Source organism: Rattus norvegicus, chromosome 4 (assembly GCF_036323735.1).
Source record: "Rattus norvegicus strain BN/NHsdMcwi chromosome 4, GRCr8, whole genome shotgun sequence".
NCBI lineage: Eukaryota > Metazoa > Chordata > Mammalia > Rodentia > Muridae > Rattus > Rattus norvegicus.
Genome location: NC_086022.1, coordinates 153220838 through 153508040, shown reverse-complemented (window position 1 = coordinate 153508040; position 287203 = coordinate 153220838). Strand labels below are relative to the sequence as shown.

At 44.6% G+C, this 287203-nt stretch overlaps 5 protein-coding genes, 2 long non-coding RNA genes, 1 other non-coding gene and 1 pseudogene across 49 annotated transcripts in view; 7 read left to right on the top strand and 2 right to left on the bottom strand.

Annotated features, from left to right (window-relative positions):
- Cacna1c (calcium voltage-gated channel subunit alpha1 C) overlaps nt 1-76872 on the top strand; it is a 620764-nt gene extending 543892 nt beyond the window's left edge. For 14 of the 32 annotated variants that reach the window (XM_063285499.1, XM_063285500.1, XM_063285491.1 and 11 more), the window contains 25 exons: nt 779-866; nt 11535-11642; nt 12361-12413; nt 12695-12841; nt 14344-14545; nt 16028-16186; nt 16736-16846; nt 30698-30781; nt 38025-38057; nt 40828-40956; nt 42831-42896; nt 43952-44043; nt 48397-48562; nt 49090-49217; nt 49742-49838; nt 51740-51842; nt 55980-56081; nt 57988-58115; nt 58561-58695; nt 60074-60426; nt 63038-63166; nt 65404-65510; nt 66181-66284; nt 67832-68167; nt 69753-76872. In XM_063285499.1, the coding sequence (XP_063141569.1) occupies nt 779-866; nt 11535-11642; nt 12361-12413; nt 12695-12841; nt 14344-14545; nt 16028-16186; nt 16736-16846; nt 30698-30781; nt 38025-38057; nt 40828-40956; nt 42831-42896; nt 43952-44043; nt 48397-48562; nt 49090-49217; nt 49742-49838; nt 51740-51842; nt 55980-56081; nt 57988-58115; nt 58561-58695; nt 60074-60426; nt 63038-63166; nt 65404-65510; nt 66181-66284; nt 67832-68167; nt 69753-70055 (3463 nt within the window). In that variant the 3' untranslated portion in view covers nt 70056-76872. Of the gene's footprint in view, nt 1-778; nt 867-11534; nt 11643-12360; nt 12414-12694; nt 12842-14343; nt 14546-16027; nt 16187-16735; nt 16847-30011; nt 30096-30697; nt 30782-38024; nt 38058-40827; nt 40957-42830; nt 42897-43951; nt 44044-48396; nt 48563-49089; nt 49218-49741; nt 49839-51739; nt 51843-55979; nt 56082-57987; nt 58116-58560; nt 58696-60073; nt 60427-63037; nt 63167-65403; nt 65511-66180; nt 66285-67831; nt 68168-69752 lie in introns of all 32 variants that reach the window. The other 18 variants (XM_063285503.1, XM_063285504.1, XM_063285492.1 and 15 more) reach the window with 5 other exon arrangements.
- On the bottom strand, nt 64472-69758 carry LOC134486629 (uncharacterized). The gene is made up of 2 exons (XR_010065910.1): nt 69282-69758; nt 64472-67284 (listed from the first exon to the last, which is right to left on the bottom strand). It is a non-coding gene; the product is annotated as an uncharacterized LOC134486629 (long non-coding RNA).
- Nucleotides 76873-95719: 18847 nt separating the features above from the next.
- Ankrd26 (ankyrin repeat domain containing 26) lies at nt 95720-165140 on the top strand. 4 transcript variants are annotated; one of them, XM_039108799.2, is made up of 34 exons: nt 95720-95904; nt 100299-100413; nt 100573-100746; nt 103483-103589; nt 105503-105564; nt 108243-108276; nt 112229-112301; nt 114558-114618; nt 114702-114853; nt 115283-115409; nt 115649-115710; nt 117956-118049; nt 122100-122198; nt 122774-122802; nt 122886-122964; nt 127052-127101; nt 128894-129045; nt 132278-132445; nt 133923-133956; nt 134198-134339; nt 136292-136505; nt 141490-141673; nt 142309-142446; nt 143665-144621; nt 145598-145750; nt 149388-149458; nt 149792-149885; nt 151859-151971; nt 154869-154998; nt 159327-159617; nt 160198-160412; nt 161450-161678; nt 162293-162338; nt 163329-165140. In XM_039108799.2, exons 1-34 carry the CDS (start codon nt 95735-95737, stop codon nt 163460-163462), a joined length of 4953 nt encoding a protein of 1650 aa, XP_038964727.1. In that variant the 5' UTR covers nt 95720-95734; the 3' UTR covers nt 163463-165140. The 4 variants fall into 4 exon arrangements, with proteins under 4 accessions (XP_038964727.1, XP_232319.5, XP_008761493.1 ...); XM_232319.10 differs by having other exon boundaries at nt 95760-96228; XM_008763271.4 differs by having other exon boundaries at nt 95766-96228; nt 159327-159599.
- A 13862-nt stretch (nt 165141-179002) lies between these two features.
- Nucleotides 179003-197021, top strand: Zfp9 (zinc finger protein 9). Its single transcript, NM_001127635.2, has 6 exons — nt 179003-179046; nt 180815-180917; nt 191730-191856; nt 192130-192225; nt 192916-192979; nt 193497-197021. Exons 2-6 carry the CDS (start codon nt 180903-180905, stop codon nt 194560-194562), a joined length of 1368 nt encoding a protein of 455 aa, NP_001121107.1. The 5' UTR covers nt 179003-179046; nt 180815-180902; the 3' UTR covers nt 194563-197021.
- LOC120102774 (U4 spliceosomal RNA) lies at nt 196733-196874 on the top strand. Its single transcript, XR_005504349.1, has one exon. It is a non-coding gene; the product is annotated as a U4 spliceosomal RNA (small nuclear RNA).
- An 8474-nt stretch (nt 197022-205495) lies between the features above and the next one.
- Zfp248 (zinc finger protein 248) lies at nt 205496-230306 on the top strand. Of its 7 annotated transcripts, XM_039108792.2 has the most exons (6): nt 205503-205593; nt 206076-206324; nt 207131-207172; nt 223855-223981; nt 224197-224286; nt 226487-230306. In XM_039108792.2, the coding sequence occupies exons 3-6, from the start codon at nt 207158-207160 to the stop codon at nt 227983-227985; spliced, it is 1731 nt and encodes a 576-aa protein (XP_038964720.1). In that variant the 5' UTR covers nt 205503-205593; nt 206076-206324; nt 207131-207157; the 3' UTR covers nt 227986-230306.
- LOC134486626 (uncharacterized) lies at nt 207180-221703 on the top strand. Its single transcript, XR_010065907.1, has 2 exons — nt 207180-220235; nt 220356-221703. It is a non-coding gene; the product is annotated as an uncharacterized LOC134486626 (long non-coding RNA).
- Nucleotides 230307-240603: 10297 nt separating the features above from the next.
- Bms1 (BMS1 ribosome biogenesis factor) lies at nt 240604-277570 on the top strand. Of its 2 annotated transcripts, none has more exons than XM_039107867.2 (23): nt 240604-240760; nt 243820-244028; nt 244888-245078; nt 246055-246134; nt 246930-247118; nt 247588-247730; nt 248598-248719; nt 249004-249197; nt 252280-252419; nt 254527-255278; nt 255484-255585; nt 256578-256735; nt 261127-261208; nt 263120-263193; nt 263687-263869; nt 266944-267132; nt 267211-267391; nt 267560-267618; nt 268606-268728; nt 270794-270941; nt 271331-271506; nt 276464-276625; nt 277073-277568. In XM_039107867.2, exons 2-23 carry the CDS (start codon nt 243853-243855, stop codon nt 277295-277297), a joined length of 3849 nt encoding a protein of 1282 aa, XP_038963795.1. In that variant the 5' UTR covers nt 240604-240760; nt 243820-243852; the 3' UTR covers nt 277298-277568. The 2 variants fall into 2 exon arrangements, with proteins under 2 accessions (XP_038963795.1, NP_001094221.1); NM_001100751.2 differs by having other exon boundaries at nt 240612-240702; nt 277073-277570.
- LOC108350752 (60S ribosomal protein L17 pseudogene) lies at nt 261690-262626 on the bottom strand (annotated as a pseudogene).
- Nucleotides 277571-287203: the final 9633 nt, after the last annotated feature.

The window sequence follows — 287203 nt, the reverse complement described above, 5'->3', positions numbered from 1 at the left end:
CTAAGACTCCCAGATGTTGACCTTAGCATCCCATGTTTCTTGGGACACCACTGTTTCTTGGAACCCTGAGCATGTCCTGAACCATGGTAGAATGTATGTACTGTAGTGGGCAACGACCTGGATATTGTGTTTGGAAATGTTCCCGAGTTCCTTGCTCACACCTACCAGCTCCAACCACAAGGCCTGGAGTTTTACCATTGTTCATTTGATATGTAGTGCAGTGATGCTCTTGAAGGCAGGATAGCAGACACACCATTTTATTCAGAGATCCTCCGCTCCAATCTCCATAAACCCTCCCTCGTTCCTGAACATTCCTAATTACTGCCCCATTTTCCTGATGCAAGATGTGTCCTGAGTGGTTCGCTGGAGGGTGAGAGCACTGCGGACTGAATTCAGGTCTGGCTTGTTTTCCTCATCCTTTTCTTTCTTTTGATACCTGTCACATATTAAGTCACATACTATATGGCTAATGACTTGTGTTTTATGCCTCATCCCTATCTACTCTGTGCTTTTGGGATCAAAAGAAGGCCTCAAGCACGCAGGCTGTCTGAGCTGTACCCCCACTTCTTCTTTTGTGTCTTCACAATCAGGACTATCTGAGGGTCACAAAAGACGCCCCAGATTCTTAGCAGTGAGGGGTAGAAGTTCTCAATCGCCGGAGACAGATTCTGCATTACTTTTTTTTTTTAGTCTAAGGTATCTGGGTAACATCTCCACATGTCATTCTCTGCTCTAACCTAGGCATGGGAACTTACCACCTGCCTTGTTTCTCTCCCAGGTCCAGCGCGATCAACGTTGTGAAGATTTTAAGAGTGCTTCGTGTCCTCAGGCCCCTGAGGGCCATCAACAGGGCCAAGGGGCTAAAGGTGAACTAAGAGGGCCTGGGTGGGCAGCCATCAATGCAGTAAACATTAGCTATCCCTCTGCCTGGTGGAAGCTGAGGTGAAGGATGGGCTACAGGACGGAGAGATAAGCGTCTACCGTGTTAGAGTCACTCTCTTAGGCAAAATATTTCAGCCGGTAACGCCCCACAAATGCAGAATGACTCCGGTGACGAGTCAGTCTTCCTATACCTGACTCTTGGTAAGATGAGCACTGAGGCCGGGGTTCCAGAAGCACTAATTTGCATCAAGATGGCATAAGCAAAGAGTTTTACTGACTTGATATAGACAGAAAGGGGCCAAGATGCTAGGACGTTGTTGGCCCTGTCTTGCCAGGGTCTAGAGTTTATATAGCATTGAATGTCTCCCAGCTGCTTCCTAGGAGGCATCTACAGGGCAGTTAAGGGGCTGACTCCAAGGAGTGGCCTTCCGTGCAATTCAATTTCCTTCATTTGTTCCTCAATCTGGCTCAGCAGACAAATGCCACAGAGCACACACAGTACATTTCCACTTAGGTAACGTTCACAGAGGTAGGACTAAGGCAAAGGGGGAGCCATTTCTGACTTAACCAACATATTATTTGGTCTTCCAACCTCTTGTCAAGGAAACAAACAAATAAAGCAAAACAAACAAAGACCTATGAATTTTCCTGAAGGAGAATAAGAGGTAGTTTATCTTGGAGTTAAATATAAATGATCACAACCTGGGTATTCCAAATGCCATGTTTTTGTTGTTGTTTAATTATGTATTCATTTATTATTCTAGTTGGCTCATAATATAGTGGGTTTTCTTCCTGTGGAATATGCAACTTCATTCTGATTATCTCCTGTCTCCTCTTCTCCCCCATCACACCTGCCCCCCTTCCTGTTTATCTTTTCCCCCAGTATTCCCTCTTCCCTTTTCCTATCTCATGTGCTCTTCTGTCCTCCGAAGCTCCTTCTTTGAAGCCTCTGTCTTCCCATCTCACTGTCTCCTCTCCTGTTTCCTGGAGATTAGCCACATTTGCTCCCACCTAAATACACACACTTAATTAAAAGCCAAGGTGCAAATGAGAGAACTTGCAATTATTGTCCTTGTGTGTCTGGGTCACCTTGCATAATATAGTGTTCTCCAGTTCCATTCATTTTCCTACAAATTTCATTTATGAAGAAAAAAAAACCTCCACTGTGTGCGTATACCACATTTTTATTATCCACTCATCTGCAAAGTCCCTGTCTTCACGTGCTACCGGTTGTTTTGTTTTGAAAATTTTATACTTGTCTACAGTGTGTCTCAACCCTATCTATCCCTACTCCTTTCCTTTGGGCCTTCCTCCCTGCTACTCACCACCCCCTATCAGCATCTCCCATCCCCACCCAAACTTCTTGTCTTCTTAAATAACTCCCAAAATAAGGCTTTTTAGTGTTACTCATATGTACATGGGGTGAGGTATCTACTGGGGCGTTGACACTCTACTAATGGCCAGCCCCCACCCTTCAAAGAGAAATGACTATCCCTCAGAAGCCTTCAGTTGCCATTAGCTCCTTAGCAAGGGTCAGGGATCGGGAGTCCCTCCCCCTCCATGATGGAATTCATAACTCTTGAGAAAACTAATGGGATTCATAAGACTTCTTCACTTGGTTAAACCACTCACTGTGTCTGATTCTCACAACCTCCATGCCCGCATCTCCTTGTAAACCTTGAGCTCTCGGCATCCTCCATGACCCCATTACTTCGCATGCATTCTTCTCTACCATCTTATCGGGTTTGCTTTGGTTGTGAGGTCAAAGTTCCCATGTGACTTCTTCATGCACACTTCATTTTGTTTAGCCTTTTCTGCTCCCCTTGGTTCCTGGCCCCATCACTGCTATCCCTACTTAACCATTTCTGTTCCAGGATCTCCGTCCTCAACTTCTGTCTCTCCTCCTATAATCTATCCTCTCTTCCTATGTGTGTTCCCCATGCACTAGCTTAGTGCTAGTTCCCAGACTTCCACATCTACTCCAGGATGAATACACAAGACACAAGAGCTAACAACCAACAGATAAGAAAAAGCATACAGTCCTTCTGAGTTGGGATTACCTCGTTTAATATAATACTTTCCAGATCCATCCATTTCTCTACAAATTTTATAGTTTCATTTTCTCGACAGTATATGTCTATATCTCTCTTTAACAAAGATGTGTCTTAGTTGGGTTTCTGTTGATGTGGTGAGCACCATGACTGAAGGCAACTTGAAAAAAGAATTTATTTCAGTTTCATTTAGCCCATCATGAGGAGAAGTGGGGGTAGGAACCCAAGACAGGAACTGAAGCAGAAACCATGGAGGGGCACTGCCTACTGGCTTACTCTCCGTGGCTTGCTCAACCTGCTTTGTTATTCAACTGAGGACTACCTGTTCAAGGGTGGGAGCACCTCCAGTGGGCTGGGCCCTTCCACATCAATCATTAATCAAGAAAAATATCCCATACGCTTGCCCACAATAATCTGATGGAGGCATTTTCTCAACTGAGGTTCCTCTTCCCAGATAGCTCTAGTCTGCGTCAAGTTGACAAACTACCAAAGACAATTGGCCCCCTTGTTAATTTGACACACAGACATATCACTATTAAACCATAAAGTCTCCCTTCTTGTTTGTCCCTGGGATGCCATGTTAATATTAATATCATATTGTAAAACATAGTATAACTTTGTAAGTCCCAATGTCTTTAAAAGTTTTCAAACACTAAAAAGTCCAAAGTCTCTTTTAAAATACAACGATTTTTTTTAAAGTTCCCACAGGGGATATACCACAAAGTTAAATACTTTCATATACCAAAAGGGAAGAACCAAGGCACAGTAACAAATGAATAAAAGCAAAACTAAAATTAATCAGTGTATGGAGCTCAGAGCTTGACATCTGGGCCCCACTCGGGATCTTCTGAGTTCCTACGGCCTGGACAGCTTCACTTCCCCAGCCCATCTCACAGGCTTAGGCCGGTCCTTGGTAGTCAATCCATGGCATTGCTGTCTCCAACACTCTGGGGTCTCCACTGCAACAGAAGCTACACTTCCACCAATGGACTCTCTAGATCTCTCTAAGGACTCTAACCTATCAATCCAGGGCCAAACGTTAGTTACTCTCCGTGAGCCTTTATGGCTTCAAAACCAGGTCCACCTTTAGCTGCCAGCCTGAGAAGTAGTGTCAGCCCTCTTTGGACCACAGCTTCTGTGTGATGACCCTGAGAAAATACTCCCAGAAGATTCACCTGAGTGATGCTAATCCCTTCCTTTTTTATTGGTTACTTTATTTATTTACATTTCAAATGTTATCTCCCTTCCCAGTTTCCCTTCCTCAAAACCCCAGTTCTCCACCTCTTTCTTCTATGATGGTGCTCCCCCACCAATCAACCCACTCCCACCCCACAGCCCTAGCATTCCCCTATGCTGGGGCATCAACCCTTCACAGGACCAAAGGCCTCCCCCCCCCGTCCATGCCATATATGGCCATTCTTTGCCACATATGCGGCTGGAGCCATGGGTCCCTCCATGTGTACTCTTTGGTTGGTGGCTTAGTCCCTGGGAACTCTGGAGAGGTCCAATTGGTTGATATTGTTCTTCCTATGGGGTTGCAAACCCCTTCAACTTCTTCAGTCCTTCCCCTAACTTCTCCACTGGGGTCCAATGCTCTGTCTGATGGTTGGCTGCAAGCATCCTCATCTGTATCAGTAAGACTCTGGCAGAGCCTCTCAGGAGACATCCATATAAGACTCCTGTCAGCAAGCACTTCTTAGCATCAGCAATAGTGACTGGGTTTGGTGGCAGCGTATGGGATGGATCCCCAGGTGGGCCTGATCTCTTCTTAATCACTGTTAATTTCTCAGCTCCAGATAAGCAGCACTGACTGTCCCACCCAAACGAAGGTTGTGCTTCATGGTGCTGGTCTCTTGTTAATTAGAGCTGAGTCTTCAGCTCCCTCTGTCCAGGTCACACATCCTTCATTCAGAATATCACTCAAACATCTGTAGTATCAAGCCAGGCCTCCATTGTCTGCAGCTCTTCCAGCACTCCTTAATCCCAGCTCTTATAACAGCCTAGTAAAGCTATGAGCACCCAACGGTTTTTCCAGCCACAAGTCCTTGTACAATCATCCCCCAAGCAGCATGCTCGGGTCTGTAACAGCAATAGTTCCTGAACCTGGTATAAAATTCGGTCCTCAGTTCCTATTGCTATGGAAAAACACTATGATTTTGTTAGTCAAAGTTCTCTAAAGGGACAGAAGTGGTAGAATTATATATATGGAACTTATTAGAGGGCCTTGTAGTCCAACAATAGGGGTCTCACAATGGGAAGGCCAAGGATTCTGTAGTGGCTCAGTCCAGGAGACTAGGTATCTCAGCAGTCCTGCTCTCCTACTGGATTCCTAGGAACGTCCTAAAGGGATACTGGTTTTCATTCAACCTTGGAAATCCCAAAGAAGTAGGGTCTATCACCAGCAAAGGAATGCCACAGAGAGATGAACTTGCAAAGAGAAAGAGAGAGAGAATGCAAGCAGGCAGAAAGTAAAAGCTTCTTTTTTCCTGTCCTTTTGTGTAGGCTGCCAGGAGAAGATGTGGCCCAAATTTAGAGATCCAATCAAGAAAATCCTTCATAGGCATATCCAGTTACTTTGGTTTTAATTGGTTCCAGATATGGCTAAGTTGACAGTCAAGAATAGCTATCACGATGACCAAAATCAACTTGGAAAGGAAAGGGTTTACTTGCACTTACAGTTAGAGTTCATCATCAATGGAAGTCAAGGCAGTAGCCAGAAGGCAGGAACTGAAGCAGATGCCATGGAGGAGTGCTGCTTACTGGCTTGCTTTTCATGGCGTGCTTAGCCTGCTTTCTTATACAACTCAGGACTATCCATCTGCCTAAGGTGGCACTGTCCCCAGTGGACTGAGCCGTCCCACATAAATCATTAATCCAACATTATAGGCAATCTTGATGGAAGCTTCTTCTCAGTTGAGCTTCTCCTTTACAGGTAAGTCTAGCTTGGGTCAAGTTGGAACAAAAAGAAAGAAAACAGAACAAGATGGACAGCTCATTGATTTACTTAATTTTAATGGGACAACCAATACCTTTTAAATAAGGAGATAATTAATGAATGCTTTCCAAGAGTTATAAGTAGATGTTAGATTTCAAAGAGCCAGTGAGAATATCATAGACTAAGGAGGCAAAGACTTTAGCTATGTTAGCAGCTAGTGAAACTCGCTTGCTTACCTACCGATCTAGAAGACTGAAGCTCACAGGCAGAGGGACGGAATATTGTACAATGGGTCAAACTTTAAGAATAGATTTAAATATTGTCAGCTACGATAGTTTTGTAATTGTTAAGCAATTTAACAGGTATGCCCCCAAATACGAATAATTTTTGCTTAAAATTTTTCTTCTACTATTGAGGTGGAAGCCATCCAGCTAAAGAAGGATTTACCCCATTGGTAAACACACAATCTCGGAATTTTAGCATTTGGATGACGTCTAATCACCAAGTTTTATGGTTTATTTGATAAAAGGATAAAATAGCATATCCTTGTTCTCTGGGCCTTTTCTTCTTTAGCTATCCTCAGGTATCAGGTATCAGGGTACTGAATTTGACCTTAAGAAATTGTAATGACCTTTCATTATAACCTATTTAGCCATACTGATGTCATCTCTTTTTATGTTTTTAGCTTTATAGCCATTTAACTGAAAATATTTTGATAATATTTTATAAATTCTTTGAAAATCTCATGCAATTTCTCTACCTATTCATCCCTGCTCTCATTATTCCTCCCAATCCACCCCCACCCCCTGCCCTAACTGCATGCCCTCTTCTTTTTTTTAAACCCATTCAATCTAATTTATGTCACCCAAATATTTTTGGGGCGTGAGATCATCCCCTGGACTATGGTTGATTGACAGGAGTCACACTCTTAAAGAAAATGGATTGTCTTCCCAACAGCTATCACTTGACAATAGTTCCTCAGCTACAGATAGGTCTGTGTCCCAACCTCTCTCCACCATGCTGGAGATTCGATGGCTTGAGCCTGTGCAGGTCCTGGGCATGTTGGTACAACTGCTGTGAGTCAATATGTGCAACTGTCCTATTGGTCCACAAAACAGTTTCAGCGCAGCTCTGCACTGCCGCTCACTCTTACAGTCGCTCTTCCCCCTCTTCTAGGATCATCCCTGAGCCTTGGAATGGGGTGTGTTATAGAAACACTAATGAGTAATGGGGTAGAGGATTATTTTGGTGGGGTAGGAACACACTGGAAGGATAGAAAGGGGATAACTAGCAACGCCTTTTGAAAAAGTCCCATGGAAACCTATGACTATAGAAGGGTCCTCAAATATATAATATACACATATAAAATAATTTAAATGGAGTTACCCTATGACAGGGGTAGGAACAAGGCCCCTACTAGGCACCATGAGATAGCGAATATTGAGTCCAATACCAGGAATGGGTTACCTCTTTTGAATTTGTTGGTTAGTGGGGTACCATGAACCCACAAACATAACAGACTATGGCCATTATTCTTGACTATCCTCTAGAACTTGATGGTAAGACCCTACTGTTGATGGCACTGCATGCGTAAGTTCATAGATCATGGAGAAATCAAGCTGACCTGAAACCTGTGAGGTAAAATAATGGCTGTCCTGGCAGGATTATCTCACTGGTGCAAATAGTGACACGAATGTCACTGGAATAACCAGGCAACCGAAACCAAAACAACCCTTCGCCTTTGGCCCCTACACAGATAGAAACACCACTAGTCTCTCAGCGTCAAGGTGTGTAATCCAACACCTCTGATTATTAGGTAAGTCCTTTGGGAAAACACCAAGAGATCCCAAACTTTTCAGCAACTTGTGGCTAAGAATGCCATCAGGTGACATCAAAGGCCTATGATAGAGATTCCCCCACTTTGCTGTACCCCACCTACATCTTGTTTTCCACCACTGTCTTTGAAAACACAGGAAGTTGAAACTCAAAATGTGACCAGTTCTGGAGACATCTTCCTCAACACACTTAAATTGTTTGTTAAGGATTTTTATTATTATTATAATTCTTACTATATAAAATATAGATTATGTATAGTGTCTTATATAGTACATATACTTTTCTATAATATATAATATACTCATAATATTATATGTTGTATATATAATAAGTCTGGTTATAATAGGCATTTACAAACTGTCTCTTTAAAAAGCAATGGCTTGCCTTTTAAGTCTACATGGCAACTGGAAGGTAGAACCATTTTGTCTCTAATTCTCTTTATCAACTTTACTTTGGGTCATCTGTTACCTTTATAGTAAAGACTCTAATCATTTAAAAAGTGCTTTATTTAAAGTATTTTCTCCTTTTTTTATTTTCTCCTTCTTTAAACCAGAAGATGCAGTAAGTTATGACTCCAATACAATACCAAAGAAAAAAATATATTTATGTTGTAATGGAGCATGTTAGGATCGTGTATAAATCTTAAGGTGCCATCATCTGCCTTTCAGTAGGGTAACTGGTTTCTAAAATGACAGGGATTTTTTTTCTTATTTCCTAGTTTCCTGTTGTATCTTATCTAGCCTTGGCTAGATACGGATCTTGAAAATGTGTTTTTTCAAGAGTCAGTAACAGTTAAAAATAATCTTTAAAATATCCCCATTTACATATATACATATAAACCATAAGACTAAGCATATCCCAGAAATGGCACTTGATAACTTCTTGAAAGATTTATAAATGGAGTGGCCACAGATTTTGTCCTTCAGCTCTTTTTTTAGGTTACAAAGTGACATAAAGACAATTTTGTGAAAATAACTATCATGAGCAGACACAGCACAACCAAAATGTGCTTTTTAGTAGAAACCAGGTAGGAAATTTATATCTCCAAGATACAGAGTCTCACTTAGACATTGAGAAGGGCACAGGGAAGACAAAGGATGGTGAATTCTGTATTACTTAGGTTAAAGGAAGTAGGCTGGTCAATGTCCATAAGAAATGTTCAAATGAGAGAGGGTAGTTTTGTTTACTGAATTCTTCATATGACATTCCCAGGCGTGTGTGTAAGAGAGTCCACCTGGGTAGAGAGAGCTCTACTTCAGATCAGAGGGAAGGGAAGCTAGATAGGAAGGTGAAAGGTCACAGGAAGAGGCCAGAGCAGGAGGTAAGACTGCTGGCAAGTAGAGAAAAACCATACTGTACCATTAGTGGCCAAAAATGTTGGCCTGGGAGTGGATATAAGGTCTCAGGTGTGAGTCAGAAAATGCAGGTTTGGACTATCAGATATTAGGAGAAAGGGGAATTTGTCATCCTAGGGAAACTGAAAGTCTGGCTTCCTGTAGGTCTCTCAGATCAGAAATTCTGGCCGGGAAGGAAAGCTGCAGGCACAGATGTCAACATTTTAGCCACATGTTCTGTATCCTCATGCTCCGGAGAGAAGAAGAAAGCCATCCCAAAGGGGAGTTTGTAGGGAAGTCGGTTAAGCATTTTCCATGGTAACACCTAGGGTGTCTTAGCTGCCTTTCCTGTAGCTCCAATAAAATACATACTCTGACAAAAGTAGATTGAGGGAGAAATGATTTACTTCAGTTCACGGTCCAAGGATCACAGTACATGACAGCAAAAAGTCAACCAACAGGCGTTTGGAGCAGCTGGTCACATCGCACAGTAGGAAATCAAAGATAGGAAAGCGTGGCTTCAGCCTGCCTTCTCTTTTCTATGTAGCCCAGGACCCAACCCCGGGAAACATTGCTCCCCAAATTTTAGTGTAGGCTTTCCCACCTCAATTAACCCAATCAGCATAGCTTCTCACAGGCATGCCCAGAAGCTAAACCTAATCCCTCATAAGTGTTCCTGGAAGATGTCTCCAAGGGGGTCCAGATCCTGTCACGTGATAACTAACATTAACCATCACATTTAGGGAAGAAAAGTGGTGATGAGGCAAACAGGGGACACCTTCACCAGTCCTCCAAAGAGACAGTTAAATGAAGACCAAAGAAGGGTGTCCCTACTTTATCAGAGTCTTCTTGAAAGGAAGACTCCATCACTGAAGAGGTTCTTGAAGCTGCCTCTGACAAGCTGAAGGAGTGAGAAGACCCTGCACTGGGGCACACTAGGTTAAAGATGAAAAGACACTGGGCATCTGAAACACTGAACTCTTTCTCTCCTATCACCAGAGAATTCTCCCCCTGGAATGTCCCTTTCTAACTTACAGTATTCCTTAAGGAGGGTCACCAGCAGCCAGGCAGTCCACGGAGATCTGGTAGCATTGAGAGTACAGAGGGGAAAGAAAAAAATAAATACAGGGGGTGGAGGAAGTCCTATGAGATTCCCAGAAAAAGGAGAAAACAGCTCCTCACCCGTCCTGGCTATAGTTGGCTGGTTTTTTTCCTTACTGCCTTCACGATCCACTAAAGAATAGCTTTAGTTACAGTCCACCCATTGCAAAAGGGAAGTACAGCCTTCCACATGGATTTCCAGAATCACACACCCTGTAGGCCTTTGGATATCACTGAAGAGTTCCCCAACCATAGGTCTTCAATTGTCCGCGAGATCAGCCAACTACTATAAGCTCCAGAGTTAAAAGGGATCAAGGAAATCAAAGAAGGGGTCCTTGTTTAGGCCACCACAATGTTAGGTGGAAATCACAGCTAAGATCACAGACTGTGAAGATTTCCACCATGATAGCATAAGCAAAGAATTTCATTCATTCTCTATAGACTGAGGAAGGCCACTGAGGAAGGCATTGGTGCTCTTTGCCAGGGGCTAGGATTTATGTAGGGATGGGTAAAGTTGGCAGTTACAGGGCTGGTTCCAAGGAGTGGACTTCAGAGCAATTAAATTCCCCTTATTTGTTCCTTACCTGGCTCAGCGGACGTCACAGTCAAAAATATCTCTATTTGCAGATGATATGATAGTATACTTAAATGACCCCAATAATTCCACCAGAGAACTTCCAAACCTGATAAACAACTTCAGCAAAGTGCCTGGATATAAAATTAATTCAAAATCAATAGCCTTCCTCTACTCAGAGGATAAACAGGCTGAGAAGGAAATTAGGGAAACAACACCCTTCACAATAGTCACAAATAATATAAAATTCCTTGGGGTGACTCTAACCAAGCAAGTGAAAGATCTGTAGGACAAGTTCTTCAAGTCTCTGGAGAAAGAAATCGAAGATCTCAGAAGATAGAAAGATCCTCCATGCTCATGGGTCGGCAGGATTAATAGAGTAAAAATGACCGTCTTGCCAAAAGCAATCTACAGATTCAGTGCAATCCCCATCAAAATCCTAAGTCAATTCTTCACAGAATTAGAAAGAGCAATTTGGAAATTCATTTAGGATAACAGAATACACAGAGTACTCGTGCTCTTAGACAAGATGCAAAGGAAGGGTTATGGCAAGGGAGAAGCTATTTTGAGTTAATGTTGTTCTTACCCCCTGATAAGAGTGTGGAATGGCTGATATCTGTCATCACTCACGACAAGGACCCCTTTGCATCCCATGAGTTCCATCAGTGTGGCTCCAGGGAGGTTTCCAGACCTCTGGGAGCTGATTTCTCCTTCTTGGAACATATGATCTGCCTGTCCTGGGTCTGGCGGGGGCCAGGGACTGGTTCACAGATGCTTAGTCTGAAATCTTATCCCTTTCCTGTCCCCTCTCCCCACTGCAGCACGTCGTTCAGTGTGTGTTTGTGGCCATCCGGACCATTGGAAACATTGTAATTGTCACCACTCTGCTGCAGTTCATGTTCGCCTGCATTGGGGTCCAGCTCTTCAAGGTAAAGTCCTGCCTCCTTTCCCTTCCCAGAATTCCCAAGGAAGGGAACCGATGGATCCAAGAAGGGAGATCAGTCTGAGTCAGGTGTGCAGAACAGGGTGAACTCTAACTACAACCTATTTGAACTTTCTAGACCTAGAAAGTAGAGGGAAGCTATCTCTGCCTCTCCCAGCTAAAGACATCCGTGCTCTCTGCCGTGCCACCCGTCAGTTGCCTCCTCTTCTCCCAGATGACTTTCATCCCCTGGTCCCTATGTGTCAGACCTTGGCTTAAAGTCCATAGCAGCTGCTAACAACAGCACTGTGTCCACACTATACCATCCGGCCTGAGGCCTAATTGGTTTTTTCCTGCTGCCATCTCTTTAGTTCTTCTAGTCTCTTCCAGGAAGCACTCTTTCTCTGCCTCCCTCACCCCCACTGTATAAACATCCACTGACTTCTCCCCATAAACTCTCTCCAGACCCAGTTCCCCTTCCTTCCTCCTCTCAAGACCCTCCCAGAGAGCAGGGCCTACCGACGTCAGTGCTCCCTGCTTTTGGATCTGGCTACACTCTCAGCTCTGACTGTGAGTCATGTCCTCTGCCTCTAGACCCTGTTCATCTCGCACATGTTATCCTCTAAGCTCAAACTCAGGGCTGTGCAGCAGGCATGCTCACTGACTGTCTTCTGCCGGATCCATCCCTGGGGCGAATCTCTAATCACTTCATTCTTCTCTTCTAGGGAAAGCTCTATACCTGTTCGGATAGTTCCAAACAGACGGAGGCAGAATGCAAGTGAGTTTATGCTAGCCAGCTCCCAGATCCAGGGCTATTAACTTGGTGGGGGTGTGGGGAGGACTTGGTTAAAGGAGTGTGAAGACGGTCTTCTGGCCCATCCCCTTACCTGACCTCATTTTTGTGAGATGTGACTTCATCTATTCCTCAACACTCTACTCACTGACTCTTCTGATGACTGGACAGTTAGTTTGGTGGCATTCCACACAACATGCTAGGAATCATTGGTGGTGGAAGAGATACAGGACACCCCCATGATTACCTTTCTCTTCCTTTCTCAGGGGTAACTATATAACATACAAAGACGGAGAAGTTGACCACCCCATTATCCAGCCTCGAAGTTGGGAGAACAGCAAGTTCGACTTTGACAATGTTCTGGCAGCCATGATGGCCCTCTTTACCGTCTCCACCTTCGAGGGGTGGCCAGAGTGAGTATGAATACCAGGGCTCACAAGGTTGAGACATTGGCTATCCAAGTATTACCCAAGGTCTTGTTCATTTCCTGAATTCTTCCCAGAGGTCAGACTTGTCCCCAGGCAGTGAGGTTGTTTGGAGAACTGTAGAATACGATCACTGCAGAAACATAGACTTTTAGCTGGCCATGGTGGAACATGCCTTTAATTCCAGCCGTGAGGAAGCACAGGCAGGTAGACCCCTGAGACAGGTGGATCTCTGTCAGTTTGAGGCTGGCCTAGTGAGTTCCAGGCCACTGAAAGCTACAGAGTAAGATTCTATCTCAAAAACAAAAATATACCCTTAGAAAAGATTTTATTGGGGTGTAGGGTGCTGAATATTTCACCGAAGACCTTGTGTATGTGGTACCAAGGGTGTAACACTCAGTACGCATGCAGCATTTTAGAGACCCCAACCCAAAACGGATACCTTTTAACTCCTTTTCTCAAGCCCAACATGAGTTGCAAAACTGGGAGTCTACCATTGTATTTATGGCATCTCAGAGTCAAGCACAGAAGGAATTTCTCTGGTATGAACCTTTAGTCATCACAGAGTTCTATGTGTAGCTGACAAGGATAAAGGTAGATGAGAGGTCTCTGTCAGATCAGACTCTGCATCACCACAGAGAAATGGTCTCTTGTCTACATTAACAGTATCAAGTAAGAAAGAGACAAAAGCCAGGGTCCAGTCCTCTGCAAATGTGATTCTTTCTCTACTGGACCAACTCAATGGTCTTCACACAGCATTGCTGGCAGAAGGCAGTTATCCGTATGGTGCTCTTTGTATCTTTGTTTAAATACCTGTGTCTCCATGTAGCAGGGCATGGATGGGGTTTGTCATTATATGGCCACTCATAAGTGATGCTCAGATAATAACCATATACTAGGGTGATTACAAAGAAGAGAAGGACATCCTGGTCCATGAAGAACAAGTTTAACTGATCCATAGCCCAGACTGAAATGTATGGCAGACACACACACACACACACACACACACACACACACAAGCGTGCTGTAAACTACTGTGGATGGTGTGAATAATTGGGGTGATGCTCATTTTATTATATCTAAATGAATTTCTTTCTCAGATTTACTTTTTCCTGGGCCTCATCTCCTTTGGTCCATGCCAGTTTACAAAGCTGTTTCAATATTTAACAACATTTCTGTACCTGAAATTGGGGTCAGTGATGACTGTTACAGCTCAATAGCTCTTGATGGTTCCAAAGCACTGTGTATATATTATGTCAGCTGCCTTGTACATTAGGAAAATAGGGAACTATCATTTCCACTTGACAGTGTGGACTCAGTGCCAAAGAGAGTCAGTAGTTTGCCTGGATGGGACTTGAGCCTAGACCCTCTGGCCCCAGCCTGGAGCTGTTTCCTTTGATTTCAGGGACCCCTGGGAGCAGTGGTGCCATCATCTTATGGAGGTGACACTGCTTCTCCAGGTCACTCTGTGAGCCTATCTCCTCCTGTAGGCTGCTGTACCGCTCCATTGACTCCCACACAGAAGACAAGGGTCCCATCTACAACTATCGTGTGGAGATCTCCATCTTCTTCATCATCTACATCATCATCATTGCCTTCTTCATGATGAACATCTTCGTGGGTTTCGTCATTGTCACCTTCCAGGAGCAGGGGGAACAAGAATACAAGAACTGTGAGCTGGACAAGAACCAGGTAGCCTTCTGGGAAGGAGAGGAGAGAAGCAGGGCCCACATGAGGATGGGCAGGATGTGGTTGCCCAGGACCCACTCAGAAGAGTGGCTAGGGTCTTTTGTGGGACATGTGTGGATACCAAGGTCCTCATCCAACAGAATGGGGTGTTTGCTCCAAATTCCTACTGCAGAAATATGGATCTTTCATTTCTCAGGCCTGACAGACATTAAATCCTCAAAAATTCCATGTCTGGAAAATGTGTTCAACCATCAAATATTTGTTAAGGTTCCACTTAGCGAAACTTTGTTTCAGGCAATGTGGAAGAAAGACATTTGTGTCTTATCTAGAAATTGGAACATTATACTATAACCAAGTGTATTGGTACCATTGACGATAGAGAGAGAAACTAGGACAGTGGGGGACAGAGAGCGAGTGGGCAGGAGAACAGTTTTAGGAAGCCACTTAGATGACTTTTCAAGCAAAACAGAGATCCAAACAGGGACTTGAAGCAAGAGTCTTAAATGAGAGTGGCGTGGTGACATCGAAGACTGGAATATGTTCTGTTAACTTATGGAAACAGGCTAGCAACTCCCTAGGTGAGTGATGTGCTATTAGGATTGAACACAGTTGTTGAACCAAAGATTAGCTCCCACTGCACTCCCCGTGGAAGCCGTGTAGAAACATGTCCTGAATAAAACCAACTCATAAGGACATAGCCCCGTATGTTCAGCCCCATGCATGTCTGGAAAGCTGGACCCTTTGTGGGCTTTGATGCCTGCTACTTGGGTTTAGACTCAGTACTTGGGCTACAGTGTAGACTTAGTGTTGAAAGAAAGACAAGAAGGAAAGCCAATTGGAAAGTGTAGATGAGGCATGTTGAGAGCCTGACCCAACATCAGTTAATTGTAAAGATGTAAAAGCAGGAGGCGAGGTTGGTAAGACTTAGGGATTAGGCATGGAGGCCAAGGGTCAAGCAGGCTGGAGTTGCTTTCTGCTTTCTGATTTGGGGATTTGGGTGTTGTGCACAAAAAACTGACTGACATTTTTTGTTTTCCCAAGATTCTAGTTAGAGCAAGAATTCCTCTCCTGACAGTTCTGGGTCTTCTGATTTTGTAGGTACTAGACAATAAGGAAGAAGGATGCAAGATAGAAAGTGACAAATTAGACAAGAGCTAATCCATGGAGAATCTATGATGTGGGACATAACCAAGACTAGCTATGAGCCAATCAGATTTATCAGGCAGAAAACATTGGCTGCACAGTGTTCCAGTCATTACCAATTAGAGAAAAGGAGATGAGCTCCTTATTTGCAGTCTAGATAGGATTTGATGGTAAGGGAAGCCAGAGAAATCAACAGCCTGCTTCACATTAATTTCACAGCTCTGAGCCAGAGCCCCAGAACCCCTTCCCAGGCTGCAGTTGAACACATATCCGACTTTTGACTGTCACATGTCCTTCCTCATCCCATTCTCTCTCCACGTACCTTTATTCTCTGTTCCTTAGAGACAATGTGTGGAATATGCCCTCAAGGCCCGACCCTTGCGAAGGTACATCCCCAAGAACCAGCACCAGTACAAAGTGTGGTACGTGGTCAACTCCACCTACTTCGAGTATCTGATGTTCGTCCTCATCCTGCTCAACACCATCTGCCTGGCCATGCAGGTCAGTCCATGGTGGGGCTAGCCTAGGGAAATGTAGTAAAAGAAGTTGCAAGGCCGGATCAGCTGGTCACTTGCCTGCAGCTGGCAAAGTAAGAAAGACAGAAGAATGGGAGATGTATCCCTTCTCGGAGAATTTACTCTGTAACCATATCCCTGGGGCCCTGGATTGATAACAGAGAATAGAGGAGGGACAGACCCAAGAGAGTAAATGTAGAGTCATCATCACAAGCATGGGGCATGGAATAGATTCAATACCTTACCCTACTACAGGGAAGTCAGGGTGTGCCAAGGCTCTCAAGCTCCAGAAACCCCCAGAAGTCATCATGGACTCGTCAGAAGCCCAGATCCCTCCCACCCCTGTTATCAGAAAGGGTAGGAAAGGCAAGAGCTTACCTTGTCTCCAGAGTCCACTTGGATTCCCCAGGATGGCTCAGGGAAGACCTCTGTAGAATGAGGGCATCTGAGAAAGTTGGACAGAAATGATAAGGAGCCCAAGGATGTCGGGCCCTTGTTGGCTCTCGTTCATGAGCTTCACCGTCCCTCTACTTAGCACTACGGCCAGAGCTGCCTCTTCAAAATCGCCATGAATATACTCAACATGCTTTTCACTGGCCTCTTCACGGTGGAGATGATCCTGAAGCTCATTGCCTTCAAACCCAAGGTAGGCCTCGGAGAGAAAGTTGTTTGATGGGATGGGGTGGGCATGTGTCCGCTGGACAAGGAGGTATAGGGAGACCTTGCAGTAAAGAGCCATCCCGTCTCTAAAGAGTGCTCTAAAAGCTACAGTGGCCAAGAGGAGAACCAGGCCAACTCCTTAAAACATGAGCCTTACCTCATACTCTGGCCCATGACTGAGACACACAAGAAGCAGATGCCTCCATGAGCTGAGCTGTGGTCTTTCTATGAGCTAAGCCCCAACCTTTTTCCTTCCGTTTTCCACAACTGGCAAGCCAAACTTCTCCTAGCCCAGCCCCCCAGATCTAGGAAGACCCCTGATTTACCCCTCTCCCATTTCATTTGCCAGACAAGATGAGTGCTTGTAAGAAGTCCAGGCCATGCTATGTCTGCACAGAGCCCAGGGTTCCATGCCATGGGCCCCTCCACAGAGAGATTGCCATTGCTTCCTCTGTCCTCCAGCATGGGAAGAGCAGTCCCTGCAGATTTTGCTGTATCACTTTTTGCGAGCAGCACCTCATCAAAGAGAGGAGGCTGGCACTATCTGAATGAGGTGGAACTGACAAGGTTGACTGCCTGTCACCCTTTCTCACCAGTCCTGCCCACTGTCCTAGGTGATGTTGGAACCGGCTAGTAAAAGTGATGTGTTCTGTCCTTGACCTCTGTAGACTGGCCACAATCTCTGGCGTTCACTGGCTGGGACTGAGGGCTACTACAGAGGGCAGCTGTAACACTGACTGTAGGTACCCCTAACCCTTCCTGGAGAGAAGTGAAAGGTTGGAGGATCACACTTAGAGACTTAAAATATCAACCCATTTTCCAAGCTTCCTCTCCCCCTCCTTCACCAGCTTTACCAGATGCGACAAAGAACAGCAGGTGGTAAAACGACAGGTCTCCAACAATATCCTGTTTGTTTGACTTGGCCCAGGATTAACTGGTCGTAAGATTCCTCCTTGGCTGTTAGCATCCCTAATGCAGGGAAGAAGGAAGTGACTTACCCACAATCTAAATACCCAAGTATTAAGAGAGGGAGCTGTTATGTTCTCTGTCACCTGGACCTGCTCACGAGGGTGCTTCTATGGAGAGGACTCTGCTGAGTACTCGTTTCACCTTCGAGGCACTTAAAGATACTGACCCACAAACGCTGTGTCGTCCTTGCAACCACAGGACACCTCGGGATCTTTCATACTTTTTGAAAACTCCTCATGAATCAATCTCACTTGGTATGGTGATGATAATTGTGTTTCCCTACCCCCAAAAAAGGAAATATGCCCTTTATCTTACTTCTCTCCAAGTTCAGACCATTAGGGCATAAATTGTGCCCTGGCCTGGAGAAGACCAAGTTGTTTGATTATCTTCTATGGGGCCCACAAGCATTGCCCCCACACGATGCCCTAGTCCAGGTTCCATGCCTGAGCACAGAGAAGCATCATCCGTAGCATCCTGAGCCAGGCCAGGAGAGCAGAACCCCTGGGCTTCAGCCTCAGTTCTCAACCTCTAGGGGGCTGTCATCACTTTCACCATATTAGGCTTCAGTCATCCCGCAGTGGAGTCAGGTATGTTCCTGGTGAGGCAATCTCCAGAGCCTGCAGTGGGCTTTCTGAATCCATGTCTTTCTAGCATTCACAGTGCATCGAGTCACCTGCTCTGAGAAGCCCATGCGAAGGACATTTTCAGGACCTCAGCCTGAAATACACACTTGATAGATCCTACAGATGACGGAGCAAGCCTGTTCTTAAGACATAACCAATTGGTTTCCTATTGTTTTCAATACCCGTCTTTCTGTCCTGAGAAGACAGGGTAAAATATGAGAGTTTTTTTTCCTGGGTGCAGAAGTGAGCTGTCTCACACAACTAGATAATGGCAAGGGGTTCTCTTCTATGAATTCCTCAAAGGGAACCCCAACAATAGAGGAGTGAAGACTACTAGTGTAGGTGACCAGAGACCATTGACTGGTTAACTGAGAAGAAGATGAAGGGGAGCCCATTGGCCTACACCCTCATTAACCGTATTCTTCACTGGTAAACAAGCTAGGAAATGTGCCCTTGAATTTTCAGGCCACATGCCAAACAGAAATCCTCATAGCTCTGGTAGAAATACCAACACAGAGTTTGCCCAAGAACCATGGTGTGAATGGCTTCTAACAGACCTGAAAGTTTTTTACCTTCCCCAGTTGTGTGGCGTGAATTCCCTGTGACAAAACGATCAACAAGAACAGAGAAGGCGGGTGTGTTGGTCACATATTGTCATAACTATGAAGTGCCTGGAGCAACTAATAACAAATAGTTGAGGCTTGAGTGTAGGATGCTCCAATCAGTATACTACAGGGAGAGTGGCAGATGGTGGCCCTGTTGTGTATAGGGCGACACAACTGCATCCATAACCAGGAATCAGAGCGACTGAGCAGGCTGGAATCCTACAGTTCTCAAAGAGCAGGCCTTCAGTGAGCTACTTCAACTAACCTTCCCCTCCCCTTCCCCTACCCCTGCCCCTGCCCCTTCCCCTCCCTTTCCCTTTCCCCTTCCATTCCCCTTCCCCTCCCTTTCCCTTCCCCTCCCTTCCCCTCCCCTTCCCCTTCCCCTTGCTCTTCCCCTCCCTTTCCCTTTCCCCTTCCCTTCCCCTTCCTTCCCTCCCTCCTTCCTTCCTTTTCACTAGGCTCCATTTTTTCTCTTACCTTACTTTCCCCTTCTCCCCCTCTCTACCACCCCTTCCCTTCCCCTTCATTACTCCTTCCCTCCCTCCTTCCCTCCCTCCCTCCCTCCCTCCTTCCTTTCGCTAGGCTCCGTTTTCTGGAGAGTCCACCCTCCTCCAATAGGGGGACCACTCTGGGGACCAAGCTTTTAACACATGGTCCTTTGATGGACACCTAACATCTCAAGCACAGCACCTGGCATTACTCATAGTTGGGAATATATCATCTGGAGGTGTCCCTGCTTTGATTTTCCTTGCTGTATCCTCTCTGTATCTGATTGGTTGATGGGTTGATCTATCAGCCCTGCTTCTTTCTTCCATTTTCTCTGCAGTGATGGATGCTAGTGAATCTTTCCTCATTCACATCCGTTTTCCTCACTGCTCTGTGTAAAATGAATTTACTCAAGAAAATCTCTGCCCCGAATCCAGCTGCCCATACTTCGTTCATACAAAAAAAGCTATAAAAAATGAGATGTTAATATACACAAATTTAAAGAGCCTCTCCCTCTCAGAACTGCTTGAAGAATGCAGGGGAGATCCAAAGAAAAGGGTAGGCAGCTTAAAACCTCACAGGGTGCCAAAGGAGTTCTGTCCTTAGATGTAGTGGAAATAGGCAAAAGAAACTTGCATGATATTTATGTCTGCATTAGTATGCAGGTGCAAGTTAGGGTAAAGGTTTGTTTGGAATGGTTAAAAGGTAATTAAATAGTTGTTTAATTAGATTATATTCCTATCATGACCTGAAATAATTACAGAAAATTAAGATACTTTTTAAGATAAACATGGAAAAGAAGTCCCGCACCTAAAAATATAGCAAGAAGAAAACTAAAATTTTATAGCAATGATTAAACGAAAATTAACAGCACAAGAGATGTGTTCCCATACTGGAAAACTCATTTGCTGAAACATTATTTCTCCTCAACTTCATCTGCAGATTCAAGACAATCCCAATTAAAATTCCAAAGGAACCCTACTTCCGAAAGAAAAGCAGGCATGAGAGGGATCCAGACAGGTTGTTAGAATGAGCCTCAGTTCAAGGCTTCTGCCCGTGTGGGCAGCTCTGACTTGACTGTAGAGGGCAGCACAGGGTCTGGTGAAGGGCAGTGTAGCCACAGACGTTCCCGTCTTAGCAACAGGTCTGCATGCCAGGAGGTAAGGCTGACAATCAATGCCTAGGGTTTGCTACTGACACAGGCTCAGCATGACAACTCAGACAAATTGAGCTGATGAGTTGGTGAACCCAGGGCTGAAGCACAGTAGGTCTGGGGTGGCAAGAGTGTCCCTAATGGAAGGCTCTTAACCTCTCTGCTTCCATAAGGTTCCCAGTAGGGCTGCTAATCCTGAAGGCACCCTGGGTGGGAGGGTGTGGTCTAGGAAGTCCCTGGGGTACCAAGTAGGGGGGCTTAGGGACCAGTGTGTTAGTTATTTGGTAAGGAACAGCCTGGTGTAGGAGAAGAGGAGGCGTTCCTACAGAACCTCCTGGAAACGTTGCAGGAGAGAGTAATGCCAGCATTGTTCAGACATCTTCTGATGATGTATCAGCCAAAAGGACAAAGAGAAGGAATGAAAGAGGGCTCCCAGCTCCCTGGCTCGCCCCTCAGGGACTGTACCAGGGCAACAATTCGTTGAAATTGAGGAGAGTGGGGAAGGCCAGCCTGAAGGGCTTTGGAGATGTGTTGGGATCTGGAACAGGCAGTCTGGGCAGGAGATCTATTTTAGTGGTCAGTACTACATATGGCCCTCCTAAGTAGATGCTCTGAGAGAACTGCTAGTTCCTCCTCCCAGAGGGAATGTGGATGATGAGCTAACAGGTGGGACACTGGGGAGAAGAAGGGGGAAGAGAATGTCTGGAGGCTAAGAGCAAGGATGGCCAAAAGAGACCAAGAGAAATCACTGTATCTCAGGCTGAAGGGCTCTGCGAGGGAAGTCACCCACAGAGAAGAAAGGAGGGGGTGAACAGAGACCCAGGAGAGTTCACTCCTTACCCCAAGGAACAGGAGGGGGCCCTAGATGTTCAAGCCCCCACACTAGTTCCCCCTCTCTGAGTAGTTCAGAGAACTGTTTCCTCATAGTCACCTTGACCTAAAAAAATTAATGTAAACAACTTCAGGAGTAAGTAAAATGTTTTCTTTTAAAACTTGCATTAGCCTCCTTTTTAGATGAATGATCTTAAACCCGTTTTAGACCCACAGTTTATACGTTATGATAAATATTCTGTAATTTATATTCTGTAATTTTAATTCCAAGAACATTCAACATAAAATGTTGAAAATACAGGATCTCTTAGCTGTAATGTAAGTGAAAAGGCTTGCGTATGGTAAAGGATTCATCCCCTTCAGAAGTTGGAGACCACAGAAGAACCAAGGTATGGAACCTTAGACTAAAAGCTGAAGTTGCAACAGGCCAGGTTCATTTGTGCACCGTAACTATCTACATGTCTTTCAGAAGACATGTGGCTACATCACACTTAAGGCACAGCTGGCCCATACCGCGGGATATGTGCTCTCCCTAAACCTGAAAAGCAGCCTTGGCCACCAGGACCCACTCTGTGGCTCTACCCAGCTCCACAGTGCCCCCTGGAGGCTGACTAGTGGAACAAAGAGCAAGGCGGAACTTCATAAAGCCTCTTAATGGAATTTAGTTGAGATCTGTTTACCTTAGCTATTAAAAACCACGGTGGGTGTCTTCGCTGTCAGTGAAACCCATGGGACCACAGACTCACCACACATGTCGCTTAAAGAAATAGAAACAGAAAAGAGGAGGGAGGAGGTCACTGGCTTTGACATGCCACAACTGCTTCTGCTCCTTCTGGCCTCATTAGGAGAGCCCAGTGGCCTGTGGGTGTACGGCCAGCCCCGGCTTGCTTTTTAGCAGCTGATTGGTAAGCAGGCATCCCCCCTGATTATTGTTTATTTGCGGTGTGCCCACGGACACCTGATGTGCACAGTGCCCAGCAGACAGGCACAAATGGGCTCCTCAGGAGGGGCCTCCTCTCCACAGCTCTTGTACCCAGAGATTTGCATATTGTTGCAACATTGTGACAGGTTTCTTTCCTGCATGGTGCTTTTGCCATGAGTGATAAAAAAAATAATTATATGACTTACATAAAGCCATAGTGTGGGAAGGGAAGTATTAGCTATTACATTTAATTATTTAATGTGGAAACGTATTCACACTGTGTAAAAGCCCAGTGGGAAGGTACACTGTGGTTCCCTGTCTCTGATCCTGCCACGGGAAAAGAAACTGAAGGCATGAGAAGAGGGATTCCCAAACCCAGAGGGTGCCGAGGCAGGAGCTCAACCCACACAAAACAGTGGCCCTGGCTGTGTGGCCACAGAGTAGCAGATCCTCCAGGGCAGGAAGGGACTTCTGGGAAACAGGAGCCCTCAGGAACTGAGGCAGTCGTAGCAGCAATGGTGGGCAATGAGCACTTCCTCAGAGGTAGACCTTGCAGTACTTCTCATACCCGACATTGCGCAAACTCAAACTCCCACAGAGGCATGCGCACTTTCTATCGCCATGTCGTATGGAGGCAAGCTGAGGCACTGAGCGGTGAGAGCGCTTGCTGTCAGCTCTCAAGACTCATCTGAAAGAGGAAGCAGCCACCATTTCCCTCGTGTCTTATTACGAAGGGGACGCTGGTGCCTGGGTCTGATGGTCTTCGTAGCACCGTGCCTTCGGAGTCAGGCAGACATGGGGCCCAGGACCAGGAGAGGGTATGATGGGGTTGTGGGGAGCTGATGAAGGGGGTTGAGCAGGAAGGAGTGTGTCTTGCCTGGGCTTTGAAGGCTTCCCTGGAGCCTTGCTATCATACTGTTTAGAGACCTGCAGCAGGACCCAGCTCTCTGTCACTCAGAAAGGACTGCCTCCTATTCCTCATTATACCCACTCCAGGCTGCCTGAGCCTCGTACTCTGTGCAGTGTGTGCTTGAACCTTAAGTTGTCTGCCATGGCTGGCTCCAGGGGAACGGCCTTCAGCACCCTACTCTGAGAGGAGTCTTTTGCATAAATCTGTTCATTTATTCTAGCATGGGTAGGAAGAAATAGTTATGAGGTCCTCCAGTCTACCCGGGCACAACTGAGGCAGGAGGAAGCTCCCCAAAAGGAGTTTATTTAGCTCACAGCCCCCAATTCCATCTGCTCGGGTAGGCAGACCACTAGCTTTGGGGGTTAGTTTCAGGTCTTTGGACTTCATCCTTGCACAGTTCTAGGGCCCTGGGAGCCCAGATCTTGTGTGATGAAATGAATAAATGAATTGATGCCTTCAAACGTTTTCAATGGGACTCCAGGACAGGTATGTATGAGGAGCACACATTCCCAGGTCTACATACTCCCCCACCCAGCCTCAGAGAGCCCCATCACGATCCCAGCCAGAGCCTCTACAAAGCAAGGACCCAACCCCGGCCTGCTCTTGCCAACTGTCCTACAGTAGCCAGCTTTCTGCGCAGGAAGCTGTCCAGAGCTTCTGAATTAGCACACCACAGGATGGGTCTGATGGGAACACAGGAGTCTTCACTGCCTCACAGGCTGAAGGCCATGAGCAGCTGCGTGCTTGGTTATGCCTTCTCCATTAGACGCCGCTAATCTCCGTGATTAGTTATATCTAAGTGGCACCCTGATGTAATGCGATTTACATTATCTCTGCTTGGTGTCAGTTAACCGTTGATTCCATGATATTCCATAAAACCCGCCCTTCGCAGGCACACTGAGGCTTCGCCACAGCCACTGCTGTCTCTGGCTGGATTCGGCACCTCTCCCCAGTTTATCTAGTTTCCCACCTCTCGGTTCCGCAGCCCAGGACCCAGAAAAACCACGGGTTCCAGGAACAAGGCTCAGCCTTCCTTTATGCCTGTGCCCTCCACACCGCCACACAGCCTGCCCTGTCCAGCAGCGCTTCACATCTTTCTCCAAACACTTGCTCCCCCAAGCCAGGAACCTCCATTCTCTTTGGGGACCCCATGTTTTGTCCCTCTCATTTTAGACCCTGCTTTGCAAGGCGGGTTAGCCACTCCCTCTGGTCTCATGTAGACTGGTGTTTCTTTTCCCTGTCGGAGTTCTGTGGTCATTCCAGAGCCCTGGAACCCAGCCTTGAGTACTTCACATTCAGCCCCACTCCCAGCCTCTCTCTCCCTTCCTCTTCCTTTTCCCTCTCTTTTTCTCCCCATCTTTTTTTTCCAGTATTTCCTTGTTTTCAGCATCCCGATCTCCTATATAACACCCATGTGCTCTGTGACTCCTCAATCCTGCCACCACCCACGTATTTCTTTGTCTCCCCACCCTGGGCAGTCCCCCATTTCCCACCAGCCTCAAGTGGCCTTTTTCTCCACCGCCATGCCCAACTCTTGCCTTCCACCTAATTCCTGTGATGCCTGAATGTTTCTGTCATCTGCATCCTGTGGCACCGAGCCTTCCCTCACCCGTGCTTTGTTTTTAACCAATCTTTCTGTCAGCAGCCTCACATCTAGCCTCAGCTAGGATCTCCTAGAGTTTTCCTGCTTGAGCTTTTGTGGCCTAGGAGGGAAGTTGTGGGCCGGTCAACATCGGGTACCAGGAAGGTCCTGGCTTCCTCCTTATTTCTTTGCTTGGCTTTCCCAGACCCATACAAGATGATGAAGGTGGGCAGGAAGGAACACAGAAGAGAAAGCATAACAAATAGTAGGGAGGGACTAATCTTTACTGTAAAATTTCTATGAATGAGTATCCTAACCTTGGCATACCAATGAAAGTGCGCACAGAGGGCTTTGTGGCTTCCTGTGTTATCACCATCTGCTGTGAGGTGTGTGTCCGTCCTGATAGAGGAGGCCTCTGGCCTGGATGGAGGAGAGACAGGATCCAGAATTCTGCAATAGTGTGTGTATCTACAATCTCTTGTGCGGTCATCCTATTCCCTGTATCAGAGACGGCAGCCACCCTGGAAACCCAGCACTCTTTTCCACAAGCTTCTAGCCTAAAGAAGACCACGTCTCCCCTGGCTTGAACAGTTGTTTTCTAAGAACTTGGCAATGTGCTATCTGTATGAACTTGAGTGTAATAAAATTAAGCCGTGACAACCTGCACGCTGTCACAGTGTCAACGCTGCCAGCCTGGCTGCTCTCAAGAGCATCTCAAGGGTAGTAACCAGATAAATGGTGAGCAGAAAGGGCCTAGGCGAGCCCAAGAACCTTCAACTTCCTGTTCCTTCTGCATACATTGCTTCTAGATGCCTGGTTTTGCTCAGCCCCACATAAAAGCCCAGCCTGTGGATGCTACCTAACAATGAGGCAGACGGGTTGACTCTAGCTAATCATGACCAGAACTAATACAAATTTAGAGCTCCCTCCAGATTGGGTACTGATCTAAGTGTTTTGTGCATATGGTATCTTGTAAATGAAACCGTAATGCTATGGTCAGCCCCATTTTCTACATAGGAAAACAGACACGGATTAAACTATTAGTTCATTCTCAATGCTATACTTTGGATCTTGATTCTATTGAGATGCAGCTGAACCTTTAGAAGTAGGGCCCTGGTGGGAGGAAGTTGGGTCCTTGGAAGAGTGTCTTTGAAGTGTAGAGGCCCTTTCTGTTTCCTTTGCTTGACCGCCATGAAATAAACAGACCTATTCCACCACTGCGAACTACCTCACCAGAGACCCAGAGCAGCAGAAACAACGCCATGCACTAAAACCATGAGCCAAAATCACCTTCCCCTTTCCCTGATTCCCACACGTACTTTGTCGTGATAATAGGAATCTGACACACACACACACACACACACACACACACACACACACACACACACACACGGCTGCCCTGTTAGAAAGTGGAAGCATAGGATTTAAACCAGCTGCCTCCAAAGGTCACTCTGTTAGGAACACTGCCTGTGTCGACAGAGTAGGGCTCCCATGACATCATTGAATCAAGATACAACTAATCTGAAAGAGAAGAAAATACAAAACCCCCGTGTACGTGAAATGTGCAACCTTTGTAGTCACTTTTCCTTCCTGAAAGTGATTCGCTGAAGCAAATGCTATTTGGCTGTCCATTACTCAGAAGCTCTGCCCAAGAGGGGGTGGGGCTAAAAAGCAATGATCAGACTTTGGCAGTGGGGACCATGCCCAACTTTCCCCAGCTAAACCAGAAGGAAGAGCCCCATATTCTTATCTCATGCCAAAAGCCTGGTAATTTGAAAGGGGAGGCCCCTCAGCAAGTAGGGTCTTGTGAGCGGCAAGAGAAGGCTTCTAACTCTATACACACTGCCTTTTCTGCATGTGTCTCTCTCTTCACTGGCTCTGAGGAGTTGGGAAGTCAGAGGTTTGGTTTGCCACTTCTAAATGACCCAGCACAATGCTCTCTAGCCCTGATGTTGCAACTGTAGGGAGCCCACTTACCTGAGGAGAGATTGGTAAAGTATAAGCTGATCCTAGTTAAACTGATAAAAAGAGGGGGTCAGTGTCCCCCACTATCCTCTCTGTTCTACTCCCGAGCCCCAAATGCTCATGGGAAAACGAAGGGTGGGAGAAAATGGGTGTGTGTGCACGCATCCGTGTGCGTACAAAAGAAAACACTTAACTCTTTCACACCAGAGCATGTAGAGGAAATATTCTTCCAGGCCCCTCATATAAGGACTTGGCCAGGTGCCTCCCTTGGACAACCTAGAGATTACCAAATTGGTGGGAAATTGGTGCATGTGGGCTTTGTTTCTGGAACGGGTGTGGGGCGAGTGGGAGATAATGGTTCTTGAAATAGTGGGAAGAAGAAGAAAGCGACAAAAGGAATTGAGACCTTGAAGCTGGATCTGCAGCCATCCTCAAGGCTCAGCTGAGAGGACCAATGGGCCAAGGGATAAAGGGATGGGAATGTGGGTCTATAGGTCAGGGTGAAAAGCTGCCTCTTAAAGGGACTCTCTACCCTCAGCGCTGCTCTGACCACTCTGCATTCCAGCTGTGCGTGTGGTTGCCAGGACTGGTTGTCCACCAGAGCCTTTGGCAACAAGGGAACTCGGTTTTAACACCCAGTAATTTCCACAAGGTTAGAGGACAGAGAAGTCTACCAAAAGCCCCAACAGCACAGCCTGGGACAGGCAACCAGGAGGTGGGATTAATCCCAAGAGGCCTAGCCAGTCCAGTGACTGTGAAGCTATGGCAGGGGGGGGGGGGTGTGACAGCTGAGGGTCATTTCTTTCTCTTTGCACATAAAAAAAGTCAATCCAAGAGAAAGGGAAAACAGAAGCGCACAGCTGGGGGTTGACGGTCCCTTTAAATCTCAGCCCCTTCCCCTGCTATGTACTAGCAAATTAACTGTGTGTGTATACATGCTTTTCACCATGGAGGCCCCTCTTCTGCTTCCCTCCTTCTCTCTCCCTGTTCAGAGGTATTGCAGAGCGTGGCCAATTCACTCGTCTGTTGCAGGTCTTTGGTGGATGGAAAGATCCCATTTCCTCTTCCTTCTTTGAGCAGAGACTCCTGCCCTCTCTCTCCTCCTGTTCTGTACCCCAATAACATTTGTTTGCCATGTTTCCTAGGTTGGAGCTGAACATCCTATGGTTTTACTTTTGGTCCTCTTTCTCTCCCTTCTCTTCTTTGACCTCTCTTCCGTTTTCCTTCTGAAGTATCTCTATTCGCAGACAAATGACTCACATTTATAGATAGTCCCCAGCATTCTTCCAAGATCCAGTTTTAAAGCGTACACATATGTAGGGTTCACTTGGGAGATTCACCCCTAGCCGCCCTCTCCCAGATTCATGTTCCTTTCTACCCTGAGTAGTGTGTAAGAACCCAGGAGTGCACTGACTATTTCTGGAAGACTTAACTGAAAGAGAGAAGTCCATGACCCTCATCTGACCTTTAACCTGGACAGCCTCAGCCTCAGTCAGGCTGCCCAAAGCCTCCTGGGGCAACGTAGGTTTTCTTTGGGCAGAAACGCTTGGGAACTTAGAGTCCCCTTTCCTTGTGGCCTGACCTCCTCATCTAAGAATAATAGCCCTAGGACAGCCTGTCTTGTAGTTTACTCTAGAAGGAAACAGCTGGGAAGCCAGACAACTGAGGAATCTGGATAAAGCAGGAGGATGGGAGAGCATAGGCTCAGCACTTATGAATAAAGAGTGCCAAAGAGAGCTGTCGACCTTTGGGAGCAAAGAGCTGAGGCGCTCCTTGAGCACCTTCCTCCTTCCAGAGCCTCTTGCCAAGCTCCAGACACCCATCTCGGAGAGCCGTGCTGAGCAAGCCCCTTGGAGAACTCCCTCTGGAAAACAAAGGAGGCAAATGTCATTGTGAAAAGAAGGCTGGTCTCCTTAGTCCTAGGTCCTCTCCATTCCACCAAGGGGACCGAGACTCGATGCTCTGAGACAAGGCCCTTTAAGCTGGCACTCCCCTCCCTACAGAGGCAAGTACCAAGACTACTTGAGAATGCCACTTGCTCTTTGTAAAGAGGCTGCTTACCCAGCAGTCCCCAGCCCTCTGAGCATTCTGGACATCTGGTCACACAGTTGTCCGTGTGCTTCAAAAAGCTTTCCGTGGTTTCTCATCTGTTTCCTCTTCCAAGTAAGTGGAAAGTCAATGAAACCCAGGCAGGCAGCAGTAATAATTAAGTTGGGACCCTGGTTTTTCCCTCTGTGCTGGACTCCTCTCCAGGGCTCCAGGCTCCTTCCTAAAAAGGCAGTAACCCATCCACCAACCAATCCCGCCTCCCCCAGCCTGTACCCATGGAAGTCCTTGGCAGCTCCCATCACTTTGGGCAGCATTCTCATCCTACTGAGAGTTTATACCAAGGAGCCTGGGGTGGTACTTATGGGACACCCCTGAGGGTACTGTCTGGAGAGGCTTCCTAGACCAGGAGACACTTCCGTCCCATCAGAAAAGCCAAACTTGCCCTGAGGAATATGAGCATGACCCGTGCAGGAAAGAGGCTAAGCCTGAATCCACCTACACAGAGTCCATCTTGCTGTGGACACTGCTTCAGCCACTTGGTCCTTTGGTGACCTTGAGCTCTGAGTCCAGACTTATCAACCACAAGATGACTGCTCTCCCTTCTGATAGGTCCTTCTAGTAGACAGAACCGAAAGTGGAGATCATATATGATATACAATAGACTACATGCTATATGCAATATAGTATATGTGATACATGATATACTGTATCGACTATAGGAGATGACACACCATCAGTGTAGTCCAGCCACTGTGTCTTACTCACACTCCCTATACCCATGGCTTCTTCTGCCCTGAGGAAGTGGAAGGATCCTCTGTGGAGGAAGCGGAGAGGATGTGGACCATGTGACCCATGAAAGGCAGGGCAGGAGGACTGAACTGAATACCTCCCTGCCGCTCCTAACCCAACCAGGCTCCTGGCCGGATGCTGGTGTTTGAAACTCCCAACAGCCACACTCAGGTGCCAGAACAGTGATTCTAATGGTGATGTTGCTCTGTTCTTGTCTGTCTAATATTCCTTTTTAATCCCCGTCCTGCCTGCCCCTCCCTCATGTAGGGTTACTTTAGTGATCCCTGGAATGTTTTTGACTTCCTCATCGTCATTGGGAGCATAATTGATGTCATTCTCAGTGAAACTAATGTGAGTATCGCTCTGCCCTCCCCAGGGACTCTGGTCCTTCCACCTCTCCTGCCTCCTCCACTCCTTCCTCTCTCTCTCTCTCTCTCTTTGTTTACCTCTTTTTTATGTTTTTGTTTTAATTTCTGATTTTACCCACCTCCAGTCATGCTTTTTATTGAACCTGCCGTCGTCTTGTGAGAGGGGGAAAAAAAGCAGAAATCTATTCTCCTTTTTTTCCCACGTGTCCTGGCTACGCCGGGCCCAAGGGCGCAGAGCTGAGCGGAGGGAACAGGCTGCACACTGGTTGGGCCAGCCCTGGCTGCCTTCCGGGTGGCTGTCGCCCACCCACCTCGGAACTAACCTAGCTTTTGCCAGGCCTCCCCATCCTGAGGAAACCAGGTTACCCAGGTTTGAGCCGCCAGCATGTAGAGTGGTAAGATTATCTAATGCACCGCGTAACCTTTTTCTTCTCTCATTTTTTTTCTCTTCTCTCCTTTCTTTCATGCCTCTTTTTTGTTTTTTGTTGTTTTTTTTTTCATTTTTCCTCCTCCCTGTGTTTTTGTTTTCTCCTCTTTTGTTGGTTTGTCTCCTTCTCTCTTTCCTGGCTTTTCTGCCCCATGCAGCACTATTTCTGTGATGCATGGAATACATTTGACGCCTTGATTGTTGTGGGTAGCATTGTTGATATAGCAATCACCGAGGTACACGTAAGTACATGGCGTCTGTGACCCGGCCAACCCCGCCTGCTCTAACATCCATCTGTTCCCCCCTGCTTTATTTTTTGTCTTTCATCTTTATCTCCTGTGCCCACCTCCTTGTTTCTATTTCATGTTTTAGTTTGTTTAAATTGGCTCAAATTTGTTTTGTTTTCTTTGCTTTGTTTGGAGATTCCGTTTTTTAAGTCATTTGGTTAATCTTTGGAACGCACTAAGACTTCCTTTTAAATGTTGGTTGCTGCATCTATTTTTCTCTCAGCCTGGCATGACTCACACCGTATAGGAGGGTGCAGCTATGTGAGTTATGGAGGGAGAAAAATGAAGGGTCCTTTACAAGTTCTGGGCAAGCACTGGAGCTGGGACCCAAGCCTTTCTTTACCCCAGACTCGTCTCCAGACACCACCTTGCCTCCTCTTGATTGTCCATCCTCATAACGCAGAACACCCAGAGTTGAGGCTAGGAACATGCCTGCACTGTCAGCGATGACCTTCCCTCTCCCAAGAACTAGCAGATTGTACTCACATTGAACAGACTCTGTCTGCATTGACCAAATGCCATTAGCCCACGCTCGACACTTTGAGGGAGAAAGTACTGGTCATGTTTGAGATTTGCTTGTCCTCCCTTTTCTGGAAACAATAAAGAGCCTGGTGATTTACTGAACGCTCTTTGGGCAGGTTTTCTCTTCCCATTGCTGTGGACACAGGATCCATGTAAGCCTCATGCCCCTGTGAGCTCACCATAGAGCGTGAACTGTGCGCCCATCTGCTCCTCCTCCTCTTCTCCTTCATAACCTGCCCCTGGCTCTCCGGCCTCAGGCAGAACCCACAGCCATAGCCCTGTAGCCCTCTCCTCCCCAGAGCTGCCTCCTTCTATACAGTCCCTGCACATGTCTTCTTGTTACCTGGCATGTTTAAGCATCCTCTCTTTCTCTATAAGCAAGTCCTCTTGCAGTTATTCCTTAACATGTCTCGTTTACTTTTTGTCATTATTTTTCCATTAAGTAAGAGAGTCGATGATGTTTGCACAAACCTTTGATGGATAGAACCATTGAATAAGAGCGCAGAGCACCTGATTCTGTAATTTGATCTTAGATGTTTGGAATTCCCCCGCTGTCCTTCATACATCCCCACCCACTCCATGCAGCCTGGCCCACTCCCAAGATTGAATGGACATATTCTCTCACTGGTTTGGTCCTCCGTGTAGCCACGGGACTCAGGAAGGATGAGTTCATGTTCTTCATGCAGTCCTTTCTTCGCCCCCCTTGCCGATGCCCATTGCCTCTCCCATACCTCCAGCCTCAACTGCCCCTCTGTCTCTGAGACCTTGGGTCTCTCTCTCTCTCTCTCTCTCTCTCTCTCTCTCTCTCTCTCTCTCTCTGTGTGTGTGTGTGTGTGTGTGTGTGTGTGTGTGTGTGTGTGTGTGTGTGTGTAGCTGGGACCCAAGCCTTTCCTAACCTGAGATCATCTCCAGACACCACCTCTCCTGCTGTTGGTTTCCCATCCTCACAACATCCTTCAAAGATTTGCTCTCCAAACGGAGCACCCAGAGTGTGCAGCTATGTGTATATGGGCATTTGTACACTCCCACGCTTAGATGCATACATGTAAACTTTAGGCTTGTTTCCTTCCTGGAAATTCTCAGATAAATAATAACAAAATCAGTCTTTCACAACTGCCGCTAACCTCCTCTCTGAGTACACACCTAGCTTGCAGTCCGTGTGACCCCTAAGTGATAGTCCAGTTGTTATTTAAGTCTCAGAACTTAAAGGCTAGACTCTGTGCTTGGCACAGATGCCGTGCACTGCGCTGCCCTGAGGGTCCTGCAGGGAAAACAGTGAAAAGAAAGACAAGCCACGGGCTCTGCCATCTGTATGCAGACAGTAGTGCAGATGTATGCAGAAGTTGGTGCAAAGCTAAGCAGTAGAGGAAAGCATGGGGAAGGACTGCTGGCTGCTTCCCATGATGGTAGAAGACCCACTATAACCCAGGATTTTACTGGCAAATCCCATAGCTCTCATCCTGCCTTGACATCTCTATTTCTGTTTTCAATTTTAAAAGGCAAAGCAAATATACTTGTTCCCTATGTAAGAATGAAGATGTGGGTATACATGTGTGCTCATATAACAGCACCTCTTCAAAAGCCTTATGTCAACTGTAAAGATCTACGGAGTAAAACCTACAGCATCTAAGAAAACCACATCCTCCCAAAGCCTGATCTTACTAGACCATCTCCTTGGCGTACCCATAACTTAGAACCTACATGCACCAAGGATAGCTTTGCCCAGATGTCGTTAATTAGACTCATGGAGGTAACTAGCAGGTGCAGCCCATCAGAGAAAGTACAGGTCATCGACAGCCACAGGACCAGAGTGTGACTGGCCTATGACCACAAATGTTACCATAAAGACGTGCACTGGGCCAGCAGCCAGTAGGACAGCTGCAAGGTAAGAAAGAATGGCCAGTTCGCATTTCTCTGCCTTTAGGTGACCTGCTGCAAACCCAGTGCCAGGTTTTTCTTAGGAGCCCATGGGAAAATCAAGGAAATTCCACATCCCTAGCTCCTGCTCCAGGCCTTCCCAGACTTCTCTATGCACATACTGTCATCATAAGCACAGATTCCCAGACCCATGTTCTATTCAGAAGCTACCCACGATGGCTTTTCACCTGTAAGCCATCCCCTCATGTTCCTCCGGGACATGGCTGTCATCCTTTCACTGAATCTGGTATTCACCCTTCTTTCCTTCCTTCCTTCCTTCCCTCCTCCCTTCCTTCCTTCCTTCCTTCCTCCCTCCCTTCCTTCCTTCCTTCCTTCCTTTCTTCCTTCCTTCCTTCCTCTCTTTCTTCCTTTCAAGTCACCCCTTCCCCCCAGGAAATGTACTTTTGATCAATTCTGGGGTCAGCACACACTCATCTCTGTATGTTCACAGTCTCCTTCTATGGGTAGACACTTCTTTAGCCACCTGGTATAAAAAGAACCCAGTATTCATGGGTTTGTATTCTAGCAAGGAAGCAGTGGGTAGAGAGAATAAAGACAAGAATGTTCAAAGAGTGCTGGTCAGGGGCACTTGGCATAAACAGGTGGGACTTTTATATTCGGAGCAACTTTGGATTTACATTCCTTTTTATCCTAAATTTCGAACTCTGAAGATTCAGCATGGGCTTCTCCTAACAGCTGCGCGCTGTTTCCAAGTGCTCCTCCAAGCCTCCGCTCTACCTTGTAAGGATGCCTCAAACCCAGGTCTCTGCCCCTCTCCCTAGCACTTCATCTTGTCTACATCTACCCTGTTCTTCCGACGTGAGCTCTGTAGAATCAAAGCGTGGTGTTGCTCCACTTTGATAGAGCCTTGCTTCTTCTCCAGCCCTGGAGAGGACTCAACCTTCTAGAAATGGCCCATGGTTGTTCGTGGAAAGTTCTGGTAGCATCCACCCAGAGTGCTCCCTGATATCCCAAATGGGAATCAGTTTGAGGATGTGACCAGTAGCCTTTCTGAGCTTTTTCACTGGGCCTCTTAAAGGATATTGAATGATAGAAAGTTCTAGAAGACATTATTTCCTACATTATAGGTGCAGAGAGCCGTTTTCAAATTGTACATTATGAAGCCATGGTTGTTTCCAGCCCCAGGATGATGACATGAGGTGTCTTAGGGTAGTTAGTCCAGGTCCCTGGGCCTCAGTGTGTTTGAGTGTGGTAAGAGTGGATGGAGAGGGCTGAGAGTGTCTTGCAGCCCCTGGCCTTTGTGATCCAGTATGGTGAGGTAAGAGTTCCCTGCCCCATTTCTGGGACTCACAGGTGTGCTCACGTCCACCTGGGCACCCATGTGGCTCATCTGAGGATTGGACAGAGACAGGGACAGAGCTGTAAGCACTGGGATAGAACCTGGAAAAGACCAGCAACCCTTGGGGACTTCTAGGCAAGTTCAGTGGAAGCAACATGGAAGAATGGCTAGATGCAAGGTGTTGGGCCACAGAAAAGACCAGAGCATGAAAATAAACTCAGAATCTATGGCAGTTGCTGTGACCTTGGCTGGTTAGGGGGAAGAAGAAATAGAAACAACGGGAGACCTAGTTTTTTACTTTTTCAGTCTTCAAGACAACTCCATGACTCATGTGATTGAATCAAAACCAAGGCCCCCCTGCACATGTGAAATCTAGGCCTAGGCAAGGCGAGCAGCCTGTCCAGAGTCTTACAGCTAACTGATGACACGCCTATGATTCAAGCCATTCCTGTCAGTCAACGCTTGCAGGCCCACAGAGCAACAGCCATGCACTGAGATGGTGTCAGCATAAAATCACTGAAAGTAGGGATTGGTGAGTTCTACTACTCACAGGCCCTCAACTGGTGCCTTCCTGCAGCTGACCTACACAGAACTGCTTACCAACCTCCCTGTGCTGATGCTCAGCCAAGGGATGCTCGCTACCCTTGGGATGCTCACACGAAGCGTTGTGTAGGGACCTCACAGAAGCAGTGGCAGGAGATGGAATGCACACCACATCCACTGGCCCAATCAACAGAGGCAAGAAACAAGGAGAGAGAACAAGAGAAGGGTACAGGGCTGCTGAACTGGCAAGAGGACTAGTGTCAGCTTCAGGAAAGGATGGCTTATAGTGCTAACTCCAGGTCCCCGTCACTGCCATCTCTGGGGATGCCTTTCCCCAACAGCATCTTTCCACCACAAGCCCACAATCATGACTTCCAGTTACCAACTGTTCCTTACTGCCTTCCTGATGATGAAGCCTGTTGTCTCTTTCTCTGGCTCCAGTTCCTGCCTGCATTGGCAAACAGCCTAGGCATGGAGCTTGCTGCCTCTTAGGACCCCTACAGAGATGAGGAATGCACAAAATAACAAACAAGACAGACATGACCATAGGCTTAAACTGCTTAGCTTGGGGCACTGTGGACATCCAGTGTCAATGGCTCCAGTCCACCTATATAGCACACCAAAGTGTTTTCTCTTGCAGCTAGGAAGGAACTAAAGACCAGGGTGATGACATGAGGTTGTCTAGGGGACACCATCTGGCCTGCCTAGTCTCCTTCCCACACAGAACTCACTCAGTGATTACATCCTGACTCTGCTGTGAATGGTGCTTCTGAGACCATGTAAGCACAGTGTGCAGGGGATGCTAAGGAGAGGCTACTCCAGCCAAGCAAAGCTTTCTGTGTCGTATGGCTTTGAGGCTCAAGAATAACTTACCCCAGACTTTCTCGGCTTTCTTTGCGAAGTTGTCATTACCTGGGCTGGGGAGCCTAAGACAAGGTCTCAGAGAACCCTCATCTTGTGCCCTGCTTCAAAGACATGACCTAAGGACTATCAAGCTAGAGCATGATACTAAAAGAAGAAAATACCAGAGAGGTAATCAGACCTAAGCCTAAATTTTGAAGTAAAATACAACTTAAGTAGATGATATCTTAATCCGGGCAACAAAAGGCTAACAAAGGAAGCATCAGGAGGGAAGATAACCATGGTGAGTGAAGGTGTTTGAGTGGTTGAAAATAAACTACTTTATTTCTCTGTGATGGCTACAGGCTAGTTTAGTGGGACTAGCTGGCTGATGAATTTTCTGAATTGCCCCCCTCTTATTTAAGATGAGATCTTCTGGTTCACTGGAAGTCCTTTAAGGGCTTACCCAAGTGATGGGTAGATGGGAGGACATTAGGATGTTCCTAGAAGCAAAGCAACAATTCAGAACAGCCGCACTGCAGAACCCTGGCATGTCTACTGAGCAGATGGCCTCTGTGTGGCTCTCCCATTCCACTGCTGAACACTCAGAAGCACATAACCCTTTATCTATCAATCCATAGGCAAAAGCCCTGAACTAGCCAGGGGTTGGAGGGGTGGTGGGGTGACCAAAAATTACACTCAGAGACATAGGCTTGACCATCATGACAGCCGACTCATGCCAGTGGAAGAGGGGCTTGGGTGCTTGGACAAGAAATGTGCTATGCATGTGAGTGTGTGTGTGTGTGTGTGTGTGTGTGTGTGTGTGTGTGTGTGTGTGTTCATCTGTTTCTGTGTTCTCTATCCACCCAGTAACTATATCCTACTGACCCATCCCCCCCAGACATGCAGCCTAGCTAGGCGGCTGGCAATCTGAACAGCACTGACATAGACTGTGCTATTGTGTCAAGAGAAGTCCCTTCTGCCCCCTTCCTCACTCTCTCTACCATCCCCTAAACAATCGAAACCAACTCTCTATGGGAAAAAATAGTTTGTTAGTCAAGAAATATGTTACCAATAAGTATTTTCAGACTACAAGAAGAGTATCTATAAATCCCATTATGTGTTTCCTTGTGTGTATCTTAAAAAGAAACGCAGGGGCAACATCCAAAAGTAGAAGGCATGGACCTAGGCTACCACAACAAAGGGTGAGATCAGTCAGGGTTGCTGTATAACAAAGCCCAGTGTTGGAGTATCTGCCCAGGAAGATTACAGGGAAAGGGGACAGGAGAGGCCTTGTGCTCCCGTGAACTACTGCCACCAAGCAAGCTCAGCCGTCTAGCCCAGGAAACCAACTTCTTTGGGCACTATTGACATTGTCCTAAATTGTGTACAAGGCCTTGGAGACTAAAAAGCAGTTCAGCATCCTTTCATGTCCAAGGATCTCCATCTCTGAATTGAGTTCTAGGCAAGGCCATGTCCAGCCTGAACCTGATCTTTTAAAAAAGTTCCTTCTGGAGAGGACTGACTGCCTCCTTAGATTTGTCTCTTAGATGTAATTGGAATTCATCCTTCTCCAACCCAAGAAGTTGTCACTATAAAGTCCCCTTGCTTAGCTGTGTGTGCGTGACAGTGGGCACACATAAACCAGGGTTTGTCCTTCAGCCAGTGCTTCGTAGAGCAGGCCGGAGGGTAGAAAGTGGGAGTACTAAAAGGTTAGCCTAAAACAGGCTAACTGAGAACAAAAATAAACAAAACTTGAGCTCCCTTCACAAATCTGGAAGGCCTTACTTCCTCCTCTGGATTGGGGCCAAGTTGTTCCATGCACAGCCAGAGGTGGCTGCTGAATAGAACAGGAGAATCTTGTGGGTCCTTGTTGGCCGTGTGGCCCAGTGACACCCAGCCCATGTTCTCATTAGAGTTCCTCACCCTGCCAGGCCCACGCTCGTATATTTCTTTCACCTGTTTCCTTATGCCCTGTCCTACCACTGTGTTGTTCCTCTGTTAGCCAAGACCTAGAATACCAGGCTCTTCGTTGGAGACTCATTACAGCTTATCTCTGTCTGCCTTTCTTTAAAGCCAGCTGAACATACCCAATGCTCTCCCTCTATGGTAAGAACAACCCCTCCAGACCACATTTCCAGCTTCTGTGCCCCCCACCTCTAGTCACCCACGTCTTATCCACCCCGATTTCCAGAGCCCTGGGAACCCAGCCCAGCTCCCATTGCATGTGGCCACCATGTCCATTGTGTGCCTTACCTGCCTGTGCTCACGTGAGCTGTGCAAGGGTGTGTGTACAGTGGTATTCCTCTTCTTCCCCAAGCTTCCTTTGGGTGGCGTCACCGTGATCCACTGGGAGAGAACTGGACCCATGCTCTTTCCTGTTAGACATCCCGAGGACCACATGTTTCATCCAACGTAGGAGTTTGTGAAGGGCGCTTTTGAGAACTGTGACTAGGGCTCCAGGGAGAAGAAAGAAGCGGGTGTGGGGTCCGGCTAGAAGGAGAGGCAGTTCCGGTTGGTTCTATACTGACCAGCCTACCCTGAGCTTCATATGAAAAGCTGTGAGAGGCACACGCTGGGATTTGCTATGGCACAAGGTTGGCCCTCTGGTCTCTCTGCTGTCTCCCTGAGCCTTAGTCTTAGGTCTTTCTAAGTTCCTCGAGTTCTCACTACCTATGCACTAGAGTCATTTTTCTGTAAAGTGGGAAGCAGGAAAACGACCCATCTGAACCACCACCGATAGAAGGATGTCCATTTCTTATGGCCGAGTGGTAACCGTGCCTCAGCACGCGACCTTGAAGTCTCCTTGAAATGGCTTCCCCTAAGAGCTCCATCACAGCTTTCAAACCAGGCTGGTGATTCCCCAAACCCATGGCAGCTAGATTGTGAGATGTAGTGGTGGTCCCCATAGTGGCCCACCTTGGCCAAAAAGCTGCCTAGGAAATTTTGGGGTTTGTTTTTAATAACTCGTCACACCTAGGTGTTCCAATAGCATCAGCTTTACAAAGACTTTGCACCCATGGCTGGAGTCCCCACTTAAGCTTGGTTTTTGTTTTCTTGTGGGTGGGTATTTTTTTCCCTTTCTTGAACATAGTAGAACTGACAGAGAGTAAAAGCTCTGAGCTCCCCTGTATGCCGCTCTGAGGAGCAAGCCACCTTCTAAGGACAGAAAATAGAACTTAGAGGAGCCAACCAGATGCGATGGTTAAGGGAGCCCAAGCTTTTCTGGGTAGGACCAGCAGCCCACATGGCTGGGTCTTAGGGGTTCCCAACAGCTGTGAGTCTGTCCACTACCTGGCAGGGTTAGAGTCTTAGTGGCAATTGGGGTGACTCCGATTTTAAAATATAAGAAATGTTCTGACCTTGTCCTATCTGGACATTCTGAAAACCAGAGCCCACTGGCTTGGTTTCTTCAGAGCCCTTCCCGGTATGAAGTGTGGAGCTGATTTGGAAAATATGCCCCAAACTATCCTGCCTCCTTTGAGGGCAGGGATAATCAACATGGAGGTTGAATATGCCATCACTCCAGCCTGTTGGCCCTTGCATATTCTTAAAGTTGATTACACATACCCCCTCCACATAGACTGGTGATGAAATCATCCAGACCTCAGGGGTGGACCAGAAGGCCATAGAAGAGGAACTGAAAGGGCTTGTGGAGCCTCAGGCTTTGGCACTAAAGAAGATCCCAGGGTACAGATAGACACAGTGCTGTGCGGAAGGGCCTGGTCTAGAAACACTGTCAAGTATAGCAAGAAGACAAGTTAAAGGGACGGGACAGGACGGGAGAGCAAAACTCTTAAGACCCCCTCCTTCAAGGGGTGCCTGGGATGGGAGCCATAACAGGAAATTCTAGGGTCCTTTCTCTCCTGGTGCTGCTACCAGCAGGGCTGGGTAGGCTGCACTAGCTTCAGGGAAGGCATGAGGGCTCCCGTCAGCTCTCAGAGCTTTGGAACACAGCCAGTTGCCCACATGAGCAGGGGGGCAGGGGTCTAGGGTGCAATCAGTTCTTGTTCTCAGCGTGGGAACAATGACACTTGTGCCCCCAGAGACCTGACTAGGCCTGTGTCTGTCCCTGCAAGGTCCTTCAGACTGAGACGCCAGTTATGGACCTTTGGCCATAGATTCCAAGCAGTCCAGAAATTCTAACCCGTCCTCAGCTCCCCCTACCTCCGTGCCGCCTCTGTCTCTTGTTCTCTGTCCATGACCATGCAGCAGTTACCCCGGGTGGCACTCCACAGTAGTCACTGCCAGGATCAGCCTTTTCTGGGACTCAGTCCCAGGTCCCTTTCCTGCCTTGTCCTGCCGGCATCGTCTGTCCTCCCAGACGATGGATCTCTAGGGAAGGTCAGAGGCCATGAAAGGGCAGCAACTCCAGAGGCTGTAATGAGGTCTGGGACTGTGGCCCTCCACTTATAATACCGCAGCCCACTACCACTGTTTCCCAGCAGCCACCACCCATCACCACCAGCCCAGAGTCACCACCGTCTAGCCTCCTAATAGAGCCAAGTTCCACCCCTAAGGCAGAACTGAGAAGATAAGAGCTTCTGGGTTGCTTTCTCCTAACACAGGAGCCTCTGGGGCAGCAGCTCTGAGCTCAGATTCCAAAGCTTATAATATCCGAAGAACTTAGAATTATGGGAAAGAGGAGGCTAGGAAAACAAAGTCATGGACTCAGAGCTGTGACTTAGCATAGACCTTAGGGATGGGTTGATGGACTCCCACCTCACAAACAGAGAGTTGAGGCCTAAGGGAAGAGTCTAGTGCAGCTGACCCCACCCTGGCCTGCCTCCTCTCAACCAATGGCTGTTTCTCAGAGGATCCCTTCCTGCCCTGCCTTCTTGCTGTGTTAACTGCACCCCCTATTGCCAACGGGTTCTAGAGTGCAGAGGAGAACTCCCGCATCTCCATCACCTTCTTCCGCCTCTTCCGGGTCATGCGCCTGGTGAAGCTGCTGAGCCGAGGGGAAGGCATCCGGACCCTGCTGTGGACCTTCATCAAGTCCTTCCAGGTAACCATGCCCTCCGCTTTGTAAAGCTTGGAGTGAGACAGCCTCGCTGCTCCCAGGAAGGAGAGCTACCCAGCCTCTCCCCCATGTCACATTCCCTGAGGCTCCCCGACAGGGGCAGACCAGGAACGAAACAACCCCAGCCCAGTGTACAGGGCCCAGGCCGGCTGTCCCTCTGTACTAAATGGCGGCGTGAGTGATGTGTGATAGCCCCTGGCTTCCCTTGTTTGGAAGAGAGAGGGGCTGAGAGTAAACCTGAGATGCCCAAATCCAGGGCTCAACACAGTCCACGGAACTTACAGTCCACAGAACTTACAGGAAAAGGGGGATTGTATGGCCAGTTCTGAGGAGTGCTTTGTGAGTGTAAAGCCGGTGAGAAGTGATGCTGTCAAGGGCATTTGGTCTCCTGGGAAAGGATTGTAGAAATAACCAACTGTGCTTCCCAGATAGCACACATCCACTCTTAAACCGCCACAGACACAGAACCTTTGTGTCCCCTGGACACCCAAAGCTGAACTAGGACCTGGAGTCTGTCCCCATCCAGACGGGCTCAAGGTTGTGATTGTACCCAGAAGACTGCGGGTGTCTTGTGGTTCCTTGCCTGCCCTGTTTGTTTCCCCTTCCAAACTCTTAGCTCTGAGGACAGTGCCATCCATAGCACTCCAATGGATGATCTCGAAGTCCAACCTAGCTGCCCCTCGACCCCTAACCTGGGGCTCCCCATCCAACAAGACCCCAAGGTCAAGGTGAAGGGGGTTTCTAAGGATTTGAAACCTCGGCCCTAATGGAATCAAGACAGGAGACTGATCCTGATAGAGATCCCTGAGACACCCCAACATTGCCTTATATCTGGGGTGACCTTGAAGAATGGAACTTGATCAGGGAAACCCACCTTACACTAAAAAATTGTGTGATCTCTCAGTGCCATCTAGTGGTTCACGGGCAACATAATCCCTAAGCCACTAAGCCAGGATCCCAGGATCCCAGGATCCCACAAGCCACAGAGCCTCCTTCTCTGAAGTGGCCATGGCTCTGTCTAAGGGGTATACTGAGTGACTAAAATATGTCCAACTAAGTCACGTGTAGGCTATTTCGTTTCACAAGCCTCAAACCATTTAAACGCCCTGCTAAGTCAGCGTCACCATTTCTCATATTCAGATCAGGAAACGGGTCCGAGACGCTAAGGAAAATGTCCAAGCTCCAGAGCTAGAACGTGGGGGAAACAAGATGCATTTCTCCTCATTAGATGCTTTCATGGCAATAGTGCTGACGGCTCGTTTCTGTGGAAGTAATTGGACAAAGATGGGATGTAAGCTGCCTCCTCTCCACTTTTCCCTGGTGACTACGGTCATCCTGTTGCGTAACTTCCATCACCCCCTCCTTCTTTGTGCAAATATCTAGCTGGAGTCTGAGGAGGGCTGCCCCTTGATTGCTCTCAATAAACAGTACAGGGCTGCCTCCGTTACTCTGGAACCTGCTTTTAAAACTAAAACACTGTGGACTGAGACCAGGGCTCAGTGGTAGAGTCCCTCAGCTTCATTCCCAGAAGATGGATGGATGGATGGATGGATGGATGGATGGATGGATGGATGGATGGATGGATGGATGGACAGACAGATGGATGGATGAATGGACGAACGGGCAGACACACACACACACACACACACACACACACACACACACACACACACACAAAGATAGACAGACTCCTGAACTGGAAAGTCAGGGCTCATCTCTCAGGTTCTCTCCTTGATGCTCAGTCCTTCTTAGCCAAACAGCAGCTGACTGCCGTGGACCTGGGAATGCAATGCTTTCTGGGAAAGGATCCTGTTCGCCTGCGCTGCTGGGTCTCATAGCCCCTCTTTGCTTCCTTCTAGGCCCTGCCCTATGTGGCCCTTTTGATTGTGATGCTGTTCTTTATCTATGCAGTGATTGGGATGCAGGTAAGAGAAACTCCGCCTCCTTGGTCCCCTTTCAGCCCCCAGGACCATAGCCTTCTCCTTTCCTCCCTCTCTCCTCACTTTTGTTCCTGCCTGTCACTCAGTGTCCAAAGAGCCGGAACTTCCCCCAGCAGAATGTGCTATAGGCCATGGGCAAGGACAGCACAGGGATCCCCCCATCTTGTAGAACCAGGCTTGGGCTCTGCAATGGGGAAATACTCGTGAATTAATCAGTGGGCTTCAAGAAGAACGGCCCCATCTGAGAGACAGTAGGAAGTCCCCTGCTTGGTCCACATCTGATGTGCATGATTTGAGGTGGAGAGAGAAGGCACTGTTTATCAAGCATGCAGTCCTTTTCAGGAGTCCCCTCCCCAGGATCCTGCTGCACTTTCTTTGTTTCCTCAGCCAGAGTTCCCCAACCCCTTCAGGACTCCAGCTGAGTCTTCCCAGGTTTTCCAGGTTCCATAAGGCAGCACCTCCACAGCCATGCTTGTAACATAGCCAGGCTCTTCCCTTAGCAGATCTCTATATAAAATCTCTAAAAGTTCCTAGGGGCAGGGCTGGACGACGTTTGTGCTTTAAAAGACAAAAAGAGCTACCTTGATATCACAGAGCAGGGAAAAACACAAACAGGCCTCTGATGTCATCAATGAACCAAGCTTGTCCAAGCTCTGGTCCACCGTTCCATACCACTGCAAAATCCAAGAGTCAACTGTGCACTTAGTACCTGGAGATGCAAAGGCTAGAAGGCAGTGGACCCTGGTCTGACACTGAGTATCCCGACCTCAGCATACATTTACTACCCATAGCCCCAGCTTTCCCTGGGCTGAGGGATCTTTCCCAAGTGACAGCTGAGGGCACATTCCCTCCTAAAGTTGTCCGTGCTGTAGCCGGAGTCTAGGGATCGTGGGACAGCAGGTGTTTGTGTGCTAGGTCACATTGGAGACAGATTGGCCAGCTAGTCCCACCCAGAGTAACTGGGACCAGACAGGCTCTTAGCCAGCAGCTGGAGGTGTGCGTGCTGTCCTTCTCTGGTCCCTCAATTCCTCTTCCTTCAGGTATTTGGGAAGATTGCCCTGAATGACACCACAGAGATCAATCGGAACAACAACTTCCAGACGTTCCCTCAGGCTGTGCTACTGCTCTTCAGGTGGGTCTCGGATGATGTAGGTATACACACACGCACACACACACTCACTCACACACACTCACTCACACACACTCAGGCTACTGCTCTTCAGGTGGGTCTCGGATGATGTAGGTATACACACACACACACACACACACTCACTCACTCACACACACTCAGGCTACTGCTCTTCAGGTGGGTCTCGGATGATGTAGGTATACACACACACACACACACACACACTCACTCACTCACACACACTCAGGCTACTGCTCTTCAGGTGGGTCTCTGATGATGTAGGTGTACACACACACACACACACACACACACACACAGGCTACTGCTGTTCAGGTTGGTCTTTGATCACATAGGCACACACACACACACACACTCACACTCAGGCTGCTGCTTCAGGTGGGTCTTTGATGACATAGGTACACACACACACACTCAGGCTACTGCTGTTCAGGTGGGTCTCAGATGATGTAGGTACACAAACACACACACACACTCACACACACACACTCAGGCTACTGCTCTTCAGGTGGGTCTCTGATGATGTATGTATACACACACACACACACACTCACTCACACACACTCAGGCTACTGCTCTTCAGGTGGGCCTCAGATGATGTAGGTACACAAACACACACACACACACACTCACACACACACACTCAGGCTACTGCTCTTCAGGTGGGTCTCGGATGATGTAGGTATACACACACACACACACTCACTCACTCACTCACACACACTCAGGCTACTGCTCTTCAGGTGGGTCTCGGATGATGTAGGTGTACACACACACACACACAGGCTACTGCTGTTCAGGTTGGTCTTTGATGACATAGGTATACACAGACACACACACACTCACTCACACACACTCAAGTTACTGCTCTTCAGGTGGGTCTTTGATGACATAGGTACACACACACACACACACAAGGCTACTGCTGTTCAGGTGGGTCTTTGATGACATAGGTATACACAGACACACACACACACACACACACACACACACACACATCAGGTGAGTCTTTGATGACATAGGTACACACAGGCACATTTACAGGAATGGTAGGTAGCCCATTCCTGGGAGAACCAAGAGATCAGGAAAAGGCCAGCATCTTCCCTCCTGGCCAGGAAGTCTCATTACCATTTACACCAACTTTCCATGTGCAGCCACAAGGTACCACACACATCTTCTGGGAGTCCTCTGCCCCAGCCATTAGGGAGCCATAGATAAACACCAAGAGCCCTGAGGCATCTTACCTGGCACACAGGCAGGCCTCAGCACGCTGACCTTGAACCCTGTAGCCACCTTCTCTGGTAATCTGTTTGCATAACCATCCTATGGACACCGTGCTTTTGGAAATGTGCCACCACGGGTGTGGCAAAGAAGGTGGCTTTCTTACACTGCCCTGAGTCCATCTCTCATACCGCCGCCATCTTTCTCTCTTGGCTCGCCATGACCTACTCATTTGCTTCCATCTCCTTCTCTCCTCCCTACTTTACGTGGTGTCGCACTCTAAGACTCCATCTAGTCCCAGGCTGGTGAGGGAAACAATTTCTCTTCTCTCCAACAGAAATGCTTACCAGGTCCTTGAGGCCCGTTTCCAAAGTATATGTGGAAAAGGCTGCCACATGATGCCACCCCCAACCATCTCCTTAGAACCTGGCCCCACAGCCAAGTTTATTACTGCTCAAAATACAGTTATCAAAATGATGGGTGTCCTAAATTATCAGCCTGGCGCACCGCCTCCCAGATCACATGACCTCAGAACACAAAGCTATGTAGTGCGAGCTGACAGTTCACAAGGGCAAGCTTAGGCCACACTCAAATGCAGGAGACAGGTCGCAGACCTCAGACTGGCCACCAGGCTGATCTCTCCGTCTTTTCTAAAGTTCCCAGTGACCGCAAGTGTCTTTTCAAAGAGCAAACCTCTAACGCTGCTGAGAATGGAAAAGAGAATGGTGAGAGAGGGCTCAGGTGAAGCGGAAGTGCTGAGGGACTTCTGAATGGAAGAAGGTAGATGGGGTTCAGGTCCCACAGGATGAGACGTGAGACTAGCACACTTTCAGACAGTTTGAGGCCGGGGAGGGTGAGGCAGCAGCCAGAAGCATCTCCAGTCTCAGTGTTAAGGAACAGGACAGGAAACAGGGGAGTCCTAGCCACTAATTGAACTGATCCTCCGGGACTTGCATTCTGAGGAAGCTCTGCCATGCTCAGCAACACCAGCCACAGACGCACAGAGATCCCCCTGCCTCTGCCTCTGTCTCCAGAGCCCTGAGATTAAAAGCGTGTGTCACCGCATCGGGCTGAAGTACATACTTTTATCTAGGAAAATATGAATTACACAAATTTTATTAAGAAGAAAAGCTTTGCTCCAGTGTAAGACCGCACATCCAAGATTATTCAGGCAGCAATAAATTGATCTTGATAGGCCTGTTTTAAGAAAAAAAATAACCAGAAAAGCACTGATAAATCAAGAAACTACATAATTTAGAGAACAAATTATTTGAAATGTTTTTCTTTTAGCATAGATTTCTGGACTGCCACCAATCACATAAATCAGACTAAGTAGAGCCATTTTGTTCCGGCTTATCAGAAGGAGCAGCTTTCCCTGCAAGGTGCAGATCAGTGCTAATTTTAACACTAAAATGCTCTCAATAGATGAGTAGCATCAGCTACAATAGATACTGAAAAGGTTGTCAAAACCCCAGCCTTTTGCAAGGCTCACGATGCTACGCTTTCATCTGTGACAGAGAAATAAATCATCCCTAGTCATGCAAACTCAGTAATAGAGAGAGGCAGGGACCTCCCCACTCAAAAGATGAACGAGTACTGATGTTTAAAGTTAGAAGCAAGGAGTTATAAGCACTAAGGTGTGGGGCACTATCGCTTGAAGACAAAGGACAAAGGCAAATGCAGAAAACTCAAGCAAATCGGCTTTACAAAGAGTGGGTAAGGATCAGTGGGCTAACCAGTTAGTAAATACACTAGACAAGAGAGTGTGCTCTCACTTAGTTTTCTATCCAGTGTTAATGTAAGAAAGAATGGGGGTTAGGGACTTAGCTCAATGGTAGAGTGCTTGCAAGCACAAAGCCCTGGGTTCCATCCTCAGCTCCGGAAAAAAAAAAAAAAAAAGATGGACTGAGATGATGGCTTGGTGGATAGAACCCTGTCTTGTGAGAGCGTGTGTGTGTGTGTGTGTGTGTGTGTGTGTGTGTGTGTCTGTGTGTGTAATTTGAATGTACTACAAGTGAAATAAATAAAGCTAGAGACAAGCCATGTACTGGAGTGAGACACTTTTAGTTCATGTAACTAACAAAGGGATGATTGTGAAAATACCAACGACCCTTTGAATGACAAGGAGATGCATAACCCGTCACTCTAACGAGCAAAAGCACGAACATGCAGTGAGGAAGAAGCAAAAACCAAAACTCTCAACCTGGTAATCATTTTAAAGACAACTTTTTTTTAAAAACGTGTTTCTTTTATTTCTTTCAAGACAGGGCCTCATGTAGAGCAGGGTGGCCTAGAAAAGCCAGATTTAAATAGCAGTGAAATATCGTTCCACATTGTCACCTGAGGAGCGTCCTTTAGAACTCACTAGCACCGGGGCTGGGGATTTAGCTCAGTGGTAGAGCGCTTACCTAGGAAGCGCAAGGCCCTGGGTTCGGTCCCCAGCTCCAAAAAAAAAGAACCCCCCCCCAAAAAAAAGAACTCACTAGCACCAAGAGCTCATGTGTCAGCAGTGGCACTGACGAACAACACTGCTCTGAACCGGACAAATGCCACCTGGTCAAAGCGAAGACAGGAAGCACCTCCACTTGGTAGTTCATTCCTAAGCAGACACCCAAGACACACACCTACGTGCCTACTATAGTGTCAACTGTGACAGCAAAAATAACCTTTCTGAGAAGCCCACTGCCATAACAAGGGTAGATTTCTAATATGTTCATAGAGTACTCCTGTGTAGCAGTGAAAATAAACTACATCTATGCTGACATAGCTGCATCTAAAAAATGGCATACAGATAAAAAGACCAAGCTTTGGGGTTGGGGATTTAGCTCACTGGTAGAGCGCTTGCCTAGCAAGAGCAGACCCTGGGTTCGGTCCCCAGCTCCAAAAAAGAAAAAAGAAAAAAAAGAAAAAAGAAAAAAGACCAAGCTTTCAGAAACTTAACTGTGTGTCTAAAGTTTTAAAACATTCAAAATAACACCTCGTGTTTTTCAGCGTTCAGTGGGTGCCAGCTGTTCAGTTCCTTTTAATAATTCCTCCTAGAAGGTGAGGCAGAGGGAGCCTTGCCTGCATGGGTGAGAGTGGTCAGCTGAGGTTGGACTCTCTCACCTCTCTCTGTAGGTGCGCCACTGGGGAGGCCTGGCAGGATATCATGCTAGCCTGTATGCCAGGCAAGAAGTGTGCTCCAGAGTCTGAGCCCAGCAACAGCACGGAAGGGGAGACACCCTGTGGCAGCAGTTTCGCTGTCTTCTACTTCATCAGCTTCTACATGCTCTGTGCCTTCCTGGTAAGCTGAAGTGGGACTCGACAACACAGAAATGGGGACAGTGTCAGGGCCGCGTCGGGTCAGGGCAATCCCAGCAAAAGAGTTGGGAAGACTGAATTAGTAGAGATGTCTCACCTCTGAAAAGAAGTCACGGCCCAGAGCAACTCAGCTAGACTCCTGTTATGGTAGCACTGTTGTACAAGACAAAGATGTGTGGAAGCCCAGCAGGAACTTGTATGTCTCTGGTACCTTGCTCAGGAGTAAGGGAAAGATGACCAGACAGAGCCCCTTTCTGTCTCTGGCTCCCTGGTAGAAAGGAGCTGTTGTCTACATGAAGGGTTCGTCCTTCGCAATGCCCAAGAGAACAGTGTTAAGTTCATGTCCGAGGAACCCAAATTCTAGCAGTTGGCATTCTAAATGCCAGCCTATTGCTGACACTTGGAAAGATTGTCTTCTGACTTCGTGGACACTAGCTGGTCAAGTGGGCTTAGGCAGCAAATTCGTAAGAGTCTTGACAAGCACCTCAGTGTGCTAACTGTTTCCTACAGATCATCAACCTCTTTGTAGCTGTTATCATGGACAACTTTGACTACCTGACTAGGGATTGGTCTATCCTTGGTCCCCATCACCTGGATGAATTCAAGAGAATCTGGGCCGAATATGACCCTGAAGCCAAGTAAGTCTCTAGAGGGAACCAAGGCTCCCCACGGCTGGGGGAGGGGAGTTGAATGGCCTGTAGAAAAGATCCAAGAGGGGTCCTCACTGGGTATGCTAACTGAGCTAATCAGAAAGCCAGCAAGATGAGGCCAAGTACCATTCACTGAGCTGAGGAACATATCAGTTGAATGGAAGAATAAAAGACTCTAGTGTCAAAAGAAACTAGAAGAACTTACGTTGGGTCATTCTGATTTATGGAAGCTCTTACTTGCCCATAACTGTTGACGGGCCTTTCCTAAATCCCTTCTAGCCAAATGGTTAGTTGATTGAGCGACAAAGCATACTGAGATTTAATTGCATCACGAATGTCCATTCTACCGAGAGTACTGTGCTAACGGACATCTGTGAGGAACTGTAACATGTGCCACCAAGTGTCTCTGTCCTGTCAGGGCCTGCAGGCAGCCCTGGGGGAGTACCCCTGCCTCTGGCCCCACCCTAGTACATCCATGCTGGCCTTCTGACCGATGTTCCTTCCTTCTCTAGGGGTCGGATCAAACACTTGGATGTGGTGACCCTCCTCCGTCGAATTCAGCCCCCACTGGGTTTTGGGAAGTTGTGTCCTCACCGTGTGGCCTGCAAAGTAAGAAATGATTGTCCCTGAGGGAAAGGACAAGTATGGGAGGCTAGCTACCTGTTTGCCTTTGTGATTATCAAGGGAATAAAGATACTTTAGGAAATTAAAGAAAACAATGTGAACAAGATTCTACTTTAAGGGCCTTCCAGATGTACATTCCCAAGGCTGAAAAAGAGCAACAGTCATGGTGAATGTCTTGTCTGAGGGAAATAGATATCCTATCTGAAGAAAAGTTTGATTCAGCCTATCAGGCTGCACCACGGAGGTGACCTAGGGTAATGGGTTAGGAATTTTTACTTGAAATCAGAGAACCATTAGAGAGGCCACAAGTATACTATCACCTCACTAAAATGCAAACTTTACCCATATAAGGATCTGCTGGCTTTTTATCAAGTTCTAAGTGAGTCTATGATCCATTTGGGACAAACACCAGGCTCTGATAAACACAGCCTCTGATTGAACTTGAGAGTAAATACCCTTAAATCTGCTCTAGATCCCGCCACATGGCCCAGTAACTGCTAAGTGCTGTCCCCTCATTCAATTACCATTCCTCCCCGCAACCCCCACCCCTGTCCTCTGACTCTGTGTTTTCAGTGAGAATACTGATGAGCTCAGAAAGAGCTGAGGAAAACAGCAGAGAGCTGAGCTGTAGACAGGGAAGAACACAAATAGCGAGTGACTGATCTCCCTGGATAATCCATTCATGGATAACAGAGCTGAGGAAGCATAGAACACAAGCTTATGCTCTGAGGTAGTCCTATTTTCCTAACCAGTATCCACGCTCTATTCCATAATAACTTCAGGAAGTTTCCAAGGATCTAGGACATATGAGAAACAGGAGCCATTAAAAAAAAAGTTTCTTTTGGTTCAGTTTTGTAGGCCTTGGTCTGCAGTCACTCAGGCCTATGATTTGGGTCTGTGGCAGCTCCTAGGACATTATGGTTGAAGTGTTTAATGAGACCCACTCAACAAAGGGCCTCTTTACCTCAGGAGCAGAGAGGGAGAAAGAGACCTTAGATCCTAATACTCTCCTCGAGGGTATGGCCTCCAATAACTTCTTCCCACTCGACCCCACCTCCTGAAGGTTCCATCACTTCCCAAGAGTGCCGAGACTGGGAACTGAGCCTTCACGACATGACCTTTGGGTGACATTTAAGATTCAATCTGTAGGAAGTACAAATCAAATGTAAGATCAAGCAGCCTGGAGGGAACTGAAGTGTGGAGGTCACGACCTCCAGATGGGCCTGAGATCTGAGAGCTGGGACCAAAACTTCCTAACTTTGTATCTAAGAGACTCAAAATGATGTGTTTATTGGGGGGGGGGGGATAAAACCCTTAGCCAAATATCCACAGGAAGATCCCATGTGATGTAAAAGATGACATCACTGCCATTCACAGTGGGCATTCTGCTCTTTCTCCTGATGACCCCTGTGTGTGCTGTTGGCTCACCAAGGGAGCATGTTTTGGGGTGGAGAGCAACATAATCTTGTTTGAGCAAGTGAACTTGAGATGAGGTTTGAGGTAGAGGTAAATGTGTCTAAATGCAGTGCCTTCTCATATTCCCACTTCACGGGAAGCAGTAACTGGAAAATGCCTGACACAGGGCTGTTCTTGCTGCTAGTAGATAGGACAACTGGATCTGTAGGTCTGAGCACAGAGCAGGGAAGAACCCTTTGAGGATACAAGGGTCTAAGGCATGTGGAGGTACGAGAGTGTTTAACCACAAAGCCCAGTTCCTCCCTGGAAGAGCTTTGGAAACGCTGTGATGGGCCCACGCATACCTCTCCCGCTCCCAGCAGTACCCATCCAAGTTTCTAGGAACCTCCCAACCTTCCTGCCCCGTGGTTGTACAAAGTCTTTGAGAACGGCCTGCTGCTGTCGCTGACTCCGCCTTCTTTCTCCTTCAGCGCCTGGTGTCCATGAACATGCCTCTGAACAGTGATGGGACGGTCATGTTCAATGCTACACTGTTTGCCCTTGTCAGGACAGCCCTGAGGATCAAAACAGAAGGTAACAGCTCTTGTGGACCCCTGGCAGGAGGATGCCTAGGATCCCCACCCGAAAGATGCCCTTGCTGGCACAGCATCAGTGCGGAACGACACTGACAGCCTACACTCTGACTCTGAGAGCTGTGACACACTTATGTTTTTCCTTCATTCCCAATCGCCCCTTGCCACAGCTTATGTATTGTGAACTTTTCTTTTCCATCAAACCCTAGAAACTGCCCCCAATCACCTTCTGAAGACTGAGGGTCTAGTGCAAAATGAGGAAGAGGCATTACACAGAGCAGGACCACCCCCCATCCCACTCCCCCACCCCACCCCCCAATGGTAGACTTGCATTTGCAGTAGGCGTGTCTCCCAAACACTCAACTCTCCAAATTAAAAGGACCGAGGTTGGGAGGGTGACCGTGACAAGCAGTAACTGTGGTAAATAGAAGTCCCTGCATGCAATTGCTAAGGGTCACAATGACACGTGTGTGGCACTACTCAGACTACCCCTCAGGCTGCTTAGAACCCAGGGCCCTTCTAGTTTGCCCTGTAGGCTAGCAGCAGCCATGGTGAAGGCATTCCACTGGTAAGTACTCCGAACTGCTCTAGAATAGCCTGTGTGGACACACCCCCAAAAGATGCTGCTGCTCTCCAAGACACCCAACTTAAGTGCCTTTTAAGAGTGTGCTCAAAGGCCATGAGCTGCTCAAAGGGTTCCTGCCTCTGAGCAGCATCTGAGCCTGTGAACCCCCTTGTCTGAGGGGGAGCCTGGGAACCTGCGTTTACAGCTAGCTGCACAGACACCTCATGGCTGAACTAGAGTTTGACGTCACGGTTGTAACCTGGAAGGCCCAGGCTTCCAGCCAGTGTCCTCAGTGCAGCAGAAAGGCACTGGGCATCACACACAACTGGGCACAGCATGTGTGTAACTACTTCCTGCCTCACTTCAGTTTCCATATTGTGAAATAATGAGAGATTGGTAGCATTGGCATTTATTTCCCTAGGCCACCCAGGGAGATGCCCTCTTTAGTTGTGCTCCTCCACAGAGTAACAGACATGAGGGAACCAAGAACCAATCCTGCAAGACACAGGTCAGGATAATGGACCAACCTTTCAACACTAAAAGTGGGTCAAATTCTCCTGGTAAACTAAAAAGAAATCAAAAGCAAAAAATGATGTCAGTGGTTAGTGCAAAACTTCAGTCTGAGGTATGTATAGATAGGCCTTTTGCCGATGAGAGAATTCAGTGCACACTTAATGCACATGTGTGTGTAACAGATAGAACTGGAAGGATGCCTGCTGATACATTAATATTGAATATCACTGAGCAGTATGTACCCACATGTGAGAGGGTGGATCAGAGCTGATCGTTCCAAATTTTCCACAGCGAATATTATTTCCTTTCAGTTCCAGGGGAAGGGTCTCCTTTTCCAGGGAGGAAAGACAGAATGGTTGCCGGAAGGGACGTAAGCTAATAATGTATGGTTTGGCCCCAGGAAGGAATAGAAAGCGTTTGTGCATAGAGGCCAAGACTTAACGGTGCTGAAGATGCACTGCATAGGCAAACCAGGCCTCAGTGAACCGATGCCGGTACCTGAGGGCCACGCTGAGGGGCTGTCAGATCCTCAATCACGGACAACCACTGCTAGGAGGCGGGAGTTCTGAGGAGAGAAGCCAGCCAGTGGGGCACATAGTTAATTAAAGGTTTTAAAAAAAACCACTTAAACATGAAGGCTCTTGGGAATAGCCACCAAGGGCATATAATACCCCAGAACTCAAGGCTGAGCTTCATCCAAACAGGCCTTCTATGAACTTGCTGCATAAGTCAGAGCCAACCCCATGCTCAGAGAAGAAATGGAAGGTATTTAAATTAGGGCTTGGAGTGAAGTTCAGTGGTGAAGTGATGGCTAGCCCGCACAAGACCGGAGGTTCAGACTCCAGCACTGGTAACAGAACGATAAACATAGACACATACACTCTGAAATAACAATTGGTGTAGCTCCATGGTTACATGGGTTGTTATGGAAACAAATGAAAATCTAAAAGATGTGGCAGATCCTTGGGAGAATGATCTATCTGTTCCTTAGGTCTGACCAAATGATCTCAAACATGGTTCTTCTCACAATTTAAGAGAGCAGACACTTGCCAAAGTGAGGTGTCATCAGGCTGGTTCTTTCTGGAGCCTCGGGGAGAAATGAGCTCCGCCCCCCTGGCTTCAGGTGTTCTCAAGTACCTGGCTCCATCCCTCAGTCTCTGCCGCTCTCTTCACGGTGTGAGATGTGACTCGCCTGTGTGCCTCTGGCCTTTCCCTCTTGGTCTAATGGCACCAATCACTTTGGGTGTGTGGTCCGCCTAACGCGTCATGACTTCTCTAGTTAGCTCTGTGAAGACCCCGTTTCTAGGTAATTCACATTCTGAGCTTTCAGGGAGACATGAGTTTGAGGGTATTTCTGTTCAGCCCAATGCAAAAGCTAAGTTCATTTGCACATTGATTTTACTCAGGATTCTTTCACTGCGTGTATCAGAAACCACCAAGTCCCGAAGGGTTGTGCATGCCTGTAATCCCACTGTTTGAGAGCCCAAGGCAGGAGGATCATGAGTTTGAGGCTAATGAGAGATAAATAATAAACTCTTGTCTGAAAAAAAAAAAGAAACACCTTTAGTGAAGGGAACTGAATGGCTAGTGGGATATCCAGGAGGTGTGCCAGCTTCAGCCGCAGTAGGAATTTGATGCTCTGGGCTCTCGGGAGCCATTGCTCATTCCTCCTGACTGGCTCTGCTTGCCTCCAGAGCTGTGTCTGAACTCAGGCAGTCTGGCTGCAGAGCTCACACCGTGTGCCATTCCCTCCCATATAACCGTAACTGTCAGCCATATCGTCTTCCCATTGCTCTGCAGCAAACCCTATCAACTGCACAGTTTCAAACAACACCCAGTTATTAGCTCGCAGGACTGTCAGAAGTCCAGCCACAGAAGTGGGGAGCTCTTCTCGGGGCCTCCCAAGACCAAACGCAGTACACTAGTTAGGCCATGCTCCAAGCTCTTTCGGGTTGTGACTAGGATTCTTCTCCCACTACTACGTGGTCCCTACTTCCGCACTAGCTGCCTGTCAGCTTGGGATGTCTTAGCACCCAGAACCTACTTTTTTTAGTATTCATTCATCTTGGCCTCTCAGGACCCATGTGTCCTCCCAGGCAGAGAAGGCACTAGACTTCTTTTAAAATAAAATACTCTTTTTTTAGTAAATATACAGTGAACAAAGTCTACACACACACATACATATGTGAATTCTGGACATTTAATAGGCTCCTGTGATTAATTCAGAGGCATCATTTCCCTTTGGTCAGACAATAGGTACTGTGTGACACACTCTAATCTCAGGAATACCCTGTATCATATCCTCACTCCAAAGGATTACACAGTGAGTGCGTGTGCATCAGTCGTGAAGGAAGGTATCCTTGGGAGGGGCCTAGAATCCCATCCAGCATATCCCCTTACAATCGCCTTTTAGCTTTGCTTTTCCATCAGTAGCAGGCCAGTGTCTCAGGCAGCATTCATCTAATGAAGCCTGTTTTACCAGTGGAGAGAGGAAGTCTGAACTATCAGAATATGAGCTTTCTGGTTTCTGTTTCCACTGTTAGACTTCTTTCCTTCCCTCCCTGGGGGACTCAGCAGAGAGCCTGTGGAGACATATGTGGTCCCTGGGTTGTATATGTATGTGGGAGGAGTGAGCCGTCCTTCCCTGGAAAGGTATCCATTTACTGCAGCAGCACAGGAGGTCACTATGAAATGTCGCCATCATGATCAGCCTTGGTGCTATCCCGCAGGGCAAACAGATTCATGTCTGAGACATGAGTGTCTACAGACACCACAGGCTCTCTAATGCTTACCAGGAGGGAAAGCAGCTTGGAGGAAGGGGAAGGACTTTGAGATGGTTTGCAATGGAGTAAGAAGGGAAGGAGAATGGCCTTGGACAGGGCAAGAGAGGAAAGTCACAAGGAAGATAAGAGAATAAAATGGGGAGAGAGGAGGAACTAGAAAATAGAAGGCAAGGGAAACAACTATGATGGATCAGGGTGATTTGTAGGGCTAAGGCCACCATTCATGGCTTCCCAGTGCATCCAAGGGAAGTTTTCAGTGTGCACTCCCTTCTATCAGGGAACCTAGAGCAAGCCAATGAGGAGCTGAGAGCCATCATCAAGAAAATCTGGAAGAGGACCAGCATGAAGCTGTTGGACCAGGTGGTGCCCCCTGCAGGTGGTAAGTGTTCCCTGCATTTCCAGACCAAACCTATTTGCCTAGCCTGTGGGGTTTCTCCACCTTCCTGCCCTCCAGCCGTGCCCTCCTTAGCAGGGCTGACACAGTCCTTGAGACTTCCATGCCCAAGTCTCCAGTGTTTCTGGATCCTGCTATTCTGGACCCTTCTGTGGGCTCAGAGGCCCTACTAGATTTCAATGTCCTACACAGACTTGATGGAAACTATCAAGTTAGAAATCTGCTGTAACCCCACATACCTATGTGGGAACAGGCAAGGCCTTCCGTGGTATGGGTTTAGCGGAATTTTCATGGGAACTCTATAATATATGGATATATGTTTACCCATAGGCCACTAGGCTGACTGCTCTAGAGTTGCTCTAGAGCTCTGGAAGGAAAATTGCCTGAGATTCATCGTGTTGTTTCTAAAAGCTCATTTTTTCCCCTAGAGTAGCATTTCTCACGCCTACCAAGGCACAAGCCCCTTTTCCTAGCAAGTACCTCATACCATCTCTGCTAGAATCCCAAACTGAAATCGTAGGTAACATGCCTGCACTCGTAATTTCCGCAGCACTAGTAGAATGTGTAAAGTAGGGTGTGTCAAAAGCAACTGCATCCAATATGCAAATGCTTGCCCCCCCTATACAAAAAACCTTGGCCACTGATGGAGTTCACACACAGAGACACTTAGAATGAGTGATTGTTGAAAGGAAACAGGGCAAGGTGAATACTGTCAGCACGTTCATTTGTCACGTGTATTTTATTACCATGCTAGTTGAGCACACACATTCTGGAAACATCTTTAGGAGGTGATTCTTCCTGTCCGAGACCTGCTCCTGAAAGGGGAACCGAGGTAGGCTGGGAGTCACCGTGTGTCACGTCCTGCTGTGCTGCATCCTTTTCCTTGCTGGCATCTCTGTGAGGTTCACGCCAGGCAGTGCTTAGAAGCGATGCAGGCCTTCCAGTGAGTTCCAGCTCAGGCCTGAAGGAGCCTAGGACTCCACATCCATTCCCAATTTGCCTCATCTCCAGGGTTTTCTCTTCCATGTAGAAATGAGTCCCGTGCCTCGTGGCAAGCTCAGAGCTCCTGTAGAGAGTTAGCTAGTGGAGTTGGCTACTCTCAGGGAACAGTGAGGATCAGGAAAGCCATCACAGGTCCCCAAGGCTCGGCCCATCTGTCTCTCTCACACAGGGCAGGAGACAAGATGAAGTGGCCACTCGCTTGGTACAAAACCCTCCCCCTGGGAGCTTATAGCTTCCCTACCATTTAGCTCACTCTTAAGATCTAGACTGTCATGTGTGGTCTGGTGCACCCAGCCTAGCAAGGACGCCTGCCAAGCCAGTCCACCTGTCTGGAAGGAAATCACCAACCTTGTGTTGGCAATTAGGAGACTGGCCATTTCATAGTAAGCGGGACCAAAGAAGACTTAGTGATGTCCATTTAGGAGGGTAAAAAAATAAGATGGGAAATAACCTTAACGAGATCCTACTTTTTCTGTGAGAGAAAAATAAAGAAAACAAAACAAAACAGCCAGTTACAGAAAGGAACATACGCTTCTGGCCCCAGCTACTCAGAAGGGAATGGATCACTTGATCCCAGGACTTGGAGGCCACCTGGACAAGACAGGGAGACCTTGTCTCAATTTTAAAAGGGGAATAAGAACATGCTTGCTTGTTTCTGGAAAGGTACTCAAGAAACTAATGTGATGAGTGGCCAAGAGGTAGTGAGTAGACGGCGATGTGGTGACTTTTCACTGTATGCCTTTTACATGCTTTCTTCAGAACAAAATTAATTAAGTAATTAAGTAATTAATTAAAGCAGATATGTTTTTTAAAAAGTTTTAGGTGCTGGAAAAAAATCAAGATGATCTGGTAGAATCTCTTAGCTTTTTCTCCTCTCCCTGCGCCCTAGATGACGAGGTCACAGTGGGCAAGTTCTATGCCACCTTCCTGATCCAAGAGTACTTCAGGAAATTCAAGAAGCGAAAAGAGCAGGGGCTGGTCGGCAAGCCCTCGCAGAGGAATGCACTGTCTCTGCAGGTGAGGGGCTGGAGTGGGGTTCCCACACTCAAAGGTCCTGGTCACCTCCCCTGACCCTATTGGGGGTCCAAACCCTGCTAGCTACCTAGAGGCTAGGTCCCATCACAGCACTTGTGAGCACTGTAAACCTTCCTGAGGGCGGCTATGAGAAGGCCATGTGCTCCCTTCCCCCTGCATTCTGGCCACACACTTCCCTCCTGCTGGCTTCCCCAGCCCCTGGTTCTTGCTGATCCTGTAATGTACCGTCATTCCTCTTCACTCCTCCTAGATAGATGACTAGATTCCGCTAGGGGCAAAAGTGTCCAGGGAAGCCTGTCACCTGGTGTGGGGTCCCAGCTGCCTGGCAGAGCAGAGAGGCAGGGACTTGGGGAGGAGCAACAAGGTCCTGGCCAACTAAAGATCAGTAGAGAGGACGTGGGTCTTCACGTGTCCTTCTGGGTTCCAGGCTGGCTTACGCACCTTGCATGACATTGGGCCTGAGATCCGGAGAGCCATCTCTGGGGATCTGACGGCTGAGGAGGAGCTGGACAAGGCTATGAAGGAGGCAGTGTCTGCTGCCTCCGAAGACGACATCTTCAGGGTAAGGGCCATGACTGGTGTCCTTCATGAAGTTTAATCTGGGGGACAGTGCACTAAGTCGGTGTTTGCCTGACCTCTCTGAGGAGTGCCCCACTCTCCCTAATCAGCTATCTCCTGACCCCTGATTCCTTCCTGAGCCAACACTATGCCATGCCATCCTCCTAGCACACAGCGCTCAAAATAAGGCCGGCTCTCGGAGAACAGGAGGAACTTCTAGAAAGAAGTTTTCCTGGAGAAGTTTCTCATCAGAAACTAGGGAGTAGGAACTCCGGGGCCACATCTCATCTGAAAACCTGTTTTACTCACCAATATTTGAATATCTGGCATAGCTAAATAAAAATATAAACTCTGGCTTTTCTTGGAGGAAAAGCAGGTTAAGTGGCCACATTAGGCGTGGGTTCTCCTGTGGCAGCTAGACAAACAGCAGCTGCCCTATTAATACAGAACATGTGATACCCAGGTCACAGTGGTACCCCCCAGACCGTCCCCTCTTTCCCCACAGTGGTATTAAGGCACTGGGAAAGATCACACACTGCTGTGTGTGCCGTAGGACTCCCGTCTCCCATCTCGCTCCCTCACTTGTTCTGCCAACTCCAGTCCCCAGATCAGTTTCCAAGACTATAAAGCACACAGGGAACCAAGCTCACCCTGCTATGGCCGGCCTTTCAACCTTACGGGCATCATTGAGGTGTCATCAGTGAATGGCCTCAGAGACACAGAACGCCACTCTTCCAAGACCTGGCACCAGAACCCAAGGAACTTCAGATATCAAGGATTAGACAAACCTTACAAACCATCAATTCCCCTACCCCTTGCTCTGGGACAAAGTAGGAATATTTAAGGAAATCACTTATCCCTGACTTCAAATCTCAGAGAATCCCCTACAGGAAAGGAGCCATGATATAAATGATACTGTACACTCTTCACTTAGTTTCAATTGACCCAATGCAACTTCTAGCTCCAGGAACCAGTTTATTTCCACTAAAAGAATCTGGTTCACACCTTCCATTCCATCTCCCCTTCCCCCAGCACTCCTGGCAAGCTCCCCAAAGCCAAGCACCTAGCTTCTATAGAGGACAGCCATCTCAGACTTGTCCTTGAAACCCAACCTCAGTCTCCAAACTTCCAGGGAAGCTTCTAGACCAGCAACCTCTAGCCTGTCCAGGAATATGAGGAAATCCTGTCCTGATGCTGTGGGAACTGTGGGAGCATCTAAGTCCTTCCCTTTACCATGTGTGGTAGAGGTCAAACTAGAGGTCAAACTCGCTCCCTATGGCCTGTGCCTCTCAACCACTGCTGCACAAGGGAGCCAGGGATGAGCAGGAAAGAGAGAGATAATGGAGAAGCCTTCTCCACCTACCCCTCTGTCTTGTCTACAGAGGGCTGGAGGCCTGTTTGGCAACCACGTCAGCTACTACCAGAGTGACAGCAGGAGCAACTTCCCTCAGACGTTTGCCACCCAACGCCCACTGCACATCAACAAGACAGGGAACAACCAAGCGGACACCGAATCACCGTCCCATGAGAAGCTGGTGGACTCCACTTTCACCCCCAGCAGCTACTCATCCACGGGCTCCAATGCCAACATCAACAATGCCAACAACACTGCCCTGGGCCGCTTCCCCCACCCTGCTGGCTACTCCAGCACGGTCAGCACTGTGGAGGGCCATGGGCCTCCCTTGTCCCCTGCTGTCCGGGTACAGGAGGCAGCATGGAAACTCAGCTCTAAGAGGTAAGCAGCAGGGTAGGCCTGGGCATGAGGGCTCACACACCCAGATGACACCAGGAAAGATGGTCGTAGGCCACTCAGCCTTCTAGCTCCAGTGGCGGCCACCTCCCTGAGGTAGAGGTTGAAGCCACCTTGCTAGCGTCAGCTGCTCCCACTCACACATGGCAGTCACAGTGAAGACAGCACTGTTCTGTTTCCCAGATGTCCTGTAAGATACCACACCTCTGACAGTCCTCCCTCCTCTCATCCCTCCTCAGCATGTTGACCTGTGACCCTCCAAGATGTTGACTTGGATTTATGTAACAAAACCTCTGCCCTTCCCCAAATCCCTAAGTTTAGCCTTTCACGCAGCTGAAGTTGGGCAGTGTGTCCTCTTCTTTAACAGCAGTAACGCACTATGGTTTCTGGGATCTGTCCTGGCTCCCATCTCCGCTCACCCTTTTCCCCCATTGCCCTGTACTGTAGGACACAACACTAGGAAATGCAGGTGTGGGTGGGCTCTATAATTGTTCTCGGCCTTGAGGAAGGTGACCTGGGCTTCTGCAGTCCCCTCTTTATCCGCTTTATCGGATGTAGGCTTCCTGAGCCAGGGTGGGGAAGGACACCCTCTGTTCTTATTACATCACCCTTAACTGGCTGCCCTTGCAGCCCCAGCAGGCTGCACAGACCCTCAGCCCGGGGGTTGTCGGTGAGACTGCCCTTTCCCTTGCCCTCTGGCCCAGAGTACAATCACAAATCTCAAGCGTCTTTTCTGAACCCCAGATGCCCTGATCGCTATTCATGGAGCCACATACTCGCTCACTGGTTCTCACACGATCCCGTTTCCAAATGACTCCATGCCCCGGCATTTGAATGGCGGAGTCCAGAAGTGTTGATATGGCATCCTACCTACCCACTAGTCACTCGGGGTCACTGGCTCTTTCACCGCTCAACTGCAGTCCTAGCTGAGCCACACACAGGGCACCAGACTGTGTGCTGCTCTGACAGCTGGTTCCCTAGGAGACTACTAAGAAGCAGTTATCCCATGCCTGTCCTGGAGGCCCCACCTGTTTCTGCAAACACTACGCCTGCCCCACCATCTTTGAGGATTCGGCCCTAGTACTAGCTGCTACTTCCTTCTATCCTTGTGAAAGCCTCTCCCTTTCTTTCTTAAATTCTGATTTTATTTAATTTTTTCCTCAAAAGTTTCATTCATTCATATATATATGAATATATATATATATTCATACTCATCCCCGCTATTGCCCTCTCTTGTCTCCCTCCCAGTCCCACCAGTTTCCTTCCTACTTCCATGCCTTTCCTTTTTTGTGTGGCTTGGATAAGAATGGGTGGACGCTTACACCCTTGAAGACCCTCATTCTCCTCCCTGAGCCATTATTAGCTCCTGGTGGGGCATGGAGCCTCCTGAGCCACGCCCCCTCCACGAGGGCCCAGTCGTCTAAGAAGGCAGCAAACAGTGGTTTCACAGTACTCCTCCTACCCTCCAGCTTCCTGCCCCCTCTCCTCAAATGTTCCTCGGGCCTTGGAAGGGCCGATGCAGCTGCTTCGTTTAGCACTGAGCACCCAAGGGCAAACTATTCTCAGTACTTTGTCCACATGAGTCTCAGCAAAAAGAAGTTTCTCTGACCAAGGCTGAGAGGAGCACTAATCTGGGTACAGATGTAAATGTCATAACAGCATTGCCATGTAGTAAAACAGTAGTAAGTTCCTGTAGGCCTACGGTCTCTGAGACAGAGCTGCAGAGCTCAGGGAGGTACTGAGCCTCACACAGACCAGAAGAACACCTGGCCAGAGCTTGGGAACAAATGACCAGATGGGCAGGAGGTCCTGTCCCAGAAAAGGACAGCATTCTCTCAAAGGCACAGCCAGGTTGGAGCAGGGGGATCTTTCTCTCAGGAAGAACCCAGACTCAGGGGGGGGCTTATTCTGTCTGCTCAGACAAGCCTTCTTTCTGCGTGGAGTCCTTTCTCTGTGCCTTCACTTCAGGGTCAGAACAGAGAAGTAGCGACCATAGTTCCAGGGTCTTGTCAGTTGGGTCGAGCCGCCTCCTGAAGGCTCAGCCGCTCACAGAAGCTTGTGGTTCCTTGTATTGACTGCCCAGTCCAGGCTGCTGCTTCAAAACCAAGTCTCCACTTCTGTCTTTGTATATTCAAGTTTGTAGTGGGGTACATGTACTCTTTTGTACCAAGCCATGATTGACATCCAATGCTCTCCTCAGTTACTTCCCACTGAGCTGGGATTTCTCACTGAACCTGAGACTCACTGATTCAGCTAGTTCTTCCCATCTCCTCATGGATACTAAGGACTGAGCTCGGGGCCTCAAGCTCGCATGACAACCTCACTACCGACTAAGGCCCTGAGTCAGGCATGTGACTCGGCTAGTATTACAGAGAAAACTAAGCATGGGATGAGTTAAGGGTCTTGGGCCAAAGAGTAAGAATTGGGAGCCGAATTCAGACCTTGAGTCTCCCACACAGAGCCCTGACACAGCTTGTGGCATCCATGGCTCTGTGGCTGCCAGAAGCTGTGGATGCCCAATGTCGTCTGACTGGCTAGGGAGGAGGCAAGAGGCCCGGTGGATTCTGATTCTTTCCCCCACCCTCTGACGCTGCAGGTGCCACTCCCGAGAGAGCCAGGGGGCCACGGTGAGTCAGGATATGTTTCCAGATGAGACCCGCAGCAGCGTGAGGCTGAGCGAAGAAGTTGAGTACTGCAGTGAGCCCAGCCTGCTCTCCACAGATATGTAAGCCTCCTCCCCGGGCGGCCCTAAGTGTAGAACAGGGTGAGGGCTGAGCAGTGCGGAAATCCCTCCTCTAAGCCAGACAACGGCACCTACCCAGGATTCCCTCTGCCGCTTGCACACGCTGCCTCCCTGCAGAACACTTCCAGGAAACCTTTTAAACATTGGGACTGTGATCAGGGCATATGTCCTAGTGTGAGTCGGTACACATGTACACTGATGCTTAAATAAGCGTGCTGCGGAATGGTGTCTTTAAAGGCTGCCCTGGGGGTTGGGGATTTAGCTCAGTGGTAGAGCACTTCCCCAGCTCCAAAATAAATAAATAAATAAATAAATAAATAAATAAATAAATAAATAAAGGCTGCCCTGAAGAGGCACAGTTGGCACAGTTGGGGATGCTAGCTCAGTCCTCTCAGGGATGTTTAGCTTCCGTCTAGATCACCCAGTGGCTGACCTGGTGAGTAGTGGTGCTCTGAAAAGTTGGATGAACGTCCGGTTTATAAATAACTAGGCAAGAGGACCTCAAAGGTGCCAAACAGGAAGTAAAATTTAAAAAGCCGGAGACGTTCCTTACATACAGCACATGCCTGTTGAACTGTCACAGGGCACCCGATAAATGCTGTGCTGTTACGAGGTGCTAAAATCGGTGACCTTTACTGTTTAAGGAAAGGGACATAACTAACCAGACTCAGTTACTGCCCATTATCTACATATGTCAAGTGGTCATAAATGCCTCATAAGTATGTGGTTAAATCAATAATAATCGATACAAATAAATAAAACAGAATAGCAATAGAAGGTGCTAGATGTATCAGATCCTGCAAAAATAAATATTGTTTAAGAAGTATGTATTTAAGGATGTGCCTCTCTAGGCTCCATGTGAAACGTTTATGATTACTGCAGATACCCTTCTCTTGCCTGAAAGAGCTTCAGTATATATACACCAGGTTTTCGGGCCCTTAGAGTTAAAAGAGGGAGAGGGGCAAGATGAAGAGATTCTTGTTCTTCTTAAATACTTTCCTGACTCTGAACAAGCCAGCTTTGAATCCAGGAGGTTTTTGCTAGCCAGTTAGGGAGCTAAGGGATCACAGAAGAGGGGAAAATGCGGACCTTTTGAACCAACCACCCACAGACTGCTATCAGTGCTGAAGGGCCACAGACACGCAGAACAAGTCTGCCAGCAGGGTAGCCGGAGTTGTGCAACCAGGCCAAGCAGCAGTCAGGTCTGCGAGAGCAGGCACAACTGAGGAAGAAGAAAATGTACTGGAGTGGGCTTACCTAGTCAGGGATGGAAGCAAGGCTGGGCAACGTCAGAATACGAGATCGTGTCCCAACCTCCCCCTGCAGATGTGTACGTCTCGGAGTCACTGTGCGTGATTGCAGGGTTGGATTCAAAACAGACAGGCTCTACAGTGTCCGACTTCAAGATGTGAAGCGTTCTGTGAGCATAGCTCAGGGGTAGAGTGTTTGCTTGACATGCTTGTGGGTGGTGCAACTAAGGGAGTATCTCCCATGGCTAGGGATGTCTATGGTAGTGGGGATCTGTATAATAGATTTCTCATCGTGATACAGTATCACAAAGTCTGGAAATCATCAACGAGACACCCTAAGGTCTGCCACTGCTCTACTATCTGATGGCTGGATGACTGCATGGCCACTTCAGGCAGTGGCTTGTGTGAAGAGAAAGCCACTCAGGGGAGAATTGGAGGGATAGGGGATGTAGTAACACTGAGAATGTCTATAGTGAACAGTATAGACCTATGTGAAGGCAGGTGTGGAAGGTCCTTCTAAGAGAATGTTGTATGGGCCTAGAATCCTTTCTCCAACTTTCCCTAAACCCAAGAAAGCCTCCACTGGCTGAGATCAGAAGCTCAAGGAAGGCTAGAGTCTAGGATAGGAGTTCAGCGGTCGGGTGTTTATCAAGCATGTATGAGGCTTTGAATTCCAATCCTCAGCCCAGTGGGAAAAACAAACAAAAAATCAACTACAAGGGCTCATGCACTGGGTATGTATCAAGAGCTGGGACACCCAGCAAGCAGGCCTAAGAGATGACTAGGATGCCTGAGACCAGACACAGGTTCTTAGCATAGCCTGACACCGACTGCCCACACCAGTATGTAGGGACACGAATCGGCACTGACTTCACAGAGGAAAGTAGAAAGTGCTTTCTAGGGACAGCAGCTGTCCTGACACTTCTGGGCGGGCCTTCAGGAACAAGTGTTGATGCTTCTCCATTCCAGACTCTCCTACCAGGACGATGAAAACCGACAACTGACCTGTCTAGAGGAGGACAAGAGGGAGATCCAGCCATCTCCGAAGAGGAGTTTCCTTCGCTCTGCCTCTCTAGGTAAACCCACACCTTGCTCTGCCAACGTAGACAATAGTCACCTCTAAGATGGCAATGGTCAGACAGCAAGTGACAACGGAGAACTTATTTGGGCCTCACTCAGACAACCTCTAGAGATGGCCTGCTAGACATGCGAAGTGACAGAATAGCTCTCCAAAGACAGAGTCTGTCGGAAGGGGACATAGACAGTGGCTACTCAGATGCCTCTGACAATATAAAGAGCTTGGGGCTGACAGCACTGACCCCTGTACGTCAGCAGTGAGCCTCTCTTAGTCAGCTTTCTGTCACTGTAATAAAACACTTAAGATGGCCAGCTTAAAAAAACACGAGAAAGACTAACGAACTCACAGATTTGGAAGCTTGGTGTATTACTTTGGGACCTGTGACAAGGAGGCACATTATGACAGGAAATGTGTCCTTTGCCTCCATAAATAAAGGCAGGAAAGAGATCAGTGTCCCGAGTTCACTTTCAAAGACACATCCCCACGGTAGAAAGCCTCCCAAGAGGCTCCACCTTTTAAACATTCAGCCAGCCTTTCAACTCTACAAACTGGGGATTGAGCCTTTAATGCATGGCCCCTGGTAGACATTGTGGTCTAAATTACGCAGAGCTGTCACGGGTCGGTGCCATCACCTGTGTCCTGATTCCAGTTCTCTGCTACTTTTGCAGGTCGAAGGGCCTCCTTCCATCTGGAATGTCTAAAGCGACAAAAGGATCAAGGGGGAGACATCTCTCAGAAGACAGCCTTGCCCTTGCATCTGGTTCATCACCAGGTATTAACGTCTGTGAACAGGTCACAGCCGCACAACCTAGGATGACAGTAGCTCCCCAGATACTTTTCTGTCTTCCCCTCTCAGACCTCTGTGCACCAGCCCCTGAATAGGGCCGACTACTTCTCTACACATAGGCAGGTCCCTATGAAACCACAGTGAGGATTCCTCTCGTGAGTCTAACTGGAAGCCTCAGGGCTCGTGAGCTTTCTCCTTACAGCGCACAGATACCCCCCCCCCGACTCCCACACTGCCTGATGCTGCGTGTACCAACTGGATACAATATACATGGGGATTGATGGGACCTAGACCTTGAATGTCAGAGCAGTCTATCTGTCCACTGCAATGCAGATATGACGACAGCACCTGTCAGTAACATGGCCAACAGAAGGAAATGCTGGGCGTGGTGGCCATGCCTGTAATCACAGCATCCAAGAGGCTAAGGATAGAGAGTTTTAGACTAGGCTAGACTGGCAAAAAAAAAAGTAGGATTTGTGTGTACATGGGTATGCATGTGTGTGTGCATGTACACACATATGTGTTTTCTAAACTGATATCACTTCAGCTCAAAGCCAAAGCACTGTCTAAATAGGGATCATAGTCATAAACTTTCCAACCTAATGCACACAGGGTTATGCTTCCTTTAGATTTCCAGGTACCCAGAAGCTGGGGGCCCTCATGAGCTGGGAAGGAGGAAGAAAGGCAGGGTCGCTGTGTGCTTTTTAAAATGGTTTTCCCAGGTTGGTTTGCCCACCTGTCTTCATGCCCATAGGGAGTAAACTAGCTTCCCCTGTGTGTCTTTCTGCCACCTCCAACCCATCCTCTCTGTCTCCCAGAGATGGACATTCCCACCATGTGGTAGCATTCTTTTCAACAAACATATCCCATCTGGACAGTGCCGAGAGAGTCACAGTGACAGTGGCAATTCAGACCTACCCTCAGGAGTCTCAGGAGCATTCGGGGGCAGAAGGCAGGCATGGAAATCCTTTAATCATGACGCAGTCTAACGAGAATAAAGAGTTCAAAACACACTCTATTGAGAATGACAAGAGTGTTTTCAACTGCCTTGTCTCACTGTAAAAGTTAAAATAATGGCGACTGGTATTCCTAGCTCTCCATGATGAATACCGTCCCTCTAATGCCTTATTTCACTTGACATCACACGGACCTACAGGTCAGTTTGTAGAGAGGGCACTGGCGAACTGCAGCTCTGTGTACCCACACATCATCATTGTCCTTTCTGTTCAAGTGGGAAAAGCCAGAGTGACCGAATCAAGATGCTACTACGGCTGATAGAGCCAGTCTAAACGTGGGATGGTCCCCACTGTACTCAGTTGTAAGGTCCTGAAGCTAAAGGGAACTGCTATTATGTCCGAAGAAAATGCTCGTTAAAAATATATCTGGATATTAAATGTTACACCAGTGAGGTAGACGGAATCTTGACTTCCAGAATTCTAAGTCGAATTCACTGGAAAAATATTGGCTCCCAAGTTCCTCAGAAGGCAGAGGGGCGAAGCCTCCTAGTAAACTCCTGTTTCTTATGTCCACAGGCATTGGCAGTGGCAGGCTTGAGCCCCCTCCTGCAGAGAAGCCATTCTCCTTCCACGTTCCCCAGGCCACGCCCCACGCCCCCTGTCACTCCAGGCAGCCGGGGCAGGCCCCTACAGCCCATCCCTACCCTGCGGCTGGAGGGGGCGGAGTCCAGTGAGAAACTCAACAGCAGCTTCCCGTCCATCCACTGCAGCTCCTGGTCAGAGGAGACCACAGCCTGTAGTGGGGGCAGCAGCATGGCCCGGAGAGCCCGGCCCGTCTCCCTCACCGTGCCCAGCCAGGCTGGAGCTCCAGGCAGACAGTTCCACGGCAGCGCCAGCAGCCTGGTGGAAGCGGTATGTGAATTCAAGCTCTTTCGGGGAGAAACGGGGCCCAGAAAGCAAGAGAATTTGGTGCAGAGAAGAAAGCCTGGCTCCTTTCCAAGTAGATTGGCTGTCAGTGTATAAACTAGAGAAGTGCTGAGGGAGGGCATGGTCTGCAGACAGTCGCCACCATGCCCTACTGGACAATGGCCACCGGTTGTGATGCACAGGGAGAAAGCCCTTACTAAAGTGGGGTCCAATGAACCCTAAGAAAAGCTCCACTGCTTCCCAGTGTTCACATATGCTGACACTGTCTCCTACAAGGAGGGCGGGGCTTCACTATGCTCAACTCTGAACACCCCCGAGCTCTGGAAGCTTGCCAAAGGAAACGCATTTTTCAGGGCTTCCAGCGATTCTAATGCATGAGTGGCCACATTCAAGGTGGTACCCTTTTTCCCTCCTGAGCTTCTGTTCCTCCTTTAGAGAGATCTTAGTGGCACAGTCCTTTGCCCCAGAGGAGCATCTATTCCAACCCTAGCACCACATTTTAGAAGCCGTTGACAAGGGTAACACACCCGAAGGAGCATGGTCCTTAGAAACCGTCTCCTAGGAGAACTGGTGTAGGGAAGTCTAGGCAACAGAGCTCTCTGCAGTATGAGGGCTGTAACAGAGTCAGCCTCCATCACTGGACACGTCAAGAATTTTTCCTGTGGTCAGACAGACCTAAGAGTGGAGTTCACTCGAGTAACCTCTGGTCCTTTCCAGCTCAGAAGTCCTAATTCTTCATTTGAGCTTGGATGTCCTCTATTCGTCTCAGAAATCTGAGACTTTCTAGGTGCAGAGACTGTAGTGGAGGAAGACATTGGGAAATGAGCTTCAGCTCTAGTGAGCTCCCACTGTGGTGCTGAGGACAGAGAAGTAAGCACAGTGTGGCCAGAACAGGTGTCGGTAGAATGACCAAGCAATGTCACTCAAGGAGGAACAGAATCCTAGGGGCGGGGGAGACCACTGGGACTCCGCCATGTTCACCCCTCAGCTCAGAGTCTTAATCTTCCCTCGAACTAGTCACTGAAGCATCTGGCAGGAAGGATGGACTCAGGATGGTCGTCTGCAACCCTCCCAAACAAAAGCAAAGAGTGCATCTTACCCTGAGGCAGACAGCTGGCCAGGGGCGGGAGGCAGGACTCACCACTCACCAAACCAAAGTGAAGGCTTCTTGGACAGATAGGGCAACATGAAAGAGAAGAGTAGAAAGGCCATACTAAGATCTGCCTGTGGAAAAGCAGAGCAGAGCCCAGCCCCTCTTGCAAGTTTCTCCTTATGCGGTGATAGTGGCTGACTCCTCTAAAACTCTCTCTTCTGACCTGTGCATGCCCACTTCCTTCAGTTCAGACCACCCCTACTTTCCTGTGAGTGTCTCTCTCTTAGCACACAAATACAGACACACAAGCATGCATACACACATCCTGCACACATGCACAAATGCACACAGCCTGCACACATACCCACATGCACATGCGCATGTGTTGCCTGAACACCAGGCTGCAACTTCCTCCCCAGGGAGTTTGGAACTTCAGTGACCACGCCCCTCTCCTGTCTTCTTGCCCCTCCCGTTCAGGTCTTGATTTCAGAAGGACTGGGACAGTTTGCTCAAGATCCCAAGTTCATCGAGGTCACCACACAGGAGCTGGCTGACGCCTGCGATATGACAATAGAGGAGATGGAGAACGCCGCAGACAACATCCTCAGCGGGGGCGCCCAGCAGAGCCCCAACGGCACCCTCTTACCTTTTGTGAACTGCAGGGACCCAGGGCAGGACAGGGCTGTGGTCCCAGAGGACGAGAGCTGTGTATATGCCCTGGGGCGAGGCCGGAGCGAGGAAGCGCTCCCGGACAGCAGGTCCTATGTCAGCAACCTGTAGTCCGCAGGGCTGGCGAGACGCGGGTGTTTTTTATTCGTTTCAATGTTCCTAATGGGTTCGTTTCAGAAGTGCCTCACTGTTCTCGTGACCTGGAGGTAACCGGAACAGCGTCTTCATTCACTGCTGTCGGGATAAGCCTCAGAGCTGGGCGGTGTACGAAGTCGGCTTTTCAGGGGAGAAGGCCAAGGCCGTGGTGCGGGGGCTCCAGCACCTTCCCACGGCAGCACCGCCCAAAGGACCCCACCCCCCCCTAAGCAAAAGGGTGTTTTCCCCTTGCTTGTATAAACAGTCATTTGCACATGTTCTGTCTGAGCCTGGCCGTCTCTATGGAGCAGGGCCCCAGGGATCTATGGCAGGAATGGGCCAGTGTCCCCAGTAGGAGCCGGAAGGTGGCTGCAAGGTTCCCAGCAGTGCAGATCTGGTCCCTATGGTCCCTTCAGGGACCCTTCCCCTGCTGGAACTGAGGAGCAGGTGGCAGGAGCCAGTGCAGACCACACCACCTGCCCTCAGCTAGCCAGACCTGGGGGCGCAGGCTGCTTGCCTGGTGCTCTGGGTTTCATAGTTTGATGGTTCTTGTCAGCATGTTGCGGTTTTCTAGGTTTTGATTTCTTTATTACTATTTGTTGTGTTTTCCCACGGGGAGGGGAGGAAGAAGAGCGTTTACAACTGCGCAGCCTCACTTCACCGGTTCCACATTTGCATATTTAAGTTGGATTTGGTTTTATTGTATTCTTTAAATGGTGCGGTCCACCCCCACCCTCACCCCTATTGGAGCAAGGGTTCATTATCACCACGGGGAGGTTTTACCTGCTCTGTGTATGCCCAAGTAACGTGTTACAATTTTCCTTAAGTCAAAGCAACTTTTTTTCCCCCTTTTCGGTTTGGTTGAGCATCACGACCTGCAGGTTAACAGTCAGTTTAGATAAGGCGGTGTGTGCCTGGGCGACTGAGCTGGGCTCCTTTCTGGGCATATGGATTGGTTCAGGAGAGAAGAAATATGGGCATCTTTGCGTCACACGTGTGTCCATAGTGGGTCGTCTTGTGTGTCTGTGCATCCACACGGTACGTGAGCACCCCACCCCACCCCCGCACAAAGTCTGTAGATCCCCGTTCGGGTTTGACTGCAGGGAGTTCAAAATCTGGGGCTATTCGAAAGCAAGAACAAACCACTGTCTCTGCTTCTGCTTCTGAAACGAGAATCTGGTAACTGCATTTTCTGTCCCACGAGATATGCAAAAGCAATGCAATAATATCCATTTTAAAATACGATTGTGAGTTGTGTCAGCATTAAAATTCTATTTTAAAAAAACATGAAATTTAAGGGGAAAAACTCAAGAAGACATTTTGCTTCGATATATTCTGTGTAATGTTTTATTGCATTGATAATGTTTCTGTTGAAGAAACTGTTATACTTGAATTCAGGTCAGTTTCAGTATTTTTCAAATATTTTTTTAAAACTGAATTGCAATTGTGCCAAGCAAATATAATGACTTAAGTTTGTTTTAAAATTCACTTCTTGTATATTTTGCTGCATGTAAAGTAAATCATTTTGTATTTGGAGTGTGACAAGCTTTACCTTTGAGCTCTTAAGTGCTTTTTCTATATGTGGTGGGGGGAAGATGGTTTTTCTTTCATTTGCAAAGTGAACAAAGGTGTCGCCCCGTGTAAGTCCTCATGCTGCTCTCTGTTGGCAGGTCTGGGAGGTGCCATTTTGCATATCTTGTGTTTTGTTTCCATATCCCTCAGTATTTCCAAAACCTGGGGTTTAGCTTGCCCATGCCGCATCTTCCTTTGCGAGATCAGGATGTGTTCCACCCAGGTCTTCTGCTCCCTTCTGCTGTTCTCTGTGGAGAATTGTCAAAGATGCTCCGGCATCCTGTGGGAAGAGGCAGCTGGCTTTACCAAGCACTCCCACAGCATCATCTCAACTGAGAGGATGAGGTGACCATCAGTGGTGGGATAGACTCACCTATGACCCATGGTTTACCCAAACACAGACAGCCATAGTCGGGGGCTGGGGAACAGTGACTGGATGGACCTGTAGCCCTTACAGAAACTATTCACCCTTTCCTTCTGAAGCAGGGAGGCAGAGAAGAAGAGGATCTTGACCAGGGTGGGAGCATCAGGATCTCACAGGGATGAAAGGAACAGCTGTGTGGGGCTTCCATTTAGGATCCTCTGTTTCTGCCTTCGACAACCCTTACAATTAGAGCTAGGTCCTTCTATTGTGTCTTAATAAGAATGGTTGAAAAGGAAGGGCTTTGAGGAAAATAAGACTCAACCATTCACTCAGAATTTACCTATGGAGTAGCTTCCAGTCCCAGTGTCCTTCCAGCCTTTTGTGGAGATTATATAAGAATCTGCTAGAAATTCCAGCAAGGACGTTCCTCAGTGGCAGTGAGTCTGCGCTTGTGTGCTGTTCCATGAAAATGCAGAGAGAAGTACCCAGTGCTCACAGGTTAACTGGAGTCTAGAAACAGCCTTTCTCCTTGGATTTCCATGTGCCATTGACCAAGCATTCATGCATTCTTTGTAGTACCCATAAGGGCTTCTAGAGATAATAATTAGATGGTGTCCTTTGACTTGTTTCTGCTAAGTTCTGCAGCTGTGTTGATGAGACTTTAATGGTGGAAAGGGACTGGCTGTGTGGTTCTTGTTTGCATCTGACCGGCCAGGGGAATATGGTATTCTGATTGATCGATCCTACACACAAGCAGGCACTCTCTGCATACTCAGTCTCCTCGTGCTGCCTTCTGTTTTCCTTCGGACACTTTGATCCACATTGCCGGATTCCATTGACCAATGACATAAACTACAGACTGAGTTCCTGCAGCCCCTGCCAGAACTCAGTGTCGTTCCCAACTCACTCCCCTGTCACCAGCCATACCCATGGACTGCTTTCCCCTTATGGCCAAGAAAGCTGGAGTAGCCTTTCACTCATACAGGGACAATGGGCCCCTTGTCCTTTGTTGCTAGAAGGAAAGAAGGTTCAGCAGACAGTGAGTCTTTCATACTTGGCTTCATGCCTGCCTGCATATCACCAGACAGTGGGGAGCAGTGTCTAGAAAAGCCAGTGACCATCTACACCAAACTATCTACTCTCCACCCAACATCGAATTCTCCCAATGGCTGTTGTAAACATAATTATCAAACCTCGTGCAATCCTGACAATTCCTGGATGGCAGGGGAATTAGCCTGCAGCTAGGGACCAAAGGGACATGAAGGAGTGTAGATCATGTGTTTTTTTAGTCTGTCCTATGACTAGCTGTCTCTTCTATTTCCAATCTTGTCATGTGTGTGGCCATGACACTGTCCAAGTAACAGGCAGGTTCAGCTAAGTTCCTTTCTTCCTAGTCCTAGTTCTTCACATCTCCTGATGAAAGGAGAGAGATTTTCTTAGGCCTTGTTTGTTTTTTCTATTAGTTGGGGTTCCCATCTCCTTAATCTGACTAGGAACCCAAGGCCTAACTATGTCTTTTACCCTCCTCTGGTGCCTTGGTTCCAAAGAGTGGAACTTATCTGAAGAGAAGGTCTATGCTCCTTTCTCACAGTTCTTAAACATCCAGAGCTCTAGAGAAACCCAACTGAACGTAGTAGACAGCCCTTCCTTTGTCAATGTCAGCGCATTTCTGGAACACTCTGGAAGTCAGAAGAAGGAATATGGCTGGTGTATAGAGACTGGGTGACACACCCCTACTGCTCCTAAATTCGGGCCAAGAGAGCAAGGATCTAGGTCAAACTCTGGTAATCAGGGGGTGGTTTTTATTTTTTTTGTTTTTTTGGGGTTTTTTTTTTTTTTTGGTTCTTTTTTTCGGAGCTGGGGGCCGAACCCAGGGCCTTGCGCTTCCTAGGCAAGCGCTCTACCACTGAGCTAAATCCCCAACCCCGTAATCAGGGTTTTTAGCCTTATCATACTACTTTTTGGACGTCTCCAAGAAGGATGGCCCCTCCATCCTGGGACCCTGAGTGACTGAAATGTCAGGTAGGAGTGTCTGGATTTCAGAAGAGCTGAGTGTCCTAACTGATTCTGTTCTTCAACAAGCCCTGGCTCTGGAGCAGGTATCAGTAGAGAGAGAACTAGAGGGATGAGGAGTGAGGAAAAGTCGTGTCTTGACCCCCTCTGGGTCATCTCACTATGTGGAAAGCTCTTCTGTGTGCTCACCCTGATGCCAGCCTTGGCAAAGGCCAATGGTTCCATAATCTGCTTTGGAAGTTACAGGGAAAAAATCCCTATCCTAGGTGTTTTTCCAGCCAAATCAACCTAGCTAGAGAGATGTGGTCCTTGCCTGGCCCTGTGACGCCCCTCCACTGTGTCTGCCAAAGAATTTGCCAGTGGGGAAGTAGTTGGGGGAGCTTGGCTCTCACTCACCAAAGTCTGTGTTCTACAGCAGTGCCATGGGGGGAAGGCATCTTGGAAGCTGTGAGGGGAAACGTACCCTACCTATAATGTCAGAATCCTACCTATGATGTCAGAATCCTACCTATGATGTCGGAATCCTACCTATGATGTCAGAATCCTTCCTATGATGTCAGTAAGGGGCCCCTTCCCCTCCTCCCCACTCCTCTTCTCTCCCCCTTCCCTTCCTCCTTTCCTCCTCCTTCCTCTACAAACCCAGTGAAGGGAACAGAGATAAAAGGAACCCATTGGAGATTCTTACAGTGTTTTTTGGGAGTCTGTTTATTTGTTTTTATATGCCATATTGTCACCTTGCTAGGGAGTCAGTTGAATGTCACACACACACACACACACACACACACACACACACACACACACACACCCTAAGGTGCAAGTGCTGGAGGTGCTGGCCACATAGTGATTTCTTTTTTTTTACAGAAGGGAAGGGCTATGGTAGGCATGTTCAACCTGTTCGCTCTCTGGTTGTGTATCCCAGAAAACCTATGAACATGACCCAGCACATTTATAGATGATGTCCTATTATAACAGAAAAGCACTGGGCGCCTTTGAAGAGGGACACATGAAAGAAACTAGAACAATTCCCATGAGTAGAAATGGCGCCGTGTTCTTCATCTACAGTGAGGAAACACTGCCACTCTTAAGCTCAGCCTTCTCCTCCAGGCATCTTAAGATGTCTGATCCACATAGAATGTGCAAAAGAGGGGCTGGAGAGGTGGCTCAGAGGTTAAGAGCACTGAATGCTCTTCCAGACGTCCTGAGTTCAATTCCCAGCAACCACATGGTGGCTCACAACCATCTGTAATGGGATCTGATGCCCTCTTCTGGTGTGTCTGAATGTGCAAAAGACCCTGGTCATCCTGGTGTGTTAGGAAAACCTTTTAAGCCATCTCTGAAAGGGAGTTGGAGAATGGAGCCGAACTTATCAAGCACTGCAAATCAATTCAATGCCGTGAGTGAAGTTTGAGCTGAGATCTTTCTACTACATTTCTCTTAGGTCTCTGCTAGCAATAAGGAAGTCAAGGCCAAGTAAAACTCAGTGCAGATGTGAAATGTCATATCACAAGAACCAAGTGGTCTCAGATGCTCACTGCTTTGGAGGTGTAAACCCCTCATCCCCATGGGAAACCCTAGGCACTGCAATTCCCCAGAATCTAAGTGACGTGATGGTGTAAAGCTTACAGAGCAGGTGACATGCCTTTTGCTCCAGCATAAATGAGGCAGTTATGCAAATCTGCCACCTAAAATCCCCTCAGCGCCACTCAGCAGGCTCATTGCAGAGACAGTTCGGGAATGCAGAAGCTACAGGGAATTGAAGGGTGGTTTCCTTTTCCTTTTTCCTTTTTTGGGGGGGAACAATGTGAAAATACTAGGGAATGAACCAAGGGCCTTAATGCACGTTAAGCAAGTGCTTTAGCTTTTATTTGCGATAGTTTCTGCCTCCTAGGATTTCCCAGCATGGAGAAACACACCAAAGTTAAAAGTAGGAAGAAACCATTGGTAGTTAAGGACAGGTGATTTATAAGCAAGCAGTCCCTGTCGAGGGCCCCTCAGAAGGTGTCACAGTGACCCATAAGCTATGGGCACCTTTCTGTTCTGCACACAGCACCCATCCACAGCTGCACCAGTCCCTCAGACTTGAAATCCACCTCTCGGCCTTCATGCCAGACCATGTACCCATCTCTCCTGCCCTGCTTGGACATGTGCTGTTTTTTTTTTTTTTTTAATTTGCCCAGTGCCCTGAACAAAGCAATGATGACAGAGAAACAGCAGGGTTTACACATCTCTGTGATGACCGCAGTTAAGAGCAACCTGTGGGAGGAGAGAGTCATTGGGAAGTAGAGGGACAGAGCCCCAGAGTGAGCACTGCAATGTCTGGTACTCTCATAAATACTGCAATTCTACATCAGTCTGCCAGTGTTACTAAGGAAAACTTCCTCCGTGAAAAGGGTCCACATAAAGCCGCTCCCTTCCGCCCTCCACCCCCAGTGTGTGTGCTCAGTCCACTTTTATGTCCCCAAGAGTACCTGTCATGTGCTATGCCTGTTCCCAGAGAGGCATGGAAAGATGAGCAGGCTTCTAGGCCACTCATATCCACCTGCCCATCCCACACCTGCCCCTCCAGGCTCCACGACACCACAGTCTGACTGTTGTAAATATTGTTGTACAGTTTGTAATCAAATACTCCTGTCGTCAAAGGCCCTGCCTGCTGCGCCTTCTCCCCCTCGAGCAAGGCCAGGGAATCTAGAAGGGAAAACCTTCAAGGAGAGCTTCAGGGTCCATCTCTGTGTGAGACGCTACTGTATATTCCTGTAAGATTGCATTTTTATCTAAGGAATGATGTTATTTAAAAAACAAACAAAAACGCAAAAAAGAATTGCAAATAAATTTCTTAACAATGTCGATCTTGGTTTAGTCAGTATCTCCCCTCTTCCATGCCTTCTTTTTCTCCTGTTTCCTACAGGTCACAGAAGTAGATTTAACTGTCAATATTTCACTTGTATTGGATCCTTCAAAGGGGCGGGGGGTGGGAGGAGTAGGGGATGTGACACCAGCATAATCTCTAACTTCCCGACCACAGTTGAGCTCACTCTTTACTTCTTCCATCTATGAAAGGGTCAACGAAAATAGAAATGAAAGGGTTAGCCCAGAAATTAGAAGCACTCTCCCCTAAATGACTAATTTTGGATAAAGTGGGGGGGTATCATAAGGAAGACGTTGGGAGACAGAGTTGGATGTGCAGGACCTTGCAAGCTATCAAATGCGAGCAAGGTTCGGTGGTTACTAGGGCTAGAACTGGCTCAGACAAAGCTTCCAGAATAATCCCCATGAAAAAAGCAGTCTTCCAGGAGAGCAGAGGAAGAAAATCAGGAACCTGTCTCCTGCTTAGAGAATGACTCTTCTACTGGACTCTGACTCCCTATAACTCCTCTGAAGTCTGTCACACCTTGAAATCCCCAAAGAGGAAGGAATGCTCAACAGCCAACTTATCCTAACTTTGGCTGGTTCAGCTTTTAGCCCAGCCCAGGAACTGAACCCTCATCAGGAGCAGAGACTAGACATTAAAGATGAATGCATCCAAAAGTAACTGTACAGCTAGAGACCATTAGAAAGCGATTGCCCACAACAAGGAAAGATTAGTCTCAGAGAAGATGCAAGAAAGCCTAAGTTTATCCATCATGCACCATTGAAACTGACCCTGAGTGAGAAGCTTACACTCTTTCCTTATAGGCTTATAATACAATCCCAGTACTCTGGGAGCCTGAGGCACTAGGGTGACTATGAGTTTGAGGCTAGCCTGGCCTACATAGTGAATTTCAGGTCAGCCTGAGCTACAAAGAAACTTTGTCTCAAAACAAAAACAAACAGAGGGAAAAAATCCACCGAGCAAACCAGACCCCACAAAGGAAGAGCAAATAATAAGAAATGTGGGGGAGGGGCATCTGATTTACCCACAAGTAAAAATGTGGTAAAAAGTTACCACATTTTTAAATTCAACTGTTCATTTTGCAACAAGGAATCACAAAACAAACCAGAAATAGGTAGGTAGCACTCATTTGTAAGGGAAAAAAAAATCAACAGACCATCTCTGAATAAGACCTGGAAAAACTACTCTAAGATTACTCTATGCTACATTTATTTATTTATTTATTTATTCATTCATTCATTCATTCATTCATTCATTTATTTATTTATTTATTTATTTATTTATTGGTTTGTTTGTTTTGGGGGAATGTCAACGAGGGGTGCTGAGGGTACCTGGAAGAGAATGGGGGACAAGAGACGCGAAGAAGGACGCCAAGACAAGAGTCTGATCAAGGCGACAATTTTATTTTTTCCCAAGGCTGAATTTATACCATAACAGGGGTAACAGAGAGAGGGGGCAAGTGGGAAACATTTACGCAGGCCAAGGACACAGTATTCGTGTGGTCAGCTGATGTCAACAGGATGTTGGTTTATCAGAAAGGTTACAGGTCATCACATTGGGCATCTTGACGTCAGATGTATTTCTCAGCGAGGTCAGAGCTTTATCATATCATTATTCATCCTGACCACCAGATTTGTATTAGTCTTCTGCAGCTGCCTGGGGGTTTTTCACAAACCCAGTCATACTTAATTCTAACCATAATAATAACATCACTAATGGAGGGCTTCAAGGGCATCACTCCGAGCAGGGGAGCAGGGCATACAGCCTCACTGCACACATGCAGCCTCACAGTACATGTGGCAGTCAGAGAAGGACTTTCAGGAACCAGTTCTCTCCATCCAGAGAGCTAAGTTTCTTGATGATCTAAACTAAGCAAAATGTAGATAGAGGAAGTCAGTAAATTGGCATACAGCTAGAACGGCAAGTCTGTGATCCTAGCTCGTGAACTAGGGACAAGAAGGCTGTGGGGTTTGCTGAGCAGCTAGGCTAACCAGTGAGTCAGCTTCCGGGTCAGTGAGAGAACCTGTTTCAAAAATTAGAGAGCTAAAGAGGGTCGGGGAGGTGGGGAGAAAAGAATAGAAAGAAAAACCTAGGTGGTAGTGGCGCATTTTAATACCAGAGCTCAGGAGGCAGAGACAGGAGGATCTCTTAAGTTTAAGGACAGCCTGGTCTACTGAGAGAATTCCAGGACAGCCAGGGCTACACAGAGAAGCCCTGTCTCAAAACCCTACTCCCCCAAAAAAAGAATTAAAGTGAAGAATGATAGATAAAGACACCTAACTTGGGTGCTGTATGATGTAGAAAATGGACTGCAGATTAACAGAAGTTTGACCCGAAGAATAATTCTTTTAAAAGTGAATGGATTAAATTTTCCAATTCAAAGATAGGGATTGGCAGAACAGTTTGGATTTCTGTTTTGTTTTAGAAACAAGCTAACTGTATACAGTCTCGCAGATATCTCTTAAAAAGTTTAAATCTTAAAGATCTGGTCTTAAAGGGGGAAAATCATATGATCATCTTCATAAATACAGCAGCGAAGGCTGCATCTGACAAGCCTACCAACACTATAGGAAGAGAGGGCAGCGGAGAGCACATCCTCTAAGACCTGGAGAGAGCCAGGGGCCCACTCTTTCCACACATATTTAGTACAGTCCATGTAGGTGTTGGGCAAAGCAAGAAGACAAAAGATATAAAATTGGGAGAGGAAGGAGTTGAATTCTTATCTGCAAATGATTACATACTTAAAAGACCTCCAGATTCCACCAGAAATCATCTAGATTTAATAGTTTCAGTAAATTTGCAAGATTACAAAACTAACACAAAACCCAGCAGCATTCACATACCAAAAACAAGTTGAGAACCTTCCAACCACTAGGCACCATGGTGCAGGCCTTTGATCCTAGGCAGAGGCAACCCTCATCTACCAAGTGAGTTCCGGGACAGCCAGGGCTACTCACTGAACTACCACCCCTACCCCACCAATAAATAAATAAATAAATAAATAAATAAATAAATAAATAAGTAAATAAATAAGTAAATAAATAAATAAATAAATAAATAAATAAATGAAAAGAAGAAAAAAGTAAAAAGAAAAGAAAAAGAAAAACATTCTATTCACAATAGTCCCTGGCAAAATAAAATACCACGGAATAATCCTAATGGCTGACACTTAAATACCTGTAAAATGAAAACTTGAAGGCATTTTAAAAATTAAAAATGCTAGATAATGAAAAGAGACCTAATGTGCACCCAAATTGGCAGACTTTATACTGTGAAAATGGCTATCCTACCAAAAGTGATTTGTAAATTCAGTGAAATTGCCATTAAAATTACACTGATAAACTTCACAGAATCAGAAAAAATGAAAACACAAAGGTCCACAAATAACTAAAAGTGATCCTTTGAAAGAGAATACAGCTGGGCAGCGGTGGCATCGCACACCTTTAATCCCAGCACTCAGGAGGCAGAGGCAGGCAGAGCTCTGAGTTCAAGGTCAGCATGATCTACAGAGTGAGTCCCAGTACAGCCAGGGCTACACAGACAGACTCCATCTCAAGGAAGTAAATAAATAAAATATAAAAGCCACTCAGGAAATGGAACCAGGAAAACTGGGTATCCACCTGCAGAAAAAGGAAATTAGAATCTTTTGCAAAATCTGAAACTGCTAAAAAAAAAAGATAGATAATACACTCCAAAAAAATGGATATAAGCAGGAACCTTATAAACAGGAAATAGCTCCAAGAACTGACAATTGGTGTCGCATGAAAAAAAGGATTCTGCCTAGCAAAGGGAACTATCAGAAGACTGAATAGATTGCTCACCGAGTGAAAGAAAATCTTTTTCAGACAGGGGTTAGTATTTAAAATATACAGGCTGGAGAAATGGCTCAGTGGTTAAGAGCACTGACTGCTCTTCCAGAGGTCCTGAGTTCAAATCCCAGCAACCACATGGTGGCTCACAACCATCTGTAATGAGATCTGATGCTCTCTTCTGGTGTGTTCGAAGACAGATACAGTGTACTTATATATAATAAATAAATCTTTAAAAAATATTTAAAATATACAAAAATTAAACACCCCCAAAGACCAAAGCTACCAATCAATAAATATACTAATAAAATGAACAGAAAGTTCTCTAATGCAGAATCACGAATGGCAAATAAGATAGTTCGTGTGGGTGGTTTTGTGTGTGTTATTTTGTTTTCTTGTTTGGTTTTGAAATGGATCTATGTAGCCCTGGCTGGCATGGAACTGCTCAGTCTGGCTTTACCTCCTGTGCATGGAGTAAAGGCATAATCCACCACACTGGCTTATGATCTGGCTGAAGACAGGTATATATGAAAGTACACAACATCCTTAGCCACCCAGGAAACGGAAAATAAACTGCTTTGGGATTCAACCCCACTTCCCAGGAACCGACGATGAAATGCTGATTTGGATGTAGGGAAAGTTGGTCACTTAACCTCTGCTGGTGCAAGGGCAAAGTCATATAGCCATTAAGGAGGTTTCTCAAAGAATTAAAGACAGACTTCCACATGGCCCAGCTATACCACTCCTGGGCATAGACTGAGATGAGTCTATCCTACCAGACAAATGCATGCACGTCCATGTTTATTGCTGCACTATTCACAATGGAAGAGGAAATGGAATCAATCCAAACGTGTATCAGCAGACGACTAGATAAGGAAAATGTAATATATATATATTACATTTTATATATAATTTTATTCAGCTGTAAAAAAATAAAATTATAGATTTCAATAGAATGGGTGGATCTGGAAAGTCTTATATTAATTACTTAAAAAGATAAAAAAAACCTTCCACATGTTCTCTCTGTGCAGTCTCTATCCTATCCTATATGCAGCTCTCTATCCTAGCCTATAATGTCTATTACGTGTGTATAAGGGGTGTGAGTGCAGAATAGGCTATGGGATAGTAAGGAGAACATGCAAGAGGAAAAGGACGTCTTAAAGAGACAGCGCAACAGGAAATGTGTGACACACGGGCAGAAAGGAGGCTACTGGGGATGTTCAGTCAGGGAGGCACAAGGAATTGGGAAGGACTATGGAATAGGAAAAATCAACAGAAATGAATTCTGTTTAAAATGTTAGAGTGAAGCTCACAGTCACGTATACCAATTTAAAATTTTTAAGTTGGGTACCAGTAGTACCAGTACTTAGGAAGCAGAGGCAGACAGATCTCTATGAGTTCAGGTCACCCTGGTCTACTTAGTGAGTTCCCTGACAGCCAGAGCTGGGGCGGGGGGCAGAAAGAAGAGGAAGAAGAAGAGAGAGAAAGATAGAAATAGAAAGAAGCAAGTAAGCAAGAAAGAGAAGAAAAGATGATGTTTGTAAAAATGCAGCCAAACTGCATTTCGTGGGGCAGCAGTAAAATTTAAAAACCTTTAAATAAACTGGAAAGAATTATGAGGAGGAGTGGAGATAAATCTGACGAAAGTGCATTGTATACGTATATAAAATTTTTAAAGAATTAATTTAAAATACTAAATTATTAAAATAAAGAAACCACCATGATATAATAAAAAGTCTTGCATTAAAAGCCCACAGTGAGCATCACACACTCAGTGGTGAAAGCCGGACGTTTCCCTCTGAGACTGGGACCAAGTCGAGGATGCCCACTCCCGCCATGTCTATTCGAAACAGTGCTGTGAGCTTGAGGCAGAGCGAGTGGCTAAAACAAACTTAAGGCGTCAACTCGGGAAGTATGAGGTAAAGCCATCTGTTGTCACCCGCAGGCATGTAGGAGCCCTGAACAACTCCACACACATGGAGATCTAGACTAATCCATGAGTTTTGCAAAGTAGCAGAAAAAGAACCCAGGAAACTCAGTTGCATTTCTTTGCTTTCTTGGTGTTGGGAGAAGAAAATCCTCACTTTACACATCGCAAGCCAGAGCGGAACCGCTGTGCTGCATCCCTGCGTTGCTCACATTTCTACACACCAACAGTACACGGTATAGAGATGAAATTATGAAGACAGTCCCATCTATGACAGTAATGGGGAAAGGAAAGAAGTGCGTAGGAAGTCATTTAACCAAGGAAGTTTCAAAAAAAGAGACTTACGCAAGGGAAACTACAAAGTATTTCCAAATGAAAAGGCATAAGAAGAAGAAACACATTTCACATTCGCAGATAAGATGTCAAAACTACTCAAAGCAATCATAAAACTCCATACAATTCCTATCAAACGCTCAATCACACTTTCTGCCAACATAGAAAAATCCATTCTAAAATTCATAGAAAACCACGAAGGAATCCAAATATTCAAAACCAGCCTGAAAAATAAGAGCAAAGCTAGAGCCTTATGCTTGCTTATTTCAAACCCAGAAAGCTGTAAGGTCGTAGACTAATAGATTAAACACAGACATATGGGCCAAGGGACAGTACAGAGACCCCAGAAACAATCCCCCATGCACGTGATAAGTCATCTTTGAGGAGGACTGAAGATTATTCATTGCGGGAAAGGTCATTGCCTTCGACTGATAAGTCTTAAAAACTCCAATGTCAATGTGGGAGCAAAAATGAAGCTTTATCCTTATCTAATACACCGTATCAAAACTGAATGAAGGTCATGTATGTAAGAGATAAAATTACAAAATAGTTTAGAAGGAAATGGAGTTATGACACTGGATTGGACAATGACTCTTTTTGATGTGACACCAAAGAAATAGATAGCAAAATAAAAATAGGCTAATGCTTGGACTTCAAGAAATCTTTTTTTTTTTTTGGTTCTTTTTTTCGGAGCTGGGGACCGAACCCAGGGCCTTGCGCTTCCTAGGTAAGCGCTCTACCACTGAGCTAAATCCTCAGCCCCTCAAGAAATCTTAAAACAAATGTGCCTTGCTAAGTGTCAAGGTTCCTGCCCTTAATTCCAGCACTGAGAAGGCTGGAGTAGCAGGATTCCAAGCTTGAAGCCAGATAGGGTTACATGTAAGGCCTTGCTTAAAAATGTTTTAAAAGGAAGCCTAGAGAGTGGAAGGAAATATTTGTAACTCAAACATTTGATACTTGAGGCTCATGCCTTTACTCCCAGCATTCAGAAGGCAGAAACAAGCAGAACTCTGTGAATTTGGGGCCAGCCTGGTTTACAGAGTGAGTTCCAGGATAGCCAGGACTACACAGAGAAACCTTGTCTCAAATAAACAAAGAAAGAAAAAATAAAGATAAGAGATTAATATTCAGAATATGGAGAGGGTTAATATTCAACAGCCAGAAACCAAATAACTGATAAAATTATAAAAGTTGGCGAAGAACTTGTGTAATTTTTTCCAAATGTGTGCTTCTAATAAGCACAAAAGAAAATAATCAAAATGTTAATCATTTTTGAAAAGACAACACAAAGCCACCAACTGGTATTAAGTGGCAAGGGAATAAAAGGAACAGGAGGGAAACATTGACTGGGATGGAGGAAAAGTCTGTCAAGGAGAAGGTAAAATGGCACAACTGCCATGGAGAATGAGGGCGTCTCGGGCCGTCAAACACAGAATTGCCGCGTGACCAACTGATTCGATTTCTGGATACATCCAAATAATTGAAAGCAGATTCTTAGTCGTTAGTAACAGCTAAAACGGGGAAGAAACCTGAGTGTCCATCAGCCGTCGAGTGGAAGCATGAAATCCAGTGCCTGCACGGGGCACCACATTGTCTGACCTGAGAAAGGAAGGACGTTTGATACATTGCTGCGGGATAGAAGAACCTGGAGGACGGGGCCTCAGGGCAACAAGGCAGTCACCGGGGTGGTTCCACGCATATGCTGTATTGCATGTAGCTAAAATCAGACACAGAAGATGATGGTTGAAGAAGTTGGGGGAAGACAAGGGGGAAAGTTTGACAAGTATAAAGGTTTGATTTGTGAGATCAAGGACTTCTAGACAAGACCATGGTGATGGTTGTATAAGCCTATGGGGGTATTAATGCTATTGAACTCTCTGACTGAAAACTGTTACCGTGGTCGACTATATACTGTGAAATTTTTTCCCACAATCCAAGAAATATATGTGTAATAATTTGAATATAATTACAAAAGTGGGAGAAGCATTCTAGTCTCCTATTGATGATTTTTGGAATTGCAGGTATCGGCCAACGACCCCTCCCTCCTCCAGAAACTTCTCAACCTTCCCAACTGCCAGGACCTTATCTCAGTATACAGAGTTCCAAGGCTGAAGAAAGGAGCAGAGGATCGACCCTGTCTGAACTTGCCGCTTGCTTCTGTGACAGACACAGCAGATGTAAGCTTGCCAGGATCACCACATATTGGTGGAGAACCCTCAGTTCTAAGTTTTAAGTTGCCATTCATCATTCGAATGCCAAAGTTGTATTTTTAACGACTAGACTAGAATCGATGAAATTGCTGTGTTATAGCTGGGCATGTGTGCTCTCCTGAGTGTGAGTAAAGAGAGAGGTATAACTCATGGCAGAAGTTGTGTCACTGTGGACGAGTATCACCAAGGTGAAGGTCACCCACCTTACGGGTAGGGCCGCTCTTCTGTATAACGGGTGTTAGGCATGCAAATCTAGTCTGGCCTTTAGCTACCTGTTCCTGCATGACCTCTACTTCTGCCCATTTCTCTTCATAGTCCCCCAACTAGATGTGGTTACTGATCGGACCGACAGAAGTGTTACCTACTAGTTAGGCCACAGTTGCTAGTAAGCTGAATTGCTGTGTAGCAAATAGTGTGTGTATGAATACGGCATATGAAATTCTTTTATACAGTTTCTCCCCTCCTTATAGTGAGCTGAAACAAGCATTCTATACATATACATATACATATACATATACATATACATATACATATACATATACATATACATATACATATACATATACATATACACATATATTGCTATCCTACATTTTGTTTCCCCTATTATTGGCATATGGCATCCCTACTATGGTCCTATGGTGAATTAGTTCAGCAGTGTCCCCATGCTGTTCTCTTCACAGGAATGTGAAGACCTGAGGCTGTGAGGAGTAGCAAAGCAGAAGACCGTGAGCCACAGGCAGGCTCCAATACAGCCTTTACAGAACTCTATGCTGAATGTTATTAGACAACATTTCACAATAAAATGATACTTTCATTTATAATTGGCTACAGCTGCATGTATATAATTTTCCATCAAATGTCACAGAAAGAGAAAGGGAATTAAGACTTGACTATTGAGAAACCTCAATACTGCCACTGTTCTATGCGATCTCATCAGCTATGCTGGGCTGTGACTGCTAAGCCCAAGAGCTTCAGTGATATCCACTACCACACTGTCTAACGTGATCTCGGAGCCAGAAAACATCGCTAACACAGTTATATGTGATGGTCTGCGTGGCACAGCTCTGGATACCCACTTAAGCAGCTCTTCCTACAGTGGACACATGCAAGTGTGGCACATGTACCTCCATTTTGCATAAGATACTCTCAAAACCTGGCTCCTGAAGCACCAGTCAAACAACCTGCAATTCTTGATGCAAACACAGATTACAAACCATTTTGTGACAGACTTTTCCTGAGGAAACACAATGACAACAACAACACACACACACACACACACACACACACATCTATATACTAAATAGGGTGCTCATGGTTACCACCAAAGTCCACCTTAGTGAACCAATGAGTTTATTGGGATTCCTTACAGGAATCTGAGTGATCACCAGAGCAGAAATGACCCTGGGACAACTGTATCACCAAAGCCCATCCCAGCATGGGTGACAACTCCCAAAAGCTGAGAACCTGTATCATACATACTACACAGCCCATGGGTTACTTGACAGGTTTAGAGAGCATCTGTTCCAGGTGTTTCTGTTGGTTTGTGCCTCTTCCAGGCAGCTTAGATGGTCTGTTCTAGGTAGCTCAGCTGATCTCTGCTTCTTCCAGGCTGCTTGTTTGATCCCTACTCCAAGCCCCGGTGGCTGGGCTTGTCTGAGAATCTTTGCTGCTTAGCTTCGCTGAGTCTTCTTTGCAGCTTGGTTTATATGAGAGTGACTCTGAGCAGTCTTTTCTGTTTTATCCACTGGGGAGGGAGGAGCCTAGTGAATCTTGTCAGTTTCAGGAACTTCCTGAAGCTATTTTGAGATTGTTTTTTAAACTTCCAGTTTTATTGAGCTTCCCCGCAAGATGGAACATCTCATTCTGCTATCAAACAGCTGGACAACAGGAACCAAGTATGGTGGTGCATACCTGAAATTCTACCACTCAGTAAACTGAGACAGATGAATTGTCCCAGAAAGTCAATGGTAGTCTGGCCTACAGAGTAAGACTCCACTAAAAAACAAACAACAACAAACCCACACCAATCCTGGTTTCTCTATACTTAGGTACCTAGGTCTATTGAATCTACTTCTGAGGAGTTGAGGCCCATGAAAATGCACTGGACAAGTTCCTCAGGCAGTGCTTCTCTAGGAAATGTTAGGAAACACAAGCATTTGGACTTCAATTCCTGACAAAACGAAAAGGTCAATAGGACAGAAAACAATGTTTCTGTCACTCCATAGAAAAATAAAAGGTCTGTGGGACAGTGGATCTTGCCAGGAAACTTGGTAAGGTAGAATGGGTTTGAGTCCCTGGAAACTTGAAAATATATCTGAGACAGTAGGTGGCTTCCTGCTCCCTGACAGATTCCTGGCCTGGAACAAGTGCCACACTTGCCTGCCATAAGGAAACGTGACCTATGGTCACATAGGCCCAGAGCAGAGTTCTCCAGGCTAGTGAAGTACCTAGACGCCCTGAAGGTTTAGCCAATAAGCTCCCCTTCCCAGACATTCCTCCCTGCAAAAGGTATTTAATCTCTGGTCCACCCTGAGAAGTTGGTACACATCCATTTTCCATGATGAACAACCAGTAAACAGTTTAGAACCAAGGACTGACTATCTCTTTCACGAGCACCACCATAGGGAACAGGGAGAAGGCCTTCACCTACAGAGCTATAGTCTAATCATCCCACAGAAGGCCTCTCTGCGCCTCCGGACAACCTCTGCTACCTTTGTCAATGAGCAAAGCTGTTTTCCCCTGGCCCTGGGCTACTCACCATTGTCAGCCTGCAGGCCCCCAACAGTCCTAGCCTCATCGCAGGTTGTGAACCCCTATCCTTTGTTCCCGACTTCGCTGTAAGATTTTCTAGTGACAACTAGGTGGCTAGAAGTCAGAAAAGCCCAACTTCAGCCCTCCTCCCGCCCCCCACGTGCACACGCACATCTTAGACTGTGTCTTCCCACCCCCGGAGCAGTGTCTTCCTTCTCTGAAGCCCAACACTTGACAGCAGGGGCTTGAGACAACCACAATCAAGCTTCCCACACTTTGCTTCCCTGTAGCTATGCCCAGTGACAGGGGGAACATAGCACCACAAAGGTCTGAGAGTATAATAAAAATAAAAATTTGAGAGAAAAACCTCAATGGACCATGGGACAAAGGTTGTCAGCATTAGTTGTAGGGAGTTGGGTTATGGCTGAGGAAGATGGCCACAGGCATCATGGGACATGCTTGTGTTTCACCTATCTAAAAATTGTCATTTGGCTATGAAATCGGTGAAGAAAGTCGGCAAACACAGGTGATCTGGCCTCTAAGAGAATTCAAAGAGATTCTTAGAATTAGAGATGGATGGTGTAACCTTCTGCATGTGGCTGTCATCTTGAGCATCTTGTTGGGAAAATGAAGGAACTCCTTGAAGCGCTTTATGGTTTGGGGGATAGGAGATCGTCACTATGATTCCTACCTTGTCCTCCAGGGCACCCGTTGCAAGGGTTTTTCTAGCACAAGAGCATCTTGGCAGTCGGAAGCCAAGGGATACCTCAAAGTCACATCATGCAACAAACCTAACACAAGAGCTTTACTGGGGAAAGACACAGAATGGCTCTGCCTCTGACCTAGAACAGACCTAGAACAGAGACGGCAGAGTTGGGGGTCGGGGGAGGGTTGGAGCATGCGCAGTGAGCTAGCGGAAAAGTCCGTGGCAGGAAGAATTGTCTGGCCATTAATTCTGAGTTGCAGGAAGAGGGATTTCCAAGTCTAAGGAGCTCCAGGGCAAGCCAAGGGCAAAGTGTTTTCCCTTGGTCCTGGTCTTGGGCTTGGGGTCAAGACAGGGGCAGAGAGTTCTTTCCCTGTTTTTTTTTTACCTTACATTTACGTCAAAGGAGTGTCACCTCCACTGCAGAAACTAGACTAGTGTTCAGGGACTTGACAATAATTAAGACCTCTTTAAGTTACAATTCTTTACGCTAAAAAAAAAATCCTGTTCACATTTCTAGTGTGCTTTTGGTTTCCAGGTTGGTTCCTGACAGAGTTGGCAGTAAGAGTGGTCTGTGGAGACAGACTCTCAGCAGTGAGAGGGATAGGCATGTTAACGTGTCATGTGTTCAGGTTTGAGGACACTGCTGAGGTTCTGGCCATGCGAAACCACATGTCAGCATACCATACATTCTATTCTTAAGTGATTGAATCCCCACCTGGACCTGGTTTTGATATCACACTAACTGAAGCAATTCCCTAGGGAGCCCAAGGGCTGCTTGGTTGCTATGGTGACAGTGCTGCAACAAGCCTGCAGCAAGTAATTGAATTTCCTGAGTGCAGTGTAGCACTTCAAGAAATAAAAAGAAATACCCACATTTAGAGCTTGAGACTCAGGGGTTCCACGGTGGCCCTGATAGAGCCTCACTCCTGGTAACCGAAAGGCCATTGTTGTTGAAAATGAAACACAAAATCAACTATGCAAGTGGCTGGATTAAGTAGCAGTTGAATTCATGGCCTTTGCGAGGCTTTCGTACAGATGCAAGATTAGGGTCTTGACCAGAAAATAATGAGACCCTAATACTTAGGATAGGGAAACCTGGCTTTCTTTTCTGGAAAATGCTCTCAAAATGTCTGGATCAGAAGCCTGCGAAAGAGCTCTCCATAGTTGCTTTCTTTTGCCCTAACCTGCAGCTTGAAAAAAACCCAGCGTACTTCAAAACTTTGGGTGTACAGTATGGCTGAGGAGGACACATTTTAATCAGTAAAATTGTTGGAAAACTTTAAAACATTTGTATTGGCAGGAACATAAGAAATGTGGGTATGATTCTAAAGGAGGGAGAACACTCAGCGTGGGAGATGACACGTCATTTCAGCCAGCTTGTTTAGATGGAGTGCTAACTGGGCCATAGAGTATGCAGCTGGGTACGTCTGACACTTAGACTCAATAACCTTTTGTTCAACCACCATCTCCAAGGCACGGGGAGGAAAAAGGAGAACATGTTATCCACGCCACATTCCCAGAGAAGGCCTAGCAAGCTCTCTCATCACCAAGGTACCGAAAGGCAGATAAAGGAGCACCAACCGCTTTTAGGAGTCTGTGGGTGCTTTCTTGGTATCAATATTTGTGAAAATGTGGGGGTAGGGGTGAGAAGAGTCTCACAAATTGAAATTGAACCATGATGCAGGGATTAAGGCATTATAAATAACCACATGAATTCCCTCATGGAGCATAGAATGTGCTTTTCTTTTTCTTGGAGACTCTGTCAGAAATAAATGCTGATGACTGTTAGCAAAAGATAAAAAGGAATACTGGAGCAAGAACTGTATGATTTGCATGTACGTAGCTAATTATAAAGTCCTCTATAAAGTTCATTCGTACGAATTTGATAGAAGCCGTTTAACCATTACTTGAAAAGGAAATGTTTTTCTAAACTTGTCATCATGGTCTATTCCCTTTTTCACTCATGTAAGATCTTACCTTATTCTCGGAGCTTTAATATTTAAAATTTGCTGAACTAGAAAAAATGGTTTTTTTTAATTTGTTTGTTTTGTTTTGTTTTGTTTGGGCACAGGGGGTGGGGGGAAGAAGACTGGAGAGATGGCTTATCTTCCAGAGATCCTGAGTTCAGTTCCCAGCAACCATAGGTTGGCTCGCAACCATCTGTAATGGGATCTGATGCCCTCTTCTGGTGTGTCTGAAGAGAGCAACAGTGTACTCATATAAAAACAAACCAACAAAAAAAAAGTACCTTTTCCTATAATATTAGTAAATTTTCATTAAAAAGAAAAACTTGGTTAAAGATAAGTCTTCAGTTTTTCAACTATGGAAATCCCTCGTTGGAGTACATGGATCAGGCATAGAGTTTTGTCTTTTATCTGCATAAGTTCTCAGAACCACACAGTACTGGAAGTAGCAAGAAACTGAACTTGTGGAAAACAGACACAGGTCTTAACTGGGAAATTGTAAGCCTAAGTCTAAAGATGCAGCCCCAGTAAATCCAGTCCCTCCCCTCCCAGAATACCCAGCTGTGGATGCAAGAGAATACCAAAACTTAAATTCTAAGTCAAGAGAAACCACTTAAAATAACATTTATGTCAAAGCAGAAGAGGACAGAGGAATGATACTCTACCACGCTGACTAAATAACCAATCATAGTATTTAGGAAATAGACAAAACATTACAAAGCACCCAGTCCTAAAAAAATATCACTAACGGGTATGGAGAGATGGCTCAGTGGCTAAGAGCACTGGTTGCCTTTCAGGAGACCCAGGTTCGATTCCTAGCACACACATGTCAACTCACAATCATCTGTAACTCCAATTCAAAGGGAATCCAACATCCTTTTTTGGTCTCCACAGGCACCAGGCAAAAATGTGGTGCACAGACATCATGCAGGCTCAAACAGCCGTACACATAAGTTTTTTTTTAATTTAATCATTAACACTGAAAAAATACATTGAAAAATTTGTGAGAAAGAATATGAGAAACTGATTGAAAACAGTGAAATAAATTGCTGTGAATATTGACAAAGGAAAAGGTGTTGAGTGAAATTATGATATCAACCAGGAGAAGGCAAAATAACTACAAATCAGGAAGGCATTTAATGTCAATAATTGCAATTGTGGCGATCGATTTAAGGTCTAAGAGGAAGGACTGCATTCCAGTGAAATTTAATGCAAATAAAAAGAACTCTTGCCAAATTTGAATAAACACCTTACATTTAACAGACAACTACCAATGTAGGGGGTGCCACTTCCATAGCTGATGCTGGTTGCTTTCTGCTGCTGTGATGGTGTCATTGTAACTGTGTACTTACACTCAAGATAAGTACAGAACTTAGGGATTCTTTGTTTGTTTGTTTGTTTTTGTTTTATTTATTTATTTGCATTCCAAGCACTGCCCAACCCCACCCCCACCTTCCTGGTCCCTCCTCCCACAGTTCCTCATCCCATTCCTCCTTCCCCTTGCCTCTGAGAGGGTGCTTTACCCCTCACCAGACATCCCCCTTCCCTGGAGCCTCAAGTTTCTTCAGGATTAAAAGTATCTTCTTCCACCAAGGTCAAACCAAGCAGGCCTCTGCTACAAATGTGCAGGGGTGGGCTGGGATAGGTCCAGCCTGTGTAAACTGCCTGGTTGGTGATTCAGTCTCTGGGAGCTCCCTGGGTTTGGATTAATTGAGACTGCTGGTCTTCCTATGGGGTCATCCTCCCCTTCAGCTTCTTCAATCCTTCCCCTAATTCAGCCATAGGGGTCCCAGCCTCAGACCATTGGTTAGGAGTAGGTATCTGTATCTGTCTCGTCAGCTGCTGGTAGTGCTTCTCAGAGGACAGCCATGCAGGCTCCTGTCTGTATGCACACCATAACATCAGTAATAGGGTCAGGCCTTGGTGACCCTCCATGAGATAAATTCCGAGTTGGGCCTATCACAGGGCAGCCTTCCTTTCAATCTCTTCTCCATGTTTTGTCCCTGAAGTTCTTTTAGACAGGAACGATTCTGGTTTAGAAATTTTGACTGTGGGTTGATAACCCCATCTCTGTCTATCTATTGGAGGTGGACTCTTTGAATTCCCTCTCCCCATTGTTGGATATTTTGGCCAAGGTCACCCCATTGAGTCCTGAGAGTCTCTCACCTCCCAGGTGTCTGGTACTTTCTAGAGCCCCTCCCCCGACACACCTCTCTCTCCCCAGGACTGCATATTTCCATTCATTCTCCTGGCCCTCAGGGCTTCTCTCCTGTTCCACCTACCCTACATCTCATGATGTTTCCCTTTTTCCTTTCCCCTTCCCTCTCCTACTCAGATCCCTCCCTCTTCTCCCATGATTATTTTCTTCCCCTAAGAAGAAACACCCTCTAAGTAGATTGAAACATCCCCACTTGGGCCTTTCTGATTGTTACAGTTCTTACAGTCTGTGATTCTTTTGTTTTGATTTGCATTTCCCTGATGACTAAGGATGTTGAACATTTCTTTAGGTGTTTCTCGGCCATTTGAGATTCCTCAGTTGAGATTTCTTTGTTTAGCTCTGTACCCCATGTTTAATAGGGTTCTTTGGTTCTCTGAAGTCAGCTTTTGGGAATTTCATACAGTACTGTATTACAACATTTCTACCTAGTGTCCCCCCCCCCAATTCGTCCAATGTCCCCCACACTCTCTTTCAAATTCATGATCTTGTCTATTTTGTTTTACACACACACACTCACACTCACACACTCACACACACCTTTTATATCCTGCTGAGTTCCTTTGGAGTTGCTTGTATTTAGGCCTGGCCATTTGAGATCAGATAAGCTATACAGGTTTGTTCCTGAAAGAGTGATTCTCCTCATCTCAGCAGCCCTTGATTGCCTGTAGCTGTGTAATTTTCCCTACCAGGTTGGCATGTCAATTGGTGGTGTCATTATGCAGTTCTTGTCTAGACTCCCTTGATGAGGTTTTATGAGTGCACTTTCCTCTCATATCCAGAAGACACTGGCAGTTGTTTGCTGGTCCTCTTGTTCTAACAGTCATTCCACCCCATAACCTTCCATGGAGTCTCTGAGGCTCAAATCTGTAGGGCTTTTGTTGTAGATGTACCAGTTGGGGTTGAGGACCCTATGCTCTACTAATTTTACATTCGAAGTTTCCATTTTATGTGTATGAATGTCCTGTTTGCATGTATGTCTATGTACCTCATATATGCAGAGCCCATGAAAAGTAGAAGAGGACATCAGATCCCCTGGAACTTGTATTACAGACCAGTGCTAGTCATCATCCACGGGTGCTGGAGCAGGCAGTGCTCTACTGGCTGAGCCACATCGCCAGCCCCCCGTGCTTGCATTCTAAATACTTACCCTTACACCCACAGGTGAGCGCAGTTCTCACCCCTTCTCTAAGAAGCTTCTTGGGGCCGATAGAGGTTATTAAGGCGACCCACAGCCGGTCAAAATGCAGAGAATAACTAGCTTGTAGTAAACAGCCCAGAGCAAAGCCAGAGAAGTGTGATAGAGAGAAAGCAGGTGGGGCTGGAGAGATGGCTCAGTGGTTAAGAGCACTGACTGCTCTTCCAGAGGTCCGGAGTTCAATTCCCAGCAACCACATGGTGGCTCACAACCATCTGTAAAGAGATCCAATGCCCTCTTCTGGTGTATCTGAAGACAGCTACAGTGTACTTATATATAATAAATGAATAAATCTTTAAAAAAAAAGAGAGAGAGAGAAAGCAGGTATAGTCTACACCCAAAACACCACTTTTCCAAGACGGAGGCACGAGAATCATTAAAGTTCAAGGCTAGCTCTGGTCAGAGTGTGTGTTAACACACACACACACACACACACACACACACACACACACAGTAGTAATAAAACATTTCAATTTTTATTACAAAAAACAGTCAAATCATTAGTCAAATTAAAAAAATAGTCAAATCATTACAAGTGGAGTTCAGCATGCAAAACAGATCTACACTGTGCAGTACTAAGTTTTTGTCTCTCCAACTGAACCCAGGACCTGGCACTTAAGAGCTCTACCACTGAGGTAAATCCCAAATCCCCTGTTCAGTACTATGATTCCTGGAAAGAAGTTGTACCATGGGGACTGATCCCATAGCGAGTGCTGAATGTTCCAAGTCCAGAACCAAATTATATTGAGCCATCTTGTTCTCGCTTCTTTATGACCATTAGGTAAAATCTCTGGAACGTCATTCACTAGGACTCCTCACTTCCATCAGCCAAAAGGGGTAAGAAACTCATCAAATGCCATCTGAAGAGCTTTAACAACATTCCCCCCCCCTTACCTGAATACCCACCAACGTATTTGAAAAGTGATTTGTTGTCGTTTCTATTAAAATTAGAACACCTAACAAAATTTAGGGTAGCCTGAATCTGTGCTCCTGGGCCACTGGGTATCATATTACGCTCCAGAACAAACGGTATTTACTCTCTTTGAGGTGTGTTGTGGTTTTAGATCGACAAATTTTATTAATGATTGAAAACGTCAAGGTGAATACTTTCACTAGAAAAGTTTACTAAGTATTATTTTTTCTAAGTCCAAAATTTTAAGGTCACGTCGTTTCACTCAGGCCCCAAATATAGACAACTTCTTATCTTCCATCAACTCGCCTAACTCGTACACCGACTCTTTAGGCTATGAATTTGGGAATTTGTTGCACTAATTCCCAAACTACTTAACGGATTAGCTTAACAAAATCTCTTTCCTTAGTCTTCCACGCCACAGTTTTATGTGTGCTGTTTGTAGTTTACTTTCCTTTTTGAAATCCGCCTGCCTAGGGTCTAATAGGTTTGCTCCCCATGACCTTTAACTACCACTGAAACACAAGGTCAAAGCTAAGCAGGAAGGCGGGGGCTCCAGCTGCTCTAGAAGAATCTGTGCCCATCTGCCAGGCGCCCCTCGAAGCAGTCCAGGAGTGCTGGGACTGGGCTCCGCGGTGGTGAGTGCCCCCGTTCCTGTAGAAACCTTGCAGCGATCATGCTCAAACCGAGGCTAGACCGGGCCGCTGGGACGACACGGTCCACCACCCGCTAAACCGGAGGCTAGAAAACCCGCTGTGTTGCAACGTCCTGAACTCTGGCACAGCGGAGAAGGCGGAGCCTGGCCTTACGCATGCGTGCTGGGCACCGGTCGCTGCCGTGCCTGTGTGAGCATGCGCGGGGACTGGAAAGGCGCGGGTTGCTAGTTTGCAGCTTTGCTTGGCGATTATTGTGCTTTAAAAATCTGCGGGGCCATGCAGCGTCTTTCCGGTTGGGATCCTGTGAGACTAGGCTGGCTTTTCAGTAAGTGCTAGGACTGCGTTGTGGAGGCAGCCGACGCCACGTGGGTTAGAAGGTGCCTGTGAGGGGCGTACCTTATGCCATGAAGAAGATTTTTGGCTTCAGGAATAAGGGCCCATCGCCCTTAGGCTCCTCTGCACGCCCGCGGAGCAACTGCGTGGGCTTTGGACGTGAGAATGCTAGTGGCTCCCACGTGCCCAGGTACCACATTCACGACAAGGATATGGGCAAGATCCACAAGGCTGCAAGCGTGGGTGACGTAGCCAAAGTGCAGCATATCCTTATCCTTGGGAAAAGTGGTGTGAACGATAGAGACAAGAAGGACAGGTAAAAGAAAAATGGCCCTCGAGCTAGGGGGGCGGGACGAGGCTGGTGGGGGAAGCAAGCACCTTGTCTGGCTTTGGGACTGGAAGATGAAGCCCAAGTCTGACTTTCACTAAGGAAGCTTGGCTCTTCCCAGCTTGCTCTGAATGCCTAAATCTTGGTGGGGTCTAAGCCCCGCCCTGTATGAATAGCAAGGACGGCCACAAAATCACTCCAGCTGGTTTCTAATCCACTTACAGTTCCCTTTCCTGGCTTGTAAAATGAGCTAACTAACAATTTAATTTTCTGCATACATATAAAAATGTTTTATATCGTAGAAATACATCATAGGAGAAATGTTTCAGTTCAAGGTTAAACATTCTTCCACTAGTATCCATCTTATACTACCGTACACCTGTGTGAATGTGTTTTATTACTGCAATTTGAAGTGGGAAAATTGTTCTGTGTTCTCGAATCGAAGATTGATGATTCTCAGAATGTGAACTACTGATCAGTTTTATGTAAACCAAATACGACTGTCAGCGTTTTAACAATTTTGAGTTTCTTATGCTTGCTTTTGATTTTGTTATGACACTAGAAAAAAAACTTTCTAAAAAAATCAAAACCATTAGTTTTCACAAATCACTCATTTACTAACAGCCAAAGAGACACAGCAGGGAATAGAGCGGAATAAAAAACCTAGAAGTACCCAATCAAGTAGATGTAAGAATTCATAAGTTGATTCTGGTACCCCAATTAGTAGGGAACATAGCACTTAGGAATGAAGTGGTGGTTTACATGTTTGGAGGAAACTAGCTACACTTCTTTTTTTTTTTTTTTTTTCTTTTCACTCTACCACCGAGCTAAATCCCCAAGCCCACTAGCTACATTTCTATGTCACTAAGTCTCTCATAGAATATAATTTAAACATTAAAAGAAAGTGCAATGAGAAAGTAACAAAACAAAAAGACTGACAGACAGCAGAACTACTGTCTGTGTGTACACCTGTATGTGTAACACCTGTTTGTGTACACCTGTGTGTGTATGTGGACACCTCTGTGTACACACCTCTGTATGTGTCTGCCTGTGTTTTGTGTGTGTGTGTGTGTGTGTGTGTGTGTTTATGTGTGTGTGTGTGCACGTGCACATTGGTGATTGAAAGCAGGTTTGTGGTGTATCCTCAGGATACATCCTAACACTGAGTTTTTGAAAATGAAGCATTCTCAAGACCTGATTAAACAAAATTTGAGGATAAACCTACTATATACTTGCAGAGTATTCAATATATATATATGTATATATATATACATACATACATGTCACATGAAAAACATCTCCATTTTACAGAAAATCCTTTTAAGTCAATGAAGAAAAAACAAACTCCAAACTAATTTTTCATTTGGTTATTTATATATTGTTGCTGGGGTTCAAACACACAGCCTCGTAGATGCTAGGCAAGTTCTCTAGGACTGAGCTGGATTCCTGGTCCCTGAACTCTTAATTTTATAAAAGCTTTTTTTTTTTTTTTTTTTTTTGGTAGATTGGTAATCTATGGACACCAGAAAGAATATTTTGTGTCCGTGGTAAGGGCAGGAAAGTAAGAGAGATGTGAAATATCAGTGTTCGGGGCACAGTGTGTGAGGATAAGAAAGGTTCCTGCTGAAGCCCGGGCTGCTTAGGGCTTTCCAGTCACACACTGGTAGTAAGGGCTCTACCACGATTTGTTTCTGTCTCCTCAATAGGTTTAGAAAATAATGAGGCAACTCTCTTTCTTGGCACTGCTTAAAACAGCAGTGTATTTAGCAGCCAGAGAACGTATTATAGATTGCACTGCATCCGTAAGATGGATATTTGACCCCTGAACATGGCGATGTGGATTAACATGGAAAGAAGCCATGCCAAGTAAGGAGAAGGCAGTTTGATTATACATACACACAGAGTATGGTCTGTCTTAGCCATAGTATAATAAAGTGTGGTAAAATAAAGAGTAAAGAAAAGTTGCTGAGCTTTTTTAGATTATAATATAATTATGTCATCTCCCTCTTCCCTTCCTCCCTCCAGATGCTCCCATATACCCCCTTGCTCTCTTTCAAATTCATGACCTTTTCTAAAATGAATTGTTATTACATGTATCTTTGTAAATACTATATATTATATACATATATGTTTCTAAGTGTTAGCCTTTTCACTCTGTATAACGGTATTCATATGTATGATTTCAGGGCTGACCATTTAGTATTGGATGATCAATAGATTAGATAATCAATAGATTGGATAATCTTTGTGTAGGGCTGAGGCCTCCCTCTCACACACACACCCCTGCCCCCTCCTCCCACACACTTTTGCACGTTCATAGCTGTTGGCCTTGTTCAGTTCTCATTTGGGAGTCATGTTGGTGACACTGTGGGTGTGGCTTCTGACATTTCTAGCAAGCGCCCTGTTCTTTGGCTCTTAAATTCTTTTTACTCCTCTTTGCATAGATCCTGGGCATTAGGTACAGGAGCTTTTTGGTAGCTGTGACCACAAGGACTGAGCTCCACACTCTGGATTTTGATTGGTTGTGGTTTTATATAATTAATGGTTTTCCTCTGTCGCATAGAGAAGTCTCCTTGATGAGGGTAAGGACTACACTTAGCTATGGGTGTAAGGACAAATATCTAGAGTGTAGTTAGGGATTGTGTTGGTTTGATAAAATGGTGGTTGTAGGGTCTCATCCAAGAGACTTCACTAGCCAGAGGTAGTTAGCTAGGTGTCCATTACTGAGCATGGTTTCCCCCTTGTTCTAGTAGTGGGCTGTTGGTCACCATCAAAGTATGCATGCCACTACTGCCCCCCCTAGAGTTACAGCTCCATGCTTGTCCTCGCTGTGGTTCACAGGGGTCACAGCTGGGTGAGACAGTTGCTTCCCGCCTTTGGAAGCTTGTTTGCATGGTGCCTTCTGGGATCATAAAAGGTTGTCATCTGGGAGGAGGTATTCAGGTCACTTCTAGTCTGGGGTCCCTTGGGCCCAGTGTCTTCAAAAATAGGAACTTATCTTCTACCTCTGGGGCAACCAAGGGTTACTGAGTTTTTGTTGATTTGTATCGCGCGCGCTTGTGTGTGTGTGTGTGTGTGTGTGTGTGTGTGTGTGTGTGTGTAGGGGGGATGGGGAAGTATATCTGCTTCTGTCCTTTAGTTTGTTTGGCTTTATCAGTGAGAAGTGTTTCACCTAGACAGATGTGTTATCTGAGGATTTGCTGATTTCTGTGATCTCCCCCACCTACTCTCTTGGTTCAAATATGGTTTATTCTTCTGTATTCATAGCACAGGGGTTTGCTGGTGTATTGTTAGTCCTTTCCATTCCCAACTCTCATCTGTTCATCTGTTCACTGTCGTACCTGCCTTTCACCCCCACCCACATATACATGAACTGTGGGCTTGCCCTGTGACCAGGGCTGTCACTCTATTGTCTTTGTTTTTAATATTCTTAGAGAGATAGATGGTTGATACATAGATGATAGATAGATAGATAGATAGATAGATAGATAGATAGATAGATAGATAAGATAGATGTGTGTCTGTGTCTGTGTGTCTGTGTCTGTGTGTATGCTTGTGTTTTAGTGAAGGTACATACATGCCATGCTGTGCTTGTGGAAGTCAGACAACTTTCAGGAGTCGGTTCTCCTTTTAACATGGGATTTAGGAAGCGTATTCAGGTTGTCAGGCTTCTGCGGCCAATGCCTTTGTCCAGAGAAAGGCCAAGCGATGGCCAGTAAGCAGCAGACCTGAAAGCAGTCTTGCTACCCAAGTCAAGCTGCATCCAAAGGCTGTGAATACTTCTTTGGAAATTGGCTGCTCTGGGCTAGGAATGTAGCTCAGTAATTGTTTGCTTAGCACAGGGCTCAGGGCTTCGTTTGCTGCACCACCACACACACACACACACACACACACACACACACACACACACACACCCAATAGGTTGTATTTTCAAGAGTGCACTGAAAAATACTAGTTTTGAAAGAAGATGTTACATACTGTTCCACACTGCATAAAATGTATTTTTAGATGATGCTTTGTAATTTACTAAGAAGTGCTCTTGTTTTTTTCTTCCACAGGACTGCCCTACACCTTGCCTGTGCTTATGGTCACCCAGAAGTGGTGACTCTCTTAGTAGAGAGGAAATGTGAGATAGATGCCTGTGACAGCGAGAACAGCACAGCTCTCATTAAGGTACCAGCAGCCAGCGCTTCCAACTGAGATGCATCTGATTTAAATACTTGGGGGCAAAAAGCCATCGGTGTGATTTAAATACAGTAATGAGTAAAACCTAAACTATATTCGCCTTGAATTCCTAAACTGGGTATCTTTTCCTTGATGCAATAACAACAGGCTGTACAGTGCCAGGAAGAAGAATGCGCAGCTATACTGCTGGACCACGGGGCTGATACGAACGTGACAGACAGCAGCGGCAACACTGCCCTCCACTACGCGGTCTACTGTGAGAGCACGTCCATAGCAGCCAAACTGCTCGCACGCGGCGCAAATATAGAAGCCAAAAACAAGGTATAACGACAGCTCTATTGCCAGCCGAAGACAGAGACACATTGTGAATGTCATTCTCATCACCATGACTGGATTGAGCAAACACACTTCTGTGTATTTTTTAGGAATGTTTTCAGAAAAGATCAGATCATGGGGACTCTAGGTCTAAGTAATGTTTGACTCCATTGGGTGAAATCTAAGATTGAGTATAATTGCCCCTTAAAGATACTTTCATTGTGATAAAAATAATCCACACACCAGTCAGTAGCTCACTGATTAAACCAGTGTCTGATTTCCCTTTTATTGCAGTCATTTATTTGTTTGTAGGGATAGGAGGTGCGTGTGCCCACAGTGGGCATGAGGAGATCAGAGAACAACTTTAGGGAGTTGCTTCCCTCCCTCAACCATACGGGTGTCGGGGTTGACCTGGGGTTGACGGACTTAGCAGAAAGAACCTTTACCTGCTGACCCATCTCTTTCCCTGCCTCCCAACCCAATTGCATTTAAAACTTTTCCTTTTTACCCTTTTAGAAAAATTAGATGTTTTAGGGACTAGAGAACTAGCTCACTGGTTAAGAGCACTTGCTGATTTTCTAAAGACCCGAGTTCTGTTCCCAGCATCCGAATGGTGGCTCACAACCATCCGTAAGTCCTATTCCAGGGACCCAGTCCCCCTCGTTCCTTGTCTTCCATTGCTTTTGTGTTTAGATTGCTTCTTTTTTCTCACTACGACTGTGGGGTGCATTGTTAGGTTATCTAAGAGCTCTCTGACTTTTCCGTGTAAGCGCTTAAAGCCGTAAGCGTCCCTCCCAGACCCTCCTCCGGGTCCCAGAGGTTCTGCTGAGCTCAGCTTTCTTTTCCCTTCCATTCCAGGGACTTTAAAATCTCTCCCGGATTTCTCCCATCTCCTGATGCTGGTGTAGCTTCTTTGCTTTTGATTTCTAGTTTTCTTTCGCTCTCGGAATACAGGAAATGGTTTTGGTTCCTTCGTGTATGTTGTACTTGACCTGTGGTCTAGAGTGTGGTATGTTGTGGAGAAGCTTGAGCCCGCTGAGATGAGGTGTATGTGTTCCGTATCTGCCGTAGGGACTGCTGTGCAGAGATCACTTCATCGCGTTTGGTCGGTGGTGTAGTTAAACTCTGAAGCTTCTTCCTTGAGTTCTACTGTGAATGAGCTATCTAAAGATGAGAGTAGGTGTGACGTCACTCACTGATATCCTACCAGAATCTGACCTTCATGCCCATCCGGATTCTGTTAGTTCATCTGTGATCAGATTACTGTTCATTCTTTTATTATATTAATTTTGTGAGTTCTTTTGTCCTGTTGTTTTGGACGTGATAACTCTCCTTTGTTCCTCTTAAGAAGTTTGGGGGTCCATTTTCTCTTTCCACTATGGGGTCAGGTCATCAGCAAGTGCTTTTTTACCCACTCGGCAGGCTCTTGTAAGGGTATTTTACAGCGGCGACTTGCTCGTTGTGAATTGCCTTTGTGTGTGTGTGAGTGGGTGTGTGTGTGTGTGTGTGTGCGTGTGTGTGTGCGTGTGTGTGTGTGTTGTGAAGTGTTCTTATGTCTCATGCAGTTATAAATGATGCAGCACAAGATTTGGCAGTTACTGTCAGGGCTGGAAATAACACTGTTCCCTATGTACACACAGTCCCCTGCCTGGTTACTGGCTGGTTACTAGCTGGTTACTGGCAAGACATGTGATGTGTTTACCTTTTCCTACATGCAGACAGTTCCCCTGGCTGGATACTGGCTGGTTACTGGTGAGCGATGTGGCATGTTTGCCTTTGAAGTCAGTTGGTGTTGTGACACTGTGACTGTTATCTGACATGGTTCAGGTCTTCTCATCCTGCCCTTGATGCCTCTTGTTTCTGATTTTTTTTTTTTTTTTTTTTTAGATTTGTGAGTTTTCTTTTATTGTGATTTCATTGAATAGATTCCCCCATCATTAGCATTCTCTCAGCACCTTTGTCTAGCCCACTGGTTCTTAGGCATTATGTTTGTGTTGGTGATTTATATTTTGCCTGAGACTAAATAGCAAAAACACCTGAGTCTCAATTAAAACGTTACTAGAGTAAAAAACAAATGAAAAACACTAGGGTATCCAGGGTCTTTGTGAGCGAGAGTAACTGCGCCTTGCAGTGGGAACAGCATCCCTTCGCACTGTAAGAGAAACCCCGTAGACCTTTGAGTAACAAGCAGTGGATGTCCATCCATATCTGGGTCTTTTGATGTAGTGCCCATCTCCTTAGTGACTCACTTTAACCAGGAACGTCTGACACTGCTCCCTGGAACCCTGGCGGAAACAGAGGAGAAGCAGCAAGTCTGCGCAGCCTGGGGGAACTTCCACACTCTTATAGTGTTTCAACCTGTTTCCTCAAAACTTCTGTTTTAATGTTTGCCACAAAAACATAATTTTCAAATAAAGCTTGAGTAGAATTGGAGATTTCTGTTACTAGTCATGTCAGTTATTACTGGATATGATCACAGAATCTTCTGGAAATGCTACTTCTAGAGAAGTCAGTGCCATTTGGAAGGCTGTAAGAAGCCTTCTCTGAAGATGCTAATTTTGCTCATTAGTTCAGTAAGACATTTAAAGTTTTTAGTTCTGTGAGAGCTACTGACAACAAAAGTTAACATCACTGCTTTCAAGAGATGCTTGACTGGGCGGGTCGCAGTCACATGATTCCAAAGCGCAGTTCAGTCGAGAAGTCAGTAATTCGGAATTATGGATTGCTTGTGATGTCTTGCAGGATGACCTAACGCCTATGTTACTGGCTGTAAAGGAAAATAAACAGCATATTGTGGAATTTCTAGTAAAGAAGAAAACAAGTATTCACGCAGCTGATCAGCTTGGAAGGTGCAGTCGTTTGTTTTCATATTTCGTGAGTGAGAGCGCTTGCTGTGAGTTTAAATCCCTAACACTCATGTAAAAGCCAGGCGTGGCTGTGTGTGCTTATAACCCCAGTGTTGGGGAGTGGAGAGAAGCAGGCCCCAAGAGCTTGCTTGCTAACCGGGTTGGGTTGGGGAATTTCGGATTCAGTGAGAGACCTCGTCTCAAACAGAAAAGTGGAGCCTGCTAGAGGAAGATACCCACTGTCATCCTCTGGCCTCTGCGTGTGTGCACAAATACGTGTATGCACACACCACACACTACACACACGCAACAAGTAAAACCTGGTCTTACAGAGTGTTAAGAACCACTCAGAAGTGTAAGTGCAGCAGGAGGAGGAGGAAGAGGAAGAAGAGGAGGAAGAGGAAGAGGAGGAGAAGGAGGAAGAGGAGGAGGAAGAAGAAGAGGAAGGGGGGAGGAGGAAGAGGAGGAAGAGGAGGAGGAGGAAGAGGGAGAGGAGGAGGAGGAGGAAGAGGGAGAGGAGGAGAAGGAGGAAGAGGAGGAGGAGGAGATGACTAACTTAACTACTGAGATATGTTGGAAAAGCATCAGAACCGACATTGGTTGGGTAGACAAGCAGTTATTCAGACAACATAACCCATAGCTGGGCTCACCTTCCCTTTTACTCCGAGTGATGTTCGTAAACGGATCTGTGACCTTATATTAGCTATGCCAATTTCACTCTGGTAACTGAATTGTCAATTTTTTGGTAACACTTTAAACCTCCCTTCTATACTTTTCCTTGTACCAGACTGTACTGAGCATAAATGGACGTTGCAAACCATTCTGTCTTCTCCTTTTTTATTAAAAAAAAAATTACTTTTGTGAAGGACGTTGATGTTGTCAACATTCTATGCACTTCTTAATTTCCTCCTGCTTTGTTTCTAATATTCTAATGTATTTTTTTTAAGTAGCTCGAGCAGAGGAAAGGGATAATCTTTAATGGACAATCTTCTCCTTTAATGAAAATAAGCCATAGGTGGATAATAACGGGAGAAATGATGGCTTTAGATTCCCATGTTGTCAAGCTTACAGCTGACTTCCTCATATAAAAGGGAGGATAATCTATCCTTTGGATTACACTGCGGTTGAGGCCGTAGCTCAGTGGGTAAGAGTGCCTGCTGTATAGTTAGACTCTCCAGTCCCTGTGGAAATAGCCAGGCCAGGCTTTGTGTAGAGGCAGGCAGATCCTGGGGGCTCGCTCTTCAGTGAAGCAGCCTAGAGCACGTCTGGTTTAGTGAACGAGCCTGTTCTGGTTAAAGGAGTACGCTGGAGAGGGATAAACCAGGAGCTCTCCTTTTCGGCTAGGCTGGCTGGCCCGCAAGCTACTTTTGCTTTTCAAAGTATTTAAAATTTGGATTAACAAGGAAGCCTTTCGGCAGGCCTCTCTAAATCAAAGTCGCTTACGCTCCTACAAGACATAGGGCCTCATGTATAAAAGAACGATTTATCTTCCACAGCGATACTTGTAGAAATCAAGCATTAAAGAGAGAATAGTTCAGTCATTGTAGATGGTTGCCTTGTTTAGTAAGATATTTACCAATACATTTAGTTTCTAATTACTGTGTAACTGATTTGGCTTAAATGGCCACAGAGAATTGAAGTACTGGTATCAAGGCCAGCCTCAGTACTTTGTCACTACTGCAACTTATGAGAAACTGTGAATGCACACTGATGTCCATTCTGCTTGCAACTCCGAGATAGCATGTATTTATACTTAACCGACATTTCATCGACATTTGCACATTTGAATCATATGGGATATGATCCTGATATTAGCTCTGATTTTGTCTGTAATGCTGTTGTGAATTTAATATATTTAGTACTTTTCTTTACTTACCAGAATTAAAAGCATAATTTTTGTCATTTTTTTAACATAGCAACAGGCAAATATTTGAATATGATGGGAAGAGACCAAAAAATTCTGAAAATAGCAATGCAGGTAAGATTCCTCATGAAGAATCTCTCTTCGTGGGCCTTCCCTGGGTAGCCATGTAGATGAAGAATGTTTTGATCACAGAGGAGCAATATGAAACGCAAGTCACTGTGGGAATGTCATGTATGTTTTTCTTTATCTCTCAGTCTAAAATGGCGGATTATTTAAGAGATTAGTTAAAGGAAGTTTACTGTCTAATACAGCATTCCTGGGTATGACAATCTTTTCATCGTGGCCCAGAAATCCACTAGAAAAGCGATTTTCAGTTATCACATTGTATGCTTCCTCCGTCCACATTGTAGCAAATCGAGTTTAGCAGAAGAATGGATCTCACAAGAAGTGGATTACTTTATCAAGAGAATGTTATTTTAGTTGTTTAAATTACTAATAAAGTATTGTAACTGAAAGGTACAATTTTCTTTTCAATAATTTTTATCTGTGTCTTCCCTGGATATAGAATTAGAATTGTTCTGTGTATTTTCAGCCTTCAGTTTGGGAGAGAATACCATTGTGTTCCTTTGAATATGTTTTTTTACTAGGAGGCTTACTAAGTATTTTTTTCCAATCAATAACTATGTGTGTTGTGTGCGTGTGTGTGTGTATGGTGTGTGTGTATGTGTTGGCAGTAGAACCTGGGGGCCTTATGTATGCTAGGCAAATGTGGGTTTAAATCCTACCCCCTAATAACTTCAATTTTTAGGGAAGTTTTAGGTTCACAGCAAAATTAACAGGAAGAAACAGAATTTCCCATATACCCTGGGACACCCAGACATGCATAGCTTCTTACATTGAGGTCACCATCTGCCTGAGTACTGAGTAGTGGATACATCTGTGAAAATTGTAACCCAGCTGGGCAGTGATGGTGCACGTCTTTAATCCCAGCACCCAGAGGCAGAGGCAGGCGGATCTCCCAGTTCAAAGCTAGCTTACTTCGTCTACCAAACAGGTTCCAGGACAGCCAGGGCTATTACATAGAGAAACCCTGTATCTAAAAGCAAAAAAAGGGAAACAGTTAACCCTACATTGATACAGCGTTATCACTTCAGCATGTCTAGCTTCCATCACACCTCACTCTGGATCTTGTACATGCTATAGATTCAGGCCAGTTTATGACTTGTGTTTACCACTGTGGTAGTGTAATCAGAATGATTTCACTGACTTGAATATTCCTTGGACTTCACCTATTTTTCTTTTCTTTTTTTTAAGATTTATTTATTTGTTATATATGAGTACACTGTTGTTGCCTTCAGACACACCAGAAGAGGGCATCAGATCCCATTACAGATGGTTGTGAGCCACCATGTGGTTGCTGGGATTTGAACTCAGGACCTCTGGAAGTCAGTGCTCTTAACCTCTGAGCCATCTCTCCAGCCCCTTCACCTATTTTTCTCTCTGACCCCTACTTCCTGGCGGCCACTGCTCTTTTTACTGTCTTTCGAGTTTTTTCCTGCATAGTCATGTGTTTCTCCATGTTTGAAACATTAAGTACCAAGGTAATTAAATATAGTCACTTAAGGTATTATTTCTATCCCCCATCCCACCCCTACAATCCCATCACCACACCAGGCCATCACCACACCTCCAGGCCATCACCATACCTCCAGGCCATCACCACACCTCCAGGCCATCACCATACCTCCAGGCCATCACCACACCTCCAGGCCATCACCATCCCTCCAGGCCATCACCATCCCTCCAGGCCATCACCATCCCTCCAGGCCATCACCACACCTCCAGGCCATCACCACACCTCCAGGCCATCACCACACCTCCAGGCCATCACCACACCTCCAGGCCATCACCATCCCTCCAGGCCATCACCACACCTCCAGGCCATCACCACACCTCCAGGCCATTGCCACACCAGCCCTTTTGGTCTCTTCTGTTTTGTAGGGCAGGTACTCCACCATTGAACAAAGCCTCAGACTTGGCCTGAGTAACCTCATGGGAAATGCCAAGACACTGATTAGTTTGTTTAATTCATACCTTGAATGAAATGAGGAAGATTTTTTTCCTTTTACTGGGGAAAGCCAACTGCTGACACAGATTAGAAGCTTGAGCTGATAGTCTTACTCTACCCACTAAGGGAGAATAAGGTCGCACAGTGCTCGTGCATGGTGCTTGTTTGTGATAGGATTTTAATGCTCAACTGCGGTGCTGACCCACACCCTAACACCCTGGGAGAGCCGATCCCACCGTAGCAAAGTAATTGCTTCTGTGATTGTTCCCAGTGCTATCAGTCCGGGAAAAACCCTGCGAGTGGTATGGATTCTGCTATGGTGACAACTGCTGTCAGTCTGATGGCTGTGGCCATAGTACTGGCAGTCTCCCTTTAGGTCTCATAGTGTTTTTTTGTTTGTTTGTTTGGTTTGTTTGTTTTGTTTTGTTTCGTTTTCCCCCACCCTACCCCAGGTCTTAAAGTTTTATAAATTCTGTTCCTTCTTGGATTTGATACATATGAAGGGGAGACAAAGCATTCGTAGTGGATTAGTTACCTATATTAGCATTCATTCTAGGAGAGCCTCTAGGTGTGGTACCAAAGGGAAAGCACTGACGATGACGATGGTGGTGGTGGTGATGATGATGATGATGATGATGATGATGATGATGATGATGATGATGATACCTTATTGTTTTATATTGTTCTCTTGGTTTAAAATATGCTTTTTATTTTTCTTTAATAGTGGATAATGTTTCTGAAGATGGCTCTTTAACCAGGTGGGTAGGAATGTATAATGTTGTTAAAATGAAATGTTAAGGGGCTGGGGATTTAGCTCAGTGGTAGAGCGCTTACCTAGGAAGCGCAAGGCCCTGGGTTCGGTCCCCAGCTCCGAAAAAAAGAACCAAAAAAAAAAAAAAATGAAATGTTAATGGGTTAGAGAATATAGAGGAAAGTGACTAGGATTTGTTAAGTGTTCTGCTTTGAGCTAGATAACTATATTGTGTAGTATAGCTAACATTTCTTACCATGGTCACAGGAGCTTTGAAATGGGGTCTCATATAGTCCAGGGTGACCTCAGACTTGTTAGGTAGTCAAGGATGTCCTTCAACTTCTTCTTTTTTTCTTTTTTTTTTTTTTCTTTTTTTTTTTTCGGAGCTGGGGACCGAACCCAGGGCCTTGCGCTTGCTAGGCAAGCGCTCTACCACTGAGCTAAATCCCCAACCCCGTCCTTCAACTTCTAATCTTCCTGCCTCCCTCTCCTTAGTGCTGGGATCACAGGCATGAACCACTATGCCCAATTTAATACTGAGAACTGAACCCAGGCTCTGTGCATGCTAGACACTCCTCTGTCCTAGACGATGTTTTAAATTAATTAAATAAGTTAATTAGTTTAAGCTAAATTCTTACAAATTTCCCAGTGAGAGAGAGAGAGAGAGAGGGAGAGAGAGAGAGAGAGAGAGAGAGAGAGAGAGAGAGAGAGTGTGTTTTTAGGTGTGTGACACATTGAGATAGTGGGAGTCACCCTTGGTTGTTCAGCTGTATCCACTGAGGGTAGGGGCTCTGAATTAACCCTGAACTTGCCAATATGGCTGGTCCTGCAAGTTTTCTCACTGTGGGGATCCTGCTTCCACCTTCTGAGGCTGGAATCGCAGAAGAGCGGCCACGTCCCTCTGGCATTTATGTGGGTTCCGGGGACCCCACTTCTGGTTGCTACACTTGTGTAGTGAGTGCCTCTGATTGCTGCACCCGCCAGTTCTCTTCTCGTTTCCTTAGCCATTTTGAACTTGTATTTAGTTTCCACAACTAATGTTTCTCAAATAAAATAAATTATTCTTTCCCATTTTCTGTCAACTAAGTATTCATGATACTCTTACACAAAGTGAAAACCAATAGAATTTCAGAATTTTAAGGAGGTTTCTACTGAAAACTGTTAAAATAGTCTGAACTGCTGGGTGGACTTTTAGTAGACAGGAGTGTTGGCTCCACCTCTGCTGTCACCCCGGTTCACAGAAGGTAGTGTAGAGTGTAGAGCCTCTCAGGAACCCGCAGACTGGAGGTGTCCGTGTCTCTTCTCAGCTGACGGGTGTCCTTGTGTGGGCATCAGAAGGTGTAGCAGAAGCCTAGGAAGTCACGAGCATCTGGCAGGTGAGTGGCAGACGATGGAGAGGTCATTCACAGGATGGAGAGTCACTGCCTACTGTCATTTGAGCCCATCCTTGTCTCAGGAGCCGTGCCTTTGTAAGGTGAAAGTTTAAAGGTTGAAGGTTGCCATTGAACCCCACAGGAAAGGGACCTAGGAGTTGAGTCCTCTGGGGATGAAGGTATTTAGATGGTTCGTAGGGAAGTCAAAGGTACAGTGACTGGGTACCTAGGATTGGTTTCTGACAGAAGCCATCTAGGAAAGACCAGAGCAAGCAAGTGAGTTTTCTGGAGATGGTCCACCATTTTGCACGACTGCAATGGGTGTGCATGAGAGGCATGGCCTCCTTCGTCCCAGGATTGCGTCTCACTGCTGAGACGCCCTTCCTGTCACTATTATGTGGCCTAATGAGTCCTGGGCATTGGCCCACCTTATTGGACAAGATTCCTACAGATCAACATGAAGAAGAACTTTCAGGACTTAATGCTGTTAAGATGAATTAATGACTTAATAGCCTTCCTGACTTGATTTAAATTTTAGGAAGAAAGTTTACAGAGATGGTTTTAGTTGTTTTACCAGAATGATGTAATAAAGTTAGAATCAGGAATGGAATGTGCCCCCTCCTCATAGAGTAGCAAGTAAAGGCTGCATGATGAGGAATACAATGACCTTTCATAAACTGCACTAAGAAGAAAATAGGCTTGGGACAAATTTATGATCAAGGAAAAGCATTCTAGGTCAGGTCCAGGGATGAGGTGCGCACCATGAGAAAGCAAGGCCATGGGAAACAGTTGCTCTGAGCTTACAGCAAGCTTTTAGAGTCAAACACCGCTTTGAACTTACTATCCATATCTTCCTGTGCTCTCCTTTTGTGTAGCGTTTTATTTATGAGGTAATTTTATAAAGAACTTAAAGAAGGTAGAAAAAGGCTGAGAGAAAAGATAAAGCGTGGCTTTCAGCTCTGCTCCATCCACCAAATGTGTATAGACAGTTGTATGTAGGTATATGTGTATGTATGTAACTGTGCACATGCACTTGTGAAATTGATGAAACAGGTGCCCGGGCCCCAGCCAGAGACAGAGAGACAGAGAGACAGAGATACTGAGTTTCTTTTCTTTTCTCCCTGGCTCATGAAGAGTTAGTGAACTCCAAGCCTCTTGCCTGGTCAGCAAGGGGCCTTCAGCCAAAGAGAAAGGAGCCCAAGTAACTAAGCATTTTTTTTTCTTACTCCCCTGCTGCTATCAACAGGAGCTAAATTGCCAAAAGCCACCAGCTTCCAGCCCCAGAATAGCAAGAAAGTAAAATTGCCAAAAGTCAGCAGCTTTTGGCCCCAATTGCTGATGTCATCCATAACCCTTTCCCAGCCTTCCTTGGGTACTTGGATGCCAGGTGGGCTCTGGTAGGCTTCAAGGGATTGGTAGTTTATGTATACGCAAGTAGTACACAACCTACTTAGGAAAATGATTGGACTTTTATAGTTGCTTATTAATTATAGAGTGATCTGCCTACACGCCAGAAGAGGGCACCAGAGATTATGAGCCACCAACCATGCGATTGCTGGGAATTGAACTCAGGACCTCTGGAAGAGAAGCCAGTGCTCTTAACCTCTGCTCTGAGCCATCTCTCCAGCCCCAGTTTTAATGTTTTAATCTGTAGAAAATGTATTGCCAACACAATAGTTTGTACTGAAGTTTGCTTAAATTTCATTTTTAAACTCTTTAAGTATTTCATGGGATTCCCGATAGTGTTTTAAGGTACCTGGAAGCTATAGGATGATAGGTCTTACTGTAGAGCCTTCCATGGCCTGCAGCACTGTAAACCAGGCTGACCTTTGACTTGGAGCAGTCTTAGCACTCTGATTGCAGGCATGTGCCGTCAGACCTGGCTCATAGGGTCTTAACAGGGCCTTTCCAGGCTGCATGCTGAGTGTTTAAACAGGGTAAACAGGGCAGTGCAGTTTGTCCCATGTTTTAGGTTATCAGATTCTCTTCAGTTCAGAAGGCAAAAGTGATGTCAGCTATCGATGAGATATCAGCACAGTCATTAGCACAGGCAGGTTTAGAAACCTTGTTCATAGGCCCGCCAACATGTTGACTTTGCATTTTAATATGGAACGAAGAGTGAGTCTTGACTATTTCAGAGTCGGAGAAGTGGAGGCAGGAAGAGGCAACTAAAGGCTTTATGAGAAGAGGCCAAATTTGAATCATATCCTCCAAGAGATGTTCACTATACCAATTACTGATATGTTCTTAGATTTTTTTTTTCTTTTTTCTGGAGCTGGGGACCGAACCCAGGGCCTTGCGCTTGCTAGGCAAGCACTCTACCGCTGAGCTAAATCCCCAACCCCTCTTAGATTTCTTTTAAGCACTCCCTTACTACTGGAGAGGTGGCTCAGCAGTTAAGTACTGGCTGCTCTTCCAGAGATCCTGAGTTCAATTCCCAGCACCCACATGGTGGCTCACAACCATCAGTAATGGGATCTGATGCCCTCTTTTGTCATGCAAGCATGTGTGTGTGTGTGCATATATACAAATGCACAAATAAATAAAAGAGCTTGTCTTACAATTTCTGTTGGCTGTTGTTCTAAGGTCTTCTCACATACCTGATCCTGCCGACTCCTGGCCTACATCAGATGAGGATGACTATAACTTTGATACCAAGGTAACATGCAGTTTTGTGAAAATAATCGTTTAAATTTGTTTGGCTGAATGTTCCCTCTTAAAATTTAGTGACAATCTATCATTGTTGTATGTGGAATATTGATCAGAGAAACATTTTATAGAACAATGACTTGTTAAATTATATTTTATTTTGGTGAATATCAAAGACTGATTGTCCCGTGGGGAGCTAGAGGCTGAAAGTGAATGAGCTGGAAAGTCCATAAAGATGTGAGTCTGTTATACCTAAATTAAATCTTGGATGGGCCCAGCTTGTACATACAGTAAATCATGAACTCTGTGGTGACTTCAGTTTCAAGAGTGTAAACACACAGCATGCAGTTTCTGTGTGTCTTTTTCCTTGGACACCTCTTAGTGTGATACAGTTTTCAGGTGAACTTTTTCTCTATTTCTATCCTTGGTCTCCATGTGGTTATTACAGTCTATGCCTGGTGTCGTTCCCTCAGGAAAAAAAAAAAAAAGAGTAGATATTCTGCCCCAAACATTGTCTCTTGAGTTTCTAGAAACATGACTCACCTTTAAACTCCTTTAATGTAAACTCAGGTCAAGGAAATGTCACATATAAAACCATAAAACCCACTGAATTCTTAAAAACATATTCTCCTTGTGATGTTTACATGTAAGCTTCTGTGACACTGAGGAAATGTCACTGTTAAAAAGACAAAACAAACCAGGTTAGAGAAGTGTTACGAGAAGGAGGCACCAGCTGTCTGAAACCGTGGAGTTAGATCAGGAATGAGGTTAAAATATCTTTGCCTTATTGGATACATAATAGATTTTTTTAATCTATGTTACCCATAGAGTTCCAACTAGCAAATCTTCTCCAAGTAGGAAATTAATAGAGCAATGCTTTTCCCAATGTCTTCTTTATCTAGGAATGATGTTACATGCCTCAGGTAGTGGTAACCAGACATGATTAAGCATTATGTACTTATAGAATTAAACTTTCATTATACTAATGTCTTCAAAATGGCATTGCAAATCATTATTTGGAATGTACTGTGATTCACAGTTCTCGTACTTCTTTTTACCAATCTTAGGCTTAAATGTCATGCTGGCTAGATTTATCTCAACTGACACATGCTAGAGTTATCTGAAAGGAGGGAATCTCAACTGAGAAGACGCTTCCATAAGATCCCGCTGTAGGGCATTTTCTTCATTAGTGATTCATGTGGGATGGTCTCGCTCATGGTGGGTTGGGGCCGTCCCTGGACTGGTGGTCCTGGGTCCTATAAGAAAGCAAGCTGAGCAAGCCAGGGGAAGTAAGCCAGTAAGCAGCACCCTTCATGGCCTCTGCATCAGCTCCTGCCCCCAGGTTCCTGTCCTGCTTGGGTTCCTGTCCTGACTTCCCTCAGTGATAAACAGTGATGTGGAAAGTGTGAGCCAAATAAACCCTTTCCTCCCCAGTCTCTTTGGTCATGGTGTTCATCGAAGCGACTCTAACTAGCACTTTTCTCCTTTCCTCTTCATTTAAACTCATTCATACTTTCCCTCCCTCCTCACTCCGTCTGTCCCTCCCCTACTTTGTATTGTGACTTCGCCACAGCCTGCACCTTCACACATGACACTTGTGTCTTCTGTCAGTGCCTTTTCTCCATGGTTGGCATGTTTAGTTATACTTTTCTTCGGTCCCTGCATATGGCTTTGCCTCACAAGATTTATTCTTTTTCCTTCCTCTTTGTTAGAAAGAACTAAACACATATAATAATTTGCATGTCACTTTGGGCACCCAGGGTGAAATCACTTACACTGTTTGCAGTTTCAACTCATGAACTACAGAAAGTAAACCTTCACAGCTTCTCCTTTAGAAACAATCACACAAATATAGGTCACGGTGATACGTTCAAGGTATTTTAAATTTTTTTAAATGCTAGTGTTTTCAGAAGTACTCTAGATTGGGAATAAATTTTTGTTCTAGGTTATTTCATTTAAATCATATACTAAAGGATATCATAAAATTTGCACGATAATCAGGTGTAAGGAGAGTAAAATTTTGATGATATTCCTATCCCATAATCCTCGTGCAGCTGAAGTCTGTAGACTCGTAAATGGCATGGTTAATATTTGAATCTACCTTAAGGATTCAGAAACACACTCTTGGTGTTAGATCAGATAGTAAGAGCGGTGGGCTAGAGAGTCAGCCATTAAAGGCTAGGCTCACAACTAAAAATATAAGATAGTAAGAGCGAATATTTGCCTTATTGTAATGTTATTTTCAAAATTACTTTTGTTTTTCTAGAACGTTCCCAAAATTAATTTAACAGAGTTGTGGACAGCTGCCCAGCAGTCTAAGAAAAACCGTGAGTCATTTAAAGATGGCCTGTTCTTGTGCTCTTCATTGATTTAAAAGTTTTTACATGTATTCTTTCCCTTTTCGTAACAGAAACAAAATGTGGCTTTGAGGAACCAGACAGTAGAGCCCTGTTTGACGATAGCAATTCCGCTAGTGAAAACGAAGATGCCACTGGGATTGAGCCTGAATCACCAGCCAGAGTCCAGACTCTCTCCCCGTCCTGTCAGTCACCCGACCCTGTGGTGCGTACAATTCTCTCATCTTTAAAGCCCAGGCTTACTGTTTGATTGCTTGGGGAGCTCCTTTCTCTTTCCATGTAAATGTTGGGTCATAATTCTCTTGCTGCATGTACGTAAGGATGCAGGCCAGAGGCACCAGATGCCCTGGACCTGGAATTAAACCTGGATCTGAGCTTCTGATGGGTACTGAGGACTGCAGTTGTGTCCTCCGAAGACAGCAAGTGCCCCTAACTGCCGAGCTGTCTTTCAGCCTCACATCCTCCTCCGAATGCACGTTTCATAACTGCCTTCCAGGTCCTTTGTCCACCTCAGACCGAAGGCACGACCTTTCCCTTACTGACTGTGGCCCGTGTCGCCCATTCTCACCAAACAGTGACTAGCAAGCACCCTGTGATCTGCAGGGTGAGTGAAGTTGCTGTTTTCTTCCCATAGGAAGGAGCAGCTGATCCTGCAATTGAAGGAGAAGAAAACGGAAAGGATATCATTGAAAGCGCTTCACAGGAGCAATCACATGACAGTTTAGTCCGTGCTGACGGCTGGCACAGAAGTAATAAAAGTGGTGAGATAGCCAACACTCCATCTCATGTGCTGTTACAGAGCACTGAAGCATCAAGAACCAAGCCAGTATCTACGTTTTCTTTTGCTTTCTTTCTACTCTCAGTTGCCCGAAGCTGCTCCAGCCGAAACTCTTTCCTGATATCATTTTTATTGTAATTTTGTGGCTGTAGATAAACATGCACGCACTTAAACTTCAGTGATGCGTGTCCTCACTAATTTGCATGTGACTGTGTTCCACAGAAATGATGTCTGCGTTGGGATTGGGAGAAGACGAAGATGAAGACTCACCTTGGGATTCTGAGGTACGGACAAAACAAATGGAGCTGCTCACTCTCTCGCCTGCGTGTGCCTGTGAGGGGCGGTTTCCTCTCATTTTCAACCCATAGACAATACTTAGATACCAGGTGCTGCTCGTAACACAATTCTGCTCATTTGCATGCCTCACTTACAGATGTAGGCGTCAGAGGAACCACTTTAGACTAAGTTTAAGTACAAATTAAAAAGTCGTATCAACCTGTGACCTGAAAGATTCTGTGATAGATGTGGGTGTGTACAAGTCCTGTGTCATTCAGAGGGAAAGTGTGGACTGCGATTTTTTTTTTTTTTTACTCCTGAAACCTGAAAAGATAGCAGGTGAGACTTGAAAGTGTCATTCAACCTGGGTTGTAAAGTATAAATCCGCAAGGGAACTGTCAGGAGAAAGAAAAGAATCAGTGTAACTCTGTGGAGCTGTAGCAGTTTTGGTTAAGTTTGTTTTAACTTAATTTCTCCTGTAATAGATGTAAATCATCTTCAGAGATGAAATGCATTTAGTGCCGGTGTAGGATCCATCGTCCATGATGATCTATTTTAATGACACCATCATAGAAAGAGTTAGGGGTGGCTTAGAAGTGTAGCAGCCATGCATACTGGAACCACCACAGTCAAAAGACATGGCCATACTTGGTTCTGGCATTTAATATTTATAGAATGGGGGGGAGGAGTTAACCTGTCTGAATGTCAGAGACTTCGTTGTGCCATAAAGACGTGAGATGCACAGGAGGGGTGAGAACGTAAGCCCGTCTTGTGAGGAGTGAAATGCGTCCACTCATGTGACAGCTACACGTGTGGCAGCATGATCCCCGTGCTCCTCAAAACGAAAGGAGGAGCCGTAGTATCAAGGAGAGGACGGACAGTGCAGGGGCACTGGGATCTTCATTTTGGAAAAGTGTCAGCCAATCACTGACTGAGGTAACCTGGAAGATACAGTGATTCCGTACATAAGGTCTTTCTCACAAGGGCTTACATGCGTTGCCCTGAGTAAATTTCTGTGACTGGGTCACCGTTACAGCTGAGGCAGTCGGACACTGAGTTACAAGTGAAGGCTCGGTGTTAGTGCAGCGATAGAACAGAAGACCAAGCAACTTATCGTCAGTCTCCCTGCTTCATATAGAGGGAGCAGGAGGGAGACTGGATCTCAGATGGAGTGGAGGTGGCTTTGTTAGGCTTCTGTCTGGGGATGACATTCAAACTCCCAACAAGGATGAGAGCAGCGGCCAGCCCTCGGGAGTCAAGAACATCCCAAGGAGCGGCCAGCTGTGTTTGCTCATTGCTCTGCTTTAACTGTCCAGGGACGAAGCATGCAGTTGTCAGAAGCACGGAGTGGAATATTCATTATCTACGTGTGCTCTGTACAAAATAATTCCTTAGCCATCTCAAACACTTAGACATTTTTACATCCTTTCTTGTCCAAGCTTACTGCATATTCTGGAAGTTCTTTTTTGATTGGGAGGAATCACATTCTGCCTTTGATGTTTGGGGGCTTTTATTTATACCAACAGAAAAGAGGTTCTTTATCATTTTAGTCAACCAGTTTTTGCTGGCTGTAAAAATTTCACACAAAATTACTTAGATTTTTCCAAGCCTTGGTTTACCTAAATGTAGCAACTTCTACAGTGCCCTCTGTGTAATCATTATGACACACGCTGAAGTTTCTTACCGTACAGGCCAGGTTTCTTATTCTGACTTTATACATTTCTGTCATTGGACATAATTTAAATGTTTCATGCTATATTAAAGCAGGTGAACTTACGAGAATTTCTTTTTTTTTTTTTTTTTTTTTTTTTTTTTGGTTCTTTTTTTCGGAGCTGGGGACCGAACCCAGGGCCTTGCGCTTCCTAGGTAAGCGCTCTACCACTGAGCTAAATCCCCAGCCCCGAGAATTTCTTAAGATACCTGTTTTTTTTAGTTGTCTTCTTACATTGCATGAGGAATGAGGAGTAGTGCTAAGCGTCCTGAGTTTAGTTGCTGGCTGAAGCATAAAAACAAATTAATTTTTTATGAATGCACTCCTCTGACCTTCCGTGCCTGCCTTCATAGTTGCTAACCAGCCGAAGAGCAGAGGTGGGTGTGACCGAGAGAAAACACACGCAGTCCTCTTTACTGGCGGGGTTCTTTTCAGTGCTGCTTCTTATTTTTCTAACAGTATTTGAACAGGAAACTGAGGCATCATCTCAGAAAATGATCAGGAGATCTTTACGTCACTCATTTTGATATCTGCTCCAACAGAGTCTCTCCGAGAGTGTGTCACTGGACGGCGTAGCTCCCCTGTCTGGGACTGAAGATCACACAGGAAAAAGGAGAGCGCGCGGACAGATAGAAGGTAAGAACGGTTTTAGTTTTTGAAAGTCACTTGACAGATGTCTATTTAGAATAGAATGTTTTCAGCTGAGGACAAATACTCGGTAACCGTAACGGCGTACGTAGAAGTAAGCGGTGGAAAGTTTGAAATGAGTTACCAAGGTTTAGCAACAGAGTAACCTGTTCCACACAGCTACGCTGCACTACCTGCTCATCTGAAGCTATTCCGGAGCGTGGGGGAAAGGACAGGAAAGATGAGAATGCCAGAGAGCGCAGAGGACAGATGAAGGGCGAGAAGAGGGTGCGTGCTGCAGTGGGCGGGAAACTACAGTAATTCTGCAGCTAGGAACGCAGCAGAGACAGAGAAGAACTTGGGGGAAGCTTCAGTACCAAATGCGGGAAGGTCAGAGTGAGCTCCTCCTCTCTGGCTGTTGAGAAGAACTGGGTCAGAGAGCCTGACTGTGCAGAGCTGTTGCTGTTTCCCACAGACACGTGGACCCTCGCCTTACCTGCACTTCTGTCACCTGACCCGGTGATGTGACTGACGTGAAACAGCGTCGGGATTATTTGGGTTTGCAGCTTACAAAGGGGTCCAGTCTTTCCTCAGGGAGGAATAGTGAAAGGGTGCAGTCAGCTGGCTTCACAGTGTCTGAAGTTAGGAGGTAGAGAAGGGGCAGGAGGACAGCATTAAAACCTCTGGACACTGGTCTCTAGGGAAGCTCCACCTTTAAAAATCCTTCAGAAACAGCGCCACCAGCTGGGCGCCAAGAGTAACACACGAGCTGTGTGGGCGGCTCCCTGTAGCCACATGCGCATGCGGGATGTATAACTTAGCCTCTAAATTGCCACCAAAACTTTCCAAAGACTAAAACCACAGAAAGAAGAAAATGGTGAGGTTGGTTCTGAAGAGTTCAGGGAAGCCATGTCCTGACAAAAGTCCATTAGAAGGATGAGCTCTGCTTCTTCTCTGGGGAAGATAGGAACGTGAGGTTAGTTTCTAACGGTACATTGAGCAATAGGAATTTAGAATTAGGCTCATTACAGAGCAGTTTCTCTAGCTTTAATGAATCAGTTGCTGGTTCCTCACCTTCAAAGAGACTGACTTCTGGAGCCAGACCGGGCCGTTGATGACTCACGTTCCAGTGTGATAACAGCTTCATGGAGTGTTTTTACCAACAAAGCAAAGCAGTCATAAGTCAACATGCCTTAAAATGCATGACGGAAACTGGCTATGTTTTTCTGTTTGCTGTGCAAGTATGAGGCCCTGCATTCAATTACCTAGAACCAACATTAATTGACAGGAGGTAGGTAGAGGTCCCATGTGAGTCCTTTCCTTCTAGGCTAGACGAAGTCTTGGATCTGATGTCTCTTCCCAATCGATGGAGCCACCTGGTTTTAGCTCTCATTCTGCCAGTTTTTCCCTGGAAGCTCACTCTGGAAAGATGCTAATCAGTTCTAGGTTTTTAATTACCTAAAAGTTCCTTATAACTGTGTCTACCTCCTTCGTTTTTATTTTTAAGTATTTTTAATTCTTTGAAAAAATGTTGATTCATGTGGTATCATCATGCGTCATTTAGAAATATCTATCTTATTTACTGGCTTAAAATATTTTTATATACTATATTTTAAAAGAAAAAAATAATAGCAGAACAAAACAAAAATACAAACAATAACGGACTCCATTTTGTGTTGACAACTATTCCCGAGCATGGGACCGACTCTAGACGATGGTTGACATACCTGGTGTTACCACAGTGGAGAAAACTGACCTCTTCCAGCAGGTGTCAATCGCAAACAGCTTCTTTGTTAAGAGTAGAACTTTGTGTCCTTTTCTTCTTGGTGCCAGGATTGTGTCTGGCTTGAACGTGTGCATGTCCTGTGTGTTTTCAAATCTCTGTGAGTTCCTGTTGTGCCTGGAAGATGTGCAGTCCTCCACCCGCTCTGGCTCTTAGAATCTCCCTGCCTCCTCTTCTGCGTAGATCTCTGCGCCTTGAGAGTCCGGGTTTGATAAAGACACTGACTGCATTTACAGCTGAGTGTTCCAGAATCTCTTCACTGTGCACAGTGTCTAGTCTGGGTCTCTGCGTTAATGACCATCTCCTGGACAAAGATGCTTCTCCGCCCGTAAGGGTCAGCAGTGCACTAATCCTCTGTCAGATTTCCTGATGACAGCTCTTCTGATAGGGTGAAGTGGTGTCTCAAAGTAGTTTTAATTTGTGTTTCCCTGATGACCAGGGTTAGTTACTGACCGTTTGTGTTTCTTCTTTTGAAAGCTGTCCATTTCATTAGCCCATGTGTTGGTTGGTAGTTTTGGTTCTTTGGTCTGTAACTTCTGCAGTGCTTTGTAAATTCTCAACATTAGCCCCCTGTTTGAATAGTTGGTAAAGTAGCCTCCATATACAACAACAGTATACTCTCAGAGAAAGAGATGTGTTTTAAAAAGCACTTATAATCGCTTAGAGGAGTTAAATGTACATGGAGTATACCTAAGCAAGAAAGTGAAAGACCTTTCCAGTGAGGCTGTCAAGACACTGAAAAGGGAATCCAAAAGATTTCAGATGACAGAAAGAGCTTCCGCCCACGCTCCTGGCCTGGCACAACTACTGTTGTGACAACCATTCCATGTTGTATCAACTGAATTTTGACCCTGGGGATTTTCAATTTTATGTGCATTGGTGTTTTGACTGCATGCCTGTCTATGTGAGGGTGTGAGATCCCCTGGAACTAGAGTCAGAGGCAGTTGTGAGCTGCCATGTGGGTGCTGGGAATTGAACCCAGGTCCTCTGGAAGAATAGCCAGTGCTGAGCCACTCACTCTCCAGCCCTGACATCAGGAATTTTTCATAATCTCTCATGATAGTTTCCTTAGTTTTGTTTTTTTTTTTTTTTCCACGTGGAAGAGGTTTATTGAAGATGACAGAGACAAAGAGGGGAAAGAGGGAAAAAGAAGAAAAAGAGAGAGCCCACCGCATGGTTTTAAGTGTCACCTTTTCCACACTCTTAGGGACAAGCTTTAACCTTCTAGTTTGTTTTCATCTGTTTTCCTTTAAAAAAAAAAATCCTTTGCTTTAGGCTACTTATGACCACTCGACATATTTTCACACTTAAAAGCATTTCCCTTCCTTTAATAGTTAACCCAAAACAAACTTTCTATCTATGACTCTTACATCCCCTTTTCTCACTGACTATTCCTTCAGTCTTTTTGTTTTTACATAATTAGAAAATATTTCTAATTATATTCTAAGTAAAACCTAAGAAGTTGAATATGAAACACAGGAAATGGGGATATTATGCTTTGAGTATCTGAGAGTTAGAAAGACAGACCGGGCATGCTTCCGGCTAGGAAGTTCAAAAGGAAGGAGAAATAGGGATAGTAATTCAGAGTTACTGCTGAGTTCAAAAGAAGAAGGCATTGGACTGGTCCGTAGAAAGCATGCAAAGTGAAGGTCATGCATGTAAAGATCTAGCGATCACTGGAGACGAGTAACTTCTGTGGGAAGGAGGCTGAGGGAAGAGACCAGTGCTGTTGGAACTGACACAGGGCTCTGGGGAGCTCACATTGGGCTCTCGCTGCCTCAGTGTTACTGGGATTAGAAAGTGGTGTTAGAATTTGGTTTACCGTAGCTCCACAGATGTCATCTGAACACTAACAGGGACCAGAGACCTGGGTCTCGTTATGTTATGTGGATTGGATTAATTAGAAATGGAAACCTTTGCTGTCTTTTGAGATAGCTAATTTTCTGAAGAAATAGTTATTTCATGAAAACCTATTAAAGATTAACATAGTTAACAGCTAAACAAAACTATTTTTTTTTCTTTTTTTCGGAGCTGGGGACCGAACCCAGGGCCTTGCGGTTGCTAGGCAAGCGCTCTACCACTGAGCTAAATCCCCAACCCCTAAACCAAACTATTTTAAAGCAAAGCATTGTGGTTTGTTTCTTAATTATTTTGAATAAATATTAAACCGATTTTGAAATAAAAGTTTACTAGTATCTACGGTTCTACTATCTGATGACTCAGCTTACTTTTCCTTGACAACCATTTAATATTAAGACATGTGCGTTGTTTCTCAGATGTGACTTATATACCTTCCTGCATGAGCGGATCAAGAAGCTTTAAGATGGCTAAGCTAGAGGAGTCCAGAACTGTAGGCATTCCAGTAGCCCACATGGGTATGGAAAATGGTATTTTTTATCAACTGTTATTCTACAAGTATATATCTAAGTCTAATCGATTTAAAAAAATCTCTGGTGAAAATGAGTTGTACGTTGAACCGAACTATTACTCTGTCTTTGTATTTTCTAAAATTGTAGGGTAAACTGAGAAACCGGATAAATGCTTGTAGTATAATGTAATAAACCGTCCTGGTGTGCTGCATTAAAGACACGCATTTGCCATCGTCTCCACAGTGTATCTTCACAGCCATGACTTTCTTTTCTCCTAACTAACCATCGTGTTTCTGTCTGCCCATCAGCTTGTTTACATTGGCGAAAACACACACGGTTCTGTTCTAGTCATGGTCACTGGACAGACCTCACTTTGAGTCCTAACTGCATGTCTTGTCAAGCTTACTGTCTTGTTCTTTACTGAATATATTTCCAACGCGTGGGTGGCCTTATCAGAGGGGGAGAGCGGAGCCGATCACTTCCAAATGTATCATGAGGGTCAGCGCCATAGTTCCCGCATAAATAGATTGTTGATAACCATACGTATATATAATAAATTACACATTCCTTTTGCTTTACAGAGGCCCCCAGGAGGTGTCCAATCATGAAGGTATAGTAATATTTCCTCGTGCGTTTTCACTACATGCCTTATGGAGAATACGTTTGTTGAATACTGTTTTCAAACCCGTCCAGCCTGCCGTGGAAAGGAGGGCTCCTGTTCTGAACAAATCAGAGACAGTGGGGATGAAGGATGTGCAGACTTTCAAACCAGGTAAATTGTGGGGTCCTGCAGAGGGAGGTGCATTACACCCTGGGAATGCTGTCTTCTGATTCCCAGACGATTTTACTCCCAGTCTCATTAGAAAGATTTGAAGTGAATAAAACAGCATCTTCTTTGGTTCCTGTCATTGGTAGGCACCACACTGTCGCCTTTGGAGGCCAGGAGTTACCTTAATGGCTCAGGGGCTTCAACTAAGTCAAACTCAGGGTTTGTGGCTTCAACACAGAAGAGTGTTCAGACTAGCCAAGATGAAACAGAAGAGGTTTTTATTAAGAGTAGAGAGAAAGACACTCAAGAAATGAATAAAAGCACGCGTAAGTGTGTGTATGCAGGCGGCATGTGGAGCTGTGGCTCCGAAGCAGAGCTAAGGGAGACGTAGTAAAGAAGGCATGCCCAGCAGTGTGTGTGGGCTTCCCGGGAGGATCGCGTGTGTAAGCATTAGCGTATCACTTTGATGGCTCTCTGAGAGTTGTCTGGAAACCTTGTTTTTCTTTTACATCTTCATCTTGCTTTGATAAATGAGACTATAAAGTGGCTCTAGGGGTTTCTTGAATGGGATTATGATCTGATAAGGTAAAACCAGGGCCACGCAAGGGCATTATCTTTTAGTGTAAATGGGATTTCTGGTGAAACCTCCGGAAATCTGTAGGTTTACAGATGAGAAGACAGAAGTCTTCTAAAGCAGTGATTCCCAACCTTCCTAATGCTTTATTGAATACAGTTCTTTAATACAACCCTTTAATACAGTTTCTTATGTTAGAGTGACCTCAACCATAAAATTATTTCATTGCTACTGTTATGAATTATAGGTATATCTGACATGCAGGATGTCTGACTTGCAGCCCCTGTGAAAGGATCATTCAGTCCCCAGAGGGGTTGTGACCCACAGGTTGGGAACCACAACTCTAAAGCAAGTGGTAACTGCGCTTGCCTCTGTTTCTCAGCTGACTAACCATGTAAGTGCATGCTATGACTAGCCATGTAACATCATGCTATGACTAGCCGTGTATAATCACATGCTATGACTAGCCATGTAACATCATGCCATGACTAGCCATGTAACATCATGCTATGACTAGCCATGTAACATCATGCTATGACTAGCTGTGTAATCACATGCTATGACTAGCCATGTAACATCATGCTATGACTAGCCATGTAACATCATGCTATGACTAGCCATGTAACATCATGCTATGACTAGCCATGTAACATCATGCTATGACTAGCCGTGTAACATCATGCTCTGACTAGCCATGTAACATCATGCTATGACTAGCTGTGTAACATCATGCTCTGACTAGCCATGTAACATCATGCTATGACTAGCTGTGTAACATCATGCTATGACTAGCCATGTAACATCATGCCATGACTAGCCATGTAACATCATGCTATGACTAGCTGTGTAGCCACATGCTATGGTAGTGGCTTCTTTCTTTTCTCAGGTCCCCATAATTGTCAGTGTCTATCGCTCTTCTGTACTGGCGGGGCTACAAAGCCCACCCCCACAGTGACACACGTCCTCCAACAAGGCCACACCTCCTAACAGTAAGGGTCAAGCATATTCAAACCACCACAGTGTCGAATGACAGGGGACTTTAGTGGTGAAATGGTTCTTATTTTCCTTTTTGCCTTAGAAAGCTTAAGTCTGGTCACTGTGCTGAGAAAGGAAAAAAGAAACAAATACTTCTGTTATGTTCGCATCCCCTATCTCCTTTTTATCCACCCTTTGATTTTATGTGGAATAAGACTCTTTCTGATTCTACGTGGGAGAGAGTGGATCACTTTGGATATTGTTTATCCTTGTAAATTTATGATGTTTATCCGTGTCGTAAAAAGGGAGCTCTGTTGAAGGGGCTCGAGACCCCAAAAGTACAACAATGCCAAGCAACCAGAGCTTCCAGGGACTAAGCCACTACCTAAAGACTATACATGGACTGACCCTGGACTCTGACCTCATAGGTAGCAATGAATATCCTAGTAAGAGCACCAGTGGAAGGGGAAGCCCTGGGTCCTGCTAAGACTGAACCCCCAGTGAACTAGACTGTTGGGGGGAGGGCGGCAATGGGGGGAGGGTTGGGAGGGGAACACCCATAAGGAAGGGGAGGGGGGAGGGGGATGTTTGCCCGGAAACCGGGAAAGGGAATAACACTCGAAATGTATATAAGAAATACTCAAGTTAATAAAAAAATAAAAAAATAAAAAAAAAACTGGAAAAAAAAAGGGAGCTCTGAAAATACTCGGTGTGCATCAAATAAGTAGCACTAATAGATGGAAAGGAAATAGATAATTGGACATCTCTGAGTGAATGGGGTAGGGGACATGTGACATAGCACTCCACGGTGAGTGTCGAGTTTGGAACATAAAGGAGGCTATGGGACTTCTTCAAGAGAAACTTGGTACAAATTAAATTTGTGTCATTTATGTCCTAAGAAGTGAAAACTTTATGCTCAGATTAATGAGATCATGACCCTGATTTGACCTTGCCTAAGACTCATCAAAGATTTTGTTAAGCTGATATTAAAAGGGCATTTGTAGCACAGTGAGGGTCAAGAGCTCGGACGCCACGCACAGGATCTGCCAAGCTGTCCTGAGGAGGAAACAGAGTGACGAGTGTTGGACATATTTCCCGTTAGGAAATTACATTCTGCACGGCTTGTGTGCCTCGTACAGACAGAAAACAGAATAAACAAACTTTCAACTCTAGAGTGCTTCTGCATATCTTTATAATACTGTAGATATCATTTTCACATATTTCGTTAGCATTGTAAATGAGTGGATTCCGTTAACATACGAAGATGTGAGGCCACACTACAAAATAAACACAAGTAGTTTCTTTTTGCATATTTGATACTTTTTGTAATGAAAAGAGTTTAATATTTAAGAGCTAAATTTTGTACATTTTTTTGTTAAATGAAATTTTTTTGTTCTAGTCCCGGATAATGTTATATCCTAACTATTTCTAGAAATATTCCCTCAGTCCAGATCTCCACCCCCATTATTTTGCTGCTGACTTCTACTGATTTATTGACTTCCATTCCTCTGGCCCTCACACTCAACACCAACCCCCCCAGTGGCACTTGTCTGTCATCAGTGCAGTCTTTAATATTAGAGCCACACATCCCACAGTTGCCTGTAACACTCACATGCTGACTTCTGCCCAGCTTTCAATCTTTGACTTTTTCTTCTGTTTCTCTCTCCTGTTTCTGACATTACTAAATTGCTGATGATGTCCTCTTCTTACCATCCCACTTGGCACCGCTCTCACACCGCTGCCTTTCTTGAACTGATGATCCTTTTCTGCCCTTTATCTGGCCAACCCAATGGTTTACCTTTAGAAAAGCCATCCTTCACACCTCTCATTAACTGCCTTTGATCCCAAGGCCTAGTGCTAGCCCTTAGTAGGAACTCAAGAACTGGGTCTTGAGGAAAATAGAAATCTTTATATGCAGATGGTTTTTAAAAATTGACCTGTCTAGTACAGCAGCAAAAAGAACACACGTGTAAGGGGGGAAAATACAGCTCAGGTGGTAAAGATGTGCTGGGAAAATTGCTAAGTTAGCCCCAAGGAAAGCAACTCCTGTTAGTCACGAAAAAGACAACTCTGCTCAAGGTTTGAAGTAAACTCCATGGGAACAGTGGCGGGAGCATTTCAGATGCAGTGCAGTGTTCAGTGATATAGGGTGTAAGAAGCAGCCGTCATTTTGGAAGCCAGAGCCGCTCTCAGGAGACGGAGTTGTGTGCACTATGAGTGTATGGTTTTGTTTATGTTATGTGAGTCTCAGGTATTTTTAATGTTTGTCCCTCAGGATGTATTTATGTTGAGTGAATTTGTGCGTGAGTCATTGAGATTTTATATGTTAGGAATTTGGCTCCAGATAGTGTCTGAGTGATTTGTTGAAGTTTTGGATAATTAGGAGTCTTTCCCTAAGGTAGTAAATGTCTAGCTTTATAGCTAATGATTAAGCATAACTTAAACTCTTAGAAGAAAAACAAATTGTTTATTTTTCTAGATTTATAAGTTTTTGTCTAGTAAAGAAGTTTATTTTAACTCAGTGTGTGCATTTGATTGCAGAGCCAGAAGAGCAGACAAGGCTCAGAGGCAGTGAAGACAGCCAGCAAAAGGTACGAGACAGCTGAGCCGCCAGTTTACTGTGCTCTTGCTTTAGTAAGACAGCATGTTGGATGAGTATCATTTGGACCAGCCTTTCTTAGGATCAGTAGATGATAATTTAATATTTGATTTCAAAACAGGTTTTATTTTTAATTCCATGTATATGTGTATGGGCAAGTGCTTATGTGTGCAGAAGCCAGAAGAGGGTAGAGGACCCCCTTGGAGCTAGAGTTAGAAGCAATTATGAGTTCAACAGGGTCTGAGAACCAAACTCACTTCTGCAAGAACAGCATGTGCTCTAAACCACTGAACCATCTCTTAGCCTCTAATACTTCATTTTAACAACATTATTATCGAGTTATAAAATTTGAAATAGAGCCAGGGAGATTCGTCCTTGGGTAAGAGTGCTTGCCGTATAAGAATCTATAGACCTGAGTTTGAATCCCCAACATTCATATAGAACAATCCCAAGATGGGCACGTGTGTTGGTAACCGCAGCACTGAGAGGCAGAAGTAGCAGAGTCGGGGAGCTCAGTAACCCCACGACATAACCTTTAAACTATCTTCTGAAGCAGCACATAAAATAACCTCCATCACCTGGTAGAGAGTCTCAGCTCTGGAGGGAGGCCTCGGTATTGGGGTACTGGGCAATACGGATGATCATCATCAGAAACTGGCAAATACCCTAAGTGGCTTCATCCGCCATCTTTACTGAGTAGGAGACTGTATTAGGACTGGACTTCATATAAATGACTATACCGTCATAGTTTATAATTGGAATTAATGTTGATCTTCTTTCTAATTGGTATTTATTGACCTTGGCACTTAATAAAGTTTGCCTCCTCTCCATTTGGTGATCTTTAAGAAAGGAACTTATTCTACTCTAATGTATGATGAGGTAAGCCTTTGTATCACTAAAAACAAAACACAGCAAAGCCTTCTAATGTGGTTTTAGTTAAGTGTAGCACTCACTTGAGGGCAGTGCAAACAAACAATAGATCGTTAAGTCTGTGGTCCCTGTATGGTTGCAGACTGGGGTAAGTAAGTTAGTGTCTACCTCTCAGTTACAGGCCAGTGAGTTAGAAACAGCTAAAAACATTGGTAAAATTTCAATTGTTTTCTTTGCATATACTCTTTGATTATTTAAAAATAAGGTTCCCTTAAAATATACAGCCTTTCAGGAAGAACTATTTTTTTAAAGATTTCTTTATGTTTATGTATATTCTGCCTGCATGTACATTTGCACAGAAGAGGGCACCAGATCCCTTACACATGGCTGTGAGCCACCATGTGGTTGCTGGGAATTGAACTCAGGACCTCTGGAAGAGCAGTCAGTGCTCTTAACCTCTGAGCCACCTCTCCAGCCCCAGAAAGAACTCTTGAGAATAAAATTCTGCACATCATTCTTTTTTCTCAATATCAAAACATGGGACTGGAGTGTCAGATCCAAATCCTGGCTAAACTGTCACATGGTAAAAAAAAAAAAAAATCAATGAAAACTAAAGGCTTTTAAGGAAAGAAGAATTCCTTTTCCATTGAATAATGACTTTTTTAAAGGTTTAGTTTCCGTGTGGGCCTGCTTGGCCTGCATGTACATGTGTTCACTAAGAGTGTGCCTGGTGCCGACAGAGGTCAGAGGAGTACATTGGGTCCCCTGGAGCACGAGGTACCGATGGTTGTGAACCACCCTGTGAGAGAACCAAATCAGCGCTCTTGACCGTGGAACCATGTCCTCAGCCCCTCCCACAAAAGTCTCTATTATTTTGAGAATCCAGTTATCCTTCTGTTCGCTCTTCATTAAAGGTTGAAGAAAGGAGAAAGTACAGAAATAACGAAGCAGAGCCATCAGGCAATCTGTACGCCGGTGCGGCTGACTGCGCTGCTGACGGAAACCCACCGAGGGGAAACACGGATGACCTGCAGTTTCCCAGGAAGGGGAGTGAGGGACATGGCAGGTAAGAGTGGGACGATATTTAATATTGGATAGGGGTTGCTATAAAGCAATTCTAATTTGGGTCACTATTCATTTTTAAATAAGTGTCACACATATATTTAGACATATTCAGCCTTACGTGATTATCAGAAAGATATTAAAGGACATATTTTTCCAATTATATTAATTAATATTTTGTTTAAAAATATACACAAAACATATGTAATATATATCCTTAACATACATTATGTTATCTACCTATAGTGCACGACACAGTATACAAACATCCTTAACATGTGTATTGCATGTAAGTGTGTGTAAGTCATGTTTTTCTATTCTAGAAGGATCTGATCCCAGGAATAGAGCTGTTAACTGTCAGGTTAGGGTGTATTTCAGATTATGATACATGCTATTAAACTATTTGCAAAGGTATTTACCATTTTCTGTAGTAAGAATTTTGGTTTCTTTAAGATTCAGTTATGTTATGGGAATATATTTCTGTTTTAACCAGGTGTGGGTTGTGGGGCTGCCTCAGGTCCTCCACAGCAGCTGACTGACTTGTCTCACGCTCTGGCAGGGCCGTGGTTCTGCCAGCTGAAGACAGCTTACATTTGGAATTCTGGGGACTCCTGAGAGGATATTAAAATGAGCCAGAGCCCCAAGAGGCTGGGAAGGCTGCTGAAAGAGTTAGCTTTGTGCCCTAATATATGATCAATTTTGGGGAGAATTTCCTGGGGTGCTGAGAAGAATGTATCTTTAGCATTTGTATGGAGTGTTCTGCAGCTGTCTGTCAGATCCATTTGATTTATTAAATCATTTAAGTCCATCGATTCTCTGTTTAGCTTTGTGCTGACAGGCTGTGTATTGGGAAGAGTGGGTGGGTACTGAAGTCCCTCACAGTAACTGTGCTGTGCTACTTTATGGTTTTAGATCCAGTAGAATGTGTGCACACACCTCTGGTTGGGGCATATGGTCTTAAAATCATGGTCCCCTTAGTGAACTGTTCCTTTAGTGAGACTGCAGAGTCCTTCCTTACCTTTGCTAACAAGTTTTATTTTGAAGTCTATCTTGTCAGACATTAGGGTAGCTATGCCTGTTTGTTTCTTGGTTTCATTGACTTGGAATAAACTTTTCTATCCTTGTTCCTTAAGACGGTGTCTGCCACTGACGGTGTGCTCCATGAAGTCCGTAGAAAGATGGATCCTGTATTGCTGTTCAGTCTGCTCATGTGTGTCTTTTTATTAGGAAATGGAGACTGTTGATATTAAGAGTTACTACCGGAAGGCATTGCGTTAGTCAGTGTTCTTTAAAGGAGCAGAACTGAGAGAATAAATGCGTATGTTAAGGGGCTGTGTTAGACTGGCTTACAGGCTGTGGTCCTGCAATGGCTGTCTCCTGAGGAAAAGGTTGCGATTCTGGTAGTTGTTCAGCCTATGAGGCTGGATGTCTATGCAGTCCTGGTCTGGCACTAGAATTCTGGAGGGTTTCGGAAGAGCTCTTGGTCTATTCTGTGTTGGACTCCTGAAGAAGTTGGATTTAATTCTGGCTGCAGCAACAGGACAGACTTGCCTGTAAGTGGGGGCGAGCTGGCAAAAATCAGTTTTTCTTCCACCCCTATCACGTAGGCTGCCACCAGAAGGTATGTCTGATCCAGACTTAGGGTAGGCCTTCCTGTTTCAGATAATTCTCTTAAGAAATTCCTCGCAGGAGTACCCGACAGCTCAGGTCCCGGGTATTCGCAGATGGTCAAGCTGGCAACTAAGGTTAGCTGTCAGAGGGTGTCCGCGCTCTCGTCGTATTGGTAATTTGTTCTGCTTCCTTAGGCTTGTTTTGCTGAACTCCCCTGGCGTTACAGATTTCCTGTGATCTCTTGGGTGTGTTCATCTTTCCCTTCAGGTAGAAGTGTTCATTCTAGTATCCTCTATAGAGCTGGCTTCGTGATCACACATTTCTCTGATTTCTTTCTATCATGAAAAGGTTTTCTTCATCCTTCAATCTTAACAGCTGGTTTTGCTGGATATAGATGTTCTCTTCCAGAATGCGGAACAGATCTTTTCAGTTCCTTCTGGCTTTAGAAGTGTTCTGCCAAATATTCGTCGGACCTGCCTTTTTATGTGACTTGACCCTACTCTCAGCCTTCTTTATTCTTGGTTTTTAATGCTCTGACTCTAGCTTGCCACAGGGAGTTTTCTGATCTCGTTTCATCCAGTTCTGTAGGCTACTTATACTTAGATGGACATCTCTTTCTCTAGGCTTGGGAAATTTTCTTACACCTCCACTGTGGTAGTGTCTTTCTTCTGTAGGTGCCCATAATTTGAAGGTTTGTTCTTTTCATGGTGTCCCAAAGTGCATTCATGTTCATACCACCATAATATCTGTATTTTCTTCAGGTCTCTGTCATCGTCATCCCACACCCCCCCCTTGGGGTATATTCATATCCTCTGAGTCGTTTGAGCACGGTCATAACCATTCTTTTCAATTTATCGTCTAAATGATCTGTGTCACGCTCAGTGGTGTTTATCGCTGTGGAGCTAGGAATCTGGGGAGCATACACTGGGTTTTTTATGTTTATTTCTGTACAGGAACTTCCCCACTGAAGGAATCTGTGTCTTTCTTTCCTTTGGCTCAACTCATCTTTCTTCTTTTGGTGTAGCATGTGCAGTGCTTTGGAGAGGGTTCGGTTGTAAGTGTTGAGGCTTGGTTTGTTTTGTGTAATTCATGGCTGCAGGTCTGAGAGTGGCCTGCTGTTTTCAGAAGCAGACTTTGTCCAACCTCACTCCCTTGCTGCTCCTTCTCCTGCCTTCTAGTGTGACCCCAAGTGTGATTGCTCTACCTTGAGTAAACTCTGGCCAGTGAGCAGCTGGGGGAGGAGGTCTCAGGAGTTGGACGTGTAGTTGGTGGCTATGGAGTCGGGAGGGGAGGGGTCCATGTGGGAACGCTTAGAGGGTGGAAAGGAACAGGCTTAGCTTAAGGGATGGGGTTGGAAAATCCTGGAGGAGCCAGAGGACCTGGCAGCACTTAGTCTCTGAGGAACCTGAATCCTGTAGGGCCCAGTGGGGTGATGCCTCCCTGTGGCTCCCGGAGGAGAAGTCAGGCTCTGCTCCTTCTCTCTCAGTTCTTCTCTGGCGAGCGCTGTTGTGGATCTGTTCACTTGCTCAGTGCAGTCAGAACTGTGCCAAAGTCACTTTTCTTTTATTCTTTGTCAGTAGTTATTTTTAAAAGATGTCTTTTAAAAGATGTTTTTTTTTTAATAGTGGTCCTACCTTGCTTATGAAGGAAGCAGAGAAAACGGAGAATGAGAAATGGGTATCTAAAGAGTCTGTTATGATGGCTGTGACTGAGAGCGCTGGCTTGCCGACTGGCGGCTCACTCCAAATGCAGGATGGTTCCCACCTGAGTGACTCGGACCAAAGTGAATCCAGGTAAAATACTCGTCAGATTTTTATGCTGGGAATGATAATAGAAACGTGGGTGATGACTGAAGATGTGTGGTTTAATTGTCTTCTTTAAAATCAGAATGTCTGTGTAGTTTCAGGGATGATCCAGCAGAGAAGTCTCGGCTTAGATTTGGTTTGTATGTCTAAGTTACTAACACTTGACAGTTTTGAGCCAGGTGTGGTAGCACGGCAACTCTGGAGACAGAGGCAGGCAGATCTGTGACCTAGGCTAGCCTGGTCTACAGAGGGTCCCAGAAAAGCCAGGGTTACACAGAGAGACCCTGACTTAAAACAACGAGATTTTCTTCAGAAGCGCGGCAGTACAAAGGTGTTTTATTTAGAAAATCTTTACAAGATTCAGATATTATTAATAATTACAAGTAGCAGTAAAAAATAGTGCAGATTCATTTGCTACTGTGTCAGTGTAACCTTGGAGATGGATAGGCTTGTTTTCACAGGGTAGCAGGCCCTTGGCTTGGCTGGGTGTCATGGTTTGCATATGCGTGGCCCAGGAAGTGGCACTATTTGGAGGTGTGGTCTTGTTGGAGTAGGTGTGTCACTGTGGGTGTGGGCTTAAGACCCTCATCCTAGGTACCTGGAACTGCTCATACGCATTGTTCTCTGACCTCCTCACTCATGCTATAACACACATTTATGCACATGTACACGCATATGCACACGTACTCACACACAAACATGCACACACACACACACATTAAAAAGAAAAGTAAAAAACTTTCTTTTTTTCTTTTTTTTTTTTTTTTTTCCGGGGCTGGGGACCGAACCCAGGACCTTGCGCTTCCTAGGCAAGTGCTCTACCACTGAGCCAAATCCCCAACCCCGTAAAAAACTTTCTTAATAGTATCTTTTTTTTCTATCAAGTAAAGCAAGTAATGTGTTTTTCCTTTTTCTGTGATCATCAGAACTCTGACCTAAGTTTAATTCTTTCTGGCTGGGGATATGGCTCAGGTCGTAGAGAACTTGCCTAAGGATACACAGAACCCTGTATCCGATGACCAATAGCCCGCTGTGGGCCTTGGTGGCACACAGTTAAGATGCCAGCGCTGCGGGGTTGGGGATTTAGCTCAGTGGTAGAGCGCTTGCCTAGCAAGCGCAAGGCCCTGGGTTCGGTCCCCAGCTCCGAAAAATAGAAAAGAAAAAAAAAAAAAAAAAAAAAGATGCCAGCGCTGGGAGTCGAGGCTCAAGGTCATCCTTAACTGAATAAAAGAAATATGTGTGTGTTTTCAATTTCTTCTTATGATAGTAATAATTATTTTTATCTCTTACTCTGTTTATAAAACTTCATAGAAAATTATTATATTTTAAATAGTCTGTGAATTTTATCAGTGAAAGAAATAATTTTTAAATATAGGGGTTTTGTATAAAAGTCATTAATTTAATATATTCCTTATGTTTTGCATAATATTCACTTTAAAGGATTTTTATGATTTTTTTATTTTAGGCCTGCAAAGAAAACATCTAATAAAAATAACAAGGTAAAGTAAAAAGAATTTTAAAACTATATTTTGTTTTAAAATATGAGGTAATGTTTAAAAATGTCAGTTAAAAGATATAACAGTCAAAGTGAAAACAGAGGACTTTGTTATCAGGAAGGAAACAGTGGTGGTTGTTAGCAGTGTCCTTTTGACCACAGTTGAGTACTTCTAAAAGTGCCTTTTCTGCTTTCTGTATAGTGTATATATCAGGGACCAGTTTAAAACAGTGTTTATCTTACAGGACAGCAAGCAGACAGCTGCTGTGGACAACCTTGACAACTTAACTGAGTCATCTGAAATGTCCTCTGAGGACCATGAGCTCCAGGGCCCTGACTACGAGCGCATTTTGTGTGAAATCGAACATCTCAGACTGGAGTGTAAAGGTGTGACCGTCGTGTGAACGGAAGGCCTTTTGAAGTGTGGTGATATACGCCACTTAGCTGAGCACTGTCCCTCGGACCCTGTTCCTGTCACAGATACTCGTTATATCCACATAGCTTGTGAGCTGCTCAGTGTACACCGTCAGCCAAGGCACTGCAGTCCCTCTCACAGGACCGACACGTCCAATCTTTTTGTTCATCTTGCTTTTCTCCTGTGCCTTACTGTCACCGGGTGACGTTATCTGGTGTGCTGGCTAGTCACGTGTCAACTTGACACAAGCTATAGTCATCAGAGAGGAGGGAGCCTTAACTCAGCATATGCCACCATAAGCTCTGGTTGTAGGCAGACCTGCAGGACATTTACTTAATTAGCAAGTAATGAGAGGGTCCATCCCATTGAGTGGTGTTACCCTGGGCTGTGGTCCTGTGTTGAGCAAGTCATGCTGAGCAAGCCACTCCCTCCGTGGATTCTGCATCAGCTCCTTCTTCCAGGTTTCTCTCCTTTTTCCTTCCTGCCCTGATTTCCTTCAGTGATGAACTGTCATTGGAACACTAAACCAAATTCTTCCCCAAGTTGCTTTGGTCTTCTGTCTCATCAGAACAGTAATCACCCTAAGATTCCTGGTGTCTGCCTGGAATGCTGTAAAACTAGAAAGCTGTTTCTCTTGTTTACCCACCTCCTACAAACATAGTCTCTCTTTTAACTGTCATTATGTAATTGTAAAGACTCAGATCTAATCACATGAACCCTTTGCTACCAGGTTAAATTGCCCAGTCCTTTAGCTTTCTCCTGCCTTTTCTGTGTCTTAGAAGTTGCAGTGGAATGTTTTGTTTTATACGGTTTCAGCAAGGCATATTGATACAGAAAGGGTAACTTGGTTAGTTTCAACATATGTATTAAACACATATTTAATTACCATAATCAGCACAGTTAACAGATCTATGAAGAATCCTCCATTTCTCCCACGCGCCTTCCTTGTTGAGCTGACAGGCTGTTCTCCAGCATGTCCCCATTCTGTTTTCCCATCCACGAGATAGGAGAGATCCAGTCTGTGTCCTCAGAAACACTGAATATCGGTACTTTAAATCTGAGCTGTTCTGCTGGGTGCGTAGTATGCATATCCTTCTGGCGTTAATGCACAGTGCACCTCTAATTAATGTCCAGCATTTCCGTGTCTTTCTTTTGCTTTACTGTGTCTCACACGAACTCCTTTCTGATCTGAGTCCATTGTCCTGTAAACTGTATTGTCCAGCCTGACTGAGCAGAGCGGATCTTCTTAGAGGAGCAGCGGACGAGACTTCGTCTAATCTTTTCAGCTGTCTTATCCTGGTTGATGTAGTTTCTTGCTCTGTGTGGATTGTGCAGCACTTGGCTGAGTGTTCTAGACCCTCTGCAGTCCTGCAGGGTCTTAGTCTGTGCTGCTATCTCCTCTCTGGTCTGTCCTGGGATCGCAGACTTAATCACCTCAACAAAGCACGTCTAGGGAGCTCGACTTTAGTTCTTTATCCGTGAGGGGTAAGAGAGTCCAACCTGGGATGTTCATGAATTTCATTTGTCTGTTAACAATGGTTGTCATGACAATTGTCATTTAAGCTGTTTTATCTGCTTCATGTGGGTTGCTTCAAGTGGGAACGTGGCTCCATAGTTGTTACCTCATCCTGACTAAAAGCAGACTGAAATAGAGGCTCATTAAATGCATTTTGTTTTTCTGTTCTAAATCTAACATGGAATGTTTGAGTTTAGCTTAACATGAAGATCTCCAGTTCTATCCAGTTTATAAGAGCAACCCCATGGCGTCTCGGCTCCAGTTTCTCTTAAGCTGAGCCAGGGCAGTGGTCACCTGTGTTATCTGGTGTAACAGGTTCCACCTTGTAGGCGCTCAGTGTGAGTGAACTCACAACATGCAGGCTTCTTCTAATGCGCAGTCATTTTATGTCTCTGTCTCCTCATCCAGATACTGTTAGTCTGTTGAAAATCCGCGATGCTGTTTATTCTTATAAGAGATTAATAGAACTTAAAAGGAGCCACTGCGAGCTACTCACAGGGAAACTGAAAAGAGTGGAAAGCAAATGTAAGGGACTACAGAAGGAGGTGTCAGAGACGGAAGAAGTGAGGTCACGGCTGGAGCATGAGAAGCTCGCGTGGGAACAGGAGCTCTGCAGCCTGAGGTGTGCTGTCTCCTTATTTTACTAATTCATGTTTCACGTTCTCCGACACTCACTTACATGCAAGTGTATACACCCTGGCAAGTGTGCGGAAGTCGGGCGCTAACTTGGGAGGGTCTGTCTCCTTCCACCATGTGGGTCCTAGAGATCCAACTCAAGTAGTCTGGCTTAGAGCAAGTGCCTTTACCCCCTGACCCGTGTCCCCACTGTGACAGCTCAGAAGGCATGCTGACCCGTGTCCCCACAGTGACAACTCAGAAGGCATGCTGGCCCGTGTCCCCACAGTGACAGCTCAGAAGGCATGCTGGCCCGTGTCCCCACAGTGACAGCTCAGAAGCCATGCTGACCCATGTCCCCATGTCCCCACAGTGACAGCTCAGAAGCTATGCTGGCCCGTGTCCCCACAGTGACAGCTCAGAAGCCATGCTTACCTGTGTCCCCACAGTGACAGCTCAGAGGGCATGCTGGCCCGTGTCCCCATGTCCCCACAGTGACAGCTCAGAAGGCATGCTGGCCCATGTCCCCATGTCCCCACAGTGACAGCTCAGAAGGCATGCTGGCCCATGTCCCCACAGTGACAGCTCAGAAGCCATGCTAACCCGTGTCCCCATGTCCCCACAGTGACAGCTCAGAAGCCATGCTGACCCGTGTCCCCACAGTGACAGCTCAGAGGGCATGCTGGCCCGTGTCCCCACAGTGACAGCTCAGAAGCCATGCTCACATTGATTACACTGCAGACAGAGATGCATTTCACTTTTGGTCTTTGTCAACTTAGGCCGTGCAGGCTTATAACCGAGGAAATTCCTTAGTCTTCTGAAATGTGAAACTCTTTCAAGTAATGTAGTGAATTGAGGTATGAATTATCCTAAAAATTAAACAGATATTCTTTCAAATCATAGTTTTTAATGGCTATATAAAAGCAGCCATAAAAACCCTCAGTATTTATTGATCAAATAACTTCTTAAAAATGTTTTATATTAGAATACTGTTGTAAGTTGTTTTCTATGTAAATATTTCTAAAAACCTCTTCAGTACATGATGTGAACACTTGAGCTAATCATGCAACCTTGTGCTTTCTATGTAATATTTACGTAGGAGTTTCAGAGGGAGGGGGGAGGAATGGGTCACTAGATATCAAGGACTATGTTTAATCTGTAGATAACTTTTTGGTAGTTTTGCTAAGTTAATTCTGTCAGCTCATGAGCATGGGGCGTCTCTCTACCCTCTGGCACATTCAGGGTCTTCAGGTTTTCACTGTAGACGTCGTTCACCTTTTGAATACTTTTATTCCTGAGTTGTATGTGCTGTTTTATGTTGTTTTTGAGCTGTTGTGAGTGGGAATTTTCCACCAGCTTCTTTCTCAGGAAGTCTATTGCTGGTGTGCAGACAGACTGCTGGCTAGTATATGTTAACCGTTAGGTAAAGCTACTCAAAGTGTGCATCAGGGACAAGGGTTGCCCTGTCGAACCTCTTCCTCAGCTACCCCAAACCCTGCTGCCTTCTCAGGACCATCACCAAACACGTTCTCCCATGACCTACAGAGCCCTGCAATCCCCCAGGGCCCAGATACACAAATTGCTAGTAAGGCCTTCCCTCCTCTCACAGCTACCCTGAGCCCCCACCAGCTTCCCAGGTACACGCTCCCCTGCCTGCCACACAAGGTGCCAACACTGGCTTACTCTCCTCTTCCTTTGGTCACCCCAGACACTCAGCCTTCTCAGAACCCCCTCCACATAGGTTTGCAGAAAGGCTCTTCCTTCCTCTTCTCTGGGTACCCCAACCCTCCTCTCCAACCCACCTCTGGAACCCATGCCGCCACACACATTGCTATTAAGGGTGCTCCTTTTATCATCCCTCGGTTCCCTCAAATGCCTGCCCCCTTCCAGGACTCCCTCCATACATGCTGCCAATAAGGGCCACCTTCCCCCCTCCCCTAGCGTCCCCAGCCCCGCTGATATCAAGGACCTGTGTCTTACTCACTTACTTGCTAGAGCATCGCAACCCCACATCCCGGGACACCAGTTCAGATGGAGTCCTAATCTGCTTCACAGTGTTCACCCTCCTTCCTGTTTTTCTCCAAACCCACCTAGGGCTCGTACCACTTGCTATGCAGGACTTCACCCCTTATTTGGTAGGGTGATCCCCAACCTTCCAACCCTGAGCATTCTACCTCCATAACTAGAAATATACATATGCTTCCTGCTTGCTCTGCAGGAAGATTGCACTCTGTGCCCTCTGACACTCAGAGGGGGCCATCCCAGGACCCCTTTGCAGCTCTTGCTTGCACAAGAGTCCCCTCTCCTCTTGTTCTTTGGCACCCCATCTGCATCTGAGGCTGAGTGCCTGCTTTCTCTGGATGTAAAGCCCTACCTCCTCCTTCGGCTCTGTTTCAATCTTACCATCTGAAGACCCACAAAGAGCATCTGTCCACACCACAGAAAATATTTCCCATAGCAACTTGCTTAAGGTCCCTGATGACTTAACCCTGTCATCATGACATGTGCTCATCAACCCCCAAGATGAGAGGAATCAGCCCACTGCGCATCAGAACCTTCCCGAAGCAGCTTCCAGTTCCCCACATCTCTGCTACTCCAGCCATGATAACCCTGCTGTCTCACTCAGCTTCTGCCCAGAACACCCTCCCACTGATCGAGGGCCACAACCACTAGAGTGCCCATTGGACCACATCAGAGGGCACGTACTTCTGTCTAATTCAGTGTCGGATCCAGATTCGTGTTGAGGCTCTTGATCCACTTGGAATCGCGTATGTGTAGGGTGACAGAAGAGTCTAGTTGTTCTGCATGTAGATATCCAGTCTGACTAGCACCATTTGCAGACGATGCCGTTATTTCTCCATTGTTTATTTTTAACTCCTTTGGAAAGAACTGGGTAGCTACAGGAGTGTGGGCTTGTATCTGTGTCCTCCGTCTATCCCATGGATCAGTGTCTACTGTGGCTCTCTAGTGTGACTTGAAAGCAAGAAGGTATACCCCCAGGATTGTGTTTAGTGTTAGAGGATGGTTTGGCTACCCGGCTGACCTTTCGTGTTCCTGTGTGAGTGTTAAGATTTTTTCCCCAACTTCTAGGAATCGCGTTGGAATTTAGAGAGGTCACAGTGAATCTAGATTGCTTTGGGTAAGGTGGTCATTTCTGATATTAACCCTACCGAGTCGTGTGCGGAGGTGGTCTTTCCACTGTCTGGTGATCTTGGTGAGTTTCTTTCTTCAAGATCTCCCCATGTTCATTGTACAGATCTTTCGGTCTTAGTCTCGTGAGTAAGATGTTTCTCTGACTTCTTTCATGGTAGGTTTACCGTTGTTGTGTAAGAAGGGCCTGGTTTTGTGTGTTACTTCTGCACCTTGCTACTGTGATGAGGAGTTAGGGCTGTTGGAGTTTCCTGTGCAGTCTTTTAGAGTGTTTTGTGATGAGAATGTGTTCTGTAAGTCCTTCCTTTGCCATTCGTAGTCCATTTTCTTCCTTTAGTAAGTTGTTCTAGAAAGAGTTCAAGCACTATATTGAGTCTCTATGGAGAGGGTGACGTCTTTGTCTTCTTCCTGATTTTAGTGGGGAACTTCAGCTTTCCCTGTTTCACATGTGAGTTGTGGGGTTGATGTGCCTTTATATGCTGAGATATATCCTCTGTGTTCCTAGTTCTCTAGAACTTTTATCTTGAAGGGATGTTAGAGCCTTTCAGCAGCCTGTTCTGCAGATAAGGAGGTGATCGTGTGGTGGGCTGCACTTCCTGATTTACACCTGTTGAGCCATCCTTAAATCTCTGGGATGAAGCCAACTAAATCGTGGTGGATGATCTTTTGGATGTGTTTTTGAATTTGATCAGCATATCTTAATGAGAATTAGCATCTGTATCAGTCAGGTAGATTGATGGATACATTTCCTTTGTTGTTGTTTCTTTATCTGATTTGGGTATTAGTGCAGTGCCAGCTTCATAAAGAGAATTTCCTTTTAAAGAAAAATTACTTAATTTATTTTCATTTTCTTTGTTATAGAATCAGTTTTAGTTCTATAAAGCTGTGGTAGAGTTCTGCAGTGGATTTATCTGGACCTGGTTTTATTGTTGTTTTGGTTTCATTGTTTGCGGGGGATCTGTTTACATTTTTAAATCTCTTTTTGGTTTAACTTTGGTATATCACATACATTATAATTTTCCAGTTGATGGAATAAAGATTTTGAAAGTATGTCCTGATTATCCTATGGATAGAAGAAAACCAGCCATTTTTGTTTCTTATTAACTTGGATTTTTTTTTTTAACTTCACTAAAGCTGTGGTGTGCATGTTGTATAGGACATTAGAGGGCACCATCTTAAGATGGAGTGCTTTAGGGAGGCCTGAAATGTTTCATCAGTTTTACTTCTGATGCACAGTATAATCTTTGTAACTAATACCTTTTAAACGATTAAGTTTAAATTGTCTATTTTGATTAGGAAGTAAATACAACTGTGTAAAAAGATAATTTCCTTTTAAAAAAACTTTGTGAGTTTGGGAGTTTTGTCCACATGTATGTCTGTGCACTACATGTGGGCATTGCCTGCAAAGGCCGGAGAGGAGCATTGAGTCCTTTAGAAGTGTTGCTGTAGGTGGCTGGGAACTACCGTGTAGATGCTTGGAACTGAACTGGAATCATGGAAGAACGGCCAGTGCTCTAGCCATTGAGCTGCCTCCCTACAAAAGATCATTTTCAACTTATAACTTTTCTGAATGAGTTCAGAATTCCTTTTCAGTAATATTCACCAGACTTCTAGAAACTTGCTAATTAAAGGTTTTATTCATCCTTATTATCATCAAGAGCATACAGGCTTTAGAAAGGATTAAAGTAAGAAATTAAGCTCATGAATCATAAAGCAGAAAAAATTATGTAATGACAGAAGTTTTATTAGGACAGTACATCGCCATCTTGAAGTCCGGGTCACAAGGTGATCTTTGTTTTGTACAAACAAGTTAACTTTAAGGTATGCACGTTTAACTTCAGATTTGCACTGAAACAAGAGGAAGAGAAGAGGAGAAGTGCGGATCAGCTTTCCGAGAGGATGGTGGAGCAGCTTAGAAGGAAAGGAGAGCAGTATCAGGGCGAGGTGGAAGCCAGACAGCAGCTTGAAGTCTCCCTCAGAAGCCTGGAGATGGAGCTGAAGACAGTGAGAAGTCACCTCAACCAGGTAAGCCAAGCTCCAGGAAAAACGTCTTTCCTACCTTTACTCATTGTGTTTTAATGCCACTGTAAGTATGTAAGTGTGGTTATACACGTGCACACACGGATTTATCTCCGTGTGCTACTTGAGATATGTCGGTTTCCTTATTATGCGAACGTCATGGCATATCAGACGTCAGCTTTATCACTAGTTGATGTAATTGATATGCAGCCCATTGTTGACCTACAGCGCCTGGTGCTGAGAATAAATCTTAACATAGCCGATATTATTTATTGTGCCTTTTGGGAAAAAATGGGTACTACATACATCTTTTCAAAGTGAAGTGATGGAAGGTGTTTAATCTGGAAAGTAAAGGGTTTAGCACTCTTAAAAATAAAAGCTGGCTTTGAAACTGGTAAAACCAGTTAAATATCTGTAATAAACTGTAGTTTACAATGTATTTTCCACCCGTAGGAATTGCTTCTTAAGCAATTTAACTATAATAGGCAGCACAAGTCTGAGTGTTTTGTGTGGCTTCCTCGTGTTTTCTTTGGCTGCCTCCAGTTTGTTCGTAATGGCCTGGCCCTAAATAAGCTTTTAGAGACCATGTCTGCAACAGGCACAGAAGTACGAGACTGAAGACTTCATCGCTGTGCCTCCAGGTATTAGAGGAACGGAATGAGACTCAGCGGCAGCTTTCCCGAGAACAGAATGCCAGAATGTTGCAGGATGGGATTCTTGCTAATCACCTCTGCAAGCAAAAGGAGATAGAAATGGAGCAGAAGAAGATGACTTCCGAGGTACTTCCTTCCAGTTTCCAACAGATGCGGGCGTTCATGTACTTACGCATTCCAGAGCCAGCCTTACGGAGCACAGAAAACAGAGGGTTTCTGAGCCATGTGTGAGCATACATAAGAAACCTGTTCTGGCAGGTTTCCTATGTCTGAAGTAACATAAGGGAGTAAGTGCCTTCGGGAGGGAGTGCCAGCCGCACGGTAAGGGGACTGGGGACTTCTGTAGCTTGTTACAGTTTAATCTCTCTTTCCATGGTGGTGGTGACAAGAGTTCACTCACATGTGCAGTGACAAGTGACATCCTGATTTATCTAGTGCTTATTCTTAGCATTTATCAGTAAATGGGGTTTCAGTGACAGACTACAAATAGTGTTAGAATAGTCCTTCTGGATAAAAAGAACTAAAAGAGCTTCAGAAAATTCCTCCTGACATTAGTCATTGACAGAACTAAGGGTCTTAATGCAGACTGATTATTTACACTAAAGTATAAGCCTGATTTTTTTTCTGCATATGTGTGTGTGGTATGTTTGTATGTTCACAATTGTTTCTGAGCACATGTGTGCATACATGTAGAGGTTGATGGTAGGTGTCCTTTCAGTCTCTCTGCACTCGACATATTGATACAGGGGCTCTCTCTGAACCTACTTGGCTAGTCCACTGAGCCAGCTTGCCCCGGGGATCTCCCATCTTGGCTTCCCTAGTGCTGGGGTTGCAGGTGGACTGCCACTCATCCCAGTACTTACACGGGTGCTGGGAACTGTGCTCTGGTCCCCACTGGCATGAAGCCAGCTCCTGATGTGAAATGTGAACAGATTTGGTAATCTTGGACTTGGTGCCTGAAGCCCGTTGTAGTTTAGAGAAAGGCTTTTCCAGTGCTAAGTTTCTTTTTTTTTTTTTTCTTTTTTCTTTTTTTCAGAGCTGGGGACCGAACCCAGGGCCTTGCGCTATCTAGGCAAGCGCTCTACCACTGAGCTAAATCCCCAACCCCCAGTGCTAAGTTTCTTAAATAGTATTTCTCTCTCAATTTCATAAAGTCATTGTCTTCGATTATGTGTGTGAACTTTTAGGAATTATATTTTTATAAGCTCAGAAATTAGTTTATTTTTCTAGTTGTTATATATGTTTCAACACTTAGGTTGAAGAACTTTGCACACTGTCCTTAGATTCTGTGCGAGACTGTGACATTTCATAGACTGCTAGTTAAGTGTCTCTTTGCTTACGTAGGCTTCTCTTAGTCATGAAAAAGAAAAAGATCTATTGCATAAAAACCAGAGGCTGCAGGATGAAGTTGCCATGTTAAAACTGGAAATGGACACAATAAAAAACCATAACCTGGAGAAGGAAAGGAAGTATCTTGAGGATATTAAGATTGCAAATGAGAAAAATGATAACCTTCAAAGGATGATAAAGCTGAATGAAGAAACGTTTACAAAAACAATATTCCAGTACAGTGGACAGCTTAACAATCTTAAAACTGAGAACGCGATGCTGAGTTCCAGGCTGGACAACGAGAAACAAAGCAAGGAGCGACTGGAGACTGACGTCGAGTCATTCCGGTCTAGACTGGCTTCTGCACTGCATGAGCACGCTGAAATCCAGACAGCAAAAAGAGACCTAGAAACTGCTTTCCAGAGAGCAAAAGATGAGTGGTTTCGTTTGAAGGACAAGATGAATTTTGATATGTCTAACCTCAGGGATAACAACGAGGTCCTCTCCCAACAGCTTTCTAAAACTGAAAGAAAGTTGAATAGCCTCGAAACCGAGTTTCATCACACACAGGGTGAGCTCAGAGAGAAGACGCTCGCTTTGAAGTGTGTGCAGAGAGACCTCAGCCAGACGCAGAGCCAGATGAAGGAGGTGGAGCACATGTTTCAGGACGAGCAAGGGAAGGTGAATAAATACATGGGAAAGCAGGAGTCCATAGAGGAGAGGCTGGCTCAGCTGCAGAGTGAGAACACGCTGCTCCGGCAGCAGCTGGACGATGCCGCCAACAAGGCCGAGAGCAAAGACAGGACGATAGTGAGCATCCAAGACCAGTTCCAGGAGATGCTCAACAGAGTCCAAGCCGAGAGTCAGAAGCACAGCCTAAGGCTGGAAGACAGAAATCAGGAGTTAATCATCGAGTGCAGCCATCTGAAAGAAAGAATGTGTCAGTACGAGAATGAGAAAGCAGAAAGAGAAGTAAGTGTCAGAAAAGAGAGGCATAGTATAAAGGTATAAAGCTTTTGTTTATCTCATGTGTCTGGGTGTGCTCCTGGGTGTATGTCTGTGCACCATGTACATGCCTAATGTCTGCAGAGGCCAGGCAAAGGCATCAGATCCCTTGGAATGGGAGTTACACATGGGCATGAACTGCCACGTGGGTGCTAGGAATCGAACCCAGATTCTCTGAAAAAGCAGTCATTGCTCTTAACCACTGAGCCATCTCTCCAACCCCAAGAAAGATAAATATTTTAAAACATGCCAAAAGGGAAATTCTGTTTGTTAATACTAAGTGTTAATTCTAGCTAAATATAAAAAATAATCTATGGGCTCTGCCCAAAGCTGGGCAGAATTCTTTGGTGCTTGACCAAAGGACAGTAACTGAAACCAGGCACAGAAGCACGAGGACCTCGTGATCTTCCTTATAGTGAGAACCTTAATAAACTGACTTCTTAAAAGCTCCAAAGTACAGTAGTGGTTCTTGGAGCTGGGGGTGAGACGAGGGGAAGATGTGACAGGAGGCAGGGAGTCAGTAGGGCAGTAGGTCAGTAGGTCAGTTACAGTGACAAGCAGGAAACATGAAGCCACTGAACAGTAATATACTGTGTATTTTAAAGATCCAGAAGGAAGAATTTCACCATAAAGAAATGGTCAGTGTTTGAAGCCATAACTGTGTCTAACTTGATTTAAGCACATGATAATGTGTACATGTATCAAAACAGTGTGTACATGGGCTTCATATTCTACTTGTCAATTAAGAGGTAAAGTTTTTAGATATGAGTACACTAAAAATAATGTCTATAAATTAGTTTCACGATGTAGAATTCATCCCTGCCAGCCCCACCGACACACACTACTATATGCAGTGATACTCCTCAGACTGTGTGGAGGAAATAAATGGTGTTAATATATGCTGTGATGTGTTTTATAAAATTAGTAACAAATGTCTCATCAGGTAGCTGTGAGGCAACTTCAGCAAGAACTGGCAGATACCCTAAAAAAGCAGTCCATGTCAGAGGCTTCGCTAGAGGTTTCCTCCCGTTACCGCAGCAGTCTAGAAGAAGAGGCCAGAGACTTAAAGAAGAACTTAAGTCAGCTCAGAAGTCAGGTGCGTATGAGTTTGGTATGCCCGCTGCTCAGGATGACTAAAGCAGGCCACCTCCCTTTAGGTTTTCATGTAATCTGCCATTACCTTTACAATGAACTTATTTCTTAAACTCCACTCTTATTCTACCTTTTTTTTTCTTTGACTTAAACACAAATGCATTTACTTCTTGTGAAGGAACAGGCCAAGCATGTGGCCTCATTCCAGGGGAGGGCAGAGGACAGCTTGTGGGGTCTGTCCTCATATTCCATCACATGATCTCTACAGGTCTGGCTTATATCGCCTTTGGCCACAGACACCTCCAATCTCCACAGCCCTCTCACCGGCCCCATTTTTTTTTTCTTAAAATTTCTTGTCTTTCTTTAAGATATTTATCCTTATGCAAATTGAGAACCATATGTAATTCCTCAGAGAGATTTCTATTCCAATTGAGATAAAGTGGGTTAAACTCAGAGATGCTGCTTGTGGAATGTTCCGGAAAAATCTGCCTGCTCTTTACCCCCACTTTCGGGGGTGGATACAGTATCTTTGAAACTTATTTAATGAATTTCAACATAGCTGGTACAGAAAGGCCAAAGTTGCTCAAAAATGCAGTCGTTAGCCAGGTGCGTTAGCATACCCGTAATGTCAGCTGTTTGGAAAACTGAGTTTGGGGCTGGCCTGAAAAAAGTTTTAAAGGGACTGGGGTGCTCAGGTGCAGTGTCCGCGTCGAACGTTTGAGTCCTCATGCCCAATAACCAGAAATAAACCAAGAGCAAATGTTTTAGGATAATTAAAAACCTGTCTCCAAAGATAAGCATTACTTTGATTTAGAAAAATAACCATATGGAAATATTCAGATCAGATATAGCACGCATATCTAAACCAAAATGAAAACAGGGTCTGGATTCAACCATCTGTGTTTGGTTTAGAATCTGCAGCTCCAAACTGGTCTAGAAGTAACTGCATGGAGCAGGCTGTCCTGTAGTTTGCAGCCATCCTCCTGCCTCCTCCTCCTCTTGCTGGGGTTGTAAGCCGGCCCCAGTAAGCCCGGCTTGCTAAGTGTAACACCAGTATTGAGTTATCATGAACATAGTGCACAGCTCACCATTTACAGTGAAAAGTCCACATCCATGGCAGAGCGTTATAGATACGTAGTCATCGTCACAGAACCTTGTCATCGTAGTGAATAAGTCCTGTGCCTCTCAGTTGTCACCCCTCGTCCTCCCCAGACCTACAGTCCTTTTAATATCTATATATAATTTCTGTTTTGTGAACATTTTCTATCATACATTATTCACTCCTTTTGAACGGCTCTGTTCTTTCCACATGTTGTTGTCAGTCCTTGGTCCCCTCCCATCGCCCTAACAGGACATTGCTCTTCTGCCTTCGCCAGTGCGTGGGTGTTGGGCCACTTACTTCTCGGCTGTTGTTAATGCTGCCCGTGCACTCTCGTTCACAGGGCACTCTACCGTTCCCGTGGTGCGTTTGCCTGCAGTGGGGTTCTGTTGCCTTCATTGCCTAAGCCCCCTGTGCTAGCTGCATGTCTTTGCTCGTGCCGAGAGTTCAGGCTTCTTGGGTTTTATTCATTTTTACCTCGTTCATCCAGAACTGTCTCACAATTAACGTTTTCATGAAGCATTCCTAACTATACCTCACTCTTAGCATCCTGATTTTTCCGTGAATGGTTTTGCTTCTCTGGTTGTTATTTGTATGAGAAGTAATCTCATTGGGATATAAATTTACTTCAGCGGTGAATGATGTCTGGCATCCACATACCTTGAATAAGTTGAAAAGGTTTTTGCTCAATTGGTGTTAGACTACAATTAGGTGCTTTGTACCTTGCTGGTAATTACTTCTTTTGAGACCTTAAGGGGATAAGACTTTTTTTTTTTTTAAATATGGTCTGATGTATCCTAGGATGGCTTCAAACTGTAATATAGCTGAGGATGGCTTTGAATTCCCATCCCCACCCCAGACCTGAGGACCAAACCTAGGGCCTTGCACTTGCTAGGCAAGCGATCTACCACTGAGCTAAATCCCCAACCCCTGCCTCTACCTCCCAAATATTAGTTATAGGCTTATTTATGTCTTGCGGAGGTTCAAACCCAGGGCTTCATGTGTATCAGGCAAGTTCTTCACCAACTGAATTCTGTACCTGACCCTGTAGTAAGGCTCTTCTCCAAATACATTTTAAGGAATCGCATATGAAACGGAAGGCACATAATCTAATGGAGGAGAAATGTTCTGCCGAACATTTTTTTCTCACCGTTTGCCTTCTTTCGTTATGTGGCCAGAGTTGGGATCTATAAGGCCGTGGGAGGTGGTCGACTATGAAACTCCGTCTGCAGCTTTTCTGATACTCATACTGCAAACCCTTCATGTCCAATGAGAGGCCTGGCTAAAGCCACCCAGCACACTGTGGCGAGTGTATTGCTTTAAGGACCTCAGTTTATCCACAGAGCCCCGTGTCTTCAGCCTCTGGTCATCATACCATTTGCCGCTTACACCTAGAAACACAGTTTACTGCACTGTGTGACCTCGCCAGCTGAGTAGTGTGGAGAAAAACGAAGCTGCAAACTGAGCTCATAGACAGAGCTACCGGTGGCCAGAGAGATTTCCAAAAGCTGCAGAAGTCCTAGGAATATAGTTTGGGCTTCAGTCTCCCCATTTCCTGCCATAGTCAGCTACATAAGCCATTTGCATAGAGGACCTCGTCTGCAGTTGCCATAGCACCGCCCAGTCTCACTCACTGCCACACATGCTTCAGGTTCTTTATATCCCCCAGTTCATCGTCTCACATGTCCATTTCACAGATGGAGACACTAAGGTACAGAAAGTTTATTTGCTTAGACTCTATACATCCAGCAAGTGGGAGGAGGAGGAGTTTGGACCCAGGCATTCTGGCCTCCATGTAGATATACCTTCACTGAAACGGTCATAAGGCAGCCAGCCATCATTAAAGTGTTATGTCCATCATAACTGCAGAGCTATGATGACTTATAGATAATATAGATAGATATCACTTATGCATAAGAATTTTTAAAGTCACAGATAACAAGTTGGTATTGGAAATTCCTGCCAGGCAGTGGTGGCACATGCCTTTAATCCCAGTACTAAGGAGGGCATGGGCAGGGGCAGACATACATATCTCTAAGTTTGAGGCCAGACTAATCTACAGAGCAAGTTCTAAGAGAGCCAGGCCTCTGTCAAAAGAAAGGAAGGAAGGAAGGAAGGAAGGAAGGAAGGAAGGAAGGAAGGAAGGAAAGAAAAGAAAAGAAAAGAAAAGAAAAGAAAAGAAAAGAAAAGAAAAGAAAAGAAAAGAAATTTTTCTTGGTTTCACCAGAGTTGTTGGTTTGCATATCTGGTTAGATAGTTAGGCTTCCCTGCTCGGCTTGCCGAGCTACCCAGGCACTCGTAGACAGATTTATAAATGGGGCTGTCGGTCATAGCAGACGTCAGGAAACTTTTCTGTGAAGGGCTGGGTAACAGCTTGGTTTCTGAGAGCACAAGATCCCTGTTGCAACAACTCAGTTAAATCAGCCTCCACTCCAGAGACAAACGTGTGAACAGCACAGATCACGGTATCCCTGTTCCTGGAATCCTGTGTGCAGACTTAGAAAAGCGTCTCGGTAAAGGCTTGTTTTATTCTTTATTCCAGCTGCAAGAGGCGCAGGACCAACACAGAGAGGCTGTTCAGCGCGCTGAGAAGATGCAGGACCACCTACAAAAGTACAGTTTAAGCAGTGACTCCAGTGTTCATAAACAAATGAGCAGTGTATTGTGTCAGCTGTGGAAGCAGGGCCTCTGAAGCCAGGGCACTGTTCCACCTCTAGGTTTCTTGAAGTGCACACTTTTAAAACAGGATGTAGTTAGGGGTTAGCCTGTGTGTGAAGGTGTGGGCTCCATTCCTAACCCACAGAGCATAGCTAGAGAAATTATAGTCACCAAGTCATCTGCTTCTCAGACTTTTAAGAATTTATTAAGTGGCTGTTGACTTTCAGAAATTATGTGATATTTTTAAAATTGCTTTATAAATTTAATTCTTTTAAAATACAATTTTAGGCTTGAACTTGAAAATTCCAAGTTCAAAATTACAATAAAAACGCAATCAGAGGAAATTGAACAACTTCAGGAAAACCTGTCAAATGGGAATTTGGTAAGTGGTCCTCGTCCTGGATTCTTTCATGCTGAGAGGGAGGGTCTCTGCTCTGTGGGAACACAGTGGGCAGTCCTCTGCAGTGGTGCTGTGGGAACACAGTGGGCAGTCCTCTGCAGTGGTGCTGTGGGAACACAGTGGGCAGTCCTCTGCAGTGGTGCTGTGGGAGCACAGTGGGCAGTCCTCTGCAGTGGTGCTGTGGGAACACAGTGGGCAGTCCTCTGCAGTGGTGCTGTGGGAACACAGTGGGCAGTCCTCTGCAGTGGTGCTGTGGGAGCACAGTGGGCAGTCCTCTGCAGTGGTGCTGTGGGAGCACAGTGGGCAGTCCTCTGCAGTGGTGCTGTGGGAGCATGGAGGGCAGATTACAAAGTCTTGGTGTTGTTTCTGTTCACACTGCTTGTTCCTCACAGTGTAAATCCATTCTGCAAAGAAGTTGGCTGAGTTCATAAATTAATGATTTCAGCCCTAACATTTCGATAAAAGCGTTTCAATAAAAGTGCTGTATACACACCACATCCTGTTTATGATCTGTGCACTGGTGGACCTGTGAGTTAGCTCTGTTTCTGGGTAAAGAGACGTAACATTGCTATGGATGTCAGACAACATTGCCCCACAAGAGCTTTACATTAAATCTTTAAATTCTAAGAAATTTAAGTTATTTGATCTAGACTTCTCAACTTTTCTAGTAATCAAAGCCTGTCATTGAGATTTGGAGAATGAATTACTTAAGAGTTTTTATTCATCCAGAATAGATAACAGACCGAGATACAAGTGTTCTTCCCTAGGGAACTATGTTTTCTACTTTGAATTAAAAAGAAAAAGAGAAACTAGCTAACACTAGAAAAGGTCACGAGACACATTGGACACCAGTCACAGAGCTGTTCTCACTGCTGACCTAAGCCACCAGAGTTCACTGCGCTCTGTGTGGGCAACACAGTTCTAACAAGACGCCCTGCTGTTGAGTCTGTGAGACTGGCGGAAGATGGCCAGCTGTACGAGTCTTAGAGGAATGTATTAAGAATACAAATCTATCGGTCCCCAGCTCTGGAAAAAAAAGAAAAAAAAAGTTAAAAAAAAAAAAAGAATACAAATCTAAATTTATGATTTGTGTCTCATTTTGGCTTGGTCTTTTGAGACAGGGTTTCACTACATAGCTCTAGTTGTCCTAGAACTCAAAATGTACACCAGGCTGGCCTCGGACTCACAGAGATCTGTCTACCTCTGCCTTGCGAGTGCTGAAATTGAAGCACCGTGCCCTGCTCTCCTTCCTTTATTGATCTCCTTTGATGGAAGGAGAGACATGCACATGCCTTGTCCTGGATGTGGAGGGAAACAGAAGACAACACAGGTTGTCGCCTTCCGTCGTGGGATCCAGGAATCAAACTTAATTGGTCAGGATTGGCAGCAAGCAAGTGCTTCAAACTTGTACGCTTATTCCAAAGTGATGGCAGATTTCCTGTAGCATTCTAAGAAAATGATAAGAATTCGGAATTGAAGGCAGAGAATGGCTAAAAGTTAGGGCCACTTAGGCTGCATAGTCATTTCCAAGCAAGGCTCAGGTAACAATTGATCTCTCTGAAAAACTTACAGCAAAGTAAAGCCAAACCAAACCAAACGAACAAAGCCCAAATGCTGGCATGATGGGTCGGGCAGATAAAAGCTCTTACCACCAAACCAACCTAAACTTGATCCCAGGAACCTGTGTGCCGAAAGGAGAGCACGGACTCCTGAAAGCATTCCTCTGACACATGTACACACGCATTCACCTGTACACACGCACATGCATGGACACACGTGCACACACACAAACACTCGGATTCACACATGCACATACAGAGACACACAGACTCACATACACATTTATACAACTCACAGGCATCCACACACTTAACACCCTCAATAGTCATACAAGAGAAACCATTCTTTTAACAAAGTAAAAATAAAAATTATTTTCTTTAAAATTTTTTTCAAAGTCTGAAGAGGATCAGGAAAAACTGAAGAAGCTTACGGAGTTGAAAGAGTCCCTGGAATATACTTTGGATCAAGAACAGAAGAGAAGCGACGCATTAGAAAAGGAACTGACAGAGTAAGGTTTTAATGTTTCCGTCTTCTCAGCCTTTCTTACCTGATTTAACTGTAATTGTACTAAAGCCTCCATACCCATTCATTTCTCTCTGCATTTTCATAATTAAATTACTTTAAATTCACTTCAGAGACTGACGAGACTGAAGTTTTTCTCGCTGAGGCACTGCATTTATCTAAGGTTTTCTAAGACCGTGGCACGGCCTTTGGTGTAGTGTCAGCCGAAATGTTCATCAGCTTTGACGTTCCACTTCCCGCTCACTCTCCTTCTCTCTCCTTCCTTTGCAGAGTCCTTCTCACCCTCTAGGCATTCTGATATCTTAAAAAATGATTTGTGGTTTTCTTTAACTATATCATAAATTACCTTTATATAACTTATATTTTCTTTATTTCTCTTTTTAGTTACAAAGTTTTATCATGGAGATATACTTGTTCCATGGGCATCTCCTATATGTATATGAGGGTACTTGATATTGAACTTCTGTTTCAAAATTTTTCAATACATACACATACGTAATATATAGTCATGTCATCCCTTGGTACTGGTCCAGAATGTAGACAGAGGCCTGTCTCTGAGGGTCCCTCACTCCAGTTGACCAAGGGGTAAAAGGACAGGGAACAGAGGGTAGGAAATTGTTGAGTATACTCGATCATACTGGGAAGAAGTTGCGGTGCCCTGCAATCCGGGTACTGACAAGAACGTCAGGACTATTTTGAGAAGGATTGGGGGATGGGAGAGAAATACTCACGTGGTCAGACTGGGATCCAGTTAGTCATTTTCTTAGGTGCTTGGAGACTCTTACCAGTACAGTGGACGCTGTCTAGGAAGAGCTTCAACTGTTGTCACTGTATTTATAGATGGCACCTACTATTCCTAGAATCAGACAGTCTGAAAGGGAAGATGGATTCAGTTCCCTCAGACTCAGAGTTCCAGCACCGCATCAGAGGCCTGGAACATGATACTGTAAAAGTCGGCATTGGACAATCTTCTCATTATTTTGTCCCTGAACACCTTAGAAATATCCTGTTGCTCATGGCATTGTGCCTTTAGTCTTAAAGGAGGATTGCCAGCTATCTGTGGATAAACTCTCCTTAGTGACTAACATGGCTGCAGACTTGAACCCACAGTTCAAGTGACCCACAGTTGAGGATGACAGACGGGATTGAGGATGACGGCCAAACTTTTATCTGCTTGAGTTTCCTATTGGTTATCCAGGCCTAAACGAGCAGGCAGGGCTTTCAGTCAAATTAAACTCTGAGTCTCTGCTACATTGTCTTTAGGAGATTGTATCTAGGACACCCAACAGAAACAATAATCATGGATTCTCGGGTCCCTGAAATAAAATACTATTTGCATTTAACCTCCTCCCAGCTTCCATTATACCATCTCTCCTCTCTAAATTACCTAAAATACCAAAAATAGTATGAATGTTAATTTATTTGTTGTCCTCTGTTGGTTAGGGAATAATGACAAGGAAAGGGATTTGCATGTGTTCAATGTAAACGCAGTTTTTCCTTATTCACTATTCTTAATGTAAAGTCAGTTGGATTTGAAGATATGGAGCCCAAGTGCACAGAGCTGACTGGTTTTCTCGGGCTTACAGATGTGTATGACTTGAATACAGTGAACTGAGCATTTGTGTTTTAGTCACAGCCCCCTCCATTGAAAATAGCTTCTTCTCTCACACAGTATATCCTGATTACAGTTTCCCTCCCTCTGCTCCTCCCAGTTCCTTCCCCCTCCCTCCCATCCTGACTCTCCCTTTTTCTCTCATTGGAAAAGAGCAGGCTTCTAAGAGATAACAATAAAACATAGCAAAATAAAATGTAGCAGGATAAAACAGAGACTGCCCCATTGTTGGACAAGAACCCAACAGGGGGCACAGGAGTTAAGAGACCCAGCATTCGCACACTCAGGAGTCCCATAAAAACCCGAAACCAAAGCTGTGATATTCACGCAGGGACCCTGGTGCAGACCTGCCCCTCGGTCTCTGTGTCTCTCAAAGTGCAATGTTTCCCAGCGTTTGTGGCGTTTCTGTTAGTTCCTGAGATTTTGTGTTTCCTATCTGATTCTAATCAGTGCTTTTTACTATTATCGTTGTTATTGTATTTTAATTTAGCTATCTGTGTGCACCACCTGGTGATATGTGCAGCAGCCCTGGGCTGTGTGCAGTTTTACATCACTGGGCCTTTGTAGATATCCCTATCAGAGACTTTTAGATCGCTTCTTTTCTCTATAAATCTTCCTACACTGTTTTCCTTTCATTTCTTAGGAAGTTCTGTTTCGTTTTCCCCTCCATTCAAACTACGAAGACTTGGTGTCCTTTCCCCTTTTTCTGCTGTGGATGATCTCCTTGATACTTTCTGGGTTCGGGTGCTAAGCACTCACTCTCTACTACATCCTCATGCTCAGTTGTGTTTTGCCTTGCAGATGAGGGCCAGCAGGCGACAGCATTCAAATGTTTTCTCCTGAGTTAGCCATATCTGGGTTACAGCTAACATGCAAGAGTGTTTTATAGTAATATACTAAAATGTGTATAAATAATTATGGGTATTCTGTATGTGATTACAGTATTACCTCTATCTCCTGTACATAGCATAAACTTTCCTTCATATTAGCTATAAGATTTTAATCTCATTAGAATGCCTTCACATCTTAAGTATACAAATGAAAGAGGGTCGTAACTTACAGATTTATCTTTTTGTTGTTGTTGTATTTTCGAAACAGTTTTTTCTGTGTAGCCCTGGCTCGCAAAGAGATCCGCCTATCTCTGACTCCCAAGTGATTAAAGGCATGTGCCCCCAAATTTATCTCTTTTATATGACAGAACTTAGTATCTATTTAAATAATTGTTGAATATACTCTTTAAATTCTTCGCTTACTCTGTGCATTTTTTATAGATTTAAGGAAGTCTTAAAAATGACCAAAAAAGAATTAAGTGAATATGAAAACAGAGAACTTCATCTTCATCAAGATATGAAAAGCAGTCAACTTGAAATGGATGTCCCAGTTAATGCACTAGTAAAAAAGGTAATTCTAAATCAGTTTTGGAGATGAAAAATAAGGTTATTTTAAGAATTATATTTTAAGTAATATGAATCTCTGGCTACATTGAAGTTCTTACATTGCTTCATGGACTTGATGTCAATGAAGATTATATTATTTTCTATTAGGAAGTCATACTGCTGATTCTCACATCCTGAACCAGGCTGCAGTCTCTCACTCTGTGATCCTAAATCATTGAGTAGCATGTCTTGTATTTATTCATTGGTAGCAGGTTTATTGGAACGTAGTTAGCACATCCCATATTATATTCATAGAATTTTGTGATCCCTTCCATTTCAGAATTTCTACTACCCTAAAATAACGCCTTTTACCTCTCATGTGTCTCCTCTGCACAGCCTTAAGGATCCACCAGGTCGGCTTTGTCCCTGTGTCTGCCTGTCCATGTCGGTCACACAGTGTGTGTTCTGGCTTCTTAGACTTATCGCTGTGTTCAGGGTCTATCTCCATCCTGGCGAGCGTCCTCGCAGTGTCGTCTTGATGCTGAATGTGCCCTCTTGTGTGATAGGACATACATTATATTTAGCTTACATTAATTAATTGCCTCACATTGGTTGACTATTAATAACACTGCTGTGGAGAAGCATGACTGGCATTCATTTTCCTTTTTCCTTGAGTACTTTAGGAACCGCAGAGTTGCGTGGAAACTGCCAGACTTGAGCAGCTGCCACAGGGTGGTCGCACTTTGTAACCAGCACCATTGCGTTGACAGCGTCTCCATAGCCCCAGGAACACTTGTTGTTTTCCATCATAATTCTTGGAAAAAAGACAAGTTTCCAATGTGATGGCATGAAGCGGTGCTTCATTAAGGCTTTCCTTTGCGGTTTCCTAGGAGTGAAGGACTGTCATGGAGCATGTGTTCTCATGTGACTGTTGGCCATGTGTGTGTCCTCTCTGGAGAAACGTCTGTCTGAGAGCTTCCCTCACAGGTTATCTTCTTGAGGTTGTTGTAAGAATCCATTATATGTCTTAGATATATACAGATATAACAAATACAGGATGTTCGAGTACTTGCTGTTATCTTGGTAGCTTGCATTTCTGATTCCTTGATGGTGTCAAATGAATGTTGATAAAGTCCATTTAATCTATTTCTTTCTTCTAATATGACTAAAAAGCTTACCAAATCCAGTAACAAGGACCTATACCTGCAATTTTTGCTAAGAACCTTATAGTTTTATTATGTTTAGCTGTTATGCTCTGGGTTACTGTTTTCCATAGCGGTCTCCACTCATCCAAGCAATGTCTTTGTTGCAAAGATGTTGTTCACCTCACTGAAAGATGTTTCCACTCACTGAAATCAGCTCCCCATGACTTTTAGTTGACTTTTAGTCCCCCCTTTCCATGCAGTGGTCAACACGTCTTCCCTAGGCCAGTACCAAATCAAGCTGGGCTCTCAAGAGAGAACTTCCCAGCCTTGTTGCACATTGCTAGATACCATGGCTAATGCAAGTGGCTGCATAGCGGAAGGCCTTTAATTTCACGCCTGTGGAAACATTGGCTTTCACCTGGAAGCCTGCGACCATTTTCTGCCCATTACACAACGTGAAGGTAGACTTGTAAAGACAGGGTCCATTCATTTCCTTAATTGAAACTTTTTGTTTCTTGCCAAGTGCTTTTCTCTTCACTTCTCTTTGTGTCTGATCTTGGGTCCAGGATCCGCTGGCTCAGCATACTTGCATTTACTGCACTGTGTTTCATTCATGCATTGCAGTTTCTAAAATCATCTGTAGATCTTCGCCAACTAGAAAGAAGATTAAGTATGGGCTTCCAGCTTTTTTTTTTTTATTGGAAATTGAGCTGATTCCAGACTTCAGATTTGAATTGTCTTTCCTTCTTTCCTTCTTTCCTTCTTTCCTTCCTTCCTTCCTCCCTTCCTTCCTTCCATTTTTCCTTTAGGATTTTGCCATGTAGCCCAGGCTAGCCTTAAACTCATGGTCCTCCTTCCTCGGTCTCCTGACCCTGGGACTGCAGGTGTGTTCCACCAGTCCCAGCTCATCCCACCCCCCACCCCCAGGCTAGTATCTGATTCTTAGTCAAAGCACCAGAATGCATCATTTTCTTGGCACAGAAAACAAACTAAAGCTTCATAGCTCAGTATGAATGCAGGAACCTGGCACAGTGGTACACCTCTGGGCCCAGAAGCTGAGGCAGAATTGCAGTTGAAAGCTAGCCTGGACTACCTACCAAAACATAGTCTCTAAAAAATAAAGCCACTAGGATTCGTGAATTCCGTTTAAAAATGGTTTTCAGGAGAACAGCAGTTAAAAACCAAGTGGTATTTAGACAGTTCGCCAAAGACAGTTTTCAGAGTGGCATGTCTAGCCATTCTACTATAGATTATTCCTCCATATTCCAAGTTTCCATATTCCCTAAATTGACAGGAAATTCCAAGGAAGTGCTATATTGTTATGAGAATTCACTCTAAGGAACGAAACAACCAAGATGCAGACTGTCTCAACAGATGCTTCTCCCTGCTGGCTGACTGCCTCTGCTTTCTCAGTAGCCTTGTCATGGCTGAATCAGCCTCTACATTGTTGGGTCCCAGTTGACGAGAGAAGAATCCTACCAGAGTTATTTCTCCTCCATTTAGGATTTGTTTGTTTGTTTGTTTGTTTACTTTTCACCAGGGTCCCAAGGCCACTTTTCAGTTTCACTGTCATGGTCTTTGTCTGCAATTGCAAACTGTTTCTCCTGAGAGCTTTGAGCTCCTGTGTATTCTGTTAGGAGTCCTGTCCTTAAAAGAACCATTTCCACGGACCTTTGAGATGGGCTCCTCCGAGACAGTGCCCTTAGAACACTTAAGGAATTTGAGGCTCTGCCCTGTAGCATTCCAGAGTCTTGACAAATGGTTTTATAAACATGGCCTTAGCTTCAGTTTTAGACCATGCGTTCCACACAGTCTGGATTTCTTACCTCAGAAATTTCTTTTAGCATCAGTTGGCAGTTTGGCGTGTGGAAAGGCTACAGTTGAGAGAAAGACATTTGAACCCAGTGGATCCCAGTTCCCCATGTTCCATCCCCCCATGTGGATATTTGTATCTCTTGTCAGTTCTGTCACTTGCTATAAAGCAGCAGTTTTCCAGGTAACAGAAAAGCCATTTCCTCCCCATAGTCCTTTGGGTTTCTCTTTCTAGGTCCTTTTTGCTTCTTTCTACCTTATCTAGAGGTACCCTACACCTTTAAGGGTTTGAAAAGAGATATTTAGTGTCACTATCTATTCCACTTAGTGATATATAATATGACCCTGCGAGATTTAGTGTCTCAAAGCTACATTTATTTGGTTCACAGTCTGGTCTAGATAAGGCTTATCGAGTCAGTTCATTTCTTCACCACGTGGTATCATCTGGATGACTTGAAATTGGGGACCAGTACTAAGGGTACCTCACTCTCATGGCTTCCAGTTGAAGCTAACCGTTGGAGCGTTAGGAGGGATGGTTGGCTGGACCACCAACACAGGGGTTCCCTAAATAATTGTTGTAACGTAAGTGAATTAAGTCTATTGAAATCCTAGTTGTCGTTTAGTATGCATTGCATTTTTGTTACAAGGAAGGGGAGCCATGTCAATCAATTTATATTGCAAGAAGTCACCGCCCTCTCCAGAATCACTGGAGTTGTTGGAGCCTGAATAACAGTGTCTCCCTGAAACTCCTCCGGAAATTGTGGAGCATGACGATGGGGGACACAGTTCCGGATTTTTTGTTTGTTTGTTTGGATTTTTTATTGTTTTATTTGTTTGTTTTGAGACAGGGTTTCCTTGAGCTCACAGATCTGCCTGCCTCAGCCTGCCTCTGCCTCTCTGTCTCTGTCTCCCCACAGATTGCTGGATTAAAGGAGTGTGCCACCATGCAGATTTTCCAAGATGACTCAGAGTCATTTTGAGAAGGAAAGACAGGAGACATTCACATAAAACGAATCTAACATGAGTGCCCTGGTGTGTAAAAAAAATAATGATCACAAAGAGTTCGCTTAGTGACAGCTGCTACTTTTATAACCTCATTATAAGCCGGGCATGGTGGCAAATGCCTTGAGTCTCAGCGCTCAGGAGGCAGAGGCAGGCAGAGCTCTGAGTTCGAGGCCAGCCTGGTCTACAGAGCGAGTTCCAGGAAATTCAGGGCTACAAAGAGAAACCGTGCCTCAAAAAAACAAAAAAAGAAGAAGAAACCTGATTATAAGAGTTATTCCAGGCCACATGTAGTTGTAGTCACAGCTGATCTTGGGTAGCGCGTGTGATTGGTTTATGCTGTGCTGTTCTCGGCCGCCTTCTTCATCACCAAACCAGCATCTTATTCCTGCAGATTGATGATCTTACAGAAAAACTGGAGACTGCATCTTCAAAATGTCTACATCTGGGTAAAAGAAATCAGCTGCTTCAGCAAGAATTACTGCTGATGAAAACTCTACAGAAGAAGTGTGGGAAACTCGAGAAGAGTAAAAGGAAACTGGAGCAGGAGGTGGCGAGCCTCAGGAGCCACATAGAGGAGAACATGGTGGAGCACAGCCGAGTGCAGCAGTACGCGAGGGAGGTCGAGGATCGAGCGAGGCAGGACTTGGTGGAAAAGTTAAAACAGGTCAACCTCTTCTTGCAGGTCAGCTCGTGTTCGTGGTGCGCTGTGGTTCTCATGCTGCAAGCGATGCCTCGGGTGTGCACGCAGCGTGTGTCTGCTCGAGTTTTAGAAGAGGACACGTGCTTGCCCCTAGAGTTTCGGGGAGAAGAGGGCACTGATTATTGCTGTCCAGTGTTCTTTGCTGTTATAACTCAGTGGGCCTTTCATGAGAGACTCATTTGACTTTTAAAGCTCGTTTGCAAAACATAGATTGCTGGAAGGGGAACCAGTTGACATAGGAAGTACAACAAACCCTTGAGTTACTGTCAAGTCATCTAGTTCAAGCTGGAAATCTCGAGCTGACTGAGTTCTTTAAATTATCAGACCACTGTGTACATGTGTCACACCGCAGTGGTAACGTGTTCAGTTAGCACGCACCAGGCCCTAGGTTTGAGTCCCAAGACTAAAGAAACAAAAGAAGATGGAAAAGATTCGGTTTTTTATAATTCCCATCTAACTCCCAGCATCAGCATCTGTGTTCACATGTTTCATTCAAAACAAACGAGCAGTACTGATTCGGGTTATAACCGCTTCTAACGTGTGCGCTTCCGGTCTGCCGTAGGCTCAAGCAGCGTCTCAGGAAAACTTGGAGCAGTTAAGAGAGAACAGTAACGCTTCACTTAGAAGTCAGATGGAGCTCAGGATTCAAGACCTGGAATCCCAGCTCTACAAAATGAAAGCCCAGGAAGACTTCGACAAAATAGAACTAGAAAAGTACAAGCAACTCTACCAGGAAGAGTTCAGAGTTAGAAAAGCGTTGTCCAGTAAACTAAACAGGTAAGTCCTAACATTGACTCTCTGAAGATAACCTCATGGCTTTATCTCAAAATACAGCATCACCAGTGAGACGAGGCTGTGAAAGCCACCTAGACAGCCCGAGTCTGGAAAGACTGTTGTAAGCGACCCTCAAAACGTTACTTTGGGATAGCTTTTATATTCTTTCTTATCCTTCTCTCTTAGTTTATATGGTCATTTTAGATATGTTTGAAGCTTTATAGCTAAGAAAGTTATATTATTATAAAGTTGCTTATCCATGTTCCCTTAAATACGGCTACTAAGAGGCTTGATTGTGCTTTGTTTTATGTTTTGTTTTGGGAAGATGATAACTTAGTCCCAAGGATCAGGTACTGTAATATTCTCCTCTGAGCAATTTCAGCATTTGGTATTTTAATTTTCTTTGATTGTCACTGTATTATTTCTAGTAGAGGTTCCTATAACCTATAATCGACAGGTTTTTCTAATCTGTCTTTCCGTGCACGTGTGATAGAGGGGAACACTAATGTGAGATAGAAGCGTCAGCCCAGCGCTGCCTCCTCGGCTGTGGCTCTCTGTTATCCCTAGCGTCAGATGCTCAGTCTATCCTGGGTAATGGGAAGGAATCTATCCTGGGTAACGGGAAGGAATCTATCCTGGGTAACGGGAAGGAATGCTTACACGTCTCCATTTCCGTGTCTTCAGGGAGTGAGCGTGTTAATCACACACAGTGACTCGTCTGCTGTAGTGTCACTCAGTCTCCCAGTTAACCCTTATGCAAGTGTCTCTGATGAGGTCCTCAGGAAGCAGCACCCTTCCAGAAGACAGCATGGTTACTGGAGGAGCTGCTCATCTCGATTCCCTCTAGAAATCCCTGCACTTTGTAGAATAATTTTAAACCTGTAGTCCTCGGTGGTTACATCCTGACAGGTTCTCTAGGCTAAGTCACTGCTGAGGTGCAAATTCCTTTTATTTGCATGGCAGCTTCTTAGCCAGCCGGGACTCGGGGTTCCTTTGGGACCCTGGAGACACTAAGTCTTTACCTTCTGTGGTCTTCACAGGACTACTGAGAGGCTGGAGGAGACCAGCACCAAGCTGCTCCTGGAGGAGCAGCAGAACAGGTCTCTGCTGAGCTCTCTCAGTACGAGGCCTGTTGTAGAGTGTCCCTGTGTTGGAAAGCTTCATAATAGTTTGGTATTAAACAGAACTCTTATTCCAAGAGAAAGCCTAGCGGTTCCTACCTCAGGCCTACAGCCATCAAATAAAAGAGTGGAGATCTTCCTGACCAAGGTTAGTATATTTCTCTTTTCCTTCGGCTTTCAAGTTTCTGATAAAATTCTCACTTTTAATTAATCCATGGCACTGGTTCATTTTAATTTAATTTAATTTAATACATGACACTGGTTCATTTTGTTGGCCAATGCACACCATCACAGTGACTTATGCCAAAGGAGGAAAATTATTAAAGTTTCTGGAGTTCTCACTTCAGTAGGTACTCACTGTTGCTTGGTCTGGCAACGGTACCTTTCTTCAGAAGCTGTGCTTAGGTTGCAGTGTGTAAGGTAACTGTGGCTGCGACTGAAGGTGTAGCCTGAAACGTCACGGCAGTCTCCAAAGGCAGTTTTCCTGCAGCATCTCAAGGGTTCCAGTCTAGCGACAAGAGATGGCTGGCATCCAGACACCTACATGGAGATGTGTGTCATTTAGAGGAATCTAGCACTAATACTGTTATTAAGAAAGTAAATGTATTGGGTTTGGGGCTTTAGCTCCGTGGTAGAAAGGCCCTGTGTTCTGCCCTCAGGTCCAGAAAAAAAAAAGATAAATATGTAGCATTGCATAAGGCTAATTTCTGAGTTAAAAACTTTCCATTTTCTTAACCATTATAAATATTCATCTCGTTTCAGATGCATCAAGAGTTGGAAAAAAGTATAAATAGAGAACTTAAAGAAGGTATGTGTCAAAATGTATGAGTTAAGATTAGGTTGACTAATTTTTAAAATAAATTATATTAAATGACATTTTCCTTGTTCAGTGAGTAGATTTTACAGTAAGTGTTGCTTTACACAAAATTAAAGACATGTTTCCTTTGGGGATTAATTCATCAAGTGTTTATTTCATTTGAGAACTTCATAGAAGTACACTGCATTAGCATCATTCCCACGTCTACCCTGCCTCCGCCTCCACCCATGTTCTCCCTCCCCTCTCCTCAAATTCCTGGCCTCCTCTCATATATGCATCCTGTAGGCCCAGTTAGTGTTGCCCTTAATTGCCTGTGCTCAGGACTAACCACTTAGGAACAGGGTCTCATCCTTGAAAAAGACTGGTTCTCCCTCTCCCGGCAGCCACTGCCTGCCTGTAGCTCTTCATCTCAGGGCCACTCTGTCGGTTGTGCTGAGCAAATTGGATCCTACGCAGGAAGTCATTTCTGCATGTGTGTCTCGCAGGGTGCTGCCTTCTCCCTGCAGCGTCAGGTTTCTCACTGACGTCTGGCCCACTTGGAGCTGATGTGCAGGGTGAGGCAGCAGAATCTAGTTTCCTTCCACCTGTGGGCCTCAGCCTTCCCCGCCCCACTTGTCAGAGACGTATGCTTTCCTCCAGCGCATGGTTTTAGAATCTCGTCAAATACCAGGCAGCCATGAATATGTGGCTATCGTGGTTCCAGTGGCGTTCTGCTACAGTGGTCTGCGTGCCCGTTTGTGTGCCAGGGCCATGCTGTTTTCAGGACCATGGCTCTGTGATGTAACCTCTACGTGATTGTCTCCTCTTGTTCCTGTGCTTGTTACTGTAGCTTTGCACACGACGGTGATAATTAACTACGCACCCGCAAACAAGTTAAATCTAGTCATGATTGAGCACTTCGGTTCCATGTGCGTCTCACCAGTTCCGTTTCCGCTCTGCTTCCGCCTTGTGCTCCGTTAACGGTGAACTCTTTCTTTCCAGCCACTGCTGAACTTGAATCTGAGTTCTGCAGAGTTTCTCCCCTCGGGTCTGCTACCAAACCCGGCCAAGATCTACTCTCAGAAGCATCGCAAGAATATATAGACATTTTAAAGAAAAAATACATGATCTGCTGAATGTAAAAAGAGAAAAAGGAAGAAAAGGCATGAGGTGGAAGTGGACCGTTTGGGAGGAGGACCACAGAAGATAAAGGGCATGCGCCATGTGTGTCCGAAATGTCTCAACGCCCTGGCTGTGGTGGCACGTGTCTTCCACTCCAGCACTTGGGAAGCAGAGGCAGGTAGATCTCTGAATTCAAGGACAGTCAGGGCTACATGTCTTACACAGAAAAATAAAGTCATAATGAACCAACTATCTTATACAAATAATACAAGTTAATATATGTGATCTAAAATATAACATTGTGGGCTGGAGAGATGGCTCAGTGGTCAAGAGCTCCTATGGCTCGTCCATAAGTCCTGAGTTCAATTCTCAGCAACCACACAGTGGCTCACAACCATCCGTAATGGGATCTGGGTTACGTGCAGATAGAGCACTCATATACAAAAAAATAAATAAATCTTTAAAAAAGAAAACAAAGATATGAACATTTATTAAAGTAAAACATTATATTTATTAAACTGTTTATATATTTTAATTGTAATAACTGTATGACTTGAAAACACAAGTGAAAAATGTTTTTGTCATTCATACTAGAAATTAATATAATTAATATATTTACCTGGTTTTTGGTAGTCTTACGCAGATTTTGCAAGTATTATTAAACCAGTATTACAAACTTTTACATACGAAAACACCGTAAAGCAAGTGTTTAAACAACCAGGATACTCGGTGGGAAATATCTTTGTGGTTATATTTTTATCACTGTGTGTAGGCCAAAAGATTTAGCCAGTCATTGGTTCTGTATGCTGCTGCCTTAGCCACTGTTAATGTTTTAAATGTTTCACAGCCATGGTATCACCGTGAAACTTAACTTTAAGCACTGATAGTTCTTGATCCTGTGGAAAAGGCTTTCCACTCGTCTGTTTATTCATTTGCTTGTTCATCCTTGATAATTTTTTAAGTCATAAAATTAGAAGTTCAAATAATTCTCCTCTCTTCTGAACCCGTTGAGAGAGCCTTGCTGCCATCCATCGTCATCCTTGACTATTTTAGTGTTTATTTTAACGGACAACCCTCTAAGTAACTGTAGTGGCCTTTGTGATAAGAAGGCTAACACTCCTAGATCCTAAAGTTTAATCCTCGGATTCCTTTCCAGTGTGGCTTCTTATCTACAGCGTCCTTTAATAAAGACTGGGCCCATTCAGACTGATGGGTCCCAGTTACTGACAGTTCATAGACTCCTTCAATCTGAAACATTGTTCAGTCTTTGCTTGACTTTCATGACCTTAAAACTTCAAGGAACAATTTGTGTACTATGTCCTTGAATTGAATTTTCTGTTTCGTTATGATTAAATCATGCATTCTTGGCAAAAGTATTACAGAGGTAATTTTTCTCATTTAATCCTATTATGTGATCTATAATACTGATTTTTCTCTGTTATTATGATGTTGATATTGATCACTAAAGCAGTTACTTACTGTTTTTCCTCTATATATTTACTTTTGTTTTGTAATAATTGTTTTGTCGAGAGATAATTTGTGACTGTAAATATCTGTTTCTTATCAAACCTACAAAATATTCATTTGCTAGTATTCATGTATAATAATGATTCTTCATTTTGTTTAATGAGATATAAGTTGTTGATAACAAATTATTTTTATATTTTAATAAATTAAATTTTGAGAATTTCATATGTGAATCTTATATTTTCACCATTCCCACCCTTTTCTCTCTCCCCCTCAGTTCATCCTATGTCCCTCCCAACTCCCTCAAATTCATGGCCTCTTTGTTTTATAGATGGATAGATAGATAGATAGATAGATAGATAGATAGATAGATAGATAGATCGATCAGACAGATAGATAAATTTAGAGATATATAAATACACCACACACATTTTATTGAAGTATGTTTAGAATTATTCCTATGCATATGTGTTCAGGAGCTTATTAATGACCTATTTTGATAACTGGACCACTATAGAGAATTTTTATGAATAGTAAAAAGAAATCTTGGTTATCACCATTCCTTCCCTAAATATAAACATGTTTTTGTCTTTCTTTCTCTTCTCTTCCTCCTTCAAAATAAATAGATATAAAAGAGCATGGTCCATTGTGAGTTGCAGACATGACACATATTCCTAAACACATTTCTCCTAAAAACAAGGGTCTGTCTGTCATTCTGTACCTGTAGTGGAATGACCTGAATCGGGAAGGTCAGTATCTAATCTGCAAACCCTTTTCCAACTTTAACAGTTATCTCGATGTGTCCTTTTTATAGAGGGAAAATTCAGAACGAGACTGTGTTCACCTTCTCTCTGCGCTGGGATATTTGTCTGGCTAGAGCTTGCAGAGGTCCTGTAGCATTGCTGGCCCTTTGCCCTGCTGTGTGGGGAAAACACTTCCTCGGTGTTGTCCACCGCCTCTGGCTCTCACAGTCTTTCTGCCCCTCCTCCATGAAGATCACCACCCCGCCTAGGCTTAGCACTGCACAATCCAGGACCTGATTGAGGATTTCTGTGTTAATGGCTGTCTACTGCGAAGAGAAGCTTCTCTGGTGATGGTTGGGTTCTCCCTAGGCCCTGTGGCATACCTCAGTGCAGGTTCTTGGCCCCTTTCACAGTTCCAGGTATGGTTTTGTCTTACGCAGCAGGCCACAGATCTAAGCAGAAAGTGATTTGGGACTCAGATAACATCTGTGACAGTATTGCACAGTGGGCATGTCTTGCCAGGCCAATTGTGGTTAGTTTTTCTCCTCTGGTAGACCATAGCAGCTTCTGGCACATTGAAAGATGGTCATCAGGCATGGAGTTTACAGGTGAGTATCGACTTGATCTCCTCAATTCCAGTATGTCAAATAAATGGTGTCTTCAGCAACAGGATCTACCGGTCAGCTCTGGAGGACAGATGAGCGCTGGCAGTAGCTTGTAGTTGTTGAGGGTCTATATGACCCATTCATTGGCCAACAGCTCAAAAGGAGGCCTTGGACGTATTATTTTCTAGCCTGTTTTTAGGTAGCTCCTCCAGTAGTGGGTGGGCTTCCATGTGGCTCTTTCCGAAGGCCTCAGTGTTAGTTATCCCTGCACATAGTCCAGCCTCTACCCTGCTCTCCTGTTCCCACCCGAATTTAACACTTCCTATCCCGCTGTTCCCCTTTGTACCTCTTATTCCTTGAAGACCGCTTCCCATAAATGGCCCCTTACTAAACTCTTAAGCTGTGGGTATTCCTAATAGGACACACATATCAGATTAATGCTAACATCCACAAATGAGAAAGAACACAACTTTTGTCTCTCTGTGTCTGGTTTGCCTCCCTCAAAATATCATTCCTAACTTCGTCCTTTAACCTGCAGATTTCATAATTCCATTTTTAACAAACAAATACCATTCTGTTGTATGAACATACCACATTTTCTTTATCTATTGATGGACGTCTGGGTTGTTACTGTCTCCTGGCTATTGTTGTAGCAATGAAAAAAGATGGGTGATTATCTCTGCAGTAAGATACAGAGGCCTTTGGGTATGTGTCCAAGTGGTGTCTGCGTCATGTGGATTTATTTCCAGCTTTTTGAGGAAAAAAACCCTCCTGGCTGTTAGCAGTTTGCACCCCCAGCAACAGTGAGAGTAAGTCCCCTTTCCCTCTATGAATACCAGTATTTAACATCTTTGTTCTTCTGTCTTAGCCACTCTAACTGTACGATGAAATTCCAAGAATTCTAAATTTGCAATTCCCTGGTGGCTAAGGATTTGAACTTTTTTTTTTTTTTTTTTTTGGTTCTTTTTTTTGGAGCTGGGGACCGAACCCAGGGCCTTGCACTTCCTAGGCAAGCGCTCTACCACTGAGCTAAAATCCCCAGCCCCAGGATTTGAACATTTTAAAAATATTTCTCAGTAAGCAGTGTCCCTTCATGGCTTCTGCTTCAGCTCCTGCTTCCAGGTTCTGCCTTGAGCTCCTTCCCTGACTTCCCCGACTTCCCTTCAGGAAGGACTAGAAACTGTTAGATGGAGTGAAGCCTTCCTCCCGTGACTTGGCTCCGGTGTCCTATCACAGCCGTAGAAACGTTAAGAGGAAGCGCTGAGGTTATAATTGTGTACTCTATAGTCACGTGCCTGGCTTTTTACATGGCTGCTTATAGACCAGACTTAGCTACACGTGTTTATGTGGCAATCACTTCATAACTGGGCCATCTCCCTGGCCTAGTTCTCTTGTACTTAATAGAATAGTACCTAGGAGGCATTGATCAGCTTCAACTGTATCAGAAAGGGCATGTTTGAAAACAGTAACAGCATGCAGATGACTTGGGGAACCCAATTTGGTCAGGGAGCCTCCTCTGGAAGCAGACCGTGCTAAGTGGGCCCAGCGACTCTTTTGGCCTTCTAGGATTGATTAGAATCTAATCTAGTATAAGATAAATTGTCTTCACTCTGGAGGACTCTAATAGCCACATGGACCTGAGTCGGGTCATTTACTGCTTAGCATGGGGTAAGGACCTGGTGGGCTAAAATTCCAGCTTATCATTGGGAAGTTTTTTTTTTCTTTTTTTTTTCTTTTTTTTTTTTTTCTTTTCTTTTTTTCCCGGAGCTAGGGACCGAACCCAGGGCCTTGCACTCGCTAGGCAAGCGCTCTACCGCTGAGCTAAATCCCCAACCCGGGAAGTTTTATTTAGAGAACATTCATTTAGTTTGCCTTTGAACTTTTTAATTAACAAATGTATTAAGTTTTAGAAGACAGATGTACTCATGTCCCATCAGGTCCGGTCCTGCACTCTTCCCCTTGTGGGTTCCCCACTAAGTAGTAAGTAACAGATCTGAAGGGCTGACACAAAGCCCTCTGGACTGTAGTCTAACACCAGGAGACACACTCAGCAGGAGAAGGGCAAGTCTGCAGTGGGGTGGTTCACATTTACCTAAGAAGCAGCAGAAAGGCCTTGGGCCGCTATCACCCACCCTGGCATGTCCACTGAACAAAATATAACAAACTGGCGACAGACACAGCTGAGGGGACAGCGCTCTTTACTTTCAGAACTTGACTGAAACGTGTCAGGAGCATCACCACTCCAGTCAGCTCCTGGACAAAATGGGCTTTATGATGGGAGCCCTCATCTTTAGCCAAGTTTTAGAATAGTTTCTTACCTTCTTGCCTCAACACTTTGTCTCTCAACTGAATTTGCCTGTTGTGGGATGAGGAGCTGGGCTGGCTCATGAGAATCCTCCAAACCTTCAAAACTGTTGGATCTATTAAGACGTACGTGTTTTACTGCGCCCACTGGGGCTCTGAGAAAGCTGATGAGAGGCAGTGGTGAAAGAGACATCCTTGCCTTGTCCCTGATTTCAGCGAGGACACGTCTATATTTGAGTCGTTGAGTCTGATGTTCAGGGACTGGAGAGAGGACTCTGTGGTTAACAGTGCCTGTCGCTCTTTCAGAGAGTTTGGTTCTCAGCACCCACACTGGGCGTCTCACAGTTGTCTGTGTGGATTCTCTGCTATGCAGTTGACGCTGACTTATGCAGAATGCTCTTTTACACTGAGTACATTCATAGGGTTTCTCCCTTGTGAGTCCTCTACTTCTGTGCTCTAGAGCTGTGACTTGTGGCAGAAGTGTTTCCAGCCTTCACTGAGTTCATGTGGCTTCTCCCCTGTGTGTGTCCTACTAGTTTAGTCAGGTATGGTTCATTGTAAGATATTTCTCCATGTGTATGACCCTCATGTGGTTTCTCCTGTGTATGTGTTCTCACATGTTAAGAGAGTGTCTACTTAGGGCTGCAGAATTTCCCAACTTCTGGACACATAAAGGGTTCCTCCCCTGTGTGAGTTCTCTCATGTGCTGTGAGGTCTGACTGGAAGCCGAAGTTCTTCCCACAGTCACAACACTCATATGAATGCTGTATGAATTATGTGGTACCTGGTGAGTAGTGTTTTGTGGTCAAAATTTTCCCCACACAATTTACAAACACAGGGTCTGTTCCCTTTATGAATTCTCTGGTGCTGTGTAAGGTGTGGGTTTTGACCAAAAGATTCGCCATCTGGACATAGAAAGGCTTTCTCACACGTGTGTGCTAAATTGTGAACTCATACAAAATAATGTTCCACGTGTGTGACATTCATAGGGTTTCAACCCTGTGTGTGTGCTTTGATGATTGGGAGATCTGACTTCTGATAAAATGTTTTCTCACGTGTAGCACACTGATAGGGTGTCTCACCTGTGCGTGTTCTCTAGTGTAATGTGAGAGCTGACTTATAGCTAAAGTCTTTCCCACACTGACTGAGTTCATGGGGTTTGTGTATGTGATCTCTAATGTTTCGTGTGTTTGACTTCTCCCAGGTTTTCCCACAATTGTTTTAGTGGAAGATTTCCTTTCCTGCATGTACCACTCGTGAGATGTGATTTCTCCAAGAAAGCGTCGTCACATTCCTTACACATATAAAGCATTTCTCTCCTTTATGAGTGTTCTGAAGTTGGGAGAGATATAATTCACTCCTAGCACTGTTTTCAATTTTATTATGGGTGCAGTGTTCTATATGCCTACCATCATGTTTAGAAGCAGCGGGCTTCATATACAGTCACAGTTGCTGACTTCCCGGGGATTATCTTAAGTTGTCTGAGGAGGCAAAGGAACAAGCCACTGAAGAAGAGTCTCCTGTCTTCATGTCACTCACAGCCACTTGTCCTGTGCACTCACCATCTTGTGAGGTGGTCATCCTCCAGGATGGCCCCCTGCATACAGTATATTCAAAGCTCTGTTCTACAACTTCAGCCTTTGCACTGAGCAGGAGTCCCATGACCGCTGGCTGTAGCCCTATGTTTTAAATCCTCACTTTGATCTCTAATACGATTTTTTTCACACTTAATGTTGAGTAATAATTTTCCATAGGCATTAACATCACCAGGATTTTTTCCTTAAGTATGGTTTCCTAATAGCACATTCTGAATTAGAATTTATTCCTTCCAAGTCCCACTCACAGAGTGATTTTGTGGAAGGAAAAGCATTAACATTGGGTTAAGTCGTTTTCCTACTACATCACCTCATTCTTCAGTCGGCATTTGTTATTGGTGAATTATGAATATTTAGGTTGGCTTTCATGGCTCCTGTCCTTCAACCTTGCAAAGTGCTAGAAATATGACCGAATAACCGTCCCTCGTGAACATGATTACACCTCTTATTAAGAAATGACACTTTGCTGCAGAAATCCTGATGTAGTCTACTGAGCTTTCTTTCCTCCAGTTTTCAAGAATATAAATGATCACACGCGAACATTTCCCCCTATTTCGTGGGTTTGTGATAAAAAGGGAAAGGATAATTATGATAAGACATAGTTTTCATTTCCAATAGGGGAGATTATAAAGACTGTCATAAGGAAGGAGCAAATGCCATTACCCATAGCAACCGATGGCTTTAGCATAACTGAGTGACAGAATACTATGAAATCTTGGTTTATTTGAGACAAGGTTTTTTTTCTGTGTAGCCCTGGCTGTCCTGAACTCTTTCTGTTGACCAGGCTGGTCCTGAACTCACAGAGGTCTACCTGCCTCTGCCTCCCAAGTGCTGGGGTCAAAGGTGTGCCACTTCAGCCCAACATACTATGGTATCTTAATTGCTACTAAAGAGATAAAAGTTTAAATATAGAAGAAACTGTCTGCCCACATCTATGAAGTTTGTGATAACAAAGAGAAAATAGTCTACAAGTGACAAGTTATTTCTGGGAATTATTAACCCCCTAAAAGTTTCTCTCCAAGTTGGAAAATACTGATATACTTTCTTAGTCCAGAGGTATCACATTCTTTTCTGGAGCTCCAAGTCTTGCAATAACGTGTGTTCTACTTAACTTTTCTCCATCTTAAAGGACGCATTTGCTAGCTACACTTTTCTTTCATGTATCTTTGAGTACCTTTAGTTCCCTTTATTTCATGACTACTTCCCCAGAAGAGTTATCGGTCGAATCCTCTAAAAAGCCCTTCTTCCTTACTCAGAGGATTTGAGAGGCCATGGCAGGTGAGAATGTGTTCCAGGCAAGCTTAGGCCATACAACAGCCTTCTTTAAAAAAAATCACTTTAATTTAAAATATAATTTTAGGCTGGTGAGGTGGTGTGTGTCTATAAATAAAACATTTAGGAGGCAAAGTTAAGAGGAGCAGGAATTCCCAATGAGTCACAGCTATGTGGGATTCCAAGAGCAGCCTGAGTCACATGAAATCCTGTATCAAAGTGACAGTAACTTCTCCATTCTGCATTTTTTCTCTATCATAGCAATTACTGGTCTTATTTTGCTGTTTCCTTTCCATACATACCAACAGTAGTTAAGTATCTTAAGGTACACAACAATTGGAATTGAAGTAGTAATTTTTTCGTTTAGAGCTATATTGATGGGACCACCCTTACAGTCGTATTTTATGCAGATGACTCTTCTCTCAGTGTAGAACTGAGGATTGAACATAAACACATGGGCTGAGAACAGAGCTACTGAGGTGATCACAGTGTGGCTGAGAAGTATGTGTAATACTTCAACCCTACCACAATCTAGTCCCCCTCAAATATTGCAGATATTTCAGAGGAATAGTAAAGGTGATTTTAAAAAAATCCAACCAGTGCCTTAGCCCACATACACAGGACTCAAAGAGAAAAACACAAGACGTTAAAAAACGAGGCTCCATGATGGCTTAGAAAATAATAGTTTCCACCGGAATGACCTCTAGCTGAAGCAAATCAGATGAAATCCCAAAGATTCGAAGAGTGATTGTAGTTGTATTTACAGAAATCAAAGGAAACACGGACTTCTGGATGGATTTCAGTAGAACACAAGGAGCTGGATGGAACAAGGAGGCCAATGCAGTCTGAATGCAGAATACAATAAAGAAACTGAAAATAAAATCAGCCTGACACACCGGACATGAGAACCGTAATGACTCAAAGAGCTCCACAGAAGCCCCATAAAAACAGTTACCTTCATACCAAAACCACAGAAAGCTAGGCGCAGGTGGCACACACCTTTAGACCCAGCACATAGGAGGAAAAGGCAGGTGGATCTTTATGAGTTCGAGGCCAGCCTGGTCTACAGAGTGAGTTCCAGGACAGCCAGGGTGACACATGGCCTTAAACAAATCAAAGCAAAAGAACCATATACAGACATGACAGCAAAGAAAATTAAAGGTAAGTGCTACTGAGAAACACAGATGCAAAGCTTTTCAATAAAGTACCTGCAAGCTGAACTCAGGAAAAGACGATTCAGCATGATCAGGATGGCCTCATTTCAAAGATGCAGGGATATTTCAAGATAGACAAGTTAATAAATGTAATCTGTCACATTTACTCAAGGACTCATGGTTATGTCAATGTATGAAAAAAAAAACGGCTTTTGAGAAAATCTAATTTCCATCAATGAAAAAAAGCCCCCAAGACACTAGGAATGCAAGGAACATATTTTAACATAATAAAGTCTACATATGAAAAGCTTATGACCACTGTTATACAAAATGGAGACAATCTCAAAGCATTTCCACTAACATCTAGAAAAAGTTTTCTTATGGAGTCCTTAGGGTCTGCAGAATAACACCTGCTGATAAAAACATTTTAACTTCTTCCTTTCCTATTTGTCTTTCGTTTTTGTTTTTGTTTTGTTTTGGATGAGGTAGGGTTTCTCTGTGTAGCCCTGGCTGTTCTGGAGCTTGCTATGTAGACCAGGCTGGCCTTGAACTCAGGGATCCTCCTGCCTCTGCCTCCTGAGTACTGGTCATTCAAGAAATAAGGCTAATGATTGACAAAGCAGGGCCATATAAAATTTAACTGCTTCTGGATAGCAAGGGATATAGCTAAGCAAGTGGAGGGAGCTATTACCTGTACCCTGGGCAGCCTCCGCCCAACCCTTCCTGTCCCTTGGGGGTTGAGGGAGAGTTGGGGCAGAGTCAAAGACACAGACTCCGGGAACAGGCGAGAAATCCTGCAGCAATCTCCTTTAATACCCTCCGCCCACACCCCTGTTGGTCCCAGGAAAGTATCTCTTCTAAACAGCAGTTCCTGATTGGCTGGTATTATTTGCACCAGCAATCCTTGCTCTCCCAGGCAGTCCTCAATTAGGTCCTCCTGCAGGAGATGTTTCTGCAGCTGTAGGACCCCCAGCATTTACATAGAGGCAGCCTTTGCCATTCCTGCTACAGGGAGCCTACAGAATAGGGGGGAGGAAACCAACCTTTGCTGGATATTCATGAAACAGAGACTCGGTATCGGGATTATAGGAAAAAAACGGATAATAAATCAATAAATGGGCAAATGAGCTGTGCAGACAGTTCTCACAGGTGAGGGAGAAATGGTCATTGAATGTCACTAGGCAGGGGGATTATAACTGAAACTGCCGTGATGTTCTATCTCATTCCAGTCATTAAGGAAACAGAGCAGTAAGTGCTGGTGAGGATATGGGCATTGGGCGACCATGACAGCTGCTGGTAGGAATGGAAACAACCCCAGCCATTATGGGACTGCCGTGAAACAACAACAACAAAAAAACTAAAATTGACCTTCCATATTCATATGACTCCTGAGTAGTTACCCCCAAACCTCCAAGTCAACTTATAATAGGTGTGCGAGGTCTTAAGGCAAATATTGTTTATTTTCTCTTAGTCGTGGGCCTTACATTTTACATAAAGATATAAAATCCTAGCTGCATGGATGCTATCTGTGTAGAAGCAAAACAGAGGAAGTGTAGGCTAGAGAGGGCAAAGATGGGTCGATGGGTGAGCGTATGCTCCAAGTATAGTATATACATTTAATGGAAAAGAAATGTTTAGTTAGTTCACGTTTTCTTGTCTAAACCTTCCACTGTGTTTCATACTGCCTCATCCTGAAATCCTCTTTTCTCTGGTGAAGTCAAGAATCCCATCTTTACCTGAGTAGAGGTCCCTGGAGAACTCCCTCAGGCTACTGCCGGAGGCTGTGTGGGCCTGAGGCCTGCGTCCCACTGCTGTCAGTTCCAGTCACATGCAATATAAGAAGCTTCACTTTGGGGTTGGACACAGCAGTGAATTAATACAGATGGCTGCCTCGGGTATCCGAAAAGCTTAAGAGAAATTAACTACAGCAAATAGGTATCCTTTGGCCCTTTCATTTGAGGATGCTATTTTTTGTCTTGAGAACGTGTGACGAGTTGCACGTGTCTGGGAAACCGTGTCCTTGCAAACTCATCAGTGGATGGATGACCTGTGATTCACATAGCCAACTTTTAAAATGAAATAAAGCCTTTGTATCCTTTGGGTCATCTGTGGGAGGTAGTTTCTGGGTTGGTGGGAAGCTTTATTCTTAACTCTTTTCCTAGCACCTGACATAGAGAAAGGTACCACGCACCTGTAATGTGTACATTATGTACGTATGAGTACAAGTCAGTGCACCGTGCACTGAGGCTGCCGACAGGTCAGAGATGCAGTCGCTGTCATGGATTTACAAAAGTTCAGAAAAGAGGCAGACGTAAACCATTAGTAAGTACAGTGTGGTACAGCCACAGCAAGCGAGCTCTCTGAGGATGGATCGCCTCCAATGGCTGAGAGGGATCGGAGGTGTTTCCAGCAGCTGAGGGTGAGATCATAGGTGAAGCCATTTGTGGAGTCTGCACCAGTTGTCTTTCCTGAGATTAGCTATGATTAGACCATTTTGGGTTAGCTTATTTAAAAATGCATATTAATCTTTTAAATGTTATAAGGGTGAGTGTTTTGTCTGTCTGTATGTCTGCCCACCACAAGCACTCTGTTCGCAGGGGCTGGAGGAGGGAAGCAGACTCCCTGGAGCTACAATCACACGGTTGCTAACTGCCGTGTGGGTCCTGGGAATTGAACTTGGGTCCTTTGCAAGAACGAAGCTTCTTAACCACTGAGCCATCTCTCCAGCCCAACAGGGTTAGTTTCTAAATGTGTGTTTAAGGCCTCAACAAACATTGAGGCTACAAGAAGTCTCTGTGTGTTAAAATGTGGGATTTGTTTTGTGTTGTTTTGTTTTGACTTTTAGCTTTTTTACTCTATATTGGATATGTGTGTAACTGTCCTGGCAAATCAGAGCTATGCTAAAAAGAGACACTTGTCCCCATCCCTCCCTTAGACTATCAGACTATCCGCAGAATAGACACAACAGTGAGTTGGAATTTTTTTCTAGGAGAAAGAAAATGCTGGACCTTGGTGCCTACCAACAGAAGGATATTACACAGGATTCCCAATTTACGTTACAGACTCGGAGCCCTGGCCAGGAGCAGAAACCGATGCTGGTCAAAGCTGCAGGACCACACGTAGAATAAGACTACATAGTGTCGCACCTCTCTTGTATCATATCTAAACCTAACCGCATTTGAGTACCGTGAAAGTGGACTTTAGGAGATCTGGACAGTGGCCTTCTTTGTTCCTCTCCTCAACATGGTCACACCGGATGAAGTTCCTTTGCTTTGTCACTATTACTTGTAGAGACAAAAGGACAAAAATAAAAGGGCTGAAAATAAGAAGCCAGTCTCACCACCCAGCAGCCAGGGCCTGACTGCTGGGGTCCTGACAGTAACCTGGGAAGCCTCCACAGAACAGCTAGGATCTAACGGCTAAAGGCTCAGACATCTCACTCCAAGTGGCCAGTCTCAGGGAGGACAGGTTGAATTCTGAACTTTACTACCCCATTCCTGAGCTGCCTCTTGACCTCATTCAAACCCATTCCCCACACCAGCCTTGGAGGCAAAGCAGGCAACTTACTTTAAAATGACCCCATCTCCTCTTAGGGATGCCGTTCACTCTCTGACCCCTGAGAAGTTGTCCACTGAATCTCTTCGTACAGTGGTCTGTTCTTTATTTTAAAAAATTATATTAATTCCAGGCTGGTAAAACTATGAATGAGGGCTGGAGAGATGGCCCAGTGGTTAAGAACACTGACTGCTCTTCCAGAGGTCCTGAGTTCAATTCCCAGCAACCACATGGTGGCTCTCAACCAGCTGTAATGGGATCTGATGCCCTCTTCTGGTGTGTCTGAAGACAGTGACAGTGTGCTCACATACATAAAATAAACAAATCTTTAAAAAAAAAGCTATAGATTTGCTTAAAAAAAACTATGACTGAAAGCCATCATATCTTTCATTAAGTCTTTTGCAAGGCTACTGAGCTAATTAGAACCTCCATGGTTATAGAGAATTTGGAATGCTACAAGTTCAGAGGTTCAGAGTCAAGTTATCGTGGACCATCTTCAGGGAGTGCGTACACACACACACACACACACACACACACACACACACACACGCACGCACGCACGCACGCACACGCACACGCACACGCACATGCACGTGCTCCTGACCGACAGGTTCTCACTATGCAGCCCTGGCTGGACTGAAACTTGCTGTGCAGACCAGGCTGGCCTCAGATCCAAAGATCTGTCTGCCTCTAAAGTGCTGGAGCTCAAGGCATATGCCACCTCCATCTTCCCCCACTCTACACCCAGCAACGTTAGCGCTCCTCACAGCCATTTATCGCTCTCCTCTGTCTGTGAGCTGACATCTTTGTGACTATCAGGTAAATTATTTGGAGTCTGCAAACAGATGGCCAGTGTTGCTGGGAACATATCCCTCACCAACCAAAGCCTCTGAGTGTCATCAGACAGCATCTGAGGCTTTTAGCAAAGACTTTCCCATTTTGTTTTAACCTACCCGATGTGTTTTTTAAAAGACAAAGAAATGGAGGTCCGAAGAAAAGGGGTGCCTTAGTGGGCCCATGCTGAGGCATCCCTTCCCTCTGAGGGACCAGCCACACAACGGTATAGTATAGAATAGAGTTTATTCAGGGGCTGGGAGGAGAGTTAAGAGGGCAGTAAGGCAGAGAAAGAGAGGAGAGAAATGGAAGAGTAGAGGGGTAGAAGCCGGCCATGAGTACGTGGAGAGAAGGGAGGAAGGGGATGCGGAGAGAAGGAGCAAAGGGGGAAGAGGGTAAGAGCAAGAGAGCAAGAGCAAGAGGGAGCAAAAGGATGAGGAGGGGGCAAGCAGCCCCTTTCTTAGTGTCAGGCACACCTGGCTGTTGCTAGGTAACTGTGGGGGTGGAGCTTAGACAGAATGCTAACACTACCTATCTAATGTTTCCACCAATGTGTTTAAGTGTCCTGGTTTATGACTTCTTTTGCTCTATTACTATAAAGGCTTTGTGAAGGGACTAGAGAACGGGCAGAGGCGAAGAGCACTGGATCCTCTTCCAGGGGACCAGGTTTTAGTTCCCAGCACCACATTATGGCTCACGACTGATCATAACTCCAGTTCCAGGAGATCAGATGCCTCCTTCTGGCTTCACCATACAGGGCTCACACGTGGTACACAGGCAGACCTGCAGGCAAAACACCCATATACATAAACTAAGCTCCGTGAAGCAGCTTCCTCGTTGGAAAGCTTAGGTTGGGTGACCTAAATCCATGTTCCAGGACCACGATCACTATATTCGGTTCCAAAATAACCTTTCTTTGTTATCCTCTTATGGGCAAGAGCTGTGTTTCTGTGTCAGCAACACCTCTACCCTGAATCTTACTGGCTTCTTGCTCGCAACGTCTCTTAAGTTGGCCTTTTGAGGACCAGTGGGTGAGCCTGACTTCTTAAGGTTGCCCCAGCTCAGCCGTTGATCTTAAAAGCTTCGGCACCACATACTATAGGTGTACATTTTATTACTCGTAACTCTCTTAGGAAGAATTTAATATTTCCATGTTTCTAAGGCTCGTACAATGTGACTGAAGTTCTGGCCAGGGACAAGTTGTTTTACGTATTCAGGATACTGTTCTTAGTGAGATGGTAAGAGTGACATTCTGCATCAGTAGGATAGGATAAAACTTTAAAATTTTGGGGGGAAAACTAACATGTGTGGCACTTTACTCGGTGTCTGCTCTTTTGGTTTGTATATACTACACTTTTTTTTCACGTTTCGTGTTATTGTTTACATAGTTTTGAAAGGTAGCAGTCCTAAGACAAAATTGTAAGCTCTTTGGATGTAAAATTACACTTCGTTTCAAGTATTTAGGCTATCCCTCGGTGCACAGTGCACGTCCTCAGACAGCGATCTGTCTTCCTCCCCAGGGTGCCTATTGCTAGCTCAGTCATCCCTGTAAAGACCAGGCCTGCGGGGCACTCATCAGTGAGGTACTCAGCGCCAAACTTCATAATGTGATCACAAATGGAGTCGTCGCAGAGGCTTCTGGAAAGCGTAGTCCAGAAAGGAGGGCCGTTAGGCGCATGGGCAGAGCCCATCTGTCAGCTGTGGAACTTTTGTCCTTCTTCAAGGGGGGGGGGCATCGACCCCCGCCGCATCCCCTGACCTGGGAGGGTCTCGGATTGCAGTGGGCGAGCTTGCTAGCGCGGGATCCTGTTGGGCAGCGGCCGGCCAGGCGCGCTGGGCGGGTCGTGGAGGGGAGGGGAGGGGAGGGGAGGGGAGAGGAGAGGAGAAAAGAGGAGGGGAGAGGAGAAAAGAGGAGGGGAGATCAGCGGGAGGGAGGCCGGTCTGAGCCACCGCCCGGGTGACGTGGCACCCACTCGCCTTGTCAGCCCGCCACGTCGGCGTCCGCCCGCAGCCCATCCCCGGCATCTGCAGCAGAGGCCACGGGCCTCCCTAAAACCGCTGTCACCGAGGTGAGAGCTGCTCTGGACGCACGGAGCAGGGCAGTCATGCAGAGTTCTGTAGAATTAGCAGGGCGGGGTGCTTCTTTTCTACCAGAGCCAGGCCCTTTCATCTGGGCCCCTCAAGGCTGTTCACAGAGGCTATTTGGTTTACCCAGTACCTGCGGGTGGCCTTAATCCTCTATTGTTTAACTCTGTGGTTGTTGTCTCTTCCTTGAAGTCTTGTCTGCTTTCTGCAAAGCGGCGGCTGAGGACATAGCCTTGAAGCATACTTGATCATACCCGAAGTCTTCTCTTTCTAAAAATTCTCCGAGCCTCCTCTGGATCCCTTAGTGTGAAAGATTAATTAAGGTTCTCCCCATATCCCTCGTCCAGCCTTTGTTAGACTGTTGAACAATTATTTGGAAGTACAGGATTGCTTTTTAAAAATACCTTTTAATATTAAATTTTACTGAGAAACTGAGAATTATATACACCCTCTAAGGAAATAGACCTGAGACAAACTTGGGCGGGAGGGTCTGGCCTTGGAGCTCCAGACTAGATAGCAGCTGTTGAGCCCCTTGCCTCAGCCTCCAGAGTGCAGGATTTACAGGCGTGTGCCACCCTGTCTAGCAGAGGCAGATCTTAAAGATGAGAACGGTTGTCCGTTTATGTTCTCTGTTAAGAAGGAGATTTCCTAAGGCTGATGATTGAATCATTTGTGTCTGGCCTTATACATTAGGCCTTTGGTAAGCACCCAGCTAGCTGGAATTGAGCATCTGCATCTGGGTTTTGTGGGTTTTTTTTTTTTTAAACTGTATACATGATATGCCTGTTTAGGGAATATGGTACTAAACTGTTGTCTGATTAATTAATGACTGTTTTTGAAATAAGGTCTCTCTATGTAGTACAAGCTGGTCTAGCTCTCGACCTATATATAGCTTAAGCCAGCCTCAATCTTACTATCCTCCTGCCTCAGCCTTTACAGTGCTGGGACTAAAAGTGTGCCTCACTCCATGTGGCTTCGAATTGCTATTTTTGAGGGTAGATTTGGCAGCCATGCAAAAGTTCATTAAGATGTAATTAAATTTCAGCCCACCCCCATTTCAGTCTGCTTTGAGAGGCTAGTCAATTACAAGGATCTGAACCTGTTGTGTGTCTGTCAAGACTTGATTGGAGGCTGCATGGAGGGCTATTCACTGTGATCTAATTCCTTTCATTTTAATAATAATAGCATTGTAAGTCCCAAATTCAAGTAGCAAACATTGCAACAGAACCAAAGGCAAAACGGATCATATGTAAGAGAAAATATATCATATGTAAGAGAAAATGGGTCATATGTAAGGTTCTTTGAAGAAGTGTTTCATTTTCTTTTGGCTTTAAGAAATTGTAATTTAGGGAGAAGAAATGCCTGGTGTTTGAAAGCTTTGAAACGACTTTCTAAACTTTGGGGAATTGTGATAGTAACAGAAAACAAGGTTACCTCCAGCACAGATACCTAAGGCCCCCTGTTTGCATATGTCACACCCACTTTGAAACCAATCTGTTATTTGGCTTTATTTGGTGTGTATTATTTGGTGCTGAGTTCTTTTATGTTAGTCGGTAAGCAGACACATGCTTTACAGACAGAGAGTAGAAATGTTTAGATTTAGTAAAAGAAAAAATGTCCCAGGCTCGTCAAGATTGCACGGGAACTCTCTATAAAGAGGCCAGTAGTGCTTCCTCATGATCCTTCTGATTGGGTCGAAAGGACAGCTTCTCAGTATATAGTACTGAAATGTTGTGTGGAAATTTCTCACAGGGGACCTGGAGCTGTGGCATATGATTTCCTAGGACTTCACTCTCCCGACTTTAAAGGGTGGAACCCGGCTCTAAAAGCACAGCAGAAAATGACCAAGTTCAAGGTGAGTACCTTAATTTGTTTAACTCTGTACACACATGTGTTCAATGAAGGTTTTTGAAAGAGAATCTAGGGATTTGGAGAGTAGACTCAGTAGTTGAGAGCAGTTGTTGCTCTTGCAGAGGACTCAGGTTTGATTTCCCAGCACCCACATGGTGTCTCAAAGCCAACTTTGTGATGGTTTGTATATGCTCGGCCCAGGGAGTTGCACCGTTAGAAGGTGTGGCCCTATTGGAGTAGTTGTGTCACTGTGGGTGTGGGCTCTAAGACCCTCATCCTAGCTGCCTAGAAGTCAGTCTCCCATGAGCAGCCTTCAGATGAAGATGTAGAACTCTTGGCTCTGCCTGCACCATGCCCGCCTGGATTCTGCCATGTTCCCGCCTTGATGACAATGGACTGAACCTCTGAACCTGTAAGCCCAGCCCCAATTCAATGTTGTCCCTGATAAGACTTGTCTTGGTCATGGTGTCTGTTCATAGCAGTAAAACCCTAACTGAGACAATCTGTTACTCCAGTCCCAGGAGAGTCGATGTCCTCTTCTGACCCCCACAGGTACCAGACATTTACACGGAACACATGCATACATGTAGGCAAAACATTCATACACATGAAATAATAAAATAAAGCAATCTTTAAACAGAAAGAGGATGTCTGTATTAAACCTGGAAGGAATGACTGGCTTAAGCCGTCCAAGTACTGTCTGAAGAACCCCGGGGGCCCTCCAGACCCTTTCAAGGCATTCTGCACCAACAAAGATCACGCTATATATCGAGCAAATTGCATCTGTACTGATGGCGGAAGCAATGATATAGACCGATGGCTGTCCTGCATGACTTAAAACAATGGAGTGATGGTGGGGAGCAGTGAGGAAAGATGGCACAGCTGGGCAGCAGAGCTTGTGAGTTGCGTTTACATGTGAAATGTACTGTTGTACGTTTCGGGTATTCATGGTATAGTGTTTGCATATTAGCTGTATTGCGGAAGAACTAAAGTCCTTTCCTATTTCCTTGCTGACATTTCATCTTGGATACACTCTTCATAAAATATTTGCATCACAGTAAATAAGTCAGCCTTCTGCTCTGAACTAAGAACAATTCTTGAAGGCCGTGGTTCTCAGCCTTCCTGATGCCGCAACCCTTTCATACAGTTCCTCTTGTTGTGGTGACTCCCGCCATAAAGGTATTTTCACTGCTACTTTATTACTGTAATTTTGATGCTGTCATGAGCCGCAATGTAAATATCTGTGTTTTCTGATGGCGTTAGGCAACCCCTGCGAGAGGGTCATTTGATGGCCCCAAGGGGGTCGCGACCCACAGGTTGAGAACCACTGCTTTAAAGCCATACAGTGACTTTGATTCATATTAAATTTTCAAAATAGCATGAGAGTGTAGAGCTTGCAAAAAGTATGACAGTGACATTATTGTCACTGGGTTTTTGCACTTCCCTCAGACTGTTCTCAATGGAACAGTGAAAACTACTTTCGGGGTGATTGAAAGGTAATGAGAATCCACTCATAATAATAACAGGACTGCAGACCGACAGGAGCCGGATGTAGATCGCTCCTGAGAGACACAGCCAGAATACAGCAAATACAGAGGCGAATGCCAGCAGCAAACCACTGAACTGAGAATAGGTCCCCTATTGAAGGAATCAGAGAAAGAACTGGAAGAGCTTGAAGGGGCTCGAGACCCCAAAAGTACAACAATGCCAAGCAACCAGAGCTTCCAGGGACTAAGCCACTACCTAAAGACTATACATGGACTGACCCTGGACTCTGACCCCATAGGTAGCAATGAATATCCTAGTAAGAGCACCAGTGGAAGGGGAAGCCCTGGGTCCTGCTAAGACTGAACCCCCAGTGAACTAGTCTATGGGGGGAGGGCGGCAATGGTGGGAGGGTTGGGAGGGGAACACCCATAAGGAAGGGGAGGGGGGAGGGGGATGTTTGCCCGGAAACCGGGAAAGGGAATAACACTCGAAATGTATATAAGAAATACTCAAGTTAATAAAAAAAAAAAAAAAGAAAGATAAAAAAAAAAAATAATAACAGGACTGCTGGAGAGGTGGCTCAGCAGTTAGGAGCACCAACTGCTCTTCCAAAGGTTCTCAGTTCAATTCCCAGCAACCACATGGTGGCTCACAACCATCCTTAATGGGATCCCATGTCCTCTTCTGGTGTGTCTTAAGACAGCTACAGCATATTCATCATATATATAAAATAAATAAAAAATAGTAACAGTACTAATGGCTGGCCTTTCCCGATCACTTATCATACTTTAATCCACATCCATCCTGAATGCCATAGTAAACATTATTAACTTAGTTAACCCCTGACACGTAAGCACACATCTTTTGAGCATTTTGTGTGAGAGAACGGGATGCTCCTGTTCTAAGCTATTCCTGAACTGCGATGGTTGGTACCCACGGGCAAGCACTTGGGAGATTTTTATGCAAAGATCAGTTTTTCGTTGGATATCTCTTATATTTGAAAGAATTGGCAGAAAAACTGAGGCTATTCAGAATTTACAAAGTCTCACTGTGTCGCTCCAGATGGCCTGGAACTCAGAGATTCTCCTGCCTCTGTCTCCAAAGTGCTGGGAGTAAAGGCGTTTGCCACCACATGCCCAGAAACAAACTTTTTAAAAAAAATTTAGGAAGTCTGTCACTTCCAGGAAGAAAACTGCTAGCAATCCCCCCCACACACACCCTTTATTACTAATGTTAAAACTTGATTAATGTTAAAATTAGAACTTGGGAAATCTTACGACCTCCATGATGAATGTGACAACTTCTTATGTAAAGAATTTTCTGACTAGGTCACAGGTGCTGCTAACAAATATGATTTTAAAACAACTACGGAATTCACCAATATTTGACTTGCATTTCTGGTTTATGTTCAGAGGGGTAGTCAAGCAATTTGAAAGCAAAGAAGTGGAAAACAGGTCATGTGTTAGGGAACGCTATTCTCGAAGGTAATAATTGAGGAGACTCCAGTCAAGAATGCCATTGCAAAACCGTAGCACTCAAGTCAGAAGGAAGAAGAGATATTTCATTCTGGAGCAAAATATGGGTGATCGTGGCTTAGGAACACAGACTCAAGATATCTCAAATGCCATGTGCCAATTTGGTAACGGTCTTTGTAGTGACAGAAGAGAGTCACATGTCATGGTACATTAAAAAGACTCCAGTGAAAGCATCAGTGGGCAGAGCACAGTGTGGCGGAGAAATCTCTCATAAACCTCAGACACTGAGGACACTGATGGTCTCCACACTGGCGAAAGCTGGAGTCTGTCTGTACATTCTAGAGGAGTTAACAAGGAGGGATGTCAGGTCAGACACAAAGGTGGGAAATGAATGGCTATTAAGAAGGCTGAAGATAGACAAAGGTCATTCGCTTTGGACTCCTAACGTCCTAGGACTCTAATATTATGGTTGTGCTCAGCCGGTCAACTCTAACACAGGTGCAGCCTTTCCTGGGCTCTTTACTTCACGGTTCTCCCTGTGGGTGGAGCATTACCGTCTGCATGGGGAGAGGGCAGATATTGTTTGATTCTCTTGACGGTAGAAAGACTCATTTCTAGGACCTGATACAGGTCCCCTCAGTAGGCGGGGATGCAGGTCCCCTCAGTAGGCAGGGATTCGGGTCCCCTCAGTAGGCAGGGATTCGGGTCCCCTCAGTAGGCACGGATGCAGCCTTCAGGAGAGAGAAATAGTGGGTAAAGACATCAAGAAAGCGATTAATCTTTCGAGGAAATTCTGCCCAACTGTGTCCATATCCTTTAATAGTCCAGTTAGCAGTGCATGGCATCCAGTTCTCCACATCCTCATGCTCACTCTCGTTTTCTTGTTTTTTTGAGTGAACAGTTACAGGAGTGCATACAGGGTGGTTTTTATTTCGTGGTGTGTAAAAGGTTTTTTTTGTTTTGTTTTGTTTTGTATTTTTAGGACAGTCTCACTATGTAGTATAGACCAGGATCTGCCTGCCTCTTTGTAGAGACTTGGTTGATTCTAATACTCAGGCAAGGGATATACATTAAGCACGGATAATTCCATATCGTCAGGACGTATGGAAATGACGTAACCTAGCAACTGGAACAAGTTAAAAGGATATAGGGGTTGGGGGAGATGGGCAAACCTGAAACAGTTCCTCATCGAAAAAGCTGGAACAGTTTGAACACCAAAAATACTGTAATTCTTGCTTCTAATTCAAAGCATAAGATAAGTACCCGAGGCCACTTCAATATAAATGATTGAATAAGCAAACGAGAAGAGCTGATTCTCCTTCATAGAACAACCCAAACAATATGTATAGATACTGTCTGCTCTAGGACAGTGGCTTCTTGAGAAGACTAAACTAGACTTCGTTTTGTTTTCAAGTAATAGCGTATGATAAAGAAAATAGCGCCACAGATGAAAGCCCTGGCAAGCAGTGCCCAGTGAGTACACATCACCAGGTGTCTCCTGTAATGCTGTGGTGAAAGGGCTCCTCTCTAAACCCAGGAAGCTGTGCAGGGTATCCCTAGGTTGTCATGGAGATCCCAGGCTGTTGGAGATGCTGGGACTGTAGGATGACTCCTGAGAAAAACTATAAGCAGAGGGAGGAGCCAACTCAAGAGAGGCTTTATGTGTGCTGCGGGTATCCTAGATCCTAGACATGGAGCTTGAGGACCTGGTATTTTCCCTGCTAGGTTTCTGGTCTGCGTCCATCTGTTTCCCTGTTTACACTCCACACCCTCCTCCTTATATCTGGGAATACGAACGTTTACCCCATACCATTGTAGGTTGGAAGTATGTACTTTTTCTTTTGAGACAAGGTTTATTTGTGTGTCCCTGACTGTCCTGGAACTCTGGAGACCAGGCTGGCCTCCAGTGATCCACCTGCCTCTGCCTCCAAGCGCTGGGAGGTATGTGCCACCACTGCCTGCTCTTTGCTTGTTTTTGATGTTATGAGGACTTGCAGTAAAGATTAGGTTGAGTCGCAGAGGAGACTTTGAACTTTTGAATATAGTCAGGACTGTTAAAGACTGTGGGGACTGCTAAATTTGGACTGGATGCATTTTGCATTCTAAGATTAGAATTACATTAAATATACTGATTGATCTAAGATTGACACAGTAGTCTTCCAAGCTTGAGTCTTTGAGTTCTTTCTTCATTATTACATGGTTTTCTTTATACAGGCCATGAACATGCTTGGTTGAACTAATACTTAAGTATTTAATAGCCATATATATATATATATATATATGTACGTACGTACGTACGTACGTACACACACACACACACACACACACACACACACACACATATATATATATGGAGAGAGAGAGAGAGAGAGAGAGAGAGAGAGAGAGAGAGAGATTTCAGTAACACTGACTTTAGTTAACTCTATTATCAGTCATGGAAAGTGTTTTAAAGATTCTTTGAAATAGTCCACACGAATGAATACTATCTACAAAGAGAAATGGTTTTATTTCTCCTTTTATAGTCCTTCTAGTTTGTTATTTATAGCACTGGCTATGATTTCTCTCTAGGATGTTTGAATAGGAGTGTTGAGAGTAGACATCTTTGTCTTCTCCCTTTACCTTAAGGGGAAAGAAGCTAGTCATTCACTGAATGTTACAGAGGGTGCACATCTTAGATAAGAGAAACGTCTTAGATCACATTAGGGAAGTCCTCTGTGTCAACCTGCTGTCACATATACCCTGTCAGCTGGTAAGGAGAAGTGGGCTTTTTGGGTCTCATGGTTTCGAGGTTCTAGTCTATGGTCGGCTGCCTCAGTTGCATTTGTCTGTGACAAATCATCTCATCATGGTAGGAGTCATGGTGGAAAAGAACTCCTCATACTACGACTAAAAGGGAACCAGTGTTTTACGGTGCTCTTGAGTACCACACACTCGGTGACATGGATATTTCTAACTAGACCCTCTAAGGATTCTGTTAGCTCCAGACAAGACTTGAACCCATGGGCTTTTGGCAGGCACTTATAAACCAAACCATTGTGTCGCCTTGCCCTGGTTTGGACAGTTTTTTCATTATGAGAAGATCTTTTGAGAGGGTGGTGTCACTTTTCTCCGTTGAGTTTGTAGTAACAGGTTATGAGTCACGCTGACACTGGAATGCTGAGCCAGTGTCCTCCGCTCGAGCGGTGTCAATTTTACAGATTCTGTATTCAGCCTGCTCAAATCTGATGTTGATCTTCTCTGGTGAATTCTATGCTGCTCGTTTCTACATTTTAAGAAAGTATACACAGTATCTGGTTCCATTTTGTCATTTTCATACAAAAAGTGTTAGGGTGATTTCCCCCCACTCCCTGTTCTCCCCCTTCCCCATGACCTCTCCACCCTTCCCCCCTCTACCAAGCACCATAACTTCCTTGCTGCGTTCAGGTCGTGTGTGTTCTAGTCTCTTCCTTCCCTAATCTCTTCTAGCTTCATGGCCCGGCACCCACACACATCTCACATACCACGACAAATGAACATGGGGAGCTAACGTCTTAGCTTGCTTTCCACTGCTGAGGAAAAAACAAACTCGAGGAGGAAAGGGCGTATTCAGCTTACACTTCCATGCCTCAGTCCAGCACTGAGGGAAGCCAGCACAGGAGCTCACACAGACACCCGAAGGCAGGAACTGAAGCAGAGGCCATGAAAGAGCTCAGCTTACTGGCCCACTCTTCCTGTTTGCCCAGTTTGCTTTCTTATGCACCCCAGGACCACCTTCCCAGGGATTTTTAGGAATATATAACTTGCTTTGCTAACAAAAGAACACAATTTTAAACCTACGCTTGAGCAATATTCTCATACTGCATCATAATAGAATCCACTCTTATTGTTATTTGGTCATGAATAAAATAAATTACTAGAACCCAGGGAGACCGTTTGGTTGGTAAAGCACTTGCCAAGCAAGTACGAGGACTTGAGTTTGATCCTCAGCACCGTTTCATAGGTTGGGTTGGGTATATTTGTAACTTTTCCATCGCCATGATAAATCACCATGACTAGAGGAAACTATGGAAGGAGGAGTTTGGCTTATGGTTCCAGACGAGTAGAAGTCTGTCACGGTGGGAGGCATGTCACCAAGTGACATGCGTAGAGGCAGGCGCAGGAAGCTGAGAGTTTGCGTCCTCAAGCACAAATATGAAGCAGAGAGTGAACTGGAAGTAGATGATGCTTTATAACCTCAAAGGCTGCCCCAGGGACATGCTCCCTTCAGAGACGCTATGCCAGCTAACCCTCCCCAAACAGTGCCACCAACTGGGAGCCAAGTTGAGTGAACTTCAGTCCCACGTGAGAGACCCTGTCTCAAAAGCAAAACAAAAAAAGCCAAAACCAAAGCAAACAAGTCCCCCAACCCCCAAAACCGAACAAGAACGAGATGGACCCATGTGTACGTGAACCTGCAGGGACATACAAGCACAGACCTGCACATAATCTCTCTCAAAAGAGGTTGCCAACCGTCATGTAATGCTAACGTAAGGATGAGGCAGAAACGTGAGTACTTACGTGCTCAAATGATGTGAATAGTCTCCAAACAAAAACCAAGGGACATTGTAACATAATTCTTTAATATAGAGTAATTATGATAAGAAAGAACCTTAGAAATTAGAAGCTTATGGTTAAAAACAAACCAGAAAAGTAAATAAATGCACAATCTCAATTAACTCAGGAAAAAAAATAACAGAACAGAAAATGATCTAGGATAAAAGAATGACTGGAATATAACAGGCCCAGGGGAACAGAGACGTGAAAGAAAGTATACTGCATGATATGTCAGAGGAAAGAAGTGACAAGAAGCAAGTCACCCGCAAGCAAATTCACAGCCAGAGTGTCAGAAAAGCAGAGGAGTAGTGGAGTCCCCAGGTCACAAAACCACGCAGCCCAAGAGACTACAACTTCAGAACTCCATAAAGACCTCGATCTGTGGGTTCTAAACACCCCCTCTGAAGGGTAACTGCCATTCTTACTTAAAAGGGGAAAGTCCTGTAGTTTCCAAAGGCAAAGTCCAACTCATCTGGTAATAAGAGAAAAATAAAAGACATATAACTCCTTTGTTGTTTTGGTTTTCAATTTCAAGTGCAACTTTACCCGAATTTAAGAGAAAACACAGCGCAGCTTGGTTAGGTAAGGTCCCTGCAGCCATGAGGAGGAGATGAGGAAGGCCAGGCCTTGAGTAAGGTATAGAATAGACGTAGCAGATGCAGAAAGGAAGGGTGGAAGCAGGCCAGTAAGTAGAGGCTGGAGCCGCAGTAGGCAGAAAATCATTCCCAACGGCAGCAAACAGACATGTAGAACAAAATAGTAAGAAGTGCTTGCAAGATATCAAGAAAACTAAAAAGGAATAGTGTATTGCAGCCAGACACAGGGATGTGCACAGGAGACGGACACAGGAGGAGTCTGTGTTTCTTACCAGTCGGGTCTGTATCGATGTAACCCTGTGTGTGTACCTTTCCTCTTTCCCACCCCCAAAGAAGAATGCATGTGTACCCTAATAGTTTCTTCAATAAAATACTACATTTCTGATCTTGTGGGGTGTAGATACAGCTAGCTAAACCATTTCTTTCAACAAAATGAGAGAAACTGGAGTTGGGTATGGTGACAAGCATCTGTCGTCCCATTCTCCAAAAGTCTGAAAAGGGAGGATGGCAAGCCTGGGCTATTTAGTAAGATCCTGTCTCAACAAATTAAAAAAAAAAGTCATTAAAACTATAGGGAGAGGATGTGCCTGCTTTGGCAGAGACTTGATGTACCAAGGGTGGGAAGCAGATATCCAGGGCAGGCCCTACTCTCTCAAAGAAGGGGATGGGGCAGGGTGTTTGTGAGGAGGAACTGGAAGGAGGCAGAGTTTGGGATGTAAATAAATTAAAAAGCAACAACAACAACAACAAGTATACCTCCTACCAAACCATGCAAACCCTATAGGACCCGTTCTTATTTTCCTCCCAGAGGTTATTAATGTCCAACTAATTTAAAGCGTGAGACTGGGCAGGTGGCTCAGTCAGCGAGGTGTGGCTATGCACACCTGAGTTTGGATCCCCAACGCCGTGGTAAAAAGCTGGATATAGCTGGATGTAATTCAGTGCTAGAAAGGCAGAAACCCAGGGATCTCTGGGTCTTCCTGGCCAGTCATCCTAGCCCAATCTCTGAGCCTCAGGCTTAGTTAGTTAGACACCTTGTCTCAAGAAGGAAGATAGAGTGGTTGGTTATTGGTTTTTAGTGCTGGGATTCAACACCATGACAAAGGCAACGTATAAGTAAAAGGGTCTGTCTGAGCTTGTAGTTCAGGGTGGGTAAGAGTTCATCGTGGTGGAGAATCATGGCAGCAAGGGAGATTTTGAATCCCAAGCGGGAAGCAGCCAGCAAACTGTGAATGGTTACTAGCTTTGAAAAGCCTCTCCCCGGTAACGTATCTCCTCCAGCAAGGCTACATAGCCTAATCCTCTCAAAGTAGCACCACCAACGGGACCAGGTATTCAAATGCCAGAGCCTGTGGAGGACATTCTCATTCTGTTACCACGTGGAGAATAATAGAAGAAGAGACACAATTTCAGCTCTAGCTTACACAGTTGCACATATGTGGGCATGGGTATGTATACCTCTACACACACACACACACACACACACACATATCACATGCACACACTTGTCCTCATGTACCTCTACATACACACACACACATACCACGTGTACACACTTGTCCTCTTGTACCTCTTCACACAAGCACATACACATGGCATACATCACATGCACACACATGTGCACACATACCTCTACACACCTATACATTCGTACATCACACATACACATGACACATGATCTGTATTATCCTTTGTTTCCCTTGAGTCTGCAATGGCGTGTGCACTGCTCATAGCTCAGAGGTGTGCCCTGTGCCCTGTCTGTCCGAGTTTTCTCTCTAGATAACGGATCTGCTCCTATAACTGTGCCACACACCTCTGTCTCATAAGCGCCTCCCGTTGTCTGCATTGGCATCTACAGTGGGGGTCGCATCATCAAAATGTAAAGGCAGTCAACGTGGTGTAAAACTGAGGAATAACTACTCACGATTTTTTTCTTATATACATAAACTTAAATGTGCAAAGTGGTTTACACTCTCTGATTCACCAAGTCGGACTGTGCTAGAATTGTTCTTTGGTCTATCCTTGGCTCCCTTTCTGTGGTGAGTGGACATTTGTTCATGTCTCCCTCCGAAAATTTCATGTACCATATGTAGAGGTGTATGACATGAGGTCTGTTACATGTGAAAAAAATACGTTTTATTGAACCAAAGGAAAAGCATCAGAAATTATTTGCATTCTGTTACCTGACTTTTATAAAGGAATGACTCAATTCTGCACACCATTTTCATTGTGTGTCATTTACATGTCCCTGAAGGTGCTGTCTGTCACAGGTCCACGTTGCTGTCAATCATGAACTTTATTTCCAGTTGATGTTAGGTAGTTTGACCATCTAATCCAATATAATAAAATCTACTGCACAATGCAATAGCTTACCACTGTCAGAATACCATGTGTCTTGACCATACTTCTACTACACATACTGACATTAGGATTTATAGCTTTGCCTCCTTCCCAAAAGCTAATTTAGCTAAAGCTACATGAGTGATTGCTTTAATGTCATTGTCCAGAGTGAATATAATGAGGGGACTCGGAGCTGGTTTACTGGGTTAGCTTTTCTTTTTCTCTTTTGTCTAGGGTTGAGCCAGGGCCTTGCAAACGCTAAGCAAGCGATCTGCTGGTGCTCTACCTCCCGACTTTTGTGCTTCCTGAAGTCACTGCAAACTGAGTTCCAATTTGTCGTTGCAGGGACCCGTGACACTAAGGGATGTGACTGTGGAATTCACCAAGGCAGAATGGAAGCTATTGACCCCTGCCCAGAAGTCCCTTTACAAGAATGTAATGCTGGAGACCTACAGTCACCTGGTCTCTGTGGGTGAGAAGACTTTTCCTATCTGTAACTCCCAGTAGTTTCCCTCTCTTCCCCCATTCGCTGGAACATGTCGGGTCTCTATAAAGTCCAGTGATGCTTTGTTTCACGATTCAGAGCTCATCTGTTTGGGAACACCAGAAGACGCATGTGTGTGGTCCTAACTGCTTCATGTAAAGAATACATTTGTGAAGCATAAGTGGGATCTTCTCTGCTGTCCTGAAATTATACCTCTCTTCCGAGGGATTTATGCCATTCCCTTATCTCTGTCATTAACAGGCTATCGTGTGGTCAAGCCAAGTATGATCTCCAAGTTGAAGAAAGGAAAAGAGCCATGGCCACTAGGAGCAGAATTTTTACGTAGGAGCTGTGGTGGTGAGTCAGAAAAAAATCGTATTGCGCCACGTGACCCTTTGAAATATCGGTCAGGAAAGCCTTTTGAAATAGTTAAGGGATCTTCCTAAATCCTCTATAGTTCTAGAAATGGTTGAAGATACTGTTGGCATATATTTAAATCTAAAAGCACACCAATTTTCACCTCTCCATGTAAATCTGTCTTTTATTAGACATTTTTACTTTTTTAATAATGTATTTTTATTTCACATGCCTTGGCGTTTGGTCTGAGTGTATGTCTGTATGAGATCCCTGGAACTGGAGTTACAGACAGTTTTGAGCTGCCATGTAGGTACTGTCTCTGTGTATGTGTGGTGTGGTGTGGTGTGTGTGTGTGTGTGTGTGTGTGTGTGTGTGTCAGAAGGGTGGAGAATGAATACTTCAGCTCATCTAGATTTCTCTACTTTTATGCAATTAAAGACCAGAACCCAGGGAGCAGTGCTTCTCACTTTTAGATTACTTTCCTACATCCATTAATATAATCAAGACATGTCCACAGGTCAGCAGATCTAGCTGATCCCTCTTTGAGACTCTCTTTATAATAATGAAAACTGTCACAATGGTATAGAGGACAATTTCATTTGAGAGTGATTTCGTCTTGACACCCTTTCTTGAAGCCTAAGAATCAACCTTTAGCCATGATGGTGTGTTAAAATCTTGATTCTTTTGTAGATAAGCGGCGGACGGTTCATGACCCCAAAGCCAGACATCAGGAGCAACAGGCTGGGACTGCAAGGCAAGTTTAAGAACGAATGTGTAGAATAGAAGCTTTGTGAGGAAGGATAGTCTTGTTTGAAATGCTGGAGGTGGGAGAATAATTATTAATTAAATTATTATTTTATTATTATTAAATTATTATTATTAATTATTAATTAAATGTGATAGCACTAGCACAGGAGTAAACCCCAAAGAATGTGACCCGAAACAGGAATGCCTGCCTGAGGGGCTTGATGTAGGGTCAAGAGAGCCAAACTTCATAGCTACTTTTCATCCTTCTGAACTCTGCTCTAGGGGAGGCCACGTTATAGAAAGCACAGTCTGGCCATTAAGAAGCCCTGAGACTAGAATGTAGGAGAAGCGTCTTTCCATATAGTGCTTGGTCACAGTGTAGATCATCAGTGTCACAGGGGAGAAGCCCTATGAACCCGACAAACAGGATTATGGAAATTATCATCAAAAGTATTCCGAGAAAGCACGGCATCAGAAGAGCTTTGAAAGTCCTATTAATAATGCTTTGGGAACTTTCTCTCTAGGAAAGGAGAACTCGCAAAGCGTCAGAAAACTCCCACCCGGCATGAAAGCTATGACTGTAGCAAATGTGGAAAGTCCTTCTGCCAGAAGTCTTCCCTCCTGGCGCACCAGGAAACACATACCAAGAAGTCCTATAAATGTGACAAATGTGGACAAGCTTTCTATAAAAACGAAGACCTTTCAATCCATCAGAAAGTTCATACCAGAGATAAAACCTACCCGTGTAAAGAATGCAACAAAATCTTCTACCACCTGTCGTCTCTCACTAGACATCTGAGAATCCATGCTGGGGAGAAACCCTACGAATGTAGCCAGTGTGAGAAATCCTTCTACCAGAAGCCACACCTCACAGAACACCAGAAAACACACACAGGGGAGAAACCTTTTGAGTGTAAGGAATGTGGGAAGTTCTTCTATGTGAAGGCATACCTCCTGGTACATCAAAAGACACACACAGGGGAGAAACCTTTTGAGTGTAAGGAATGTGGGAAGTTCTTTTCTCAAAAATCACACCTCACCGTCCATCAGAGAACACACACAGGGGAGAAGCCCTATAAATGTAAGGAGTGTGGGAAACTCTTCTCTAGGAATTCACACCTCATAACCCATCAGAGAACCCACACAGGGGAGAAACCCTATAAATGTAAGGAGTGTGGAAACCGCTTCTACCAGAAGTCAGCCCTCACTGTGCACCAGCGAACTCACACCGGGGAGAAGCCTTTTGAATGTAGCAAGTGTGGGAAACACTTTTACTATAAATCAGATCTCACCAAACACGAGAGAAAGCATACAGGGGAGAAGCCGTATGAATGTGCAGAGTGTGGCAAATCTTTCTCTGTGAACTCAGTCCTTAGATTACACGAAAGGACTCACACGGGAGAGAAGCCATATGCGTGTGAGATCTGTGGGAAGTCCTTCTCTCAGAAGTCACATTTTGTCGTCCATCAGAGGAAGCACACAGGGGAGAAGCCCTACAAGTGCCAGGAGTGTGGGAAAAGCTTTATCAAAAAGTCACAACTCACGGAACATCAGAAGACACACTCCAAGAAGGGAAAGACAAACAAATAGTGTGAGTTCAGAACCCCTGCAGGAATTCACCCTTTGGCTGTAATCCACACAGAAGGAGAACCTTCTAAGTATGGAGGGGGAAAAATGGCAGCCATGTTTTGTTTTGTTTTGTTTTGTTTTTTATTCCTCACAGAATTATCAGCAAATGTGCAGAAAGAAATTCTTCAATGACATTAGGTAGATCTTTACCATAGGGTCAACTTTCAGAAATAACAGGTGGCAGAAACTGTGCAAACTACAAAATGTGAAAGAAACTTTGTTTTTTAGAAGTCACACTGATGCCATATAGAAATAGCATGGGGCAGAAATCCAGTAAGTAAGTGAATTTCCAGAAGTTTCTGTCATAGCATCTAGCACTCTACATGCAAAGTCCACAGTGAGGAATTCCAATGAGTATCAGGCACTCGAAGTCTCCCCACATGGCTGGTTACACTCATCTTAAAAGGACGGAGGGGAATACGTGCATAGATTGCAATGGATATGAGAACCTTATCGAGAACATGCCCATCATGGAATGTTAGTTCCATTAATACTTTAATTGGACCTACATAAGTATCTTAAATATTTGAAACACCTTCCACAAAAATTAAAATCAATTTATCCTGAAGGCAGTGGTTACACTCCAAGTCCTGCTGCCAGTTTCAAGGTTCTATTTTCTTCCTTAAAGAAACATACAGTACAAACAGAAGCCAACTAATATTGCATATATCAAAGGTATTTAAAGAGCAAAAAACGTGCCAAAGAGATGGCTTAGCAATTAAGAGCACTGACGACTCTACCAGAGGTCCTGAGTTCAATTCCCAGTAACCACATGGTGGCTCACAGCCATCTGTAATGGGATCTGGTGTGTCTGAAGAGAATGACAGTGTCCTCACATACATAAAATAAATAAATAATCTTTTTAAAAGGAGCAAAAGCAACCAGGAAACATCATTAAACAAAGAAGTCTTTTGATATGTAGGATGTAGAGGTGTGTGTGTGTGTGTGTGTGTGTGTGTGTGTTTATCTCTTTAAAAAACATTTCTAAATGTGTGACTTTCTCCTTGAACCCATAGTGATTGTTTCTGAGCTCAGTAGCTGTGGAAGGACACATGTCACATTGTAGCAACAGTGATTCCCACAGGTGACATTGTTACCGTAACTTATATTTGTGTAGACTTTATATTTGTGCGCCTTTTTGTCAATCTCTGGGCACTTACAAATGGGTTCAGACATTGTTATTAATTGGGCCCTTCAAAAGAAACTTTGTAACTTTTTCTGCTATATTGTGATGAGTTGAACTTGGACATGCATTTGAGCAGTCCGAGCTGTTTCTAAGGCAGCAGTATTTACTTCTCTTACTGTAGATATGTAGCAGTGGCATCTGTGTTTGTATTGTGTATGAAAAATACCTCATTGCTTTTCCTTCCTATTCTGGGTAGCAGAGGCAGCAAGGCCAGTAGCTGAAAGTGAGATTCTAGGCTCCTACTACCTTCCTTGACCCGGACCCCAGCATGAACATGGCCTGTAACTTTACTGTGCCTCACCTTCCTCCTCTGTAAGGGTAATGACAGCAACATCCTAGAATTGCCTTGAGGTTGAAATATGTTGATATTTTGAAGCACTCAGAAAAGTGTCTGTAAAACATAGTAACTCAACGTTAGATAGCATTCTCATTAATTTGTATTTCCCAAATCACACAGTGAAAAGGTTGGCAAGCCGGAATTTATCTCTCACCTTATTCCTGTTAGTGCCTTGATTTGATTTGGCTGTGTATCTCCCCATGGTAGCTCAGGAGCAGATCCTGAGTAGACAAGGCCAGGGGTTGGTGAACCACAGCCCGTTGGCCAGATTCACAGCCCATTTTTGTAGCCTATAAGCTGAGATTAGTTTTATATTCCTCAATGATTGCAAAAATTAAATATTTTGTGACACATGAAGGTTGTACAAAACGAAAGTTCCGTGTCTGTAACTAAAGCACTTTGAGAACACTAATACAAACCCGTTTGATTACATTCTGCCGGTGATACCTTCGCACGGTGCTAGTGAGGCAGACCACATGGCTAGGAGAGCCTGAGACATTGCTGACTCAGCACTTTACCGCATAGGTCTCTGTTACTCAGGGCTGCACACGCTGCAGCTGGTCCTGAGCCCACTCTTCAAAATGTTCTGATTACAAATGTGATGCCACAGCTTTGCGCAGTGGCAGTATCGTAGCCAATGAGGTTTATCCGAGGCGCGATTATTGCTAATTGAAAACAAATGTGATGCCACAGTCTATGGGTGGGTGATGTCTGTGCAGTATATTTATTTTGTGGATTGTATTTATATGTGAAAATGCCTAGGCTTCGAAGTATTTTTCTCCTAAAAAAAATGTGGCTTTTTTTTTTTACTTACTGAATTGTTATGTTAAAACATATTTCTTGATGGAATGTAACAAATATATGAAATAAACATTGTCTCAACGAAATGGAATTAAATTTTCAATTAATCTTTCCCCATGACATTTATTTATTTTCTTCCAAGTCAGAGACTAATTCTTCTTACATAATTTACCATTTTCTTACTATCTCATAATAGCATGCCATCTGTATTATTATTAGTGTGTGTGCATATAATTGTGGGGGGGGCAGGGACACGGGTGTGTCTCAGCTCGCACGTGGGGAAGACTTCTAGATGTCTGTTCTATCCTTCCACTGTGAGTTTTGGGGATCAGGCTTGTATTTTCATCTGCTGAGCCCTCTCAGCACCCCTCCTCCATCGATTTAATGTTCAACCAATGTCATGTAACAACAAAACGTAATGCCTAATTCCAGTTACACTGACTGGTAACCTGTAACAGTGTTCCGGTATTTCACACGGATGAGACCGGACTTACAGTGTTTTAAATTGGCTTTATATCAGGATGAATGCAGTGCCCATTGGGCAGAAGCCATTCTTCGAATTGGAAAACTTGAATTCTTCCCAGGCAACTGGTGAGAACGTGATACTCTTTTTCTCCAGATTCAAACCTGACACTGTTGCATAGCCATTGTATTGTCTCAAGCCATTAATCAGTAACCACAAAACCTGATCAAAATCAACCAGGAGATTTGACAGTGACTGATCAGGTATCTCTTTGCCAGAGCCACACCGGCCTGTGTCAGCTCTGTGTTTCTGAAAGCCTGACCTTGCTTTCATTCTGACCATTCTTCAGAAGTTAACTGACTGGCTAACACCTTGGTCTAGTGTTAACATTTTTTACACTAAAACTCAACCATTCTCTCAACACTGCTTTTTTTTGAACAATCCTTATTCCCACCCACTTTGTATCATCTTTGCTTTGTCAGCAATTTACACCCCTCCACTGGTTAGTGTGATGGTCAAAGGCTCACTGTTGAATTGGCTTAGGATAAAGCTTACCATCATGCTAAACACTGGGCTAGTCTGAGACCAGACCATGAAGAAACATGAGCTGTCCACAGTGAGCCCGCTGGTCCTTTGTCAGTGAGCACAGATTTCTTAACCCATCCAACTCAACCCACCACTGGCTAGACAAAGCCAGCTGAATGACAGACTCTGGCCAGTGCCAGGTCCCCTGCCAGGTAATGTGCAAAGAAATAATATATTAATTTAAATTTTGTGTGCGTGGTACTGAAACACAAAAGAAATAGTAAGTCAAGTTTTTGTTGTTGGAGACGTCTCTTGCTTTGCAGGGATAGTTTGGAGTGTCCATGGCTATCAGGAGTGGGCTAGGATTTATGCCAATGGTTGATTCTGATTTACAAGAAGAGCTTACTTACCCAAGAGTAACCACAGGGATGAAAATCGATATTGTTCAAATTAGATCATCACCCTTGCTTATGTCTAGAACTAGAACTTGAATTTGTGTAGCAAAAATAAACCCAAAAAGGGAAACCTGTCCAGACTTTTAAAAGTAAATATCAGAGAGGGAGAGTCACTTTTCTTTGGGGGGGGGTGTAGGTGGCCACTGGAAGATTCTCCAAGTCCCATTAGATGTTCTCACACCCATCTGCACATGGGCAGCACTAATTAGAACTAATGGGTTATTTTCTGAAATATTTAAAAGTTGGGAGGGAGATTATTGGAAGGAGGCAGGGAGAAATAGAGGAAGAAAGTAGGGGCATATATGATAAAGTTATGTTGTATATGTGTATCAAAATTTTTGAAACAATAGAAGTAAAACCTTGGAGGGTAGATTTTATCTAAAAGATTCAATAGTTGGCTAGGTCTTGCTGAAGGAGACATGTCACCGGGGGTTGGCGTTGGGGTTTCAAAAGACTGGTGCCATTCCTAGTGTGTCTTTCTGCCCCCTACTTGTGGATCCCCTGTTCCTGACACCATGTCTTTGCTCTGCCATTATGGACGCTAACACATTTCCTTTTATAAAGAAAAAGTAAGCTTTGGTCACGGTGTTTTGTTACAGCAATAGAAAGCTAAAACAGCTTTCAGACGAGGGGCTGGAGAGGTGGCTTAGTGTTTAAGATCACTTGTTGCTCTGCTTTGGAACCAATCCAAAGTCTCTCCTTTACTGACCACTCAGAGCCTAGTGACCACACATAGTTTGCATATATAATCCTATCAAGCCCAGCTCCGCCTCCCAATCAACTTACCAGCATTACATACCCTACACCCACCCTTCCAAAGTCCACATTTTTTTTTTTGGTTCTTTTTTTTCGGAGCTGGGGACCGAACCCAGGGCCTTGCGCTTCCTAGGTAAGCGCTCTACCACTGAGCTAAATCCCCAGCCCCCAAAGTCCACATTTAACGAGAAGTGCACACCCTACCTTAATTACCTTAATATATCTCTCTGGTCCAAAGTAAATCCTTAGGTTCCAGATCTTACTCTCGTCACAGGTGTAAGAATTAGGGGAGTGTCTTATGAATTCTATTTTTACTGCCCAGAGAGTATCCATAGGACTCACAACTAACTACACCAACCTACAGACTTTTGATAATACAGGGAGCATAAAGTTGTCAGGAAATAGTTATGGTCTAGAACTGTTGAACTCTAGGGTTTTTTTTTATTTCTTATTTATTTAATTTTTAATTTTTATTTATTTATTTATTTTTACATTTTTTTGGACTACAGATTAACTGACTACTGCTCAAATGGTATAACTACCATTTGATTCTAAAGGAAAAGCATACTGCCTTTTGTCTTGGTTAGGGCTTTATGGATGTGAAGAGACACCATGACCACTCTTATAAAGGAAAACATTTAATTGGGGCTGGCTTACAGGTTCAGAGGTTCAGTCCATTATCATTATGATGGGAAGCATGGCAGTGTGCAGGCAGGCATGGTGCTAGAGAAGGGGCTGAGAATTGTACATCTTGATCCAAAGGCAGCCAGGAGACTGTTTCACATTGGGTGGAGCTTGAGCATAGGAGATTTCAAAGTTCTGCCCCTACAGTGACACACTTTCTTCAACAAGGCCACACCTACTCCAATAAGGTCACACTTCCTAAGAGTGCCACTCCCCATGGGACAAGTATTCAAACAGATGAGTCTATCGGGGCTCAGACCTATCCAAACCAGCACACCTTATATCAACAAATCTTCACTAGTCCAACAAAATCCCTAAAACATCAAACATACCAGTGATTTTTGAGAAGGAGGATTTAGGTCATGGGGTTGGAAGCTGGTCATCCTGCCCAGGTTAGTTTCTTCTCAGGGACTATTCATACATATCTTTCTGTTTCTTCCACTCAGTTCATGCATTTTTAACCTACATGTCAAGTTTATTTCTAGTATCCCACAGCTCTATCTCCAGATGATGCTTTGCAAGTCTTTTAACCACCAAAAGCTCCAATCCCCTTAAAACTTCTTGAACCAGGTGTTAGTCAGGGTTCTCTGGAGTCACAGAACTCTTCTCTTTATATTGAGGGAATTTGTTGTGAGGACTTACAGTCTGTAGTCCAACTACTCTAACAGTGGTCAGCTGTGAAAGGGAAGTCCAAGAATCTTTAGTTGCTCAGTCCCACAAGGCTAGTTGTTTCAGCTGGTCTTCTGTAGAAGGAGGCTCCAACAGACATGCTGGCAAGTAGATGCAAGAGGTGAAGAAGAGAGCAAATCCTCCTTCTTCCAATGTCCATATGCAGGTCTACAGCAGAAGGTGTGACCCAGAATAAAGGTGTGTACCACCATGCCTGGATCTGGGACTTGCTTTGTCTCAGACTGACCTTGAACTCAGAGATCTTCTTGTCTCGATCTCCTGGGATTAAAGGTGTCTACCACCTTGCCTGGGCCTAAGCTTTTCATAGCCACTGTGCCTCAAGACCTCCATGCCAAGATCCAGGTCTTTCAGCCTCAAAATCTGTATCACAGGTGAGCCCTCCAATTCTGGATTGTAGTCCATTCCAGATATAGTCAGGTTGACAACCAGGAATAGCTGTTGGTAGCCACCCGTACCAGCTGTTGTCTATTAGTACAGAGCACAGCTATTGTCCACCCCCGAAGGACGCAGTGCGCATGCGCAAGGGTGTGTTCGCGCCAAGTCTTTGCCCACCCCGGGCGTGCCAATGAGATCATGGCTATGCGGCCAATCAGGAAGGAACGTTGCTTTGGGGGATATAAAGCTAACGCTCTCTGGGGCCGCAGCGTCTCTCCTCTTCAAGATGCAATAAACGCTTTGCTGCAGAAGGATCCTGGTGTCCGTGTGCGTTCTTGCTGGCGAGACGATAGCGCGGGACAAATAGCCACTACACCAGGCAATGTAGATCTTCTATAAATCCCACCTGTAAGTACGTTTCTACCTTCATGGTACTCCATGAAGCACTTGCCCTAGCAAACAAACAAACATACATACAAACAACAAACATAAAAGATCTGATCAGCAACCATACTAACAGAAGCGACCAGAGAACAGACTCTGATAAATTCTCTGAGTAGGGTTGCTGCTGCGAGGGGCCAATGTGAGTAGGAGTATACAACCAAGAGACTAGACAGAGAATGGGTCCTCATCTTGGAATCTCCACAATGGTTCAGAGTGTCTTTCAGAAGAAAACCTCTCTGGCTAAACCACAAAAGTGAAATTGTTGGGAGTGATGGGAGAGATACCCTTGAAACCCTCCATTATTGATGTTATTGTTATGGTTAGAATTAAGTATGTCTGGGTTCATGGAAAATCCCCAGCCAGCTGCAGAAGACTAATACAAATCTGGTGGTCAGGATGAATAATGATATGATAAAGATGTGACCTTGCTGAGAAATACATCTGACGTCAAGATGCCCAATGTGATGACCTGTAACCTTTCTGAGAAACCAACATCCTGCTGACTAATAGATATGACAAACCTGTGACCTTTCTGACATCCTGTCAACATCAGCCGATTCCCTGACCACATGAGTACTGTGTCCTTGGCCTGTGTAAATATTCCCCACTCCCCCCTCCCTCTGTTACCCCTGTTATGGTATAAACTCAGCCTTGGGGAAAATAAAATTGACGCCTTGATCAGACTCTTGGCATCCTTCTTCGTGTCTCTTGTCCCCCATTCTCTTCCAGGTGCCCTCAGCCCCCCTCGTTGACATGAAATTATACAAATATTTGTGGTTAGTCAAAGTTAACTTAATCTCAGCATGGCAATTTAAACCAACACCAGGTACTTAGTTATGTCAAACGGGAAGGCTTTCTTGCTTCCCGTGCATCTACACTGTTCTGACCACCAAGAGCATGAATGAGGTTTGATTGACACATCACGGTCAAGTGAATCCGGAAGAGCCTTGGGAGAGCTATCAGCCAGCCCACATCCAGAAACATTTTAGTGTTGCCAAGTACTTTATGATTTCCCAATATTTTATGTAACCACACAGAGGTTTCTAACTTGGGTAGGTAAACACATTTCTTACTGCTATCTGCTTGGAAGCCTAAACAGACTTATGCTCTAGAGCACTGAGTACAGTTGGAGCGCTAAGACATCAAAGTCTCTAGTGATAGGTACTGGAGTCCTTGAGGAATGGCTGGTTCTAGGGCTATGTAGTGAAAATCCATCTTGTAATATCAGAAAGTCAGGAAATGCTTTTCAAAAGTAGTAGGGAGGGCTGGAGAGATGGCTCAGTGGTTAAGAGCACTGAGTGCTCTTCCAGAGGTCTTGAGTTTAGTTCTCAGCAACCACATGGTGGCTCACAGCCATCTCTAATGGGATCTGATGCTCTCTTCTGGTGTGTCTGAAGACGGTGACAGTGGACTCATCATATACATAAAATAAATAAATAAATCTTTTTAAAAAAGTAGTAGGGATATAGTAAAAGATCTAATGGCTCACAATATCCAATGTTTGAATACTGAGGGTCAGAATAACGTATTATTGTTAGATCATATCATGAAATAAAGTGTAGGAGGACAGGATCTGAACTAAAACATCAAAAGGATCTGAAATAATTTTGGTATATAAAAGAAGCCAAATTCAGAAGCCACATTAAAACCTACTTGCATTTGTTTGGAATTCTGGGAAAGGTAAAACTTTAGTATAGAGAACAAATCAGCCTAAAGGGAGGAAGGGTAGGGAGGAAAGTGGACAGAATGACAGTCATCAAGAACAAACTAAACACACAAATCCATACTGATGTAGGCAATATTGGATAAACCAACAAGAGCAATGAAATGCTTCAACTCAAGCATCCCAAAGCAAGGGAAGACAGGATGGAGAAACCATTCTGAACTGGGAGAGACTAAGAAGGCTTGATGCCTTCAGGGACTTCTGGTATTTTGGGTTTGTTCCTGGAGCAAAAATAGAAAATCACTCATGGTATGCACTCATGATAAGTGGATATTAGCCTGAAAGCTCAAATTACCCAAGATACGATCCACAGACCACATGAAGCTCAAGAAGAAGGAAGACCAAAGTGTGGATGCTTCAGTCCTTCTTAAAAGGGGGGAACAAAAATATTCATAGGAGGAAATATGGAGACAAAGTTTGGAGCAGAGACTGAAGGAAAGGCCATTTAGAGCCTGCTCCACCTGGGGATCCAGCCCATATACATACAACCACCAAACCCAACAATATTGCTGATGCCAAGAAGTGCATGCTGACAGGAGCCTGATATAGCTGTCTCCTGAGAGGCTCTGCCAGAGCCTGACAAATACAGAGGCAGATGCTCGAAGCCAACCATTGGACTGAGAACGGAGTCCCCAATGGAGGAGTTAAAGGACTGAAGGAGCTGAAGGGGCTTGCAACCCCATAAGAACAACAATACCAATCAACCAGAGCTCCCAGGGACTAAACCACCATCCAAAGAGTACACATGGACAGACCCATGGCTCCAGCTGCATATGTAGCAGAGAATGTCCTTGTTGGGCGCCTATGGGAGGAGAAGCCTTTGGTCCTGTGAAGGCTGGACCACCCAGTGGGCAGGGTGGTGGGAAGGGGTGGGTGGTCAGGTGGGGGAGCACACTCATAGAAGAAGGGGGAGAAGGGCTGGGATGGAGTGTTTATGGGCAGGGAAACCCGGAAGGGGATAACATTTTGAAATGTAAATAAGGGCCTTGAACTGGCTGTGTAGTAGTAGATGGACTTAACTCTCCATCTTCCTGGGGATTGTAAGCCTGACCACGCAGAAACAGCTGTCCTTTTAATACTGTCCAGTGCTAGGTTTGTGACTTCTCTCTCTTTTATCCAGAGAACACTCGTGATGACGAACTTTCAGTTTAGATTACTTTCCAGGATTTTATATAAATTTGTTTCACATTCTTCATAAACTAATTTGTTTAGTTGAAATATTACATAATTGCCCCCTTACCTGTCCTCCCTTCTCTACCTTTTCCCTATAGCCAACTCCACTTCCTCCACAGCTTTTCTCCTTTAACCACTGTTTTTCACTTGTATGTATCAACAAACATGTAAATACTCCAGGGTTGCCTGCAGCTATATGCTTTGCAGGCTGACCACTGGTATTGGAGAACAACTCATGGGGGTCTGGGGAAGACTAATTCATTCTCTCTCTCTCTCTCTCTCTCTCTCTCTCTCTCTCCTCTCCTCTTCTTCTTTTTCTTCTTCTTCTTCTTCTTCTTCTTCTTCTTCTTCTTCTTCTTCTTCTTCTTCTTCTTCTTCCCTCTCTCTCTCTCTCTCTCTCTCTCTCTCTCTCTCTCTCTCTCTCTCTCTCTCTCTCTCTCTCTCTCTCTCTCTCTCTCTCTCTCTCTCTCTGGTTGTTGATTGTCTGAAACTCTTCACCTTGGGATGCCAGGAGGAAAACTAGACCTATAACACGCAGCTAGTGAGGTCATGAATCATAGGCTTGCCACTTTCCTAAATCAGTCGAATTCCTAACCACATTCCCAATACTCATGATTATACCCACAGGTAAGGGTAGATCCCAGCAGCTGGAGACCGTTACTGAAGGCCACATCTTGTCAAAATAAGGAAAGCAACTGAGGGTAGCGTTCCCAGCCCAACTACTAGAACATAACTCCTGCACCTAAGGCTCAGGCAACATTACAGAGTAGTTGGTGGAGGTTTAAAGAGCCAGAGGACCAGGAATTCGGATGTGAGGTTGCGTCTTGTAGCTATGACAGGGAAGCCGTGCCTATGAAATCTCAGCAACGTGATGTGACCAAGTCCTGAACTATTCCAACACCAGTGATGTTCTAGCATAAATTTAAGCGCATCTTTCCTTCTTTTTGAGTGTAAAGAATATACTGGTTTGATTCCCAGCCTCCAGGGTACCGACAGAAGGTTGGGTCTAGACAGAAGTAATAAAGATACAGAAACTGTCATGGTGTACCAGAAAAGTCTCATCCTGAGAAATGAGTCTGACAAGGTCGTGTTTACACTGCAAACGCCTTTACTTCTTACGTAACGGAACCCTGGTTTCCAGACGCTTTCAACAGCATCGTTTAACAATACAGAATGATACAAGAGCTGCCTCAGTTTTCCAGGGAACACTCCTTCCAATGCGGAATATGGAGACCCCACTCTGAGCACAGTTGAGCGCACCGCCCCTTCCTCTGCGCACGCGCACGCTGCAGTCCTGCTCCTGGTCCATCCCTGGCCTCCTCGCGTCCCACCTGGGAAGCAATTCCTAGCCTTTGGCTCCGCGCATTGAGGGAGTGGCGGGTGAGCCCTAGATGGCATCAAGGGAGGAGGGTTCTCGGAGCTCGGGGCCATCCAGGTCGCTGTTGGCAGTAACCAGGGACCAGCGGGGGGGCCTGTCTGGGGGATGTGCTGGGGTGCGTTAGGACGTCGGGGCTCGGGTTTGCGGGGTTCGGGTAGTCCCGCACCTCTGCAAAGCTAATTTAGGGCCGCTAGATTGTGCGGCGCGTGCGCATTTTGCGCACTAGGCGGGAAGATGCAGGGTTGTAGGGCGGGACCGTGAGGAGTTGACGCACGCGTAGCGCGAGTATGACGCGGTGACGCATGCGTTCTTTGGCTGCTGGGACCAGATGCTGGGATGTGGGGGGCGAGCGGGCAAGCCAGGTCCCGAGTGAATGAATTACTGGGACAGAATAACCCACGCAAGACTCGGTTTCCTTTTGTGCGTGCAGAGTGTGACTATTACGAATACTTGCTGCAGTTTTCTTTCTTTTTCTTTTTTAAAGCTGCAACTAGTACTTCTTGCGCAGGGAATACCCTGTGAGGGTCGCAGGGGAGCTCAACCTCGCTGGGGGCCTTTGGATTGGTCCCTAAGGTTCTGTGTTTGGAGCCACCAAGCCTCCAGCCACTCACATACGCGAGATCCCAGTTCTGAATTTGGTACTCGGTCATGGCTTTTGCGTAATGACACAGTATCCTGAAACTATGGAAGACTGTGTGCTCGCCGAAAGTCTGGGACAAGTTTAAGGAGAGAGGTGAGCTGGAGTTGAGAGATGGGTGCAACCAGGCTGCACATGGAATGCCATTTCTTGGAAAATGATTGGGGGTGAAAGGCTCACCAGCTTCAGGTCCGGAATTGCTATCACCGCCCCTTCCTACACATCTTTTGCGTCACTCCTAACTAGTTGACTGTGGAGGGGCGTTCCCTAGGACTGATTCATCTAAAGGTGTCATGTAGGGAGATGCTAAGGGCCATCCATGCCTTTCTGGTCATATGTGCCCATCGGACAGTAGTGTAGGTGGGTCCTGAGACTCTTAACATTTGGCAGGTTTTTAGTGACATAGCCAAGACCTGCAGATGGTGGTACATTTTCTCTCTTTGAGGTGAAAGTTTTTTTTATCAGACGATAGTTTTGAGAATTGTAAGCAAGCAACTTGGAATGTAAGCAAGTACATTTTGAAATGTTTATCTTGCCTTTAAAATTCCCATTCGTTTTCTCAAGTTTTCTTGACTTATCTGACTTCAAGGGAATGGTGTTAGATTAACTGTACCACTTGATTCCCACTCCGCACCCCCTCGTCCTCCTGGATTATCAGGCGGGACAAGTTCATAGCCTTTCCTCCTTTAGATTAATTATTATTTGTTGAATGAAAAAGATTGCCTCGTCTTTTTAATTCTGTAAGTTGGGTGCTAATCAGAAACAAGTGTTTGCGTTCGTTCAGTGCAAAGTGTCAAAACTCAGCTTATGTCAGCGGCACACCTGAAGAACTAACTCCTTGCTTGGAGCTGCAGGCAGGGCAGGCCAAGTCTCTCCTGACATCATTCTTCCTTCTCCCTCAGCTTTCCCTCCTCCACTCAGAGCAGAAAATGAACAAATCCCAGGTGAGTTTTTTGGCTTATTTACTCCCATTTTGTTTATTGTTTTGTTTTTTTTTCAATGAAAAAGCAAATCAGGCAAAAGTTTACAGCCACAGTAAAAATTTCAAGTAGGCCAGTTGACAGAATTAGGTGGTGGCTCTTAAAAGTTACAGGAGTATTAGCTGGCAGGAATTTCTGTTTTCTGGTAGTCACACTGAGGTGAATGTGATCTATCGTCTATATCAGTTCTTGTTGAAAACAAACTGGTGCATGTCAGGGGTCGATCCCGATACCGAGGCTGGAGTCTCTGGCTCTCCCGCCTTGTCCAGGAGTGACTCGAAAGGAGGTGTCAGAATCTGCAGCCAGATGTATTCTCAAAGGAGCTCTCTTAAATGTTTAGCCAGCTCATTTTTGTCTAGATAAACTTGTGTGTGGGCAGCTTACGTTTATGCATTTCTCGTTTACATTCAAACTGAAAAATAAGGCCATACTCCCCCACCACCATTCACTCAAATCAGTTCTAGAAAAGGCCACTGAGTCACCTTCCAGGCCAGCCAGAGCATGTTCTTGTCATTGCCTTTTTTGACCGTCAGCAGCATTTGGTAGTTTTGGCAATGGACTGTTTTAAAAGACTTTTTAAAATTTTTTTTTCTCTTTTTTTCGGAGCTGGGGACCGAACCCAGGGCCTTGCGCTTGCTAGGCAAGCGCTCTACCACTGAGCTAAATCCCCAACCCCTTTTTTTTAATTTTTAAATAAATTGTTTTTCATACAATGTATCTTTATCATATTCCTTCCTCCCTCAACTCCTTCCAGATTCTCCTCACCCAATGTCATGTTCTTTCTCCTCCGCCAAAAAATCAAAAGAAACATCAACAAAATTCATTGAAAATAAAACATACCAAAACAAAAAGTATACATACACATGTGCACACACACATGCACAAGCTTGAACACACATGTGTACACATGCAGAAGCCTGAACACACATGTATACACACACACACACACACACACACACACACACACACAACTGATTTCTCATTAACCCTTGTGAAGGCAACTTTTCTTTTTGCTCCAGACATTTCTTTCACCCTTGACTGTCTTCCATTCTTTGTTTTATTGACAGGTCTCATGTGTTTTCTTTTTTTCTTAATGGTTTGGAATTACTAATATACTAACATTTAGAATAGTGTGTTCTAAAAATTTTTAAAAATCCGAACCAGGGGAAAAAGCTAATGCAAAAGATACAAAAGTATGGTCTCCTTTCTCCTTCACCCATTCTGTGTCCCATAGGTGTGGTGACATTAATCCTCTCCAGACACTTCCACTGAGCGTGAAAAATATTCTATAAGTAATTATGTTAGTTGGCAGAATTTGGAACAATTCCAGATATAAATGTATGGCCATTCTACCATAGTTACTCAGTTTTGTAAGCTACTTAAATAAAAATAATTATTTATTCAATTAAAATATGCATGGCTTTTCTTATGTATCCCTTTATATTTATAAACCTGATCTTGGGGCTTCTCAAGATGCACCTATGAGTCTGTAACATCCCTTTAATGTGGGTTCTGAGATAGGAGATGTACACCAAGCCCTGAATTTCCCTGTTTTCCTCCTTCCTTTTCTTTGCTATTCCTTCTTCTCTTCCTCCCTTCTCTACCCCCTCCCTTTCCTCTTTTTCCTCTTTCCCTCAGAGATTAAATCCGAGGCCTTGAATACATTCAACAAGTGCTCTGGTACCAAGGTACACCCCAGTTCCTGAGATTTTAAGGCAAAGCCTTGCTGTGTAGCCCAGGCTGGCCATTAACTCATGACCTGCCTCTGCTGTCCTAATGCTGGAATGTTGTTGGCATTCTGTCTAAGCTCCACCCCCACAGTTACCTGGCAACAGCCAGGTATGCCTGACACTGTAAAAGGGGCTGCTTGCCCCCTCCTCTCTCTCTTGCTTCTTGCTCCCTCTTGTTCTCTCTTGCTCTCTTGCTCTTACCCTCTTCCCCTTTGTCCCTTCTCTCCCCATTCCCCTCCCCGCTTCTCTCCATGTGCTCATAGCCTGCCTCTACTCCTCTTCTCCCTTCTCTCTTCTCCCTTCTCCCTCCTCCCTCCTCCCTCCCCTCCTACCCTCTTAAATCCCCTCCCCATGCCCTGAATAAACTGTTCTACACTATACTGTCGTATGGCTGGTCCCTCAGAGGGAAGGGATGCCTCAGCGCGGGCATGCAGAGGCACTCCCTTTTCCTCATACCTCACCACACCTCCATAGAACACAATCCCTCCTCTCCTTATCCTTTTATAAGCACAAACAGCCGTGGACCACAAGTCAGTCAGATTCTGAATTTCTGCAGTCAGATGTTTCACTACTGAGTTGTGTCCTCAGAATTCGGAATTTCTAATACGTTCACAGCACATCCAGTTCTGCTGTTCTGGGGACCTTTGGAGGGCAAGTTTATCCACTGTATTTTCCGTATTTCTTACTTCAGTTCACAGGGTGTGCCAGAGGTTTCTCTGACAATGCATAGATTACTGCTGCTATGTGTTCTCTCTCTCTCTCTCTCTCTCTCTCTCTCTCTCTCTCTCTCTGTCACACACACACACACACACACACACACACACACAATCACATGACGGTTGAATATCTAACTGTCTTGACATCCAAGTTAAACTACTGCTGTTCTAGCTGTTGGTAATAGCACACGCCTTTAATCCCAGCACCCAGGAGGCAGAGACAGGTGAATTTCTTTGAGTTCAAAGCCAGTCTGGTCTACAGAGCAAGTCCCAGGACAGCCAAGGCTACATTGAGAGACCCTGCCTCAGAGAAACCAATAACACAAGTGCTGCTGTTCTTTCATAGCTTCCTGTGTGTGCATTAGTGTTTAGCATATTATTCATGTAACTATGCTCACAAATCCCCAGGAGTGATAGCTTTGTGGTCCTGCCTGTCTTGGAGTGACCATTTATAATCTCATTGGCCGCACATGAGAATGCTTGTTTTCCCACAGATTTTTCTGGTAGACTATGTTGGGAAGTGTTTGGATTGGGGAACTGTGAGCAAAGGTGGTATTTCAGTACAGTTTTCTGTACTCTGAGTAAAGTTCCTTATCTTTTCATGTGTCTAATGGTGTTATCTTAGGTTACCTTAAGTTATCTTAGGTAATGGTTAGGGTTACCATTGCTGTGATAAAACACCATGACCAAAGCAAGTCAAAGAAGGAAAGGTTTATTTGGCTTACACTTTAGTACCATAGTCCATCACTGGAGGAAGTCAGGACAGGAACCCAAGCAGGACAGGAACCTGGAGGCAGGAGCTGATGCAGAGGCCATGGAAGGGTGCTGCTTACTGACTTGCTCCACATGGCTTGCTCAGCCTGCTTTCTTAGAGAACCCAGGACCACCAGCTCAGGGGTGGCACCAACCACAATGGCTGCCTTGTAGGCTTCCTTACAGCACCATCATATGGAGGCATTTTCTCAGTTGGGGTTTCCCCCTGTCAGATGATTCTAGCCTGTGTCAAGGTCACATAAAATGTGAACTGTCTGTTACTATCTTTTGACCATTTTTCTCTTAGGTTCCTGGCCTTCCTCTTTTGCTGTGTAGAACAGTGGTTCTCAACCTTCCTAATGTTGTAACCCTTTAATGTAGTTCCTCATGTTCTGATGACCCCCCAACCAGAAAATTATTTCATTACTACTTTGTAACCGTAACTGTGCTACTGTTAGGAATTGTTATGTAAATACATGACATACAGACTGATATGTGACCCCTGAGGGGTCTCGACCCACAGGTTGAGAACCATTGGTTTAGCCGGGCACCGCCTTGATTTTGGAGTAGTAAACCCTTCTGTTCTGCTGTTTCAGTGTTTTTGAGACAACAATGTTTTTTGTGCCCATGTTCTTGTGAATTTTCATACAATATCATTAGGAGTCATTTTATCACTACTTTATTTTCTTATAACAGTAGTGTTTGGTTTTCCCCTCGGTCTCTGGGCTATCTAGTCTCTGGTCCTCGGTCACCCAAACATTGTTTGGTATGGGTTTCATCTCATGGAGTGGACCGTAAGTCAGATCAGACATTGCTTGGTTACTCCCAGAAGATCTGTGCCACCATCGCCCTAGCATCTTTTGAAGGCAGGACAGATTGTAGTCAAAGGGCTGGTGGCTGACTTGGTTTTTACATTTCTCTTTTTGTAGCGTGCAGGGTAACCTTCCCGTACTAAAGACACTACTAGAACATAGGGATGAAGGTTCTACATAGGCACCAGCTCCAACCTCCCCATGTTCAGCAACTTGTGTACATACTCAGAAGTGGTATAGCCGGGACATTATTAGTTCTCTTTTTAGTTGTATATTTAAAATTAATTTATTTTCATGTGTTTATTGATTGGGTTGCTTGGTTTTGAGTTCTTTTATTTCCTGTGCTTAAATCCTTTGTCATGTGCACATCTAATAAAGAGTTTTTCTCATTCTGTACGCCATCTCTTTACTTGATTTTTTACTTTGCTGTAGATGAACTTTTTGAATTATGCGAAATGCTATGTTTTAGTTCTTGGTATTAGGATCTTTGGTCTGTTTTGAATTGATTTTCATAGAATAAGATGTAGCGAATGACGTTCTTCTACCTGTGAACTTTCAGTTTTCCAAGCAGTGTTTATTAAAGAGGTTGGCTTTTTCTAAGGGTATGTTTTGGCATCATTGTAAACAAAGTTTTCACAACTTTTGCCATGTGGTTTTATCTTCCTCTCATTCTATGAAAGCAATTTTTTTTTTTTTAATTCTTGGTCTGCTGTTTGTCCCATTACCTCAGTACCGGGGGATTTTTGTTACTATGGCTCTGGAGAGGACTTGACATCAGAAATTGTTACGCCCCAGGGTTGTCCCTTTGCTCACGATTTCTTTGACCACTATGGCTCCTTGGAGCTTCCATATGAATTTAGGTTTTGTTTTTATTTTTCTGTTTCTGCAAGGAATGCAGATTAGTTTTGGTAGTATCATCACTTTTGTTATGGTGACTGTTTATCCAGAGGCATGGGAGGTCTTCCCGTCTTCTGCTGTCTTACATTTCTCTTGAGTCAAGGTTCTCTTGTGTAGCTCTCTCACTTCCTGAGTCCCTGTGGTAGAATGAATAAGTATGGCCCTCAAAACTCACGTGTTTGAATGCTTACCTAAGAAGTAGCATTTGGTGCGACCTTACTGAAGGGGGTGTGTTGGGGAGTCAGGCTCTGAGGTCTCATAATCAATGGGCCCAATGGGATAGATTAGCCTATCATTTTCTTTTCTGTGTGTCTTTACCTGTTTTTATTATTATAGTAATATTAGCTTCGTGAGTTTGGCGTTTCTTCTTCTCTTTCTATGTATGGGACGGTTTGAGGACCACTGGTGTTAGTTTTCCTTTATGGTCTGGTAGAAGTCTGAGTTTTTCTTCACAGGAGACTATTACTGCTTCAATCTCACTGCCTATTGTGTGTCCACTTAAGTTGGGCATGTCCTCTTTGCTTAATTTTTATTGACTCAAAGTCTCTGGAAATGTTCTCATTTCTTGTACACAATCCAGTTCATTGGAACATAGATTTTCAGATTATGCTGCAACGATCATCTGCATTTCATTCCTGACTGTTGTCCCTTTTCATCTCTAATTTTAATCCTTTGGGCTACCCTCTTTGGTTGGCTTGTCTCAAGAGTCATCACCCATGCTCATCTTGGTTCACTGATTTTGTTTGTAGTCTTAATTTAATTTCCATTGTTCCTTCATTTCTGCCCTCATCGTTTTGCTCCATCTACTGATTTTGAGTTTGGAATGTTCTTGTTTTCCATAGATGTGCATTAAAAACTGAGGAATATCTTAAATAACTTAATAGACACTCATACCCCTGTGTTCTCTTGTCCTTATCCCAGCATCCCTTCCTCCTCCTACCAAGTCCCTGTTTACTTTTATGTCTTTGATTTTGTTACATTTTTGTGTTGTGATCTTACTGGGTTTGACCAGGGGTAACATTTTGGAATGGGTGTAGAGCTATCTGAAGTATGGATAAGTAGGCGTATCACAGCAGATGATGACTTCCCCTCTCCATGCAGCCCTCACCTGCCAACAGCTCCCTGCCAAGCCTCTCCATTGCCTGTGAATGTACATTCGTGAGTTCAGTCTGTGCAGACCTCAGCAGGCAACCACAGCTGCTGTGACTTCGTGAGTGCTGTGACTGTGGCATGCCTATAAAAGAGCATTGTACAGCGCTCCTTCCCACCTTCCAGCTCCTTCCTTCTTCCTGATTACGCTTTGTAGTGTTCGTTGAGCCTTAGAGCAGGGGTCCTCAGCCTGTGGGTCATGACCCCCTTTGGAGGTCATTTGTCACATACCCCACATAGCTATTTACATTACTATTCATAACAGTAGTAAAATTATATTTATGAAATACCGTCGAGATAATTTGATGGCTGGGGCTCACCACAGCGTGAGGAACTGTAGTAAAGGGTCGCAGCATGAGGAAGGTGGAGAGCCACTGCCTTAGAGGAAGTGATAGATGGCCTGTTTCAGGCAGGGTACTCAACAGTCACTTGTTCTTAGCCCCTTGGAAGCTCTATGCACTAACTGCTGTTGACTGCTAAGAGAAGCTGCAAGAGAAGCTTGACCAAGATTGAGGACCACACTGGCCTATGGGTACAAATGTAAATATTTTTTAAAAAACAAATGTTTAAGTTGATATATTTGACAACATGTTCTTTTACCAAAATAAAGATAGTGGGTTTTCTCCTGGTGTGCATGACTTTCCTGGTCATGGAGCTTTGGCCAGATCCCCAGTGCTGATCAACTGCCTGCCGTGGGCTTGGCATCCTCTAACATTGTGCCAGTATCGCACCAGTAGGCAGTGCCAGGAGACATCTAGGAGAAGCTAAGGCTAGCAGGCGACTTTCCTGGAGCTGACCTACCTTTTTGAACTCTTGAGAGGCAAGGTCCCAAGTGACTTCATCTCAGGATTGCTTCTTGTAGCTAATATGCCTTTCCTGTCACTATTGCATAGCCTAGGGATTCCTGGGCATTAGCCTACCCTATTGAGAAAATTTTCTGCAAATTAACATAAAGATGAACTTTCATGAATTAATACTGTTTAGATGAATTAATGATTTTATAGAATTCCTGATTCAATCTTATAGATATCCTGATTCGATTAAAATAATTTTAGGAAGAGAGTTTTAAGAAATGGTTTTAGTTGTTTTGTGAGAAAGATAGAATAAAGTTAAAATCAAGAATAGAATGTGCCCATTCCTCATAAAATAGTAAGTAAAGGCTGCATGATGAGGAATACAATGAGCCTTCACAATTACACTGAGAAGATAAGTGAATAGGCTTGGACAGACTTGTGATCAAGGAAAACCATTCATTCTAGGTCACGTCAAGGATGAAGCCACAGGTGTGCACTGATAAAATGAGGTCATGTGAAACTGTTGCTTTGAACTCATAATGAGCTTACAGAATGAAGCATTGCTTTGAATTTCATATCAACATCCTCCTATAACTCCCCTTTTGTGTAACATCTATGAGGTAATTTTCTACAAACTTTTGTCTATGAAAAGGCCAGAGAATAGAAATAAAGCTGTGGCTTGGTGGCTCTGTTCCATTCATTCATCCAAATGTATATGCATGGCATTTGGGCCTCAGCCCCATCCACCAAATGTATATATGTATATGTCTTGTCTGTGTGTAGGTATTCCTAACACTTGTGCAGTAGATGAAATGGGTGTTCAGGTCTGATGAGAATGTGTGTATAAGCGCGCGTGTGTGTGTGTGTGTGTGTATTTGCCTGCACAGAGGATTTTGATTTTTTCCTTTCTTTGTAACATTTTATTTATGAGGTGATTCTTACACAGAGAACTAAGCAATGAAAAGGCTTTGTAGCCACCTGCTTTATCCTAGGTGTGTCTTGTCTGTGTGAGTGACTTCTTTCCTCCCTAGTTCACAAAGAGTTAAGGAGCTCTGAGCCTTCTGCCTGGCCGGCTGGGGCTCCTGACTGGCTTGAGGAGCTCTAGCAGTAAATCTGTTGCCTAACAGCATGTGTTAATCGCCAAACACCATAGAATAAGCAAGAAAGTGTTAAGTTTCCAGACGCCATCGGCTTCCAGCCCCCAGTAAGGTTAGTTACAAGGGATCATCAGTCTTTTGGCCTTTGTCCAACTCTCTCCCCTGAGGCTGGCACCCCACCCACCCACCCCCTGCAGACTTTACCTTGCTAGTTAGTATTGTAGTATGTAATGTCCAAAGCTGGGAAAGATGATTGCTGACTTTTCTCCCCTACTTACCTGCATAGCAAGTTCTAGGACTGTAAAAGCTAGCCAGAAGGGAGGGAGTTTGTCACTGCAGTGTGGATTCTGTGTTCTGAAAGCAAGGGGGCATGATGTAATCAGGACTTACCATCTAGTTCTGTGGGACAACCAAGGGCAATGGCTTCATCTGTACAGCTTGGGGGAACTGCTGGGGCTTTACTGGGCAACAACTCTTAGGAAGTTGCATCTAACACTTGGCATTGGGATTTCCATGTTCAACCCCATGGCTTTGGGACATTGCTCTCCCATGCACGGTTCAGACACTTTAAAAATTATTGCGCTGTTGAGATTGGTTTATAATGGGGCTGGCAGGTGACTCATGAGTAACACGGATTGCTGTCTAACAGTGCCAGTTTGCCAGTTGGATGACCTAAATTTGATCTCCAGAACCAGGCAAAGGTGGAAAGAATCCTCAGAATGTCCTCCAAGCTCCACTCAAGAGGCATAGAACCTGCGCCACCCCATTCTAATAGTGCATAAAAGACAACGATATAAATTCACTTATGAAGTAGTGTTTCAGTGTGGCTTTTCCAAACGTCTTTAGTTTTGGTCAGTGCTCCTCCATCTCCTCATCTTCCCTCCAGTGCCCTGTTCCTGTTTAAACCTCCCATGCCCAGTATTTCTTCTTTCTCACGTGCGTCCTGCCATCCCTACCCTTCTGAATAGCCTCCTTTTTCGCCAAGGCCCCTTCCTTCCTTCCAAGTCTATAAACATACCAAGTTAAGAATGCATAATACAAGAATTTAAAGCTATGATTCACACAGGAGAGAGAGCATTTGGGTTTTGACATTGTGGATGGATTATCTCACATGGTGTAAAAATTTTCAGTTTCACCAATTTTTCTATAAATGCCATGATTTTATTTTTACTTACAGCTGAATAAAAGTCCATTGTGTGTATTGCCACCTTTTCACTGTCTGCTCATCAGCTGGTTGTCATTTAAATGGATTCTACTTGCTCCCTAGTGTGAATAGAACAACAGTGGACCAGAATGTGTAAATACCTCTACAGTAGGATTTGGGATCCCTTTGGTGTGTGCTCACAAATGGTATAACTGGGTCAGTGGAGTTCTGCTTTTAGGCTTTTCCCCTCTTGAATCACTAGGCACATTCAAAGTGGCTAGCTTAGTTTGCACTCTGCCCACAGTGTATAAGGGTTCCTTCCCCTTTCGCTAAACCCACACTAGCATTGATCTTTTGTATTCTTGATTGCCATTCTGACTGGGGTACAGTGGAATATTTATTTCTCTATAACTAAGGATTAGCCATTCATACTCTTTGTGAGCTTTGTTCAGTTCCACACCCATCTTTTAATTGGGTGATTTTTTTGACGTTCAGTTTTTCAGTTCCTTGTATATCCCAGATGCGAATTCTCTGTCAGATGTATAAGAGAAGATTTTCTCTCAGCAGATGTAGGGAATGGACCAGTCCTGAACCAGGATTAGGACTGTTGGTGCTTAGTGGACAGACCCAAGATAGTGATCAGATTTCACTCCAGATTTAACAAGTGGTCAGGAAATCCCACATCGTCCAGCAGCTCCAACGGAAACTGTGGATGAAGAGTGGGACAGGCCCAGCACTGCCTTGATGCTTGCTTAATTCCATATCTCTCAGTGGCTTCAGGGGAACCTTTGGAACCAGGGCGGATTTAACCCTGCCCACAGGCATACTCAAGGTTCCACATTTCTTCAAGTGGCTTCAAGTGAAGCTTCAGACTCAGGAAGGGACCAGAGTTGACTCTGGGTAAGAACCACAGACATGGAGAGCTTCATAACTCCCTGCCAAGGCCACAGATCCATGTAAGAGGCCCTAGCTGACACAGGGCAATACCAAACCCTCAGATTTGAGCTACAACTTCCAGCCCTGACTGCCAGTCCTACAAAGGAGAATGGCATCTAAGCCCTGCTAGGACTTCTCTCTACTGAACACTGGAAACACCACTGCTGAAAGAAAGTGACTTAAGTTTAAAAAATGAAAACAAGAGAATAATTCAACCAACAAACCCACCAGATGCACAGATGCCAGCACAGAAACCAAAACAACATAAAGGCAGGCACTAGTTTCTATAGCTGTGATGAAAACACTATGACCAAAAGCAATTTGATGAGGAAAGAATTTATTTCTCTTACACTTCTACACCACTGTGCATTATCATCAAAGGACACCAGGGCAGGAACTCAAGGTGGGAACCTGGAGGCAGGGGCTGATGCAGAGGCCATGGAGGGGTGCTGCTTACTCTGCTCCTTATGGCTTGCTCGGCCTGCTTTCTTATAGCACCCAGCACCACCAGCCCAGAGGTGGCACCACCCACAATGTGCAGTGTCAGCCTGACTATGGCCTGATCTCATGGAGGCATTTTCTCAGCAAGTTTCTTCTTCTCAAGTGACTCCAACTTGTGCCAAGTTAACATAAACACTATCAAGCACAAGCAGAGCATTGGGATATCATAAAATGATAAGCCTGTTCAAACAATGATTACGTTCAGACAGGTCAACGAGGGCACACGTCAGGAGTACAAAACTAAAAAGATGGCTGATAAGGAAGTGAGTCTGAGTTATGAAAATAGAATTGCTGAAGAAAACCCAATCTAAAATAATGCTGGAAATAACAAACTCGATAAATCAAATAAAAACACAAACAAAAAGCCTCACCAGCAGAGTGGATCGTGTAGGAAGCAGAGTCAAGGATAGACAACAGGTGAAGAGCACGGATCATTCAGTCCTGGACAGTGGTAAATTTAAAAATAATGTGAACAGAAAGTGGGAGAGTATTGGGACACCACGAAAAGACCTAACATTCAGACTAGGAGCCTAAAAAAAGATAATACCACAGATAGGATATAAAATGTTTCCAATAGAATTATAGAAAATTTCTCCAAACTAGAGAAGAAGATGCCATCTAGACACAAAAGATAGAGCTCCAAATAGACAACCAGAAAAGAGACTCCCTGTAACGTATTAAAACCACAGAATAGGGGCTGGGGATTTAGCTCAGTGGTAGAGCGCTTACCTAGGAAGCGCAAGGCCCTGGGTTCTGTCCCCAGCTCCGAAAAAAAGAACCAAAAAAAAAAAAAAACCCACAGAATAATGACAGGCTATTAAAAGCTACAAGAGAGAAAAGTCATGTATAAGGCAAGCCCATCAATACAACACTCGACTATTCAGAAGAAAGAATTAAAGTGAGAAGGGGCTAGGAAGGTGCGTTCAGAGTTCTGAAAGGCCAATAACACTCTGCCAGAAAAACAATTAAAACTGAAGAAAACGTAACTCCCCACAATAACAGATTAAAAGCTATGTGTCCGCTAAAGCCGACTCTACAGAGGATGCTGGGAGAATACTTCGGTGTGGAGGCAAGGGTAAATACACTCGAGTTCGCCTGGAGCAGTTTGAGAACAGTTAATCCAAAAAGAAGAAAAGAGGTCTAAAAATCCTCCAGCACAATGTCAGACATTGTGAATGAATAGACATTGTTCAGGAATGACTCATAATGGTCTCAATTCTCCAAAAAAGAGACACAGACGTGCAGTTTGGTTTAGAAAACAGTACTGATATTTTTGCTACCTCCAAGAAACACACCTCACCATCCACAATAGATTTTACCTTTGAGTAAAAGGATGATGACGGTGTTCCTAGTAAACAGAACCAAGAAGTAGGCAGCACAGGTGTTCTAATAGCTAACAAAACAGACTTCAAATCTAATTAGAAGAGGTAATGAGGCTTCATACCCACCAGAGCAGCAATCCACTAATAAGACTCTGTAATTTTAAACACATGCACAACAACACAAGTTCATAAAAGAAATATTATTGGCTCTAACACCACAGATTAGCCCTAATACAGAGATAATGGGTGACTTCAAAACTCTTCTCTTACCAGTAGATGATGAGCTGGACAAAACCTAAACAAGCTTAGAGTTAAATATTAGATCAAATGCGTCTATCAGGGATCTGTAAAACAGTTCCACCAAGACACTAAGTACACTTTCCCCTCAGCAGAATGTATAATTCTTTCCAAAGTCAACCACATATTAAAACACAATGCAAGATTTAACAATTATAGGAAAGTTGAAAAAAATCTGCATTGTGTCTGAGTACAGTGAAATGGGCTAGACATCAGCAACAATAGAAGGCACTGTGCAGTATTATGTCGACTTGGAACAATCTAGAGTCATCTGAAAGGAGGGGCCCACAGTTGAGAGAATGCCTCTATAAACTATGGCTGTGTGCAGTTTTCTTAATTAGTGATTGATGGGGTGGGCTCAGCCTATTGTGGGTTGTGCTATCCCTGGTGGTCCTGGGATCTATAAGAAGTCAGGGTGAGCACACTATGGATAAGAAAGCCAGTAAGCAACAATCCTCTGTGGCCTGTGCATCAGCTCCTGCCTCTGGGTTTCAGCCCTGCTAGAGTTTCTGTCTTGACCTCTCTCAGTGGTGGACTGTGGTTTGGAAGTGTAAGACAACTTGTTCATTATGTTTTATCATAGCAATAGTAACTCTAACTAGGACAGAGGGCAAGGAAAATACACAGACTCACAGACTGAACACACTATTTTTTTTTTCTATTCTTTTTTTCGGAGCTGGGGACCGAACCCAGGGCCTTGCACTTGCTAGGCAAGCGCTCTACCACTGAGCCAAATCCCCAACCCCGAACACACTATTTGATGGTAATATAGTCAAGGAAGAAATTAAGGGGGGAAAAATAAAATCCCAGAATTGAATGAAAATGAAAACAACATAGGAAAGTCTGTGGAGCACAGTGAAGGTAATCCTAAGAAGAAAGGTTGGGGTTGGGGATTTAGCTCAGTGGTAGAGCGCTTGCCTGGGAAGCGCAAGGCCCTGGGTTCGGTCCCCAGCTCCGAAAAAAAGAACCAAAAAAAAAAAAAAAAAAAAAAGAAGAAAGGTTATAGCTCCTCAGACCTATATCAAAATGTTCGAGAGATCTAAACCACTTGATGGTGCACTGACAAACCTTGGAAAATTTGAATAAACAGGATCCCAAAGGAGTAGAAGGGAAGAGGCAATAAAAACAGGGCTAGAATTAATAAAATAGAAACAAAGGTACAAACAGAGAATAAAGAGTTGATTCTTTGAAAAGACTTGATCATTGACAAGCCATTAAACAAACTACTTTCCCAAAGAGAAAAGCCATTAGTAAAATTACAGGTGAAAAGGAAGACATTGAAACAGATATTAAGGAAATGGAGAGATTCATTAAGGACATACTTTAAAAGTTTATACCCCAGCAACTTGAAAGTCTAAAAGCAATGGATGAATTTCTAAATGTGTTTGATCTACCAGAGTTAAATCTGGATGAGATGGTTATGGACTAACAACAGCCAATGAGGTGGAAGTAGTAATTTAAAATCTCCCAATTGAAAACATGGCCGGACAAGTTCAGAGCAGAATTCTGACAGATTGCCAAAGAAGAATTAACACAGTATGTGTCAAATTATTTCATAAAATTAAAAAATTAAAAAGGATGGAACCCTTTCAATTAAAATTTTTTTGAGACAAGTTTTCATTGTCATCCTTGCTGCCCTGAAATTCACTATGTAGACCATGTTGACTGCAAACTCACAGCGATCCACGTGCCCTGCCTTCAAGTTGTGGGATTAAAGTTGTGCACTACCATACCTTTCCCAAATTCTTTGTGTGATTCAGTATTCCTGTGATACCAAAACCAGGCACAGACCTGACAAAGATTTATAGGGCCGATCTGAGGAACATAGACACAAAACATTTTTTTTTCAATAAAGAACTTGCAAACCAAATTCAAGAACATATCAAAAAGATCATCTGCCATGATCAAGTCAGCTTCATCTCAATGTCAGAAGGATGATTCAACATGCATAAACCAATTAATATTATCTACCACATTAATATTCCAAGTACAGAAACCACGTGATCATCCTATTAGATGCAGAAAAGGCCTTTGACAAAATCCAACATCCTTTCATGATAATAATAATAATACCTATGAATACAAGTGATATATTCTAACATAGAGACTATATACCGGACACCCACAGGCATCGTCATCACGCTAAATGGAGAAAAGCTAGAAGCATTTCTGCTTATGTCAGGATCAAGACAAAGACGTCCACTTAATCCACTTCTGTTCAACGTAGTGTTTACCTCAAGCATTAAGAAAACAGGAGGAGACAAAAGGAAAAAAACAAACTCAAAATTACCAGTATTTGCAGATGATACAATTCTATACCTAAAAGACCCAAAGATTCCACCAGAAATGTCTTAAAGCTGATAAAATCAGCAAAGTATCAGGACACAAACTCACACAAAAATCAGTTGCCTTCTTGTGTGCAGCTGATGAGTCCACGAAGAAAGAAAGCAGGGAAGGGATCCCATTCACAGTAGCCTCAGAAAACTTTTAAAAGGATATATCTACCTAAGGAATCGAAAAACCTGTACAATGAAAGCTTGAATATGAAAGTATCAAAGATGTAGGAAGGCAGGAAAAAACCTCCCATCTCCGTGTACTGATAGGATTAATATTGGGAAACTGGCCATCCTATCAAAGCAATCTACAGATTGAATGCAGTCTCCATTAAATCTCAACGTGCTGGTCATGCTGACACATGCCTTTAATCCCAGCACTGGCTAGAGGTAAGCAGATCTCTATAAGTTGAGGCCAGCCTAGTCTACAAAGTGAGTTCCAGGACAGCCAGAGCTGTTCCATAGAGAAACCCTTGAAAAAATTTACTAACGATGTAAGTCACAGAAATTGAAAAAAAAAATCATTTCAAAATTCATAGGGAAGAACAGAAGGCCCAAGAAACCCACATCCCGCTAAAAGATAAAAGTACAGCCTCCCTAGATTTTTTTTTTTTTGGTTCTTTTTTTCGGAGCTGGGGACCGAACCCAGGGCCTTGCACTTCCTAGGTAAGCGCTCTACCACTGAGCTAAATCCCCAGCCCCCAGCCTCCCTAGTTTTAAGTTACAATATAGAGTTGTAGTAAAAAGAGCCATATAATGATGTGTTAAAACTAGGCACACCGATCAACAGAATAGAATTGATGACCCAGAGAAAAATCTCATAAACTTTCCAACCATGTGGACTTTGAAAAGGAGGCTAAAATTCCCAGTGGCAGTGGCAGTGTCTTCCACAAGTAGAACCGGTCTACCTGAGTAGCTACGTGTTAAAGAATGAAACACCATCCTTCTTTCTCATCTAATACAAGGCCAAAATAAGAAGTAGGTGAAGGACCTCAACGTAAGACTTCGTGCCCAGAACCTCATAGAGGAAATGGGTCATACTTTTCAACTAACGGGTGCTTGTGAGGGCGCTCTGTCAGCCAACCATTGACAAATGGGACCTCATGAAACTAAAATGCTTCTGTACAGCAAACAACATCACCTTCCATCACCTGTGGGATCTCTTCCTGGTCCTGCCAGGGGGATTGTTTGCAGTGTACTCTCTATTCAGAGGTGAATACACTATGAAAATAGAGTTACCTATCTTTGACATCATCATCTCTTAAGTACCAGCCTTAGAGAATACAGGGGTGCAAATAATAGTGCTTTGTGTACTAATGTGTAATCATTTGTGTGAGTGGGAAAAGAGACCCAGAAAAAGAAGTAGGAACCGTTAGAGGAGAACAGCCTTTGGTCTGCTCCCTTAATCTTTTCCTGTAAGTCACACATCACGCCCTCTGTTGAATTCTCCCATCCTTTTGTTATTTTTTCCCTGAATTTCCTGTTTTATTGAACTACAATTTATTTTGGCTATTACTGGGTACAATTTATTTTGAAGACCATACCTACTCATTTCAATAACCGGGTCATCCGTGGGTCTCCTTACATTGCTTATTTTATTTCTTGTTCATCATTGGTTCACATACCGTGAAACCATTTGCTCTGTTTAACAAGACCACTGTGCTTTCAAAACTCATCTTACAAGACTCCAGAAAATAATCCCCTCAAGCAGAAAGGGTCCATGCTGTTCTGAAGATGTAAGACCAGGGCAGGCACTTCAGTTAGCCATGGGCTTTTCTAGTGGAAGCCTGTCTCTCGTTTATCAGTATCCTCGTTTACTTAATCATCTCAAGTATACTTCCTAATGAAAAGTAAAGTCTACTGCTGGGCTTTTAGTCCATTAAATACACATATAACTGTCCTGACCAGGTCATAAGCACTTTTGAGACTAGGAAGTGTGTTTTTGCTGGCCTCAGCAGTATTCATAGCAACTGAAACACTCCCAGGCCTTTAACAGAATCTCAATTTGTATAAAATATTTTATTTTATTCTACACAGTGTAGCAAAATGGGGGAGGTTATCCTTTCATTATTTTTCAGTAACTCTAAGGAAACTCGTTCTGCTGAGTCTTCTCTATATTGCCCAGTGCTAGTAACTTTATACAGAAACAGAACGTTTTATTTCAGGAGCAAGTGTCATTCAAGGATGTATGCGTGGATTTCACCAAGGAAGAGTGGTATTTGCTGGACCCCGCCCAGAAGGTGCTTTACAGAGATGTGATCCTGGAGAATTATAGCAACTTTGTCTCAGTAGGTAAGGGGTTTTTCTCAGTCAGCTGCCAGTCACATACATTTCCGGTTGGGAGGGAATGCTTATAATTTCCAGTTTGAGGCTTAAGATTCAAGAGTGTGAGAGGACCAATTGCTTTTTGATCTGACAATGGTGTATTCTCACCTCTCTGCAGAATGTCGAGGACTTCACAGAGCTAAGCTATTGAGCACCCGGCCTGTGTTATTTTGTCTTAACAGGGCATTGTGTTACTAAGCCAGATGTTATCTTCAAGATAGAGCAAGGAGAAGATCCCTGGATACCAGAAAATGGATTCCAATGTCACCCAGGTACAGTACTGAATTCACTGGCAAGGGAAAGTAATCTGTATCATTGGGTAAGGTAGGTTACTGTCTTAGTCAGTGTTCGATTACTTATGAAGAGACTCCATGACCACAGCCACTCTTGTAAAGGAAAACACTTAACTGGGTCTGGCTAACATTCGGAGGTGTAGTCTGTCACCATCACGGTTAGACGCATAGTGACACATGGGCAGCATGTTGCTGGAGAGCAGCTGAGAGTTCTACACCTGGGTCAGCAGACAGCAGGAAGAGAGGAGCTACTGGGTGGCTCGAGCTTCTAAAACCTTAGCGCCCACCTCCTGTGACACACTTACTCCAAACAGGCCATCCTCTTCATCCCTCTCAAGTAGTGCCACTCCGTGTATCAAGTAGCACTCGATTCCATAAGCCTGTGGGGACCATTCCTATTCAGACCACAACAGTCACCTTTGGAATATCTTTCAGAAAGTCCTGTTTTACATCAGACCTTTAGAACTACCCAAGAGCAGCATCCCACAGCTTGGCTCGGTGGCCCCTCCGTCTGTCTCTTGTTCAAAGATGCCTTTGCTTTGGTTTTGACATTTTGGAGTGATTTATTTTTACCTGTAAATCCAAAGTCAGTTGGCATCATTTTAGATACTTTTTTTTTCGGCTAGTTTTCCTTTATCTTTAAGAATTGTGCACCTTCTCTCTGTTGCCTTTGAGCGCCTTGCATTAGCTAGCATATCCCCATGTACTTCTGTATATTCCACTGACTAGACGTATAATGGTGAACACTTACTCTGATACACTTTAATTGTTGGTCTCTGAGATAGTAGAGTGCTGTAGAATTTTTAATTAAGTATATGATTATTAACATTCTTGCATTGAGCACCAATAGTTAAGAATAGCCAAGATTTTTATGATGAAGTATATCGAAAGACTCAGTAACAGATATAGACTATGATGTTTAGGGGTCCCACATTTGAATAGCAGATACAGTTACATGTTAAAGCGGAAAACCAGTGTGCAAAGGAAAAACCTAGAAATAAAGACCGACTTAAGTACGCAGTATAGGAAAATATGTACACTGAGGACTTAGGAGTAACAGGACAGGAAAGGTGCATATGAGGCAGAATATAAGATGAGCTGGGAATAAACCTTGCTTGGATGCTGCCAAATGTCTTCTTCCTTTGTTACATTTCTCGGATATTCTGTGACTTCAAAACTATCCAACTGCTCCTTTGTGATTTTTCTGTTCCTTGGATCTGCTAACCTCCATTTACTAGTTTGGAGTTTATTTCACCTTCTCTAGTGTGCTTTCCCACAGCGTCTCAGGAAACTCCTATAGATAAAGGTAAAGCAAAGAACCTCAGGAGCTGGAGAGATGGCTCAGTGGTTAAGAGCACTGACTGCTCTGCCAGAGGACCCAGGTTCAATACCCAGCACCCACATGGCAGCTCACAACTTGTCTGTAACACCAGTTCCAGGGAATCTGACACCCTCACACAGACCTACATGCTGACAACCCAATATACATAAAATAAATACAAATAAATAAATAAATAAACAGATCCCAGGCTGTTCTTTTGAACCTGAAGAAGTGGGTGTTTGCAGAACTCTCAGGTAGTTCATCATGTGCGGTGTGGAAGCCAGGCTTCTGACGGGGACCTCTTGCGGTGCTCTGTTTGAGGTGTCAGGCTCTCCCACTGTGTCTTGTTCCCACCCAGTGCAGTTCACCCCTGAAACCCTTGCCTACTGATCTTCGCTGCCACTTGGCTGGTTTTTCATGTTTGCTGGGCTCACTCAGCATTTTGAATATTGTGACTTCTGGATCAGTTAATGAATTCCCTATGAATTGAATCTCCTTTCATATTTTTGTGTTTTGAAGTTCATAATATTTTAAAAATTATAACCAGTTCCCTATGTGCAGCTGCTTCCACTGTAAATCCACATGTGTGGTTTTTCTTCCAACTGGGATAGTAAAGGAAGCCTACCAGATTCAGTTTGTATCAGGAAACAAAATCTAAACAAAAGAACTATGAAGAATTTCTGTAAAAATTCACATCCATTGGGCATGTGCTTCCCAAGTCCCACCTCTGGCTTGTGGAAGGCCTTTTTCTCTGTGTGCTTGCTGTATGCTTCCCTACCCTTAATAAAAAGCCTTTCCTTAATAAAAGGACAAGTACTAAGATTGATGAGGTGTGGTAATTCTTTTTCTCATTTATAGAAAGGAAATGGAAAGTGGATGACCTCTTAGAGAGCAAGCGGGAAAATCAAGATGGACGTTTTTGGCCACTCATGCTCACCAACAAGAACACAGATCTAGAGAGTGGCGGTAACACAAGAAAAACGTCCAGTGCAGACATTGACTCTGTTTCTGCAAGAAGTTTTCTGCTTAAAGTATGTGACTCGTGTGAAATGAATTTAAAGAATCTTTCAGCGGTAATTATTAGCAAAAAGAGCTATTCCAGAAAGAAGCTTACTGAGTTTAATATATATAAGCAAGCACTCCCTGATAGTAGGCCTGAGAAAATTCCTGTAGGAACAGCATCATGTGAATATGATGGGGAAAGGGAGGTCCTCGACCTTTGCCGGAATCTCACTCGGCCAATTTCTGGCCAGCCTTTTGAGTATAGTGAAGCAGGACAAGGCTTCCGTGAGGGAGTGGCTCTTTGTACAAGTCAGAACTCTCAGCTAGGGGAGACTCTCCGTAAGCACACTGAATGTGGAAGAACTTTCGTTGACAGTTTGAAGCTCAGTGTATCTCAGAAAACTCATTTGCATGCGGAGCCTCATGAATGCAGTATTTGTAGAAAGTCCTTCTATGTGGATTTACAGTTTGGGCATCAGAGAGCTATCTCAGGAAACAGTCCGTATGAGCGAAGTGAATATGAGAAACTCTTCTGTGACCATTCAGCTTTCATTGTTCATCAGGAAGCTTACACAAGAAAGATCTCCCAGGAGTATAAAGTGAGTAACAGAACTTGGGGAAAGCCAGCTCTCTTTAAACATCAGATAATACAGATCGGGGGGAAACCCTATGAATACCATGAGAATAGGAAAAATTTCAGCAAAAAATCACATCCCACTCAGTCCCGAAGAGCTCACGTGGGAGAAAAAACATTTGAATGTGGTGAATGTGGTAAAATGTTTTGGGAGAAATCGAACCTTACCCAACATCAGAGAACACACACAGGAGAGAAACCCTATGCATGTACGGAATGTGGAAAAGCCTTCTGCCAGAAGCCACACCTTACCAACCATCAGCGGACACATACGGGAGAGAAACCCTATGAGTGCAAGCAGTGCGGGAAAACGTTCTGTGTCAAGTCAAACCTTACTGAACATCAAAGAACACACACTGGGGAGAAACCCTATGAATGCAATGCATGTAGGAAATCCTTTTGCCACCGGTCAGCCCTAACCGTCCATCAGAGAACACATACAGGAGAGAAACCATTTATATGCAATGAGTGTGGGAAGTCATTTTGTGTGAAGTCAAACCTGATTGTACATCAGAGAACTCACACGGGGGAGAAACCCTATAAGTGCAATGAGTGTGAGAAAACCTTCTGTGAAAAGTCAGCTCTTACTAAACACCAGAGAACTCACACTGGGGAGAAACCCTACGAGTGTAACGTGTGTGGAAAGACCTTCAGTCAGAGGTCAGTACTCACCAAGCATCAGAGAATCCACACGAGGGTAAAAGCTCTTTTAGCATCCTGAATGTTTAGCTTTTGCATGCCTGTCAAGTCAGTTGTACAATTTTAAATATGAGCTTAGAGCCTGCCAAAGAATGCCACAGAGTATTAACAAATACCACTTTGTTGGAATGCATGAAAGCTTTCAAGAAATTAAGAACTTTCATTTGTTTGTATTGAAGGGAAATTATTTATATAAATAATATGGTTAAAAAAACCTTAGAAATTAAATCGTGTAATGTCTTCCAAATGTGTTTCAGAATTGTATTTAAATATAATGACTAATATTAATTTTACTTGTATTCATAGGAAAGTATGAAACTTAAAAATGAGGGCCTACAGCATTAACCATACATGTAAAGAACATCCTGTGTTTATACACCCTTTGCGAGTATGTTAATGTAACAGAAGTCCAGGGAACCCTTGATTTATGTGTTGGAACCCAGAAAGAATGTGAGGAAGAAATATGAACCCTTAGTTTAATAACTGTATGGTATACTTTTCATACTAAATACCACCAGCGTCTTTATAGGTTGATAGGACTGTGTGTTTCTGGACATGTCTGTGAATGTGATCTAGATGTATGTGTCTGTAAACACACTTGCATGCGTGTAGCTGCACACAGTGGTGCTGTCATAAAGGCAGCTCACACCACTTTAAAGTGCTGACGATTGTTAAAATTTAGGAGTTCTGTGGATCATTGTCTAATATTACATGAGGTTGCAGTTAAATTATACTGAGAGCAAAGGGAATAAATAGCAGTCGTCATTCCTCACACTTGGCAGTATTTCCCTGTCTTTGCTGTGTACCCTTGGTCTACATGCGAAGAGTGCTGTAGAGCGGTGTACTACTGCATATTTCCTTCAGACGCCACCCACCCCCCATGCCGTCCCTACTCTCATGTTGATAGCTTGGCCTTAGAATATTTATACTGTGGAAACTGATAAACCATGTGTCTGCATTTGATTTTCTCAGAGAAGCTGTGTGTATATAAAGTATGTGGTATATTTAAAATATAAACTACCCTTCTTTGTATTTTCTAAAATAAATAAATGGCTCTGGCCATCATTATCAAACTGGCTCTATAGTAAAGAAGCCAAAAGATGGTTTGTGGAGCCTCTTAATTACCTCAGAACTCTCCAGTTCTAAATACTACCTGTCTTTTGATACCTTGGTCAGTTTGTGCTTCAAGTGACATATTCTCTCTCTCTCTCTCTCTCTCTGTCTCTCTGTCTCTCTGTCTCTCTGTCTCTCTGTCTCTCTGTCTCTCTCTCTCTCTCTCTCTCACACACACACACACACACACACACACACACACACACACACACACACTATCACAGACTTTTCATTATTCTGGACCATGAGTAAGTATGGCCATTATTACCAAACTACCCATTTGATCAGGAAATCAAACAGTATTTTTCTGAGTTTTTCTTAGCTACCTCTATGTCAATCATATAAATGCTGTTAATAAAAATGGTATTTACATGACTTAACTTGAGTTGTAAGTGGTAATACTCTACAAATCTAAAAGTGGCAGTGTATAATAAAATGTTCACTTTACATCCTTGGTATTTCATTGTGTGTCTATTTAGGCATGATTATATGTAAGCGCAGGGCTGTGTCACTCAGTAATTACATACCTGTGTTTAGAATTAGAGATGCCTGTATAGTCTCTCTCCCTCCCTTGTTCTATTTCCAGTACCTCCTGGGAACACACTGATCAGTAGCTTAAGAGACGCCCGTCACCTTTGCTGAGCTGAGTTTTGTCTCATTGTTCCTCTCCCCAGACGGTTTGTGGAATAAATTCAGATTAGTCGAAGCTAATCGTGGATACTCCGTCCTGGCAGTTTCATTTAGGTCAGAGAATGCTATGCGGTACTGGAATTGTTCTCAATGAAGAAGTTGTCATAACATGAAGAGATAAGAAGTCAAAAGAGACGTGAAAGGGAGCAGACCTTTTGGTGTGCATTTTTAGGTACCTGTCCACAATGCTGGCATATCGTTTGTGGTCTGGATGGGCAGTGGTGACAGTGCAAACAGCTGAGCCAGGGAGGATGGCATGGAATTGGTTAACCCTTTACAAATACTTTTTGTTGGTTTCTGGGACTTTGTATTATTTTCAATAATACCTGTTTCTTGTTTATTATTAGGACTGTCTGGCACTTGGAACTAAAGGCATTCCAGCTAATACCAGAGATAACTTTTCCAAGTGCTAATATTCTGTATGTGGTTTGTGGGAAGAATTTCATTTAACTGTATGATGCAGGGAAGATGCCTTTTTAAAAACCATTCTTCTTTCTGGTGGAAAGCAGAGTTCCTCAAATAAAAAGTTTTTAATGATGACTTTCTTTAGTACTGTGGTCCAGAAACAAGGGGTGTTGAAACACACAGACAAGGGTGTGAGTTGCATTACTGTTTCCCAGTGTAAGCTGCTGTCATTGAGGAGACACTGACACTACCAAAATCATGCCTCTGAGGTGCTGGCACCTTACTTTGAAGGTTCACATTGCAAGACCCTATTTTTATTAATGCAGAAATTAATGGGATAGAAACAAGAAAACAGTTCCAAGAGCATGATAAACAAAATCAACAGAACTTTGTCCCAACTAGCCAAAAGAGAAAGATGACCCAATTATCCATCAGAAATGAATAAGGAAACATTACTCCAGACTCCAGAGAAATTCACTGTATTATAAGCAAATACTATAAAAACTTGTGCTCCATTAAGCTGGATCATCTAGTAGAAATAGATAAATTTCTAGGTTCATCCAAACCCCCAAAGTTACAGAGAAATGATGAAGACCCTCAACAGGTCCACAGCACTGACAGCCATGAAAGGGCTCTGACTAAATTAATTGCAGGCCTACATGTTTCCCAGGAGAATTCTGCATTTCTGGAACGATCTATAACTAATACTCAACTAGTTATTCAAAAGAACAGAAATAGGACACCCTCCCCCCATCCCTTCTGTGAAGCCAGTGTAACTCTAATACCCAAACTAGGGAAAGACACAGCCCAAAGGAAAACCTAAGACTGATGCCCCTGAAGAACATGAACCTAAAATCCTCAACATAATAAAGCCTGTGTATGAGAAATCCACAGCCAACATCATCCTAAGTGGGAAAAATGGAAAGCAATCTCAAAAAACCAGCAACATAATAAGGAAACTAAAGACATGCAAATAGGAAAAGGGAAATCCACTACTACCTGTGCACAGAGGATGTGGAAGGGATCCCAAAAATTTCATTAGAAACATTGGAGAAATTTTAGCAAATTTTTGGATGGCAGTCAACTTACAAAAATCAATAGCCTTACTATACACCAACAACAGATATGCAGAGAGAGGGGGTGTGTGTCATCACGGGCACACTTCAATTCACAATAGCTTCAAAGGAAATAAAGTAGGTATACATTTGTTGAGGATTGGTTCTAATGCTTTGTCTTAATTCTTCTCCCAAATTCGCCTGAGAATCTATGTGTCCAGACACTGAGGGTCACTGTCCCCCATTGATTTTTGATTGATCAATAAAGAACTAACAGCTAATGGCTGAGCAGGTGAAAGAGGCAGGACTTTTGGGATTCCCAGGCAAGAAAGACAGAGAGAAGAAGGGATTCTGCCATGAGATAGGTGTGGGACAGACTTTGAGTTGTGAAGGAGCAGAAAGGTCAGACTTCAGTGTCTGCTGACATGTAAGAATCTGGGAAAGTGGCCCTAGGGACTACTCCCCCTATTGGGTCTGGTGTAGCAGAGATAAAAATATACATTTAGCAAGTATTAATTCAAGAATACTGGATTTGAGTGTGTGCTAGCCGTGGGGAGGTTTGGAAGTGCCTTGCCCTTGAGCTAGTCAAGGCATATCAAAATATAAAGAGTGTGTGTGTGTGTGTGTGTGTGTGTGTGTGTTTTCTCATTCACGAATCCAAGCTTTTGGGCAGGCCCAGAGCACGTGTGACCTGTCAGGAGCTCAGAGAGGATTCACCACTAAGTAAACCTAACCAAGGAGGTAAGGGACCTTTGTAATGCAAAGTTAACTCTCTAAAGAAAGAGACTGAGAAAGATACCAGAAAATTAAAACCCTCCCATATTCATGAATTGGTAGAATTAATATTGTGAAAATGTCCATTCTACCAAAAGCAATTTACAGATTCAGAATCCCAGTCAAATTTCCCACAGCATTCTTCAAAAAATTGAGGAAAAGAAATCCTGAAATTCCTGTGGAAGCACAAAAGATCCTAAATGGCCAAGGAATCCTGAGCAAAAGAACAATGTCAGAAGCATTGCCACCCCAGATTTCAAGATACAGTGCAAAAGTACAGTAATAGAAATTATAGTAAGGGCACAAAACAAACATGGAAGCCAATGGAAAAGAACACAGACATGAGTACACATAACTGGCATCTGGCACATGACAAGGTTGATTAAAAAAATACATTGGAGAAAAAACAGCATCTTCAAAGAACTTGTTATCCACAGACTGAAGAATGAAATTAGATCCATATATATCACTTTCCACAAATTTTTACTACAAATGAACCAAAGACGTTGGTATGAAACCTGACATGTGAAACTACTAGAAGAAAACTTAGGTAGATGATGTTGGTGTAGGGAAGCACTTTCTGAATAGGACTCCATTTGCCTAGGACTTGTGGGACCTTTATGATATGGAGCCTTGCCAGAGGGAGCATTTCCCTGGGAGTGGCATTTGCTAATTTATAGTCACTTCTGGGTCTATGCTTCCTGTGTGCAAAAGATGTGATCTTTCAGTTTACCATTCCTACCAGCATAATTCCCCAGTTATTATAGATTCAAGTCCCCCTGAAGTGAAGCCAAACTACACTCTTTTTAAGTTCCCTCTGCTGGTGTTATTTTAGCACACTAATAGAAAATTAATACATCGATTACCCCCCTACACTGAGGGGGCTACATTGAACAGTTTGTACAATGGCCCATGAGTAGATTCCTGGCTTCCACATGTAACCCAAAATAAATACATGTAATAGAAAATTTGAAATTATAATCCTGTCTTAGGGTTTTACTGCTGTGAGCAGACACCATGACCAAGGCAAGTCTTATAAATAACAGCATTTAATTGGGGCTGGCTTACAGGTTCAGAGGTTCAGTCCATTATCATCAAGGTGGGAGCATGGCAGCATCCAGGCATGCATGGTCTGGGAGGAGCTGAGAGTTCTACATCTTCATCTGAAGGCTGCCAGCAGAATACTGGCTTCCAGACAACTAGGACTAGGGTATTAAAGTCCAGAGTGACATGCCTACTCTAACAAGGCCATACCTCCAAATAGTGCCACTCCTTGGGTCATGCATATACAAACCATCACAAACCCACATATGAGAGAACATGTCGTTTGATTTTCTGTGCCCGGAACATCCTAACTGAACCACCAAATGTGGCCTATGAGAAATTTCTCATACAGTCCAACACTGGAGGAACTCAGGGCAGACACCATAGAGATATGGTGCTTGCTGGCTCACCCATTATGCTTATGCTTGCCTTATTTTCTTATACAGCACAGGACCACTTGCCCAGAGAATGGTGGTGCTCATAGTGGGCCTGGCTATTCTAAATTAATGAAGAATCAAGAGCCCAGCTCTCCAGTCATACCTATAGGCCAATCAGATCTATGCAGTTGCTTAACTGAAACTCTCTTCTTGGATGATCATACGACTCTAGGCTGTGCGAACTGGACATTGAAAGGTAACTAGACAACTAGTGAGTTAAGACTTTTCTTAGGGCTCTAAAACAGTAAGGACATTTTCCATAGTTGGGCATATAACAAGACCTCAGCATGTTCCCTTCATGCAGAACATTCTGTTACAAGGTAGATGCCCAAAGATGCTGAGAGTTAGGGGAAGGGGATGGGGTGAGAGACATGGCCTTTAACATAGGGTATGGGATCCACTTTAATTTTGAGACACTGGAGTTAAGGTGCCTGAAGGTGCCTGTGGTATGAATGTTGACATTTGGGCTGCTGGAGTTTGCTGTGCCAGACAGATGTGGCATATGTCTTTGGACAGAAATATTGAAGAATATGTTCCATGTAATCCTCAATAAAATTATTTTGAGTAAACAGTTTGTATCTCTAGTTAAGTAGATAAGTCACATTTAAGACACTAGATAAGGCCATTTTTGGTTATTGATATTTGTGTGTGTGTATGTGTGTGTGTGTGTGTGTGTGTGTGTGTGTGTGTGTGTGCAGGTTCAAGACAGGGTTTTTCTGTATAACCCTGGCTGTCTTGAAATTTGCTCTATAGATGAGGTTGGCTTTGAACTCAAGAGATTTGTCTGCCTCTGCCTCCTGACAGATGGGATTAAAAGTGTGTGCCACCACTGTGTAGCCCATTGATATTACTTTAAAATTTTCATAAGAAACCTAAAAACTGAGTTCTCTGCACCCAAATCCCGTGGGAGGGAGAGCTAAACCTTCAGAGAGGCAGACACGCCTGGGAAACCAGAAGAGACTGCACTCTGCACACACATCTCGGACGCCAGAGGAAAACACCAAACGCCATCTGGAACCCTAGTGCACGGAAGCTCCCGGAAAGGGCGGCGCAGATCTTCCTGGTTGCTGCCGCAGCACCCCGCGAGCAAACTTGAGCCTCGGAACCACAGGTAGGACCAACTTTTCCGCTGCAAGAAACCTGCCTGGTGAACTCAGGACACACAGAGGCAAAATTCCTCTAGGACCGGGCACTTCCTGTGTGTACCGGAAGTCCCACACCCGCGGATCCCGACCCGCAGCAGCTCTCTGCTCCCAAACCCCGTGGGAGAGAGACCTCACCGCCTGGTCAGGTGGGCACTCCTGAGGCTGCAGAGCGGAGGAGACCACCAACACTACCCACCCCTGCCCACATCCCTGGCACAAGAGGAAACTGTATAAGGCCTCTGGGTTCCCATAGGGGAGGGCCCAGGAGCGGCAGGACCCCTGTGCCTGAGACACCGCCGGAACCTGAAGGAAACAGACCGGATAAACAGTTCTCTGCACCCAAATCCCGTGAGAGAATCCAGAGAGATCATGGGCAGCACCCCGCGAGCAAACTTGAGCCTCGGGACCACCGGTAAGACCAACTTTTCTGCTGCAAGTGACCTGCCTGGTGAACTCAAGACACAGGCCCACAGGAACAGCTGAAGACCTGTAGAGAGGAAAAACTACACGCCCGAAAGCAGAACACTCTGTCCCCATAACTGGCTGAAAGAAAACAGGAAAACAGGTCTACAGCACTCCTGACACACAGGCTTATAGGACAGTCTAGCCACTGTCAGAAATAGCAGAACAAAGTAACACTAGAGATAATCTGATGGCGAGAGGCAAGCGCAGGAACCCAAGCAACAGAAACCAAGACTACATGGCATCATCGGAGCACAATTCTCCCACCAAAATAAACATGGAATATCCAAACACACCAGAAAAGCAAGATCTAGTTTCAAAATCATATTTAATCATGATGCTGGAGGACTTCAAGAAAGACGTGAAAACTCCCTTAGAGAACAAGTAGAAGCCTACAGAGAGGAATCGCAAAAATGCCTGAAAGAATTCCAGGAAAACATAAATAAACAAGTAGAAACCCATAGAGAGGAGACACAAAAATCCCTGAAAGAATTCCAGGAAAACACAATCAAACAGTTGAAGGAATTAAAAATGGAAATAGAAGCAATCAAGAAAGAACACATGGAAACAACCCTGGATATAGAAAATCAAAAGAAGAGACAAGGAGCTGTAGATACAAGCTTCACCAACAGAATACAAGAGATGGAAGAGAGAATCTCGGGAGCAGAAGATTCCATAGAAATCATTGACTCAACTGTCAAAGATAATGTAAAGCAGAAAAAGCTACTGATCCAAAACATACAGGAAATCCAGGACTCAATGAGAAGATCAAACCTAAGGATAATAGGTATAGAACAGAGTGAAGACTCCCAGCTCAAAGGACCAGTAAATATCTTCAACAAAATCATAGAAGAAAACTTCCCTAACCTAAAAGAAGAGATACCCATAGACATACAAGAAGCCTACAGAACTCCAAATAGATTGGACCAGAAAAGAAACACCTCCCGTCACATAATTGTCAAAACACCAAACGCACAAAATAAAGAAAGAATATTAAAAGCAGTAAGGGAAAAAGGTCAAGTAACATATAAAGGCAGACCTATCAGAATCACACCAGACTTTTCGCCAGAAACTATGAAGGCCAGAAGATCCTGGACAGATGTCATACAGACCCTAAGAGAACACAAGTGCCAGCCCAGGTTACTGTATCCTGCAAAACTCTCAATTAACATAGATGGAGAAACCAAGATATTCCATGACAAAACCAAATTTACACAATATCTTTCTACAAATCCAGCACTACAAAGGATAATAAAGGGTAAAGCCCAACATAAGGAGGCAAGCTATACCCCAGAAGAAGCAAGAAACTAATCGTCTTGGCAACAAAACGAAGAGAAGAAAAGCACACAAACATAACCTCACATCCAAATATGAATATAACAGGAAGCAATAATCACTATTTCTTAATATCTCTCAACATCAGTGGCCTCAACTCCCCAATAAAAAGACATAGATTAACAAACTGGATACGCAATGAGGACCCTACATTCTGCTGCCTACAGGAAACACACCTCAGAGACAAAGACAGACACTACCTCAGAGTGAAAGGCTGGAAAACAACTTTCCAAGCAAATGGTCGGAAGAAGCAAGCTGGAGTAGCCATTCTAATATCAAATAAAATCAATTTTCAACTAAAAGTCATCAAAAAAGATAAGGAAGGACACTTCATATTCATCAAAGGAAAAATCCACCAAGATGAACTCTCAATCCTAAATATCTATGCCCCAAATACAAGGGCACCTACATACGTAAAAGAAACCTTACTAAAGCTCAAAACACACATTGCACCTCACACAATAATAGTGGGAGATTTCAACACCCCACTCTCATCAATGGACAGATCATGGAAACAGAAATTAAACAGAGACGTAGACAGACTAAGAGAAGTCATGAGCCAAATGGACTTAACGGATATTTATAGAACATTCTATCCTAAAGCAAAAGGATATACCTTCTTCTCAGCTCCTCATGGTACTTTCTCCAAAATTGACCATATAGTTGGTAAAAAAACGGGCCTCAACAGGTACAGAAAGATAGAAATAATCCCATGCGTGCTATCAGTCCACCACGGCCTAAAACTGGTCTTCAATAACAATAAGGGAAGAATGCCCACATACACGTGGAAATTGAACAATGCTCTACTCAATGATAACCTAGTCAAGGAAGAAATAAAGAAAGAAATTAAAAACTTTTTAGAATTTAATGAAAATGAAGGTACAACATACCCAAACTTATGGGACACAATGAAAGCTGTGCTAAGAGGAAAACTCATAGCGCTGTGTGCCTGCAGAAAGAAACAGGAAAGAGCATATGTCAGCAGCTTGACAGCACACCTAAAAGCTCTAGAGCAAAAAGAAGCAAATACACCCAGGAGGAGTAGAAGGCAGGAAATAATCAAACTCAGAGCTGAAATCAACCAAGTAGAAACAAAAAGGACCATAGAAAGAATCAACAGAACCTAAAGTTGGTTCTTTGAGAAAATCAACAAGATAGATAAACCCTTAGCCAGACTAACGAGAGGACCCAGAGAGTGTGTCCAAATTAACAAAATCATAAAGGAAAAGGGAGACATATCTACAGATTCAGAGGAAATTCAAAAAATCATCAGATCTTAGTATAAAAGCCTATATTCAACAAAACTTGAAAATCTTCAGGAAATGGACAATTTCCTAGACAAATACCAGGTACCGAAGTTAAATCAGGAACAGATAAACCAGTTAAACAACCCCATAACTCCTAAGGAAATAGAAGCAGTCATTAAAGGTCTCCCAACCAAAAAGAGCCCAGGTCCAGACGGGTTTAGTGCAGAATTCTATCAAACCTTCATAGAAGACCTCATACCAATATTATCCAAACTATTCCACAAAATTGAAACAGATGGATCACTCCCGAATTCCTTCTACGAAGCCACAATTACTCTTATACCTAAACCACACAAAGGCTTTATGAAATTCGTAGGCAAATGGTTGGAACTGGAAAATATCATCCTGAGTGAGCTAACCCAACCACAGAAAGACATACATGGTATGCACTCACTGATAAGTGGCTTTTAGCCCAAATGCTTGAATTACCCTAGATGCCTAGAACAAATGAAACTCAAGACGGATGATCAAAATGTGAATGCTTCACTCCTTCTCTAAAAGGGGAACAAGAATACCCTTGGCAGGGAAGAGAGAGGCAAAGATTAAAACAGAGACTGAAGGAACACCCATTCAGAGCCTGCCCCACATGTGGCCCATACATATACAGGCACCCAATTAGACAAGATGGATGAAGCAAAGAAGTGCAGACCGACAGGAGCCGGATGTAGATCGCTCCTGAGAGACACAGCCAGAATACAGCAAATACAGAGGCAAATGCCAGCAGCAAACCACTGAACTGAGAATAGGACCCCCGTTGAAGGAATCAGAGAAAGAACTGGAAGAGCTTGAAGGGGCTCAAGACCCCATATGTACAACAATGCCAAGCAACCAGAGCTTCCAGGGACTAAGCCACTACCTAAAGACTATACATGGACTGACCCTGGACTCTGACCTCATAGGTAGCAATGAATAGCCTAGTAAGAGCATCAGTGGAAGGGGAAGCCCTGGGTCCTGCTAAGACTGAACCCCCAGTGAACTAGACTGTTGGGGGGAGGGCGGCAATGGGGGGAGGGTTGGGAGGGGAACACCCATAAGGAAGGGGAGGGGGGAGGGGGATGTTTGCCCGAAAACCAAAGAATTATTATTAAGTATTAAATAAATTAAAAAAAAGAAACCTAAAAACTTTAAAGATTCTAAACGGTTTCAAAAATTACCTCTTGAATAGCTACGGGAAGAGCTGCTTTATATGTCTATGATCTTATAGATCTTCTAAAATCTAAAGTTTAAAATGCATTGCCATGCTGTCAAACATCCCTTTTAGATGTTTATTGATAACTACATTATGATCATTTTTAGTACAAATAATAAATGGTCCCAAGCATTTTATATCCCAAGTAGTTCATTGTAATGAATGGACTAAATATAGATCACTGTGAAAGTCCCGATAGAATGGTATACACAATGCAATTGATTAGACTGAATAAAGAAAAAAAGAAATTAAAGGAGAACGTGACTTTTCCTAAGGGGTTTGGGTTTTTATTATAGATATAAGGGAGAGCATAGTCAGAGGCATCTGGAAGGGTCCAGATGAAACACTGGCAGACTAACCAGGTTGTGTTTCGTGTGGGAAGAGAGGAACCAGGAACTAAGAGTCCAGAGCAAGCTAGGAGACTTAAGAGACCAAGGGGCCAGCTTAGCCGAAACGGCTAGTTTATATACGTAAGAAAAGCCCATCCCAGGGCTGCAGAGTTTAGCTAGGGGGATCTCTGCCAGCCAGGATGATCCTGTTCCAGGTTGGGACTGAGGGAGGTTTGATTTGTTCAATAGGCACTCCATTAGTCATTTGTACTCCGTTTGAAATCTTACACCCCAATCCTTTTGTTGATGGTAAAGGGCAATGTAGTCTTTTCTATAACTACTTCCTGCAGAAATTGGGGTGTTGTTCTGGAATAGGTAGAAAGGCTACTATGATAGTCGCTGGAAAGGTAGTCAAAGGACGGGGAGAGAGAAATAGGAGGGCCAACCTCACAGACTATAAATGGCCAAACCTTTGATTTTGTTTCATAATTTCCATATGAACCTTTACAGCTGTTTTGTGTTGGTGTGCTATTAAAAGGTACAAAATGGGGGAGTTTGAGGCAACCTGAACTCGTGCTCTTGGCTCATTAAGGTGAGAGCTGTGTTTTGCATGAACATGTTATTTTGTGGAATCCTGAATCCGTATTTCCAGGCCGCAGTCACTCATATTTGGCGCAAGAAAACAAACTTATTCTCCTTGAGATGAAAACTCAGTTTGGAGTCCAGCATAGCTGTGGCAAATAACTGGGACTGGCGGGGGGTGGGGTAGGGGAAGGGGGTTGAGGACTTTTCCTCAGGCGGGACTGGACTGAGTCCTGGGAACGCGAGGCTGAACACACAGACACAAGACAGACATACAAACAAGCACACAAAATGGCAAGCTAAGACTTGAGAAAAAGTTCTCTCCAGGAGCACCCTGCCCCTAGCTCGTCGGTCCCGTTATAAGAGGGCAGTAGAGAATTGAAAAACGTAAGGACAGCTCTGGCAGCCAAAGCCCGTTGGACTGTAGCCGGTGGGGCGACGGGATTCAGAGCTTTCAAGTTGGGACTGGGGATGACTTAGGCGCCCTTCCAGCGTTCCTCTGGTACTTAAATACGCAGGCCAGAGCACACCGCCGCGTGGACCCTCTGAAGACAGGTCCTGCTGGCTGAGAGGCCGATTCTAGAATGTCTAGGGCAGGTTCCCCGGAGGGACTCGATTGAGAGTACAGTCCAGGCGAAACCTGAAAGTGCGCCTGCGCAACTCTCAGCCAACCGAGTGCTTACTTCCGGCTTTCCACTAAAAGTCGTCCGTCTACAGGGTTTTTTCTCTCTCTCCTGCTTCTCGTTTCCCTCCGACGGGTACAAGCGAAGGACAATTTCCGTTTCCGTTGTCGTGCTTGCGTGCTTGAGCGGTTGCTGCTGTGAACCTGAGTGCTTTCGCGAGCCCCGTGGGTGCCGTCAGTCGGATTCCCGGTGAGTTCGGTCCTTTGCCTCCTGACGGGCTGCTCCCAAGCTGCGTCTGGGCTGGAAGGCAAGTTTCCCATCCGCCGGAGAGGTGCTCCGGGGAGTGCGGAGGGAGTTGGTTCGTGCAGTGCCAGATTCTGAGAAGGTGTAGCGAGGATCGGGTCACTCCAGCCGGCAGGGTCTTACCCAGCTATGCTGCGAGTCCCAGGAAAAAAATGGGAGCGCACTGGGATGGGGGAAATGCGCTTCCTCCAGTTGCTGCGAGACGAGTCGGTCCAGCACTGTTCTGATGTTTTAAACTTTCATGTTTTGTTTTCGTTTAAATTATAAAGCCACTTCAACCTGAGCTGTCTGGTATAGGTAGGCACTAGCCACATGCGACGGTTTAAGTTTAAAATTAATTAAAAACTTAAGATTGTTTTCAGTTTCCCAAGGTACGCTTGAAATTCCCTGTAACCACGTGTAGTTAACAAGGCTACTGTATTGAGAACCGCAGATAGAATATATTTCTGTCATCACAAAAATGAATACTGCCTAAAACATAATAAAAAGGATAGTGTTGGTGCTGGTAACTCTAATACTTTATGGCGTAAGAAAGAGAAGTGAATCTGAAGATGGTGGCTAAACATTTTCCATCTCTATTTGGAGAACAAATACATCAGTACTTATAAACAAGTCTATTAAATTACTGCCCCCCCCATGTTGCCCCGATTATAATATATTCCCACCATCGAGAAGGAAGCTTTATATTTGTAAAATATATTTGACAGTTTCTTAAAACACCAAAAATCCCAGAAAACCTTTGCAAACATTTGCACATTATGTACACGGTGCCTGTAAAACTCATTAGTAATTTTGGTTTACACCCAATTTTTTTTTAAGCATTTGAAATATAATGCTCTTATAGTTTGTCAATATTCTGATTTTTTTTTTTTTTTCGGAGCTGGGGACCGAACCCAGGGCCTTGCGCTTCCTAGGTAAGCGCTCTACCACTGAGCTAAATCCCCAGCCCCTAATATTCTGATTTTTTATTATGTCTTTTTCTTGGGCTTTGATGTATCTTTGGGTTAATGTTGATAAGGCAAATATGAAATATTGTACTTTTGGGTGTATAACTCCTTTGGAGATGCTAATAATAAATTAAGGATAGATGACCCAGGTAAACCTTGGGAGCACCAATCTCCTTTCCTACCTGAACTCTCCTTTTCTAGGAATGAGGACTTCTACTCATGGTCAGACAAGACACATTGAGATTTGAATTAAGCTAGCAGAAAAACAAAGCACAGCCTAGAGTTTAAATTTTAGCAATAAACTGGGGATTCTTAGAATACTCATATGGCTTGAACTATCCTGGTTTACCATGGCATTAAACTGTGGATTCTGCTCTCTACATGAAAAACAGATTGTAACCCTTTGCTTATAGCCATTTGCCACATTGTCTAAACCATCTGGCTTTATGGAAGTCAAATTTACCAAACACAAAATGAACTCTTCTAAGTGTGTGTGTGTGTGTGTGTGTGTGTGTGTGTGTGTGTATACAATGTATACACTGAAATTTAAAATCTGGTGCTATATCAAAGCAGGTTAAATTATCTTAACATCTTTGAATGGTATCAGATTTTTCTGATCACTATACTGGTATCATTGATGGAAATTTGATAAACAATTAATTCCATTTCTATTTCCTGGAAATAAATGCTGGAAAATATATCAGGTAAAGCCGACTTCAACTTTCTTATTTCCAGAAATCACAGCCTTCGTTCCCATCACTGTAAAGATTTTACTAGGATTTACTTAACGTTACTAAGTATAACTTACATCATGAGTAATTCCCAGGGGACAGAAGACAAAGGAAAACTAAAAATATCCATAATGAACATATTTTGTTAACTGTCTCTAAAATTACTCTCTACAAATCATGCATGAACCTTAGATTTCAAATGCTACCCACAAAAGTTTTTAATTCCCAGTCCTATAAAAAGGACAGTCACTATTCTGTTTTCAAGGCACTGACGAGAAGAATGTACTCTCTGTCTTAGTTAGGGTTTTACTGCTATGAACAGACACCATGGCCAAGGCAACTCTTATAAGGACAGCATTTGATTGGCTGTCTTACAGGTTCAGAGGTTCAATTCATTATCATCAAGGTGGGAGCATGGCAGCATCTAGGTAGGCATGGTGTAGGGAGAAACTGAGCATGCTACATCTTGTTCCTAAGGCAAACAAAAGAAGACTGGCTTCCAGGGAGCTAGGATGAGTATCTTAAAGCGCGTGCCCACACTAACACACTTCTCTAACAAAGCCACTCCTATTTCAACAAATCTACTGCATGTGCCAAGCATATTAAACAATCATACTACTGTGTTTTAAACTCACTTTTTTTTTCTGATTGAAAGTTGTTCTTTAATCTCTGCAGTCAGTTACAATGCAGTGAGGCATGTGTAAACTTCCACCAACACCCCGAAAATAAACTGCACATTTAAACTGACTCAGCCGAACAGCTTATTCCCTTAAATTTTTAAAATTTAATTAAAGCTATTGAACTCACTTCTAATCCTTGTATCTCGGCAGTGTAGGTATCGTTTGCTCTTTTTGTGTCTAAAAGCACGCTGAAACCTTTGACGTTGGCAGATATGCTTCCGAGTCTATGACTGTAACATACACACTTCCGTGCACACATAGGAATATGTTTCAATGATGTGACAAAATACATAAGTTTAAGAGTGCCTATAAAATTGCACACATACTTAAGGTACCAAAATATTTTTTTAATTAAGAATATTCTCAAGGCTTTAGTGTTTGCTGGTAACTCACAGTGACTTGCATAAGCCATAGGATCTAAAGGAACCCTTTTTATTCTTTTCTACTGTTTACTTTTAAAATTCTAGTCAGGTGAAAACAACTGCAGATATTGCCTTAGAAGTAAAGAACAGGTGGTTTTCACTACTAAAAGTTGCTGCATATGTAATATTTTATGTTTAGGAAATGGGCTTTCCAAAAGTGATAGTGACCAAAACAAAAATCAGTATTTGTGTTTCATTAATCAAGATATAAAATGTAATTAAAGGAACATATTTTACATGAGAAAAATATATTCCCACCATTGTGCCACCCTGTTCCATGTAGGTGAGACTTATTTGTAGTTGATAAATAGCCACCATGGAGGCCACGGATCACAAGAAACACAGGAAGAAGCACAGTGGGCCTAAAGCTGAGAAGAAAAAGAAAAGGCACCTGCAGGATCTACAGCTTGGAGATGAGGAGGATGCCCGGAAGAGAAACCCCAAAGCTTTTGCCGTGCAGTCTGCTGTGCGCATGGCGCGGTCCTTTCACAGGTATGTTTTACCTGGGGTTAGTGGGTCTTTCATTAAGTACTAGGAGCCTCTGTCAGATGACATTTCCCTTGTGAGTCTAATTCAGGTCTGAAGGACGTAGGTGCCATCGTAGGCAAGCCATATGACTTTTCCTAACATGTCAGAACTCTGCCAAAGAAGCACTTTCTCTCTAACGTCTGCCCTGTGCCTTTTTTCTTTTTTCTTCTGTTTCCTTCCTTCCTTCTTTCCTTCCTTCCTTCCTTCCTTCCTTCCTTCCTTCCTTCCCTTCTTTCTTGTCCAAGAGGAAAAAGAATTTATAAAATTTAGATCACAGAAAAATCTCCTAAACTTTAAATATCTCCATGACAATAAAAGTGGTGGTGGTTCCCTGCCCCGCCCCCCCATCTTTCATTTAATGTAAAATACTAAAGTAGCTGTATTAGGGAGATACTGATATATAACCAGCCGTTTCCTTTAAACATTCCCTAACTGAATTCTTTCAACGGCATGAAGAAGTTAGGAATTATTCTCATGTGAATAAGGAAACAGACTCAGGGCACAAGTTCAACAGCCAGTTGATAGAACATTTACTTTCCCAGACCTCAACTTGTGTTATAACATTGTCACTAGGTTGCCTCTTAAACATTAAAGCCAAATCAGTCTCATTTATGATGTGTTTGATTATTAACTATTTTTTAGTTGTCTATTTTATCTTTACTGAAGAATAAGTTTTGGGTGAGGAGGGGGTAGAATTTGACCTGTTAAATTAAAGTTAATTGTATCCCTGTATTGTCTGTTCTGTATACCATCTGTACTTAAAATGATCTTTTGTGTTTTGGAAGTAAACTGACTGTTTTGTTTTATTTTTGTAAACAAACAGGACTCAGGACCTAAAGACGAAAAGGCATCATATTCCAGTGGTTGACCGAACTCCACTGGAGCCCCCACCAATAGTGGTAGTGGTGATGGGCCCTCCAAAAGTTGGAAAGAGTACCTTGATACGGTGCCTGATTCGGAATTTTACCAGACAGAAGTTGAGTGAGATCAGAGGCCCTGTGACAATTGTGTCAGGTAGGGAGTGCTGCCATAGAGTGGTGTGACAAATGAGGGATTACTGTTTGCCCAAACAGAAATTATAACACTGATATTATTACATCCGATTACCATATGTTTGCTTTCACTGAATGGCCTGTAACTTCAAAGGTAACTTCTTACACATACCAGTGTTGATGTGCACCTCCTCAGTCTGACCACTTGGTCAGCTTTGCCAAGTGTGCTTCTTGGAAGGCTTAGGATTGGGTCCAGTAATTGTGAGCACGTTTAGTTAACAATAAGTGAATTCCCATATACCGCACACATCTGCTTTCCTTCTCAAAGCTACTCTTAGGAGAATTTGTGTGCTTTTCTTTGTTTTTGTATTTGAGCCAGGGTCTCTCTATGTAGGTCTGGTTCTCCTGGAACTTGGTATATAGACCAGGCTGAACTTGAACTCACAGAGAGTCTTTGGCTCCAGAGTTCTGGGATTAGAATTAGTGTTCTTCAGTGAGAAAATGAATTCTCCAAATGGTAATGATAGAAACTGAAGGGCCTTGTTAAAGAAGTGATGGCATAGGACATTTCTTTGGGATGTCCTTGATGACACTGTCTTTACAGTTATAGTACAGGAGTTTTCGACTGTTCCAGGAACATACCGTTATGTTAGGTTTGATGATGTTTTTAGCATTGAGAGTATAGGAAACTGATGCAGACAAAGAGAGTGGCCTGTAGCTCAGCAGGATCATGGTCATTGATTATAAACTCTGTACTGTTTTAATATCTTTATCTGGGTGCAATTGGTGTATTTTAAAATTAAGGAGAAACCTATGCAAGGTAACCAGGATGGAATTGATACAGTTTGACAGTTGCGGCCATAAAAATGTTACATTTCTTTTAAAGGTATATGGTGTTTTTTACTGGATACAGGTAAAAACCATGAGTATTATAGAGTTAATGGATAGAGCATTTTCAAGATTTTAAAAAGTAAAAGTTTCATCCCTGTCCTTAACAGGTAAAAAGCGCAGACTTACCATTATTGAGTGTGGGTGTGACATCAACGTAATGATTGACCTAGCTAAAGTAGCAGATCTGGTAAGTCAGTAAGGGTGGCCGGGGTCCCAGTGGAGAGTGTGCAATGCGATGGGTTATTTATCCATTTGCAGGGACAGACTTGTGATTATTAAGGCAAGAAAGATAGAGTAGAAGTGGTTGAAATTATGGTAACCATTGATATTATCAAAGAAATGGAATTTGCCTGATGGACGCAGTCTAAAACCTGAAGAAAAGCAAAGGATGAGGAAATACAGGACAAGATTAGTATATATGTGTGCATACACTCACACACACACACACACACACATACACACACACACACGTTTGAGATGTACTTATTTTATGTATATGGTTTGCTAGCATGTGAGTCTGCACCGTGTGCATGTGTGGTACCTGCAGAGGTGAGAAGAGGGTATTGTGCTCATTCAACTGGAGTTATAGATGTTTGTAAGCTGCCATCTAGGTGCTGGGAATTGAACCTGGGTCTTCTGCAAGAACAAATGTTCTGACTGTTGAGCCATTTCTCTGGCCATATTAACCTACACTGATATATACCTAACCTATATATATTTAAATTTGGGAGTTATTTAAGTGTTACTCTTAGGACAATGAAGAATGAGCTTGCTAAGCCTTGTGTTTTTAAAATGACTAAAATACTTAAAATTTTGTGATTTTGAAAACATGAATATTAATGGAGATGCCTTTGTGACATTCTTTTGAATATTTAAGAAAACAAGTGAGTGGCATGATGTGACCATTGGCCATAATTTGCTGACTCTTGGTCTGGGTGGAGTATTTTGATCACTTCTGTGAGAAATTGTGTTCTGTTTTTAGGTGCTAATGCTTATAGATGCCAGCTTTGGCTTTGAAATGGAGACATTTGAGTTTCTAAACATTTGTCAAGTACATGGCTTTCCTAAAATTATGGGAGTTCTCACCCACTTGGACTCCTTCAAGCACAACAAGCAACTTAAGAAGACAAAGAAGCGCTTAAAGCATAGATTCTGGACAGAAGTCTACCCGGTAGGAAGGGAATTATTGCTGGTCCTCTCACTTGAAAGTAGCGAGAATGAAGAGCTCTTCATGAACTCTCGAGAGTTTTCCTGTGTGTGTGTTTCTAGCCCGTGTCCCGTTTCCTCTGCATGGGCTTTGTATCTTGTTTGCTTCTGTGCACATACAATGTATGCTATTGATCGTGGTTTGATGCAGTGCTTCGGAAGTTAAAGACCAGGACCTATCATTTCTCCTTTTCGTACTGCCATGGCCTGTTGGTCACAAAATCCTTTCTCTGCCCAGGGACCTCAATGCCTTTTCCATGTATGCCAGTGTTTAACTGAGAGACGTTTGTTTGCTTTGTGAGGCTCTCACGTGACAAGTCCTGAGGAAGGCAGCCAGCTTTGGAAACACAGACAGCTTCTAATGACCTTGCTTCTTATGGTATTGACATAGGTTTAATCGACATTCATCCTTACTTTTTTTTTTTTACGTTTAGGGTGCCAAGCTGTTCTACCTTTCTGGAATGGTTCATGGAGAGTATCAGAACCAAGAGATTCACAACCTGGGCAGATTTATCACAGTTATGAAGTTTCGGCCTCTCACATGGCAAACTTCTCATCCTTACATCCTGGCAGACAGGTAAATGACAAGTGTGAATTTCTTTTCTTCCCAGTCTCTGTGTTCCTTTTTACCGTTCTTAAGGTTTAGGAGTGGAGTGAATGATTATGATTTACAGAGTTCACGGTACAGCTCAGTGCATAGAGGACTTGCACAAGCCCCTGGCTAAGTTCTAGCATTGTTCTTTTGTTTTGTTTTTCCTTTTCTTTATTGTTTCATTTGTTTTTTTCCAGACAGGGTTTCTCTGTGTAGCCCTGGCTGTCCTGGAACTCGCTCTATAACCAGGCTGACCTTGAACTCAGGGATCCACCTACCTCTGCTTCCTGAGTGCTGGGCTTTAAGGCATTGTCACTACTACTTGGCTTTTTTTTCTTCTCTTTTTAACAAAACAGCACAATAGCTTCCATGTTGGGGCATTGATGATGGTGTCCTTGTGCCTAGGTCCAGTCACTCAGCACCCATCTTATTTGTTTTTTTCTTCATGCCTTCTCACTGTGGAGTGCCCTTCCTTAGAGGAATCCAAGCTAACCCAAGGCCTCATCCAGCAGACTAATCTTGACTCTTCCCTAAAGAGTTTTTCTAAGCACATTCTCTGCTTTTCTGTGACCCAGTGAGGGCATCATCTCCCTTAGAAGTGCCCTGTGGCTTGCATCACGTGGACCCAGGTGAAGCAGTTGTGCTTTTGATGCTTGTTTTCTGGTGTGGACCATGCGTCCTTGTTCCTGTGTTTTCTAGTTTTCTGAATGATGCGCTTAAGGAGCAAGACTTGGTTTTGTGGCTTGAGATTAAATTCTGGGCCTCATGTGCTGGCCAGTGTTGAACCACCGAGCTGTGCTCTCAGTCTGTGGACGTTTCTTCCTGCCGTGCGATCGTGTTTTATTTTTCCAGGATGGAAGATTTGACAAACCCTGAGGATATCCGCACAAACATCAAGTGTGACCGGAAGGTGTCTCTTTATGGTTATTTACGAGGAGCCTACCTGAAGACTAACAGCCAGATCCACATGCCAGGTACTGTGTACTGTGCAGCACTCGGTGTCTGTCACCCTCGTGGAACACTGAGCCATTACCAAACATGACAGGGCCTTATTCTGGAGTTTTTACACCCTGGGCATCATCTGCCAACAGTGTTGAGTGAATGCCGTATTATCTAGCTAGCAAGGCCACCACTTAGTGGTGCCTTTTCTGTGCCCTAGCTCAAGCCTTCAAATGCAGGCATTTTTTCCCCAATAATTGACACTGTTTTTTGAATGCTTGACTCCTTGTCAAGTTGCTGCCTGGGTTCTGTCTTCCAGGTGTAGGAGATTTTGTCGCCAGCGATGTCAGTTTTCTCCCAGACCCCTGTGCCCTTCCGGAACAGCAAAAGAAGCGCTGTTTGAATGAGAAGGAAAAGCTGGTTTATGCACCTCTCTCTGGGGTTGGGGGTGTGCTCTATGACAAAGATGCTGTCTATGTTGACCTGGGTGGCAGCCATGGCTTCCAGACAGTGGTAAGAAGTGTAACCTTCTGAATTAGTCTCTACACATCTTTTCTTATCAAATATCATGTTCATATTCTCCTTACTGAAGCTTTTTTCTTTTAATCCAAGTTTGTGATGAAACAGCTGATTATAAAGGTGGTTTCTTTCCATTGTACCAGGAGAAATAAAAATACCGCCTTTCACACTCTTCAGATGGGAAGTTCACAGTTGTTGGCACCACTGCCAGCACAGTGCCTGTCAGTGCTCGTCTCCTAGGAGACCGCAGTGCCCGCTAGGTCTACCATGCTCCTTTAGTCAGTCAGTCTGTCTGTCTCTGTCTCTGTCTCTGTCTCTCTCTGTCTCTTTCTTTCTTTGAGACATGTTCTCTCTATATAGCCCTGGCTGGTGTGTCTTTGTCTGTGTCTGTGTGTGTGCCTGTGTGAGTGTGTGTGAGTGTGAGTATGTGAGAGTGTGTGTGAGTATGTGTGCCTGTGTGTGTGTGTGTGTGTGTGTGTGTGTGTGTGTGTGTGTGTAAGTGATTGGTGGTATTTTTATTCTTAATTTACGACTTACAAAAATCAAAATTAATTAAATCACATTTCCTCTTCCCCTTTCCTCAAACCCTTTCCATTTCCCCTTACCTAAATATGTGGCCTCTTTTTCTTTGATTATTATTGTTGCTTATAAATATATTCTCATGTGTAAATATATACATGTAAATATAACTGAGTCCATTTGATTGTATTTGTATTTGAGTTTAGGGCTGACCACTTTGTATGGGATAATTAGGGGACTCATCCCTAGGTAAGACTTAACTCTTTCTCCCTCAGCAGTCATTAGTTGCCTGTAGTTCTTTGTGTACTGGTGGGATGTGCACTCCCCTCCCCCGAACCCCACTTTTGTGTGTCTACTGGTGGTGTCATTGCTCAGGTCTTGATTAGGCAGCCATATTGTTGAGGTTTCAGGGCTGTAGCTTCCCTGTCATTCCTAGGAAACAGAACCTTACCCACAGAACTCCTGGTACTCAGGCTCTTAAAGTCTTTTTGCACCCTCTTCTTTGAGTTGTATTGTAAATATATCTGTTGGGACTGGACTCCCTCCCCACCATCTGTTGATCTATTGAACTGGCATTGTGGGTGGTTATAGCTTTCTATAATGGTCTCCCTTTGGTATAAAGAGAGGCTCCTTTGATGAGGTGTGATAGCTACCCTTATATGTGGGGATAAGGATATGTTTTAGAATGCAGTTGATAGTCTTGCTGGTCTAGTGAAGTGGTAGTGCTAAGGCCTCTAAGATCCATGACTCTTAGCCCCCAGTTAGTTAGCTTGCCAGTACCAAGCATGGCTTCCCTCCAGTTGGTCAGGCCTTAAGTCCAGTTAGGCAGCTGTTGGTTATTGCCCAGATATGAGTGCTCACTGCTTCCTTCCTTTGTTTGCCTAGTGTTGTCTGGTGCTATGAAATCCAGATCTCAGGAACAAACTTTCAGGTTGGATCCAGTTTGAATCCTCCGAATTCTGTGTCCTAAGTATGCAGTATCTTTGGCAATAGGGACCTGCTACCTCTGAGAAGCAACCAAGGGCAACAGCAATGGCCTGTATTGTTGTGGGAGTCACTCGGACTCCCCTGACCAACCAACCACTCATGTGGAAATTTTTCATCCTGGGTATTGGGGTTTTGTTAGATATTCTGTGACTTTTGTGAAGAATAGGGTCAGATTAAGTGGCATACTTCATCTAAGATCTTTAATCGTGTATGTGTGTTTAAGATATCTATACATGTACTTTTATGTATTATGAATAATTTTAGGTAGATTTAAAATAGTGATTTCTTGAGGCTTTATTAAACATCCTTTGTTATTTATCCTCCTTTTTCTGTTGAACTTCCCTAGGTAGGAGCCAGGTGTGTGTAAGAAGTTTGAGATACTCTTCTTGTTTTGCAGTACTTATTTGATATTTTTATGTATGCGTAGATTATATAAACTGTGATCTGTCACCCCAGTTACCTTCTCTTCCTTACTCCTAGTGGACACGTATGTGCACATGATGGGTTTGCTGCTCTCACATTTGCTTCCCTCCCTCATAGCCACTCTCCTTCCTGGCCATTTTTTATAGTGATCCACTGAGTTTAATTGGGGTTATTTGCATGAGAGTAGGTTTGGAGTTATTTGTGACCTAGACTACAGAAGTTAAGAGCACTACCAGAGGATCTGGGACCTTCCCAGCACCCACGTTGTGACTTACAGCACTCCAGTCCAGGGAGATTGGCGCTCTCTTCTGTTCTGCAGGCCTGAAAGTATGAAAGTGGTACACGGTGAGAATGTGCAGGCAAAACACCCTTACTTGTTAAAACAAACCAAAGATTCCCCCCTCAGTAGCCATTACCTGCCATTTGCTCCTCCAGGAGGGATGGAGCCTCAAGAACCTTGCCACATCCTTAGTGAGAATGTCGACAGCTCCACCTTGTGTAGAAGAGCACAGCTGTGTGGGAACCACGTGCAGAAGAGGGGTACACCGCATCACTCCTGTCCTCCGGTTCTTTCTACCCTGTATCCCACAGTGTTCCCAGAGTCTTGGGAGACATAGGGACTTTAGGTTTTTGTTAGTTTTTTGAAATGTAATCTTACTGAGTTAAAGTAGTTTTTGCCTACAGTGTTGAGACCTGGTGTTTTCCCAGCTACGTGCTTAGGTTGGATTGATGTATTGCATGAGCTTGAGAAGCATTTGCATTGTTGGGGTCAACTTTAGGCTTTGTCATGAGAATTTTCTTTCCTCTTTCTTAAGACAGTGAGAAAGGTTTTTAGACCTATAAGATAATTTTTTTAAATTTACTTTTTATGTCTGTGTGTCTGTTTGTATGTATGTATGGATGCATGTGCGTGTGTTCAGGTGGCCACAAAGGCAGAGATGTCAGGTCCAGATGGTGCTGGGGTTCCTGCTGGCTGTGAACTTCTGGTGTGGGTGCTGTGCTGGAAACTGAATTCTCAGGCCTTCTGCCTGAGCAGTATGCAGTTGTAACTGCTGAGCTGTCGTTAGCCTGTGGTGAGAATGATGAAACCAGTATGTTTCCAGTGTCCTTGCTGTCCTCACATGCACATTTTTCCTGGCTTTGACAGGAGGAAGCAGGCCCTACACATGAACTGGTCCAGAGCCTCATCTCCACCCATGCCAGTATCGATGCTAAGATGGCTTCAAGCAGAGTGACACTTTTCTCTGACTCCAGACCTCTGGGGTCAGAAGACGTCGACAGTCAAGGGTAAGTCCACCATTTTGCCAAGCTTGTTTGTTTGTTTGTTTTAACCCTGTGTGCGCGCCTGCACATTAACGCAGATGGTTAGGGTTGGTTCTCTATCTACCATGTCGGTTCCAGGACTCAAACTCAGAAAGTCAGGCTTGGCAGCAAGTGCTTTTACCCGGTGACATATGGTACCGGCTCTTTTCCTACCTAATCTTTAATTTTAAAAAGTTAAAGTAAAAATTATATTACCTACCGTTCTACTGTTACAGATTTTATTTTGATGGGATTTGACAGAACTTTTGGTTTATTGTGAATATTCATGTGTTTCTTGACAGTTTTTTATTTATATAACATTATATAATAATACTTTTAGTAAAAGACAAGACTTGTTTTTAACAGAAGTATAAAGAGTAATGTTCAAATCCTATTCAAACTTTTCTATTGATTGCTTTTAATTTTCTAGGAGACCACTTAGATATCTTTCAGTGACTGAGATTCTAGAGTAGTGTCTAGATGTTTATTCAGGGTCTGTCCAAAGGCACGTGCCTTGTCTCTGAAAGTGTTTCATACTTATTTTTTATTACCGTGGCCGGTGTCTACTGACACAGCTCATCTTTCAGCCTGGACTGGGAGCGTGTAGACTTGGGTACCATTACACTCAGTGGGTGCTTGCTGAACATTGACTTCTGTTCTAACTCATGCCTCATAACCAATCTGAAAATGATAAACTGTGTACAGGATAGCTTAGTATAATACGCATTATTGCTTAGCATGGTAATATGAAAGATTAAAGAGCACATTTAAGGGTCACTATTCCCAGGGCTTGAGAGACGGCTCACTGGTTAAGAGCACTTCCTACTTCTGCAGAGGACTTGGGTTCAGTGCTCACTGCCCGGCTGTTGCCTCACAAATGCCTATAACTCCAGTTCCAGGGTCTCGTGACCTCCAGCAGCCTTGGCCACGTACATGCTCACGATATACATAAACTCTGTAGGCACACACAAACATATACATAACAAATAACCTAAAATTTAAATATTGTGAGCATTTTCTTTGTCTATGCATTTTTTATGTAGTTATTGTTTTGTTGTGCTTCTGACTAGGGACTGTCTTGTGGTATACTTTAGATTTTTATAATTGATGGCTTCACTGTTTTATATGTAAGACTACATTGGATAGCTTTGTTTTGTTTTAATTTTATCTCATAGCTTTAGCATCTCAATGATTCTGTACCAGTTACCTGAACCCAGGTCTTCGGTAAGATCACTGAGTGCTCCGGACTGCTGAGGCATCTCCTCAGCCCGTACCTTACTCTACAAACTCAGCAACACACAGAGGTCGAATCAGCGACCCACAGAGTTGCTCTGAACTCTGGTCAGCTACTTTCTCTAACAAAGGCCTTTTCTCCCTGCTTGATTTTCTCCCTGCACGACTGACTGGACTTTGGTTTTGTTTTATGTTTTACCTTCCCATTGCTTCCATTTTTCTCTGATGCCTACGTTGTCCCAGGTTTGACCCTCAGTGATGAGTCTCCTGTGTCTTCTAGGCACATCCTAGTCTGTGCAAATGAGCATAGTATTTTCTGACACAACAGGGTGACCCAAGCTTACATTGTCCTTTAGACCTGGAATCAGTTTTGAAGATGTACTAAATACTAACTTCCCTTTTGAATACTTTTCCTAAAATAGAAATTGTTTTATTTCTTAAAGAATCTCCATGTTCTCTCTATTAACTGCTTTGCAAGTGTGTCATTAGGGAGCTATGAGTTTGCTTATTAATTATTTAAGTACTTGTCATCAATTTTCTGTGCCGTCGTTTTGGAACTCTGATGGTTCTGTTTTCTTTAGTAAATGCTGAGGAATGAACACAGGACTCTGCGCAGACCAGGCCAGAGTTCTGCCAGCAAACTCTGACTCTAATCCTTTTTTTCTTTAAATTTCTATTCGGGGACAGGGTCTCACTAGGTTACTGTGTCTTAAGTCACATCAAGTCTTAACTTATCCTGAGCCCAGGCAGGACTAGAACCTTGAACCCTCCTGTCTTAGCCTCCCAGTTCTTTGCATAGTGCACTGACCTTAGCTACGTACTTCTCAGTTTGAATTGGTTTTTATTTATTGAAATGTAGGCTGTGGATGCCAAAGGAGGAAAAGCAGGTGGACGTGGAAACGGGCCGAGTGCGTCGGAAAGCCGTTTTTGGAGACACGGAAGAAGAGTCTGGAGATGACGATAGTGAAGGAGATGAAGATGAAATGTCGGACGATGACGGGATGGAAAATGGCTCTAGTGATGATGAGGTGGAAGAGGAAGAAGGTGCTAAAAGCAGCAGCTGTAAATACACAACTGTTAGGGGACACAAACGACCAAAACTTGAGGAGCAGGAAGAAGACAGTGAGGCAGATTTGCCGGCGTTTGCTGATAGCGATGATGATCTTGAGAGAAGCTCTGGGGGAGAGGAGGAGGCAGAGGAAGCAGATGAAAGCAGTGCTGACGGTGCCTCCACAGGAGAGAGGGACACTGGGGAAGCCAGCTCTGTTGGAGGAGCTCGTGGGGCAAGACCGCCAGCAGCTCACCAGTGGGGGCCCCATCCGGATGGACAGAAGCCTTCCCCAGTGAGAAAAGCAGCCCTCACCACTTCTGATTCTGGTCACTGTACAGCCGAAGAGGCATTTCCATCTGAAGATGAGTCTGAGGAATCTGAACTCAGTTCAGAGGAAGAAGACTCAGAACACAAAGAGGTTGGGGGAACAAATCCTCAGCAGCACAGAGGACAGAAACCCGAGTCAGAGAACGTGGGTGATGAGACCAGCGACATTGAAAATTTACTCAAAGAGGAAGAAGATCACAAGGAGGAAAATAGCAGCTCTGTAGAAACGTCAGGTAATTCCTCCAGAGGGCCAGGTGTCCTTGGACTGAGTATACATTTGGGACTCAGACGATTGTTATTAACAGGACTTTTACATTTTTGCATCTGCTCTTTGGGTTTGGTGACTACTGAACTGTCATGAGCATGTTTGAGATTGGGTGAGCTCTGGGGTTTGAGGCGGGGGCAGTGAGCATTTGTAACCAGGTGTTGGTTCTTCAGGTGCCCTCAAGTGGAAGGAAGACCTCTCCAGGAAAGCAGCGGAAGCGTTTCTGAGGCAGCAGCAAGCAGCTCCGAATCTTCGAAAGCTGATTTATGGGACAGGTAAAGGACTGGTTTAGAGCTCAAAAGGGTTTAGGTACTTAGAGTATTTTCTGAAAAGGAAGAGAGGGCATTGACATGAAGATTGGGAGTAGATTTTGACCTCCGTTATTTTTGGCTCTCAGCTTTTATGTATTTACCAGACATTTTTACAACATATTTTAAACTTTTTATTTACTCGCAGTATGCATGCATGCGTGTACATTTATGATGTGGGAGAGCACTGGCGCCAAGTGTATGCATGGAGGCTAGGGGACCAATGTGTGGAGCTGGTTCTCCACCTTTTTATGGGTTTTCAGGCTCCAGCTCAGGTCCCCAGGTCCCCAGGCTCGTGAGCTAAGCGCCCTTACCTGCTGAGCCTTTGTTGGCCTCAGGTGTTGATAATCATGTCACAAGGACCGTGCATTGCTGTTGTATATATTGCAGCTTTAATGAGACTGACAATCATTATGTCAGTTTATAAAGTCCTTCATGAGTTCTGTTTGTCTGTTAAATAATTTAGTGTTAGAACGATGAAAGGTGTCCCCCTTGTGAGAACAAGAGCCCTGTGTTCTTATTTTTATAATTTATTAAGCTTATTTATAAGTTCTTTTTGAAAAAAAATGCAGAAATAAGTTGCCCTTTGATAAGAAAATTGGAGAGTGATCTGTACTGATTTTCATTTAGATTTTGCTTCTAGACATTTAGTGATGGGAAGTTCTACGGGAGCTCTGCATAGGTCTTCTGTAAGAGCTTGAGAGCTTCCCCTCCCCAGCTCCAGTACTTTTACTCCTCCGTGGTCTCTGCTGCTGCTTTGCCAGAGGATAAGTCTCCCAGACACCTTAGGGGGTAGATTTTTGACCTTTTGGCTTTTAGTGGGTGAGTGGCTCAGGGATACTACATGTCTGTAATGAACAGAGACCCACCATCCCTTTAATTCTAAAGAAGTGTGGTTTAACTAGTTCAGGGCAAGGAGCCCTCTAGGACTGAAGTTTTTATTCTCATCTTCTCTTTAGTGACAGAGGATAATGAAGATGAGGATGGCGATGCCTCAGAAGAGCTCGGAGGGCTGTTCCGTGTCAGCCAGCCAGATAAAGGGTGTAAGCACAAGGCTGACTCTCTCGACTGCTCCAGATTTCATGTGGAGGCACCTCATGATTGGGATTTAGAGGAGGTAACGCTGAATGGCCTGTTGACTTTGGGAAGGATTGGCTGGAGGTGTCCCAGTGGCAGAGGGCTTACCTAGCATCTGCACGCCCTAAACTCAGTCTCTAGCGTTCCCTTACCTCCCTCACATACACACTCAAATGCAATGAAGCTAAAGAACTGTTTTAGAAGAGCATTGTCTGGCTTCAGCATTGCATATTCGTCACTGTTTCTAGTTTCTGTAGTAGATAGTTTCCCTGTATCAGAGTGCTTACTGCACATAAGCAGTGACTGGTTCTGAAGCTAACCGGACTCTGAACTTGTGTTGTAGTGGAGAGGAAGGAATGCTCAGCTACTGGTGTGAGAGCATTGCTGCCTTTAGGTTTTTTAAGTTCAGGGTTCCTTTGGCTCTCTGGGATCTTTTTTGGTTCCATAGGAATCTTAAGACTTTATTTCTACTTCTGTGAAGAAGAGTGTAGTGGTTATTTTCATTGGGATTGCATTGAATTTGTAAGTAACTTTTGGTCATATGGTCATTTTCATAATATTAACTCTAGCAATTCATGAACACATGACGTCTTTTCACTTTCTAGCCTGTTTCTTCAAAGATTTGAAGTTTTCATTATAGAGGTCTTTTGCCTCCTTGGTTAGATTTATTCCAAGATATTTTGTTGACTCTGCTGCTGTGGTTAATGGAGCGCAACCCTGTCTTTGTCAGTAGGTATGTTTTTGGTTGTGTAGGAAAAACTACTGATTTTTTGTTAAGTTGATTCTTTACTCTGCCATTTTGCTGAAATTGTTGATTGTTTTAGAAGCTTTCTGGTGGGATTTTTGGGCTCTCATGTACAATAAATATATTGTTTGCAAATAAGAATCATTTGACTTCCTTTCCTATTTGTTAATTTCCAGCTCTTCCCTTACTGCTCCGGCTAGCTTCAGGTGCTATATTGAAAAGGGGGTAGTGCGTAGCTCTGTCCTCATTTCTGACTCTAATGGGATTGCTTCCAGGTTTTCTCTGTTTAGGATAGTGTTGGCTTTGGGTTTGTCTCATATAGCAGAGTTTGCTGCATGTGATCTTTTCCTGATATTGATCCTTGATTAAAATGAAGGGCTCTTCTTTATCTCTTCTGATTAGTTTGAGTTTGAAGTCTGTTTTCTCAGATAATGTGATGGCAATACCTGCTTGCTTCTTGGTCCATCTAGATACTTGGGACACTTCTTTCCCTCCTTCACTTCAGGGTGGTGACGGTCCTGAAAGCTGAGATGGGTTTCCTGTAGATAACCGGTGGATGGGTTTTGCTTCTTAGTCCCTTCGGCCGGCCTGTGTCCTTTGGAGGTTCCGGCTGTGGATAGAGCAGTTATGGAAGGGAGTATGGAGCCGGCATCAGTGTGCTGCTTTTCTGTTACTCTGTGTTCTTAGCCCTACTTTGTATCTCATTAAATTTGAGCTTTGTTTTCTTCCTAGAGTCTCTTGGCTGCTTATTTCCTTCGTCAGTTTAAAGTATTTCTTCTGTTTCTGTTTAAGCTTTTCTTTTTCTCTCTCTCTCTCTCTCTCTCTTTTTTTTTTTCTTCTGTCTTTGGAAATGCATTTTTTCAGGCTGTTTGGATCCTGGGAAGTTTTTTCCTCTCAGCCGTAGCAGACGTTACTGAGTACAGTAGTCTTGGTCGGCAGTTGTGGTCTTCAGGGGCGCATTGTTCCAGGATCAGAACATCTTTTGAGAAATCAAGTATTACTTTGATGGGTTTTCCTTTATAGGAGACTTGTATTTTTCTCTCTTGCAGCTTCCAGTGGTTTTTCGTTTGTTCTATAGCCTTAGTATTTTGACCATGATATGCTGTGGGGTGTTTCTTTTCTGGCCTTGTTTGGTGTTCTGTGTGCTTTCTGTATCTGCTTGGGTGTGTCCTTCTGTGATCTTTTTGAAGATCTGGTCTCTGTCATTGATGTGGGATTCTGTCCCCTCGTTTGTGCCTGTAATTAGAAGATGTGGTCTTTTGATAGCGCCCCACATTTCCCAGATGTTCCTTTCCTGTGCTTTAGTATCATTTCATATTCTTGGCTTCTTTCACCCGGCGTTTCTGCTTTATCTCTGAATCCTGGCGCTCCGTCTGCTGATTCACTTGACCTGCCAGGCTTCCCTTCAGCTTTCTGATCAGGATATTGAAGTTTTTTGTTTTTTAATTCCTTCGTCATTTCTGCTTATGTTCACCTCAGTGTCTCTTTATTGAATCCTGCTCTCAAATTGTGATTTATCTTTTCATTCACCCATGTATTTGGATTTTCTTGGACATCACTCAGGTGTTTATTGCTACCCTTGGGAGTTTAATGAAGTTTTCATGCCTTCTTCAATTTCTTGAATTCTTTGATAGTTTGTGATTATACTTTAAATTCTGTGTCCTGGGGTCCGTGTAGGTGGTTCTCATTAGAGAACCCCTCTATAGGACTTCTGGGTTAGATGGGAACATGCCTGTTCATGTTATCTTTTGTTTGGGTGATTTTGCCTGGGCATATGGAGTTCTTTCTCTGGTTATGTGTTTGAAAGTGACAATTTGGCCTTCCTTTGATTGGGCCAGGGCAGATGTATGACCTGAGTTAGGTCAGATAAAATTAATGGATGAGTTGTATAATTGGACCAGGAAAAAAATGGCTCCCAGCCCATGGTCAAGAGCTAAGCCTGTGGGTGCAGAGTTAGCCACAGACAGTTGGAAATGTCAGAGATGGGAGGTGTCTCACCAGTGATGGCTCTTGAAGAAAGCAGACTCCAAGGCCTTGGACTGGAGCTAGGCCTAGTGGGTATGGAGATGGTAACAGTCTGGGGGGAGGGAGGATGCGGGGGATGGTAAAGGGAGGAGGCCACTTACCCAGCAGGGATGTCTCAGAAACAGAGTGTCTGTGGGCCTTGGTCTAGAACAAGCCTAGGTGTTTGCAGATGGTAACTGGGTCCATGTCTTAGGGTTTCTATTGTGGGAGTAAAACACCATGATCAAAAGCAACTTGGGACTTTAAAGGAGAGTGAGAAACTTCCTATAGATTTTGTTGTAAATAGAAACTCTGTGTGTGTGTGTGTGTGTGTGTGTGTGTGTGTGTGTGTGTGTGTGTGTGTGTGTAGGGGTGTTATAGTGATGGAAAATTTAGAGTAAAAGGTACATATCAAAAGCAGGAGAGTTTAAAAAGTGCATGTTACTAACATTACTACATATGAACGACCTGTTAACATTTGAGACCTTTCTCCTCCTCATTTAAAACCGTGTGTATAAGTTTACTTGTTGTCTTAGGGTTCCTCCTGCTGTGATAAAACAACGTATAGCTCACAGTCTACTAGCCAGAGAGGCCAGGGCAGGAACACGATGCAGAGGCAGGACTGATGCAGAGGCCGTGAAGGAGAACTGCCCAGGGGCTTGCTCTCAGGGCTTGCTCAGCCTGCTTTCTGTTAGTACCCAGACCACCAGCCCAGGGTGGCACTGCCACAGCAGGCTGAGTCCTCGCATATCAGCTGTCAATCCAGAAAGCGCACCACTGCTTGCTTGCCCGCAGGCTTCTCCAGTAGGGGTATTCTCTCAACTGAGGCCCCCCTTCCCCGATACTCGTGTCAAGTTGACGTGGAGCTGGCCTGCACACATGGCAGGGGAAGAATAGACTTAGCAGGCAGGGATGCTTCCCAAATGAAGGGTTCAGGTCTGGAGCGAGGCTTGTTCTTTTGCAGATGGCTACCGGTGGGCAGAAGGCGGGGACGGGGGAAGAAGTGCTTTTTCCAGGAAAGGTGGCTAGGAACCTAGTGCTTATTTGATAATTTCCTATATGTATATCATGTGTTTTGATCATATCCACCCTATGCTACCTCTCACGTTCTTTATTGATGTCTATAAAGGCATTCCTCTTAGAGAATTAGCCCCTGGTTGAAGGAATAAAATCAGGAAAATTGTGTATTGCTCATCTCATTTATGTCATGAACAAAACTATCAGAACGGTGTGCTAGTGCCTGTTGATGAGATTAGAGAAAACAAGTTTTCCCTCATAGTCTCCATTCTTAAAATAGAAAGCTGTGCAAACAGCTGTGCAGTTTTCGTCCCCACCAGCAGTATCTGGGGTTTATGTCTTCACCAGGAACGACTTTTACCTACCTTTTGATTTTAGCCACACTAGAAATGGGTCATCATGTCACTGTTTGCATTTCCCAGATAGCTAATGCTATCAAGCGTCGTTCCCAGTGACTGCTGCTGTCTTCCTGTCTGTACACCTGGCATACGGCACAGAGCTCACTGTGTGGTCCAGGCTGAGCTCCAGTGTTCTCCTGTCCCGACAGCCCAGATGCTAGGGGTGTGCGCCACCAGGGCCAGCTTGGAATGTCCTGAGAAGAGTCAGAGGCAAACTGCTGTCTGCTGTCATCCTCAAACTAACTCAGTGCTGACTCTCTGTGTCAGGTTATGAACAGCATCAGAGATTGCTTTGTGACTGGGAAATGGGAAGATGATAAAGATGCAGCCAAGCTCTTAGCAGAAGACGGTAAGGGCTGCATGTGTCTTTGTATGCTTGATGTGCACATTGCCTCTGGAGACCGGGACAGAGTTAGTTGTCATTTCTGAGGTGGTGTTCCTCAGACGCTACCTTCTCATTTGTTTATTTATTTTTACACCTGATCCCTATTTCCCTGAATTTACTAAGTGTGGTAGGCTGGTTGCCCAGCAATACCCAGGGATCTGCCTCCCTAACTGGGATTGCAGGCCCCCAGGCTTTTGTTTACATGGACTCTAGGGAGTCACAGGAAAGTGCCCTCTCTTGGGTGCGGAGGACAGAGATGGCCTCTAGGAGTTGGTGAGTCCTGGGACTGAGCTCAGGTCCTCAGGCATGGCAGCAGGCACCTCTGCTCTCTGAGCTGTGGCAGCAGCTCTGTTTTATTTTTCTAGTGTGTAAATTTGCAACATGGTTTTAGTTTTATGCTTGCATTTTATAGTTTTTATTGTAAATAAGAGCTTCCTGTTATGTGAATATCTTTTTTTTTTTTTTTCCGGAGCTGGGGACTGAACCCAGGGCCTTGCGGTTGCTAGGCAAGTGCTCTACCACTGAGCTAAATCCCCAACCCCGTGAATATCTTTTTTTGGTTCTTTTTTTTTTTTTTTTTTTTTTTCCCCCGGAGCTGGGGACCGAACCCCAGGCCTTGCGCTTCCTAGGTAAGCGCTCTACCACTGAGCTAAATCCCCAGCCCCACGTGAATATCTTAATAACAGTAAATGTCACCCTCCTTAAAGCATTTTTGACTTGTTTATTTTAAAGAGGGTGTCCTGTAGCTGAACACAGAGCTCTTTTTTTTTTAAATTTATCCACGTTTATTTATGCTGAATTTATTCCCGTGCCATGAGCTTGGGTTTCTTCAGTTTCTTCTGGGATATCTTTTTCTTCTGTGCAACCTCCTCTTCTGGCTTTGGAACAATCTGTTCCTTCTCAGTGAGGATCACCTCAGTATGGCAGGGGGAGCTCATGGATGTGTTAATGCAGCCATGAGCTCTGTAGGTTCGTTGGCGCCATCTTAGGTGCCTGTTCACCTGGATGTGTTCAGTGACCAGAGAATCTACATCCAAACCCTTAAGTTCAGCATTACTCTCTGCATTTTTAAGCATGTGTAGCAAAAGTTCAGCACTCTTTTTTGCCCACCATCCCTGTGTCCAGCCCCACTGTTTGGCCTGGGTGCACCTACCCACTCCACCATTTTACCGCCGGAATGGCACACACTGCTTCTTTAAAGTGACATCCTTCAGATACTTGGTGGCTTTGCGGGTATCCATACCCTTGATGGCCTGGGCAGTTTCCCGGGTGTTCTTAAAGTGAACACGAAGGTTTGAGCTTCTTGATTTGCATGATTTTGTGGGGTTTTCTGGGTCAAAGGAGTAGTGAACCATCTTCACAGGTCACCTCTGGCCACTTACAGGAAGAGCACAAAGCTCTTAAAGTAAACAAAAAGATGAATTAATGAACCCTTGCCATGAGCTCAGCATTGCTGTGAGCCCCTAATTTTGTTCCAGGTTCTGTACTTATTCAGCCTCTCCGCAAGGCTCAGTACATGATGTGTTGTGTTGACTTCTCTCATACACTTCACGCAGGCTGTGTCTTTTCTCTTACTCTTTGCAATGGTGGTTTGGAGTTGCACCTTCAAGGCTGCACTTGCTTCTCATAGTGTCTGTTACTTAGCTGTGAAAGGTGAGTGAGCTAAGTGATAGCCCTTAACTAAGTGAGGTTTCAAGTCTGTTCACTTCCCCTAAGCAAATAACGAAATACTTCTTTTTAAAACAATGTAAAGTTAAGCCTCTTGGTGTGTATAGTGATGGGAACACAGAGGTGGGGTTTGGAGTGCAGAGCACAGGTTGGTAGGGCTGGGCAGTGCTAGTGTCACAGAACAGACTTTTAAATGCTCTTTTGCAGAAGAGCTCTATGGTGACTTTGAAGACCTAGAAACGGGGGACGTGCACAAGGGAAAACCGGGCCTGGATACTCAGGTATGGCTGTGATGTAGCCTCTGCTAGCTTGATTCTAGTCAGCGTGTACTGACAAGATCTGCTTTAGGGACTGTAGATCCCGACTTCCCCGTCAGACGGACAGATAGCTTCCTAAAGAGCGGACACAGACGAATGCTTCACTGTACAGACTACGGTTACCCACTGTCCTCCCTCCATGCTGGAGTCACTGACCAACATGCTTTTTACTTGTGTTTCTTTTGCCGTCATCCAATAATGAAATTTAAAAGCATCATTAAAAAATTTCTTATTGTTCCTGACAGTACTTTGAACAGTGTCTTGGAGCGTCTAGCTGGAAGACACTTGCTATCTCACACATGACAGTGCTGTTGGCGGTCTCCTGGAGCAGCCCCAAGTCTGTTTGCGATGATCATAACAGAGAGTCTCGTAGCTCAAACATTATGTACAAATGTGCTTGGTTTATCTAAGGAAAGGTCTTCATAAGCTTCTCGGTGCTTGTATGTGGAAATTCTAGAGTGAAGACATAGAAGAAGAAGAGGAAGTGAAGGAAGAAACTGGCCCAGCTGAGGAGGAGAGTGCTAGGGAAAAGCATCTGAACAAGAAGAGAAAGCTGAAGGAGCTGTTTGATGCAGAGTACGATGAAGGAGAAAGCACGTACTTTGATGATCTTAAGGGTGAGATGCAGAGACAAGCACAGGTAAGTGACAGCCCTGCCTGCCTGCCAAGGCAGTGCCACCTGCTCACCTGCTCCTCGCTCGCCTTTGAGTGCCCAGGTTGGAATTGTGTGATGGGATTCTTCAGAACTTAGCTGCTTCTTCTGTCTCACCAAAGTATCAGCTTCACTTTTGTGCCAAGCACTGCCTGCTTGGGAAGCAGTAAGGATGAAACATGGCCTCTACTTCTGAGGAGCTCGGGCACTCGAGACAGGCTAGAAAGAGAGAGATTAAGGGCATGTGGGAAGGGCTGTCACCATCTTGGATCATTTTGTAGTAGGAGTCAAGAAACAGCACAGCTGATGAAATGAAACCGCCTACAAAGACAATACCCCAAGAAGGAAGAACCCTCAGACCATGTTTATTTCAGTCCAAATGGTCGTGACTTTGAGTTTAAATGTGTTAGCACTCTGGTTTATAAATCTAAACAGTGCATCCCATAAAAACCATTTTAAAATTTTGTTTACAAAGGAAAGATGCTTCTCTCTCTTTCTCCTCTCTCTCTCTCTCTCTCTCTCTCTCTCGCTCGCTCGCTCGCTCTCGCTCTCGCTCTTTGTGTGCATGCGTGTGTGTGTGTGTGTGTGTGTGTGTGTGTGTGTGTGTGTGTGTACCTGAATGAGTGCATCTGTGTGCATAGCCAAAAGAGAACATGTGTCTCACTCTGTCATCTCTGCCATAGTCCTTGGAGACAGTCCCTTGCTGAAGCTCTGCTGGTGTCCCCCAAGCTCCAGCAGTCCTCCGGTGTTACCCTCCCATAGCTGGGTTATAGGCATGCATGGCCATGCTGACTTTTTAATGTGTGTTCTGGGGTCCAAACAAAGGTCCTCCTTGTGCCTGCACAGCAGGCACTCACTGAGCCATCTCCCAAGACACAGAAGAGGGTCCTTTAAGATGAGTACGTGAGCCAACCCATATAGATCTTCACTTAAATAAATGTCAGGTTTTAAGGTTGATACCTTGTAAATTACATCATTTGGGGAAAAATGTAACTTACAAAGATGCAGAGAGTTATCTGCCATAATAGAGACAGCTAAGTATGACTCACTCTAGACATCCGCACCCCCGACTTGTGGCTGTACACTCTTAATTGAAATACCTAGTAAACTCAGTGGCTTAACCTTTCTCTAATTGCCCCGAAGTTCTTTTCCGTGGCCTAGTTAAAGGTCTGGCTTACCCAAGGGGAAGGCCCTTCAAAGGAGAGGCTGCTGGTAGTGGTGCTGGACTGCATCTCCTGGCACTGACACATTGACCTGAGACAGGACAAGTATAGCCTCGGATTCTGATCACTTCTTACTGCTTTCAGTGAGTAGCTGATTGGTGACCCGTGTGGCATATGTGTACAAAGTTCTTTTCAGGAGAGTGTTGGACACATCTTGGTTGATGTTCAGAAGGGTAGTGCATGGAAAGGACATGCAGATTGGAGAGGAATGCACGCAGAGGGAAGGTAGTGGGGTGCTCCTGCCTAAGGCTGCTCGAGGTGGTGATTTCACCCAGACGCAGATGCAAAGCTGTACACAGGCTTCATGGAGAGTGAGTTGCACTTTGTTGGTGGAAGCCCTGAGAATTCCTTTAAACTTGAAAATGCAGTTGACAGGCTTTGCTCAGTCTAGAGCTTCTCCAGTGTGAAGAAGTGAAGAAGGGGTTACTAGTTTATGTTGACTTTGAACAGGAGTGACTAAAACATACATAGATGATCTTTGTAGCCTGTGTTTTAAGTTATTTACAGTTTAAAATCTTGTGGGACCATTGTACAGGACTTTGTGTTTTCCTCTGCGTTATATGGGGCCTATGGAAGGTTTTGGGTAGAAGGAGACATTCATGATCACTCTTTGAAAGGATGTGGGGGTTAAGGTTGGGGTGGAGGTAACAGTTCAGGTGAGGTCTAGATGTAATTTTTTCAAAGAATGCACAAGTAGGTTTTTGGGTAGACTGTGTAGGGGTAGAGAGTGAGTGAAGGATACCCCTGGAAGTCCCTGAAAACTTCAGTTCTCACAGTAGGGTAGGAGTCTCTAGTTAGTGCAGCTTTGTTTGAGCTGATTAGGTTAGCGATGCTTCTCAGACAGTGTTAAGTTCCATCACGGCCCTGATGCATCGGACTCAGGATTCTCCAGGCCATAAGGTAACCTCGGAAGTTAGCACAGAAGGAGAACAGGACTGTGTTTGTGAATGGTGGCGGGGAATAGGGCTGAGAGTGGCCAACAGACAGAAATTTCAGAGAGTAGGTGTGCTAGAAGCCAGCGATACATTACTTCAGATCTTACTGCTGTCATCGCTATACTAGGGAAAGAAGTGACCATTGGATAAGGCTGGCAGAAGTCTGCAGTGGCTGACAAATGCTTTCTGCGGTGGTGTGTGAAAGCGGCTCTGAGAACAGCAGCTAATGGTCTAGACACTGACTCATAGGAAACATGGAGTTTGGTCAAAGTGAAGTAGAGAAATGGAGGGAGAAACAGTTGGTGAAAAGAAGACTCAAAAGAAAGGTTTTGAGAAAAGTAACAAAAGGGAGATTTTTGGGAGCTGGAAGTTTGGCATTTAGGGGTGTGGTCAGATAATCTGTAGATGTCTCCTGTGCTGTCACAGCCGCCTTCCAGGCACAAGTGTGACTGAGGACTGTAAGGTAAATGATATTTCATCTTAGTTTATGGCCCAGCATGGGGCTGTACTACTGTGACTCATTCATGCACTCAGAAGGCTGAGACAAGAAGATTGGAAGCTCAGGGGTAGCCTGGGCTAAGAGTGAGGAAAAGGGAGGATGTATTTACTGTTCTTAGACTGTTGATGAGTAGAGATGTGTAAAATGATTGACAGTCAGGAGAGTGAGGAGATTACCCAAGACACCATTCAGGGATCTTTTTGGAGTTAGTGGCTGTGACTTGGAGCCACAGAAAACACAGTTGGTATATGTTAAAGTATAGAAGCAGAGTGGATATAATTTATTATAATAAAACCTAAATTGTTGTGTCCTTTGTTTCTTTGTATTTTTAAAATTTTAATTTAATGTTTATTAAGAATACTAGTTTATTGTGCTTCTGATTTTGTCTCCTTATCTCATCTGCAGCTTAACCAGGCTGAATTTGAAGATCAAGATGATGAAACCAGAGTTCAGTATGAAGGGTTTCGGCCTGGCATGTATGTCCGGATTGAGATTGAAAACATCCCCTGTGAATTTGTGCAGAACTTTGACCCACACTACCCGATTATTCTGGGTGGTTTGGGCAACAGTGAGGGCACTGTGGGATATGTGCAGGTAGGCGCCCTTTGCCGCAAGCTTGGAGATGGGCTATGTGGATGTGCACTATGTTTTATCTGATGTTTATGTCTCCAGATGCGCCTCAAGAAACATCGCTGGTATAAGAAAATCCTCAAGTCTCGAGACCCAGTTATTTTCTCTGTGGGATGGAGGAGGTTTCAGACTATCCCACTGTATTATATCGAAGACCACAATGGAAGACAGAGGCTTCTGAAATACACCCCGCAGCACATGCATTGTGGAGCAACTTTTTGGGGTAAATTGATTATACTAATTATAAGAACAGTTTATACTATTCATGCTATACCTAGAGTTTTGTTCTTTTCCTGTCTTGAAATCCAACTTAAAAAGATTTGTTTCCTTGAGAAACAGGGTTGGAGTAAAATATGTGGTTTATGGTTTTTCCTTTTCTGCTTTCTTTAAGGTCCTATCACCCCACAAGGAACTGGGTTTTTGGCGATACAGTCTGTCAGTGGCGCAATGGTAAATATCAGAGATGCATTCTTTATCGATTATGCAGATGAACTAGAGTATAAACTGTGTTCATAAAGCTGAGTTGGAAGCCAGATATTTTTAATATGTCACACTTAGTTTCTCCTTGCTTTTTATCTTCCCACATCCTTCACCTGCCCATCTGTCCACCCTCCCCACCCCCTCTGCCTTTTTCTCTTCCTCTTTCTGACAAGGCTTGATATGTAGCCCAGGCTGGTAGAGACTCACAGTCTTCCTGCCTCAGCCGTCTGACTGTTAGCATTCCTGGTGGGCATTGCCCTGCCTGGCTTTCCTAAGTAGAGTGTGGGGTCTTGAGAGAGGTAGGATTGTAATGGCGTCCATGGCATTGTATATTTTTGTGCCTTGTTTGAAATTATTTAAAAAATATTTAAGCAGTGTTCACTGGATACTCAATATTAAACTACATTTTGCGGATCCCTCATAACCCTGCAGCCGTGATGCTGTCCTTTAGTAGCACTGTGTGGACAAAGTAACTTCAGAGTTGTCTTTGCCTGGGCAGAACAAGCTTCATTTATTGACTGTGCGCAGGAAAAAGAGTGTTAAACAGACAATCACCTGGAGGTCCAACCTCTCGTTTTTAAGTGTTGCACCTGGACTTGCCTTCTCCTTTGGTTCTGAACTGATGATATTCTGAAACTGTTACCATGAACTCACTCTCTGGAGAAAGTTCAAGTTAGCAGCAGTGGCTTAGCACACTGAAGATCCTGGTTCACAGCTAGGGTGGGGGAGGCAGGGAGACGAGAGTTCTAGGACATCCTCTGCCACATACGGTGAGCCTAGGCTATTCAACCTTCTCAGGCAAACGAAGTACAAGTAAGTATCTAGTGAGAATATAAATGAAAATCCGCCTTTTATAGCTAACTAAGTAAAAGGATTAGGGCATTATTATAACGTTATAGAGAATTGTAATTTTTCTTTTCCTGTTAGTCATATTTTTTAATTTTGGGTTCCTTTTAGCCTGAGTTTCGGATCGCTGCCACTGGAGTTGTCCTTGATCTGGATAAATCCATAAAAATCGTGAAAAAATTAAAGCTAACTGGTTTTCCTTTTAAAATATTCAAGAATACTTCATTTATTAAGGTCTGTATATTCATATATTCATGTTGTAAACGTAGATATTGTTAAAGAAAGAGTGGAAGACCCTGTATTTACCTGAAATATTTACAGCCAACAGCATCCAGTGTGGAGCTCCTTTTTTGCATTTTGAGATGCTTTTGTTTGTAATGGGCCGTCTTCAAGGCAGAGACCAACGTCTTAACTACAAGTTCCTCTGTGTGGCAAGTAGACACTGTCCACAGGCATGGGTCCTGTTAGACAGGAGTCCAAGTGTGCCTTTGTTTAGACTGTGAATCATCAAATGGGTTAGTAGCAGATTTTCCTGTACTTTTAAAGTATAGATTTAAAGTTTTTAGAAGAGTATTGGAAATCTTGACATTTAGTATTTTTGTATTCTTTAAATTGATTTATCCTGTCTTTAAAGGCAGAGATTCTTAGTAACTGCAGTGTGACTTCTCTGTGAAACTGTCCCCGAGCCAACACTGGGTTTTCTTATTACTTTAAAGCTGTGTTAGTAAGAAAAAAAAAATCCTGAATTTGTCTAAGTGTTCAATAGAAAGTAGACAAAACAGTTTGTAGCAAACAGTAAGATTTCAGTAGACTTCACACTCAATCACCTTCACAGTATTCAGAGAGGATTGTTTGAAAGTTTATTTTGGAAAGGAGTCTCCATTAAGATAGAGATGGCGCTCAATGATGGAGTGCTTGTGTGTGGAGGGAGGTACCTAGTGATGGAGTGCTTGTGTGTTGGGGGAGGTACCTAGTGATGGAGTGCTTGTGTATGGGGGGAGGTACCTAGTGATGGAGTGCTTGTGTGTGGAGGGAGGTACCTAGTGATACAGTGCTTGTGTATGGGGGGGGAGGTACCTAGTGATGGAGTGCTTGTGTATGGAGGGAGGTACCTAGTGATGGAGTGCTTGTGTATGGAGGGAGGTACCTAGTGATGGAGTGCTTGTGTGTGGAGGGAGGTACCTAGTGATACAGTGCTTGTGTGTGGAGGGAGGTACCTAGTGATGGAGTGCTTGTGTGTGGAGGGAGGTACCTAGTGATGGAGTGCTTGTGTGTCAGAGGGAGGTACCTAGTGATACAGTGCTTGTGTGTGGAGGGAGGTACCTAGTGATGGAGTGCTTGTGTGTGGAGGGAGGTACCTAGTGATGGAGTGCTTGTGTGGGGGGGGAGGTACCTAGTGATGGAGTGCTTGTGTGGGGGGGAGGTACCTAGTGATGGAGTGCTTGTGTATGGAGGGAGGTACCTAGTGATGGAGTGCTTGTGTATGGAGGGAGGTACCTAGTGATGGAGTGCTTGTGTGTGGAGGGAGGTACCTAGTGATACAGTGCTTGTGTATGGGGGGGGAGGTACCTAGTGATGGAGTGCTTGTGTATGGAGGGAGGTACCTAGTGATGGAGTGCTTGTGTATGGAGGGAGGTACCTAGTGATGGAGTGCTTGTGTGTCAGAGGGAGGTACCTAGTGATACAGTGCTTGTGTGTGGAGGGAGGTACCTAGTGATGGAGTGCTTGTGTGTGGAGGGAGGTACCTAGTGATGGAGTGCTTGTGTGGGGGGGGAGGTACCTAGTGATGGAGTGCTTGTGTGTGGAGGGAGGTACCTAGTGATGGAGTGCTTGTGTGTGGGGGGAGGTACCTAGTGATGGAGTGCTTGTGTGTGGAAGGAGGTACCTAGTGATGGAGTGCTTGTGTATGGGGGGAGGTACCTAGTGATACAGTGCTTGTGTGTGGAGGGAGGTACCTAGTGATGGAGTGCTTGTGTGTGGGGGGAGGTACCTAGTGATACAGTGCTTGTGTGTGGAGGGAGGTACCTAGTGATGGAGTGCTTGTAAAGCCTAGAGTTTGGTTCTCAGCTCTGCACAAAAGAAGATACGGAGATTGTCCAGGCCAGTTCCCACCTGTAAATCCCTCTTTCCTCCTGTAACAAGCATGCAGATGAGCTCATAGAGAGGTTTTGAATGTTAATGAAGTTGAACCTTATATTTTTTGATGTACTTTCACTTTTAGTGAATTGGTTTTTGATTTTTAAGCAAAGCTGTGAGTGGTAATGCATGTCTGTGAGTGTTTTTATTTCTTTGCCTGTAGGGAATGTTTAATTCTGCGTTGGAAGTAGCCAAATTTGAAGGTGCTGTCATTCGAACTGTCAGTGGAATAAGGGGACAGATCAAGAAAGCACTCCGGGCTCCAGAAGGGGCCTTCCGCGCTAGCTTTGAGGACAAGTTGCTAATGAGTGGTAAGGATCCTTTGTGGTGTGTTCAGGACACTGTTACCATTCATTATTGAGTCCAGCTGCTGCTGATTAGAGTGGGTTTTCATATTCAGAAGGCCAGGCAGTTCCAGCTCTGTCCATTTGGACTGTCCTATATCTACCTGGCTCACATGGTATTTGTACTGGCTGGGCTCACACCCAGATCTTTGTGGTATTTAATTATAGTCAGTATCACAGTCTAACTGTTAAGTTTCGACACTGTTAACCAGGTAGAGGTATTGGGGTGTGTGTGTGTGTGTGTGTGTGTGTGTGTGTGTGTGTGTGTGTGTGTGTGTGTGTGTGTGTATCTGTGTGCGTCTGTGTCTGTGTGTATGTGTTGCTTAAGATACAAATCTTTGAAACTTTTCTCCTAGATATTGTTTTCATGCGAACTTGGTATCCTGTCTCCATTCCGGCCTTCTATAATCCAGTAACATCTTTGTTGAAGCCAGTGGGTGAGAAAGACACCTGGTCAGGAATGCGGACAACGCATCAGCTGAGGCTTGCCCATGGAATCAAATTAAAGCCAAACAAGGATTCATTGTATAAGGTAAAGGTCACGTGTGCCTGTGTTTCTAGACTGTATCATACGGGTGCTTTACTTGTGTGGTTTTCAATTTTTACCGTGTTAGGAATTGAACTCCATGCTTTGCTCTGAGTCAGCCCCCACTGTGTAATGACTCATTTTTATGAGGTGGGTTTTTAAGTCTAATGCTAAATATTCAATTTGAACAATTATGTATTTGTTTGCTGTTTGGGGGAAGGAACATAGAAAAACGGTGGCAGTGGCTTTTTTCAGAATTAGAAATGAAATTAAAACTCGTTGTGTGGGGCTGGAGAGATGGCTCAGTGGTTAAGAGCACCGACTGCTCTTCCTGAGGTCCTGAGTTCAAATCCCAGCAACCACATGGTGGCTCACAACCATCTGTAATGAGATCTGATGCCCTCTTCTGGTGTGGCAGAACCGGAAGGCAGCTACAGTGTACTCATACAATAAAATAAAATCTTAAAAAAAATAAATTAAAAAAAAACAACTCGTTGTGTTTGAGGGTTATTAATGACATATGGTGACATACTGTGAGTGAAGCCAGTGAGCATTTCTGCCATCTCACCCCTTCACCTCAATAATCCTGAACACAAAAGATTGATATAAACTCTGGTTCTTGTGTATAACAGGTCTTTCCTCTGGGTATTGTCACACTCAGCCTGCATTTCTGTCATTTCGTGTCCTTTGACCTCCATCCCCCCCCCCCCCCCCCGTTCCCTCCCCATCGTGCTCTTTGTCTCCTTTGCAGAGGTGCTTGCTCAGGGTTTTGCACACTGTCCTGACAGGCTGTTTTCCAGAGGCTTGCGGGACGGGGCCAGGGCTTCACACAGTGACAGCGTTGTCAGCTTGAGCTGGTTCCCTGCCCCAGTTACTTGGTTTTTGTGTGATTTGCCTGAGAGTTCTTTTCACGTTTTGGTCACTGACTCTTTACAGGTAGGCAGCTCACAAATGTCTTTTCCTATTTAAGGTTTACCTTTTGCTGATTGATTGGTCGGTTTGTAGTATAGAAGCTTTTTACTTTAATGTGATTTCTCTTAGAGCTTTTGGGTTTTTTGGTGCGCTATCCAAAAAAATCTAGGTACTTTTCTCCTGGAAAACATTTAGGGGTTGGGTCTAACATTTAGCCACTCTGAGTTCTTTTAGCTGTATGACTAAGAGTTTACTTTGTATTTTTAATGAGCTACCATTTCTGTATTCATGGACAAGGCTGCCTTGTGACCTCTCGTTGCCCTTTCTTATAGCAAGATGACTGTGTGTCTGTAGTCACTTCGATACTGATGATCTGTGTTTCTGTTTTCATTCTAATACCAAACTGTCTTCATTACAATAGCCTAGTAGTACAAGTTTCCAAACATTCCATTATTCTTTGGAACGTATACACAGTATGTGTATATAAGTAATAGGATACATATAATTATGTGTGCGTATATACACATATATGTGTATTGTGTATCTTGATCATATCCATCTCCAGATATCCCTGAACCTCCTCCAACAAATCTCACTCCCTCCTTCATGTCCTCTTCTTTATTTTACAGAAGAGCCTATTGAATCCATGTGGGTCTAGGCAATAGGCTGTCTCCTACCATTGGCTAGACCTACAGAACAATCTCTTTCTCCCCAAAAGCTATCAGATGCCAGTGGCTCCTCAGTCAGGCTTTCTTGTTAGGAAAGGGTGCTGGACTTAGGTTTGTTTTTATTGGTTGAGATGGCCATGTGGGTCTTTATCTCCCATTCTGCTAATGCTAGCTGCCACTGTGGTAGTTAGTTTAATTGTCAGCTAGACACAGTCTCCGAACCACCTGGGAGGAGAGTCTCAGGGAAGACATGTTTAGGTCAGCTTGGCCTGTGGGCTTGTCTTGGCTATGTTGATTGAGGTTGGAAGACCTGCCCGCCGTGGAGGCCACCATTGCATGGTACATTCCCGAACTGTGGAAGAGTAGAAAAAGCCAGCTGAACACTGTATTCCTTTGCTCTCTGTTTTTGACTGGGTAGTGGCTCTTTGAGGTTCCTACCACCTTGTCATCCCCACAATAATGGTGAGCCCAAATAAACTTTTTCCCATAAGTGGCTTTTTTTTAAATCCCAGTAACAGTAAACAAAACCATCTGTTTGGTTTTCCGTGCATTCTAGGAATGCATCCTACATGTAGTCAGAGAAATGCTTTTTAGTTTTGGATTCCATTTTGTCTGATATTTTTGAGAATTGACATCAGTGTAGATCGTAGATGTCGTCCTTGGTTCTCATCATCACGCAGGCTGTCCTTGGTGTTCTCTTCCTGCAGTTGTGAAGAGAGCTGCAGTAACCATGAAGACAGGCCCCTCTGTAGTCTGATGGAGATCTCCCTGAGTGTATGCCCGTGAGTGGGATAGCGGGTCATGTATGTGGAGATCTCTCTGAGTGTATGCCCGTGAGTGGGATAGCGGGTCATGTATGTGGAGATCTCCCTGAGTGTGCCCGTGAGTGGGATAGCGGGTCATCTATATGGAAGACCTATTCTTAACTTTCTGGGAAAATTCCACACTGGCTAAACAGTTTAGTCTTCCTTTTTTTCCTCTTGATGATAATGTGCTGAGGGGTGACATGGGATCTCAAAGTAGTTTTAATTTGCATTTCCCCTCTGTTTAAGGATGTTGGACAGTTCTAAGAATAATTTATTACTTATTGCTTCTTTTAGGAAGTCTGTATTCAGCTTCTTTTCTTGTGGGAGGGGTTGTTCCCCCCCCCTTTTTTTTTAGTTCTTTTTTCTATTAGTCATCTGCCAGATGTGTAGCTGGCAAAGATTTTCTTCCATGGTAGCCTGTCTTTTCACTTGGTTAACAGTTTTCTTTAAATTTCACGAGGTCCCACTTGTCAGTTACTGGTCTTGTCCTGAGTGACTTGCCTATGCCAGTGTGTTGAAGATCCACCTGCTGCTTCCCTGTAGCTGTGTCAGAGTTTGAGGGCTTCGGTTAAGAACTTTGCCCGTCCTAACTTTTGTCTGTGGCACATGCATATATTTAAGTACATATATGTGGGGTGCACTGCATGTTTACAGTTGTGTTGGCAGTCAGTTACACGTTATCATTCGTATCTTTGTCTCCTTGTAACATTTTTTTTTAAATTACTTTATTATTTTTATAAGGATGGTGTTTTCCTTGCCATCTGTGTGCCTGGTACCTCCAGAAGTCAGAAGAAGACATTGGCTATCCTGGAATTGGAGTTATGGATGGTTGTAGCGTTGGAAACTGAACCTGGGGTTTTAGGAAGAGCAGCAAGCGCTCTTAATGGATAAGCCATCATCCAGCCCCCTCTGTAGCAGTTCTGACCTAATCTGTTTTTTCCGGTGTTGATGGAAGATGATGTGGGGATGGGGTTGGGGATTTAGCTCAGTGGTAGAGCGCTTGCCTAGGAAGCGCAAGGCCCTGGGTTCGGTCCCCAGCTCCGAAAAAAAGAACCAAAAAAAAAAAAAAAAAAAAAAAAAAAAAAAAAAAAAAAAGATGATGTGGGGCTGAAGGAAGCTGAGGGGCAGAGATTAGTGCATGGAACGGCTTGGGCGTTGGTCCAGGATGTGTTAATGGCTGCAGTAGCCAGGTCTTTGAGTGGACTCCATAAGACACGGCAGTCAGTTAGGCTCCCAGTAGTCAGGCAGGATGATGTAAGTGGAGAGTTTTTATTATTTCCTATTTTTCAGATGTCTTGTTGGTTAGGCTGTGGATAGCAAGAGTGTGGGTGTCGTCAGTTCCGGGTGACTGTGGCATTAGATATTTTCTGTCCCTCGCCTCTCTCTCACTTAGGTTTGTTTAGGTGCACTTAACTCCAACTGTATCTGGCTAGGCAGCATGTAATATCTGATTTTCAAAAACTCACCTAGCTATTCTGTGTGCGTTAGGTAAAAAGTTATTTCTGCCATTTTTAAATCCACATTTCTTTTCTGGGTACCTGGAGTGTTCTAAAGTCAGACAGAGATGGGGTACGCTCCAGGCTCCACATGTACTCAGTTTCAGTGTAGTGTGCTGATCAGTGTGCTCTGGGGTTGTCAGCTGGGTCCATTACTGACTAAACGCATTGCTGTGACCAAATGTTTGGTATGAACCAGCTTAGGGAGGAAGGCTTGGTCTTTGCTCACAGTTTAAGAAGAGATGGAGTCCATCATGGTAGCAAGACCAAGAGATGGCTGGTCACATTGCAGACACAGTGGGGAGCAGAGGGATAGAAAGTGGGACCAGTACTGACTTTTAAGACCTGTCTCCAGGGACCTGCCTTCTTCACTGAGGCTCTACCTTCTTTTGGGGGTAGTTTTTTCTGAGTTCTTTTTAACCAAGATTTTGAAAGACTCTGTGGGTGATGTCTTTAGAGAGAAAATAGAAGCACAAGAGTTGTTCTCCACATACTTGGTTCTGACATCTGGCTTCTCTCCTGCTGAACTGCTGTTTATCAGTAATTTCTGAAGTGGTTAAATATCTATTATGTGGTTAAATATGCTATTTAATTTAAACAGAATTCAGTGTTTAAATTGTGCCTTTTGTGCTGATTAAATCTTACTCTGCCTTCCTTCTGTCAGAATCGGAGTTAACCTTTGGCTGCTGAGGAAGAGAGATTGGTAGAATGAAAAGCTAGTCTGTCCTTGTTCCCCCAGATTCCCAAAGATAATCCAAGTTCTCTACTGAGATGAACTTTGAATCTGTCCTTCTGTTCCGTTGGAGACCCATAGCTACACTCTGTTTCAAGTAGGCTCAGTTGATGGTTCAGCAGATCTGTAAATGTGATATGTGAGCTCTTTTGTTTTGCGTATCTGTGTAGATGCCCATCGAGGCTGTCAATTGATGGCGATTGACTTCCCTCCTGTTGCTGGTAGGCAGCAGATGCTGGTGTGGTTGAGTTTGTAGAAAAGTCATTCCGTGAGAAGGTTTTTTTATAGTTTTAAGTGCATACAGGTTATACTATAAATATGTCATAGTCTGTTTTTTTTCCTTTTCAGCCAATCCTGAGGCAAAAGAAACATTTTAATTCACTGCACATTCCCAAAGCCTTGCAGAAGGCTCTGCCATTTAAGAATAAACCCAAGACCCAAGCAAAGGCTGGCAAAGTGCCAAGGGACAGGCAGAGACCGGCGGTCATACGTGAACCTCATGAGAGGAAGGTACTGTCCACAGTGACGTCCGTTTGCATTTGGTTATAGAGAGTGCTCCCCACAACATACTTGTCGTTTCCCTTGTATTCTGTGACTTCATTGGAGGGGCTTAAGGGCCGGGCTTCCGCAGGGCACTTGAACTGGAAGTTAGGGGGAAAACGGAGGCTGTGTGGCATCCATCGTCATTGCATTTCACCTGCATGGGAGTAGGGCGTGGCCAGCCCTGTCTGTGGACGACTTCTAGTTGTCTATGGTTCCATACAGGCTAAGTGGAGGTGATTCTCTTCATACAGCTAAACACATGCATGCCAAATGCAAGCTGTGGTGAATTTTCACAGAATTAATTTCCACTTCAGATCGAGTCTGTTTGATACCATCAAGCCAATTGTAGTGAAGTCCTGACTAGGTGACAGGCAGGCTCAGACTGGCTTGTGCTCACCATTTTTGTCTTGTCAGGTCTTGGCTCTGCTAGATGCTCTGAGCACAATACACGGTCAGAAAATGAAGAAGGCCAAAGAGCAGAGACACCTGCACAACAAGGAGCATGTGAAGATGAAGCAGAAGGAGGAGGAGGAGAAGCTGAGGCGGCAGAAGGACCTGAGGAAGAAGCTCTTCCGGATCCAGGGTCAGAAGGAAAAACGAAGTCAGAAGTCTAGTCTAAGAGGAGCCGAGGCCACCTGAAGTATCTCCAGAGTGGAGGGGTGTCTTCCAGAGCTGCAGCCGTGGTGGCTTCAGTGTCTGTGACAGTCATGATGAGAGCCCGTGGAGACTCTGGGATGTGTGGTCCAGCTGAGCCTGGAGCAGCATAGAAAGACTGCATCCCCGCTCGTTCACAGCATCCAGTGAGTCAGGGGTCACGGATGGGAAACTTAGGGCTTTGTGAATTAACTCATTGCTTATTCCTGTCTTGGTTTATTTTGTGCTATAAAAATATTAAACTATTTTTCCATTTTCGGCCTAGTGATTTATTTGGGGACAGTTTGCTGATAAATAACTGTTTACCATCTTTGTGAGGTTCCCAGAGGAAGGATTAAATGAAGCTTTTGGATTGTATTGCTAATGAGTGAGCAGAGAGGCCACAGGTGACAGAAATGACAGAGTTGGGTAGGTGAGGCTCCCCAATCCTGCTGGAACCCAGATGACAGCACCAAGACCCCAGAATGACAGAGGGAGCTACAAGGTGATCGGCCTTGCAGAGTTTTGGTCTCTCTTTGACCTAATCTTTTACGCAGTCTTCATCATTGACTCAGGAAGCCTGAGTTGGCCCCTAGTACAAGGAATTAATTATTTAGTCTATTCATTAGCATGGTTTAAGGCAAGCCTGCCTTTCTGGGGGTGGTCCCTGGTCCAGGAGATTGACCTGATGCTGTTGGAATGTTAGGGCTCCACCCAGGGAGATTTATAGTGTTGGTCATGGTATCTCGTCCAGCATGTGATGTTGGTAAGAAGCCTACCAAATTACTACTCCATCAAAACAGATCTTTTAATGCAAATTCTGTCGAACAAATGAAAATATAACCTAATATTAAAACCAGAAGTTCTCAAGCCAGAGCAGCTTTATATACCGAGAATACTTTGAACAAGGGATCTCAGTCTGTCCCTCGTATGGTAGGTAAATGATTTGAGACCGAGTAACAAATACTGGAAATGTCCTTCTCTTGGGTCTGCAGATGGAGATTCTAAGCACATTCGGTCTGAAGAAAGCTTGCCCTTGACTTAACAGATGGTGTCACCTGTTGCACCCTCCTGTTCTGGGACATTCATAACTTATTACTCACTTAGAGTCCTGCCCATTATCAGTGCGATTACAATGAGGCAAGGGGGTTCCAAGGGGTACCAACATTCAGGTCATAGAAGGCAAGTTCCCAGAGGGGCCTATGGACTTCTACCAGGAACAGTGTACTCTGGAAAAAGAAACGAGCAGACTTTCTGTGAACTACTGCACACTGACTCGTTCAAAAGACCCACAATGTCACTGTAGCCCACCAGTCATAGTCAGGGTTCACAGAGGTTAAATGATTGGTGAACTTGAGTTCAGATTGGGCTCTCAGCGAGGCAGCCCGTGTGCTGGTTATTTTCCTAGATCTAGACATGAAATTAGAAGAGACAGCAGCTGGAAGCCCGCAGAGTCCCACATGAGCTTGTGTGCTTTTTCTCCTTGTAACGGACCTGACAAGCAGCAGCTTGAAGGATTCCACCCGTGGCTGGAGGGAACGGTTCGTCACCACAGGGAAGATGGTGGCAGCAGAGCTTAGGGCAACGAACTAAACTATTTTCCCCCACCTTCTAAGATTCCCATACAAATGTTTAACACGCTCCGCTCATGGCAGTATGCAGTCAGATGTGCTGGAGAAGGGGCCAAAGGTTCCACCTCTGAGTCCACATGGAGTAGGAAAAGAACTGTCACACCGGGTGTGTCTTGAGCATCAGGGACCCCAAGCCCACACCCCTAGTGACATGGCTCCTCAGTAAGGGCACACTTAGTCCAACAAGGTCCCACCTCCTAGTGACACTCCCTGTGGACACCATTGTTTTCTCGAACCACCACAGCACCGTTGAATAAAGCTTGTGTATGCCCTTTCTCTGTGTTGGCTCTCTGGAGCACACTCTCTTGGCCAAGAGTAAAGTTTGCCTTTTTCAGACACTTAAGTTGGAATAGTGACCACTTTTTTTTACCACCCTGAACTTACTTCTAACACAGCTACCAAGCCACGGCTGCCGTTCCCTCACCTACATCATCTCTAACTCCTTGTCTGGGCGTTCTGGAGTGACCGCCTTACTGGAACGGGCTGAAGATGTATTTTAGAAGCTATTCTCACTAACGCTTTAATCTGTTCTGACTGAATGCATTATAAGAATATACAAAAAGGCTGCATGCCTTTATGTGATGGGGAAGGGGCAGAGCTTCATCTACACCAGTTAGTCTGCAAAGACACAGACTGGCATTTTCTGCCTCCTGCCCTGTCCTGTGTGAACAAAGCCATCAGACGGACGCCATGCTAGTGTTCCAACCTTCCTTGGTGTTTCCAACCTTGCAGTTTATGCCTAGCATTGAACTGCTCCCTTTACACATTTTTTACCACAGCAGTGATGACATTCTTGATTGGGGTTTCTGTGGCTGTGATGAAACATCACGAGAAAAGGTAGCTTGGATAGGAAAGGAGGATTGTTTGTTTATCTTACAGTTTGTGGGCCACCATCCAGAGAAGTCAAGGCAGGAACTGATAGAGAAGCCATGGAGGAGTGCTGCTTACATAATGGCTTGCCCAGTCTGCTTTGTCATATAACTCAGGACCACCTGCCTAGGGGTGGTACCACCCCCTGTAGGATGAGCCTTCCCACACCCATCCTTAGTAAAGACAGACTTGCCTTCTGACCAATCTGATGGAGGAGGCATTTTCTCTCTTAGTGTTCTTTCTGACTTGCCTTCTGACCAATCTGATGCAGGAGGCATTTTCTCTCTTAGTGTTCTTTCTGACTTGCCTTCTGACCAATCTGATGGAGGAGGCATTTTCTCTCTTAGTGTTCTTTCTGACTTGCCTTCTGACCAATCTGATGGAGGAGGCATTTTCTCTGTGTTCTTTCTGACTTGTCTTCTGACCAATCTGATGGAGGAGGCACTTTCTCTCTTAGTGTTCTTTCTGACTTGTCTTCTGACCAATCTGATGGAGGAGGCATTTTCTCCGTTAGGGTTCTTTCTTCTCGGATACCTTGTGTTAAGTTGATATAAATCTAGTCAGCACAGTGAGACTTTCTGTAGGACGTGAGTCAACTTTGTCCCCAGAACTCAATCTAAGCTCTTATCATCTTCCAAGAGCATCTGGACAGCTGCACCTCCCCCTCCCTCTACGGCCCTAGCCCTGCCTCTTTGTTCTGTGCCCCACTTGCTTAGCAACTGTTTCAGAGTCACCACTACTTGGGAATCCTGTGCCTTAGCCCTGGCTCCCGACTTGTTTGTGCCCAGGGATGTCCATTCCTTCTCTTCTAACGTTATTTACATCTGTTAGCTGAAAGATCACAAGACTGGAAGGCTGACCTCTGTAGGGTACTTTCTGAGGCTCTGCTGCAATGACTGGGAGCCAGCCTGGTGACTGTTTCCTTGGGCTGTCTTTCCAGGCCTGAAGTTGGCCTGGGGCCGTCTATGCAGCTCGTGCAAGGCAACGGATGCCAGGCATGCACACAGAGGCCCCTCGGTTTCCCTATCGATATAAGAAGCAGAACCAGAGATACGCCGTGGCTGTGAAGTCTGCCTTTGGGACCAGAAGCAGCATTGATTCCTGTATGAGCCACTGTACCTCCACTGGGTGTGGGTGGGAGGGAAGGAGTGAAGTGTGTGTACAGTTACAGGTAAGCACCTGCAAGTGTGCATCTGAATGCACTCAGGGAGACTGCATTGTATCTGAACAGCTGTAGTCAAACACACGAGCTCACACCTGATTAGTGCACTCAGAGGACTTTCCTTTTGTCTAGATCCTCAGGGATTAAGGGATGTGAGTCCCTTTCCCCACACCTTCGGGTGAGATTATCAGCAGCTGCAGTGGTCGTAGAGAGGTTGTATGCCGCTCTAAGGAACAGTCTTAAGGAACCCATGAAGGTCTCCTCATTGGGAGTTACAGCACCGGCCACGAGATGGCGCCATAGGGCAAGCTCTGCAAGAGGAAGGCCAGTCTAATGGGGGCTTCAGCTCCAGACGCCCCCTCAAACTGAAGACTGATGGTTGTGGCCAGCCCCGGATGCTGACCCAGGCATACAATGAACACTGACCGCAAGAATAATTGCTAGACAGAGCACTTACTTAGTGCCTACATTCCCAGGGCTGACTGCAGAACGTGAGTTCACTCATCTGGAACTTTGCATGTTTGTTTATTGTTTAAGAAAAATATGTATCATTTAGAATATCTGGTGTTGAGCTGAAAATACAAAAGAGTTTAATTTTCCCAGTCAGTAGCTTGTGATTTTGGATATATCTTTGAAAAAAAAAAGTGTGTGTGTGTGTGTGTGTGTGTGTGTGTGTGTGTGTGTGTGTTATAATCAATTTTTTTTTTTGGTTCTTTTTTTCGGAGCTGGGGACCAAACCCAGGGCCTTGCGCTTCCTAGGTAAGCGCTCTACCACTGAGCTAAATCCCCAGTCCCTATAATCAATTTTTAGAATACATGTGAATGACTATGCACGGATATAAAGTGCCCCTACACCCATGGGAGTGTGTGTGTGTGTGTGTGTGTGTGTGTGTGTGTGTGTGTGTTATAATCAACTTTTAGAATACATGTGAATGACTATGCACGGGTATAAAGTGCCCCTACACCCATGGGAGTGTGTGTGTGTGTGTATGTGTGTGTGTGTGTGTGTGTTTGTATCTCTCTGCACATGTATGCATCTGAGTATGCCTGTCCTGGTTAATTATGTCAACCTTACATAAGCTAGAGTCATTGGGAAGAGGGACACTCAATTGAGAAAATGCCCCCGTAAGATCTGCCTGTAGACAAGACGGTAGGCAATTTCTTGATTAACTGTTGATGTGGGTTGGCCAAGCTGGCTGGGAACAGCTCTGCTCCTGAGTTTGAGTCTGCTCCTGTGTGGCTTAAGAAAGCAGGCTGAGAAAGCCATGAGGAAGAAGCCAGTAAGCAGTGCCCCTCCATGGCCTCTGCTTCAGCTCCTGCTTCATGTTCCTGTCCTGCTTGAGGTCCTTCCTGGCCTCTATGATAAACTCAGGTGTGGAAGTGTCAGCAAGATAGACACGTTCCTCCCCAAGTTGCTTTTGGGCATGGTGTTTTATCACAGTCATAGATTTCTAAGTCTTGTGTTTGCAGTAGGTTAATGCTGTAAGGAAGGGAGGGAGGGAGGGAGGGAGGGAGGGAGGGAGGGAGGGAGGGAGGGAGGGAGGGGGGGGGAGGATTGAAGAGTTGAGAAGAAGCTGAAGTTGGTAGAAAACATACATTTGTTGCCAAGGGGAGAAGCCACTGCCTAGATAAACTTAAGGGTCATCTTTGCCCGTGTAAGTGGGGAAATCCATTTATAGTATCTATCTGTCGGGGATAGGGCCATCTGTTGGGGACTGGATATGCCACTAAGTTTCATCCCACGTTTTGGGGGACCAAGAGAAAGCACAGCAAAGATGAAGAAAGTGGGCAAACCAGGAACCAGAGGCACAGGAAACGGCTCAGGCACAGCTGGGTATCTGGATGGAGCTCCTTCCTTAGGGGAGAGGCCACTGCAGGATTTTGCCCTGGGATGAGGGCAGGCTCAATGGGGCAGGTCAGACACTTGGCCGTGTTCTGACTCAAATCATCCGTCAGACAGGAAACATCGTTGTTCAGCAACCACGGAAGAGACACAAAGTCACTTCTCTGTGCTGTGCCTTAAAATAAACTCCAAAATTTAAGCAAGATAAACACATAAATAAATAACGATCATAGCTCAGTGGTACAGCACCTGCTTGGCATTTATCAGGACCTGGATTCCATCCTTACGGCCCCTTTTAAGGTAGTTAATTTGGGTCAGTTCCGGGAAGCTGGGGAAGGGGAGTGGACACAGAAGGTCACCCTGCTATTGACTTAGGGTCTGAGGTCCCAGGAGAACATGCTGGGCCTCAGGAGGGCATCCTAACCCCTATCCCAGGGAGGCTGAGGTGAGTTCCTGAACCAGGAAAGAGAATGCTCAGGTGAGACAGCAACTGGACCCCAGCCCTGGACACAGGGTCACTCACTCCATTGGTGTAGGGAAGGGAAATATGCCCAGACCTTCAAGACAACAAGGAGCTGCCAGCTGGAGGATTCCAGAGATCCCAGGGGGCAGAAAACCCAGTGGAACATGGCATGCAATAGCAGAGATAAAGGGACCCCAGCTCAGCCCTGCTGAGGACATCTGCGGCGACCCACAGCAAGCTGAACTCCTGAGCATTAGACAGTAACCAGTCTGCTGTGTCCGTCCTGGGATTGGCTTCCTTTCACAGTCAGAACCTAGAAATATACTTAGGTTCCTGGGAGCTGTCAGGAAAAGTAAAAGTGTCCTTAAAGAAGAAACTCAGAAACATTGGCACAGGGTAAACCTTGGGTTTATCGCTTGGACTTTTGTGGATGAGCGAATGTCTGGTGTGTTTCAAATATCCAGGGACTGCAAAGGGAAAAATAGATTAGAAATTCCTTTCTGTGCTAAGAAAATTTAGGCAACTCCATTCTCTCTCTCTCTCTCTCTCTCTCTCTCTCTCTCTCTCTCTCTCTCCCCCCTCTCTCTCTCTCTCTCACTCTCTCCTCTCTCTCTCTCTCTCTCTCTCTCTCTCTCTCTCTCTCTCTCTCTCTCTCTCTCTCTTTCTCTCCTTGTACCAAGTGAGGAATGATTTGCATGCCCTTTATTTTGAATTCCAATGCATCCCTCTTGTTTCACAGATAAAATAACAGTAACTCAGTCAAAGAGAAGCTAAGTGGATTCCCCCATGGTTCTCACAGCCTTTTTTCTGTTGGGTGGAGGTGCAGATGGATTGAGACTTAGACAATGTACTGGGTCAGCGCTCCTCAGCCTCCCTAATGGCTGCCACCCTTTAATACAATTCCTCACGCTGTGATGACACCCAACCACACAATGATTTTCATTGCTACTTCACAAGTGTGGAGACCCCAGCTCAGCCCTGAATTGTAGAAGATACCTGATATGTGGCCCCTGTGGGGGTCATGACCCACAGGTTGAGAACCCCGGTGCAAGAGGGTGTTCTTTCTAAATAAGGTAGATATGGTTGTGCAGAAGCCAGACCTGCCCCATGTGTCTGCAGCCATGTGTCTTCTCATAGTAGGAGGACCTCTCTGGGAGTGGAAGGTCCTGAGTCATCAATCCGGTGCTGCCTCCATGTTTGCACGCCCCTTCAGCCCGGGTGAGGCAGTAAGACTTCTGTCTTTCCGCCTTGGGTCCCAGGACAGACCCTCACTCCTGCCACGTCTGGGCCTGGTGGCCCCAGTTCTGCCCTGTGTGAGCAGCAGCCTTTCCAGAAGCCACCCTCTCCAGGGGGATTTGATTAGGTCCTGCTGGTGTGACCTTGTTAATGCAATCAGGAAGTTTTCTCAAGACTTCAGCTGCCTTGCTGGCAGCCTGGCCGGCTCCCAGGGCGTGCACGCTTCTCCAAGCTCACAGCTTTTCTCTAGACAGGAAGGGCTCAGTGCCTCCAGGGACCAGCTGGATACAAGACGGGAAGAGTGTCTCCACCAGCCGTATTTGTCCATCCACCTCTTCTTTGGCTCTGGTTTTATTCGGAATGACTGAGTTTCGTTAGTTTAGGAAAGAACACTGAACAAGAGAATCAGTACTTTGGAGAATTCTCCAGAAATTGGTCCTTTTCTATTAAGGCTAGGTCCTTAATGGAACATTTTTAAGAGAAGAAACTTGGGAAGTGTCCAGAAAATCTCTCCATTAGGGTAATGAGTTGTAATCAGACTCTCAGGATTGTGTTAATTCCCAGGATTTCTTCCCAAGCCCGTCCAGGGCATCCTGGACAGGCATCTAAAGCAGGTGGGAGCTGGTGGAGGAGGCAGGAGCATTCCAGGGGCTGAGTGGGGGTCACCTGCTTCTCACGTTTCCTGACCTGTGACCCAGCTCCAGACTGACGCTGGAAATGATGGCTTTGTTTGTAGCAACAGGCAGAGGGACAGATGGGCAGACAGTACAGCAGAGAAGGGGTGGTGCAGACAGCTGACAGGGCATGAGTGATGGACCACAAAGGAACAGGAGCATCTCCTTCAGACAGGGCATGGGAGGGCGGAGCAGAGAGGCATTGGTGGTACCATAGGTACACATCGCCCTCTTGGAGACAGACAGTGCTCCTGCATCTACATCCTCGTGACTCGTGTGATCACTATTCATAGTATTCCTCTATCTAGTGGGGCAGGCAGTCAGCTCTGGTCTCTTTACTCCCTGAACCAACTGAATGTTTCCCTGTGGCTTCCTATGAGCACTGCAAAGACAAAGGGGCCACCCACTGATGCCCCCTGGTCCCTGCAGGCCTTCTTGGGACCTTCAGCAAGATCTCATCCTATGGGCCTGGGCTCTGACCATGCAGATCGGCAGATTGGCTACTGCTCACACGGTGGACAACTGGGCAGAGGACTTTGGAAATCCCAAAGCACATAGGTAGTAGTAAAGCGCGCGCGCGCGCGCGCGCGTGTGTGTGTGTGTGTGTGTGTGTGTGTGTGTGTGTGTGTGTGCAGGATCATAAAATGTGCTCCACAGTGCCACTAGAAGATGAAACCTAGGCAATTAAATAACCACCTCTGTGCTTTTCATATCCTGGTTCTTACCTATCACTGGGCCCCTAGGTAGTTCTTGTCTCTTAAGCTCCATTACCCCTGGGAAACTGGGGGAAAACAGCTCCAGGAGACAGTTACCCACCCTGGGTGACCTGTCCAGATGACCTGTCCAGGAGACACAGAAAGCATGGTTCCTGCCGCGTAGCTATGCTGTAAGAGGAAGGGGGTGTGGGTGAAGGACAGAGGGGTCACCTTTGAGATTTGTATTCCAGCCATGCCTCTGGCTGATGGCTCACAAGGGAGCGTTCAAGGCTGGCGGCCCTCCTCCTTCTTGTCACCTGCCTGTATCCCATTGTGTCTCAGTGCAGAACCGAGACTTCTGGACAGGCAGTAGACACCACTGCCCCCTTTCACCAGGGAAGGGAAGCTGCTGTTTTAGTTTCTTGCCACACTCCTTCTTCCTGTGCGCCCACCCTGGATGGAAGCTAACTCTAGGCTGGGGAGCCAACAGTTGTAACAGTGACATTTCTGACTGAAACTCAAGCTTGAGCTAGCTGCTAAGTGATAAACGTGCCAGGGAACCAGGACTCACCATGGTGTTTGATGACGTCAGGATGAAACTAAGTCACATAGAGAATGTGTCTTCAGGGTCTAATCATGTCAGTGCCCCTTGGCAGGGCTAGGTAACATCCACTTTGGAACAAAAGAGGATGGCTCTGGTCATGGATGTCCTTTGGCCTCCAGGAAAACCAGCAGTAAATAAAGCTGACACCAGATTTATTCCATTCGGCTATTGCTCTGGTAGAGGCCCTGCTCTCTCTTGGCTTTTCACCGAAGGAGACTTTTGTCCAGTGTTTGTACGTCATGTTGGAAATTTCAGGACATCATTTCTGGAAGGAGGCTGTACCATATACAGTGAGTAAACATGGCTGTTGAGATGTCTCAGTGGTTATGTCCCTCAGCACCAAGTCTGAGATTGGGCTCCCGGGATCCACACAGGAGTTGGAAATAACCAACTTCTGTAAGATGTCCTTTGCCTTTCATGTGTGCACCATGGCATATGTGTGCCCCCATTTGGATTTTGAATGAAGAGGGGCAACCCTATTTTTCATGCACAGGTGACCAGGGAGCCATGCCAAGAAGGGCACACTCACAATGTCATCTGGCCACCCCCCTAACTCAGATTGGGAGGCCACCCTTGTTGCTGTCAGGCCAGGATGGATGGGAGGGGGCTTTGGGGCAAGTCTCAGGCATCTGCGGCAGTATCTGGACGTTGTACTGTGCTCAGTTCTCATTCAGATGAAGAGCTTGGGGCACCAGGATCTAGGGTGGGCAGCCTGTGACTCCGGGTGGAACCAA

Coding starts and splice junctions, on each gene's coding strand:
- Ankrd26 (XM_232319.10), top strand. CDS start 95,984: ATGAAGAAGATTTTTGGCTTCAGGAATAAGGGCCCATCGCCCTTAGGC. Junction 115,711..117,955: donor ACTCACCTTGGGATTCTGAG/GTACGGACAAAA, acceptor CTGCTCCAACAG/AGTCTCTCCGAGAGTGTGTC. Junction 144,622..145,597: donor ATGAGAAAGCAGAAAGAGAA/GTAAGTGTCAGA, acceptor ATGTCTCATCAG/GTAGCTGTGAGGCAACTTCA.
- Zfp9 (NM_001127635.2), top strand. Junction 191,857..192,129: donor CAGTCACCTGGTCTCTGTGG/GTGAGAAGACTT, acceptor TGTCATTAACAG/GCTATCGTGTGGTCAAGCCA. Junction 192,980..193,496: donor CAACAGGCTGGGACTGCAAG/GCAAGTTTAAGA, acceptor CTTTCTCTCTAG/GAAAGGAGAACTCGCAAAGC.
- Zfp248 (XM_039108794.2), top strand. Junction 223,982..224,196: donor TAGCAACTTTGTCTCAGTAG/GTAAGGGGTTTT, acceptor TTGTCTTAACAG/GGCATTGTGTTACTAAGCCA. Junction 224,287..226,486: donor TGGATTCCAATGTCACCCAG/GTACAGTACTGA, acceptor TCTCATTTATAG/AAAGGAAATGGAAAGTGGAT.
- Bms1 (NM_001100751.2), top strand. CDS start 243,853: ATGGAGGCCACGGATCACAAGAAACACAGGAAGAAGCACAGTGGGCCT. Junction 246,135..246,929: donor TAGCTAAAGTAGCAGATCTG/GTAAGTCAGTAA, acceptor TTCTGTTTTTAG/GTGCTAATGCTTATAGATGC. Junction 271,507..276,463: donor ACAAGGATTCATTGTATAAG/GTAAAGGTCACG, acceptor TTTCCTTTTCAG/CCAATCCTGAGGCAAAAGAA.